Source organism: Cygnus atratus, chromosome Z (assembly GCF_013377495.2).
Source record: "Cygnus atratus isolate AKBS03 ecotype Queensland, Australia chromosome Z, CAtr_DNAZoo_HiC_assembly, whole genome shotgun sequence".
In the NCBI taxonomy this organism is placed as follows: Eukaryota; Metazoa; Chordata; class Aves; order Anseriformes; family Anatidae; genus Cygnus; species Cygnus atratus.
This window is the reverse complement of record NC_066396.1, coordinates 43,702,725-43,991,082: the sequence shown is the minus strand read 5'-3', so window position 1 is coordinate 43,991,082 and position 288,358 is coordinate 43,702,725. Positions and strand designations below refer to the sequence as shown.

The 288,358-nt window shown below is 39.6% G+C and overlaps 5 protein-coding genes across 18 annotated transcripts; 4 read left to right on the top strand and 1 right to left on the bottom strand.

Moving 5' to 3' along the window:
* The first annotated feature begins 69,058 nt into the window (after positions 1-69,058).
* On the top strand, positions 69,059-104,774 carry TUT7 (terminal uridylyl transferase 7). Of its 3 annotated transcripts, none has more exons than XM_035565235.2 (29): positions 69,059-69,200; positions 70,929-71,452; positions 76,496-76,674; positions 77,235-77,351; positions 78,462-78,639; positions 79,080-79,168; positions 80,141-80,192; positions 83,030-83,099; positions 83,997-84,123; positions 84,865-84,984; positions 85,988-86,119; positions 88,020-88,200; positions 88,605-89,731; positions 89,857-90,007; positions 90,670-90,756; positions 92,016-92,116; positions 92,630-92,687; positions 93,388-93,491; positions 94,565-94,654; positions 94,740-94,853; positions 94,960-95,037; positions 95,719-95,896; positions 97,099-97,146; positions 97,257-97,348; positions 97,971-98,086; positions 99,720-100,045; positions 101,760-101,836; positions 102,010-102,073; positions 102,431-104,774. In XM_035565235.2, exons 2-29 carry the CDS (start codon positions 70,960-70,962, stop codon positions 102,472-102,474), a joined length of 4,593 nt encoding a protein of 1,530 aa, XP_035421128.1. In that variant the 5' UTR covers positions 69,059-69,200; positions 70,929-70,959; the 3' UTR covers positions 102,475-104,774. The 3 variants fall into 3 exon arrangements, with proteins under 3 accessions (XP_035421128.1, XP_035421126.1, XP_035421127.1); XM_035565233.2 differs by having other exon boundaries at positions 102,814-104,772; XM_035565234.2 differs by having other exon boundaries at positions 103,254-104,769.
* Positions 104,775-108,223: 3,449 nt separating this feature from the next.
* On the top strand, positions 108,224-114,135 carry ISCA1 (iron-sulfur cluster assembly 1). Its single transcript, XM_035565232.2, has 4 exons — positions 108,224-108,427; positions 109,379-109,432; positions 111,321-111,426; positions 113,700-114,135. The coding sequence occupies exons 1-4, from the start codon at positions 108,347-108,349 to the stop codon at positions 113,846-113,848; spliced, it is 390 nt and encodes a 129-aa protein (XP_035421125.1). The 5' UTR covers positions 108,224-108,346; the 3' UTR covers positions 113,849-114,135.
* A 25,369-nt stretch (positions 114,136-139,504) lies between these two features.
* GOLM1 (golgi membrane protein 1) lies at positions 139,505-172,672 on the top strand. Of its 4 annotated transcripts, none has more exons than XM_035565215.2 (11): positions 139,511-139,625; positions 141,055-141,143; positions 145,479-145,600; positions 147,748-147,927; positions 157,124-157,178; positions 158,987-159,089; positions 161,499-161,637; positions 165,535-165,661; positions 166,909-167,196; positions 169,460-169,570; positions 169,872-172,672. In XM_035565215.2, exons 3-11 carry the CDS (start codon positions 145,502-145,504, stop codon positions 169,937-169,939), a joined length of 1,170 nt encoding a protein of 389 aa, XP_035421108.1. In that variant the 5' UTR covers positions 139,511-139,625; positions 141,055-141,143; positions 145,479-145,501; the 3' UTR covers positions 169,940-172,672. The 4 variants fall into 4 exon arrangements, with proteins under 4 accessions (XP_035421110.1, XP_035421108.1, XP_035421109.1 ...); XM_035565216.2 differs by having other exon boundaries at positions 141,055-141,170; XM_035565219.2 differs by having other exon boundaries at positions 141,055-141,253.
* A 1,431-nt stretch (positions 172,673-174,103) lies between these two features.
* Positions 174,104-200,291, bottom strand: NAA35 (N-alpha-acetyltransferase 35, NatC auxiliary subunit). The gene is made up of 23 exons (XM_035565214.2): positions 200,198-200,291; positions 199,505-199,638; positions 198,429-198,462; positions 195,602-195,716; positions 194,465-194,539; positions 193,005-193,172; positions 192,202-192,268; positions 190,579-190,622; positions 190,099-190,149; positions 189,168-189,251; positions 188,222-188,336; positions 187,547-187,725; positions 186,409-186,468; positions 185,136-185,242; positions 184,854-184,920; positions 184,097-184,195; positions 181,541-181,719; positions 179,667-179,803; positions 178,228-178,295; positions 177,847-177,987; positions 176,192-176,314; positions 175,010-175,090; positions 174,104-174,450 (listed from the first exon to the last, which is right to left on the bottom strand). The coding sequence occupies exons 2-23, from the start codon at positions 199,626-199,628 to the stop codon at positions 174,391-174,393; spliced, it is 2,178 nt and encodes a 725-aa protein (XP_035421107.1). The 5' UTR covers positions 199,629-199,638; positions 200,198-200,291; the 3' UTR covers positions 174,104-174,390.
* On the top strand, positions 199,997-268,079 carry AGTPBP1 (ATP/GTP binding carboxypeptidase 1). 9 transcript variants are annotated; one of them, XM_035565283.2, is made up of 27 exons: positions 199,997-200,115; positions 201,152-201,292; positions 216,352-216,422; positions 220,493-220,623; positions 221,431-221,498; positions 221,879-221,942; positions 222,284-222,430; positions 222,735-222,866; positions 224,721-224,814; positions 226,243-226,280; positions 228,556-228,764; positions 229,215-229,392; positions 231,089-231,186; positions 232,219-232,335; positions 232,775-233,481; positions 237,244-237,327; positions 237,606-237,692; positions 237,782-237,930; positions 239,417-239,504; positions 240,184-240,328; positions 242,002-242,155; positions 242,924-243,104; positions 244,637-244,766; positions 245,116-245,247; positions 247,475-247,651; positions 252,940-253,100; positions 266,214-268,078. In XM_035565283.2, the coding sequence occupies exons 2-27, from the start codon at positions 201,260-201,262 to the stop codon at positions 266,389-266,391; spliced, it is 3,753 nt and encodes a 1,250-aa protein (XP_035421176.1). In that variant the 5' UTR covers positions 199,997-200,115; positions 201,152-201,259; the 3' UTR covers positions 266,392-268,078. The 9 variants fall into 9 exon arrangements, with proteins under 9 accessions (XP_035421176.1, XP_035421180.1, XP_035421174.2 ...); XM_035565281.2 differs by lacking the exons at positions 199,997-200,115; positions 201,152-201,292 and adding exons at positions 206,686-206,836; positions 209,198-209,306; XM_035565285.2 differs by lacking the exons at positions 199,997-200,115; positions 201,152-201,292 and adding exons at positions 209,296-209,306; positions 213,608-213,715.
* Positions 268,080-288,358: the final 20,279 nt, after the last annotated feature.

Below are 288,358 nucleotides of genomic sequence, written 5' to 3'. Positions count from 1 at the left end.
GATTTACATGTGTAGTTTCATTCTAGTGCAAGAATGCTATTTCTTTAAGAAATCTGAATCCAATAAATCATGAGATTGGTTTAAAAAATATGAGGCTTAAACAAAGCAATACATTTTGGTGCACTTTCACTTTTTTTTTTTTTTCTAAGAAGTGCTCAGGTAACATTTTTAATCTTTTCTCTGAAACTGTAAAGACCAGAAAGCTATACTCAAAAGAGTGAAATCTGAGCTTCTCGCCTCTTAAAACATCTCTGGGATTTGGATTTTAAGAAACATCAGTAGAGAACAAGACTTAGGACAAAACCATGCGAGTTTGCCAGGCTGCCTGTGCTCAGCCAGCCTGTTTTTTGTAGAAGTCATCTGGCAGAGTAAGCACTGCTGAAAGAGCTAAATAAAATAGTATGAGAACACTGAAGGCATAAAGATGGAAACATGGGAATGTGGGGGGTGGGGTGTTTCTGAGTTAAGCACTTGCTAGGAGAGGCTAATGGGAAGTAATGAGAAGGAAAGTGGGGGAGTTGAGCAAAAATTTTAGAATGAGTGAACCGACTCTTGTTAAGTTTATGGCCAATTAATGTTTGCCATACTTGGGAATCAAAAGTTTAGCAAGGGTTTCTCTATATTAAAGGCAGTTCTTTGAACAATAGAGCCCTTTTTCTGCAATTCACAGCTGTCAGAGATCATTTCACTCCCTATATAATTCAAAAAAGTGATGCCTTTAATTGGCAGCATAAACACTGTTGGGCTAGTGTGTACTGAACTTGATTTAGATGCTCAGTGTATGGCACAGTTTGCATCTGTCAGGATTTGTAAGGAAAAGCTGCATAAATAATTCTAGACTCACATTTGAAAACCAGGACAAAAAAGCAGGATTCCAAAATGTCACATACACTGGCTTTAAAATGACATGAGCCAGGAAAGCAAGAGTTAAAGTTGAAACTCTATGCCAAAGACCCTTTTACAATGGTCACTTCCCATGTGAAGTGCCCTACACATAGCTGGGCTAGCATAAGGTGGAATGGCACCTTAACCCTGCATTTCCTGCTCTTTTGGAGTTTATTTTGCCTTTAATATTTTAACACTGTCTAAATTTAATTTACTAATTGGGCTGCTGTTTTGCTTATTTGTTTGATTTTACTACTTCTCATAAAATAATCCAGTTATCAGTTCAGAAGCACAGGCTCCTGTGTTACTCCTCCCATGCTATTTTGAATTCTATTTATTCAGCATCCCAGTGAAGCCAGAGGACTATCTGGCCCATTCAGTCCACGAGGACTTCACAACACAGACTCAAAAATCAGTTATTACAGCAGCATGGAGTGGTTGAACATTGCAGGTTGTACCTGCAAATAGCCCCTACTCCAAGTGAGGTTCACTTGATGTCCACACAGAATTTGGAACTCAACAAACTGCTAAACACCAAGAATGCCATGAACTCCCTGAGGGAGAAAACTAGGTTTTACACAAGCTATTATGCATAAAACAAGCTATATTTCAGTTAGAAGGGCATTTTCAAAATTAGCAGTGACATTTAATTTAAGGAACAAATGTTTGTAGTTTATTCTTTCTTCTCAGTTGCTGTGGTATTGTGTTACAATCACCAGTCCTTCCTTTGGCATAGATCAATAAGTCAAGGTAAAAGTCCATTGAACAAAGACAATTTTCCTCACAGGATAAACTCATTTGGTAATCCAACAAAACCATAGTTTCTTTTGTAAGCTGTAAGTATGGTCTATCAAAATCAAACTAGTCAACAATGGTTCTGGGGCTTGTGCCTTCTCAAGTTCACATTTTTGTCTTTTTCTCCTCTGTTTCAACAACTTTCAGTATCACTAATTTGCTCCAGTTTGCTCCTGAAATCAGTCTGTCAGCTGGTTGTAACCCCACAACCTCCTTTTACCTCACTTCTGCAAAGCATAATGCCCTAAAGAACACGAGGAAGTCATTTTTAGCAGAAAAGCCTTGTTTTTCCTCACTATGGTGATGAATGTTAACAAAAATCTGATAAAACTTGGATAAAATAGGATATTGGGAAATATGACTCTCCTAAAGAGAGTTTCGTCCATGGAAGTGGATCAGCTTTGACTTTGTTATCCGAGAATAGCATTTAGAACTGAAACACCGCATATCTTTTGGAAATAGTGATTCAAGCTGCAATGTCAGCTTCTTTACTGAATAAAATTTTAGCTCCTGCTCCAAGAACTCACAATTCAGAGATGGAGAGAGGTCATCTGTGAGCAGTGAAGGGAGAGTCTGTACAGTACAACAAAGTTTGTGACAAAGCACTAAATGATTCCAAGAGACAGCCAAAAGTGAGTGGATGGTGACTTTGTACAAGCAAGAATTAGGTTTGGGAAGGTTTCATGATGCACAGGGGCCACAAAGAAGAAAACATGGAGATGTCTGTTGAATGGGTGAACCAATGAAACATGGGGATAGGTGAACGAAGGTAAAGGAGACAAAAAGATTATTACAGAGCACAGAGCAAGGTGTTACAGGAAAGCATATGATGTCCAGAGGTTGAAAGATTGAAAGACTCGAAACTTGCATTGCTGGACAAATATAATCTTGTTAGTAACTTCAGAAGAGGATGTGGAAAGTCAGCCTAATGATATCATTATTTTAGGCATTGGAAGGACTAAGAGGATGGTAATAGGATAAATACTCTGTGCAGAGGACAGAATGGCTCAAAACATTTGTCCTGTGCCTAATATATGTTGGGTCTCTTCTGCCTTTTACTCACTTTGCAGGGATTGTACGTAACAGACACACTGAGCCACCACAGCACTGCTGTATCCCCAGTCTGCTTCAATAGATGGGCTCTCCTGGCCTAGGAAACTGAATTCCCAACTTTTGGAAAAGCCCATACTATTTCAGTCTAAGTCTTCCTCATGAAGCAGCACCAAATAAAGCCAAACACCAATGTGTATCCTGAGTCCAAATGTTTGGGGAAAAAAAAAAAAAACAAACATGGCTCAGAAATATCATCTAGGAAAAACTGTCTGAATATGATAAATTTATAATTATACTAATAAACAAATAATCATAAAAATATATTTCAGTATCCAATTTGAATTATCAATTTAAATAGCAACATTTGTTGCATTCTGGCACTGCAATTTGAAGAACATTTCAAGCTGAAACAATTATTTGAATCTAACTTGAAAGGGGGACGTGAGCTGGGAAACACTATCCCCTTCTTTAGTTACACTGATTTCACACTCATCTCTGCAGCATCCCATATGTCTGCAATTTACATTGGCATGAAAGACCGGTCAGTAAGTGTTCAACTAAGCCCAGAAATATCAGTTGTGAGCACAATTCATGGCCTTTGAAAACATAACCTGTACCCACGGGCAGTAGTGAGGCATTCATTGTCTACAGGCACATTCCTGACATTACGCCATCAGGCTGTTTTACAGGGAAGAGTCAGTATTGTGCCACGTGAATGGCAAACTCCTGGCAATTATGGAGCTTGTCCTTCAAAAATAAAACTGTTTTCCTGAATGTGAGACAAGCTGAAATTTGCACAGGTTCATAATGCAGTTCTAGCCATTTACTAGTTGGAGAGGATTGTACCCTTTAAATCAAGTGCTGTTTTCAAGGAGTTGATCACCTGAGGAGGTGGACTGAACACTGGATCCTTTGTCCATCCAGTAGTGCAGTGTACAGTTACCTGAACCCGGAGCCCATTAACTGGGGTAGGAGATGCGTGCCGGCTCAGTCTCCCCAAAGCGCGAAACACCTCCTGACAGCTGTTCAATAACATTTACACAATTCAGAAGAGGTGTTCAGCATCTCACAGGAGCAAGCAACAGGAAAGTAAAATGGAAAGTTCCCTTGCCTTCAGAAGGATCTGAAATTGGTATAAAAATGTGGATGTACTGGTAATCACTTTTTAAAAGAAAGTGAGTTCATTTAGACCTAACTATACAAAATGAAGTCAAGCTAACTGCACCTGGATAGTCCTCACATAAGGGAACTCAGAACAATGCTGCTCTTGCAAGCTGATCACCCTCACTGCATCTTTATCCTGGTGTGAAATATGGGGGAACTTTATTATGCCTTATAGCCCTTGCTCTCAATTACACTGAGGTCAGTTCATAAGAGTCCCGTTGTTATCAATAACCCCAGTCCAGATTTCTAAGGGTGAGACTGGGAGCAGCATGGGACTTATGCCTGAGGAAGTTCTATGATCTTATTGTTTTGTACTTTCTAGTGTCAAGAGTGACAGAGGCAGATTCCTGGAATGATTGCACAGGTGGTGTTAAATAGCCATTAGCAGACTACAGGCATGGCTTAAAAGTGATTACTTGTTCAAAGGAGAGGTTCCAAAATAAATAACTGTCAAGGAAGTATTACACCTTGTGTGCAAAAGAGGAATGTGATGGAAAAAAAATGCAGCCTTTATATGTATTTCATTATAGTGTGCATTAAAAGAATTAGCAATACCTTCACAACACAGTTTTGCAGCTACAAGGATTCTTCTTTGCCACACTAGTTCTCTTTCTGTAATTTCTTAGCAGCAATATACGTAGAATATCTGACTAGATTTTTTAATTTTTCTGTTAAACAGGTCAGTGAATTCTCTGATTCCTATGCTAAAGAACTGCAGAAGAAGTCTAATATTCACTTGGCTCTGACACCCAAGCAACCTATATCTCTCAATGACACGATAGATTCACGCGATGTCTGATTCTCTAACACCTTGTAGTGTGTCTCATTTGGCAACTTTCATTCCCACACCCACTGTATCAAACAGGTGGAATCATGCTGAAGAGCAGTTTGGCTTTGATGGGGATAAATAAACCTTTCTCACAACACTGAAGGCTTCCTAAACAGAGGATTAGGAACAAGTGGAAAGGAAATGAAGTCTTGTGCTGCCACTCATCATTCTTACCAATGGAAAACAAGAGAGTTGGCTTACTTAGCTAAGCTTCTTGTTGCATGTAATTTTCTTAAATCTGATTAGGATCATTTAGGCTTTTCTAATTACAGCAATCTCAGAAGGTTATGCCCACTACCTGTTTACCTATGAGCTTTCTTCTCTCCTTTTTTCCCCTCCATGGAATAAAAAAAAACGCTCTAGTATGGTTAAAAGAAAATAAACACAAAAATTTACATCCATAAGGACAGTCAGCATGAGGTTGTGTTACAGAATTGTGTAGACACCTTGCTGCCAGTTGTCAGCCCAGCCCCCTGGGCTGTAGCCTCGGAGGAAGCAGGCCACTCATTAATCCCAAATCTCGATCTCAGTCAACTGGGATCCTAATGATAGTGAAGCCAACAGAGCTAATACTGGGCATTTTGAATCCAAGGGTGCCTTAGGCTTTGCTTAAGCTTTACAGAGTTGGGGTTTATTTGCTTTTGTCACTGGACGAGACAATTTTAGTGGCATTAGTCTGTTATAATGCATTTCTGAGTCAGCAGTTTCCAGACGTAGCTTTGTTTCACCCCTGTTTGATCCATGTTCTCTGGCTTCAGGAAGATGACTCTTTTCTGCTGTCAGGAATGGCACTTGATGAAAACATGAAGCTCCCCAAATCTTTCTCTTCTTTAGGTGTACAAGTATTAAAGATACATTTGCAGCTTGGCATGGGAAGAAGGTACACAACTCTGGTATAGATCCACTTAGGAATAATGAAATCCTGTGTAAGGAGAAAGTGTACGTTTTGCTCTTAAATCTGTTTTTAATCAAAGGATGCCTTACCCTTTCAGATGAAAAGGGCTGATAGAATATCCTGTGTCCTCCTTCTCTTCTGGCAGCTGCATCAGAGAGGAGTTGGAATTTGATAAGGAATTTAGCTAAATGCTATATTATGTCAGTGTTTCTTTTTTTATAAGTGAGTGTTTTTTTATTGTTTTTTTACATGTGAGATTTTGTTTTTACAAAACTATGATCTGGTATTTTATGGATCAGAAAGACAATACAGTTTGAGGGTATGATTCAGCACTCTTCTTTCCCAGTTACCACTTAACCACTGTCCGAGCATGGTGTTATTTCCAGGAAGTAGCATGGTACATACAGCAGGGAGCATTTTTCAAGCAACAAATTAAATCAAGGCTATTCATTGCAGTTAAAACGCTGCTAAAATATACCCACAGAGTGCTCATAGTAAGGTTCATGCTTGATAAAAAGCATAAATAATTATGCCTGTTAAATATTAAAAGGTCATGTTTTCGATAATGAAAGGAAAATAGAAAAAAAATGGAATCTTAACAGCTTCTCTGTACACAAATAAAATGTCTTTCAGTGGTCAGTTTGAATACAAGGTCCATCAGAGTCATGGCATCTCTGCTGTGCATTATTGAACCGAGGTGATTGGCCAAGGGCACTCATCTGGCTGAGGTGACTGATACTCACTACCTACTTACTACTTACTTACTTACTACTCACTTATGAAGTCACGTGGAACAGCTGGGCATAGTCACCTCTGCTTTCCACGGGCAGCCACACCAAAAGGACAAATTCTCAAGAAGTTCAAGGAAGAGGATGGGTTTGGTCTGTGCTTGTCTTCAAGACAATCTGGTGTGCAGGAGGCAGCAAGGCAGAGTCCAGGCATTGCAAAAGCTCCACTAGTGTGATCCAAGTCTGAACTAGGCAGGAAGGTGAAGGAGCTTCAGTGTTTCTGAAAGTCACAATTAGCACTGAGATGTAGAGGATTAGGGTGCCCCAGAGCCAGCTATATTATCTCTTAATCTATTTACAAAGTTGAGATGGTTTTGCGGCCAGGAAAAAAAAAAAAAAAAAAAAAAAAAGAAGGTATGGTGGCATTTGCTAAAGAAGGTATGGTGGCATTTGCTAAAGAAGTCCTTTCTCTTTCCAGTGCCAAGTGCCATGGTAACCCAGCTGGCATCCCCTCCGTCATATTGCAGCAGTCCACGTGCAGACACTCCTACGAGTGCACAAAGAAAGGTCAGAAACCCCACAGCTGCTTTCTCCATGCGTAGAGAGCTAGCAATCAACCACACAATCCTGATGCTGCATGCCATGTGGAAGCACAGAAAGACATTTGTTTTATCACCAGAAGGTTCATCTTATACTTCTTGCTGTGGCGAATTCCGTGGTCCAGATTTCCAGGAATGTCTTCCTGCAGTATTGCCTGGGATTAACTGCCCCTGTGTGGTCAACTGCCTTGTGGCATAACTTTGGTAATAAATGTTAATTTATTTTCTGGTTTTAGCATTCATGTCCAGAATGACAGAAAAGGGTCTTTCAAGCAATATCAGGTACCTCTCAGCTTTCTATTATTATCATTTTGAATTTTAGCCTTAACTGCTGGTCATCCCTTTTGATATTCAATTTTCATGATTTTTTCAGGTCTCCTTCAGTCCCACCATCACCCTTATTCCAACCAAGCTCTTGATTCCTGAACATAATTTGCTTAAAAGTGTAAGTTACAGTACTTATTCTGTAATGACTCATTTTACTTTTCCTGCTGCTTCCTGAAATTCAGAGGTCAATAAGGACAAAGAAGCAGTAAATACAAGTAACACCAGTTTGAGGGGAAGTCAGATGTTCCCTTTGTTAAAATAATCTAATGATAACAATATGTTCCTTTCTTACCACAAGACAGAAGATTCCAACTCTTAAGTGAGCTCTTTGGTGGCTATCTGACCCCTTGCAGTGGATTTGCTGCTCAGCTAAGGCATAAGTATCAAATTTTTGCAGGAGGGCATGAGAATGTATCCTCAAGAAAAAGAGAGTTCCCAGTAAGTGATATCATCCTGTCACGCAGATAAGCAAGAGACTCAGAGCATGGCTTTGATGTTGTCAGCTTTGGCTTCATCCCTTTAACCACTTCTGAAGATCCAGCTTCCTCTGGATTGCATTGGACATGGGATTTGGACCTAAGATTTGGACACCAAATATTTAATTTGGAAGATATTAGACACCACCCTCTATGCAGCACTGGAGGAAAATAGAGTCCAAGAAAAGTTTTCCATGCAGTTCTCAGTAACAGGGACTCCACTGAGGGAGGTCTGTGCAGGTTCCAGGACTTGTGTACAAAATTCAAACCACTTTTCTGTAGTATCTCTCCAAGATACTCTCCAAGATTCACCTTTTCTCAGAAATGCCTGCATACAGTTAGGCATGCCGGCTGTACAATTCATCCTGTTGCTGTGTGTTTACCAACACACACAATGTCTTAGAACTATTTTGAATTCTAGACCCTCTTTCCCTAGCAGAGTGAAATGCTGCTAACACCAAGAAGATGTCCTATGTTCTGTTAGAATGCTCTGGACTTTATTTGACAGATGTTTTCAGTGGAATTTCAGTGAATTTGATACAAATTTACAAGACACAAAAGCTGTAAACATGATCCAAAATATTTGACAAACTGAACCCTTCTCATCTTTTAGACATACCTAGTTATTTCTTCATAAATTATTTTGAAGTTGCCAATTTGCCCAAGTAAAATACTGATTTGGGAAGCAGTTACAATTTGGGTATATGAATCTGGGTTAACTGATGAACTTCCAGTGCTTTCAGTAGCACTATACCAATTTGTTCCAGCTGAAATATCAACACATGATTTGGAAAGTTCACCAATAAAATTACATGTTAAAGAGAAATAAGTCCAAGCCACAAAGTTTGATCTCTCCTTTCATTGCAGCCTCCTTAAAATATAAATGTGTTTGGACCTTGAAATTTGGCTAATGCCATGATAAAACTGTGGTCCAGCAGCAAACCTCAGATTTGTACTTCTGCAGCATTCACAAGGTGTAGAGCTGGAGTGTGGCTCCATTTTCCAATTTCAATGTTTCTATGTACTCAGGTTGCACAGTGTGCAGAAGGAGTCGTATAAAACAATCTGTGAAAAGCCTGAGCCATTTAAGTGCAAATCCACCATATTTAAAAGCAGCTTGGGACTGATTTTTCTCTCCCTTATCCTGGTTTTACATTGATGCTGTTCCCTTGAATTCAGTGTAGTTCCTTAGGGGTTACATTAGTGTAAGTGAGAATAGAATAAGGCTAATTTACTTAGCTACATACCTTCCCAAAGGACACTTTAAGTTTTAGAGTTTTCTTCTTTTTTTTTTTTCTTTTTTTCTTTTAATCCTTCCCAAAGCTCAAAACATCCGAGAAGGATGAACAGAGAAAGTTTGTGTAACTGGTGATCTTTCTTTAGATAACTTATCACCAGGACAGTGGGAGTTTTTTATTCCTTCCACCCTGTCAGTAGGAATTGGCTCCAAGATTCAAGAGATTAGCCGAGCTTTAATGACAAAGAAACACAAACCAGAAAGAATTAAAAGAAAACAAGAGCTTTTACCCAGATCACATGGATATTAATTTTCTCATTTCTTCATTTTTGTTACAAACCAACCTTTTAAAAAGTTGTACTAAAGAGGCAATTGAGTGGATACAGTCTGTTGTTCTTTTAGTCACTTTTCAACATTTGCAACCTTATTATTAGCTTCTCAAAAGTGTTTTAAAAACCATTGGTTTCTTGATAGCTAAAATAAGATGTCAGAGACAAGTTGTTGCTGTTTTCTCTCTCCACTTTTTCAAGGATGAACCGTGAGGTAACAGCATTGGACTGCAGCTAGCTCACTGCAGTCAGCAAACATTTGTAAAGATGACTAGAGTTAAAATTTCCAGCTATTACTCAGTTAATCAGGCTGTCGCTTTTGTGCTCACAGAGATCAGGTAGTGTTTCTGACCACTGCATAATTTAAATTACTGGAACCCAGTAATTCTCACACAAAAACAATGCATCTGGAAAGGCAGCAGCTCGGAGCAGCTGCCGGGCTGCCTCATTAAACAGCCATTTGATGGGAAGCAGCCAGCCGGATCCTAGCACTCACCCTGGCAGCAGTGGGAGCTGTGCATAGCAATAGGACTAGAGCTCAGAAACCTCCCAGGAACATTACGTTAAGAAGCAGAAGTCACCTTAGAACAAGTGCCTTGCTGTTTGATGGTCTCAGATATGTTGCTGAGCTGTCCTGGGGGAATGCCAGTGATATCTCCAAACTGTGCGTGAACGTTAGGAAATGCTTGTGGACTCTGAAATGTGAGCTAGTAAACACAAATGACTCCATTGATTTAAATGCCATTGTCCAGTCAGGAAAAAGATTCATACAGTATGACATGACTAGGTATTACCACATGTTCTCTTTCAAAATTAAAAAATATTTTTCTTTTTTTTAAAAAAGGGAAAACACAGATTTCAAACATTAAAAAACCCCTGGAAGTATTTTCCAAATCGTAAGTGTAAGAATCATCCATATGAGTTATCAGTTAAGTAGTACTAATAACTAATTATCAAGACTCAGAATGCATATAAACAGTTAAGTATTCATTAGTCTTCCTCAGCATTTGTTGGCTGTCTCTTACACCATTCTTCCTGAAAAAATGCTTTCCTGATCATCATCCAGCTCAGATATGACATAAAGGTCATATGCCCCATACAGTAACAGATAGTTGAGAGAAGCCCTGAAGGAGCCCTTAGAAACTGAAGAGCAGCTTTCCCCATCTCCCAGCAGAGGCAGACTTTCCACAGCACAGGTGTGACACCCAGAGTTACTGGAGCACTTACACAGCTCCAGGAAGACCATCTCACACTCACACAAGTCACAGTGCAAACTTCCAGTTGTTGTGAATTTAACTGGCTTCCTTTTGTGTCTGGCAAGGCCCGTCTCTGCACGCTTAAGCCATTTCAGGAGTGACTAGTGGGGAAGGTTAACTCCCAAAGCTTCTTTGAGGTGGGCAGTCTGAGCAGCATGGCATAAAAAGGCTCCCATGTGTCTCACCCATCTCTGTGCATGCCACTGCACAGATGGTCCTCTGGGGTCATAATCTCCCAGCAAGCCATCTCAAGCAGTGGGAAGGGTACCCACAGGAAGACAAGGGCCTGATCAGGGGCACTGGTGAAACCCCAAGGCCATAAGCTCATCCAGACTGCATAGCCACTGCAGTAGCTGCAGAAACCAGCCCTGTGGTTTGCCCCGGTCCATGGGCTCCCAGAGGTGCACCTACTTATCCCTTACTGACAGGATTGCCCCACTGAGGCCCTGCTGTGGCCTTTTGTGGGAGGTGACGTCCCAGTCAAGCACAATAGTGCGCAATATGTAACTGAGACCACCACACCAAAAAGGAAAGGCTCCAAACCTCTGAACCCAAAGAACACCTACTTTGCAGATGAGAGGCAAAATGTTTCTGCACAGATGCTGCAGTGGAGAGGACCAAAAACTTACTGCTGTCTCGATCTTTTATGTTAGGCAAGAAATGACAGAACAAAAAACTATGCAAATTACCATCTGGACCATCTGGGTGAGTACCCTCAACCATTACTAGCTAACAAGTATCTTTGTGTTTAAAGATAAGAAATGCCTCCATGGGATGGTGCCAGAACATTTATATCTGCCAACAGCTATGGACAGGACAGGGACCTGGTGCCTTATGGGGACAGCCCATCACCACTCTTCTCAGGGGCAGCACAGCCCCTCTGAGCTCAGCGCCAGGGAGGCATGCATCTCACAGGCTGGAAAGTGCTGAGGAGATCTTGAAGAACACAACATTTCAATGCATGAGATCATTTAAGCTATTTTTTCATTCCCTTGCTAACGACTGTCCCAGCCATCAAGACAGTGTGGAGGTTAATTATAAGTGTAAGAAAGTACTTTAATTGGATGCAAAGGTCCGAACACTCAAGGGATAAAACACACTATTCATTCCAGGAACATTTCAGCAACTGTTGACTGGTAGAGAGTAAACAGATTTGAAAAAGTGTCAGCATGCCATACCACTGCATGCCATTCCAAGATGAACATTGTTCCTAAATATATTTCCTGTGAGTGGAGGAGGAAAACAAATCTAATTTTAAAGAGATAAAATCAAACCAGATGTGCACAAGTGAATGTTTTCTGTTTTGTTGTTGTCGTTGTTTGTTTGTTTGTTCATTTCCAATAAAGATTTTTCTTTACTTTAGAAGTACCATGTTAATAAATGTGATTTGAGAGCTGGCATGGCATTTATTACCTCCCTGCTTAGCAACCCTTCTGTCCTTTGTCACTGCCCCATTTGCCAGTTTCTCAGAACATATAACTGGGTGTACAAATGCAGCAAATACTTAAAACTGATGAAGGCCTTTTAGACTTATCAAAACCACTTGTGCTTTCATGATTGTGCAAGGTGTGATGTTGAGCTTTGGCATATTATGAAAAATAGCTGACGGTACACATAACTCATTAGACTATTGCCAAGAAACATATGCTAAAAGTACTTTACATTGAAAGCCCTCTGTCTTCTCAGCTCACTGCCAGTAGACACTTCTGCAGTGTTTTTACCTGGAATTAAAACTCCTGATTGACAGATCTCGTGTTCTAATGGTCAATGCCATTACACATACTGCTCGATCACATGCAGTACAGAAATATGAATGACATATTCATGCATATTCATTCAGCTCTTCAGAAAGTATTATTGCTGCTCCCTGATTGGAAAACAAAGACTTCTTTTAAACAGGAAAAAGTTTTAGGTAAGTGTGAATTTTGTGCAAATTACTTTTTTCCCACAGATGTTAACAAGCATGTCAGCTCTTGCAGGTTGTCCTCTTTCCTTGCTACTTACCTCCTTCAGACAGGCTTTGAGAGTAGGGTACTGTGATGCTGGGAGTGCTTTTCCCAGAGGAGACTTTAGTTGAATTTCAGACAGCCAGAGACTGGTCAAATTGGACCACATGCCAGAAAGAGGGAATTTCCAGATGGTAAGATGGTAGCACAGAAGCAGGTATAGCCGTGCTAAAGAGAAAAAAAAAAAAAAAGCAGAGTAATTCCGTTGCTGAGTACTCCATAAGAGTTATATAATACTTGTTTGTGATTTGTTCTTCCTTTCTGCAGGACAGGTCACGCAGTCTCTATGCAGACATGTGAGCACGCGCACACACACATGGCTGTTACTCTGTCTGTGCATCCACCCTTAGCAATCACCCATACAAATGATCGCTTGTACTGAAAAGACATCTGTGAGTTGTAATTTTGCACACACTTATGGCAATTACGTGCAAATTACAGAAATGCACATTTATGAAATTTTGACTCTCCATACTTCAGTTAGAGATCAGGCTGTGACAGTGGAATACGGAAATTCTGATTTAGGACACTCTTGTCTCTAGTAACAACTGGTAAGGAAGAAATGTTTCAGTTGATGTTATGGTGACATTCTGATTAGTGTTATACTTGGAAGAAAGATCAGGAATTTTTTGGCATGGTAGCACCACACTAGGTAGAGATGGGAATGCCAGAGGACAGTTAGCACAAGTCCATACTTCTTTAAGGTAAGAAGAGCAGTCCCTAATAAAACATACGGCAACAGTAAAGATGCTGATACCATAGTCATTAGACAAAAGGTCAAGGATCCATCAGCAGCTGCCACTGCAGAAAGCTGCAGGGCTGGTAGCTGTGGGTACAGCAACCCTGGAGAGCCCTGTAAATAGCACAGAGCATCTGGTAAGAAGCAGGCTTTGCAGCTTCTAATCCCACCTCCCATGATGGATAACATAACTTTTCTATTGATTAATGCTTGCCAGGGCTTGTCTCATGTCAGGTGGCAATGGATCAATAGCTTTCTAGCTTTTAATGTGGCAGCTAAACTCCTCCTCAGGATTTGCACATAGAGCCACTAGAAACAAGTTCCTGTTCCTGTGCTCTTGTATTATTCCTTTTGATGGGTATGTTACCAAGTCCTGACCTCCATTGTGTCTTTAATTACAGATGGCAGGATACAATTCCTTGCTGTTAGACAGGCAGCATACTGTAGCTATTTAATGATCACTTTGCCCTGCCCAGGCTTTTCACTCTAGCACACAAGAGGTACCTACACTGAGCCAGAAGCTCATTTCTCCCTATCCACCCCTTTTACTCTCCTCTCACTCCCACCAGATTGCGCAATTTAAGATGAGGAAGCAAGCTGTTATCCCTCCATGAACAAACAAATAAAACTTAATTCAAGCCTGCAGCTATTGACGGTGGGAGGCACTGGACATTGGCAACTTTCTTCACCTGTCTAGCAAATGAGTGTAAGAGCAAGCAGAGAAATAACAATAACTTCCTTAAAAGGAAAACTATACAAACCGACAACAAAGAGTTAAGCAAATTTGCATTACTGTACTTATGTGCAAGCCTAGTGTGACTGCAGGCCGCCCCCGAGCTGTGCTTGGGTGGTCCTCTACAAATTCGTATGCAGCAATCTATTAGTGGTATCTAGCAGTGATTTATGCAGCTGTCAAGCTGCCTTCATCAGTACAAGTGAATTGTGGGCACCATCAACTAATGCGGACTCCTTCGTAGTGTCTAAAGTAAACGAGGGCCAAATTAAAAGAAAAACAGCCCAAGGTACCACCCACTCATCTTCTCAGTTCTTTAATGACAAGTTCCCTCTACAGAAAAAACATACAGCTGCTCATATGAGACCACACTTACAGAGCCCCCACTGTCTAATCACAGACAGCCTGTGAAAGTCAGCTTTCAGGGGCTTGGTTGGAGCAAGGGGAACAGGAAAAGTTGGCAGAGTTCCACCAAAAACTAAAACAGTATTGATGGCAAATAAAATTGACACAGGACCAAATCAGTTAGTTTTCATAATAAATACTGATGCATTATTTTGTCAGGGAATAATATGAACCATCTGATGATGATATAATACACCCTTGTAGTGAGTGCCTGTGTCTTTGTTTTCAATAGGAACCAGTGCTAAAGTGTGTCTTGGTCCTGCCACAAACGCTAGTCCAAGACAGACGCTGATCCAACCCAACAAACAGGGTTTTGCCACTTTCGGTGAGCAACGCACTGGTTCTTTGCAAACCATTCGGGGCAGAACAGCATCCCTCAGTCAAGCAAGGGCAAAATGACTAGCTCATGTGAAAATGAAGTGAGAAATACTTCTTGCCCCAAATTCTGTCAATGAACAAATGGATCAGAAAAGCAGGTATAGGCACACATGCACTCACACTTTTTGGAAAAGATGCTTACCTTTGCCTCCAAACTGAGAAAAGAGATCAATACCTCAACCACTCTGAGACATAATTAATCTTCACTGATTTTGAAGTAAACAAAAGCAACATTTTCTGCATAATGTAGCAGCCTTTCTTTATTATAGATGAACTTTTAAGACCTTTACAATCTCTCAAGCAAGCAGAATGTAAGGAGCTTGTGATAATACAGTCTGCCTATAGTTCAGTCTTACAGATTACTTTTTTACTGTTGCACTTGTTAAGAAGGCAGAATCAAGGAATTACTCAAGGAAATTGGCAGGACAAAGGACTGTCCCTGAGGAAAATGTCCACAGCAACCCCATACCATACAGAATTATCCTGGTCTAGACAGTCTGGCCAAAGAGTGATCTGTGCCTGACCAAAGTTCATCAATCCCCAGTGATTCCAACTGGGCCTTCAGCAGATTTTGGCACCTCTCAAACCACAGATTCTTAAGACGCCACTCACTCAGAACTCAAACAGGCACTGGATCTTGTCCTCAATCTTTTTAACAATTTGCTCCAAAGCAGAGAGGAAGAGTGACGTATCTTGGTGCTTTTGCACTGCCCTCCCAAGGCGGTTGGCATGACAAGGACCAGCACGGGACACTGGAAGGAGGAAAACAGAGCTTGAGCCAAAGTCCAGTGCTAGGCAGATGATAATGGATGGAGACAGTTGTCTTCACACAATTTTCACCAGCACTTAATCGCCTGTGCTGCCAGAGGCAGGAGGTAGATACAAATTAAAAATTCCTTAATTTTCTTAATTTTCATGTCATGATTTTAAGTGTTTTGTGCCTCTCACATTCAGACTACAAGAATTTTTGCTAACAAGTACAAATGACCTTAAAAGGTTTATACCCAGTGCTAATACTCCGTTCTTTGGGACATTCTCTTTATCTCTGGCACTGAACATGGTGTGAACAGCTGCAGGGGCTGTAATGGTGATTGTGGCCAGCTTTCTCTTTTGTGATTCCCCTCTTCTTTTCATTATTGTTCGGTCCTGAATTACTGAGCTTTGTCCTAGGCTGAAAATTGCAAGTATTTCTCTTCTCTCCCTGACGGGTCTCAGACATAACAGCACAAAAGAAATCTCCAAGCCATCCTAATTTTAGAAGGCGCTCATTTGCTGGACAGTTCCCCAGTGACCCAACACAGAGAGCAAAAAGGAGCTGGAAAAGGCACTTTCTGCTGTTTTAAAGCAGGCAAGAAGCACTAAAGGTCCCTTCTTAGTGCATTTAGTGTGCTGCTGGAGAGGGAGGGGGACGGAGGCATATGCAAACAACAACAGCTAAAGTATCCCAGAGTGCAGCCCACAATCACCATGTCCTCATTATTGAGACTGAGGGCAAAGCAGAGCAATGGAAAAGGATTTCTTTGCCATTGAACTTAAACATCAAACAATTCCAATAGAAGAAAAACCAATAGACAGGCCCTTTGTTTTAGCATTAGTTTTGCTTTACTTATAATCAAATGTATTTATTGTGACTCATGAACTGAAGATAGCACACATTGTCCTGCCACAATGGAGAGGGTCTCAGGGTTGGCCAGATGTGGGTGGCAACTAAATCAAAATAAAGGAAAAGGTATCTGTGGGCTTGGTCCTGCAGGGTGATAAGCACTCTGCCTCCAGCTCTGCAGAGGAATACTTAGGAGCATAACTCCAACCAAGTGGTGCTGCCAGTAGCACAAACTGTGTCTAGTTAGCAGTGATGGGTTCTTATTAAGGTTAATGTCTCATGTTCCCATCCAGGATTCCAGCAAAGATGAACTCCTCTCTGAGTGTCTTTTACAGACATCTAAATCATCTTGATAGCACAGTCATACAAAGGACTAATCAAAACAGTAAAACATACTTTCCCCATGGCAAAAAAAATAAAAAATAAAAAAAAATGTTGACTTCATTTTGATACACAGGAGCAATTATAGACTAATCAAATGGCTTTCCAGCACATCATTTTTCCATTTTCCAACCACTACTGTGTTTGTAAAGGCTTAGTAAATCAGACCTCAGAAAGAGGAATTTTACTGAAATCAGTCTGGCTTGTGACTGTACTACTGCAGAAGTCAACATAAAAGTGCCAGAGGTGCCACAGAACCCTGCTGTACCTAAGAGACAAGTTTTGGGCAGCACCTTCCCACTGCCAGTAACTCCAGCCATCTATAACAAAGAAGAAGAGCGTCATTAAAACCCACACAGTTTTACTATCTCTTGGGACATCCACAAAAGTCCTTTAGTGGAAGAGATGAGAGAATGTAGGTTGCATGGTTCCCACAGTTCCACATGTATGTGCATCTATTTACACAATTTGGCAAGAGAAACTGGGATGACAAATTACAAGATATATTGTTCATACCTACCAGATCTGCAATACAGCAGAAATTTAAGGATAGGCCCAGAAACATGACCCACAGTATGGAAGATGAAGCCACATATTAACGACATTTTATATTTCTTGGAGAGCTATGTTACTTGTCATGATTGTATTTATTCAGGTGTTCATTCTTCCTCATGGAAAGAGAAACAGTTGCCTTATGTAGATGCTACAAGTGCTATAAATTGCAATTTGGTGAGTTAAGCATATTCTTAAATATCTTGCCAGGTCAGGATCCTGAGAAACATAGATTCAATTTTAAATGACAAGCCAAATCTTTGTGACCAAAGAAAATCATTCAAATGCTCACATGTGTGTATGTATGTGTCAGTGAAGCATGGACTGGAAGTTCATGAATATGCCCACACTGTACAACAGAGATCAACACAGAGATCCCTGAAGTACTTTTGGTGGTTTGATACCCCAGACCCAAGAAGAGCATAGTTGTGCCAGCTTAAAGCCATGCCTGGGCTTCTCAACCCTGCTATAAGGTTTGACTGTTTAGCTTGGGTGTCAGACTGTGATAAGATATTAATACTGCATGCAAGACAGTACAAGGTTCAATCATGTTTGGAAGAAGTTCACAGAACTTCACTATGGCTCTGCATTGGGTTCTGTGATGATTTGGGTCGGATAGACAGCACTCACACCTGTGTCATATGCAGCAGTGCATATGTCCCAACAAGTAACATCCATGTTAGAGCCCAGAAAGAGGAAAGTAATTGGTAGAGACAGAGTGAAACTAGGAGACCACCTGAAATCTCACCTGAACATTAAATGGTACCAATGGTCCAGAGGCAGATATGATCAGGTTGATGTAGTCACAAAAAGTAGATGAACTTATATAGGAAGATGCACTAGCAGGACCTTAATCAGATGGAGATGCCCAAAAGAAAAGAATTTCCAAGAGATGTGTTAAATAAATAAATAAATAAATAAGAAGGGAAAAGAAAAGAAAAGAAAAAAGAGAAGAGAAGAGAAGAGAAGAGAAGAGAAGAGAAGAGAAGAGAAGAGAAGAGAAGAGAAAAGAAAAAAGAGAAGAGAAAAGAGAAGAGAAGAGAAGAGAAGAGAAGAGAAGAGAAGAGAAGAGAAGAGAAGAGAAGAGAAGAAAAGAAAAGAAAAGAAAAGAAAAGAAAAGAAAAGAAAAGAAAAGAAAAGAAAAGAAAAGAAAAGAAAAGAAAAGAAAAGAAAAGAAAAGAAAGGGGAAAAAAAAGAACAGAATTTAGAGCACAGAGGTAAAGTATTACTCTTGGAAAGAAGATTTTGGCGACAAAAGCAGATATAATGGCTGAAAGTCTAAAGCACCATGTTGAAAAGATCAAATTCAGCAAGAGCAAAAGGAAAGGAGGAATGAAGAGGGTTGAATTCAGTATGAAGTATGTTTTCAGGGGACAGAGAAAGACGCCTAATGAGAAAAGTAAGGCCAGAAAAGTTTGTCAAAGTTTCCACACCAAACAATTTGTTCAGCCAGCAGAACTGTAAATCAGAGACGATTTTATTTTTGGCAGAGATATAAATGAAAACTTCTAGTCAGGAAAATATTTTTCATTGTGTGCTGTGTAACCTCCCATTAGCAGAGGCATGTTATATCCAGAGCTAAAAACCTGTCTAGAATGTTCTGTAAAACAGTCTAATTTTACCCATAATCTCCTAGCAGCTCTATCAATATCTCATCTTCCCCAGCTTCTCTTGCTTGTGTTTGTTTCCCACAACATCATACTCAAATGGGACAAGAGGTTCTGGCATCTTTCCAGTAAATGAGGTCCATAAAAATATATTTCGCATGACCTAAAAATGGTTTGCACTGTCCCACTAAAAGCAGGCATGCAGATAGATGATTTAATCTATTAAAACGGCAGAAATAAGCTTGGACTTGTGAATTTGCATCTGAATACAGAATAGTTTTTTCTAAGAACTAATTGTACTTCCAAAGGCATATAAAATGAAAAGAGGCTCCCATGAAACAGTTTTATGAGTGGATTCCAGAGCAGCAGCAGGATGAGAATACCAAAAATAGTCAGGGCTCCAAGTACTTTGTTAAAAAGCACTTTAAGTCTTCAATATGTTTATTATTTGCACCACACAACACTCTCATGAAATAAACAGGCAACCCTTAATTTAAAACATTTTTCTTATTGGAGCAGCTACAGTAGCTCTCATCCATGTAAATATATGCACATATATTTCTCCAACAGCACTATGCACTGGAAATGGTGTCACTTTTGACAAACACATGAGATTTGGATTCAACTCCATATTTCTTCCCATACTTACAACACTGTCGTGTACTTCGTGACTCCTATTCACAAGGACTTAAAACAGGATTTTGGGTAGTCATACCTGACACACTAACCACAAGGTAGATAAAACCACCCCTGCCACAATCTCCCTTGCAGTCTGTCTCAGGCATTTTCAGAGAGATTGCTACATAGCCCTCAACCTCAGACATGCCACCTAGCAGGAGCTCAGTCCCCCAGCAACTGTAATAGCAAACAGTTTCTTGGATTGCAGACTCTGCTGCTTCCACGTCCTGTTGCATGGCGTGCCAGATTTGGTCTCAACCCGTCCTCCTATGCCAAGGGTCTTAGCCAATGGGAAACTTGAGAGGCTGGTGCTTACAGGAGTGGGGTTTCATTTCTGTTTCAGCTCCTCACTAGTAATACTGGGAACATTGTTCCACCACCACCACCCAAACTGGACATGGCAGCTCTCTAGGGTTTCCATGATGCCTGTAAGCTCTCTCATGTAGCCCCAGTGGCACAGAAACACTTCACGCCAAAAAGATCCCATCAGTAGTCTGAAGGAGTTGCCAGTATGTTGGTATAGCTTACCCTAAACAGTCAACTTCACAGCAAGGCCTGTCTCTCTCTTGCTTTATTTTCTCAGGAGAGGAACTATGGAACTGCTACCCCGACACCGGCAGATAAGTCGATACCACAGTGCCTGAAAAGATGCTGTTACGTTGACCAAAATAAGTAAATAAATAAATAAAAATAAATAAATAAAAACAACAGGAATAAAACTTTTCAGTCAGTAAGTCAGCATAGTTTGCTCTTGTTGGAGGCCAGTTTAAGTAGTGAAAGAAAATATCTGCTAGTACAAAAAAGGTTTCTGTTCACCTGAGGTATTTAAAAGGACTTTTGCCTTGGCAAATGGGAAAAATGGGAAATGTCTGGCCACACTGAAGGAGGTTTGTCAGGAGGCTTAGGATGTAGAGCAGAAAATGATTGAGACTCTTCCCTGGGTGAAGAAAAGTCTTCTTAAATCTGAAGCAGCTCAGAGGAAGTAATGACTGACACAAAGAAGCACTGGCTTCCTTCCATTCAAGGAGATTATTTCATCCCTTTCCCTGGTTTCAGAATACCTATGATGGTTGTTTTGTCCAAAATACACCAAAAGCAACCTCCAAGCTGCTAGTTGGTATCACAGAATCACAGAATGGCTAAGGTTGGAAGGGGTCTCTGAAGATCATCTAGTCCAACCCCCCTGCTAAGCAGAATCACCTAGAGCAATATGGTATTGCAATACAAACATGTTTTTTTGCATTTGGATGTGCTTTTTACCTGAGTGAATCCTTTCTCTCTCCGAGCAGCAGCTGCATGATCACCCTCAATAGTTGCAGGGACTGATTCAGTTGTGTGATGTGCAGCTGGCAGGTCTTCCTCAGCCCCTTGTCGTGACTGAAGGAAGAAATCATCTTCAAAATTCAACTTTTTGAACTCTTAGACTTTTTTCAACTCTAAGAGAATAGGAGATGAGTAACAGGAGATTGTCATCTAGAAATGACAAAGAGAGTTAAATCAGCCTGGATAGGAAAAAAAGACAACTCCTGGCTGTCTTTTGACTTACAAAAGGAGGGGAAATAATCCTATTTGTAGTTGTTGGTTGGGTAATGGCTGCATATATTACCGGCAATTTACCCTACTTGTCATTTTTAAATCATTTCAATTACTAAAGGCTTGGGATAGGAACGTTCTACTAAGTTTCTACAGTGAGTAACTGTGGAAGCAGAGAATGACAGCAAAATCTAGCAAAGTTTGAGGGCTATTTTGAAACAGAAGTCACCTTCCCAGCCATGTCTCCAGCATCATGCTGGGGCAGTGGGATGCTCCTCTGCCCAGGCATGGTCTTAGATCCAGGGCTCAGTACACATGGGCAGCTCATCACTGCCAGCTGGGTCTCACATTCCTCTGGGTGAAAGGTGGAAAGCTCCACAAAGAGGATGCAAACTTGACATTTGGTGGGTACAGACACTAGTTTCATTTTTGTGAGGTAGAAGGGGAGATCACTGAATGCTCAAGAGCTACTCTTAAAGACTGATAGTGAGTATTGATGCTCTGTGGAACTTGGAAGGAGGCAGGGACCAAAAATTTATGGTAAAACTCATAAGCAAGTTCTATTTGAGGCATTTCAACTTCTGATGTTGATGTTTATCATGTTGAAATGGTGCAGTGATGGATTAGTTAAGACTGCTTCTCTGGGATGCAAAGGGTATTTTGGGGGTGTTTTGTAAAAAACAAAGCAGTGTTTACTGCAAATGGATTAAAAACAAGAGTGAACATAGAATTTGGTTTTGGTCCAGATGAGTATTTTACTATCAATTTTAGTTTCATTTTAACTGTCTGAACAAAGTCTGTGCCACTAAGTGTTTCTGGTGTAAAGCCAGACTGGATTATGAAAGAGAGGAAACAGGTTATTGGGAAGCCAGTGTAGATGCAGTTAAAGAAATGGTAATACTGGGTCAGCCATGATGACTCATTTATTCTATTTTACTTCTACTCTCTCTCCTCTCTCCTCCAATCTTTCAGTTGCCAATATCATCTCCAGTTTTTCTTTCCTCAGTCCATGTGACTCATTATTATTTACTAACAGGAAGCCATGGAACCACTTGGCAGACCACTGAAAAAGAACCTTATATCCCCCCCTCATCTGAAAATAATTATTTATCAAAGATATTTCCTTGATATTAAAGACATTTTTCCAAATAATTATATTTCAGTTATCTGTCTTCATGATATTAATGAGGATGAAAAGGTTGCCATGGACATAAATGCCTCCCAAACATCATGTGGCAATTGAACATTACAGAATCGCACAGGCACAGCATGACTGAGACAAAAACAGACCTTCTGGAGGCTCATCTAGAGCAGGTTGATCAGGTCTGTATCTGACGTACATTGAATATCTGCAAGGATACAGACACCACAACTTCTCTGGGTAACCTGTGCCATTGTTCAGCCACTTTCAGCTAAAAAAAGATTTTCTTCTGTGTTTAAATGGAATCTCTTGCTCTTGAATTGTCCTGTCACTGTACACACCTAAGAGCCTGGTTCCCATGTTCTTTGCACTCTTCCATTCACAGACATGGGTAAGATCCTAACCCCCTACTAAGCCTTCTCTTCTTCAGGCTGAACAGTCACAGCTCTCTCAGCCTCTCCTGGTATGAAGGGCTGTAGTCCGTAAATCATCTTCATGGCCCTTCATAGGAGTTGTTCCAGTATGTCCACGTCTCTTTTGTACTGGGGAGCTGAGAACAGGGCCCAGCTCTCCAGATGTGTCTCACCAATGCTGAGCAGAAGGGAAGGAATGCCTACCTCAGCCTACTGTCAATGTGCTTCCAATGAAGCTGTCGGCCTTCTTTGTCATGAGGATGCATCATTGGCTTTTGCTCAGTTTGGTGTCCCCCCTAAAGGTCCTTCTCTGCAATGTTGCTTTCCAGCCAGTAGAACCTCAGTGTGTGCCTGGGGTAATTCCTCCCCAGGGACAGGATTTTGCATTTCACTTTGCTGAACTTTGTGAGACTCCTCTTGGCCCATTTCTCCAGCCTCCCTGAGACCCTCTGAACAGCAGCACAACCATATTGTTTGCCTCCTCCCAGTTGTCTCTCATCTTTAAACTGGGTGAGGGTGCACTCTGTCCCACTGTCCAGGTTATTAGTGAAGACATTAATCAGCACTGGTTCAGTATCAGTGCCTGGCATACAGGACATTACACGGGGAAGAACTGCAGCTGGATTTTGTGCCACTGATCACACTTTGAGCCCAGAAGTTCAGCCAGGTTTCAATCCACTTCAATGTCTGCTTATCTAGCCCATACTTGATCAAATACCCTAAATAAATGTTATGGGAGACAGCACTGAAAGTCTTGCTGAAGACAAAATCAGCAACACCTACTACCAACAAACTACCCCTTTGCCCAATGAGATAGTCACTTAACCATAGTAAGCTGTCTGTTTGGTGGGGAGGTATTTCCCCTTACTAAGTCCAAGTTGACTGCTCCCAGTCATCTTCATGCCCCTAATATATTTGTAAATCAGGTTAACTATTTACATTAAGATTAATTAATTAATAACTAATTATTTAAGAACATTAATAGTCAAATACCGGACTATTGTTCATTGAAAGATAACCAGAAACTTGTTGAATCAACAAATTGTATAAGAGAAATCTAAAACTGTCAGATAAGAAGATGATAAAGACCTTTACTAGATTGCTCAGAGAATCCAGCTACTTCCTGTGCTTTATGATTTTTATTACGTGGTATGTCAAGTCAATATAATTTCCCAAGTTCAATTCAGTTTCTGTGGATGATCACAAATTTTATTCTAACCTCCATTCTGTATGCTTCTCATGGGTTGTCTGTCCTGGACATTTTCAGCTACTTCCTGACTAGTTGCTCAGCTATATCTAGAAGACTGAAGAGTGTCTCTACAGAAATACTGCCTGCAGTGGAGTAAGAAAAACATAGTGTCTTTAATGATAAGTCTTCAAAACCCTCAGGAAGAAAATATAATTTACTTCCAACTCTCCCATCTCTTGAGAAGTAATCTAGGCAGGCAATTCTATAAAAGGAAATGAGCACTGTCCTTCATTTCCCAATTTAACACTTAAACACTAATATTTTAATATAAAACCATCTCTGCCACTGTCTTTTTTCCAGGCTCCATTCTGGAAGGACGGGTGTTTTTCTATAAATGCTTAACAAAATTTCACATGCCTTTGGGAACCTTAGGGGCTTTTAAAAGCCCCCGTTTAGTGGGTTTTGCTGTTTGCAGTGAAAGCTGTTTAGCACTGTCATGTTTCATGTGCCCATGGACATTTATCAATACATGATGTACATGTTATGTACTGTGGGCACTACAACAATATCAAAGGCAAAGTATTTTTAGGAATGGCAAGGTGTCCTGTAGCTTTCAGGAAGCCTCAGGGTCGCAGCTTTGGAAAGGTCACCTTAGACACTAAAATTCATTTTGATATGGTCTGAGATGTGCTGTTTTCTGTTCCTGCTACCAACAGGGAGATGCACTTGGATGTAAATAAGCACTTAAACAGGGTGTTAATATGTTCTGTGTTTCTGAATTTCCTCTATCAAACTTTTTTTTCCTACCTAAGAAATGATACCTAAGAAAAACAAAGAAATGCTTGGGTAATGCAGGGTCCAAATGACTTTTTTAAAAACTACAGCCACTACATGCAAAGCCTTTTTTCTAAAATAACAGACAACAATAACATTCCACTAGAGGTCCTTTCATATGTTTAAAAGGATCTGGCCCTGCTGCTGGATACTGCACTGGTCACATCTTTCGTGCAAGTCATCCTCCCTGCAAGAGAGCAAATCTGGTGCTGATTGTTCTCTGACTGTAACTAGGACAAGTGAATGCTCTGTTTCTTATCAGACTGCTGGTATCTGTTCCTCCTTTCAGAGAGCTCGTCCAGCTGGCCTATGGCTCTCATGGCTCAGCCGAGAGGGTGGGGGGAAGGGGATTAGCCCAATAGTTTCAGTACATTACACACATTCATCAGCCCCTTGACTTCTACACTCAAGTTCTTGCCTTTTATGGCAGACTCAGGGAAAATGATATAATGGTATGCCATACAGCATGTGTACATACGGAGCTGGGGATATAACTCAGGTTTCTTTACAGGTCTTTTTTCTGCAAACTTTTCTAGGGGAATTTTGAATTTGTAGTCTGAAAAGACATTCCACTACAGAGAATAACTGGATCTCTATCAGAAGGTACATGCTTTGTCAGAGCAAAAGGAAGAACCAAAGGTGTGGATTACTGAATTAAGCCCTTATCCACATGCATGTGCACATGCACAGTCCATAAAATTCTGCCTTTGACATCAGTAGCAAAGTTCTTATTAGCAAATTTTGTGCTAGAGAATGAATTTGCATAGCTGTTATTGTTTCTTGCAACAACAACAAAAAAGAGTGGTTTTTGAATGAAATGATAGTAGGAAGACACCATTGTCTTCATGTGGAGTGTGCTATTGTGAAAGAAACTTGCTAAATTAAATCCTTAGCACTGTTTCCAGTTTTTAATGTGAGTTTGGGGAGGGATGGAAGATTTCTCTTGACACATTCCAACAAGTGTTGAACTTTCTTTTGTGTTATGGGGCTCTGATCATCTCGCTTTCTCCATAGGACTTCAGTGGAGTGTTTCCAATATCTGCTAAATATGGGTCTGGACAAACAGAGTTGCACAAAACATCAAATTGAGGAAAATCATGCCTAAGTGTGTGGGCATTTGAGATCTCATCAAGATGAATCCAAAGAGGAAGTTGTATGGGCTTGAATCTCACCTCCCTCTTCTTCTATCATCAAGTTATGCTTTTATATATCAACAATGGGTGGTTTATTTTCTTGCTAGCTTCTTTGCATGGACACTAGCAACCAAATGCATTAAACACTACCAATTTCTGATTCTTCTACAAGATAACTAAGGGAACACAGCTTTTCCCACTAACTCTCAGTACCACACCTTTAAAATTGTTTTGCAGAAAAAGTAGAGCAAATGCAAGACTTATTTGGTTGTGTCCTAATATGACATGTTAATTGACTTTGATCCCACACTTCAATTTAAATGGATAAAAAAGAAGCATATTTTAAGTGTTTAAAAAAACAAAAAAACTGTTACCTGACTGATCAATAAATGCAAAAGTGCCAAGTAATGTAACATAAGCCTTTTGAGAAGGGGTTAAGAACGTACGAGTGAGTTACCAATAGCTTTTGCCACACCAATCATCCAAATATAGTATGGGCAACTTAGCTTTATGAAACTAGTCAACAGAAGTTCATGGCTGAAATTAGTGGTTCTTTAAAGTCTTTCCCACCATAACCTTCCATAATCCTTCTTCTCCAAACTACACTATTCATTATGGGCCATATCCTGTGTAAAATGAACTTATGCAAACTTCCATAGAACTACTGATTCTTGAACCTTGCCTTGGATTCTCTGGGTGAGGGGAAGCTGGATTTGCTCAAATCCATACATTTCCACACTTTAGGACCTGCAAATCCATGTAAATGGTTTCTGACACAAAGCTGGCAAACCTATTCTAATAAAAATAAGAATGGCTCACATAGGTCCACAATAAAACCCTACTTTTTCACCCTAGAAAATAAAATTTTCATTGTCTTTTCTGCACCTTGAAAGGTGATTAAAATATAGATTAATTTCAAGCCGGGTTGGCTCAGAAGTGTCATCCATCACTAAAAATGACTGAATTTTTCCACTGATGTATTTTAGCCTGATATGTCTGGATGTCATTGTGTTCAACCTCCATCTCAAAGCAGGTTTGTTGCCAAGACTAGACCAGGTCAGCCCCCTCCTTACTTTGCTGTTATGTTTTTGGAAGTCAAATTATTAAACTATATTTTCTTAGAGACAGAAATAAAATACAAAAAGAATAAAAGACACACTGGAAAAAAAAAAAAGCAGAAGAGGAATAGCTTACGCTGGATTTTAAAAGAGTTTCTTATTCCCCGTTGTGAAGAGTCTCTGTGTACAGTGATAGGTAATTAGGGATTATGCAAGTCAATCTGCTTCATGAGGCTACCAAGAGAACATTAGTAAGTGTCCCCTTGCAGAGAAGGAAAATTGAAAAAACAGTTAAGGTATGTCACAACCTGCAGCTACAGGGTCAGCAGAAAAGCAGCCCTTCTCAAAGATTTATATCCCATGTGAGTAGTTTACTGCTGTTTTGGAAGAAATGGCCTAACCTGGCGCAGTGCAGCAAGAGTGAACAAGCCATCACTCACTAACCCTAACAGAAACATTAAGAATGGAAAATAGTAGAAAATACCCTAGACCCTTTTTTCCTTCAAATGACCAGTTTCACCTGATAAAAGAGCAGGTGAAGAGAGTTCTGTTTAGAAATCTAAAATTGTGGTGGGTAATATCTGAAGTATCGTCGCTTCCCTGTGAAAGTTTATCTTGAAGATGGCTGGCATTGCAGCACAGGTTGGTGTGTGCTGGCCACATACTGGGATGTGTCACACTGTGGCTGGAGCTGACAGCACCTTGACCCCCAGGGAGTATGTGTATACCAGAAGGGTAAAAACTAAGGCAAGCTTGCAACTGCCATGGGAAAAAAAAAAAAAAAGAAAAAAAAAAGAGTGAGAGAGAGAGAAAGGAAACAACAGCCTTTCCAGAGAAGGTAAGAGGTAAGAGAAGGGCAATCAGCAGAGCTGCACTGAATGTCCGTGGCCTGCAGCAGCCCTGTCCTTGAGACTGCCCACCCCTTCACTCTTTCAGCAACAGCTCCGCATAGCTTTTGGGTTACCTCTGCCCCTTCAGATCATCTGCTACCATCTTACCCATCACCCTTCAGCAAGGCAGAATGAACTTAAATGAAATCAATCCACTACTAATAGACAGAAAACAGGGGGGCTGCCAAGGAGAGGTACAGTGTATGGGGTGGAGGACAGGGTAACACCAACAGGAACTTTTGGGTGCACCGACAGCATGATAAATTACTGGGATTGGAATCATTCAAAGGTTTCTTTATTTTTTTCTTAGTGATAAGTGATTGTTGTAGGCCACCTGTCTATATAATACAGGAAAAGCAAAAGTGCAGGAAAATTTAGGGATTTGCAGAGATGTGCAGATTTACTATATTTTAACCATAAAATCATAGCTTTGAATCTACAAGCATATAACTTCTATTCCCTCACTCAATATGTTTGTACCTAATGTATACACCCATCAATACATAGCCTTGCAGAGTACTTTATCATCCGTTCCCTGAAAGTGCTTAGAGCACTTTATACTTGCATTTAGTTTCTAGGGATTAGTACTGGGTTATATTGAGATGTCTTGAATTCAAGGACATTAGAAACGTTTGGGGGGCTCCTATGAGTTCAGGATGTTAAAGTTCACAGTTCATGCATGAAGCATGTGAATCCCATTTTAGTCTGAGGGGAGCTGCAGGACAAAGGGCTTGTCACACATGCTGAGTCGTTGGAAACATGATCACATGAGGTTAGAGTAGTCATCATAACTGATGTTAGGGTCATATCTTGTTTCTGATGAGTTTCAGCTGGTCCTGCTCTGGATATATGGAGCAGCTGTTTTTTTAAACTTTTGTAAAATGCTTTCATATATGCAACATAGATGGAATTTTAGAATAACTTTACCTAGAATATCCATTAAGCTTCACAATTAACCATAGATCCCCTTTAGCTATATTTCTGCCATGTTCATGTGGCCAACAGAAAGAGCCAGACACCTAAAAGGACCGTTAGGATCATACAGTCTTACATTTTGTAAGACAGGAAAACCTTGCCCAATATTTTCTGCACTGAGATTATAATTTCTATTTGAGTTTAATGCACATATTTCAGAATAAATACCCATTTATGACTTAAAAGCATTAGGTGTGGGAAATGCACCACATCCATATCCAAATTGCTCCAAATCTTAGCTAGTTTCCCTTTTTAAAGATTTGTTCTTCATTTTTCATCTGTTTGCCTCATTCCAGCTTTCAACCATTTGATCTCAATATGTCTTTTTCTGGTAAATCAGAGTCTGCCATGATCAGAAGTATTTTTCCATGTAAGCATTTGTGGGCTGGACTTAATTCACTTCTAAATCTTCTCCTAGATAAATAAAATAGACTAAGTTTCTTAAATCTTAATCTGTCAGGTATGTTTTATAGGCACTGAGTCGTGCTTATAAACGTTTTCCGAACGCACTCCAGTTTCTCAATGCCTTTTTGAAGTAAGAACACAAGGCCTACACTCTGGTAATGCTCATATTCATGTTGGAGACAGAGATAATACCCCTTTTTCCTGTTCCGTTTGCCTCTTCCTTCTGCAGACAAAGATGGAACTCACAAATATATGTGCTATGCTGCCACAGGACCATATGCTTTGTAGGCTGCCTCATGATTTTGTACATGTTTTTTCAGGATGATCCACTAACTTCCATATTTTATAAACATATTGCATCCTTACTGTTTTATTATGGTCCAGCACTAGCGTATTGCTGTCTTTACTACCTAACTCCCTTCAGTGCATATAAATGATCTAACCATGCAGTAATTTACAATTCCACTTGTTTGTACTCTTTTCCAAGTTCATTAGCAGTGATTTCATATGTTTGTGCTGTACACTGAAAAATTTATTGAGTATCATTTGGCCAAAAACAGGCTTCTAAGAAGTACATTGGGAAATATCTTCTAGCACACTCTTCCTTTATTTTCAGTTATATTTGAGCAACTTTTGATGTATGTTTATTATACTCTCTACTGTCGACACAATGTTAAGTCTGAAATGTCTTTCTTATACCTGCACATGAAATAGGACTAAGTCAAATATTTTGTTGTTTTCTTTTTGCTGTCTCTATAACACTAATAATTAAAAGCTCATGTAGACTCTGCGGTATCCTAACTGTTCCGACTCTAGGACACAAACATATTAGATTTATCACTCCTGGGCTCTGATCACTTTACTGCGTGCCATTGGTTTCTGCAATGAAAGACTATGGAACATAAACTGGTTGATGTGCTACCGAACTTTAAACAGCTATTGCCAGTTCCCACACATTTCACGTACAGATGTCATAGCAGAGCACAGAGCAGTCCCTAGGGCTGTTTTGGGCAATGATGGTGAAAGACAATGATGATGATGATGATAATCTGGCAGCACTGTTATCTTTATCAAACATCAGATTTCCTCAGAAAAGACACCCAGCTTATGTAATGAGGTCTATTATCTAAAAGCTATCTTAAATGATTTGCTGCAACAACCTTTCGGCAACTTCACTCAACACCTATGCCAGGCTACCCAGTGACACACTTACTGTAATCATCCTGTTCTCTTCTTCAGATATTGACACAAAATCAGAACTTTCATTCCTCTGCTACTATCTCAGGCCCTTTTTCAAAGAAAATTAACATTAATGACTGAAGAGTTCTCTCCAGCAAGAGAACTGTGTTAACTTCTTCCATTCTGTGTGTTCTAGGCGACCATTTCACAAGAGCTGTGAGAATTTTTTTTTTAATTCCTCCCTTTATCCCAATCCTATTAGTCAGAGAATTTTTTAATCTAACTCTTTTAGCCTTCCTTAGCAGGTATTTCTGCCTCCAAGTTCTGATTACCCATGAACATCACAGGTGATTTCTATATATTTTTTTGTTTGCACGGGATTGTTTATTTATTTTTATTGTCTAAATATCTGTCTAACAACAACAGTGTTTGTTTCAGTTAAAAGCTGCCAGTAAGACACAGTGAGCAAGCTCCTGCAATCCCAGAAAATCAACACCCTCATCCTAAAAGCATGCCAGAGGCATCAGTGCAAGAACCCTGGCACCACTCTGGATAAACCTGGTGACGAGGAGCAAGGGGATGGCATGGCATGTCCCACATGCCACAGGTCTCCTGCGTCAGGCACAGGGAGGGCCTCAGCATGGAGCTGTAGGCATATCTTGTCTCTCAGGCATGTTCCTTCCTGCAGGCATTGTTGGCGTCAGACATTCTTATCTCATACCAGCCATAATCTAAGCTTCGGGGCTTCGCTCGCTTTGCATAAACACACTGCAATCCAGGTGCTTATCTAACCCAGTTCACATGAAACAGTACCCACCTGCACCAGGCTGAAGGAACAATGTGCCACAGATCCACTTGTCCTCCAGCCACAACAGAAATGCCATCAAAGCGGGATTTCAGCCATGCTCTGCCTGTGTTCAGGCAAAAACTACCAGCAAGGGGAGCACAACAGGGAACAAGGAGGGGAGGCATAAGCAGAAACCCTAAATGGCATGAATTAATTCTGTTCAAGCCACTTTGCTTATTTGCGTAATAAATACATAAAACTATTTACATAGTTTTTATTTTTATTTGGTCCATTGATATTAAAGCACTAGTTGTACCTTTAAATCATAGCTTCAGCTGAATCTTGGAAGTTGATGTCTGCAGTAACCTTGAAACAGAAACAGAAGGGACAGATAACATACCTAACGTGCAGTCCAAGCGAACCACCTCAGAAAACTGCATGATTTTGTGGCTCAACTTGCTACTCCTTCACCCACAGAGACTGTCAAATCCCTTCAAAGATGGACAGTAGATCAAACACATGGAAGAGGGTTCAGCAAAGTTGACTTTATCCTTGATACACTGCACTTCTCGAATGGTTCAATTAATATATTAGTTGCTTTGGTTAGATATTCTAGAGGAGATTCACTTATATCAACTCAAGTAAAAAATACAAAGACAGATTAATATAAATATAGTAAAAATATTTAAGTTACAACATAATTTGGTGGCATTAGGTTATGCATATTAAATTAATAATTAGGAGCGATATTCAAGAATATTATTCTTCAGCAAGTGTCACCAGTTTAAGTTTAGCACATAAAATATTATGGAGAAATTCCACTGTGCAGCTGATTAAAATCACCCATCTGTGATGTAACTGTACCTCTTTTACACAGACAAAATGGCAGTTGTTGCTAATAATTTTAAGTTTTGCAAAGAATCTGTTCTTGATGTTAGTTAACAAATCTTCCCAGTCTCAAGCCAATATCCCAGTATAATGCAGTACAGAGTTCACCATACCTCTTTCTGCACACTACCCTCATTCCTAAGGTAAGTACTGTGTCTAGATGAATGATGCATTACTGGAAGGATAATATGCTATAAAGCATGAGTTTAATTTGTTAGATTAAAGAAGAACTTCTTGTAAGAATCAAGGAGAAGTAAGCAAAACAATTGTTTATCATTTTTCTAAATAGGTTGAGATTTAAGAACTAGTTTCAGGCAATAGTTTCCTCTTCTTTCCAAATACCAAGCTGATTACATGATTTTGAAAACATTGAACAGAACTGAAAATCAAAAATTTCTCTTGGGAAAACTTACATAAAATATTTCAGTATGTTGAACCAGAGAGAAATGTTTCATTTGGGAGTGGTCTGACAATAAACTGTGACCATACTGCAGCTTTCAGAAAATTGTATTTTGGTTCTATGATACATTTGCTCCCACATGACAACTACATGACTGTGTTGCATTACCTATTATACTCTGTAATCTGACTGACCTTTCATGGTGTATCACAGGGGGGATTTTATCCATTGTGCATTTCACCAAAATATCCATGCAGAAGGGAGGGCATGTGTGGCAGCTGAACTACAATTTCCGTGAAAAGTCACATCAATGTAGATATTTTTTTAATTTTGGATGGAGCAAAGAGGTAACATTTCCCATTGGGGGTGTAGGAAAAAAAATCATTTTGATTAAAAGTGTTAAGGATATTTCCAAAGTGAAAGAACTGGATCAGCATTCACCCCACCCTCCCAGGCTCAAATTTTCACTTTGCAGAAAGCAAATACTTTATATGTTTTAATTAATTCCATCAAAGAATAGCTTCCTTCAAAAAGAGGTTTCAATGGCTGAAAAATCCTAGTTCTGAAGAACTCACTTTTTAAAATTAAATCTACGTTTGTTCTAAAATTGTTGAAGCTGCAATGGCTCAAAACACTGGAAAGAATTACTCCAGCCTAAAATGGGTCAATATAGTTTACCAGTACGTGTGGACTAACAGTTTGGTTCCATCAATCCTGGCCAGTTCATCCACTTCTAAACTATTTTATTCTGAAGTAGCCCTAAATTACAGTGTATTTGAACTTTCAGAAAAACAGGTTTTGGACCAGTATGGTTATAGCTCAGGAGTTTCATGGTGATGTGAAAGCCAAAAGTTTTCTCTAATATATAAAACAGTGGAAAACTGCTGTTAAAAATGCATGATCTATATCTGTACTGTCCCAAAAATGGTGGGAAAAAAAAAACAACAACAACAAAAAACACAGTATTTTCCATATTCTGTTTCACTGGAATGGTTTCAGACTGCCAGAAATGGTCCACAAGCCCCACACCAAGATTTTCATTGCAGTGCACCCAGGCAGGGTGTTTTAGGCCTGTCAAGAAAGGAGAATCATCTTCTTCTGCCACAGCCACTTCAGATCTCTGCCGGGGTGAGGATCAGGACCAGGACCAAGAGGTGCTGATCCACAGATCCTGCTGAGATGCAGCTGACAGAGAGAGCAGGACAGCCTTCACCTCCATCCTCCCTACCTCCCTCCTGCAGCTCTTCCCAGGTGGAGAGCCTCAGCCTGGGTGGTGGGGACATGCCCAGGGCCCTGACACTGACCGCCACTCCCCAGACACCTTCTTTGGTCATCAGAGGTCTCATCCAAGCTGGAATTTTTGGCAGTATGGCTGCACTTTGCACAGCTGCACTATCACACCTCAAACTTGGGATGATATGCACTACTGCAAGCCATAAAGTGGGTGAGAGAAGAATTTGAGTTCTGGGTATTTTATTTAATGTGTGCATATAGTAAGCGGAAGGGAGGGAGGGAGGGAGGGAGGGAGGGAGGAGAGGAGGGAAGGAGGGAAGGAGGGAAGGAGGGAAGGAGGGAAGGAAGGAAGGAAGGAAGGAAGGAAGGAAGGAAGGAAGGGAGGAAGGGAGGGAGGGAGGGAGGGAGGGAGGAGAGGAGGGAAGGAGGGAAGGGGGGAAGGAGGGAAGGAGGGAAGGAGGGAAGGAAGGAAGGAAGGAAGGAAGGAAGGAAGGAAGGAAGGAAGGGAGGGAGGGAGGGAGGGAGGGAGGGAGGGAACTATCCCTTCCTGGAAGCTGCTCAGGATAGCAGAGCAGTGCACTGGAAATTGCATCTATCCATCATAAGCATAAAGGGAGGGGGAGGGGGAAGTAGATTTTGTGCTGTTGACATCAAGGGTGCTAGTTCTGGTTTATTCCTTCTATCACAACTCCTCTCAAGACTTGTCTACATCAGTCTTGTTTCACTGCCTCTAGAGCCAGCAGAAAGTTTTCAATTGGCTTTAACGTGAGCTGAGTCAGAGCAAAGGGATCGTTTCAGCCGTGTCAGGAGCCACATGATCATGACCTATGCACAACTGCACCAGACCATCTCTCTGCTTTTCTTGAAGTAGGAATGAGAGATGTCAGAAATAATTATCTTGCACCATGTTAATCACCTATCTAGAGGGCATTAGTTCTGCACAGGTAATCTTTCTTGTCTGCATCTGTCTGGACACAGTCAAGTGGAATGACTACCTATCCTCTAAACCCCTAGGCTCTCTCGGATTTAGAAGTGAGCAGACACATGGTTCTGATCCAAAATTATGGATCAGGGCAGAATCATTAGCTAAACTTTCACAACACTTTGTTAGTCAGTTTTCTCTTCCTCATACACAAAGTCTTCTGATGTTAAACTAGGTATTCCAAACAAATAAGTGAGGTCTGTTTCACTGCTGAGTTTTCTTTAACAGTTTTAAAACAACTAGAACTCCTTACTGAAAAGAAAGAAGGCAGAAGAAGCCTATAGTTTTCTCATAAGAATGTAGATTTCTTTCTCAAAATGGAGAGAATGCTCCTCTTCTTTTATTGAAGTAGAAGGCCTAGGTTTACCAAAAGGCAGATCACACTTCTCCCAGCAGTGTTAGTTCTTCTAATACAAATTTACACTATTAAATGCCTTCTGTAGGAGCATGGGCAGCTTCTACGTTCTCATCTCCTTAGTGCATATTTGCATCTGCTTTGCAGAGACCTAGAGAAAAGTGCACAGCATGGCACAGCCGCAGAGCATGTGCCCGTGGCTCTGAACGTATGCGAATACCTGTCCCAACATCCACCCTTTTCTGCAGTGTATGGCATGATGCACAGCAGCAGGACAGAGATTTCCATCCCTGTTGAGACTACATTTGTCTTTGTTATACGGAATTGAAAGATTAATAAATAATTCCAATATTTCCATCTAAATAACATCACAGTGCCAATAAGCTCTGCCCGAAGACTCCTTCCCTGCTTCAAAGCATTACTTTGGAATAAGACATATACAAAGGACTGATGGAGAAAACAAAGTACATTGTGTCAAGAAAAATGTTACAAATAAAATGTTCCTGAAATGACTGTTGGTTAATCTATCATTTTTTAACATAAGACATTGTGGCAGAAGCCAGTATGAGGAAAAAGCTTGAGGGAAAGAGAAGGCCATTTGAAACAGAGTTGGGGGTGTTTCATGCCTGCTGCCTGGGATGGTACAGAGACATCTCTGTGACAAACAGACACACAAATCAATGTGAAAGCTCTTCTACCGGATAGGGCTGACTGAAGGGTTTTTTTATTTTTCCCTGGAGCACATTTTAGTGCAAAGACAGCAGATGGAATTAAAGCATTTTAATGATGTAAAAATAAAGTGTTTCAATTGTTCTTCTTGAAATAACTTTCAGTTTTAAAATATACTTCAGTTTTAATTTTATTTCATGACACTGAATTTTTTAAAAAGAGATCAGATGAATCACAGAATCACAGAATTGAAGGGGTTGGAAGGGACCTCGAGAGATCATCGGGTCTAACCCCCCTGCCAAAGCAGGTTCCCTAGAGCAGGCTGCCCAGGTAGGCGTCCAGACGGGCCTTGAATATCTCCAGAGAAGGAGACTCCACAACCTACCCGGGCAGCCTGTTCCAGTGCTCCATCAGAATGAAACATCTCATCCTACAAAATGCATGTATTTTTTCACCTTTCCAGTTTCATGAAAATCTTAAAAATGTTTGCAGTTGACAGAATTTTTTTTCAGATTTTTTATATCAATCACAAATTCGAGAGATAATCAAATGGGAGAGATACAACAGCAGAAGACACCAAGAAACAAGCAGAAAGGTGAACTCCCAGACCTTCCATGAGAAAACTGCACACCCAAGTGCAAGGTGTGTCAGCACAACAAAATGAAGTGTCATGCAAAGACACACGAAGGCAGCTGCAAATAAAGCACAAACTCTGCCTGGTCCAAGTGGAGCAGGGACAGCTGTTATGACTACACAGCTTCTCAACTCCCAACCAACCCATTCTGAGTTATTTTGGACCCTGTCACATTCAGAAACCCATGGTGGTCTTGTGGTGACACACAGGAGACTATCAAAGACATTCAAGGGCAGACATGATGTGATGAGAGTGGCGGGCAAAGAGCAGAGCCACAGCATCGCCAAGGTCTGCACCCAGGTATTGTATGGCTGGGAGTTAAGGAGGCAGAAATGAACACAGCTGGAGCTAGAGAAGGCCCTAAATACTTCTATTACTGTGGAGAGGGAAACAGAAAAAATATGCCTCTTCTGATGTGAGGAAAGCTGAGGTATAGCCCCAAGGGCTTTAAATCATGCAGAAAGTAAAGCTATAAGCAAAGCGGAAGGTGCTGTCAAGATATCACTTAAGTCACGAACTTTGGTGGCAAAGAAATGGTGGTGACGCCAGCACTGGCCAAGGACAAGATGAGAGAAAAAGTGATATCATGAGGTCTCCATGCAGATTATGTGACCTATCAGTGTCCTTAGTCCAGTGGCAAGGAAACTGCACCATCCTAGTAGTCAAAGGCCAGAGGAAACAAATTATTCACAGTAATCTGGGCAGGAACATGCATGCAGTCTTCTCTTAATAGCAGCTCACTGGTTAATCTTGCAGATTATTAGAGGACCCAATAAACTATGAGAAGATGCTAGTTAACTGTGTGTAAAAAAAATTAATAATAATACATCTTTTGAAATCTTTATGAGAAACTCCTCACCTTAAAAATACATGCAGTTCAGTTCCATACTTTTCTCTAAAACAGCAATAATAATTTCAAGAGATTTAACTTCCTATAAAAACAAAGAAAAAAATAGTATTTACAACATATAACTAAGGGAGTCACAAAGTAAACACATGGACTTGCTAGGACTCAGAGACTTCCAGGTGCTCTGGGAAGGCCCAGAAACTCATTTTCGAGTGGGTGATGCTCAGACAAACATGTTGCCCCAGAAATAAGTTATACAGAATTATTATGAAGTGCTGGAGACTTGCCATACCGAATATGTAAAAACTGAAAAGGTGTATTTGCTCAAAGTTTGCATTTGCATATTTTCAAACTTAGGTAAAATTGTATGCCAGCAAGTATGTGTATGGGATTGAGATCACTGTCTGGAATAGGAGACTGAATGGTTGCTGGATTGGAAAATACAGATTTCTTTGTCCTACTTCCAGCTTTTCACATCATTCTTTCTGTAATAGTCTCTTTCCATCAAAATTCTGACAGAAAATTTTCCAAATATTTCAAGCCAAAATATGTTCGCAGGACTATTTTGCACAGCTCTAGCCAAAATGCACATTTCGCAGTGAAATTTTACACCTTTAAGTCCCTGGGCAATCATCTAACCATGAAGGAGTTAACGTCAGGCCTGTTTCTGTTTCTTAATTCCATTTCGGAGAAAAAGCTAATCCTTTAATTATATAGCATGTTCAACTGACAATATGACTTTCCTATTGTTGAAAAGTACCTTGTTATACTGAAGGCTTTGCTAAAACTTGGCCACAGGGAAAAATTATAGATTTGTTATTGAGATGATTTTTTTATATTAAAATTCAAGGGAACATGCAATCCTCTTTAAAGGGGCTATTATGTGGCCATAGTGGTTTCCCACTACGCAGAGCCAACTTCCTGTCTTCCTGGAACTGTGAACCCTAATGGTAAGCAAGCCCTGCTCTCAGAGCTACAAAGGGGAGCTTTCAATTATGCGCAAGGAATTTAGCTTTTCATCCCTCCTGCACCTCTTAGAAAATGACTTCCTCCCTCCTGATAACCAGGTTACACTGGGCTTCCAACAGAGCAACACATCCCACTGAAGACAGCATGGAGCAAGCTGCAAAAGGCATTGCAAGCAATGAGCTGAAATCCTGATTCTGTAACAGCACTTCTGGGACAACCACGGCAAGCAGCAAAAATCAGTTCGTGTGCAGCACTAAGCAATGGTGACAATTTCCAATTACCACTCCAGGGCTTCAGGAATAGCCGGCGGAAGTCATAGGGCATTTTTTCATTCATTAGAAAGGACTATAGATGACAACAACTGGTGACGTGAAATACTGTCTCCAGCAGAAATTGAAGTTACCTGCCGATCATTTCTTAATCCTGTATGCAGGGTAATCAGATCAGACCTTTCCTCTCCCAGAATCTCACTGAGTCCTGCTCAGTAATGTCATCCAACCATTTGAGCTTTATTATCCTCTTAAAGCTAAGAGCCCAGATCTGGGTGGAGCAGCACAAATATGTAAAGCATAACAAATATTTCTTCATGACTGGTCAGTTTTGTGAAAAGTAATGATGACTTTCCTACTGTGTGTGAGCAGATACTAAGTTTCCAGTCTGCTGGTTCTCATCCTATGTTCTAACTGGTGGAAAATTGATTAAAAATTAGCACTGGGTTAAGCTCCTACTGTCTAATCTTATTACATAAGGTTGATTGTGTTTCACACTAATAAGCTAAGAGGTTAAGACATTAATCTACTATAAACGAAATGCACCTATGAAATGTGATAGAAGCCACAATATGGAACTTGCTTTGCTGCACTGCAGCTGACTTACTAGTATCGCATGCTGGGCTTGTTAATGACAAAGTTACAGCCTGTGTTATTGGGGCTTTGAAATTATTAATGCTTTTGAAATGTTCCTCCAAAAACTAGAGACACACCCCTAAGAATACCAATGAAGCCATTAAAAAATATACAACTTGCAACATTTTTGTGTTATTTGCAAGTTCATGACCTATCGGAGAGGCGTGTTTTGACTAATGACAGCAGAGGAGAGGGAATAAAGGTGACAGGACACAGTGAGCTGCAGGTGGTTTGGGGCTTGGTTTCTGGCAGCATGAATGTCTGACCACTACTGAGTTATATATCAGACCTGGTATTGAATTAGGTCTGAATTCATTAGTTACACACAGATGTGCACAGGAAAACACAGGCATTGCTTTCCCCTCCGATTCAAAGACAGCACCTTTTATTTCAAGCTTATTGGAATGAATAGATGATTGCCTCATGGGTAAAGATTGGAGGTAAACTGAGCAGGATCATTAGCATTCAGTTCTTTGCAGACTTGAGAACAATTTAAAAACTGGAATTAGCTCATCTAGGTTTTGCTTGGGACAGTGGTGCTGAGAGGCCAAATTAATGCTGGCAAAGCTCTTTGGATGACAATCACTCTGCAGGTGCATAATACTACTATTGATCCCATCTGAAATGATTTTAACTACAAATCTCTACAATACCACTTTGTGAAATAATCATAGGATTTAAATGACAGGTGCAATGAAAAGAACAAAAATTCTAACTAAACCAAACAGGCAGCATTTACTGTTCTTAAGTTTCTGGTGCTGATTTACTCACTGGGAAGATTTTGCATGTTACCAACACATCATTCACCTAAACAACCTGTGCCACCATCAAAAACAAAACAAAACAAAACAAAACAAAAAGAACAGTTTCTCCATTCTTGTAAATGATGCAGCTAGAGGCATATTGGACATGATTCAGATTGAATAAGGTCACATTGCAACTAGAAATTAGAAAAGTTCTTGTTGTTCTAAAAAACAAGAATTCCCTGTGTGAATGTTCAGTACAGTCCTGAGAAATGGGCCAAAAATGAGTCTCCAGATGTCACAGCAGCCCATTGCATAACTTGGTCCACAGCAAACACCCAGAGCCAGAGCCAGAGCCCTGCCGAGGTCCTCTTCATTGTCCTCTGCAGAGAAAGGAGACCTTAAAGCTGATGCCTGATGGGTCTTTTCCATGCTTCTGATAAAGCAGATTTCCTCAGGAGCACTTAGCTTTCCACCATCTGCTTGCTATTTCTTGCAAGGCCAGGGAGAATAAAGATGTTGTGGCAGAAGCTGGAGTCCGGTCTGAGACCATGTGCAGGGTGCCCAGGGAAGAGAGCTGTCCTGGGGAGACTGCTAGCGGGCCCAGAACAGAGGCAGCAAGAGAGGGCTCTACATTAGCAAAGGGTTTGAGTCATCCCCTGCCTACGTGAGGGTTGGCTGGGGTTTGGGGCTGACTTGTCTTCCCTGCTGGTCCCAGCGGGCAGACCTACTGCTGGCAGTACAGCGCAGAACTACCCCTCTGCGCTGGCACTCTCCAAAATAGCACTCAGGGCCATTTCTAGGACACATTCTGGTGGTCATCATCCACATCCATAAAAGGGATAAACCATAAAGAGAAACCAAGAGCTCACAGCCAGGGGTAAAAAATCCACTCTTTAGACATGTGCCTTAAAATCCAATCCAATAAAGCTCATACCAACATTTTTTTAGCACGCCAGTGGAGGGGGCACTGGGGTTCCAGCTGTTTTATGTGGTGTTCATTATATCTGCCTGCTACAGCCTTATTTTATTGCTCTGAAAACATGTAAACCTCTTCTTGGTACATAGGTAAGCAAACCCTGGACGATATTACCCAGGGTGAGGGGAAGGGAACGGCTTAGTGGCTAACCCTAGCATGAAACTGACAGCCTGCGGTACAGAGCAAACAAGCTCAGTGGTCGGGGTCTGTCAGTCACATTCCTGGTGGACAATCAGCCCTTAAGATGTAATTCCCGTCCCGGAACAGCCCGCACTTATGCCGTTACGAGTCCATAAAACCCTGCGGATAAGGGCAGCAGCAGCTCGGCGCTCCGCGGCGCCCAGCGTTAGGGCAAGCGCCTCCTGCCACCTAGCGGGATCCCCGCACCTCCCGCCTGCCGGCAGACCGCTGGCGCTGGTTTTCGCTCTGGATTCACCATGGCTTCTTCCCCTTAAAAAGGCACATCGGTCGTCGAGAGGCCTCTCCTTCCAGCGGCAGTGCCCGACCCCTGCGGGCAGCGCTCCCCAGGCAGGCAGCAGAGGCTTTGCCATCACCACATAATTTCTAACATCGCCAGTGGTGCCTGGGTTGAGGCCCTAAGCCCAGACAATAACATGTACGAGAGATACGCAGCCCACGGGGGGATGTGTAAGTGCAGCGGGCGAGGCTCATGGACAGATTCTTTCATGCTCCTGTCCCCAAGAGGTCCCCAATTCAAACTGAGCTAGCTGTGTAACTTCAAAATCTGCATGCCAGCTGGAATGCACCTGCTCTTTTCCTGTGTACTGCCAAACCTGATCGACAGTTCACAAGCAGAGAAAACCTGGACCCGGTTTCAGCAGGCACATAGATGGGTTTCTGGGGAGGAACCCAAGCTCATTGCTCACACTCAGCAGCAAAAGCTAAAAAGCTCGAGAGAGGAGCTGGGAGCTAGGTTTCCTGCTAGTTAACAGCAGCATTAGCTCCAGGGCCTCTGCAATCTTCCTGACAAGTTTCCAGACCTACATGCGTATCCACCATGGTAGAAGATGTGTCAGGGCCTCCTCCCTTCTAGACGAGAAGGTGGTGACAAGGAGGATTTAAACCCATCCAACACTGCCTGCAGAAGGCAGAGCCTCTGCAGAAAGGGTGTGCTCATCTGCAATTGTAATGGCCAGCTGTAATTCACTGCTGCATTTAATTAGAGTGCCAGCTGAGTCCTGGCATGTCAAGCACACGGGTGTTTGAACTGAGATAACCAGGTGGCGGGGTGAGGGGCTGGCAGCGGGCGGGCACTGAGGCTGTGTGCCTAGGAGGGGGAAGAGGGCAATGTTTGGCCATGTAGGATGGGGCACAACCAGAAGTCTGAGCCAGCGCCAAGGGGCTCAGGAAGGAACTAGAGCTATGCAGGCGAGGAGACTGAGCACAAGGATTTGGGGCAGCCCATGGGCTAGCTGGGGCAGTGGCTGGGATCGGGGCAGGGTTTGGCTGGGCAAGAAGGCAGAGGTGGGCGTGAGGATAAAAGAGGACTAAGGAAAACTGAGCATACATTGAACTCATGGGCAGGGTGAGGAAAGGCTCCTCCTTCCCACAGCAGCAGGTAAGCATCCTAGCAGACCCTTCTCCTGCCAGCAGAGCAGGGAGCTGTGGCACCCACAGCCGCCACGCACCTCCTGCACCCACAAACCTGCTGGTCAGAGGGAGTGGGGACAGAGATGGTGCGAAGCTGAGGGGAGGCTCACGGCTGCAGAGGTAGGAGGGTGTGGATGCTGGCTTCACAGCCCAGAGGATAACCCCGTGTCTTCTTGTCCCACAGCTCCTCTTCTCTCAGCTGGATTTTGTCGTCGGTCCACATGGGGGAGGACAACCTGAGGCTGCCAGCGGTTGCTTTGTTGGCACGGTGGGGAGGGGTTTTCAGACACTTAGGGGAGTAGGCCTTTCAACCAGAAGAAGCTTTTTGCTTCATAATGGAGTTCTGTGGTCTGCTGTTAGTCTCCACAAGTGGCCCCAAAGGTAAAGACCTGTTTCTTAACACTTTATGTGCTATTTGGAGGAGATATGAAGCAAGCAAAAAGTGAAGCTAGTCTTGATTTAGTCTTAAGTAACACCCAGGAGCTAATTCACCTCAGGGCAGTATTTGTGCCACTGACTAGCAGCAGCTGATACAGTTGGGTTCGACATTCAGGAAGGGACTAGAAAAGGAACATTATTGTATAAAGAAGGGACTTCATTAAAAGGATGAGGTTAGTTGCAAAGGACTGGTAGCTTAAAGGGTGTAAAAACCCCAAAAGTGTTATAGAGCTGCAATATGACTACTGAGTCCCATGAAATGTATGCACTAGTAAATAAGAAAAGAAGCCAGAAAGGCAAGAGAAGTATCAATATAATCAAACAGCAGTGGTTTTTTTGACACAAAGAGAAAGTCTCCAGAATTCAGAAATTTGACACAGATCCAGTCAATAAACAAGAACATAAATTGGAGCGAGATCTAGGAGAGAAAAGGATTAAGCTGGATTTTGCTAAGCAAATAGCATAAAGTTTAAAAACAAACACCACCAGATCACCTAGGTGTATCTGAACTGGGGAACTTGTGAAAGAAATGGGAGAGGACTGATGATTAGACAGGCTATAAAGAGTAATTAAGGGAGATAAAGATATCAATGAGAAGCTGTGCAATTTCCTTGCATTAATTTTCACTGCTAAAGATATTGGCACAGTATCTCAGCAATAACAATGAAGTGTCAGCACAGACAGGAGTCAGAAGAAAATTTACAACGGAAGTGAATTTATCATGTAAACACCCCTAGATGACATGTATCTGAGGTTTATGAACATCAGCAATAAAGCAGTTAAACAGGTAACAAAAACAACAGTTACTGCCCAAAAGGCTGGAGAGTACATAATGTATCAGTATCTAGGCCATAAATAATGAAGTAACTTAATCCTAGTCATAAACATTTGCGTTATATCAGTACTAGCACAGACGAGATGGTTTGCTTCCTTCTCTGTGCATTTAAAAGCCCGTGTCTGGATTTCTTCTCAATGCTACCTGATTTATGGGTGTGACGCGATGACCTTACGGAGGCTGAGTGTTCCTGGAGCCCCTCACCCGACTCGGGGCACTGGTGGAGGCTCAATCTTTGAGTCTCCTCTTCATCCTCCTGAAGGAAAACAAAGGGCATTTCAGCTTAAAATTATCAGAGATCGCAAACTTGTGGAAGACTGTCCTCTGCACCTTTGGGTTCCATCATTTTTGTACTAAGATCTTCCCACCCTCCCACCACTCTCAACTTTTCTGTAAGCTCTAGCAATTTTATTTTTTATTTACTTAGTCTTTTACTTTCCTTTTATATACGTGTGTGTGTATATATATATATATCCATTTTCCTCTTTCTGCCTTTCTGTCTTCCCTGCCAGCCCATGAAAAAAAAAAATAAAAAAAAATACCTAAAACATAGGGAGATCCATGTTTATTTTAATACGCTTGAGGCTATAGATTTTAAAACCTGGATATTAGCATTATAATGCATATCCTGGAATTGTATGCTACAGAATAGTTCTGAGATTAATAAAACTTTCAGTCATAAATTTGTATCATAACAGATTCAGTTTTCTGACAGTTTACACAAAAATAACACTCTAATCTTTTTCCTTCACATGTTTTATTTGAGGTTTTAAATTCAAAGTAATTTCTTTTTCATTGTGAAAGAAAAGGATTCATGCCTCTCTTTCCATTAGACTAAGAAATGGCTTGAAGAAAATAGATTTCAAATGTAAAGCACAGCAGCCTGGGCTCCTGCAACCAAATTTTACTCTTTTTCCATCTATAGTCAACAGACAACATTCTTCCGTCTTCTCCTGCAAATCTGTAGTCTATCTAGTATTGACAGATGACAAACTCAGATGTGAAGTTCCTCACTTAGTGAGTGAGTCTCACCCAAACCCCTAGCTCAGTTTTTGATGGTATTGAATTGAAGTTCAGTTAGAGCAGGAAATGTTTCCATAGCTAAGAACACTTTTTTCCCCTCTGCAAAGTCTGGTACAGTAATAAATAGATAATTGATAAAACGTCCTGCTCCCAGTGTCCTTGCCTGGATTCACAAAGCACTCCAGCGCACACACGATTCATGCAACAGTTTGTGGCATGTTGTTCGCCCTTCTCTGTGCTCTGCTGCAGGACCTTCCTCAGGACAATGCTCCACATCGGGCTCTCAGACTTGCTATCACCAAATCTTGCCCCAGACCCCAGCCCAGCTGAAGTACTGCACGTCCACCCAGCCTTGCAGTCTCCCCGCTCCCTCTATGTCATGGGTTGTCCATGAAGCTGCATGCACATCCTAACACTGCTGCCGGGGGGCTCATTCAAAACAAATCCTCCTGGTCTGACATTTCCGAGTGTTTTGGAGGTGGTTCTCATTTGCACTATGGCTCAGTGCTGCGAGCTGTGCTAATGGGTTTATCTGTGTGGGCCTCCTGCATCCTCTGGGAGGCTCTCGGCTGGGCAGCAGCCGGCAGCGGCAGTGGGAGGCAGGCAGCAGGCTGAAGCGCCTCACCCTCTGCCTTTCTTCCCAGCACAACCAAATGGGAGGGCCCGGGCACAGCTCAGTCCTTCCAGCGCGTGCCAGGGCTGCGAGTTCACTGGGCTTGCTTTCTGCTTCCCCGCAGCCACATTTCGGAGGAGCCATCCTCCTCTGGTAGCCGGCACTGAAACCCGTGACTCGGTTCTGCAGGCTTTGGGGGAATTTGTCATCACACCCACGTAAAATCCCAAAATGTCAGAGGAACAAAAGGACGCAAACAGGGAGCGCGTTCTCATGCCTCCGTTCCAAGCATGCAGTTCTCATTCACAGCTCTGGATCTGAAAGCTCCCTGGCAAGCGTCCCTTTCACATTTTACACCCACTGATTATGGGTGTGGGCGTGTGTGTGTGTTACTGCTAATACCCAGCGAGAGCCCATTTTTGTTGGATGAGAGAAGTCTGCTGAACTGATATTTTGGAAGCCAGCGTGTGATGCTAGCCAAACGCTAACATTATTTTTCCTCACCCACGTACTGCTGGGAGCCGGAGAGCGAGGCAGCTGCCTGCTGCTGCTGTCATGCCGCCAGGCTGGCACCGCGATGCTCGCAGCCTGCCCTCTGCCCCGACCGGATCGCAGGCAGCAACAAGCACGCACAATTCATGCTGATGTCTCAAGAGCAAATTGAGCCCGACAGTGTCAAGGCCTTCAGCAAAACTTCCTCGCAGCCCTTGGTTTGTTCGCTGAATTAGGCTTAGATTTTCATCTGGAAAAAAGGTGCATCATCTTAGCATGGAATCTGTAGGAGACATCCTCGTGCTTGTTTCAGGGTAAAGGTTTCCATCAAAAATTGGAATAATATCACCAGGTGACTCTGGTGTGCTGGCCTGTCTCCTGACAAACTAAATTTTGAATATATTTTTCTTTTCTTCTTTTAGTTCAGTCAGGTGTATTCTGAGTTGTCAAGGTCATGCAAGACTTAGTGTTCTTGCTGCAGTAATGTTATTGACGTGAGTGGTTTACGCAGAGCATCTGCAGCTTCCAGCTACTGTTTTCTCTCCTTCTTACGTAACAAAATGTTTGAATAACAAACAAGCTAAGCTATTTTCCCCACAGTTATGGATGCATGTGGCTCACCTGGTGTTTGTATTCCTGATACGGTTTCTGTTGCCGTTTTGCTTCTGGTCAGGATATTTCCAGAAATTAGACAACAGGAAGCAATTTAGCTTGGTTTGTCCCAAGAGCTCAAGGATTGGAGCACAGTTTTTTAAAGGCTTTAAAAAGAGAATTTCTACATATCAATCATGCTGACATCTCTTTCTAGCAGAGAGTTTTAATAGTCCATAAGGTTCCAATTTGTTGTTAATTTTTTTTTAAAATCCTTCTTTAGAAAACAAATTTAATTAATTTGGAAATAGCTGTGGGTAGTACAAAGTAACATTTCCAAGAGAACGTCTTACCTAAGACGACCAGCTGAAAATGTGAACAGAAGAATAAATTATTTCAATCTTCAGTTCCTTGGTTGTGCATTTTAGAAAGCAGAAACACATAATCCCCAACTGCTGTCACTGATAAATGGGGTATGAAACAGCTGGACAACATATTTTGGGACAGATTTTTCTGCACACTTTTGCAGCCATGGGCCAAGCTCTGAGCAGACACAGTCAACCAGAGCCTCCACTTGTATAAATCAGACTGGTTCCAGTCAAATCAGCAAAGCTGTCCCATGACACCCAAGAAAAGATCTGGTACATCACAAGCATATATTTCAAGTGTGAGGTTGTTCTGTGCTTTGACAGAGAAGAGCATCTTTAATAATAATAATAATAATAATAATAACAACAACAACAATAATATTGTAGAAAAGGATAGAAACATCTTGAAAAAGCTCAGGTTTAAGCATCTCTCCTCCAGGCTGGACTTCCACAGCGTGCGCCTGCCCCATGTAAGCGGGACGCAGGCAGCCGTGTCAGTGCTGCTTCCGCAGAAGCCTCCTGGGGCCACTTAGCTGCCTCTGCGTGATGGATTACGAGGAAGGGGCTAGCTGTTCCCCGCAGCACTGTCCCATAGCTACAGCAATGCAACTGCGATGGCTTTCAAAGGGCTACTTCAGGTTTACACAAGCTTAGGGTGGGAGGGAGGGGAAGAGTCAAATAATGGCTCATTTTATTTGAATATATATTTTTTAATTCTATCTAAAATAAGCAATTTCTGTACTAAGGGACTGAGTTATTGAGTCTTCCTGCACAAAGAGGTACATAAGGCCTGCGGGCTGGGAGTGGCAGGTCAGCACAGCAGATCCCCATGCAGACCTGAACATGAGGTCTCTGCTTCCTCCCTGCTGGCCGCAGCCAGGAGCCAAAGGAGCACGGAGCAGCCCCAGGGGCCGCCAGATTCATTTCCAGGGATTTAGAAATCAAGGTGAAAGCTAAAAAACATGTCTCTTGGTCCAAGCACCAAATGTTTTTTCATTGTTTTCCTTTTGCAAAATCAGTTTTTAAGCCATTTTAACATTTCCATTTAGATACTGTAATCTATCATATTCTCAAGCTTTTGGAAAGGCTTCCATTGGTTTTGCTAAGGTTTGCCTTTATTAATTCATCTGTAAAGAAAAACTGGGGGCAAAAAGAAAGCAGAGGCAGAAACTGAAAAATTTTACTTTTTTTTTCTTGCAAATTTGTATTTAGAAAAATAAAAATAAAATAAGGGATACTTTTTTTTCCTTTCCTAATCTAGGGTTAGGCACAGAGCTCTAGTTGGAAATGGCAACACCAATCCCAGGGGTCCCACTCAGGTGGTGCATACACTTCAAAATCCTTCTCTAGACAACAGGTTACCAAGGGAACTCATCCTTTGGTTAAAACTGGATGTTTTGACTAGACTGTGATGAATATATATATGAATGACATTGTGAGAAATGAAAACTAGTAATGGCATAGGCTTGGAAGAGGCTATTTCCCTACCTGCACTATTCCTCTGCCCCTCACATGTTTAGCAGAGCACATTTTCCTTTGACAAGTTCTGCACAAGTTTGCAGGAGAGCTGTTGTCTTTTCCCAGCATAGATGAAGTATGCATCCTCACGTGTCCCATATCTCAGATCAATACAATAATCTGGGGTAAGTTACCTGCTTGATCTTCCTATCCTTAGGACAACAGCATGACCCCTGGAGTCCAGCTAACTGGAGAGCCTTGATATTCACACAGTGTGGGCTTTTAGTTGGATGTGAATGCCACATCCAGACTAAGTGAGGGAAATGATAAAAGCGGTATTACAGACCTCAGACACATGGAAGTTATAGTTACTCCCTGTTTTATAATAATATTTGTATTTACAGGAGGAACAGGAGGCCTGAGCATCTGTGTGATTTACTGACTATTGACCTGTTAAATATCTGTTGCTAGGACATGCAGCAATTGTGATCTTTACACAATGAAAATGCCCTTGTTCTAAAAGCTAGGGGAAAAAAATCACCTTTGTATTATTTAAAGTACAAGTAATGCCATAGTTTCCAAATCCACTTAACCACCTAAGCAATATTCTTTAACTTGAGAATCCAATTCAGTTTCCACTTTAATAGGTACATGCAGAGAAAATCTGAGACATAGCAGCAGGCATTGCATTTGTAGCTAATTAAGGAAAACTGGATTGAGCCCAGATGTGGATTATGCAAAGTGATTACTGGTGTTCTTTAGAAGCTGATAATTTTGAAAGCATTTCCTTGTGTTTGTTCACTTTTTCCAGTATGCCAAGATAAAAAAGTTTCTAAAGCGAGGAAAATAGGCTTCCATGGAGTAAAACTGTCAATGGCAATTATTTCCATCATTTCAAATTGATGTGTTTGGTAGTTAACAAATGGGTTGCAGCCATTCTTTTAATCAAAACTTGCCATTTAGTTGTAATCCAAAGTAAGTGCAGCAAATAGTTTTCAAGCACAGAGTGCTAATAAATGTAGAGCTCGGCACTCACTCCAATTCCCACTGGAACAATCTGTGACACACTGATATCTCATTTTTGTTGGGCAAAAACAGACAACATAATAAGTGCTAATTGTTAAAGGTAAGACTGTGCTATGTTTAATTCCACTGAGCAGCTGAAGTGAATGAAGCTATTTGTGGAGGACAAAGCTGGTCTACTTGGGGAACAGAGGCAGAATCAGGCTTCCTAGAGGCAAGAGAATGTTAGAACTGTGTCAGGATCTTTAAAACAACATCAGGCAATACAAAGGATGGAATATGCAAATAAGCAACAAATAGTTTTTAATCTCCTTTTGAAACAAAATTTATTTTAAGATTTTTTGATAGGTTATCAAATTGCCATCAGAATATTGGGGGGAAACTGCCAAAAAACATTAAGCAGCCTGAAGAGGTATTTATGCTGATTTTGTGGTGGGAAACTTGCCTGAGTGCTTGATTTTACAAAGCTGAGAAGTGGTTTGGCAGTATCCATAGCAGCTTCTGCTTTCTCTATTTTTTTTTCCACTATTTTTTAAATGTCTACTGATTTTGTTGTTAAATACTAACAATTCAGTATAACTCAGCTTTACAATTATGTAAGACACTTTCCAAACTAAAATATTGCCATTCTGCAATGCAATCATTATAAATTAATATGATTTTTAAACACAATGTGCCCCTCCTGTGTCTTTGTAATCAGTTATTGAATTATTCTTCTCTATTTGTTATAATTATGTTGACAAATATTGCAGCATAAGTATAAAATAAATTTTGGTGGTGAAACAGAACAGATGGAATTTTCCACTTCCACTCTGCCTTGGTTGAACTGAATTGGACTCTCTTACATTTTCTGTTTCTCTTCCTAAAAATATTTAAGACGATTACTGTCATACAAACAAAAGAAACATTTCTCACTCTGCAACTTTCTCAGGCTACTGTCCCTGGTAGCAGAGCCCAGATGTGCACCCACAGTTCTCACTCATCAGCCCTGTTCAGCCCCCAAAAGACTTCCCTGCAGCACACCGTAACGTGCCCACTTATGTCATGGTAAGCAGAGGTGCACCCAGTAGATGCCCAGTGATGCCAGCCCTATGAGAAGGCAGCATGAAGAGGAGTGAGATGTCAGAGAAGATGCCATAAGGGAGTAGATATACCTGCACAACCCATCGCATTGGGGACACTGTTGCCCAAGAGGTCTCTGACTAGAAGAGTGTGCAACCAAGGAAAGAGGCTAAAGAGGATGCAGACAAATGGTGAGTGCAGGGCAGCAATAATTTGCTAGAGGTCTCAATGTCCAAGAAGCTCAACTGCTGTCTGCTTCTTGGAGGCACCAGGGAAAAAGATGGTCTTGAAAGAAAACAAGGATGTTTTGGAGGTGTTTCCCACAATTTCTTCTTGAATAAGAGAGTGGCATCAGAAGAGAAACCACGAAGGCACTTGTTGGTCACTTAGGAAAAGCAGTGAAATCCTAGTCACCCAGGAAATATTCAGCTAGTCTGGACAAGACAATTGTGTGGTAGGACTGGATCTTGGGGAAGAAGGTTTTTGGATGATGGTAACAACTTCCTTTAGTGTTTTTATTAAGAGGAACAACAGCAGACATGAATAATGAAAGTTGCACACTACAGACATTTGTTATGATTCAGAGCAAAGTCATGCTTCATTAGAAGATTTGTTAGCAACGGGGACATTATCATGTCATCTGAAGCTCAAACAAAGACATGTTAAAAAAAAAAAAAAGGTAATGACAGGATAATAGATCATTTTCACACACAGGACTGACCTATGCTTAATCAAAGTGAGTGAGGATGGAAGCACTGAAACCTTAATAAGCTGTATTTCATTTGTGAGCGTAACTATTGTCCTGACTGTGCTGGTGTCACAAAACTGTACATACAAAATATTCATCATTAGAGAAAGCAGAGAAACTATACACTGTATTCACAAGTCTGATACAGAGCTATTACCTTATACACAGACATATGCTGTTTTTCCATGTACCCACGAACCATCTGCTCGGTTCTTCGCTTAAATTTTGGCCTTGGGAGAAAACAGCTTTTATTTTCTCAGTTAAATACTCCCAAACATAGATGTATGGGGGAGAATATGAAGCTGCTTATGAGTACAAAACCAATAAATTAACCCATCTTTAATGATAATATTTTATTCTAGCTGTATTATTAAAATCTGTTTGTATATTAAAACCTGTAAGTTTTCTGGCCTATTTTCATTCCTTGCAGTGACAGAAGCTTTAAAAACAATTAGCAGGAAAGACCATTAAAGAGGTAAGGTTGATTTTAAAACTTTCCGGTTTCAATAACCTGTAACAGTATTCATAGCTCAGATAAAGATGTTTCTAGGAGAACACAAGGTAAAATTTCGCTTTCGTATCCATTCCTTCAATCCCAGGATATAACTCATGATTTTCATTTTGATAGCATCTCTAGAGATAGAGGCTGCAGAATCAACAAGTTTCCTAAATACAAACCTTAAAAATGTCTATACCTGTAAATGCTAATTTCCGGTGTGTTACTGCAGGGCAGTGAACCAAATATTCTTCACTGGAATTAGCTTTTTCAAAGTTTCACAGTTTCATCACATATGTTAGGTATTTCCTAACCGTCCTGCACATTCTTAGAGAGATCTCTGTAAGTAAAACAAAGCTGCGTTTTCCTCCTGGTTGCAAGGATATCAACACAAATCCTGCAGAACACAACACAGTGGTAGATGCAGTCCTGAAGTATTTTTGTTCTCCCAACCTTTATTCTCCAGCTTGTGCTGGGAGTACCCGTAAGTGTGTAGCGGGATGCTCTCCAAGATCTATGATGGCAGCTCCCCAGCATCTCTGGCGCTGGATGCCAGCCACGTTTCAGAGCTTGTGTCCCCCACAAGACTTCCATACAACTTCTCCTGACTATGGTCCTCCATATCAGGAGACACACCAGCTCTATGTTGACTTTCACAGCCCCAAAGCCTCTCCTGAAGCCATTGCCCACCTCCCACCTGCTGGACACCATGACTCTGCTGTCCCCTCCACCGACTGCTCGTCCACAGCCAGACCCCTCCAACCAGAGGTAGGGCCAGGACCAAGACTCCTCAGACCTTTCCAAACTGCAAATTTTGAATGGGTTCATCTCAAAACCAGAAATCTGACCAGATTTGCTTGAAAATGGGCCCAGTTTCATTCAAACCATGTTAGAAACTTCAACAGAGTCTGGGTTTTGACTTTCTTGTGAAACTTGAAACCACATGTGTTCCACATGGTTTAGGTTTTTGTTGTGAATGTCTTACACAGCTCTATGGGAATAACCTTTTCTTGTGGGCTTTTAGCATTTCCTATCCCAGCCAGAACCATAAAAAGCAAAGGCTGGAAAATATGAAAACTACAATTATGTGGAAAAAGGGGACTTAACTTTTTAAACCTCAGACAAAGTTTGTGTTCATTTAGAGCTCAGAGTGAAGTTTTGAATTAATTTGTGTTTTATTTTAACTGTTAGCCTTAATTAGGTGCACTCAGGAGAAATTATTTCCCCTCTAACACAAAATCATGGAGCTCACGACACATGGAAATTATAAACACTTTGGAGTGAATTGAGAGATGGGTGTTGGCTCTGCAGCAGCAGAAGAGCAAATATTTACAGTACATTAGGCTTTGCTTCACTTCTAAATTATTATCTTCCCCTTTGGAATAATCTATTTTCCAAAGACAGATTGCTACTAACGCTAGTCCCCTCCTCCTCAGTTTTGTGGCAGGCAATTCTTTTTCCTTCATTTCTATATTGAAAATTCTTGATCTAACTCTCCACAGAGCTAAATGAAAATTGAAGAAATTCTGAATTTGATGACTCTTTTGTCCCTGAATCACACTTTGGCTTCTGGCAAATTATTACACTTCTCTGAGCTTCAGTCTTCTTTTTTTAAAAAAAATTAAGATACCAATAGTTAACCTCCCAACAGAGGTGTTAATTAACTCATATCCATAGGAGGACATTAAAATAGAAACTGATGTATAATGTTAATTAGTGGTATTATAATTGCTTATTCCAAAAGCCCAAAGAAGCTGTTACTTCACAGATTACTTAAGTTAGTGCTAAAATATTCCCATCTTCGGTCTCGTGTGACTCAGTAATGGGAAGTTAAATACAATGAAAGCAACTCTATAGCATACAGGGAAGAAATAATTACATATGCCGTTTTTATTCCCTTGATATAACTTCTGCAGCACACGATGTGCTATTAGGTTTTGCAGTAAAAGTACAGCAACCTGGCTTTGCGCTTACAATAGCTAAAGCCATCTGCGTACGTGTAAAACCTTTGCTGGCATGTTTCCACGTGCGGTTCATGCATTCCTTCGCCTGTGCAATTTGAAGCTGTCAAAAACTAATTAAATAATTATGTGGTTGTTACTGCAGCTGTGTGTATTCTTCATTACGTTATAAGGCTGTGGTTTGAGGCACTCCACTGCTCTGGGTTTCAAAATATTAGTAATGGAAGGTGTGTTGTCAGTGCACGTTCAACTGCTGCCAGAAAAAGCAGAGAGGGAAGGGAACCGTCTTTAATGTCAGCCTGTCATTGCACTTTATACTGTATACTCCCTGTACACAACACAGAGGTGAAAATACGAATCAACTTCACAATGTGGGCAGATTTTGGCATGGCCTACCCTGCATACAGGACACCAAAATGTCCCCGCAGTACCTCTGTGGCAGGTGTGTAACCAGAGTGCGTGCGGGTTTGTACGCAGGCTCTATGGGGCCTGCAGAGGTGACCTGTGGGGTGATGGCAGCAGGAGAAGAGTGAGACCACGGAGGGGACCATCTGCTCTCCTAGGCCAGGTATAGGACTGCTCTCAGTCCTGCTCTTGACTCACCCTCAGCCCCCAAGGAAATTGCTCCCTAGGCCCACCTTCCCTGTCAGTAAATTATGGGTGATGCTGTATTAACTCCTCCAAGAACAAATCATGTAGGTTTAACTGTGATTATAATTAATCTTGATCAAAATTAATCTTGACTGAGGGTGCTACACAGATGCAGCACAGTAATGCTAAATTCAGTCTTTGGCCAAATGACCACATTGCTAGTCACCTACATTCAATTTTCCATTGAAAAGCAACAAACTGTCATTGCAGTAAAATATCACTAGCTCCCCAACCCTGTGGAAATAATTTTTGTAAAGAGAAACACATATCTATTATTTACATTGACTAAAACAGCATAAATTGCCATCAGGAGAAGGGCAGAGTCAGTCCAATGGACACAACCCTGCCTCATGTCTCCTGATTACCATGTGCAATAGAAGGAAGGGTACCAGCACCAAGGGGGAAGGCATTTGAGGTCTCTTCAGCGGGGAAGGCATTTCTCAGGACTCCTCAATGAAGCCACCAAGTCCAAAACCATGTAGAGCTGTTCTTTCCAAATCAAACCAGCAGATACCAAAGATGTTTTTCCTTGCCACAGAAGAAATCCCCTGGTTCCACACGCAGTGTACATTTTAGAGACAGCACAGCTGTTGGAGGAACAGTGAGTTACTGCGACAGCAAAGCTGAATATTACGGAGTGTCTCCAATTTATTATATTTATGGAGCAACTTTACTTTTAATAAGGTTTTCCTCTAATTTATGGAACTGTCTCATCACATCTGCAGTTGCCTGCTTGGCTAAATGTTCAAAAATACTAATAAAGGGAAAATTCCAGATACTGTTTTTTAAAAAATATTTTTCTTGTATGCACCCGTAGCATAATACATCAGCACAGATGCTTTCCTCCTCATGTTTTCGCATTATTTATAACTACCAGCCTAGAAGATACACACACACGAGTGTGTACACGAGTGCCTTTCTCAGTGCACTCGGCGTTCATGACACAGTTGTTTAAAATCATTATTTATTACCTACAACATACCTACCTATTACCTACAACAGTTTGTTTTGTGACAGCCTTTCGCAGATTTTCCCTTGGAAAGCTTATAGGTGAGTAGACAGAATTCCTGAAAACTAAAACTAGGAGAAATAAACTGCTTTCTAAAAATCCAAGCTAGAAGCTAAAACCCTTCAAGTTTATAGGGTCCGTGAAAAAGCCACGTCTTTGGGTCTTTGGGTCCCCCTTGTGGTCTGGTAGCAACGAGCTGCCGCCACCCACGTACCTTGCATGGCCCCCCAAAACACCAACACTCGGATATTTACAGAGAAAAAGGAAGGACAGACCTGCCGGTAATCTGCGTGAGAGCTGGTCCAAGCCGGTTTCTCATTAATCCTACAACTATTGAAATTCCAGGGGAATACTGCGTGGAGCCAAATTACGCTACTCCATTTTCGTGTTGAAGCCTATTTTATTCCACACTGTCATACAAACGTAATGAAACTACTGCATATTACTATCCAACGTGCTTAAAGTGTATTAGGACATGATTGTGTTTCACGTAACTTCCAGATACATATTCAAGGTTGTTATATTCAAGATTTTGAATATATGTACATTCAAGATTTTTGTGTATTCCAGACTTGTGTGTTGTATGGTCAAGATTTTGAAGGCAGTCGTCTTCTTGAGCACAGTCACTTGAATTACTACAAAGCAAGTTTGTTTGGGGCAATATATATTTGTTTTTGTGGGAGGACTTTTGGCTATTGTCTGAAATATAAATAACTATATCTGCTTTCTTTGAGCTCAAACTTGTTTACAAGCTAACAACCTCAGAACCAACTTCAGGCAAGTAGGCATTAGCTTGAAAATGCAGATTTGGAGAAGACAGGAAGAATATGGAGGACTGGCAAAATAGCCTTAAAAATAGGTGGCTGTGGACAAAGCACCAAAGTGCTTTTGGTACCTGTCTACATCCAAGCAGTAAGAGCTGATGCAAGAAAACCATGTGCTGTGCCAGCATGTGCTGGATCCTGTGGGCCAGGTGTTTCAAGGGTGACAGTCATGCTCTCCCCTCCATCTAGCTGCTCTCACCACTGCTGCAGATGCACATGGGGCATGAAAGAGTTGAAGGGATATGAAGCAACACCTCTGCATACACATCTGTGAAGCATCCAAAACTGCAAAAACAGCCACATTTAGGGGAGTAAGTGCCAATGAGGGAGGCTCATCAGACAAAAAGGCTATTTCTTGCAGCTCTGACTTCACTGTCATCCAGCTGCCAACACTGGCCATGACCACACTCACTGCTGCTAACCAGAGCCTTCTGGCTTCCTTCATTTCCTTCCTACTGCCTGAGTGCCCATCATCACAAGGCCTTGGAGATCTCGTAACTCTCCCCGACAAAACTGAATAAGTTGCCATGTTCCTCGAGAAATTTTATTGAAATGCTATTCATCCCACCTTCCCCCTCCAAGAGGTCCCTGAAACTGCGAGAGACTCCTCTGTGCCCCTTTCTCCTACCTCCTGCTGATCCCTCCCAACTTTTGTCCCTTACCTGAATCCTCCACCTCAGCACCAGCTCTACCACTACCACAAAATCACACATTTCTGTCCCCAAAGAGCTATTTTGCTCTCAGCAAATGGGGAAGAAAAATTCTATTTCATCTATGCTATGGAGTAGCTTTAAGCCACTCTGAGTTTATTTACAATGTTGGCTCGCTGTTACTTGTCACAGAGGAATTGGCAAAGGCAGAATGATTTGTTCGAGACTAAGGGCAAATGTACTAGTACATATATCAAACAAACTGGCAGTGTTGTGTGTAACAACTTACATCTCCAATTTTGGCAACTAAACTGCCTACACACTTTCTTGGAAACTACAAATAACAACATATATCAAAATGTCCAGGCGAAACCTCATTGTTTCTTTCCAAATAATCCTATAATCCACATATCTAATGACACAATATCAGGAAGGCAATCTTAAAGCTTTTGATTTAAGACTGTCCACTTTCCTAGTTTCCCCATTTCAGAAATATTTACATCTTCCTACATTCCTCATATACTCAAGGGGCTTTTTAAACTTGCCTAAATGCAAATAACCTGATACATGTGAGAAGATAATACAACATATTTCTAACACTAGATCTTCTACAAGGTATATGGGGATATGAGAGCAAAAAACACAGCAGACTTTGTTTGCTTCTTATGCATAACTCTTCTCCTGCTTCCTTCAGTAGAAAAGCAGATCTTTTCCATCCAGAGATAATGTGTCTCCACTACTTGGAAAACAATGCATAACAATGCTAATAATTCCCTAACTGCAAGCACTGTGTAGTTAAAGCTGACTGGAGCTAAACCCAAATTTTCTCATTTCAGCTGATCTCTTAAGAATACATAGAAAAATAGCAAGACAAAACTAGTCCAAAAAGTGTTTGCATCCAGTAGTTCTCTTTATTTCTTTTTGTTGCCACCAAACAGAGCTGTTCTTTGATTTTCCAGCTATGTCCTCTTTTCTAGACTGAAACATTTCCTGGGGAGTTTCTCAGGACTTTGGATATCAATTTGCTTAGATCCAACAGCCTTGGCAGAGGAACAGCATTTGTTCAAAATGCATTTCAAGGCACATGAAAACCCTACACATGCCCATAAGGAACAAGCAGATCATTAGGCTTCTGGCTTCGAAGACACTTCCAGCAGAAAGCCCATGCTTCCCCTTTTATTGTGAGCTGCTGAAAAAAGAAACTGCAGCTGCAGGGACACGGTGGACCTTCACTGTCATACTGCAGGGGCTGGTGCCATAGGCCAAAATGCAGGTCTTCACACAAGCCTGTGGAGACCATTTCCAACACAGCTCTGTTCATCTACTCCGGCACTGTGTTGACACAGGACATACTGTTTGGGAATTGAATGATTTTCTGAGTCATGTCCTGTTGTGTAGATGTGGATTGTTAATGCTCCAGAGGTGTTGTTTGGAGGAAGCACCTGGGAAGTGATGAAAAAAATGAACAATAATACACAACGTAATTCCTCTTCATCTGCCTGTAGCACCTCACTTATAACAACCTGTGGTACAAAAGCACAGCCAATAGCAAGAGTTTATTTTAAAACATAATCAAACATTTTCAATTTAAATGCCTAATGATGGATCTTCCATAACTAGTCTGATTTTTAGAGGTATCAAGCACACAACTGAATACAAATAGAAGAGGAGCTGATTCTGAGGAAGACCAGTACCTCTGGCTGCATTCAGTGTACAACTTTGAATTCTACAGCTTAGTTGTTATAGACACCCAACTTGAGAAAATCTTGATGTAAGAGGATCTTTGGTCCACGCTGTTTTCTGCATTGTGATTATTTTCTGTTTCTGAAGTCATCAAAAATATATCAGTTCCTATTAACTGAGTATCCAGTCCTTCATATTTATACAGTCACATACGCACAGATATGTATGTTTAGCTGTGTGTACATAGGCTGTATTTAATGAAAACATTTCATTTCTTTTTACAAAGTAATATTTCTTATAAGCAGTAAATCAGTAAAGTCAATACTATTTATATACTTCTTACAACAAGAAATTCTCACAATGAACAACTTGTCAAGTTCTGTACTTCTAATTTATGATAATGTTCAGAAAATCAGTTAACCTGGGAATGAAAAAACATGTGGGGGTTGTAAAACTATCCACTGTAATAAAACAGTTGCAACATTTTTAGCTAGCTGAGGAACTGGGAATTAGGTTGATGGAAGGGATTATTGCTTAATATTTTCCGTAACATCAGCAATCTTGTCAAAATCCCCTGGTTGCTCTGAGAGTAGGAGACGTCTGCTTTATGGGGTGAGCACATATCCTGGAATGTCTGCCATGAAATAGCGTCACAGCCAGGCTTCATTATCCCTTCACACACTAAGCCTGGTTTACGCTTCACAGTGCCATGGAAAAATCACACCTTTCATTGACACACATGCTAGCAAAAGCCTCATTGTAGATACAGTTCTGCAGATTAAAAAATCCTCTTGCCACTGTCATATAGTTCATGCTGGGAATGACTGCATGCTGTGCCAGCACACAAACTGTTTTGCAACTTACACGGCACTGCAGGTTTGCCATGTAAGATTCTGCTAGGAGGATTTACCTGTTTAGCTGTCTCTTAACTTTTAGCTCTAAGTGGCACAAAGTCTGGTGGAGGCTGTTTCCTAGTGGTGTGCCCTAAGGTTTGACACTGGGGCCAATACTATTTAACATCTTCACAAGTAACTTGGATGCATCCTCATCAAGCCTGCAGAAAATACAAAACTGGGAGGAAAGGCTGATACAGCAGTTACTGTGGTGTCATCCAGAGGGATATGGACAGGCTGGATGAGGCCTAGAGGAACCTTGTGAAAGTCAACAAAGGGAAAGTCCTGAACCTGTGGAGGAACAACCCCATGTAGCAGTACATGCTGGAGGCTGAAGGGGCTGAGAAGCAGCTATGCAGAGAAACTGATGTGTGGTACCCATGGACAACAAATTGACAATGAGCTTGCAATGTGCCCTCCTGCCAAAGAAGGCTTCCTGGAACATGCATTGCCAGCAGGTTGATGGAGGAGATCCCTCACCTCTGCTCAGCACTGGTGAGACACACCTGGAGAGCGGGGCCTTGTTCTGAGCTCCCCAGTACAAGAGACATGGACATACTGGAGCAACTCGTATGAAGGAACGTGAAGATGATTTACAGACTGCAGCCTCTTTCCCACCAGGGGAGGCTGAGAGAGCTGTGACTGTTCAGCCTGGAGAAGTGAAAGCTCAGCAGGGGATCTTACCAGTGTGTATAAATATGTGATGGGAGGGCACAAAGATGAGGGAGGCAGGCTTTTCTCAGTGGTGCTCACTGACAGGACAAGAGGAAGTAGGCACAAATTAAAACATATTAAATGCCATCTGATCATGAGAAAACACTGATTTACCATGAAGGTGGTCAAACTGGTACAGGTTGCCCAAAGAGGCTGCAGCATCTCCATCCTTGGAGACATTCAAAACCCAACTGGACATAGTCCTATGTAACTTGCTTTAGGATACCCTACTTGAGAGAGGGGCATTGACAAGGGGATCTCATGAGGTCCCTTCCAACCTTAGTCATTCTGTCATCCTGTGATTCCCTGACAGTGTTTCTGACAAATCTTCAGGACCTATAAACTGCGATGTTTACAGATCTGAGTCCATGGACAGACACCTTCTTCTAACCATCTGTGCCAGTGGAAATGGCTTCTCTTCCCATTTATGATTCTTTTTCCTTTATTTCTCAAGTTACCAGTTTTAGAAGAGGTATAGGCATGTTGGATGTCTGAGCCCTACTGAGCCCATTCTCAAGAGATGATCATGTATGGTGGTCATCTAGAGATTTTTAAGATAATGCTGAAAGTAACTAAACACATTCTGCTTGCCTCTCTTTTGCAGCCTCTGTGTTTCAGAGCAAAGAAAGCATTCAGGTGAAAGTGAACTAGAATAAGAAAGTCTTTCAGTGAGTGGGGGTCTATTCTAAATATTCTCTTAGATACTGTTGACACAGAAAAGAAAAGATTGGAGGTGGCACAGGAAGGCACAAACCCACTGGCTTTAATCTAGTGAGCCTGGGGAATGGCAAAAGGGCTGGCAGGAACAGCAGCCTGGGAGAACAGGCAAAGCACAAGTTGTATGGAAACTGTGGCAGAAGTCTCTACTTGCCAGACCAAGCTGAAGCCTGTGCTGCCTTTTTCCCCCCATGCTGTCTCTAACCAGACTGGCTAAATTTGTAATCACATTTTGTTATTGCACTTTTATTTCACTGCATAGGCATGTCGTTAAACCTTGTTTTCATAGGCAGTTTATTTGAGCTATAGTTTTTCAGCAATTCTTTTGAATCTGCTGCCATCTAGTGAATACAAATCAAGCCGTAATTTATGGTTTTTGTGGCCAGCAGTGAGCAGTGGTTTTTTTGTTTGGTTGGTTGGTTGGTTTGGTTTGGGGTTTGGTGTTTGTTTGTTTGTTTGTTTTTGGGAGTGTTGTTTTGTTGTTGTTTTGACCTTCTAAGACGTTTGGGATTTTGTCCCACTCTCCATCCACTTCAAGGTGCACCTTACAGTGTGGTAGGGTTTGCATGCATTTTCCTAGCAGGCTCCCAGCTGTAAAGGTATAATTGATACAAGGCCATCTCTGCCTTATACCTTATACCTCATACCTCATACCTTATACCTTATACCTTATACCCTCTCTGGCCAATTCTAAATCACTTCATTTTTAACACCTGGAGATTTTCATTATTTCATCTCTCCAGAGATAAATCCGTATTTGAACATCTCAATCAAAATGAAATAATTCTGAAAAGTAATGAACATCCAGAACTTTGGGCCAAGCTGTTTTTACTGGTATAAATCAGATGGCTCCAGTGTCTTCAGGAAAATCTTACTGTAAAATATCTGGCAGACAGGTTTCTGACTTATTTGGAAGTGGTGCAGTCTTCCATTCATATAGACAAGTAGCAACATTTTCAATACTTCTTAGTAGCTTTTCAAGCTGGAGAGTGTTGCAACAGTGAGATGTAGGGTGACAAAGACAACAGATGAAGGGTGAGGCTCCAAGAGATGGCTGAGTCACAGTCAAAACAGGCACTCCACCTCTGCTTCCTGCCACTCCTATTCCTGGGCAACTCCATCTCCATTAGCACCAGTATGGCAGATTTCTGACCCTGAATTGTTTCAGTTTAGCTTACAAAAACAGAGTGAGATTTTTTTTCCCTCGCTGGGTGTCCTGGTTTCAGTTAGGACAGAGTTAATTTTCCTCCTAGTAGCTGGTAGGGTGCTATGTTTTGGATTAGAATGAGAAGAGCGCTGATAACATGCTGATGTTTTAATTGTTGTAGAGCAGTGCTTACACCAAGCCAAGGACTTTTCAGCTTCTCGCTCTGTCCTGCTAGCGAGCAGGCTAGGGGTGCAGCAGGAGCTGGGAGGGGACAGACCCAGGACAGCTGACCCAAACTGGCCAAAGGGGTATTCCATACCATCTGACATCATGCTGAACAATATATAGGGGTGGCTAGCCGGGGTGGAGGGGGCTGGCTGCTCGAGGATAGGCTGGGCATCGGTCAACGGTGGTGAGCAATTGCATTGTGCATCACTTATTTCGTACACATTATTACTATTAATACTATTATTATTATTATTGTTATTATTTTCCCTGTCTTAATAAACTGTCTTCATCTCAACTCACAGGCTTCACTTTCCCATTTCTCTCCTCCATCCCAGAGAGGGAGGCAGGAGGGTGAGCGAACGGCTGTGTGGTGTTTGGCTGCCAGCCGGGCTAAACCACAACACTGGGCAAGCTTTCCTAATAGAAAATAGTATCTGATTCACAATTACAACTCAAAAATGTACTTGCCTGGGTATCCTGGCTTAGGCTGGGATAGAGTTAATTTTCTTCATAGCAGCTGGTATGGTGTTGTGTTTTGGCTTTAGAATGAAAATAGTGGTGCTAACTCATGATATTTTAGTTGATGCAGAGCAGTGCTTGCACAGAGCAAGATCTCCTCTGCTTTTTGTCCTGCCCTGCCAGCGAGGAGGCTGGGGGTGCACCAGGAGCTGGGAGAGAACACAGCCAGCACAGCTGGCCCAGGCTGACCAAAGGGATGTCCCATACCATGTAGCACCACGCTGAACGAAAAAAGACTAGGGTGGGCTGGCCAGGAGGGGTGGCTGTTACTTGAGGACTGGCTGGGCATCACTCCGCTAGTAGTGAGCAATTGTATTCTACATTGCTTTAATTTGTTTTTTTTTTTTCCTTATTTTTTTTCTTTCTGTTTTGTTTCTTTGTTTGTTTGTTTTCCTTGCCTTCTTATTATACTGTCCCTACCTCAACCTATGACTTCTTGCACTTTCTTTTCAATTCTCTCCCCTATCTCACTAGGAGGGTGCAGTGAATGAACGGCTGGCTACATGGTGCTTAGCTGCCTGCTGGGTTAAACCACAACACTGAGCTAAGTATATGCAGTTATGAAGACACTGGGAATGTAATGAGTGGCTTAAGCTGAAGCAAAAAGCCTGTGGCAGATTCAAGATCAGTGCTAAGGAAACTCCAGAGATTAAATGTCTTCAAAAATAAGATATGTTTCCATGACACCCAACAGTCTGACTTGTTCTTTTTGTTCATTTTTACCATTTATATGTATCTGGCTCATCTTGTTTGATTTAGTGAGATATACCCTTTTAGTATTTTTCATTTTCTCCAGGTAAATTTAAAAAGCTCTACTAATTCTCTTTCCCATTTTTTGTGGTTTAACCCAGCCAGCAGCTAAGCAACACACAGCCGTTCGCTTACCCTCCCCCCACAGTGGGACGGAAGAGAGAATTGGAAAAAGTAAAAGCTTGTGGGTTGAGATAAAAACAGTTTATTAGGACAGAAAAGAAAGAATAATAGTAATAATGATAATAACATGTACAAAACAAATGTTGTACAATGCAATTGCTCACCACCCGCTGACCAATGTCCAGCCCAGTCCCAAGCAGCGGTTCCCCCACCCCAGCCAGCCCCCCCATATGAATTGCTCAGCACAATGCCATATGGTATGGAACATCCCTTTGGCCAGTCTGGGTCAGCCGTCCTGGTTCGCCCCGCTCCCAGCTCCTGCTGCACCCCCAGCCTCCTCACTGGCAGGGCGGTATGGGGAGCTGAGAAGTCCTTGGCTTAGTGTAGGCACTGCCCTGCAACAATTGAAACATCAGTGTGGCCAGCAGGACTAGCAGGACTAGGGAAGTGATTGTCCCCCTGTACTCAGCTCTGGTGAGGCCGCACCTCAAGTACTGTGTTTAGCTTTGGGCCTTTCACTAAAAGAAGGACATGGAGGTGCTCGAGCGAGTCCAGAGAAAGGCAACAAAGCTGGTGAGGGGTCTGGAGAACAAGTCTTACGAGGAGCGGCTGAGGGAGCTGGGGTTGTTTAGCCTGGAGAAGAGGAGGCTCAGGGGTGACCTTATCGCTCTCTAGGTACTTTAAAGGAGGCTGTAGCAAGGTGGGGGTTGGTCTATTCTCCCATGTGTCTGGTGACAGGACGAGGGGGAATGGACTAAAGTTGTGCCTGGGATAGTTTAGTTTGGATATTAGGAAGAACTTCTTTACCGAAAGGGTTGTTAGGCATTGGAATGGGCTGCCCAGGGAAGTGGTTGAGGATGGGGCATCCACAGCTTCTCCTGGCAACCTGTTCCAGTGCCTCACCACCCTCTGAGTGAAGAATTTCCTCCTAGTATCTAGTCTAAATCTATCCTCTTTTAGGTTAAGACCATTCCCCCTTGTCCTGTCATTATTGTTGTGATTTAACCCGGCTGGCAGCCAAACACCACACAGCCGTTCGCTCACCCTCCCCCCTCGCTCTCTGGGATGGGGGAGAGAAACAGGGAAGTGAAGCCTGTGAGTTGAGATAAAGACAGTTTATTAAGACAGGAAAATAATAACAACAACAACAACAACAACAATAATAATAATAGTAATAATAATAATGTGTACGAAACAAGTGATGCGCAATGCAGTTGCTCACCACCCGCTGACCGATGCCCAGCCTATCACCGAGCAGCCGGCCCCACACCCCGGCTAGCCACCCCTATATATTGTTTAGCATGATGTCAGATGGTATGGTGTCCTGGTTTCAGGTAGGACAGAGTTAATTTTCCTCCTAGTAGCTGGTAGGGTGCTATGTTTTGGATTAGAATGAGAAGAGCGCTGATAACATGCTGATGTTTTAATTGTTGTAGAGCAGTGCTTACACCAAGCCAAGGACTTTTCAGCTTCTCGCTCTGTCCTGCTAGCGAGCAGGCTGGGGGTGCAGCAGGAGCTGGGAGGGGACAGACCCAGGACAGCTGACCCAAACTGGCCAAAGGGGTATTCCATACCATCTGACGTCATGCTGAACAATATATAGGGGTGGCTAGCCGGGGTGGAGGGGGGTCCGGCTGCTCGGGGATAGGCTGGGCATCGGTCAACGGGTGGTGAGCAATTGCATTGTGCATCACTTATTTCGTACACATTATTACTATTAATACTATTATTATTATTATTATTATTATTATTATTATTATTATTGTTATTATTTTCCCTGTCTTAATAAACTGTCTTCATCTCAACTCTCAGGCTTCACTTTCCCATTTCTCTCCTCCATCCCAGAGAGGGAGGCAGGAGGGTGAGCGAACGGCTGTGTGGTGTTTGGCTGCCAGCCGGGCTAAACCACAACATATGGAATACCCCTTTGGCCAGTTTGGGTCAGCTGTCCTGGGTCTGTCCCCTCCCAGCTCCTGCTGCATCCCTAGCCTGCTCGCTAGCAGGACAGAGCGAGAAGCTGAAAAGTCCTTGGCTTGGTGTAAGCACTGCTCTGCAACAATTAAAACATCAGCATGTTATCAGTGCTCTTCTCATCCTAATCCAAAACATAGCACCCTACCAGCTACTAGGAGGAAAATTAACTCTGTCCTAACTGAAACCAGGACAATTATGTACCCAAGTAAAGAGTTCTTCTCCATCTTTTTTATAAGACCCCTTTAGGTATGGAAAGGTCGCAATGTGGTCTCCTGGAGCCTTCTTTTCCCCAGGCTGAACATCCCCAGCTCTCTCAGCCGTTCTTCACAAGAGAGCCCTCTGATCATCTTTGTAGCCCTCCTCTGGACCTGCTCGAACAGGTTCACATCTTTCTTGTCCTGGGGACCCCAGAGATGAATGCAGTACTCCAGGTAGGGCCTCGCAAGGACAGAGCAGAGGGGGACAATCCCCGCCCTCTCCCTGCTGGCCACTCCTCTGTTGATGCAGCCCAGGATGCAGTTTGCCTTCTGGGCTGCAAGCACACACTGCTGGCTCACGTCGAGCTTCACATCCACCAGAACCCCCAAGTCCTTCTCTGCAGGGCTCCCAAGTTCTTCTCCATGTCTGTACTCCTGTCTGGGATTGCCCCGACCCAGGTTTAGCACCCCGCACTTGGACTTGTTGAACCTCATGCGGTTCATGTGGGCCCACTTCTCCTGCCTGTCCAGGTTTGAATGGCACCTCTTTTTTCGTTGGTATCAACTGCACCACTCAGCTTGGTGTCATCTGCAAATTTGCTGAGGGTGCATTCAATCCAATTGTCTATGTCATTGATGAAGATACTAAAAAACACTGGTGCCAAGACAGACCCCTGTGGGACGCCGCTCATCACCAGCGTCCACCTGGACATAGAGCCATTGACCACCATTCTCTGGGTGTGGCCATTGAGCCAATTCCTTACCCACTGGATGGTCTACCCTTCAAATCCATATCTTTCCAAGTTAGAGATTAGGATGTCATGTGGGACCGTGTCAAAGGCCTTACAGAAGTCCAAGTAGATCACATCAGTCAGTTTTCCCTTGTCAACTGATGCAGTCACTCCATCATAGAAGGCCACCAGATTGGTCAGGCATGGTTTGCCCTTGGTGAAGCCATGCTGGCTGTCTCAGATCACCCCCTTGTCCTGCATGTGCCTTAACACTGCCTCCAGGAGGATCTGGCACAGAGTTGAGGCTCACCAATCTGTAGTTCCTTGGGTCTTGCTTTCTACCCTTTTTAAAAATGGGAGTGATGTTTCCCTTTTTCCAGTCACTGGGGACTTCACCTGACTGCCATGATTTTTCAAATACGATGGAGAGTGGCTTGGCGACTACATCAGCCAACTCCCTCAGGACCCTGGGATGCATGTCATCAGGGCCCATAGACTTGTAGTTGTTAAGTGGCATCAGGATGTCCCGAACTTGCTCTTCACTTACAGTGGGAGGGACTCCGCTCCCCCAACCCCCACCTAGAGGTTCAGGAACAAGAGATGTGGGAAGCCTGACCATCAGTGAAGACCACAGAAAAGAAGTTAAGTACCTCTGCCTTCTCCTCATCTGTCATTAATTGTTCTCCATCTTCATTTGTCAAGAGGCGCTACACTCTACCTAGTCTTCTGCAGCCAATGTACCTGTAGAACCCCTTCTTATTATTCTTTGCATCCCTTGCCAAATTTAGTTCTGTCAGTGCCTTGGTTTTCTTGATCCCATCCCTGCACATCCGTACAGCATTTCTGTACTCTTCCCAGGGCACATGGCCCTGTTTACACCATTTCCATCATGTGTGCATTTCCTTCTTTTGCCCAAGTTTGACCAGAAGATCCTTATTTGTCTGGCAATCATAGAAAATGCTAGGATTTGAACGTGCAATTATCTGTCTAATGGAAATCTAAAACAGAATTTGTGAATTTTATTAGAACTTCAGGAATCTGAGTTCCATAAAAAAAACAGGAATTTGAGGCAATCCTGCATGGGTGCACTAGTGACAAGCTTCCACATGACCAAGCACTGTTTGACCCACCGTAGTCAATATGACATTAAATATGCTGAGATTGCAGACACAAACAATTTTATGGAAGGAGGCAGGGCAAGGCTTAGAAATGTTTCTGTGTTTGGCATACCTGCCACATTTGCTTACAGCAACGGTTTTGTTATTTAAGCTATGCTAGTACGCTAGGTCCTCTCCAGAGAGTATCTCACTGGAAGAATTTTCTTATTTTGAAGGGGCCATAGTAGAAGACAAAAATAACTTCCAACTTCTGTAGCTGGCACCAGAAATGGGTTGCAAAGCACTGGGCTGTACAGCTATAAGGCTATAATGTCATATTTTTGGAAGCTACCATCCTTAATTTTGATAGTACTCTACTATTAAACTACTTTAAAATGTGTACGTATGGACATATTTTGCAAGGGAAAACTGGATTGGAACGGGAAGGTGAATTATTACAAGGACTACTAGGGTGGGATAAGAGCATCTCTGTTCCTTTAATATGGATGCAAAACAGCAGTAGGAAGAGATCCTCTTAAGTTATTAGAGAATAAAGGGGGTATGCAGAAACAGCAGGAAGCAGTAAGACGAAGAGTCTGAGCAAGCACAAGCAATATGCACAAAACAAACAAGTCACTTTATTCAGCGAGATGGATAATTCAGTGGTAAAGCAAGTACGAGTTTTTCTTCCACAGGAAAGCAGGTGTATGGCCTCTTCCCCACCTATCCCAGGTGTAAGCAGAAGGACTGCTTGCCATTTCTCTTCTCCTTTTTAAGGTAAACCATTCATATACCACTAGGAAAGCCGCACCATACCAGCTTTTTTCCCCACTTCCTGTAATTTGTTTTTATTTTTCATTAGTAATTTGTTTTGCATGTCAGATATTTTTACAGGGGTGGCTAGTCTGATGAGGCATATAGATTATATTGGATTGGATTTGGTTCCCAGTGGTGTGGAAATGCCCCCGCTACATGTGTGAACAGCACTGTACACAGTGGCTGTTCTTCAATAGCCACCGTGATTGTTCATGCCAACGCATTTACTCTTCTATTACCAGGAAAATGACCAAAGCACACCAAAAACAATCTTTTGAGATTAGCCGGACTCCCAGCTGGCAAGGCGGGCTGTGACACAGTGTGTTTGCAATCTGGAGCCTGTTTGGTGACCTACATTTGAAAGCCACTATCCCCTTGCTGCAGCTGGTAGCAAGCTGGTCTAGTCACAGCCGCAGAGGAGCGTGCTGGAGTGTTTGCATTGCTAGATGTTTTGGAGAGCTGTGCGTGTTACATTTAAATTTAACCTACAAATGAAGCTCTCGTGCGTTTAGTAAGCGTGTCGTTTAAAATCGATGCAGCCCAGCTTCCACGGGCACCAGCTTGTACACATATAAACCAAAGAGGAACGACCACCGCGTAAGCAGGGCGCTCACACGAGCTGGGCGATGCCATTCCTGCTCCCCTCACGAACACCAAGCCCTGCGCAGCCACCACCGCACCGCGACCCGCTCCCCGCAGCTCCCCTCAGGGCGGTGACACGCGGCCGGGCCCCGTAATGGCGGACAGCCCGCCCCGCCCCGCCCCGCCCCGCCCCGGCACGGCCGCGAGCAGCGCTCCCCGGCGGCGGGACCGGCACCGCCACCGGCCCCGTGCCCGTGCGGGCGGGAGGCGGGGCCGTGCTGCCGGAAGGGCCGCGCGGACGGCGGCGGTGAGGGACCGCCGGCTCTTCCGCCGCGACGTAATGGCGGGGCGGCGGTAGGGGACGGGCTGGCCGGCGGCGGGTGAGTGCGCTTCGCTTCTCTCCGTGGGCGCTGACCGGGGACGGAACGCAACGGAACGGAACGGGACGGGACGGGGCCCCTCCGCCTTGGGCTGCCGGGTTGCGGCCGTTGAGCCGCTCCGCGCTCCGGGTCGGGCCGGCTGCGCCCCGCGCCCTTGGCTGCTGCCGGTGCCGGGGGCCGAGGGAGAAGGAGGAGGAGGAGGAGGAGGAGGAGGAGGTGGTGGAGGTGGTGGTGGTGGTGGTGACCCCCCGCCGGTAACCTGCCCGGCCGCCTTCCTCCCCGCTGCCCCCCTCGGGGACGCGCCGGGTCTGGAGGGACGCGGCTCCTGGCAGCGCCGGGCGTGCCTCGTCGCCGGCCTGCTGCCTGGGCGTGGGTTTGTTCCTCGGGATGACTCCGGGGTGAGCTGTTTGTAGGTCACCGAAGCACAGGTTCGGCGGACGTGTCTTTCGTGAAATAGGTAGCGAGTTCGCTTTGTGCGAGCTGGGCTTTGTGGTTGTTTTTTTTTTTTTTTCGTTTTTGCTCTTGGCTAGAATGGCTGCATCTCCCTGATAGCGCACAGCAGACTGTGAGTTCAGCCCGCTTAGGACAGGTGTACAGCTTATTTTGTCAACGTGTGAGAGCAAAGTTCGTCTGCGTACAAGCCATATAAACTCTAAAAGCTTCAAGCCTGTAGAAAGCAGACACTGATGTGCCTGAGGGTGCCTTTGGGGCCTGCAGAATTAAAAAAAAATCAAGACCATCAAGCACTATACTTCCATATTAAAGACAACAGAAGTATATTTCCTACTTAAGTGCTTCTCTCTAGCTTTCTCTGCAGCTTAAGCTCATACATCTTTTTTAGAAATTTTTTCTTATTTGGTTTTATGTGGCAGTAGTTAAACAACCCAGTATTCAGTGTAGTTGTAAGCACTGCTTCGTGTGTTTGACTGATCTCTTCCAGGTAGTGCCCACTTTCACAGTCCATGCATGTTTAAACTACCTTGCAGCTTGAGTTGCAGCCCTCTGTAAGTATTTTACAGTAAGAACGCAGATATGACCAAGTCTGAAGAGCTAGTTGGTAACACAGGTTATTTTTTTAGATAATACTACATTACTATGAAATAAGTATACTTAGTACCCAATAACATGAAATCTCTGAATGGCCAACTAGCTAAAAAGTGCAAAGTGCATTGGGCAGTGCAGGACTGGCTTTTAATCATCATGTGATCTTTGCCTCACAGGCAGATTGCAGGAGTTAAGCAACACCTCTGATCACAATTTTCGTCCTTAACAAGGTGAATAGTGTCAACAACAGGGGAAGGGGAATATTTGTTGATGTAAACTGGCTGTTGGGGCATCCTCTTTATTGCCTTCTACATATATTCTATACATGGCAAAGCCTTTTCGGTGGTTCTTTCAAAGTGTTGCTGTACTGAGATGAGTCTGGTGTGGACTCTGAAAAGTGTTTATCTGTCCGAAAGGCATCTAGAGCTTCCTATGCAAAAAAGTCATGGGCTGTCCCTGTGGTGAGAGACAACCACCCACTGGTTTTAAACATGTTAAGAGCAGAAACCTATATGATTTTGAACTTGTTTGATTGGAACAAATTTTGCTTTCCACCAAGGCTTGCTTGCGTTTATGGTATTACAGAACCATGGCTTTGATTGTTAATAACAAATAATAACCAGTGCGCTTATGTTTATTGGTTGATTATTTTTAAAATACTATTTTTAACTTTTTAATTTCTAGGTGTGAATCACTAAATTGAATAGCAATAACCATGGGAGATGCTGCAAAACCCCCTTTTGCCAAACAAAATAAGGAACCAGAAATGTATGAAGAAGAATTAAAAGGAAGTCCATTACAGAAAGACTGCCAAACCATGGATGAATATGGGAATGGCCATAGCAATAACATGGATATCAGCATGCAAAAGAAGAGGGGAATGCCAGGTCATTATGGAAATAGTCCTAGGCGAGGGCCACGTAATGTTTTGAGTAGCCCACATTCACTTAAAAACATAACTCACAGTCAAGGATTGAAGTTCAGTGATAACCAAAAAGACCAAATAAAGAAGTGGATATCTGATGACCACCGTGGTACTTCTGACAGCTGGAGAGAGTACAGATCTGTAGCATGGATCCCCATGCATAGCAGGACAAGAAAGGACTCTCTTCATGAGGTTGAAGGTGCAGGAAACAGAAACGTAAGACGACAACTTAAGAAAGACCTAACAAATGAAGACGTTCCAGAGATGCAGAAAGGAAACCCTGGTAATCAACATATTTGTTTATTTTTACATAGCTATACAGTAGCTTTTTGTGTGTGTTACTGAAAAAGTAAAATGTCAAGAATCACCCTTCAGACAAAAATTATTTCTGTTCTGTCATATTGCAAATTGACTAAAGTGTACTGGAGCACTTTAAATTAATTGACACAGTATATGATACAGAACTTGTTTTATAAATTGTGTTGACTTGTTAAATTAGTTTTTAAATGGTAGGAGTTAGATTGCAGCATCTGTGTGTTATCCCTGTTTGCAGGTTTTCTGTTAAAATTTGATTGAACCTGGCAAGGCCTGTAAGGGATTTTTCAGTTAAGTTGCTGCAGGATAAGATTTTGGTGCTACCAAGGAGGTCCATAAACATACATCTTAATGAAGACTGAAAACAATGCAGCATAGGTGTTGATGTGAGCAAGAAACAGTGGTACATCAAGAACAAAAACGATAACTCTCTGCGTATATTAACCTTAACTGGGGTAATTGATACAAATATTGGGAGTACAAACTCTAAATACTGAAATGAAGAGGAGGGCAGCCTGGATCGGGGTTAAAGTAATCGATATCATCACATCTGCACTGAACATGAGTATCAGAAGGAAGTGTAAGTGGACCAGAGCAGTGAGAAGAATGAGAGACTAGTACACCAGAGGTGCTATTAATAGGGGACAACTTCCTGTTAAAAAGAAATCTCTCTTATTTTGGTGAAGTCTAAGGGTCAAAACAAATATTGATCTGCCCTCCTCCTGAGAAGGAAATGTATTGCTGGTTGACGCAAAGATGTCCAGGAATTAATTGTCCTTTCCCTTGATATCAGTTGTAAAAAGAACAAACAAACAAAAAAAAACACAACTGTGAGCTGGTGCCCAGTGTCTTTCATTGTTAGAAATTAATTGTACACTTGTCAACCTTAGATGGAAAGAGCAGAGTAGAATACTTTCTCAAGTTTATTTTCAATTTTGTTGTGTTTATTGAACTGTGTTCGCTTGAAACTTCAGGAACTTGCTGAAATAGATTTTTGGAATGTGACAGTCACACCTAGGACTTAACTCAGAATAAGTGGGTTACTGGCAAGTAGGAAAGGGCAAGCATCTCTTAAAAATTGAATTAAAAATGGTGTGCAACTTTAATTTTAGGAATCCATTGTGCAACAAATATTGTTACCCACTGTATGTGGAGGGTAGCAAAGAAATGAGTAGCAGTAAACATGGATTTGTTGAGAAGAAAGTATTTCAAGTCCTTCTAATTTATTTATTAAAAATGGTGATCGGTTCCTGCAGTCATGGGAAAAGCAGTTGGTAGGTACTGCTAATAGTACTCTCAACACTCTTGTGTGATTGTGTGACAGTCGTATAAGTAAACCAGGAGAAAATTCTCTAGATAAAATTAATACAAGAAAATTGCAGAGATGAACAGATAACTACTCAGAAAATACCAATGATGCTTTCAAAATAATAGGAAACATTGATCAAAGCTCTACAAGGGCTCTCTTTTGTTGAATGTTTTTTTACAGTAATCTGATGATGAATGAAAACAAGATGCGTATTAATTTGAATATGCTGTAGAGCTGGTATGATCTGAATGTGGAGAAGCAGGAGGAATTAAAAAATTACTTTTGCAGAACTGAAGGAATGACCCATGTATAGGATTAAATACAAAATAAATACATCCAAGCACCATTACTTAAGTACAGATGTCAACTGCACAAGTGAATGAGAAAAAGCTGTTAAGTAGCATTTTTTTGGATAAGAATCATAACGAATAGGAAGATGGAAAAGAGTAGTCAATGTCAAGGTGTTGTGAGGCATGAAGTCAATTGCAGTCGGAAGCCCTCCTTTTCTTGAAAGTAAATTCCGTTGCAGTACTGTCTCTAGGTTTGGCACCCCATTTGCATGAATGAAATAGAAACAGCCCAAAGAAAATCAATAGGAATGTCAGGACACCTAGAAAACACACACTAAACAAAGGTTAAGCAGTCCCCAGACCTTCTGTAGAAAAGTTAGCATGGGGGGGGGGAGGAGGGAGCAGGAGGGCAGGCAGACAGATGGAAAAGATAACTGTTTTCAGCTATCTAGAAAGGCATTAAAAAGATTGTAGTAATCTCTTTATTGATGACTTGGATGAGGGAATTGAATGCACCCTCAGTAAGTTTGCAGATGACACCAAGCTGGGGGGGAAGTGTCAATCTGCCGGAGGTTAGGAAGGCCCTGCAGAGGGACCTGGACAGGATGGGTTGATGGGCAGAGGCCAGTGGGATGAGGTTCAACATGGCTAAGTGCCGGGTCCTGCATTTGGCTACAACAACCCTACGCAGCGCTACAGGCTTGGGGCAGAGTGGCTGGAAAGCTGTGCAGAGGAAAAGGATCTGGGGGTATCGGTCGATGCTCACCTGAACATGAGCCGGCAGTGTGCCCAGGTGGCCAAGAAGGCCAACGGCATCCTGGCTTGTATCAGGAATAGTGTAGCCAGCAGGACGAGGGAGGTGATCATCCCCCTGTACTCTGCTCTAGTGAGGCTGCACCTGGAGTACTGTGTTCAGTTTTGGGCCCCTCACTACAAGAAGGACATTGAGGCCCTGGAGCACGTCCAGAGAAGGGCTACGAAGCTGGTGAGGGGCCTGGAGCACAAGTCCTGTGAGGAGCGGCTGAGGGAGCTGGGGTTGTTTAGTCTGGAGAAGAAGCGGCTCAGGGCAGACCTCATTGCTCTCTGCAGCTACCTGAAAGGAAGGTGTGGGGAGCTGGGGGTCGGCCTCTTCTCACAGATAACCAGTGATAAGACTAGAGGGAGTGGCCTCAAGTTGGGCCAGGGGAGGTTCAGGTTGGAAATGATGAGACATTTCTTCTCAGAAAGAGCAGTCAGGCGTTGGAATGGGTTGCCCAGGGAGGTGGTGGAGTCACCATCTCTGGGGGTGTTCAAGAAAAGGTTGGGTGTGATGCTCAGGGACATGGTTCAGTGCATAGGGGCTCGGCTGGACCAGAGGATCTTGGAGGTCTTTTCCAACATCTATGATTCTATGAATCTGGTTGGTATTTTTCTGATAGAACAAAAAGCAGTGGGCCTAGAATTTAGGAGATATTGTCAGGGCAACTCATGCAGTCTCTACTTGAAGACCTTTACAAACTGGTTAGGTGAGCATCACTAGGCATAGACAAAGTTCGTTTCATCCTGCTGTGAAGCACAGGCATGGCATAGCTCACCTCTCGAGGTCCCCTCAAAAGCGCTTGTTCTCTGTCAAGTAGCAAACAGTTGCTAGAAATTTTCCTTTTCACATTTCCACTTACTTGACATCTTTGATCCAATCTTTCCTTTATCTTTATGCCTTTTTACTGTAGCTCACACGGAGGAGTTTGCCCAGTCTGTGGCACTGATTTTGCTACATGATCTTTAGCCTGCCTTTAGTACTTTATCTATTCATTAGTGTATAACTGGATTGTCACTACAGTAACTAACAAATAATACTAGAAGTATTCCTTCTCTTTGTAATTTTTTAAAGTTACTTAGTGCTTACAGAGGAAAATGATAAGCAGGTAGTTGTCACGCACTCCTGCAAAGATGTTTATTTAATACACTCTTTTCTACAAGTTCTGTCTGAATTGATCAGAAAAAAAGTAGTCAAACAAATGTTGTGGGTCAGAGGAGTTGTAGCAAGAACCAGTACAGAAAATGAAAGGGATGTATAAAATTAAGACCAACTTCTTTTTCTGTTCTTTGGAACTTGCTTTGGAGCGTACTATCCCCATGACATATTTATTCCAGCATAAGCTTCTGCTGCCAAAAGGAATTATATTACTGTTCTTGCCCCGTTCCTGTTTACAACAGTAACGCACACATGCTGTTCAGTGAACTGAGTCAAAAAACTGATTGAAGATTCACAACTGCGGTGTTTCACTTCTGCCAGTTATTAAGAGATAAAAGTTGTGGTCACAGGGAAGAACTCCAAATACATTTGGTAGACTGGTTGTGTTTTGTCATTTACTTTTCTAATCATTACAAACGAAAACCTCATGGTATAATAAGGGTTTTAGAATTAAGGGAAGTTACATAAACTGTCTCAGAAGCAGGGAACTTTTGAAATTCCGTGCATCTGGACATCCTGTGTAGCTAGCTGTTCAAATGAAAGTTAAGATGCAATGTAAAATGAATATCTATGAAAATCGAGCCTATACATATTCATTTCTGAGTTTTAGTAGCAACTTCTGCTTCAAAATAATGACAAAGCTTAAAAGCTTAAAAGAAGTGGTATTTGCAGACCTTAGATACAGAACGTTTGCTGTAAACATAAGCTTTCTAACCATGTCTGTTGTCCAAGTTGTGTGGTTTTATTAAGCAATGTGTATGAATACTTAGCCAGTTCAGTATTTATTGATGTGTAGCCAAAAAGCATTATTACTGTTTATTTTTTTTTCATTTGTCTACTTAATAATGTGAAGGCAATAGCAATCAATGTGTTGGTTTAATTGAAAGGCAAGTACACATTAAGAGACAGGTACTACTGGCGATAACAAATTATGTCAGCTAACCCATTACTGCTATATCATAGTGCAGTTAGCTCTTAGAAATTATTCATATTGGCCTACAGTCACTAATTCTGTGATAGCCTTAGTAGGCTATGGGTTGCTTCATTTTATAGTTTATACGTGTACCTAAGCCTCACAAGGCATCCTGAAGCCCTTGGACATATTCTTTTTTTTTATAATGACATATAGATACGTCCCAAGTAGGCAGTGAAATCTATTGCATTTAACTTTTTTTTTTGCCAGTTTTAACAAAACAATATAAATAAGGTTGCTGACCATTTTCAGGGAGACAAACTAGTGTTTCATAGTAGCTCAAAACAAAGATACTGTAGGTTCCGACATAGCTATACACTCTTGCTAGCAATACTAGACATGCACGGAACAGATTATGGTACCATGCAGGGTAGATGATTTATATCTTCTTTGACTCTCACAGAGAGAGAGTGAAAATTAAACAAAACCTAAAATGTTTTATTTTGAAGTTATTTGACGTGTTTACTCTCATAACTCTTTCTAAGAAATGAAGAAACTCAAGAAAACAAGGAGATCAAGAAGAACTAGAAAAGATGAGTATGATCATGATGATGAAGTGGATGGCCCAGTTATAGATGAATCTCAGCTGTCAGCAAAAGAGCTTCTAGGGTTGCAACAAGCTGAAGAACGTTTGAAGCGAGACTGCATTTACAGACTGAAGAAGGTATCACTGTCTTTACCTATATTGTTGTTTCCTAATTTTTTAATCTTTGAATTAAGATGTAGAGGATACACTTTGAGCAATTTATCTGACTATAGCTAGAGAGTCATTATATAATTGATGTAACTGACAAAATGGATACTGTTAATGAACTGTCAAGAGAAGGCAAGTTATCCTGTGTTTTTTACTAATTAAGTTGTGATTTGGCAGCAAGTTAAGCACAAAAAAGGCTGTTCCTTTAGTTCATCAATTAACATCAGTTCACTAGAGACTGGGGCAGTGTATCAGAAGAAAATAATTGTATATTCTATATTCTGCCATGTGTTTGATTTTTTTTCTAAACACAAAAGCAAGATGTTGGACTTGTTTGACTCAGTAGCGCTGTTCTTCTGGCCTTGTATTTGATACTGAAACTTTATGATTGTAATGACAGAGTTGGAACAGCTAGAGTGTTCATGGATTTCAGTGTTACAATCACTCATCTTAGCAAGGGTATTGAATGAAATGAGGATAATGTTAACCTATATTTTAATGTTGTTTTTTTTTTACTGTCTTTATTTTAGCAACCTCGAAACTATCCATCAGCAAAATATGCCTGCAAATTGTGTGATGTTTTGATTGAGTCAGTGGCTTTTGCTCATAAGCATATTAAGGAGAAGAGACACAAGAAAAGCATAAAGGTGAGTTAAGGACAGTAGAAGAAGTATAAACGCAGATCTATGAAACTGTCATCACTCTGCTAATAACAATAAAAGGACATTATCTAAAATCAATCCTCATTTTTTTCTGTATTTGAAGCTCCTTGAAAGCGTTTAAATAGTGATGCTGGTAAAAAGAGTAAATTTGGAACCTGGACTTTGCTTCCACCTTCACCTTTGGAATTTAATTTGTACTTTTTCCATGTCCATTATTAAAGAAAGTTCTCATTTAAAGTGTCACTCAGTAGTATTTGGTAGTGGTGGTTTAAGTATAGTAAACATCTGTAACAACTAACTCTTCCGCCATTCTCTTACTTTACTTGTGGATTAGTTATGTTTATTCATCTGATTTAGTGGGAGGTGTCCCTGCCCATGGCAGGGGGATTGCAACAAGATGATCCTTAAGGTCCCTTCCAGTCCAAACCATTTTGTGATTCTGTGATTCCTCCTAATGTTTATTTCACTGACATATTTCAACGATTACATGTTTTGGTCAAGTCCAGAGCGATGAGGAGTAGCAATAAGCAAATATAGTTGGTATGGCTGAATTAAAAATTATAACCTACATGTCTGGATGAAGACTGCTATTCAGAATACTGTATATGAAATTAAGAGCTTGTGGAATATTGTAGGCGTATTTATATGTAAAGGAAATAGGTTTGTTTTGAGCACAGTCAAGCATCAAAGCAACTCCCAGCATAATCTCCATTTTACTATTTTTAAATTAAATATCTGATGTTCATTTTACTTTCTCTGCTTGGAGTAGACAATTATCTTGTTCAGGTTTACTGCTTCTTCCTCATTAACTTCTACCCTTTCTTACTTCATAGGTGATGAAAGGGTTGATGATCTTTTTTATGTTTCAAATAACTACATATATGTACACACACACACGCTGCATGTTACTGAAGCCTTCTGGAATATGTATTTTTTTATACCTGCTACGTTTTCTCTTTTGTTATTCCTGCTTTGTTACTTCCACTGTATTGAAAACCTGTGTTAGTGTTAATTGAGATGAGTTGCATGCATTCATTCTAGTGCATTTAGCTACTGACCAGAATCATTAAAACATTAGTCTTATTATCTTTAAAGGAAAAGCAAGAGGAACAGATGCTGAGCACCCTGCCTCCTCCAACAGCTTCACAGATTAAAGCTATTGGTGTTGCCATTGAAAATGTAGTACAGGAGTTTGGCTTAAGTAATGAAGATTTAGAAGAAAGGCTCAACATTAAAACAGTGATGGAAGGTGTGCTGCATCAAAAATTGCCAGGTATTATTTGTGATTTGTTCTAAATGCTAGCTATGTCAACTCTTAAAAAATCATAAAGGTGAAAACTTAATTAAAAGCCTTGACTATTTGAATACTAAAACACTATATTTGGTTTCTAATCTGTTAACCAATATGAAGTGGCAATACAGTCTCATACCAGAATTAAGTTACAGTGGTGCTCATGACCCAAATAGACCTGTAGTAAAAAGTAAAGATGAGCAGGACGTGGGGAGCATTTGATCTTCATGGTTGGCCTTTACTAGCTACAGAATGAGAGGTATGATTTATCAACTAACCTCTGTTCTACTGGAAGATTCTTCTTGAGTTCTTGTGATTATTAAAATTAGAAGTAGGTGTAAGATCTATTGGTAATGTTGTAAAGTAGCTACAGACTTAAAATTGGGTGTAGAATAAATGCATTATAAATCTTTTCATTGCAGAGTGCTCATTAAGATTGTACGGCTCCTCCTGTAGCGGATTTGGTTTCAAAACTTCAGACATAAACATAGATATCCAGTTTCCTGCCAGTGTAAGTAAGACTATTTCATTAAATCTGTCGGAGTCGTTTGCACCTTCAAGTGTAGTTTAAATATAAATTACAAAGTGGTAATAGCACTTTTTATGAAAAAGCATTGGGAAAAACAAAGCTACCACATTAATACTGTCTTAAAATAACATCCCTTGCTTCATAGGGCCAGTAATGGTCAGGTAATGTAACATGACTTTGTGCTTTATCAAACCTTCCTTCTAAAAATCTGGAAACAGCTAAAACATCTGGACTCCTAGCAGTCCTGTGCGACAGGTCAAGTTAATTGTCATCTCTTAAAGCTGAATTAAATGGATGATCTTGCTTCTGTACTATATATTACATGCATTAGAATTTGATTGCTACGTTATTTTTGAGCCATGAAACTATCTTACATCATTTGTTTGTGAGCTAATGTAAAGTCTTGATTTTTTATGCTCGTTGTTTCTGTACATTCTTATGCTTGAAACTTTGAAAGAAATTCAGGCTGGTGAAAACCTTAGGCTTCCATGCTTAAACTCATTTCTAGTTTGACAGCCTCGTAGCTAAAATCTTGCATTTCCTCAGAGAAGCAAACATTGAAATGTAATGGAGAAAAGAATGATCGATGTTCATAAAATACATATAAAAGCTGTGATTTCAATCTCTTACATGAGGTCCACTACTGTCAGAAGGCAATTGTATTTAAACACAATGAAACAGTATTTTCACAACCGAGTCTTTGATAGAGATCAGAATAGATTTACTTAGAGCTACTCCAGGATATTTTTCATCTGTCTTCTTTCTGATATACTTGGATGATAACTAAAAATTAAGAGCAGGTTCTTCTCAGTTGCTCTTACTGTTTCCCCCTTGCTTCCGTCTCTGGAAATAAAATGGAACTCTCCTAGAGGCAGTGTTTTAAAATTCTTTTTGGATTGTAGAAAATCACCTTTTTCACAGCAGTGAAAACAGCTTTATTACTTTTGTTCACAGATGAGTCAACCAGATGTTCTCTTACTTGTTCAAGAAAGTCTGCAGAACAGTGGTAAGAAAAAAAATGCTTCCTTTTCAATTCAATTAAACTATTATTGCTTAGTAGTGTTGAATGTCATCTCCATCTAAAGATGGAATCATAGAATGTTTTGTACTGGAAGGGACATTAAAGATCATCTCATCCCATTACCCTCCTGCCATGGGCAGGGACACCTGCCATTAGACCAGGTTGCCCAAAGCCCCATCCAGTCCGGCCTTATACACTTCCAGGCATGGGGCATCCACAGCTTCTCTGGACAACCTGATCCACTGCCTCACTATCCTTATAGTAAAGAATTTCTTCCTAATATCTAATGTAAATCTACCGTTTTTTAATTTAAAACTATTTTTTCTTGTCCTATCACTACACTCCCTGACAAAGACCCTCTCCTGCTTGAACAGGTAAACCACGTGACTGTGAGGGTTTTTATAAATAATTTGAAACTGGAAAATATTGCAGAAAATACTACATCATCCTAAGCAAAACTTACACTTGTGTTTGTAGTCAGTTTTATGACTTCTGGAGTACCATCATTTCTGTTGATACCAGAAATGCCTAATGAGACATTTTATTCTGTATTACAAGGGAAGAAGGTAGAATGTGCTGCATCTCTTTCCCGAGACAGCTCTATTAACTATATATAGTACCAAAAGTAGCCTAGCCTCTTCTAACTTGTCATCAGACCGTGTTGATTGCGGTCTGTTTTCTTTCAACTGCGTGACTATTAATGCAGTGAGCTAATGTACGCGTGTTTTTTCAGGTAATGAATACAACTGTATGTACTAATACAGGCAAGTAACATTTAAGATCTTAAAAAAAGCACTCAAACCAATTAGAACATATACCCAGGCAAAAAATCGAAAGATGGGAAAGAAATTTTGTCCTTTTAAATACAGATTTTGACAAGTAACTTTTTGACTTTTTTGCCTTGCTTTGTGTCCACAGATGAGAAATCAGACTTTATGGTTCCAAACAAGTACATTAAACATGCATGTATTTTCTGACCTAGATTTTTTCATTCCTCACAACCTCCCTCCCCAGCCATTGTATGTGCATGTTCTTCTCTGATGAGTAGACTGTTACAGTCGTTGAGGATGGGGTTACTTATTCCTCAACCAGAGTGGAAGAATAGAGGAACTTACAATCTGTAATGTGTTTTGAAAGCACACAATGTTCTCTTTAGTATCTTGTGCAAAGCCTTTTTCTGTAAGTCAAGAGATACAGGGACAGAGTATTAGGCATTTGAGGTACCTCAGTGGCAAAAGCAAGGTATTTTCAAAGAGATCGTGAGTCCTAGTGGCTAGGTGGGAACAAGAAGATTTCAGTTTCACAGTTCTTAAGTTGGGTAACCTAAAATTTTTGTTGTTGCTTCTGCACTTGACCCAGTGAAACAGTGAGTTATCAAGTAATAAGTCTAGTTTGGATCAATACTACTCCAACTGGAAGAAGGACTGCAGTTGCATTTGTACTTCTTGGTGTTGAGAAAAAAAATGAAGCTGAATTATATTTGGAAAGCTATATAAAGAATATGGGGAGTGAAAGGGGGTAGAAGCATAGCAGGGAGACGTGACTTCTTGTTAGCAAGCCTGTTCTAATACTTGCGTAAAGCAACGCTAGATTACCAGGGAAAATAAGATTCATTGCTTTCTTTCCACCTAATACTAAGGTAACACTATTTCTTTCATCTTTCGCACTAACGTTGTTTACAGATACCATTGGTCTGTCTATATGCCTGTAGTACTGAAGTTGTTCAAGAGTTTAATCTGCCTACACTTCAGCTAGCACTTAATCAAAGTATACCTGCTTAACTATACCTACCATACGTATGGATTTTGAAAAGTTCATTTTTTCTTAAGAGTTGTTATTTAAGAAAATGCTTATTAGAGTATAGACCACACTCTTCCTATTGCATTTGAAAAACTTGCTTTAAAATAGTGAATGATTATCAGATCTGATATACTGCATTCTTGGCTGAGTTAATAAAATCACGAATGTTGAGATAATTAAGAAATTGAATGTCAGAAAATAGCTGCACTTCTCTAGTTGCGTCCAGGTCAACATATTTGCACAAATATAGGCTGGGTAGAGAATGGATTGAGAGCAGCCCTGCAGTCAGGGACCTGGGGGAGTGTTGGTTGATGAGAAGCTGAACGTGAGCTGGCAACATGCGCTTGTAGCCCAGAAAGCCAACTGCATCCTGGGCTGCATCAAAAGCAGCGTGGCCAGCAGGGCGAGGGAGGTGATTGTCCCCCTCTGCTCTGCTCTCGTGAGACGCCACCTGGAGCACTGCATTCAGCTCTGGGGCCCCCAGCACAAGAAGGGCATGGACCTGTTAGAGCAAGTCCAGAGGAGGGCCACAAGAATGATCAGAGGGCTGGAGCACCTTCCCTGTGAAAACAGGCTGAGGGAGTTGGGGTTGTTCGGCCTGGAGAAGAGAAGGCTCCAGGAAAACCTCATTGCAGCCTTCCAGTACCTAAAGGAGGCCTACAGGAAAGCTGGGGAGGGACTCCTTGTCGGCGATCGTATTGATACAAGGAGTAAAGGCTTTAAACTAAAAAAGGGTAGATTTAGATTAGAAGTAAGGAAGAAATTCTTTACTCAGGGTATGATGAGGAAGTGGAACACGTTTCTCGGAGAAGCTGTGGATGCCCCATCCCTGGGGGTGTTCAAGGCCAGGCTGGATGGGGCTTTGGGCAGCCTGGTCTGGTGGGAGGTGTCCCTGCCTATGGCAGGGGGTTGGAACTGGGTGATCTTTAACGTCCCTTCCAATCCAAACCATTCTACGATTCAATGATATTTTCTGTCAGTACCATAGTTAATGTGGCTTTTTCTCTTTTTTTCCTCCCTAGAATCGTTTATTGAAGTTGATGCAGATTTCCATACTAGAATACCAGTGGTGGTGTGCAGAGAAAAGCAAAGGTCTCTGTTGTCGCTTTGTGTGTTCTAATAGTATATAGCTACGTAAATTGTGTGTACCAGCATATGACAAATGACATTTCAGTACTAAATTATTACAGTTCCATTGATCTTGAAACATAAACTAACACTCACGAGCAAGTCATTCCTAGTCTAGAATAAGAGTGTAAGGGTTGTTCTGGCCCCAGCTGCATGTTTCCCAGTCCTTTCAACCTTTATGGTTTCCGGCATATGCCTTTACCGCTCCATTTGGGATAACTGCTTAACAGGAGTTCCTTTGCTGCCTTCCAGATAACTTAGAAACTGTATTAAATTAAGGTTTTCTTTAAGGGCAAGATCAGCTTGCTTAACCTCACTAGTATTTCACAAATTTTATTTTGCCCATTTACTGGATATCACTTAAGATTCACCCAACATTCTGTAAATACTTGCTGGTACAGGTATATTATCAGTTATTTGCTGCTACTTTGATCTCTCGCTGTTTGAAAATGTTTCTTGTTCTGTGGAAACAGCATAGAAACTGTTTTATGATGGGTGTCATGTGGGGAAAATGTTTTTGATTCATAAAGGAAATTGGTACTTTAAGTTTTGTTTGTTAACTTTGTGGTTTTTTTTAGTTCAGTGAATTAATATAATTAGAATTGATGTCACTAGAAACATACTTAAGTTTGAATTGTACTTGAACACACTTTCACAGAAGGTTAGAATGCATGTATTTTCAATCTAATCATAAGTCAAATTGGTTTTCTATGCTTCTTTTAATGTAGATAAGCTGTCTTGGAAAGGCTGTTAAGTCTTTCCTGGCAGCCACCTTCTACAATGTTTTGTGAGATGTCTTCTAACCTACCACCATTCTTACAACACCTTCAATATCTTTACTTTTTTCTCCTTGTTGTTTAGTGGCCTTATTTGTAAAGTAAGTGCAGGGAATGAGAATGCTTATCTGACAACAAACCATTTGGCTACACTTGGAAAACTAGAACCCACTGTTGTATCTTTAGTGATTGCCTTCAGGTACTGGGCAAAGGTAAGAGTTATTTTTATTCTCCCATCTGTGAAAATATTGAATGAACATTGGTACTATGCTGGTGAGACAGTACATACGGTTTAGAAAACAGTTGTTGAAACTGTTCTTAGAGTTGGAAAAGGGATATTCTTTTTGTTATAAGTTATCTCTAGTTGTTTTGTAATGTTCCAGTAAATTTCAGAAGTGGAATTTTCAGATTCAGTTACTGGCATGCAAGGCTATAAGTGTCCTGCTCTTTTGCGTTACCAAAGTTAGAATGTATATGAAATGGAATTGGCAGTTTCCTATAAATGTAATCCATCATGAAAAAAAAAAGAAAGAAAAACTGTTTGTTTCCATATGTAGATTAAAACCTTTCTTTTTCGAGATTTTATGTGTATGCAGTTAAAATATGACTTATAAAAGCATAGAAAATCATTTGAACTTAGTATATCTATGTAAAACAAGTCATCGTTTTGAAAATGTTCAGTGTACTGTTTTGCCAGTCTATGTACTCTGTCTATGCAGTATATTTGCAGACCAGGACTCTTAACGCTGAAAAGTTTGTATTAATGTTATGACTCCAGTAAACATTCATGCCTTGAGTGGAGGATGTGGATGTTCATGTCTCACAAGAGGAGGTCAAAGATACCTGAGTTTCTCTCAGTATGTGTACTGTGACAGACTTCTGAACAGGAATTAAAATGATATTTTGCAAGTTGTATCTTGAAACATTAATGACTACCCAATATATTTTTACAGTTGTGCTGTGTTGATCGTCCCGAAGAAGGAGGTTTGTCACCTTACGTGTTTGCATTAATGGTCATCTTCTTCCTGCAACAGAGGAAAGAGCCTTTTCTACCTGTCTACTTGGGATCATGGGTATGTATATTAATAAACTGAATATTGTGAGTGAGAGGACAATCCTTTTAACTTTTGGTGGTGGTGTAACCTGTCAGCTTCTTGCTATACTGAGCAAGCCATACACCAATCATTTCTGCTGGAATTCAGAAAGAATGTGATTTCAGCCATGCTACACTTAACCTTTATGTACTTGGCTGTAAGGATGCAGTTCACAATCATAGTCACGGAATTAAGTATTACTGTTGACCCTTTAGTGAGTAAGGAGAGTAGGCCATTGAATAATGCAATTTGTAACAACCTACTTCCTCATTTCCTCAGTCTTTCTTCCATACTCTTGAGAACTCTGAATTCATATAGCTATACCCCAAAACAGTGTCTTGGACTTTAACATCTAATGCTTCATTTCCAGTGAAGAATGTGTAGACCACAGTTAGGGAGCACATTAGTTTAGTATTAGTCCATGGGATCAGACTAGGGGTTTAAAACATGTATTTCTTGACTTTAGAAGCCTGAGATGCGTCTTAATATTAGGAGTGCTGTTAGGGACAACATCCGGTTTTCCAGGACATCATTCAGCTGTTTGTACCCATGTCATGCATTTTTATTTGTACAGTCACCTGTTGATATTTAGTGTGCATGTTCTAGTTTCCATAAGCAATTACATGGGCCTTGCAGTTAATGATTTCTTTTGCTATGTGATTGACTCATTCACAAAGTTTCTCCACACTGTGCACTGGGAGAAAAAAGCCCTATACTATATGACCATACAATTAAAATACATGTATTTATTGTACAGTGTGCCAAAACAAGGTTCGGTGAAATATGGATACCCTTCCAAAAGCACTGTGTCCTTGAGAGCATTTTGTAGAGAAGTTTAGGGAGAAGAGAGAAGCAGGCTGGGATACTTTCTAGGGCCTGAAACAGCTATTTTTAAACTTGTTCTATTTTGGCTTTCTATTATATGGGAAATGCTTTAAATTCAGATAATGTTAACTTGTGTTGCTTTTCCTATTTCTTTTAGATTGAAGGATTCTCATTAAACAAATTAACTAATTTTCATATTAAAGAAGTGGAGAACGATGCTGTGGTTTGGGAGCATAACCCCCCTGATGACGCTGATGTGCCACAAGAAACTTCCCCTAAAAGGGACAAGGTGTGAACCATTTAATTTACTTCTGTAGTAGTCTAGTAGTCTTTGCTGCTTTGGGGAAGAAAAGAAGAGCTTTCTATTCTTGCTTTGTTTTTGTGTTGCAAAACCATAAGATGAACTGGAAGGTTACATAGCTGACTAGTACAAGTACAAGGCTTACTATGCTTACCTCTTGCTGCTTTGAAGCTGGCAGGTGTTAATTCAATCTCTTTGATAAGACCCTGGGTTTTAATCTGTCGGGTAGGAAAATGAAGCAATTTCATTTCAGAATTAGGTTAAGCGTATGAATGCTGTTTTCTCTTACTGGTGTAGTCTACGTGGACTTCTGTAAGGCCTTTGACATGGTCACACAAGTCCTGATCTCCAAATTGGAGAAATGGATTTGAATGGTGGACCATCCAGTGAATAAGGAGTGGGCTGGATGACCGCACCCAGTGGTCAACAGTTCCATGTCCAGGTGGAGGCTGGTAGTGAGTGGTGTCCCTAAATGCTCGGTCTGTCATGGCACCAGTGTAGTTTAATGTCTGTATCAATGGCATAGTGGGATCGAGTGCACCCTCAGCAAGTTTGCAGCTGACACCAAGCTTAGTGGTGCAGATATAACAGAAGGAAGGGATGCCATCCAAGGGACCTGGACAAGCTGGAGAAGTGGGCCCATGTGAACCTAATGAGGTTCAACAAGTGTAAGTGCAAGGTGCTGTGCACCCTGACATGAGCACGGACTGAGAGAACTCATTGAGAGCAGCCCTACAGAGAAGGACTTAGGGGTTTTGGTGGACGATAAGCTCAACATGAGCCAGCAGTGTGTGCTTGCAGCCCAGAAGGCCAACTGCGTCCACAGAGGAGTGGCCAGCAGGTGGAGGGAGGTGAAGGTGATTGTCCCCCTCTGCTCTGCCCTTTTGAGGCCCCACCTGGAGTGCTGCATCCAGATCTGGGGCCCCAGCACAGGAAAAATGTGGACCTGTTAGAACAGATACAAAGGAGGGCCATGAAAATGATCAGAGGGCCAGAGCACCTCTGCTATGACAAAAAAATGAGAGCTGGGGATGTTCAGCCTGGAGAAAAGAAGGCTCTGAGGAGACCACATTGTAGCCTTTCAGTACTTAAAGGGGGCTTATAAAAAAGATGGAGAGCAATTTTTTACATGGGCAGAGAGGGATGGGACAAGGGGGGACATTTTTAAACTAAAGAGGGGAGATTTACATTAGAGATTAGGAGGAATTTTTTCACTGTAAGGGTAGTGAGGCAGTGGAACAGGTTGCCAGGAGAAGCTGTTGATGCCCCATCCCTGAAAGTGTTCAAGGCCAGGTTAGATGAGGCCCTGGGCAACCTGATCCAGTGGGTGGTGTCTCTGCCTATGGCAGGGGAGTTTGAGGTAGGTGATCTTTAAGGTCCCTTTCAACCCAAGCCATTCTATGATTCTGTGATTAGTTTTGTAACTATTCTTAGAAATCATTTATTTTATAATAATTGTGTAGGCAACAGTGTTACTATGTAGTTGCATGTTACAACATTGAGCAATAAAGTATAGGCTCTATAATCTGTTCTGTCAAATGAGATTAGATGTGGGTTTTTTTGAAATTTATAAATTATGAGACAGAGACTTAAGCAATTGTTAATAATTGACACCTTTAATCATTGCTGCAGTCTTTCGTTCTGAAGTATTACAATACAAGCTTATGCTACCATTTCTTTTTGTTTGTTTGTTTTTGCAATTTCTATTGCAATTGCAGGAATATAGAAGCCACTATAAATTTTGTAATATTACATTTCAGATGGAATACAAGGAAATTGAGCTATCTGACGTTATTTACAAATGCATGTTCTAAATTAGCGGCTCTTTCAAGAGCTAAATACCTATGTATGCATTATATTATTTAAGCTTTTCTTCTGTAATTGACAGGTTCCCTTAGTATTTGATTCGGGACAGCAGTGTTCAGCACCTGCTGGGCAGCTCTGGGTAGAACTGCTTCGTTTCTATGCCTTGGAGTTCAATATGGCTGATTTGGTTATTAGCATACGACTCAAAGAAACAGTGTCTCGTGAATTAAAGGACTGGCCTAAAAAGCGCATTGCTGTGGAAGGTATGTTATCAAACTGTATCAGTAGACTTTATAGAACTGTTACCTTTAATTTTGCAGTGTACTTTCTTGGCTATTGACATCATGCGCAGTAACTTAGAATTCTTTAGCACCAAACAGTGATTCCCAATAATACAGTACAACATGTTTTGGTATAATCAGTTTAGTATTTCGTTTGGCTATTTTTTCAGTATTACCAAAAGTAGTGTAAGTGGATTTAAAAAAAAAAAAGGAGCGGGGGATAATGGGGAGAGGGAGTCTTCAGCACAATTCATAGACTTTATGTGCCTACACAAATTTTTAAAGTAATTAACAGTAGTAGGGTTATTTTTTTAAGGATGTAAGTTATAATTTTTAAAAAAATAGGTTAACTTCTACACTGCTGGTTCACTGTTTCTTTCTGCTAGACCCATATTCAGTCAAGAGGAATGTAGCAAGAACTTTGAACAGCCAGCTAATGTATGAGTATATTCTTCACTGCCTGAGAGCAACTTACAAGTATTTTGCCTTGCCTCACAAGAAAGATGTAAAATTGAGCAAAAAGTCCTCTCCAAATGCCAATGAGGAGAAATCCCAAAATCTGGACCATGGAAATGATGCCATAAAGCATGAAAATTCTGACTTGCAAACCTTGGATGATAGAATGAACACAGCAGTAGTGGAAGATTATGTAATTGAAACCACAGATATTCCCCAGGCGCATAGAACTGATTCTTCAAAGGTGTGTGATGGCTCAGAAAGCTTGACAGAAGAAGAATTAGCTGATGATATAAGTCATTTGGGAATTGCCCATGAAGATTCAGACTGCATAGTTGAGGAAGTTATTTCTGGAGATAATGAGGGGTTTAAGCCAAGTTGTGAGGAGACAGAGAGTGGAAATGAGGAAGAGGAGGAGGAAGAAGAACAAGGAAGAAGATGGAATATCTTGACTACTGAGCAGGGAATAGATGAAGACAGCGATAGTGGAGATATTCCTGTTACAGTGATTGAGCATGATATAGAGACATGCTGTAATTCAGACTTGGAAGGTTTTCAAAACACAGCACTTACAGAGAGTGATGAGTTCGGCTTAGAGTGCAGTGGTATAATTGATGACAAGATTGATGTTGATGAGGAGAGCACTGAAGGTACTGATGAACTGGATGAATCCCCACAAAAATTCATGTGTTCAACACAAAGTCAATTATCTGAGATGATTAACACTGATGATGAGGAGGAAGAGGAGGAAGAATCAAGTCTTCTAAGCCAAGCAGTGTGTGGTGGCATCATGAGAGCTGAAGGTGAACTAGATAACACATTTCCTGGATCTGGAGATGAGGATGCACTGTCAGAGGAAGATGATGATTTGTCCATCACCAATAAATATGAAGACAAACATTTCAAAGAAAATGTGGATGGATCTCTGAGAATCAATTTGAGTCAAGAGAATCTTACTGAAAAGGGAAGTCTTTTTGAAGAGAACACAGGAATAGAACAGTGTTTAGAATCCGAACTCTTTTATAAATTTAGTAAAACAGCTTTTACAAAGGGCAAGGTAAGCAAGCTTTAACAGAACATAAGCATATTGCTTGTGTTCTATTATCAGATATATGAAAGTACTGCGCGAATTCATTGAAGGGTTATACTTTTTAAAACCAATCTTGCTTTCTGTTCATGCAGTCTCCTACAGTAGTGTGTAGCTTGTGCAAACGGGAAGGTCACTTAAAGAGGGATTGTCCAGAAGACTTCAAGAAAATTGAGCTAGACCCACTGCCACCGCTGACACCCAAATTTTCAATTATTCTAGATCAAGTTTGTGTCCAATGTTATCGTAAGTTTTTTCCTTTGCATATTGTGGGGAAGAAAAGAATTGTAAAAACCAATGTAATAACCACAGACTAATGTTGTTATTATGGAGACCAGTTTATTTGCCACACTGCATCCAACTCTTACGGATGTACTTCCTAAGATTTGTAAGGCTACAATAGGACTGTATCCAGAGTTTGTATCTGGAGAAATACAAAATACTTCCACACACTGTCTGATTACTCAGGCATCTTAATATAAATCTAAGAGATTAGTTTGGGGTGGAATCTTTTGACTGATGCTTCCAAATAAACCATTCGAGTAATGGTTCTTAGCAAGCAAAGACTTCAGTGTTCCAGAAGTCTTCAATGGTCTTCTTCAATGGTGTAGAAGTATACTGTTTTATAACACTTCTCCACTTTTATTCTTTTCAGAGTGACCCAACTTTCCTCCTTTCTCTCTCACCATTTCTGACCTGACAAAATGCATTATTTGTCTAATTAATGTTTTTCTTTGAACAGGTATTTCTCTTCCTCTTCATCCTCGCTTTTTCCTTCACATTTGAATCTTCTCTTGCTTTTCTCTCCTCCCTGCTGTGTACCCCTCACTTTTTCATTTGAATCTTTGCCATTGACTCTTTCTACAGATCAGTTTACCTTAATTGTTTTTTGTTTGTTTGTTTTTAAGAGGATTTTGCACCAAATACTGTAGAGGATCAGGCTCGGGAATATATACGACAAAACTTGGAAAACTTCATTAGAATGGAATTCCCAGGTAATTAGGTAGTTCAAGCTTTATATTCATACTTTGGTGAGTTCATACTTGAGTGTTTTCCAAGAAAACCTATCGTACCATCATAATAAACATTTTAGTATTGAACATCTATATTGCTGCTTAGCAGTACTATATATCATTACATTAATTTCTGTTATTTTCCATTACAATAGCCATTAGCTAGTGCAGCTTAGTATCTCAGTGTTGTCTATCATGCCCTGGACTCCCTTCCTGTTAACACGAATTTTATTTCTTTGAACAAACAAGACAGGCTCGAACTACGTCAGTTGTTCTTTATTTTTTATTAAAGAAAAACAAGGCCACACAGGTTTTGTTTTAAGCCTTCTTGGACTGAGTCATAAATACAACAGTAGTAAGGAACAATGGCAAGCTAAGGAGAAAACCAAAGTAATAGTAGAACAGTTTTATGATAGGTGGTTTAGCTGCATTCATTTACTAGGCTTCTTATTTATACAAAACAACAGTAAGCTTTTTATAGTCTTTAAGAACCCTCTTAGGATTCCTAATCCCAAGGCTAAAAAACAATATTTTAGTTTATGAATGTATTTCTGTTTGTTTCAGCACTTCTCTTTGATTTTATATTTTTTTTATATTTTGATTACTAAGACATGGAAATGATGGTAATACCTCAAAGACTGCGTATATCTATCTATCTATATGCACATGCATACATATATATATTAGTCTGTGTGTGCGTATAAATATATTTAAAAATTATGTACAGGGCCAAGAGAGTCTGATCGATATTGTCCCTACCAAAAGTTATTGATTTTGAAATATTTTAAAATTCTGACCTGTCTTCAGACCATAGTTGCTTGAAACTATTATTTTGTTTCTGGATTTTTTTATTTAGCACCTGGAATTCCGTTCATAGTCTTTAAAAATTCAGACTTTTTTTTTTTTTTTTTTTGCTGGAGCCTAGGATGTTGACAGACGGGTCCCTTAGTATGAAGTTTTCTTACAGAGAGCAATCTTGCATATTTTAGTAAGATTTCAGCCTATGCCTGCATGCTGATCATATAGCTACAGGACCATCTAATTTGTTTCTGAATCTGTCAGACTTCTCTTTTGAACCAGTAAAAGCCGATATTTTTTTCCAGGTTGATAGGAAATAAATTTTGAAGTGCCATAGAAAAACAGTGTATTAAAACGTATTAAAAAGCATACAGTGGTTTGAAGGCTATGTATAGTTTGAGATTCTGTGTCAACGTGATTATAATCCATCATATCTTTTACAGGAACAAAGCTGAATTTGTTTGGTTCCTCAAAAAATGGCTTTGGTTTCAAACAAAGTGACCTTGATATCTGTATGACAATGGATGGGCTGGAAACAGCTGAGGTAGCTTGACAAGATTTTGTTGTCGTTTTTCTAATAAATGCACGACTTTGTTTATATTGTACATATATTGTGGCAAATTTATCGTTTTGTGAAAGTTTTTCAGATTAGAATAGAACACTAGTAGGTGGCACAAAAGTAGATGATTTTATTTTTTTGGTATTGGTCTAGGCATGAGTTCAAGAACTTCTCTTGGTAGTCAGTTTTCTTCTGAATTATGCACTAGCAAAACTTTGCTGTGCAAATAACACGCTTAGTAGCATGAACAACTAGAAATGGAAGACAATGGAAAGGGACATAAATCTCCTTTCATGCCTAATAAAAACTTCAAAAAAGCCTGTGTTGGGATACTGTCTAGTGTTGAGATACGAAACTCAATTATCGTTTAAGCTCATTTAAACTTAAGCAACTTGATTCTTAAGCAGCTTTAAGCTTAAATGGCAAGTAATAAAAGGCTCATCTGAAATACTTGTAGCAGATATTTCAGTTTTGACTTTCTCTTTTTTAATGTCTTAGGGACTTGATTGCATCAGAATCATTGAAGATTTAGCAAAAGTTCTCAAGAAACAGTCAGGTAACTCTTGAATATTAAAATAAGCGGTTCTGTTTGTGACTTCAATTGATGTGATAAAGTCCTGCAGCACTGTAGATGGAAAATCATTAATGTAAAACTATACTGATGAAGTTAGTGTTAGAGTAAGAGTATATATTGTAGATATTTGGATTTATTTGCACATGCAGGTTTTAAGATAACGGTGTTTTAAAACTGCATCTGAATTGGACAGATGTTAGATTCATAACTTAAATGCATAAGAACAAACCTTAAGTTTGAGACTTCAGGCTAGCAGTTATGTTGTGTGTTCAGTGCCTAACAAGGTAATGGTAAAAGGTAGTCTAATACAAGCTTACACAAGATATTCTGCTCAATCTACAAGAAAATACTATTTTGTTTTGCTTGTCTTGATTTATCTTAAACTACTTTAATATAAGTGGAGTAAACTGTAACTCTGATCTCTTAAGTTTATTTTTGTTACATTTAGACTGATCTTTGTTTTATTGGGGGGGCATACATATATTTGAATATAGTGTATTTAGTATATTCATAGTGTTTAACAAATGCCTAAAGTCAGTGTTAAAATATAAGTAATACAAATTTTGGTATCAACTAAGATTTGATTTTGTAGCATTCTTACTATAGTTGGGCTTAGTTGTAAAGCATTCCATACTGTTATGACTGTATTGCAGCCATGTAATAATTAAACATTTTCTCCTAGGTCTCAGAAATGTCTTGCCAATAACAACAGCTAAAGTCCCAATTGTCAAATTTTTCCATGTCAGAAGTGGTCTTGAAGTAGACATCAGTTTATATAACACTCTGGTAAGGTGGTCTGCTTTTTAACAGAAAAATGTGGGGCTGCTTCTTGACGATGGAATGATAGCTTTGTTGAGGTTCAATAGTCAACTGTTTCCAGTTACCTATTTCTGTTTTAGAGTGCCAAGCCAAGGGATTTTTTTGTTTTGTTTTGTTTTAACTGAGTGCAGTCAATTGCACAACTGAGACTTTAGAGTTGTGACATCTATAAGCCAATATATTAGTTACTTGGTAAGAATAAGCAGTAGAGTTTTAGGTGTTTAATTCTTTCCGTAAATCAGAAAGACAAATTAATACAACTTCAGCTTTCCCATCCCTCGCTTCCCATCGCAGCTCTTGCCTAACCTTTAAGACCTGGGACAGTGATTTAGAATCCAGCTTCAGAAAAAAAGACCTTGGCTGAATATTTTAAACAAGTCTTGTTTATTTCAATATCTCTGTACTTCAGTAGCCGGTTCCTTGCAGCATCAAAGGAAAGTAAGTTTTAGAGTGAAACATTAAACTTTATGAAGCTTCTGTTTGAGCCCAAGGGCAGTCTTGAGGAGGATACCTCAACCAATAAGTAAGTCTGAAAGTCTGTTCTTGAAGTTACACGTCCAGATGGGTCAGTTGATCGCTCTCACATTCTGAAATGAAATCTTTTAGTTCATGATCTTACTTTTTACCAAATAGTTGGAAAATGGAGCAGTAGATGAATTCTTTCCTTTCTGTAATACTGTTCTGTGAATGCTGCTTTATACCACTTCTGAGCAGATGAAGGTTGTTTGTCAGCTTTTTAACAGAGCAGGTGATAACCTCATTGTCGTATGCTTCCTTTCTCCATATATACTTTACTACACAGGGCTTCATCTGTGTTTGTTGAACACACTACTCTGTAGACTTTTTGTGGACAAACTGATTATTTTTAAATAAATTAGAATGGAAGAAGTATGCATATACACGTGAACTCAGTCTGCAGTGCTCTGAATCGTTCATTGACTTTTACTCTCTTGACTTAAAAAATTTTTTTGTGTTCTCAGCTTATTCCCTCATTTCTTCAGAGCTTCTGTATTTTGTACATGACTTTATTATTTTCATAGGCCTTGCATAATACAAGACTCCTGTCATCATATTCAGCCATTGATCCTAGAGTAAAATTTTTGTGTTACACAATGAAAGTCTTCACAAAGGTGAGTTTTTCTGACATTCTAGAAGCAGTAATGCCTGCAGCAAGAGATAACAACCACAAAAGATGTAATTTGTTTCTTTTTCTAGATGTGTGACATAGGAGATGCATCTCGAGGTAGCCTTTCTTCTTACGCATATACTCTTATGGTGCTTTATTTTCTTCAACAGAGAAATCCACCAGTCATCCCTGTTCTTCAAGAGGTACAGTGTATCAAAAGAAATGAGTATCTGTACACAGTATTGACCAGAAGAACGTCAGTGCTGAATCTTAAGGGCTCTTCTAATGAGTTTAATACTATCTTTTCAGATCTACGAAGAACCAAAAAAGCCTGAAATTTTAGTTGATGGTTGGAACGTTTATTTCTTTGATAAGATAGAAGAGTTGGTGAGTAAATCAGAAAGGTGAATTTGAAATGGTGCTACCTGTAGCTCTGCAAATGAAAAAGAATTCAATTTAAGAAACATTATCCTCAAATATGGTGGTTGAATAAAGAAATGTAACTGGAGTAGCTATTCCTTTGAAAATCCCAATGTGAAGCTTTAGGAATATGGTCGATTGTATTCCACTCAGTAATGCAAGCGTCTGTACAACAACAGCAACCCCCCCCCCCCCCCCCCCCCAAAAAAAAAAACCTGCATATTCTGAAAAATAGACTTAAAAGAAATTACTTCAAGGTGTTAATCATGATTAGTTGCTGGATGTGCTGTATTACTGGGTAGAGAATTCCTTCAAGTATAAGCTACATATTTGGCAATAGTTGGTTAAATCTGTTGAATAGTTTTGTATTAAGTGAGCGCTTAAAGTGAATTAATACTTCTTTTGGAAAACTGGCAAAATCTAATGTTAGAAATATTATTAATTCTACACTTTAATTGTTAATGTTTAAAAAACACACCACTTTAAAATCAATATTTGTCTATTAATACCAATTGTGAAGGGAAGGGAAGTATTCTGGAGTAACTGAATCATGTTTCTTTATAGAATAAAGCTTGCATTGTTGGAGTTTCCAATTTACAATGTTATTCTGCCTAATGTAAGTATTGAAAATATTTCTGTCATTTTCAGCCAGATGTTTGGCCTGACTTTGGCAAAAACACTGAATCTGTTGGGCAGCTTTGGCTGGGACTTCTCCGTTTTTACACAGAAGAATTTGATTTTAAAGAGCATGTCATCTGCATTAGGAGAAAGAATCTGCTTACAACTTTCAAGAAGCAGTGGACCTCCAAATACATTGTAATTGAAGGTAAAAGCACATAATGTACACATGTAGAATTGCTTTCATGTCCACATAAAAAAAAATGATCTTTCCACATGGTTTGCTTATTTTTCTGTTACTAGATTGCAAGTTGCTATTTCTTCATGTTTTAAAGTCTTTGTATAAGAATTCCCATTGAGTTTCAGTATTGCTAAAAAGCTCTTTTTTTTTCTATCTGCAAAGAAGCTACAAAACAGACTTCATGCCTGGAGATTTTCTCACTAGTTTTTGCAGAGTCCATATTTGAATGACAGATTTAATGCTATGTATGTATTACACTGCTAATACCAAGGTCTCGATCAAGAAAATAAAGTGATACATTTCAGAAGTGTTCCCTAAGCCATTTTCTGGCCCATATGACTTTCATGATAAGAACTTCTGTCTTACCCCCACATACAACTTATTCTTTCATAGTATTGTAGAATATCCCAAGTTGGAAGAGACCCACAAGGATCAAGTCAAATTCATGGCTCCATATATGACCACCCCAAAATCAAACCATATGTCTGACAGTATCCAAATGCTTCTTGAACTTTGGCAGGCTCAGTGCCATGACTACTTTACTGGGGAGCCTGTCCCAGTGCCCCACCACCCTCTGGGTGCAGAACCTTTCCCTAGCACCCAGCCTGACCCTCCCCTGTCCCAGCTCCATGCCGTTCCCTCGGGTCCTGTCGCTGTCCCCAGAGAGCAGAGCTCAGCGCCTGCCCCTCCGCTCCCCTCGTGAGGGAGCTGCAGGCCGCCATGAGGCCTCCCCTCGGCCTGCTCTGCTCTGGGCTGAGCAAACCAAGGGACCTCAGCTGATCCTCATATGTCATTTCCTCTAGGTCCTTCACCATCTTTGTTGCCCTCCTTCGGACACTCTCTGTTTTATGCCCTCTTGTATTGTGCACCCAAAACTGGGTGCGTTACTTAAGGTGAGGCTGCACCAGTACAGAGCAGAGCAGGACAATCACTTTCTTTGACTGTCTAGCTATACTGTGCTTAATGCACTCCAGGATGCTTAAGTCACTTTAGAGATGGACTGCTGTGATCCTGTGTCCATGAACTTTTTCTTTAAGTTTGAAAACATTTTAATTTCAGTGTATTAATTGAGCATTGGGAAATAGCTGCCTTGGCTTATCCATGTGCGTATACATATATTGCTGATCTTGCCCTGGATTTCAATAATGTCTATAATGCTTTCTATACAGACCCCTTTGATTTGAACCACAACCTTGGAGCTGGATTATCAAGAAAAAGTGAGTTTCCTGTTGACAAATTTGTGTACAATGTGACGATCTTGTCTTAAATCTTATTTTACTGGCTTGCTTGGTGTTTTCATAATGTTTTCTCTTTTTTGTTTCCCTAGTGACAAATTTTATAATGAAGGCTTTTATCAATGGCAGAAGGGTATTTGGTACTCCTGTAAAAATATTTCCTAAAGAATATCCATCAAAAATGGTAAGCTGCTTCTAAGAGAAGTATGCACATGCTCTTGGATGTATAAATTATCATTTCTGGGAACATGGTTACAGTCTCCTTATTTTCTCTTCTAAATTTCTACAGTTCTCTAATAAATCATTAAGCATTATAATAAATCATAATAACAAAACATTAATAATAATATTAATAAATATTTATTATAAATATAATAAATCATTAGGCATAATAATGCATTTAAAAGCATTATTATATACTGCTTTCATGTTGTATAAAATGTGGATGCATGCAGAATACTAATAAACTGAGATATTCATTGTGCAGATTTTTCAACATTTTATTCTCCATCAAAAACAGCTTACCATTCTTTAAGACTGCGTTTTTAAAAAGAACTTGCAGACTTGGTAGTTGGCAGGCTGCTTGTGAAGAAGAGGCAGCAGTGGACAGTTAATCTCATCAGGTTTTTCAGGAGTTCAGCTGCACACTTTATACTTTTTATACTTTTTGTACTTTTTATCCGTATGGTTTATACTTTTCCATAACTCCTACTGTAGTTCAACATTTGCTTATCTGTTTTGATTGCCAAGTGTATGGATTTGCAATTTAAATGCATCTTTTTTTCTTTTTTTTTTTTTTTTTTCAGGAGTACTTCTTTGATCCAGAAGTACTCACAGAAGGAGAATTGGCACCAAATGACAGATGCTGCAGAATTTGTGGTAAAATTGGCCACTTCATGAAAGATTGTCCCTTGAGAAGAAAGTGAGTATAGTTCTGGGATCTGTGTGTAACACTTCCTTAGGTTTGTTTAGAAGGAAGATTGGAATAGGAATGCTAAAGCTGCACGAATGCAGATATATTCTATACAGCATTAGAGCAAAAGTCAACGCATCTGTGAGTCCTCTGTCCAGACACTTCAAATAGGATGTGCTGTTTATGGAAGGCACGCTAGTTGGCTGTCTTCTGGAATCTCTTCTCTTACATTCCACCATCATCTCCAGTTGCTGAATAAGAGATGATAGAGCATGCACCTGCTCTGGTAGTACTCATTTGTGGACTGGAGTTGTTTACAATTTTATCTTTTTAAGTGTTTTTTCTGAACCTGATTCTCCTGTTTACCTTCTTTGCTAACCAGTTCCAGAAGTATGCTAAATGCTGTGTAAACTAGTACTACCTTCTTTTACCTCTTTTAAACCAAACTGATTTTAGTTTCATGAACATTTCATAGGCATAGCATTGTAGGGTTTAGTCAGTAATGATACTGCCTTCATGGGTTTGTAAGCCATGATTGTGCTTCTTTCCTTCTAGCTTCCTTCCAAGTTTGTGCCTTGGCCTTTTTTAATATTTCCTCTTTAGACAGTTGCTCCTTTCATTTTAGCTGCCTTTCTCTGTGCCTTCTCTAACTCCACTACTTCCTTCTTAAAGGATTGAGACCAGATCAACATGCAGTACTCAGGTGTTGGTACACCATGGTTTTACTTAGTTTAAAAAAAAAAAAAAAAAAAAAAAAAAAATCCCTTCTCCCTTGTTCTTGGTGTTTCATCTGATGATAAACATTAACCTTTTTGGCCAGTACTGTTTGTCAGCTAGTTGATTTTTTTTTGAGATTTCTTTAAAATTTTTCCAAGATGTCTTTTCTTAGTTCTAATTGCCAGTTCCAAGTTCAACATTGTATGGACATGATTTAGAGTATTTTTACCAGGATGCATTATTCACAGTTTTATCTATGTTGACACTTGTCTGCCATCATTTTGAGTCATTCAGTTTTTTTAGTTTCTTCCAGTTGCTTGCCATTAGTGCTGCATCTGTGTGAACAAATGAGCTTATTGTAATCTTCAGACTCAGAAGTTTCACTGATTGCTCTTTCTCCAGGTCATAGATAAAAAGTTAAAGAAACCCAGTAACGATGCCTGGGTCCTCACTAATAGGTGACACTTTAAGTCACTTTGAACATTAGAATCTTCTCCCAGATTTTTAGAGATACTGTGAATGTACACAGTTTGGGAAGGAAGGAAGCTAGATTTCTGATAAAATTGTACAAGTAAGAAAATTAATTGATACCCTATTTTTATCTGTTAGCATTTTGCTTGGTGTTTCTTTTCTTCCACTGTCTTTAAAGCTGCAGCACACAGATCTTCCTACAGAAATTTTTATGTTTTTGAGATATAATTATTAGCTTTTCACCTGTACTGTAATCTAATCGCAAAGTTAAATCATTAAATGTATTTTATATCGGTATAGGACTGTTTGTTAGGAGAGTCAAAGGAGTTAACTTTATTTGACCGTCTGAGGAAATACATTAAATACATTTATTGTTCATATGCAATGCTTGTGGTTTTTTTCCTCCATGTATGTATATAAGGTGTATGAACTCTGTAGCCTTTTCCCCTTGCAGAGTAAGGCGGCGACGTGATTATGAAGATAGCAAAAACCAGAGGTACCCAGAAAACAAAGAGAAAAAAAGCAAAGAGGACAAAGAAACCCAGAATAAAACAACAGAAAAAGAGAGCTCAGTGAAAGAGGGAAAGTTGCATCCATTTACACCTCCGAAGAGCAAACCAACAAGGGGAATAGTGGAAACTGGAAGAGAAAAGAGTCCCAGGCAATCAGCAGAGAAGTGGAAGCGTCTGGAAGACAGAGAGTTAAGAGAAAAACGTTGTTTCATCTGTGGAAGAGAAGGTCATATCAAAAAGGAGTGCCCACAGTATAAAGCACCTACAGGTATGAAGCTGATCAACCTGAGTAGCTTAAGCACAACTTACTGTTTGGGAATTTTTAACAGTGTTGACTAATGGATAAAGGTTTTTGCTTTGAATGGCGTCACATTAATGCTGTCTCATGTTTTAAAAATGTAGTCACACTTGGTCAGTTTTCCCTTCCTCACTTACATTTCAAAACTCTGCCGTATCCTGAGATGTGACATGGTTTCTCTTAGCAGGTAAGATGGAAGTAGAAGAAAGAGTAGAGTGTATGTTGAAATTGCTTTCATTGTCCTCTCTACATAAGAGTTTGCTAACATTTCAAATTACAGCTTCTATTTTGGTGCACTGAAATAGCAGTAAAAGCTAGGCTATAGCTCCTCCCATCATCTTCCCATACACAAAATATTTAGTGACCATAAGGTCACTAAATAAAATAAATTGCTTAGATAAAATACTGTGAATGAAATAAAATAAAGAATGTGCCTCCTTAATCTGTCTTTTTTCCTGGAGTCAAATTGTAACTTTGAGTTAAAAAAAAACAAAATTACAAAAGGGCCCCACACGTAGATCTTTACAGACAGACTTGAACAGAACAGTGAACTGCTAAGCAGTATCTAAGTCATCCTTCACATTAGACAGATCTCTTATCATCTGTGTTGAAATGAAAATCACTCTGTAATAAAAATGAAACTTTTTAAGATGATGAATGGTACTTTCAGCTAGCTTCCAAAGGAACACAGTATTACAGTTTTCCGTTAAGTAAACCTAAGAGCGTTTAAATTCATACTATAGAAAAAATGCTCTACAGATTGCTCAGTCCTTGACATTTTAAAGTAAAAAATAGGAATCTGTTGCATAAACATCATTTCAAACCAGCTTTTCTCTATTAGCAAAAACGTTCCTTTTAGCTTAGATAAGGAGACTCTTCTTAATCAGATGTATGTAGCAGAAGAGGGCATAAGGGTGTACTAGCAAAATACTGGAAGTGGGAGGAAAATGGTTGCAAATATATTCAGAACTTTCAGGGTATTTGGAAGTATTCTTCATTTGATAAACCACTAGAAGTATTAGGTGGACGAAAAAGATGTTTATAAAGTAAGACCGTCCAGCTTCTGATGTTTTGAAGGTGCATGTCAAGTTTAAACTTAATTTTTGAGTTTCTTTGTCTTTGAGCATTTCTTGCTACCATTTCATTTGCCATCATGCTGAGTTTTGCTGTGGTGAAAATGAGTATGTCTGACTGTTTTGTAGTCACTGATGGGAATGATGGGTATTTTGGGAATTATTATATTTGAATTTGAAGAGAGGGAGAATTGATCTAGGTTGGGCTTTTGTTTTTTGCTTGCTTAATGCCTGAAGTGTTCTCTGTAGTTGAGTAGAAGACTAAGAAGGAGTGGACCCAGGAGATCTGATTTTTGTTCCTTGCTGTGCTACAAACATTCTATGGGACTTTGGACAATTCTCTTAACCCCGTGTCTTCATTTGTTCTCTGAAGATCCCAGTCTTTCTCTGTAGATTTTGGAGAAGATTCCTTAGATGTTTATCTATAGATGCATCTCACTTCATTGTGCCCACTTTCCATATTATGAAATGGAGGAAAATAGCAATGTCATGTGTTTTCTGTGCTATGAAAGTAGATGCAAGTATCTTTGTATTTTTTTTTTATGTTATGAAACCTGAGATGGAAACTAGTTTCAAATTAGTAAATCATGGTTGTATTATGACCTTTTCAGGAGGATCAAAGCTGGAAGTGTTGTGTGGATCCCCTTCTTTACCAACTGTTGCCAAACATGGTGGTCGATTAAATCAGGTAAACACTATATGTTCATTTTCCTGGATCTTTTTATCTTTGAATATTCTGAAGCCCATGCAAAGTAACTAAAAATAGCTTTACTTAAGCTTTCAAGGAGAACCTTTGGGGGCGGGGGGTTATTGTTATAATTCAGTTTTGTTCGTTCATCAATACGTATGTGTTATTTATAGGGAATGCTTATACATGAAGAAAAAAAGAAACAAAAAGGAAAAGTATTTTTGAGTCCCCAGTCAGGTTTGTATGTCTTAATTTCAGTTCAGAACTTCTGTGTAAAAGCATGCATTTTTAACTTGCTTTCTCCATCAGTCCTAACGGGAACTCTGCCCAATTTGCTGAACACAGCAGTAGTCTGGACAGGTTGCTAGATAATTCTTAAGTGAAAACAGTTTTTTTTTTTTTCAAGCTGGAAATGTGCATTTTTTTTCAGTTGTGTTTTGGGAGCAGAACATGTAAGGCATGTTAATTCTGTCAGCCATTTGTTCTTTATTTAACTCTGATAGATTTATTTTGCAGAAGGATATGGTGTTTTTATCAATCTTTCTCTTCTCTCCCTCTGTTTTGGCATACATGGGGTTCTGTGTTTCTCTTCAGGGACGACATGTGGAACACTTTCTTGTGAGGCTTCCTCAGAGTAATCGTCTAGAATTCCATATGATCAGCTAACTTAGGAGAGACTATGAAAGCACATCCTTTGTCTGAGCTGCCAAAATGCAAGAAAGTTAAAATTACACTTACAAGTAGCAGTCAGATGATGACATAAAGGCCTTTATGTACTCTCTCTGGATCAGAGATGTTTTGTGCATTGTGTTAGATGCATGGTTGCCGCTGCAGCTTCCTTACAGTAATTTCACACACTTAACGTATTAACTGGTACAATGAAGATTTTAAAAGCAACTGCTTTTTTTTTTTTTTTAATTTGAGTTTTGAATGCAACTGCAAACCATTTAGCAGCTTGTTTGTTTTTTTTTTTCCAGGAAATATATATAAGTCTCTTCTGGGGCACCTGAAGGGGGATTTGAGTAGTATTCACAAACTTCTGAAGACTAAACTGCTATTAAGTACCTCATTAGAGTCTCAGTTTTTTGTGGGGTGGGGATAGTACTTCCTGTTTGCATTGCAAGACTCTTTCAAATCTAAGTTTGGGGATTTAAACCACAAAGCAGTTTGTCATTAGGTGTTTAGTTGGAAAAAAAAAAATAGTCTTACTTGTTTCTATTTTAGTATTTCCTACTGTTCTCCAGCAGCTGATGTTACAAAGTTGATCTGTGTGATTTCATTGTAGTTTGACTTAACGGTATTTTCCTCCTGTCTGGTTGTTTCATTTGCTTTATGTCTGTTTGTGTTTTTTTTTTAATATTATTTGAAACCTTTAAACCTTTAAAGTGTGATGCTTTTTTTTCCCCCCCAATCTCAGGCAGCCTTTCCAATAAATATATGACTCAGGGAAAAGCCTCACAGAAGAGGACCCAACAAGAATCATGAGGGATATGAAGCACTGTTAAATTGCAATACAGGCCCTTCATTCACTTAAAAACTTACTTTGGCTAAAGCATCTGGATTCACAGGACAGCAGCATAAACAATCTTCAACTTAAAATACCCATATTTCTTTAAATTTAATACAAATTGCTAGTAAAAGAAACTGGATTTTAATATGGTCTCATACCATGGACCCCTGCTCTTAAATAGGTTGTTTTTAAGCATTTTAATAGAAAGCCACCACATTTTGTATTTGTTCACTAGGTAAATCATATAGATAAGGGCAGGTACTAAAAATGGACCAAGGTTTTGTCATTCAGCCTGACCATTTTAAAATGCACTAAAATTGTGTGCAAGCCAAATATGTATTTTCTTCAAAAACTGATTTTTGAAAGAGCAAATATTTATAAATGTTGTTTACTGAATCCTTGTGTAAAATTGTATGAAATGTTTGTAGACTGCTACAGCTGTGTTTGCAAACAGGTTTTTGTGGTGTTTTCTTTTCCCCCATGTACAGAACTGAAAACATGGACACTAGGAAACGTATGTAAAAGTCTCTGCAAATAAGCAGTGCCATTAAGGTTTTTGTTTTGTTTTTTTTTCCCCTTCTGTGATTCTATGGGAATTCATTTGCTGCTGTGCTTGTGTACAAGAGGGGAAAAAGAAGAAAAAAAAAAAAAAAAAGGACTATGAAACAGGTCAGTCCTGTTTGATGCTGCTAAGAATCTTTTTCATGACCTTGGGGATACAGACATAACTGCTTTATGTAACAGAGAAATGATATATGGCAACTGGGGAAAACACATCCATTTTCATAAAATGTGAATGGAATCCTTGGACCAGCCAAGAATTTAAGTAGTATTATCAACTTGAGCTTTACTTGAAGTCCTTCCAGAGCTGGTAATGTACTCTCTATCTTGTTCAGGAAAGAATTAGTTATGTCGTAAAATTGAAACCACTGTTATTTATGACTTTTAAATAAATAAAAAAAAAAGAAAAAGAAATTCAGACTTAAGTTTCTATATTTCTTCTTAGGTTGTAGTTTTCAGTATTCCTTTACTTAAATGTAAGATTAATGATTAACTTGTTAGAATAATCTGTTTTTTGAAATGTCATGTTTAAATCTTTTTTCCGTACCTATCTATTTTTAAACTAAAGGTGAAAGCTAGAATTTCTAAAGTGACTTCAAGAAGCTGAGATCCTATTTTGATTTGCATCCATCTGTAACTGGCTATTTATAAACTTCTAGATTGCAACTTTTCAAAAAAAGAATAATTTCCTTGACATATTTTCAATCTTAGCCAGCAACAAACAGTAGGTTTTTTTTTCTGTAACTTCTGTCTTCATATAAAATTAAGCCATTTTTTCCTCTAAAAACATGTTTTTTCTGTACTTTTTCATTCATACCCCAAAAAGTAGAAAGGCTGACATGCCTTCTGTATGGTTTTAGTATTCTGTTGAGACTTCATTTTTTGCTGATGGGAATTACCTGTATAAACCTCCAAGAGACTAAGGCACAATCTCACAAATAGAAGGTATTTTTAAAATGAAATAAATAATATTTATACATACTCACCCTCTTCCCGTTGTGATATTTTGTAATTTAACAGTAAAACTTAAAAAATGTGAGCTTCTAAACTCACATCCAATTGCAAACTGTTCTGTAGATTACCAGCCTTGTCACTTTGAAGCTGCTGCTTCCTTACACAACTACTAAGTCTGTATAGTTACCAATGGCATAGCCCTAGAATAAAACCTCTAAAGTTGGGCTGCACAGTACAGGCATTACACAAATGACTAGTAAATGTCTTTGCCTAAACTATAGTTAAAGAGCACAGTCATAACTTACTAACACAATGATGCATTACAGAGAATAAACACAGATGATGAGGCTGTTGATGATGATGAGCATATCTACTGGATTTGTATGTTGTAAAATTTAGTGAAGGGATTTGTAATTACCTGGACTTCAGTGAAGCATTTGACATTGCCCCTACATGCCATCCTTGTCTCTAAATTGGAGAGACGTGGATTTGGTGGATGGACCCCTCGGTGGGTAAGGAATTGGTTGGGTGGTCTCACTCAGAGTTGTGGTCAATTGCTCAGTGTCCACGTGGAGTTCAGGAACGAGTGGTGTTCCTCAGGGGTCGGTACTGGGACCAGCGCAGTTTAACTTCGCGTCAGTGACATGGACAGTGGGATGGAGTGCACCCTCAGCAAGTTTCCTGATGACACTGAGCTGTGGGTTGCAGTCAACACACTGGAGGGAAGGGATGCCATCCAGAGGGACCTGGACAGGCCTGAGAGGTGCGCCTATGTGAACCTCATGAAGTTCAACAAGGCCAAGTGCAAGGTCCGGTATCTGGGCCGGGGCAGTCCCAAGCACAAATACAGGCTGGGCAGCGAATGGACTGAGACCAGCCCTGCAGTCATGGACCTGGGGGTGTTGGTTGATCAGAAGCTCAACATAAGCCGGCAATGTGCACTTGCAGCCCAGAAAGCCAACTGTATTCTGGGCTGCATCAAAAGCAGCGTGGCCAGCAGGGTGAGGGAAGGGGATTCACCCCCCCCCTACTCTGCTCTTATGAGATCCCGCCTGGAGCACTGTGTTCAGCCCTGGGACCTCCAGCACAAGAAGGACGTGGACCTGTTAGAGCAAGTCCAGAGGAGGGCCACAAGAATGATCAGAGGGCTGGAGCCTTCTCCATAGGGCTTATCCTATGAAGACAGGCTGAGGGAGTTGGGGTTGTTCAGCCTGGAGAAGAGAAGGCTCTGGGGAGACCTTACAGCGGCCTTCCAGTACCTAAAGGGGGCCTACAGGAAAGCTGGGGAGGGACTCTTTGTCAGGCAGTGTAGCGATAGGACAAGGAGTAATGGCTTTAAACTAAAAGACAGTAGGTTTAGACTAGATGTAAGGAAGAAATTCTTCACGCAGAGAGTGGCGAGGCCCTGGCACAGGCTGCCCAGAGAAGCTGTGGGTGCCCCACCCCTGGAAGTGTTCAAGGCCAGGCTGGATGGGGCTTTGGGCAACCTGGTCTGGTGGGAAGTGTCCCTGCCCATGGCAGGGGGTTGGAACTGGGTGGTCTTTAAGGCCCCTTCCCACCCAAACCCTTCTATGACTAGAAATCAAAGTAAAATAATAGTTAGGTTCTCAATAACTTTCTTTTTATCCAAGAGCCTTCTTGCCTTATTGGGAGTATATTGTCAAGGGAGTGACTTTTCACATATATAGAAAAAAAAAAAAGAGATGCACTGCATTAATAAAAAGTTTCTAAAAAAAAAAAACAGCATCAAAACTCATAGTAATAAACTGAACTATTAGTTTACAGCTAAATACTACTATAGAATGTAATAAATATTAAGAAACAAGTAGTTTAGAAGATTTCTTCTTTACCACTTGTATGTTCAGTACCACTGTTATATTCAGTCTCCCTAAAGACTACACAATGAACACTGTCCACTGTGCTGTTTGCTGTGATTTTTTTGTTTCAAAGTGCTGTTGTGCTCTTGACATCCTTGTTTCAACAGTTGGAAAATGTCTTGTGCTATTATTACTTAGTTATAAGTGCTGAATAAAGATGAAAGAAGAAGTTCTCTCTCAGGTATGCAGCAGAGCTAACTGTCTTTCTTAAATCAGCAATTTAATCTTAGTTTAATAGTTATCTAGATACCTACCTTAATTCATAGTTCCTTTTAAAAGAAAGTGTTCAGACTACAGAGCCAGCTTTTCCAATCCAGTTGTTCTTGTGAGAGTTGCTTTATAGATGTATTTAAAACAGGTTTGTCATTCATTTAATATTTTATTTAAACATTTTTAGTACACAATACTTCCTTTTTTAAACCAGAGTCTTATAAGACCTGCAGAAACTGCATCAAAAATGGCCTTGCTAGTGAAGAATATACTTTTTCCTATCGTAATGAAGTTATCAATAATATTTCTTATTGTTTGCTTGAACTACTTAGATCTTAATACCGATTTTACCTTTATCTTCTTTTGGCATTGTACTGATGATAAAAAGCACCTTTTCTAGCCTATGCTCAGTTTTATACGCTGAGATACTTCAGTCACCTTTCTGCTGAATGGTGATTGGAAGCTCCCTGGGGAAATACAAGAAGGCGAAGCAATTTATGCCAGCATGGTGGATGGTAATGGTGGGTGTGCATTTGTACACAACTTTACAGCTTGGAAGCACTCGTCTTGCTGACTGAAGCTTTGGACTAACAATGAATATGAGCCCCCGCACCCACAGGTGGGTGTGTTTTAGGTGAGGATGTGTGCCCAAGTTTTGTATAGCTAAAGAAAGTGCAATTTTATACACTTGGTATCTGCTTTCATAGTTGAGGTAGAAGTGCTGTGCCTTAGTTCTAGTGTTGGAGAGAACAGGTACAATCATGTATGAAATAATAAATAAATACACTTTAAAAAAATAAAATAAGTATTTTAAAGCAATTTAAAACTTCTGAAGCTGGCCCTCGGAGCGCCAGGGGCCTGAAGGAGATGTGGTGACGAGGCACGGTGGGGCACGGTGCTTGTGTCTGGGCTTTGTACAGTGACGTTAAAGCAGCGCTGTAACGGATTATCCCGGCGGAGGCGAGCAGCCGGCAGCCGTCACGACATCGAAAGCCGCGGCTGTGTCGTCCCCGCTTTGCCGGAGCTGGCTGAGCGCCCGGGAGCTATCGCGAAACGCTGCCAAGCGCCTCCACCAGCAGCCGCTCAGCCGCCGCCCTCCCTGCTACTGCGCTCCTCCCCGGGGGGGATGGGAGCGCCGGGCGCCGCCTATCGCCTCCTATCGCCTCCTATCGCCCCCTATCGCCGCCTATCGCCGCAAGCACCCGCCCGCCGCCTCAGCGAGGCCCCGGTGGCGCAGCACGGCCGCGGAAGGCGGGGCGACGCCGGAGGGGCGGCTCCTCCCCCCGCCCATCACGGCCCCTCGGCCAATGAGGGCGGCCGCCGCCAGGGCGCGGCGCGGCGGCCCCGTCACGGCGTGACGTCGGCGGTGCCCATGGCCGAGGGCAGCGCGGGGGGGCCATGGCCTCGTCGGTGGTGCGGGCCACGGTGCGCGCCGTCAGCAAGAGGAAGCTGCAGGCCACGCGCGCCGCCCTCACGCTGGTCAGTGCCCGGCGGGGCGGGGATGCGGGGCGGGCGCGGCGGGGGCCAGCCGTTAACGGCCGGGGGGGGCGAGCCGTTAACGGCCATGCGGGGGGGGCGGGGGGGGGAGGAGAGGGGCTGGGGTCGGCCCGCTGCGGGCACGGCGGGCGTTGGAGGGGTGGGGGGGGTGGGAAGGAAGAGGTCCGTAAATTTTCTGTGCCTAGTTCCTCCTCGTCTGTAATGTGTGTTGGATAAAAGTTCCACGCGAACAGAGTTAATGTAGTGAATTGTGGCAGTGACCTTGGGAAAACAAGCTGCTGTCACGGGGTGAAGTTCTCGAGGTGTCTGTTGGCTGGCAGTGTGCGTGGGGAAGGAAGTAAACAGGCGCTGTGTGCTGCGTGGGTTAGCCTCAGCAGTCTTACAGGAGCGTAAACATCTTGAGATCAGCCATCAGATTCAAGTAGACCACAGGATGGTTTGGGTTGGAAGGGACCTTAAAGATCCCTTAATTCCAACCCCCTGCCATGGGCAGGGACACCTCCCACCAGACCAGGCTGCCCAAAGCCCCATCCAGCCTGGCCTTGAGCACCTCCAGGGGTGGGGCATCCACAGCTTCTCTGGGCAGCCTGTCCCGGTGCCTCACCACTCTCATGGTAATGAATTTCCTCCCAATATCTAGTCTAAACTTACTGTCTTTTAGTTTGAAGCCATTGCCTTTGTCCTATCACTACACTCCCATAAGAGTGTATCTCACGCTCCCATAGGCTAGTGAGCACTGACAGATGGCTGGTGCTGAAGGTGGATGTGTCAGATAGAAAAAGAAGCTGAAACGTGAGACAGAATTAGGTTGCACACAAAGTCAGAAATTTTTACAATACATGTAAGTATGTTACATGCTTCTTAGTATGTGCAGGTGTTCACTACAAATAAAAGGGAACATTTCAAATTGATGTGCATATTTTTCTTTTTCAGACCCCATCAGCCGTGCAGAAGATAAAACAACTTCTTAAAGATAAACCTGAGCATGTAAGTGTAAACAAGGCCACCCGATAGATAGTGCTGAGGTATTAAGGAATGTGCTAAGGAATTTAGAGATGTTGGTGTCTTTTGTTTGGAGGGGAATGTGTAAGCTTGCTTATTCAGTGTCATTTTTTTTTATAAAATGCAGGAAATAACTGTAATGACATTTCATTGTACGCTTACTTTTGAGATAGATAAAGGTGAAGAAAAAGGTTAAGCTTCAAAGTATTTTTAAGCTATTTTTTAATTAAGTTTTCTAATGTGGCATAATCATGACTTCTGGTAGGACCAGAGATCTTCAACTGTTAATATTAGGATGTTACCAATTATTTACTTCACAGTGAGAATTCCTACAAAAACTAATTACAAAGCTAGATTAATACCCATTGGAAAACATACAATTCTTGAGAAACTTGACAGAAAATGCATTTTTCTTTATATATATGTATATATAAAACATATATACATGTATTTTTATATATTATTTATATTTAAACAAATATATTGTATATATGTATGATTCATATTGTAATATATTATAAATATTATATATTTGTGTGAATATATATATAATATGTATATATATTCATATATTTTAGAGAGAGAGTCTTTATGTATAAATAATCACCATTTTACAATGTAACTGAGCTTGTCATCTTTTTCTTCATAGGAAAAAAACACAGTTTTGCTTTCTGACCATTATAAAAACAAGCGTTAGGTTTTCTGCTTCACAGCAAGTACTATTTCAAGAAGTATATTTCTCTTCCAACGTTGGTACAAAGCACATTGTTTCTCTTGCTTCCTGTACATCTGCACTTATCTAGACTCTTTGTTCTAACACTTTAAACCATCATAAGGAAGCCCAAAGCCCACAGCTTAGCTGGTCAGTCACCTCCTTGTTATAGATGGTGTTCCTGTTTTCCAGCGTATTTTTATCTAGCAGCTCCTGCAGAGAGAGCTGTTTAGTCTGGACAGATCATACATTGTTTGTCTGAAATCCCACTTGGTGGCGAGTGATGACGTTTTGATAAGTTTTTATCATAACATTGATTATGTGGATAGACAGCATATTTTTCCTATTTAATTATGAAGCAGTTGTGTGCTGAAAATGGAACAGCCACTTTTGAAAGATTCTTGTGCGCATACAGTTTTCTGGTTCCGTGCCACCTTACCTTAGTTCTTTACCTGCACAGATACCCTTTTTGTCAGACATAGAAGGCTGTGTTGGATAGCTGTCAGTGGTTACAAATATACCATCTGTGTTAGCTTTCAACAATGATTAAAGCATGAAACAAACGGACGTGTTTCGTGTAAGGAAGGGATCGAGCTTTACAGGTGGATGGCAGTAGGGGTAATGAAGAAATAAAAGTAATTTCTTTCAGGACTTTGTGTTGAAGTAAAAGTTTTCTGATGGTCATTAGAGGAGGAATGTAAAAATCTAGCCACTGCCCTTGGCCTGGCCTCACAGCTTCATAAATAAATTACTGTAAATAATCTTAAAATAGTGCCTGAATTAGCATCTGAATAATCTTTAACTTGAAGTCACAAAAACATGTTTAAAATTTCACCGTCTTTATGAGAGGAGGCACCTACAGGAGAGGCAATAGTTTATTGTTACTTCTATTTTACTTCAAGACTTTTTTTAAAAATACTTTAGAGCTTGGTCCACAGTTGTAATCATCTGATACTTACCCTTACCTTAGCAGTCAATTTTGTAAAAGGGAAAAAGTGTTACCTCTTAATCTATAATACTAATGCACTTCTGGTTTAGCACTGTCTTTGGGGTAGTGTAGGACAGATGGCAGCATCTTGTGTTCTGTCTGTTTTATCTAGGTACTGCAGAACAGGCTTAAGAATGACTTTTTTCTATGTTTCTGGGTTGTGTTTTTTTCAGGTAGGTGTGAAAGTAGGTGTTCGTACAAGAGGATGCAATGGACTCTCTTACACATTAGAATATACAAAGTCTAAAGGAGACTCTGATGAAGAAGTAGTTCAAGATGGTGAGTTTCTGATGCAGTACAGCAAACTTGTGTGGTGATGTGGGAGAAGAACCTAATTACAGATTTGAAGGGACAGGTTAGAAATTCTTTGAAGTAGCAAGTTACAGCAAGAGGTTCTAGCTTTCTGGTGCTGGGATTACTGTTGCATTGTTTTCTGTGTTGAAGTTACCGTTAAAATCTGCAGCTTTGCCGTCTCTGGTTCAGACACTACTGCATAAGTCGTATAGCCTATCACTCATGTCTTTGGAGATGGCTAACTGCAGATATTTAGAGAAAATACAGAACCATGAGTGTATAAAGGGATACTTTATCAGCATAGCTAAAGCAAGGCTTGGCAAAATAAAGATTTTATTTGCAAAAAGATTTAGCAGCTATTTTCTCTGATTAGTCTTATGCTTCATTGATAGCTAATTTCTTTTTAACCTGTTTATGCTTTTGATCTTTGAAATGTTTTGTAACAACACTTCTACAAGTTGAATTAAGCATTTTTTTAATTTTTTTTCATATGCTGGTGTTTAAGCTTGATTCCTGATAATTTCATTGTGTGTCCCATCACAGGTCTATTGCTAAAGTACTGAAACTTCCATTCATTTTTTCCATGTTTATAAGAATTTCTTTTTGGTCTTCCTGTCAAATATGGATTTTTTTTATTTTTTTTTTACAGACGCATAATAATTCTCCTTTTATAAAAGTTCTAAAATATTTATTTTGTGTTTGGAGTTTTTGCTTTGTTTTGTTTTTAAGCTTTATTGAACTCTCTTATATTTGCATTCAGGATAATTACATTTAATCTAGCAGAGAAGTAGGAGATTTGAATAAGAATGCAGTATCGCAGTTACTTTCTTTTAAAAGGTATGCTGCTAGGCAGAGCCCATCTTCCAGCTGTCTTGGAAATATCTATGACCAACCCATACATTTTATTATGTTAAAAAAAGAAGTAGTCAGGGCTTCAGCAAATGATTAATTTGAACTGGAACGCATGAGATTGAGAGCGCCACACAGTTCTGCAAGTGCCTTTTGATTTCAAACTTAGCTTGCTTCTGGTATTATGTCTTCTGCTTGACTCAGAGAGCTGCTCTGACTTTATAGGGGTGAAAACACATTTTTCAGAATGCATTTCCTGATTTCAATCTTGAGGAAGGTAAAAGCAGTTTCCCTGAGTCAAGACAGAGACCTGCAACTCCAAAGCCAAACAGCATTTCAGATGTGTCTGTGCAGTTTTCTTTGGCTAGGCTTTTATCCATTGGAGGCAGACTTCCACTGAAGGCTTTGAGTTTTATATCGCTCTATACTCTGTGAGCTGGTGGCTTTGGATACCAGCCCAAATTTTCTGGCATTTAGGTAGCAAGTGGCTGCTTCATGGATCAAGTCCATAAACTCTTTCATTAGATTTAGCCCTCCCCGAAAATGTACTTGGGGCAAATTCAACTCAGTTGCCCCCAGGCTTGTGTTGAGTTAGCAATATATTTTGTATTTTGACTGTGATAGAACAGCTTTCCATCAATCTCTCTTATAACTTAACCAGTTCTTGTTGCTGTTTACTGATGCAACTTTAAATTTTTCTTTTTGTTATTCCCTAGTCTGTAGATAGCTAAGGCAATTCACTCATGTCTTTGTATTGGACTTGGAGATTTAAAGTTCAGTATCTTTGCAGGCTGATACTTTGCGTGCTTTAGAAAAGTGATCCCTTTCTGATTCCTAAGATGAACTACTAATTCTTAGTCCTTAAAAGTTATTATATCTTTGAAAGGCCATACATTTGGCTTGGTATAGGATTCAATACTGCTAATAGTTCATGTAGACCTAATAATTTTGGTAGAACAAAGGACATTCCCTTGTGAGAGAGGAACTTTTTTTTGACCTGTTGTTGGTCAGATGTTGTCAGACTTTTAAGAATGGTAGGAAATGGGTTAACAACTATAATGCATGAGAAGTATCAAAGCTGATATTCGTTCCCAAATTCTTCAACTTATTTCCCTGGTTATTGTGTTTCTAATTCCAAACAAAAAAATATATGCATTCATGTATACACACAAATAACAGTGCTAGGCTGCTATTAGAGTGTTATAGTAGGGTAAAAAATAAAATCAAAGTGTTGCATGTGCATGTTAGTCAAGGGAAAACATGTTTTAATGATAGTCTTGAAATTTTGCTTCCATTTTTATCAAGGTTGAAACAGAAAGTTTATCCAGTTCTATTCTAGTTGAAACAGAATTTCAAGGTAAGCGATGAATGATTTTGCTGTATGTAAATGTTTTTTCTTTGTCTTCAAGGGGTTAGAGTGTTTATTGAGAAGAAAGCACAGCTGACACTTCTAGGAACTGAAATGGACTATGTAGAAGACAAACTGTCCAGTGAATTTGTCTTCAATAATCCAAACATCAAAGGAACATGTGGCTGTGGAGAAAGCTTTAACATCTGAAACGTAGGACTAATTTTTTGACTTTGAACACCACGAAACACTTGCTGTTTTTCTTTCAGAAGCAAATGAATTTTCTTCAGGTTCTTAGGCTGTGTCAAGTGTGGATGCCATTAAGGAAAATAAAGTTAAAGCATGTTGAAATTCTAAATTGTGTGTTATATTCCAGCACTGATATAGTCATGCTGTTATTTGTGATGAGTCGGGATCCAAAAGGTAAGAACAGTAAGTGCTATAGCAACATCTCTGTACTTTCACATGCCAAGGAAATAAACCTCACTGTTCCTTTCCTTTGTCATTTTCTTTGTCCAATGTACTCACAATTCCCCATCCAAAACCCATGCAATTATCAGAAATATATTCTGATTTGATTTGGGGGGGAAGGAAGTAACGAAAACCAACATTTATAGGTGTTTGTTTATATACACCGATCTATGGTCTTCAGCTTCAAAGTTCACGGATTATGTAAATGCTTACTTTATGTTCTTAGATTTCTGATGGTTTCATGTTTTTTATGTGTAGGTTTTCTGGTATCCAATTTTCCTGTAAATCCAAGGAAGTCCAAAAAGAAGTTAATGTATTAATGTAGTAGGCTGTTAGAGCACTGTTTGTAGAAATACTTCAAAATATGCTAATCCAATTTTAATCCTGCTCCTTGCCTTGTTGAAGGCAGAGCCTATGTTGTTTGTGTTTCAACAACTTGAAACACATTCAGGCACTGGAGTGCTAAAGCAGGAGTAAAGCAGGTCTTGTGTCTCACATTTCTGTTGTTTGTCCTCATCCTTCTTGACTTAAATTGCAAAGTTGATAACACTGCTCAGAATTCAGATTTCCAGTGGTCACGGAACATGTATATGCTCTCATATGCTGTCTGTGCACCAAAGCTATATATATGCATGAGGTTTCTTGAGAGGAAAAAAAAATACTTTTTTTTTCTTTTTGTAGACATGTGTGCTACTAATTTTGTTAGAATTTGAATTCTCTGTAATGACTGTGTAGGTACTAGGATTCTTCCCTTACAAAACTTTACGGTAACTTGTATTTAATGCCCATCCTGAGGTCAGTTTAGTAACAGGAAATCTTTGTGATTTAAAAACAAAAAACTTGTATTTAATAATTGTTTAAAAATAATCTAGTCGGTAATTAAAACAATTATACTTACAGGATGCTATTTTTTCTTTGGGATTAATGTACTTTCTTATCATCAGATTATTCCTTTTTTAAGATGGTGTTTTTCAGGCTGATTGTCTTCAGTACTTCTTCTACTGGAGCTCAGGCAGAAGTGTAAATGTTTCTCCAGGCCTTCCCAAAGCTGGTAGGAAAAAAAGTACTGTTTTCCATCCTAATGTATCTCTAATTTCCCTGGTTGTCCACAGAGGACGCTGTGCAGCTGAGCTACTTAGTTGTGTAGAAGAGAGATGGTAACTTGTCTGCCTGGGAAACTGACCTGAGCAGTTAGTCAAAAGGCTGGAAATAGGAAGCAGAGGACAAAGGGACTAAGGCTCTTAGAGTCATACCACGTGCCTGTGAACAACTTTGCAGCAGCGATGTGCTGAAGATGTGGGATTGCAGCTGAGTAGATCCAGTTCGAGAAAAGTTGTACAGGGAAAAATAAAAATGAAAAATTCTCAATATGTACTGCGTAAGAAAAGAAGGCCAGGATTTCCACAGCTATAGTTAATATTAAGTACTTGAATTTTAGTTGTATACTGTATCACCTTTTGAAGCAAAAACACTTTTCCCTGCAGTGGTCAACTATTGTACACAGTTACTTTATTTTATACAGTAATTCAGGAATAACTGGTAGTACACTGGTTAGCTGAATTTATAGTGCTGTATGTCCTTTGGTCTTGCCAAACAAAAAAAGTCCAGTTAATGTGATACAGCTGAATTAGTATGTCTAAAACTCTGAGTTAAGGGCATCTCTTCAGATTACATTTCTGTGCTTCTTGCTAGGGGATAAGACTATGAATGTAGTAGCACTGGTGTTTCCTAAGAATGCTGTTACTTACTCAGCTTGTTTCAGTGTGCATGTGTTTTGTTTTGGGAGGGAGGGTTGGTTTTTTTGTTAGTAGTTAGATTTTTGTTTTTTTTTTTTTTTTTTGGACCTGTGGTGCTCACAGCAATCCTTTTCATGTGTTTTGTGTATATGCCTTGAATGAAAGTTTGCACTTCCATACACCCATGAAATAATCCTCTAAGAATGATCAATTTACTGACAACGCACAGTGTGTTAAAGTAAACTTCTGTAAAGTGCTATTAACAGTTATATAGGAACATGGTTTTGTCAGTTGATACATTATAATTTTGTGCAATACTGTATGTAGAGTTCTCAGTTATAACAATAAATATTGCCTGTTCGTAAACATGAAAGATTCCGATCTTGAAATTCTGTTAAGAGTAACAAAGGAGGATGGGGCAGAGGGGATGGAAGGGAATTACATTTGTATGCCTTTAAAAACTAGATACAACGCTACTGATATCTGAATTAATAACTCTTAGAAATACTATCAAATTTTGGAGAAAATGCTAGAGATTACTGATACATGCTCTTTGTATTGGCTGGCCATACAGCAAGCAGTTTGTCCTGCTTTATTTTTATTACCACTTGCAAAATATGCTGCTTTGACAAGGAAAGCTAAAATGCAAATACTTAGCACAGTTCCACATGCGTTTGGGTTTGAGCAGCATTTGAATTGTAGTTTTTTAAGCAGTAGCTGTCATCTTTCTTAAAGAGAGATACAGTAAGGGAAGTCTATCTGCTGACTTGAAGCAAGCTCTTTGCCCTCATCTCTTACAGCCCCTTTCAGTGGGTCATTTCTTAACCTGTGTGCATCTTAACTGGTAGCAGAGCTCCACAAGATCCTCAAACTGTGGAACCCGCTTTCCTAGACGAGGCCTATCTAGCTTTTCCATGAACTCAACCCAGATCCCTAGTTCATGGGAACGCATACCTGCTGCCACAGGATGGCAGCAAGCTTACAGTCCACTCATTTCAAAATGAGAACCGCCTCTGCCTTGATTCTCACGTTCTGTTTCCTGTTTTATTTCATGAATACCAGAGTGCTCTTGCTTATACTGTTCGAAACTGTTGTGTTGTTTGCCCATCCTTTTATTCTGTTCTGTGCTTTCTGCCTCTTTCTGAAGGATGGCAGATGGCTACAGAAATGCAGAATGCCACATCACTTTAAGACCTCCTGATGCGAAGAGTAACAAAGTGCAAAGCATAGCTTGCTTGCCAGCTTTTGCTATTAAAACATTGGATTTTTCAGTTTTTCCCCTAACTAGTAGTGTGATAATGTACTTCGTTTATGTTGTATCTTAACTCTGAATTACTGCAAATGAATGCTCTCATCCCCTACACCTTACTCATTTGGGTTTTTACTGACTGCATAGTGATTTTACTACATTTTAATGGAGAATTCCTTTCATAGCTTACTGAAACTAAATCTGGATAGCGGGAATAAGTTCCCCTTAACTGGCTAATGAAATGAGAGAGCCTCTGAAACTTGAAATAACTGGAATAGCAGAATTCATTTCACAGAGATTTCCAGCCAGCCACTTCCTTTTTCATCCATAGTCTGTAATTTGTTCATGGTGATTCATTCACGCAGACCTTTCATTCCTAAGCGCAGTATTCCTTCTGATTCAATGCTAAATAGTTGTATGGGGTAGCAAAACTGTATTTAAATTAGATTGTTTTGCTGTTAATTACACTCTTTCCTTCTTTGCAATTGTTTCACATCAGAAGCTTAAATACAAGCAAGTATTCGAATAAGGAGAAAAGGCAAGATTAATGTGGTGGGATGTTACGAAGAACACAGGTAGTAGGGAATGGGAAATAGTTCCTCCTGTCAACCTCCATTTTCACAAGAAATTTACAGTGTGTGATCCTCCTGTTTGCAAATTAGATTTGGTTTAAGTGTATAGTAAAAATTGATTTTCTAGTGAATATCTAATGAACATTCCACCCTCCACAAAAATAAATAAATAAATAGAAAATCCAGTACTTGGGTGTAAATAGTGATAATGTAAATCTAATGTTTGGAAGCTTTATTTAGAAATCATACTGCTTCTCCTTGAGATATATCTTCTGAATTTCTGCCTTTACTATTCAAGCTATGAACTAAGATTCAAGCAGATTAGTGAAACAAGTGCTTGAATCTAAGCTAGTGAAGCTGAGTTTATGTTAACATGTTGCATTGTGCATTTCAATGCTTTAAAGAGAGGAACCTATTTTCTTTTGCTGAAATACGGAAAAACCATAGCACAGTGATAGCTATAGTGAGTGTGTGTTACATAAACTACCCTATTAAGGTGAGCTAGAGATCACATGTCTATGTCCTAGGGAGCCTCAACTACTTGCTGCAAGGTTATTGTCAGTTGCCTCCCACAATATTCTTTTCATGAAGAATCTGTTTTCTACAATTAACTTAGAATTTCAGAATGCTCATGCAATCCACAAATTCAAAGGCTGTTAGACATTTAACAAGGATCTTCACCGTTCTCATCTTACAGGCATTGCCCGTAACAGAACTGTGAAGCAGTTATGCTGGACTCGGAACAACTGTCATGAATTCCAGGTTTGGGTCCTTACAAAGAAAGCTATTCACATTAAATCTGTATATGTGCCATCCTTTGACTTAATGAAAACAGTGCAGCCAGGGCTGTCGCAAAACTGGTTAGAACAGCCTTGTGTTATAATTAGGCCCATGTGTCTCAATAAAGAGGTTTTGCATGCACGCAATTCTAAAAACAGAACCCTATGTTCATTATTAATTTGAAAAATATTTCCTGGAAAATAGTACTCCGGTGGGAATCTGCCCAAGCTGAGTTTCGAACAGAGCATGTTTTGGTGCATTGCAAAGGCAGTGGCTTTGTTTCTGTCTGCTGACACCTCCGGCCCTGCTAGCTCAAGAAACCTGCCTGCACAGTCACCTGCTGCCTGAAGAAAGCCTACCACAGCTCACGGCACTTCTCACTCCCCAAAGCGGCCTTTGGGGCAGGAGGTGGGAGGAGAGTGAAAGCAGGCAGGAAAGAGAATTTTTTCACCCCAGGTAAAATATTTAGTAAAATTTAGCCAAATAAAAATTAAACACCACCAGCAGGTCAAGGACCTGCTGGTGGTGGCCATCTTCCCCCGGCCGCCATCTTCCCCCAGTGGCCATCTTCCCCCCCCTCAGCACTCCCTGGCGCTCCCTGCTCTGAGCCTCTCTGAGGGCAGGGAGGCCAAGCTGTGGCCTCCATGGTGGATCCCCAGCAGGCCAAAGGGCGAGGCCCCCTCGGGTGTTTTGGCACTGGCAATCATCTCGCAAGGAAAGGGAGAAATCCTGCCGTTTTAGAGAGGGTTTTATACACTGGTGGGCAAAGTACTGTGATGCTGTGGTGGCTGTACCCTGCTCGGCAGCTGAACTCTACCACAACCGCTCTCTCACTCCCCTCCCTTAGAAGAGGAGGGAGAAGAAAGTGTGCTGGAAAGAAAAAAGCTTACGGGTTGAGTTAAGGATAATTTAATTAAGGGAAAAGGAAGAGGAAAAAAAAAAAGAAAAAGCAATGTCATGCAGAAGCACAGAGAAAGAGAGAGAGAGGAAGAAAAATTTACTCTAATTCCCATCAACAAGCAATGTTTGGCCATGTCCCGGCAAGCAGGGCCTCAATATGCATAGTGGTTGTTTGGGTGAACAGATGTCTTCATAATGAGAGCTTCCATCCCCCACTCCCCCTTTTCCTTTCCCACCCCTTATTGCTGAGTGTGACATCACATGGCACGGAATATCCCTTTGGCTGGTTTAGGTCAGCTGCCCTGGTGATGTTCCTTTCTCACTTTTTGCCCACCCCCTAGGAGGGTTAGAGAGAGTCCTGATGCTGTGCCAGCACTGCTCAGCAATAGACACAACACTGGTGTGATACCACTGCTGTCCTAGCTACAAGTGCAGCGCTCAGCACTGTATGGGCTGCTGCAGGGAAAGTTAACTCCATCCCAGCCAGACCCAGTACAGATGCATAATACAGAAATACCACTGTTAATTCACAGGATGCTGAGAAATGTGGAATTGAGTCCCTTTTGGGCATTTGTATTTTTCCTATTAAACTTTTCCCCTTTTAAACCTATCATTTTCACGTATTTTAATTAAAACGTCTTTCATTTTTTTCAGCAGAGTGAGGCCACAATGGATCAAACTGGGAATGATATAGTGCCAGAAGATCCAGAGCAGAAGAAACAGTCTTTCTCTTTTGGTTGTAAAGTGAGAACTGTAACAGTATAAAACCCATTTGTAAAGTGAGAACTGTAAAACCCATAAAACCCATTTGTAGGCTTTCTGTGTCTGCTTCCTTATATCTTCAATGTTGGTGGGGTTTGTTTTGTTTTGTTTTTCCAAAAACAATTGCCTAGGTACCTCTACAGTACCAAATTATTATTTGTTCAAAATGCTCTTTGGTATGTATAGTGGAACTGTCAGAGTGAGGAGATATGCCAGGCTTTAATGGAATGATGCCTAGCAAGAAAATACAGAGGAACTTTTTAAGAGTCACAAATATATTTGCATTTAATTTTTGTAGCAGAAAAAGAATTGGTACCAGAATTTGTAGCAGTTTATCATTTCAAGTTCAGTATTTATAAGCATAGTATTTCAATTACTATCATTTGCTCCTATTCTGAAAATATATATCTATATTTGTCTTATGTTCATGCAGTAAATCAACAAGATCATTTTGTTTGTTTCTCGCTTGTTCTATATATATCAGAATGCTTGATCAGAACATCAGTAAGTGCCGGATATCAGATTCCACTTTGTCTTTTAGATAATGTGTCCCTTAATACTCAGTTATCTTAATGCAAGCAGCTCACTTGATTTCTTCTGTAAATGTTGAGTGCTATTTGAATAAAACGGAAGGACATTGTAATCTCAACAGCAGGCATTCTGTCTAAGTAGTTTTTATTCTAAGCAATGCTAACTACATCTACACAGAAATTGTCAGTTTCTATGAGTTTTCAGTAAAATAAAATGACTTTTAATGCATAATATTTGGATCCAGTACATAATAGTATATGACAGCAAATAAACAGCACATTCTTTTCCTTATTAGGTGCATCATCTTAGTAGCTTCCTGGTAAGAGATTTGCTGGCACTGAGTGCAGGACATAGGCTAAGTAGAGGGATACAAAATGTTACAGCTTCTCTACGTTCATTTTCTCACTTTTAGTGATCTGTTTCATACACATAGCCTGTGTAGTGGAATGCATTGTTCAGGCCAAACGACATTTTAAAAGTAGTTTTGGACAATTTTGTTAATCAAGGCATGAAGTAGAAAAATTAGAGATGAGTTTTCATGGAGCTGTTGTCATCTACAGTCTGTTATAAACATTATAAAAGAAACATCTATACATATTGATATAAATCAATCCAAAGGGAACTGTCATCATTGTGGAGTGTTGGGAACACAGCTCATTATATCTTACATCATCATTTTGCTTTTATCTTCATTTCTAGCCCTTGAATACTGTTTTATCCTATGTTTGTGATGCAAGATTTTTGTGGCAAGCTTGATCTGTTTGCATGGTATGAAGATTAATGTCTACCAAACTATGATTTTTATCAAAACGTATATTCTTTTAAAAAATGAAAGTAATAACAAAATATTAACAAAATAAAACTTCCTAGTCATCCACAGAATTTATCTTCATAGCCATTAATGAGAAAAAAATCCTTTTTTTTTTTTTCAGGTGTCAGAATTGTTGTTATCCCTCAGAAATATTAAAAATGAGCAGGAAAAGTACCGATGGCTTTTGGAACAAACGCACATCTCTCTCTTTCATACCATACAGTCAGCTGTAAGATCTAATAACTGGGATGCTGCAGCACATAACAAATGCAGTTTTCTTTGTCGTGATTTTGTTAGTAGCATTTATTGACAAATAGATTTTGTAAAGAAAAATGCTGACTCACCAAGAACAGAAATGACAATCCCAGGCAGTTTCATATCTGAAGATGTCAAACAGCTGCTTAAATCAAAGCCAAAAATATCTGTTGCTGGAGGACACAAAAAATACGATGTTTGTGGCCCACTGCAAAAACTTATTTTACCTTACGTGTTTCTGATCAAAAGTTGCCTTCCAATGCCAGTTGCTTTGATCCAAGACAAATGTTTCAGCGGGGAGATATTATGCAAGATACAATATTTCAGGAAAGAGAAAAAGCTCCAGCCAGCATTTGAGACTTCTGCCATTTCAAAATTACACAGTTCTGAAGGTGAGTAGTCTCTACTGATACTTATTTATGTGTGACTCCAAATAGCACAAATGGGATTAGCTAGAAACAACAGGGGAAAAAAAAAAAAAAAAAGTAAAAATAAAAAGGAAAATAACTGATACTGAATTCTGAGATAGACCTCCTGAATATTCGAACTCAGGTATTCGAACTCAGGTATTCTGAATATTCGAACTCAGGCAGTATTTATTTACACCAAACTTTTATTTTTCCAGACAAGTCTATAACAAATATAAAAAAGTTCTACAAAGTCATGACAGGCTTTTGGGAATTCTCTCCAGTTGAGGCCCTTGTGCACTTTTGAGAATTCTGTCAGTGGTGTACACAGAGGCAGTTAATCCTTATAAGCTTTTTAGTTGCTCCTGAAATTGAATTCAGTGGGAATCTTGGCTTGGATTTTTGTGAGAGTTGGGTTCATGTAAACATTTTTCACATCTAAACAAAGCAGTAGATTCTCCTAATCAACAGCTTCAATAGCTCTTGAACGATTTATTATTATTATCATTATTATTATTATTATCATTTTAACTCTACATCTGCTCTGAAGTATATTATCAGGCTTTTTTATGGATCTGCTACACCTAACAACTTGCAGACACTGTGACCATTCTGCCTGGAGAGTCCACCACACCAGAGTATCTTTTTGCTACCACTCAAGCAGCAGAGTGCAAAATCTGTGCCAAAGCAACATTGTCCGTATTCCTACCCCCTCACACACTGGACCTGAGGACTGCCATAGCATCCACTTTTTCTTTACAGACCTCAAGAAGCAGACAAGTGTTCAAGCAGCTAGTTTAAACTGGTTCTCATGCTTATCTGCCAAGGTTCCTCACAGGCCAACAGTGAAAAAAATATGCCTAGATGGCCAAGGACATTTTAATATGGAAACAGGATAAAACAAGGTGAATTGAGATCCGTTTTTTTTTTACTTCAAATAACAGGTGCAATATAGGTGGCATCAGTACCCATATGTCTTCCCTGATTTGTCAGCAACTCACATCTGTGAGAGTGTGCAGCTGCTAAGTGTTGACATCTAGTCATTTTTTGGCCTAGCGAATGTGACTGGTGTGACATGAGTGCCAAGCAGTGATGATATGTGAAGTATTTTTCCTCCTGACGTGGTAATCAGGAAGAATCTCTCCACACATCTAAGTGGAAGCAGTACTAGGTTTATCTGTTTCATTTTGTTTTGATTTCAAAACAACAACAATAACAAATATAGGCATTTATCGGTGTGTATACCTCACTGCAGATCTGGGTCCTGAACTTTAGTTTAGATTATAGCATACATAGGTCAGTGTTCTGCCTTGTTACGGTGTATTTCTAATTATTTGAGATGAAAGGTTGTATTACATATATAGTAACATAATACATACCTTATTGCCAGTGTCAGAAATACCATATGTGATCTTCCATAATCTGAGGGGACTGCAGTGGAAATTGTATAAAGGCATGGCGAAGAGGAAGGAGCCTTTCCAAATATTTTGGAGAGAAGCAAATTACAGAACTTTCACAATATTGGAGGAAAAACCTGAGAAGACAGACTACATCCTCCCTTTGATTTTTAAGGATTCAATAATTTTCTCAGTTTATCCTGCATATCCTGTTCTACGCCTTGAATTTAAGTGGAAATGACTGCAGTTCAGCAGAAAAGGAAATAAAGCTGCAAGTACCTTAGGCAATTAAAAAGCTATTGTTATTTTTAATTATTCTTCTGACTATAGTAGTGGCTTGAATTTGAGCCTGGAACATGACTTCCTCACACTATCCAAACACAGCATAATAAAATGACTCCCGGAGATTTTTTGGCTTCTCAGTGTGGAGCAGCTGAAGGGAAACATAAGCCTTCAGACAAAGTTCACATATTTCTCCATCTCTCCAGGAATATAAGTTGCTGTTTGTATAACAAATGTTATCTCTTTTTCTGTTAAATGTAGTTCTCAGTCTAGGGAGTCTGGCTCAGTTAACTGCTACCCAAGATACCCCCAAATCAGATGTTGTTTTGGAAGTAGGCATGTTCTAGGACAAGTCTGTCCTTCCTTTCCTCATCTTTCTGCCTTTTATACACCCCCCCCTTCTTTTTTTCTTCTTATTTGTCACTTCTCTATTTCTCCATTCTTTTCTACCTTCTCTTCAAACAATGCCTTGGTTCTTTTTTAATCACCCTTTTTCTCTCTCTTCTTGTTAGTCATGAATCGATCTTTGCATGCAGATGCCCAGGGGACAGCCTCTCTTTCAGTTTGCTTTGCTTCAGGAGTGAATTTCCCATATGTATTCCTCCCCCTTCTCCCATTTTCCTTTGACACATCAGGCTCTCCTGTTTTATGATAGGATTCTCTCCATCCTAATTACAAAGGGGATCACTCTGCCAGACCCACAATCCAGTCTCCAAGTGTCTGCAAGACCTTTTGCTTGCCTGGTTGGCACTGCTGATCAGTTAGTCCACTTGTGTTGCCTCTCTAGGAAGACTCCTCTCTTTCCTGGTGTCCAGAGCAGCCACAGTTGTTGTCTTCAAGCTGCTTAGAGGCCTCCACCGATGGGAGCTGCCGAACTGCATTCTTTTTCTGTCTTCATCATGCAAGCAAGTTATTCCCTGAAGATGCATGTGACTATGAAACACAGAAGATTAAGGCAGATATTTCTTTTCTTCATTGGTGAGATACTAAGCATGTGCAGTCCTCATGCACCAGATGGTGTTTATGAAGATACCTAAAGAAAGAGGGCTGAAGTTGCCTTAGCTACCCACATCTAGTCATTCTCATGAAAAGCCCACTGGGTGAAAGCTGGCTAAGGATTTATTCTAAAGCTGTAAATTATTTTCCGCAGAAGCATAAGGGTTGTGGGAAAGAGCTGAGTGAAAACCTCAACTGGGTTCTACTTTGCACAGCTTTTATTGTACCCCCACCCAGAGGCTGGTATCTAGGTGGTGGTGCACTACTTTGTGTCTCTTTTTTGAAGATCTGATCTGAAACCTATCGAAGTTAATGAAAACCCACAGGCTTCGGTGAACTTTGGATTAGGACTACAAACCGTGAAATGGATTTCTTCTGACATATGAAAGATAACTATTCAACGAGTCTCCCGGCTATTTTCTGGTAAAGGCTGTCCCTGATTTGAATTTTAGTTTAGAAGGATACACAGCTTTACTCCCCAGACATGTACTGCTGGGACAAAGCACTGCTTCTAAAAAATGGTGTGCAAAAGGGTGCTAGCTGAAGGAGGAGAATAGAAATTTGCTAAAGAAATTATTCCTTTAAGAAGAAGGATATGTTTTAACCCTGGCCAAAAGTAAGACTGTGTCTTAGCTCTTGCATCACAAGCCTGATGGTGGTGTCACACTGCAGACATGTTGTTCCCTCCCAAAATGATCAACAGAATGATAAAATGGATGCTATACCTCTGATTCCTGACTAATACACTCAAAATCTGAAGTTTATTTCTATTTAGACCACTTCATATTACTGGAGTGGAATCATAGAATCATTTAGGTTGGAAAAGACCTCTAAGATCATCTAGTCCAACTGTCAACCTAGTGCTGCCAAGTCTACCACAAAACAATGTCTCTGAGCACATCTACACCTCTTTTGAATATCTCCAGGGATGGTGACTCAACTACTTTCGTGGACAGCCTGTTCCAATGCTTCACAACCCTTGCCGTGAAGAAACCTTTCCTAATACCCAACCTAAACCTCACTAGCATATCTTGAGGTCATTTCCTCATGTTCTTTCACTTGTTGTTTGGGATAAGAGACATCGTTCCCAACCCCCCCCCCCCAACCTCCTTTGAGGTAGTTGTATAGAGCAATAAGGTCTGAAGCAAGTAAGGCATTAAGTACCTCAGCATTTTCCTCATAACTTGTCACAATGTTTCCCCCCGCCATACAGTAAAGGATGGAGATTCTTCTTAGTCCTCCTTTTCTTGTTTATGTATTTATAAAAGCATTTTTTATTTTCTTTAATAGTGGTAGCCAGGCTGAGCTCCAGTGGGGCTGTGACCCTTCTAATTTTCTCCCTGCATAGCCTCATGAGATCTTTATAGCCCTTCTGAGTCTCTCTGTCCCCTACCCCACCCCACCCATCTTCCAAAGGTCACAAACCCTCTTTTTCTTCCTGAGCTCTAGCACAGCTCTCTCTTCAAACTGGCTGGTCTTCCTCCACACCAGCTCATCTTTCAGCCCATGGGGACAGCCTGCTCCTGCTCTTTTATGATTTCCTTCTAGAAGAGTGTCCAGCTTTTCCGGACTCCTTTGCCCTTCAGGACTGCATCCCAAGGGATTCCACCAACCAGTCTCCTGAACAGGCTGAAGCCTGCCCTCTGGAAGTACAGGGTGACAGTTCTGCTAACACCCCCTCCTTACTCTTCCAGGAATTGAAAACTCTATTAATTCATGATCACTGTGGCCAAGACAGCCTCCAGCCTTCACATCTCCCATGAGCCTTTCACAGTTCACAAGAAAAAGGTCCAGCAGGATGCCTTCCCTACTTGGCTCATTCAGCAGCTGTGTCAGGAAGTTATCTTCCACACACCCCCAAAACATCCTAGACTGTTTCCTCTCTGCTGTGTTGTATTTCCAGCAGGCATCTGGTAAGTCGAACCCCCCCCCCCCACAAGAACAAGGGCTATTGGTTGTGAGACTGCTGCTTATGGATTTCAACTTGTAACACAAATTAAAGCCTGTGTAGATCTTATAATATATGCCTATAAAACAAAAGGAAATAGTATTTGTAGTGTTTGTGCTTCAGTTGTAGCACTGTCATAATGGATCCCTGTCTGTAATTGCAGGAAAGACAGTTTGCCTACTGCAAAACAAAAATTTCATAATGTCAAGGAAGTCTACTTAGGCTGTTATTTATTTATGATACTTACACCCCTCCCCCCCCTGCACCCCACCCCAATGTATAAGCAATACTCTTATCTTTTTCGTTTTACCTTGATAATGTATTCCTTTTGGTTTGTATGTTATTGGAGCTTCATATTTCTTCTGTGTTACATGCATGGTTCACATAAACACACTGGACAACTGCTGACCTCACCAGCTAAAAAGCATGTAGTCTCTGTAAGGAATAAACATGCACGGGAGCTTAAATACGGAGTTTGCATTCCCAAGGGCACACAGACAAAGTGTCACAGCTAGAAATAGTATTCAAGAGCTCTTGCCTTTAGTCTCTTTTATTACGCCCTGTAAAACATGCATTGTCCCAAAGCAGTTATGTATATTTTGCTTCCCTTGATTGTAAAGGGCCCTGTGCATAGCCAGAGCAGCATGAATGGGGGTACGTGTAACCAATTGTCACACTTCACAGCTGTAAATCTTGTGCAGTGCAGATGTAAGGCCCTGTCTGTGCTTTCTGTGAGAACTGTAGAATAAGAGGCTGCCAGATTTTGAAAAAAGTGCTGGGGCCTGAAGCATGGCAAGAGTTGGGGATGTAGCACAAATCATAGCAGATACAGAGTCCCAAAAGAAAAGCTGCTCGGCTCTTCTTGCAATTGCTTCACATGATTGCCTTCTGTATTGGGGTTGGAACGGGGTCAAATCTGAATGGAGACAACTAAAGATGTCCCTGGATCCTCTTTCTTACCTGAAAAAGAAACACAGGAAAGTGTTACAGGTCTAGGAAGGAAACCCTTGTTTTCTTTAAAGTTTTTTGTTTTTCTGCTCAGGTTGTTTGGTTTTGAAAAGATTTTGAAAGTTCCTACTTTGTGTGGTGGGAGAGTAATATTAGTGGGGTGGGTGGCACACAGATCATGCCCAACAGTAGGTCTGCAGACTTGGAACGCTGCTGAGCAAACATTGTAAGAAAAGCGAGAACAGGTTTGCATTCTTCCATGTCCTGGAGTATTGTGGGGCGGGTACAAGTCTGCTGGCAGCAGTCGCTTGGGAAATGGTCCTCAGGTCTGTAATTGTTTGTACTGGCAGCTGATCTCAGACTCTTAGATATTATGTTCATATGATCAGGGAAGAGAAACGATCAATGCAGTTAGTCCCCACTTACCGATCCTCAGGCACTGGAGCTGTGCTCCAGGGGGCTGACACATTCTGGTCTTGAGTGTGTTATTTCAAATGCATTATTTTTAGAGCCTTCGAGTCTATAAAAGCCTATGAATGTTGGATCGGGGCCAGCTTTGACTGCATTTCTACAAGGGGTGGCCACAAATTGCTGTTCAGGGTGTTGCAGCGGACAACATACAGATCTGATGAGCTCCAAGACTATTCTGGGCCATGTGTGCTTTTCTGTGCTGTTGGGGAACCAGTTCACGAAAGGTACTCGCATGCAGTTTATCATCAGACCTAAGGCAGTCCACAGCTGTGCAAAGGAGTATGAATTGATTTCAGGAGTTAGCCTTAGCATGCCGTTGGCAGGCAAAAGAAAGCAGAGCCCCTACCCATCGCTGTGTTTCAACTGCATGTCTGCTTCCTTTTCTAAGATACGGCGACAGGATCACATCTCTGTGCCATGCATCATATCCTCATTGCTGCTGCTATGAACAGTCTTTTCCCTCCTGTTTCCTATACGAATTCAATGATAGGATTAGCACTGCAAGCATTAATTTTTCTACTACTGCCTCTCTGTTTATCAGTGGCCCTATTAAAATAATTTAATATTTTATGGCAAAGGTGGAATATAGTATCAAAAAAAAATATTTCTTCTCAAGGGAAACTGTAGCAACAGTTAAAGAGAAGAATACAGGTGCCTTAATTTCTGTAATGACAAAGGAGATGGTAGAAGCAGGAGCAAGGAAGGGGTCATTTATTGTCTTGGTCTTAGGGGTCTTGGTCTCCCCTACTTCCACTACTATGATCACTGTCCAGGAAACAACAGAGCAATGCAGACAGAGAATGTGGGCATTCTGATGGGATCTTGTCATACATATTTCCACCACAGATCTACCAGCTGCCACTACAGTATCAAGGGAAGAGGTAGAGACGAGACCCAGGAATGCATCAGGGACCAAGAAGAAGTTGGAAGAGACAGACAACTTACAACAACTTACCTCTGAGTACAGAAACCAGAACTGTTGTTTATACATATTTTGAAAGCAAAGCCATCCAAAACAGTGTCCTATGGTTCTGATGCAAATATCAGTGTTTTGCAAGCACAGGTCACTTGGCAAGCCAAGTAGCATGTCCATCCTTGTGCAGAGCTGGCAGATATATTGTGAACTCTTCAAAATCTAAAATATTCTTTCCTGTCAACATCTCAACTCATAAGCCGTGAAGCTCTGGAAACAAAATAACAACAATTTTTATGGTGGAAGCTCACAGAAGGCCTGATGCACTATCCTTTATACTCTCACTCACTTTTGGAAACCTTCGAAAGTAGAAGAAATGACAATATTTGATTAGGATCTGTGTATGCATCTTTCAGTGGGACAGGACAGACTTTCATCAGCGCCTAGAACAGCCTAGGCATTGTTAATATTGGCTTAATAACAGCTGCTCACTATTATTTTAGTGAGCAGCCGATATTAAGATGAGTATGTTGCTCAAAAATGTTCCTGGAATGTGCACTGTCCACTTTTCCAATCCTTACGCAGAAACTATCAGGCAAAGAGTTTAGAAAGCACCACAGGCTGTTGGACTTCAGACTGAGAATCAAATCTGACAATGAAGCAAACCGTTAATCAAATAGTACTGTCAACCATACTGCTGTTTTTTGCAAACATCCTAATTTCATATCACCTGTTTGCCAGAAGCAACATAAAAGGTGTGTTCTGCTAACAGGAGCAGTGACCTTGGAGAGTGTTTCTCATTGGTGTTTTTGGTGTAGGAGAGTTTGAGCATTTGTTGACAATTTTTTTAATATTTTTAGAGTTCAGCCCTTTCACATATATAATCACACAGTAAAAATGTGTTAGTGATCACAAGAAATCCAGTGTAACTGGGAAAATTCAACAGATACCCGTACTCTGTGGTTGGTACCATCTGGCAGTGATCACCATACACTGCATTTTTATTTGCTAATTATTTTTATCCTTTCAAATAGCAGGGATGCATGCAAAACCAACTGATTTATTTTTGATTTTGATTTTTTGAAAATGTGCAAATGTGCCTGTTGTGCAGCATCAATTTTTGCAAGTTTGCAGAAGTAACAGATTATTGCAAAGGTTGTGTTTAAGCTGAGCCTTCAGTCTCCGCGGTGGTACCCACGTTTTTACAGAACAGAAGCTGGGAAAGCTGTTGATGTTGGATGACATTCCAACGGTGACACTTCCCTGTTCCTGCTGCTGTGTTGGGAGTGTAGCAACACCATTCACTCAGTTTCAGTGGCATCCTGTACATACCATCTTTGAACTGCTGATGGCAAAAGGAGATTTGACACATGTAGCCAGTGAGATGATGCTGGCAGCAGCCTCACCACAAGTGTGGACAACCATCTAGCAACCCTAGTGGAATTGTTTTGCTTTGTCTCCAAACTAAATCATTAGTAAGTCCCCTGTTTTAACCGTGAGATGACAAATCAGGTTCACACACAGGCACTTGTGTCTCACAGGCACTAATCCCAGAAAACAAAGTATTACCTTCACATAAACAAATAACAGCATGTGAAACTTGTGATTTGAACCTCTGTAGATTTAATAGTTTCTTTTTTTTTTTTTTGGCTTGCTAGTACTCTGGCATTTATAGACTCCCTTGCTAGACGATCCTGTTTTCCACCTGCATTTCCAAAGTACTTATAGCTGTTCCTTCATGATTGCTACCATTGCTTCTCTCTCCTCCCTATGCAGTGCATGTGCTATGAACAAGGTAGTGCAGAATTTGTGTAACAAGGTATAAGTCACCCTGCACTTTATCTAGAGCTCAGACCACTGTACCAAAGCGCACTGTCAGAGCAAAACGCTGTGGCTGGCAGGTGATTAGAGAGATACTCTATCGTATATTACCATAGCCTGCTGCACAGTGTGGACCCTGGCACAAAGAAATGATAAAATGATCTGTATATGGTCTACCTTCCTGTGAGTTGAAGTGAGTAATATGTTAGCCAAAACTGTACGTAGTTACCGTGTTAGCTACCACTTCCCTTCCTCGCAGAATTGCAGCTTTGTGTCACTGATGTTTTTTCTAAAAAATACAGACTGAGGCCGCTGTTGGCTGGGTGGACATTCAAGATCTGGGGAGAATTTTTGTAACCTTTACCCTGTTTTATGAATATTGGACTAGCCATGTGCTATCCCTAATAAACTAAGCTTCTCAGTGCTCTCATTAGGTGGACAAAGCATTGTCATTCTCTTAAACTCATTTAAGGCATACTTGCTTGATTTCACTCAAATAGGACAAAGTTTTGCAAATGACAGACCATGTTCTAGGAGAAACAGGCTGTGTGCATACCTGCACACAAAGTTGCAGCAAATGCCAGCAAATCTGGCATCCTTTATTGCATACGCAGTCAGTGTAAGGGAAATTTATCCATCTGTATAACATACATTGAAAAGTGTGTTGCATTCCTTTTACTGTCTTACACCTACGAAAGCTAAAAGTGTAGAAAATAAGGGACTAATTTCATAATATTTTAATTTCAGTGGAGGGCGCTTTCTCTTCCTTTACTCTTTTCTATATTGTTTTGAAAGAGAAAAGACTAAATTCTGGCTACACAGATAGCCCAGGTGAACTATCAAGAGTGAATATACATACTGACTTCAGGTATTATTCTTCCCAAGAAAATGGCATAACCGGTATTGAAGAGTAACGTTAGTCAGTGAACCCTCTGAAGCAACTTTCAGAGATATATCCTATGAATGAAAAACCCGTTTTGCAAAGCAGGACAGGGAAGCTGTCAACATACCACAGGCACAGAAGCAAGCTGAACAGAAAGAAGTTACACGATGAGGATCCTGGAGAGATTCAACCAGCTCTCAAAGCCAAAATGTTCTTTGCTAAGGTGTTTTTTTACTGCATGCTGAGTGCATATTTATTTTATGTCTTTCTACAGAGACATCATTGCCTAATTGTAACTCTTGCAGCTAGCCCAGATTTCCCATGAAGCAGTACATTTTCATATCAGAGCATATCGGGCATTTTCTCTAAATGAGGCTGTGCAATTAAGCAGGAGAGCTGATACTTTGAGGCAAACGCTCCAGAGCTGCAGAAGCCACAGTGACAATGCCATTTGGAGAAGCTACGCCCAGGGCCAGCATCCAGGGTTATTCAGAGTAACTCAGAGAGTATACGAAAGCTGGGAAGGGCAGAGAAAACCTTCTATCATCTGCCTGTGATAGTATGCTTGTGCTTCAGTAATGCAGGACTGCAGTCAGATTTCAGCTGACAGTTCCTCTGGGGACTGCTGCAGTGGGAAATAAACCGCTCCCTGATTCCTATTTGTTGTTGTTTTGTTTGTGCATGCCTTTTATTTTTTTTTAGCATGACAAAGCAATTACCTGAATAGAGAGTTTCTATGTCTGCAAACAAAGAGATGTGTTGGAATCCAGGTGAAACACTCATTCTGAGTGCATTTCTTTTAAAATGGAAGTAGAAAATACTACCTAATACTAATTCCTATGTGAGCTCCTATAACAATTGCTCCTATTTCCAGTTAGCAACTGAACTCCAGCTCAATACAAAGCACTGTAAGTAAATCCAGTTCTAAGGAGTAAAAGAATTAAAACACGCAGAACATTATGTGTGCTGCTTGATCTTAATAGTGAATGTTAATCTTTTCTAGTAAATTCTCACTAGAAAACTCTAACTAGAAAATTCTCACTTCTTTGCTTTCATTATGTAAATTAATTGGTTTGTGTAAGTGTTAGTTTTTACCCAGTGCTTCAGGCTGCACCCATTTTAGTGGAAGATTTGTTGGAGGTATATTTTCAAGGCCAAAGGAGGTCATTAAGTGTACATGCTGTAAAATGCAGGCTACAGAACGACATCCAGTGATGGGGAAGCCCGTAATTATTCTGATGTAAAAACAGACCCTGTGAATGTACAGATAAGTCAGTATGCACTTAGAACAAATAAATGCATATATATTGTGCAGAAGAAAAGATCTTATTACTTTTCATCTGCTATTAAAAAACGTGTTGCAAATGTGGTTTTTTTATATCCTATAATATGCTCTGCACCTCTGAAGAACGCAACATGGACTCTAGATGCTCTCCCTTGAGAGAAGGAGACAGGAGGTAAGGGAGATCATTCATCTCCCAGCAGCTGCCTTCAGCGTTTCAGTCCTTTCTGATTTTGGTATACAGCCCTGACTTAATGAAACATTAATAACAAACAACAACAAGAGAACCCAAAAAACAACAACAACAAAAGAGAAGACCCTATTTCGTTTCATGTTAATTATTTTTGATAATTTTATAAATCTTTTGGATGCTTAAAGTATAAATCTTAAGTTCCTCACGCCAGACCAGATGTTCAAGGGAATCATACAGCCATTAACGTTGGAAAAGACTTCCAAGATCATCTGGTCCAACCGTCCACCTACCACCAATATTACCCACTAAACCACGTCCCTAACATACATCAACCCTTTCCTTAAACACCTCCAGGGACCTTGAACTCTCTCTTCAAAGAAGCAGACCTTAAAAGACAGGATCCTCAAAGAGATGAGACTGGCAGGAAGAAACAGAGATGTCTGGCAAATTAAGTTAATGACATATGGAAAAAAGGGAATGCATTAAAACTTAACTTCACTGGATGCTCTGGGGAGTTACATGCCTGTTGTTTGGGATCTTTGGGAATAACAGTATGGTAAAACTGTTGACTATACTCATACTAAAACATGTCTAGTGTCCTTCTGTAGTAGTCTGAAATTTTGCTCCTGTGCTGGTTGATAGCAATCTGACAATACTTTGATTATGGATCTCCAGAGAGTGATCTCATGACTGGATTTGACCATCTTGTTCTACCAGAAAATTTTCAGTAGCTTTGGCGAGGTGGAACGATGTTTCTTTTTTTTTTTTTTTTTTTTTATTATTATTTTTTAGTTTTTAGTTTTATTTTTTAGTGAAAGGATATTGACAGTTGGACGGTTTTAGCTTACCATTTGGCAGGAAAAAAAAAAAAAAAAGCAAGCATATTAGGAAAGAAACAAATGGTTCAAGGTAATCTATTTCTATCTATTTCTCTACAAAGTCTTGAGAGTTGCTCCTTCTCTGTCAGGTAACAGGAGAGGTAAAGTAGTATTAAAAAGGAATAAAAAAGAAAAGGTCTTTGAGGATGAAGCAGAAAAGAGACTGGGAAGTAGGACTGATATGGAAGAAGATAGCAATTTCAGTTGCTGTTAGACAGTAGTAAACTTGTTAGGTAAGATGTATACATGAAAACTTGTTGATTTTAAATCCTCTTTCTCTGTTTGCTTTGGAGTGGAAGAAGTGAAGAGCATAGCAACAAATCTGCTGATGTCAAAAGTGCAATCAACACCTCTAATGAAGTGAAGCTTTTTTTTTTTTTTTTTTACATTTGGTGTTTTAGGATCTTTTTTCCCATCGATCCTTGAAAAGAAGTTCTGACTGGAAAAGACACAAGATAAAATCTTGGCCTTTAACATGTGAGTGACTAAACTTCTTTGGCTTTCAGAGGGACAGGGTTCTCCTGCAGGAAAAGTGAGGCTAGTTGACATCATAGTTCAATAGTCTCAGTTAAATTCCAGAATCCCAGAGTAAGTGTAGGATCTACTTTGACAGATTTTCCTTGCACTTGACTCCTCTCTACCTTAATCCTTTCTCTTTATTGCTGTTGCTGCTGTTGTTTTGTTTTGTTTTGTTTTGGGGGGCAGGATGCAGAGAGGAGCAGAAGGCTTGTGCTTGAAATGCATTCAACCTGGATAGTTAGAACAAGTCTATCATTATGATGTTCTTCTGTGTGACCAAAAAGGTGACTCAAAATAAAATAATGCCCTAAATCTTGCTTTGCTTCATCTAGGCCTGAAGTTAGAGTTATGCTCACACTTCTTCAGCATCTAGAATTGTAAGACACTGTATTTTTTCACTAGTTTTTGTGACTTACTTTTTAATATGTATTTATTGCGTTTTCATAATGAGAAGAAACACTACCAAGTTTCAATTACTGACCTATGAAAAATTCCATAAAAAGATGGATTTCTATAAAAAACATTCGCAAGAAAATACTTTTAAATCCTTGTGTTGCAGTAAGGACATGAGATATCTTCTGAAGTACCACCAGTTCAAAGACTTTTAAAAGGTGGGTTACACAGTCAGTACACAGTACTAAGGGAAATATTTAAAATTACATTTGATTTTTAATTTTGTTCTATCCAAGGGCACGATATATATATATTTATATATATGTATCTATTTAAAATTGAAAAGCAAATACTGAAACTTATTCTGCACCAGCTATATGTCTTTTCCCTGTCTGTGACATAGATATTTATTTTCCAACCTAACATTTTAAATTACATACTCAGGGCTGCACAGAAATCAACGTCAGGGATAGGATTAGAATCAGATTTCTTAAAATCTGTTCACTCTCTGCTAGACCAATGTTTTCTTGCCTGACTAATGCTGCTGGAACAAAACTTTCACAATTTTTTTAAAGATGAAGAGGCAGAGCTTCTGGAAGTATTGGAGAGATGACCAGAGAGGTGCAGCTCACATCTAACAATCTGTAGGAGATATGTATTCAAATAGGGATGCTCAAGTGTTCATGGGGAAATTTGTTTACAGCAGTCAAGTATTACCCATGTACTTGTATGTATGTACAAACGACTATAACAAAGGTCAGGAGAAAAGGTAAATACATTTGTGAGTAGGATCAAGTGTATTAAACTACTAGTTTTGCAAGGAATGAATATCTGCGAAACAGTGCAACTTAAAAATGTGTGTTTCCTCACAAGTAGGCAGAAACCTATGGAATTTGAAACAAAGGCTACAATTCCATCTCTCACACGTGTTTAAACAATGCAAATCACAAAAAAGATTAGCTACCTGCGTGATCAGCAGGTCACACAGTTCATTTTACAGGCATTCATGAATTCAGATAACATACATGATTGCGTCCGTACAATGGAAAATAAAACACTTTTTGTATTTGAGATGTACTGTAAGTTCATGCCACTGATGTATTACATCTTAAATAACTAATAAACTTTTAGACAAGCCTGAACTATTCAAGAAGAGCTTATTTAGAAGGGCCTGACCAACCCATCCTAACAGTCACAACGTGGCGCTTAAAAATGATGTCTCTCTTTTCCCATATATTAGAAAGGTAAACAATTTGCATCCTTGTGCTTCAGATAATGACGAAGGCACAATGCAAAATTAGAAGGCATTTTCTAAGATATCAAAGAGAAAGAGGTGTTGTTGTTGTTATTTTTAGCATTACTTCTGCTCATTACTGGAGATACCAGAAACATTACATTAAGCACAGACACGTTAACACTGGGCTGGTAGTATCCAGCAGCTGTGGATTGTACATGTCAGGAAGGCTATACATCAGCCACTCCCTGAAAACTTAGTACTTCTATGCTTCAGAACAATCCTCTCACATGGGTTAAATCTCCTGAGTTATTTGTCCAAATGTTCAAGAAAGAGTGGATGTACTATCTCCATGGCATCAGCTGCAAAGTACGTTGTACCTCAGGTGTTTTCTTTCAAAGGAAATTTTAACATCTGTCAAAACCTGATGTTTACAGTGAAGTTCTGATGCAGAGCCCTAGCAACACAACAGAACTATGATAAAGGCTTGTGCTGAATCCTGTTCTCTCTCCCAGGACAACTCTTAATGTTAAAAGAAAAAACTGCACTTCAGTCAGTTTTAATATTTATGACATGGATAAAACATTTTTTTCCCTACCATTGACTGATTTGCTGACTTTTTCTGTGCGAATGCATCCTGCTTTCATTACTATGCCAGCTATATACATGTGTATGCCAATGTTCACACATCTACTGTTGTGTTTCAGGTTAATTTCATGATAAATAACTATTATTATACAAGTTTGAGTCTTTTTAATTCCTCTTCCTCAAAGCACATCTAATTTTCCTCACTTTAACCTCTAGTCTTGATTTTCACAAACGTTTGCAAACAAACAAACAAACAAAAATTACACAGGCAATCCACCTCCAGCACTATTCTGCAAATCACTTTACTTCTAGATGATGTTTCTCATGCACAATATTTCAGCAGTAGTAAGTCACTAAAACTCATTTCCAGTTTGTAGTGTTTTCAATTACAAATCTGGCTTCACTCTCAGCACCAGCTCTGCCCTGGGCTGAGGGCTGCACTGTCTTGTGAAGCTCATATAAACAGACCTTTATCAAGTTTACTACTTCTAGTACTGGTCCCAAGAGACCTTGCTGAGTTACTTAACTTCTCTGCAGTTTAGCATATGTATAAATACATTTCTGTTGGCTCCAAAGAAGTTTCAGGACATAGTTCTGAAAGACCATGGTGGTATATTGTGCGCATATAGGAATCAGGAAATAATGCTGAGCTGTTTTGCATTTTCTACTAATTTTTATGCAAGACTGGTTATAGTTGTAGCCTAGAGCATTAGTTAATAGGGACAGTAACAATGACTATGAAACTTAAATACAGCAGGTTTTTATTTTTATGTTTTTACATAAGAGCCATTGCTCTGCAGCATCTGATGTTTTTGCAACCACCTCTCTGTCAGTATCAGTTACTAATATTTTCTAAAACATTGGTAGGTGATGGCTACTGACAAATGCTGTTAACTAGTTCTGTAACTGTCAATGTCCTTAAATGTTCATAAAATCACTTTTGCAAACTGCATAGTGCTGTACTTTCTGAACTCAATTAACTTATTCTCATTGGATGCATACTGCAGGCAGTGCTGGACTTGAAACCTTCACTCTTGCTATTGAAAATGGGCTTTATAGTCAATTAGCTTTTGAGACCTGTCAGCTATTTATGTATCTAAGAGACTTTTTATTCCTGATCTTTTTGGACAGAACAGCTACTCATCAAGACAATCCAGCGAGAAAGGGAAAATAATGGGGTTATGTCTCCAGAAGTCTTGGCTGCCTGTAAGAAAGCAGGGCAAAATTAGTCAATGAGTGGTCCCAGCTGCAGACAGTCCTCACATTTTCTGCTTGCACAATGATTCCTAATTAATACTTTTATCGGTGTTTATTTTTAACATCTTTCTTGTCTTACTTACAAAGACAAATGAGCTGTTTTCTGACTGCCATTGTGTTTCTATGAATCTTGGCAAACAGTTCAGTTCCCTAAACATCGAAGCCCTGTTTTTAGTCAAATTATAACTTTAGGCTTTGCATGTGCTGCAAAGAAGGATTCACTTTTCCTTAAAAAAAATGAAAGAGCAAATTGCTCCCAGTCAGGAAATTACTTATCTCCCTAACTAGATGAGAAGAGGGATGTGCTCCAACATGGCTTTGAACTTGCAACAAAAATTTGTTTCTGACCTAGACAAAAGTTTTGTACATATTGTTAAAAAAAAAAAAAAGCGCTCTCAGGTGAAAATGCTAAAATGCATGTCTTACTCTGATCATTTTAAAATAGTCTTTAAGGAACAGAAGAAAGGATCAAGCATGGCATTTCTAGTTGGTTGAGGGAAATGATTGTCCTGCTCTACTCTGCGCTGGTGAGGCCTCACCTCAAGTACTGTGTGCAGTTCTGGGCACCACAGTACAAAAAGGATGTGAAACTATTGGAGAGTGTACAGAGGAGGGCTACAGAAATGGTAAAGAGCCTAGAGGGGAAGATGTACCAGGAGTGGCTGAGATCACTTGGCTTGTTCAGCCTGGAGAAGAGGAGGCTGAGGGGAGACCCCATCGCAGCCTACAACTTCCTCGTGAGGGGGAGTGGAGGGGCAGGCACCGATCTATTTATTCTCTTCAGTCACCAGAGTAAGGACCCACGGGAATGGAGTCAAGCTGCAACAGGGGTGGCTCAGGCTGGACATCAGGCAGAGATTCTTCACTGAGAGGGTTGTCGTACACTGGAACAGGCTCCCCAAGGATGTGGTCACTGCACCAAGCCTGTCGGAGTTTAAGAAGCGTTTGGGCTGTGCTCTTAGTCATATGGTCTGAATTTTTGGGTAGACCTGTGTGGTGCTAGGAGTTGGACTCGATCCTTGTGGGTCCCTTCCAACTCGGGATATTCTGTGATTCTATGATCATGTTCAGTACTATCTTCTGATGGTGAAAGCTAATTTTTTTAAAAGTTTGAGCTACCTGTTCAGTCATAAATTACTTTTTAATTGTTTAATATTTTTTAATGATGCCTACTGCCCCAGATCTGTTAAGGACACTTATCTCAGAAGAACAACCTCTTCCCAAAGCCCTCGCACGGCTCACAGCCCAGAGCTGCGTTAGGGCAGCTTCGTGCCCGCCTGCCGCCCGCACCTCTCCTGTAACGCCGCCGCAAGCTGAGGGGCAGGAGCAATATTCAGGACCGGGGGGGTGGAAAGCCTCGAGGCGCCTCTGCCCTGCCCTGCCCGGCCCGGCCCTGCCCGCCCGCCAGCGCCGCCCTCTCCGGCAGGAGGTGCCGGGGGCTGGGGCGAGAGAGGCGGCGGCCGCCTTCCTGCTCCGGCGGGGCCAGCCCGGCAGCGGTAACGGCGGCGAGGTGAGCGGGGAGAGCGGCGCCGCGGCCTCCGCCGCGCTGTGGGGCCGCGGCCCGGCGTGTGGGGGCGGCGTGAGGGAGCGGGGAGCCGCGGGGCGGGCAGCGCGGTGCCTCTCGCCCCGCTGTGCCGGGGGACGCGGCCCTGGCGGCCGGGCTGGGCACGGGCGGGCCGGGCCGGCTCCCTCCGGGCCTCCCTCAGCCGCTTTGCAGCCGCTGTTCGCGGCTCCGTGCCAACGGGGGGCGGCCGGGCCTCTCGTCCTGCGGCCCCGCTGAGCCGAGGGGTGCCCCGGGGGGCTGCCGTGCGCTGCCTTGCCCTGCCTCGGTCCTGTGCCAGCCCGCAGGGGATGCCCGTGTCTCTGGTTGAGCCCGTGCCAGTCTTGCATCTGCACAGCACCGTGCTCCTGAAGAGCCGCTCGCACCGCTGGTTTTCTGCGTTTCTTACTTTGTAGCGGGCGGTCTGTGCGCTTCCCAGCGAGACCACGCGTGTAGCCGGGCAGGGGTGGGAGCAGCGCGGTGATGGTGTGGTTCTCTCATTGCCTGCCTAAACCCGCTGTGCCCCTTTTCCTGCTGCTGTATTTGAAGATCAAGTGGGGGTCCTTTTAATTTAGATCCTGACAGGGTAGTTCATTTCGCATGGAAAAAGCACCGAGAGCAATCTGTTTTCTTAAAAAGAAATGAGCAGTCCAAGCGTTGAGGTTGCTCTCGTAACTTTCTCATTTAATTCTCTTTTCATACACAAATTTTTATGGTTGCTGGTAGTGATGTCTACAAACGCATCTGGAAGGTGTGTGCCTGAAAACTTCGTGAGGGTGTTTTTACAAGATTTTGTCCAGTTATTTTTGGTTATATAGCTGCCTTAATCAGAAGAGATACCTAAAGCAAACCACTAGCAACTTATTAGCTACAAGCCTGCTTGGGTCTTCTCTTCAAAATCAAAAGAGCGTAAAGAGCAGCATGTTGTGGGTGACTGAGTCAGTTCTGGTTGTTGGCCTCTCGTGGTCAGCTGCAGGATGAAATTCTTCTGTAAAATTTGTAAAATAACTGGTGGGGCAGCGGTAACGACCGGCCCCTCCCTGAGCAGACACCTCTTCAGTGTTTTCATACTCTCCTGATCTGTTTAAAACATGGTTTAAAATGCTTGAGGAAGGGAAGACCTAAGACCCAATCTGAGTATCCAGTGATGATTTTTCCTGAGAATGGTGAAAATGCAGTCACCAAACCTGTTACATCAAGTGCCTCCCCTCCTCTTCCTGGGGAAAGTGTAACTTGATAATTTGGACAAATAGTGACTCAGTAACATCCTGCAGCATCTGCGCTTGAATTTTTCTGGCTAGTTGCCACCCTGAAGTGAACCAGTTGTCCGGAGCATGGAATTTTGTAAAGTGGCTGTTGCTGAACACTTCAGGATTATTTATTTATTTATTGCTTTCAGCCTGCAGTTTGTGGGTTCCTGTGAAAGACGCTTGAGAAGAAGAGGTCTGGCTCTCTCAGCCCGCAGCATCCTCGTGCCTGCAGCTCCAGGTTGTCCTTCCCAGATACATCTGTGCTGTAAGCTGGGACGAGAAATCAAGCCTGCTCTGGGAAAGGGTTGTGGCGGTCCCGTGGCGGCGGCTGCTGTGTTTCCCTGCTGGGTTTGTCTTTGTGTTGTTGCTTGTGCTGGTTTTGTGCCTTGCAGTGGCTGAGCAGTCAGCAGATAAGGGGCAAGCAATAAGTGCCAGCAGGCTACGTGCCATCCGCTTTGTTAGCTTGTAAGTGTTGGTTAACGAATGAGAACACTTGATCAGGATGTCATTATGATGTTGGTCTGGTGTAGCTTAGTCTGTTGAAGCTGATCCATTATATTTTTTAATTTTTTTTGGAAAGTAGGTCTCACCCAATAAGGAATTAGGATATCAACCCCCAAGTCTCCAGTGGGTTTTGTCTTTGGGTTGCTATGTCTGAGGGGAGGCAGAGGCGTTGCCCAGAAGTCCCCCAGGTTTTTAGTGAGTGCTTCGTTTGGTCTGCTGGCCCTCACTCGGCGGGTCACGCGCAAATATGCCAAGCTGGGCCCTATAAGCAGGGAGACTTGGCTTTCCTCTTGGGATTTTGGCACGCACAAATCATCTTGCTTTGTCTTTGCTTATAAAGTCCTTGTCCGGAGTTGGTGCGTTTGTTGGCTGTCGGTACTGGAAGCTGCTTGGTAGCAACTACCTACATGACAGCTGTAAAAGAAAGATTTGCTTAGACTGATGGTATATTCAAACAAGGAAGGATAGATGTTAGTTTGCCTGAATATCCTAAAGTCTAACACACCTCCTTCTCCATGGAGCTCTGCTAGGCTGGCAAAGCAGAAGACTGAAATTGGCTGTGCTGAAGTCAGGAATTTTGTGCTCTACCAAATGTAGAGCACTGTATCTGTGATACAGCATCTGATTTTCACATCTGTAGTAAACATTCATGAGAGATGGATTCCTTCATGTTCAGTAAAATCACTTTCTTACCCATAAAATCAGAAACATATTTTCTTTTCAACTCAAATCACTGTGCCAAACCAGATATTTCCTGGAAAACAGCATGACAAATACATTTCCATATAAATGTGTTTACTGAGCTGATTTGCTTATCTTTCCACCAGAACACATGTGTATATCCCTGGTAGAAAGTTACGGAGATTTTATTTTTAGGCTGATGAGAGAGGAAATACCGATACTGCAGCTGAGGTTATGTGTTGTGTCTGCACTGGTTAGACAGAAGGTCCTTCTTTGCGTCTCTCCCCTTTACTCTTCCTTTTGCCTTTCCTTCTGGTGGCTATAAAATATATTCTCCATTAACATAAATTACTAAAGGCAAGCAACACCGAGTTTTCTAGAGGGGAAAAATATATGGAAGTTGAGCATGTTTTGCTGAAATCAATGCTCGCTTCCCAGCTTTTAGCAGCTGAAAGCAGCAGGAAAGGAATTCAGGCTACTCAATTTGCACGCTGGGTAGGTGTAACGTTTTGCACCTGTGCTTTAAGGTGTGCCCTGAACTAATCGTTTGTCCTTTGTATAATTGCTTTACTGCTGAGTCTTTTGGAGCAAGCAGCTAGTCTAAATAGTAGTTAATTTCCAGTGTAAGCTTCTATAGCTGATAAGATGTATTGCTTCCCCTACTTCTGACTAACAGGAGTAAAATACCAATTATTTTATTCAAGTAATGCTTGGAATGACGCACTATATATTGCAGTTTATATTCGGTAATTTTTTCCATGTTTTTAAGTGTGCCAACTAATACGTTTACTATGAATAACAGGATACTGCTGACTTCTTGATGGATTTTGATATACATTTTTTGAAGTGTAGTATTTTATTTGTATAAGTATTTTATATTTGTGGTTTTCTGGTATGCAAAAATAAACAAATTACTTTGTTCTTAGCTGATGTGGTTATGCCCATTTGCTGCATGTTGTTTCTGCCACTCCGGACATCTGCAGTTCTAGGTTTTCAGGGAGCCTGTGGAGACAAGGATGCTGTGTAAATCTCAGGCGCTCCTCTTAACATGGCACAGCAGGAAAAACAGTCTGTACAATGGTGTACACATTTCCATAATCCTTAGCCTTGTGTTGGAAATGTGTATGTATCTATATGCGTGTGATTTAGTCCACTGCATCTTGATTTTGTGCTTTATGACTAAAATTTGTGCCTCTTCCCCACCCTGCCGTTGCCTTGCACGTGTCCCTGTGGCTGCTGTCGGGGCTGCGCTGTGTGCGACCGCTGAATCCTTAGCAGAAAGCTGGACTTGGGGTGTTGGACCCATGCAACTGTGTGCTTCGTGTGCTTCACCTGCTCCTCAGGAGGACGGGTTTACAATTCATGGAATTATTAAGGTTGGAAAAGACCTCCAAGATCATCTGGTCCAACCGTCCCCCTACCACCACTGTCACCCACTGAACCATGTCCCTAAGCACCACGTCTAACCTTTCCTTGAACACCCCCAGGGACGGTGACTCCACTGACTCCCTGGGCAACCCGTCCCAGTGCCTGACTGCTCTTTCTGAAAAGAAACTTTTCATTTCCAACCCAAACCTCCCCTGGCACAACTTGAGGCCAGCTGCCGGTCAAGGTGCAGCACGAGTGAAGAGGTGGCACTTTCAGGAAGCTGCCTTCTGCCATTCGGTGCCCGTCCCCAAATAAATAGATAAACTCACACAGTGTTTTCAAATGAGCAAATAGACTTGAAGCACTTGCCAGACTGGCAGTCTTGTGCAATTCCTGCTGGGGAAAGGTGAAGAAAGGTTGTGTCTTACGCTGAATCCAAAGAGGAGTGTTCCAGAGTGGGTTTTACTCTGGATGCGTGCACACATTAAATGTAGGTGAGCTGTTGTGGGACCTAAGCACTGGGAATAGAGTAATAGCAACATCTCTGTTCCCTGCTAGCTGCTGACATTTTCTTCTTCCCCTGAGATTACAATGTATGTCCCCACATAAATCCTTTGAGAGTTGCTACCATTTATTAATTTATAAATACATTACAGCCTGTAAATTGCATCCATAGGGAAAAAGAAGTCATTTTAAGAGCATTCACTTGAGAGACTGTATGGTGTTTTAGCAGTAAATGCACCCATTTCATGTTGAGTTAGTGTCTGGCAATACATCAGTGTTTGCTGTTTGATCTTCTGTGCTTATTTTTGCTGGCTTTTGTCTGCAGTAGTACAAAAAGGAGAGAAAAAAGGTTGCTATTAGTTTGCAAGAGAGCAGTCGGTATTACAAACTGTGCCCAGGGTTCCCAGTCCAGTTTGAGGATTCGTTGAGCTAGGTGTTATTGCATTCATTAAGCCCAGATTGTATCGCATCATGGGAAGATTATGGCCTGTTGCAAACAGAATTGCAGGTGCCCTTTGCCCTCATTTCATGTTGGAATAGGCAGCTCCACAGAATAAACCAAGGCTCAACAGCAATTGCTACTCTTCGTTTGTTAAACCACACTTATTAAATAAAGCAAGTTTTTCTTTTTTGTTTTCTTTTTTTTTGTTAGGAGCAGAAGAAAGCTGAGTATCAAGAGAAACATCACTTGGTACAATTTCCCATTGAAATCAACAGAGTGTTTGCTTAACTTTTATTTATTTATATATTTTTTAGATTATCCATAAAATAATTTGGTACAATCTGATTTGTTACTGACTAACTAACTAGTGTGGAACCAAAATGTTAGAATCATATTACCAGGGCAAAAAGTTGAACTACCCAAGTTTTGAAAGCGAAGTGTAATTTACTCCTGAAACCATGAGACTTGAATTTCATTACTGACTAAATGAGATTACAAGGAATCTATCCTCTTATCTCCAGTCCAGCATTGTCTAATTAACTTGCTGGATGGAATATATGATAGAAGGATGGCTGGTTTGTTCTGTTCATTGCAGATTTTCATTATATTGTCAAGAATATTCAAGACTTAACCCTGCAGTTGATGTGAAGCTTTATGTAGAAACTAATAATATGATACGGCTTTTTTTTTTTTTTTTTTTTTAAAGTCCCTCAGATCATAGAACCATAAAATCATTAAGGCTGGAAAAGGAAAAGGTCGTCAAGATCATCTGGCCCAACCATCACCCTACCACCAATGTCACCCACTAAACCATGTTCCTAAGCACCACGTCCAACCTTTCCTTGAACACCCCCAGATAGAAATACCTAGGCAGAATGCCTTCCTTGCTAGGTGTAGTCCATTCAGCTGGGAGCTGTTGCATTACTATAGTAAAAGCTTGATTGTGTGTGTAAAGTAATCTAAGTGGAGGACGCGATATGTATTTTGATTTGTATGACATGTATTTTGATTTGCAGATTTCTACACTGTTATGTGTTTTTGTTAATTTTTATGTTTTATTTTTTGAAATTGTAGGGCTAGGAAACAGCTGCTAAGGCATGAAGTCTCCACCTCTCCTCGTGGCCGCGCTCCTGGCTTGCATCATCGTTTTGGGTTTCAATTACTGGATTGCAAGCTCTCGCAATGTGGATCTGCAGGTAATGTTCCTATTGGTCTGCACGTGGTCTTGCACGGGTATGGTTAATAAGGGTAGTCCACAGCAAGAAGAATGCTTCCTCTGCATATGGTGAGCTAGGAACTTGGCTTGCTGTAGGGGTTTACACAAATATTACAGTTGATGCTCATCATAAGAGGGAGATGGGGAAATGGGAGGAATGCCTGTTTGTAGGTAGGGGGGACCCAAAACCTGAAGACCTACATATGGTGCCTGTAACTTCAGCACACATGTGGCATTCAGCTGGTTTGTTCTGTTTCAGTTTGCAGATGTGGCATCCTGTTGTTTTTCTTATTTTTTTTTTCCTCAGAGCACATTGCAACTTGCCCCCCATTTTTTAATCTGAATGGGCCTCCGTAATTTGCTCATCTCCGTAAATTATTTTCCTATATTTTCGCCATTCTGGTGACTTCTGTTTTTTAGTATAAAGTAAGATTGACCTCTTTTGATAAATGTTAGACGAATAAGGATGCACACACACTTTACCACCAAGGACAGAGAAATCTAGCTTGTTCAGAAATGGTATTGAGAAATCCGAATTTGTATTTCTTAGAAATCGTTCCTAAAGAAGGCACACAGCTCACATGGAAATAATTACTCTGCTGTTTTGTAGTGGTGACTGTATTTTCTGTGTCTGTTGAGCTTGGGTTTGTTATCCTTACTGGACTGCACATTCTTAAGTTGAAAATTCAACTCTCCCTGCCCGCCCCTCCCTCTCTTCCCTCCCCTTTCTCCTTTCTTTTTTCTTTCTTTTTCTTTAACAATCAGCAACAACAAAAACCTGAAAATTTAGTCTGGTGATTAAACATGGTTTATGAGAGCTCTTCCCAAGTTTTTCTATTTAATTATTATTTTCTTTTTAATTGAACTGAATTTTAACACTGAGTTGATGGCTGTTGGAACTGCATTCCTGTTCCACCCCCGAGCTGACACTCTTCAAACAGGGCACGTCTTGGGCCATGCAGTTGAGGGAACGTCTTAGTTTTCCTGTGGTGACAGGGTATGATGTCATTTCTTCTGGAAACTTGGTCATCTCTCCGCCTTCCTTTAGTGAGGGGCCTCAGGTTGGTGGCTACCAGCTGTTTGTAGCTGCGGCAGTAATACTGAGGCTTTGCTGCACAATCGTGGGGCAGCTGATAGGAAAATAAGTCAGCATACCAGCTTATCTTGGTGTCAGTAATGTACAGACGTAAAATCCCATTTACTGTTACTGATTTACTGTATCATCTTGTGCACTTTCCCCAGAGAACATGATTGAAAATACTTTCACTTCTGTGTAGTCATGCACTCTGACTAGAATAAAAGCACATCCAAAGCTATGAATGGAGCTTTTAAAACACTCCTAAAACGCTCGTATAACCCATTCATTTGTTGGCGAGACTTTGCTGCTATTATGACTAACACGGAATAAGTGCTTTTTTTTTGCTCCTCCAGCCAACCTACAAGTTTTTTTTATTTATTTTTTTATTTTTCCCTCCTCCTCTTCATTCTCTTGCAGTGGCAATGAAGTGGAGTAATGAAACGGTGCTGCCCTCCGTCCATTTTGTCTATGGTCTTAAGTAAAAATTTTTGATGATTTGAGAGATGATTTTTTCCCTCTGAGTAAGTTTAGGATCAACACCAGAAACTGCAGTGATGTCCGAGTGGGCATTTTGAGAAATGTTTTGACCTTGTACTTCAGAAAGATTGTAGACATATTTTTTAATGTATTTCTTTTGTTTTGTTTTTGTTCTGGTGTGTTTTTTGTTTGTGATTTTTTTTTTTACCGTAAGTACTTAGCTTTGTATTTATTTGATGATCTTTAACTAAAATTTTGATGGCTGCTACAGAATATGAGTTACCAATAATTTATGTAAGGCTGGTGTGTGTGTGTGTGTGTGCTTATAGGTGGCTGACAGATATCACCAACTGAGGAAATATTTTGATGAGGTTAGTATTGTTTGTCTGTTGTATTCTCTGAAGTTAGGTATTCTATGAAAGAATAGAAGAAAAGTCCAGTAAAAAGGAAATTGGGTTTACTTGTTACATATTCCAGTTCTGCCTATGTGAAGTTTGAAAGCATGACCCTTTTAAAACAGTCTGAGAGGGGAAACATTTCTCTTTGTCTTTTGCTAATGTGCTCTTCCTCAGAGTCGGATCATGGGGTTGGAAAGCAAAGTCCGCAGAGCAGCAGCGGAGAGAGGCGCCGTGGAGCTCAAAAAGAATGAATTCCAGGGAGAGCTGGAGAAGCAGCGAGAGCAGATTGATCAAATCCAGTCCTTGCATAGCTTCCAGATGGAAAATGCCAACAGAGCACATCAGGAAGAGAAGGTAGGCCCTGTTCTAGCTACACTTTACAATGAGACTGTCATTTACCATCATGCTCTCTGCAATAGTGTAAGGTTGCTCAAATGTGCAAGCTAATGGGGGTATGGTCAACATTTGTGTGGCAAAATGTTTAACATAAATTATCATAATGTTTAGAAAATGGACGTTGAATCCATATTATTAATGGTTTTAAGCTAATCGTAGAACCATAGAATATTCCAAGTTGGAAGGGACGCATAAGGATCATTGAGTCCAACTCCTGGCAGCACACAGGTCTATCCAAAAATTCAGACCATATGACTAAGAGCACAGTCCAAATGCTTCTTAAACTCCAACAGGCTTGGTGCAGTGACTGCTTCCCTGGGCAGCCTGTTACAGTGCGTGACCATGCTCTCAGTGATGAACCTCTGAGTGAGAACCTCTTCCTGATGTCTAGCCTAAAGAAGAGTTAGGAGGAAATTCTTCACTCAGAGGGTGGTGAGGCAGTGGCAAAGGTTGCCCAGAGAAGCTGTGGCAGAAGCTGTGAAGCCCCATCCCTGGAGGTGTTCAGGGCCAGGCTGGGTGGGGCTTTGGGCAACCTGGTCTGGTGGGAGGTGTCCCTGCCCATGGCAGGGGGTTGGGATTAGATGGTCTTTAAGGTCCCCTCCAGCCCATGCATTCTATGATTGTGATTTATAGCCCTCAGAGTGGTAGACTTCTTCAGCAGACTGTAATGGAGAAAACAGAAATACATTGTGGGGAAGAAAAAGAAACAAACATACAGAATAAGACAAAATCTATATATATATATATTTTTTTTTTTTTTTTACTGCTGCACTTCATCAGCTTTTTGAATATGAAGTATTAAAACTACAAGTGATAGCACTTCAGAATAATACCTCTACTGTCTCCCTAAGCCATCAATAGAGCTACATTGGGTTGGCCTCTGGCTTTCTTTCCTGTACACTAATGTTTTAAAACTCGAGGAAAACAAGAAACTGTACCAACAGATACATTTGTATTTATTTCCTCAGTAGGCATAATGGTTGATGTTTATTTCTAAATGCATTGCAAATTTTGTGGCATCTTCAGCCTACAAAATATAATAAAAGTGAGAGACACCAGAAGGGTTAGAACAGCCTTTAGTGTTGATGCTCTTGACAGTGCAGCATTGCAGGAGGCATGAAAGTCCTTTGTGAAGAATGTAAACATACATACTTAAATAACAGTATGTATGATTACCACTGACCATTTTATTTTGTATTTTCTTTGTGTTACAGACACTGCCTCAGATGTGTCAGTAAACCATTAATATAACTTTCTCACTGTTGCCAGGAGTATTTGGCTGAGAGTAGTCATTCCTTGTTTATTACTTCTTCTGTAGAGTCTTATGGCCAAAGTTTATAGATCAACTTTCCAGGACTGTAGTTTTCAGCAGGCTAAACAGATATAACTGGTGATGGTAATAGGTACTGTTCAGGTGAACGGTTCACTGTTAGATGGCAATTTGCTTTTCAAAACATGTGACAAGCAAACAAAAAATGACTAGAAGAATCTCTGAAAGTTGTAGAAAAAGAAAAACTGAATGAAAATGAGGGTGGAAGTGTGCCATTAATATGCAAATCAATGGCATATATTTTTAAATCATTTTGAAATCATTTTTATCCAAAGTCTTCAAAGAAGTAATAAACCAATTATTTTTACCTCTTTTGAAACAAACAGTTTACTTTGATAATTTCTGTCTTTCGTTGGAGTTCAATCTTTTGGTATGTTTTTAAAAAAGTGAGGTATGTTTTTTGTTTATTTTTTAATGTATGTGCATATTAAAAAGATATCCCAGGATATTCAGACAGCGTTCGAGTGAATAGAGTCATAGTGTGGTCTGGGTTGGAAGGGACCCCTAAAGATCATCTAGTGCAGCCAGGAGCAGAGCTTATAATAGATCTGGTTACCCAAAGGCCTATCCACCCTGTCTTTGAACAGAGCTGAATGTGGTACTGCAGCTGGGATCTCACAAGGTTGGAGTAGAGGGAGAGAATCACCTCCCTTGACGTGCTGGTAGCACTTCTGTTTATGCAGCTCAGGATACGATTGGCTTCCTGGGCTGCAAATGCACAGTCAGCTCATGCACAATTTTTCATCCACCAGTATCCCCAAGTCCTTCTCTGCAGTGCTGCTCTGAATCAAATCAGCACCGAATCTGTATCGATACTGGGGATTGCTCTGACATAGGTGGAGGACCTTGCACGTGTCCATGGTTTACTTCATGAGGACCACCTGAGCACATTTTTTCAGCCCGTCAGGATCCCTCTGGGTGGTATCCTTTCCCTTTGGTGTATCGATTACACCATGCGGATTGGTGTCATCCACATACTTGCTGAGGATGCACTCCAACCCATCATCATCTATATTATTAATGAAGATGTTAATATCAGCACCTTGAGTAACACCACTTGTTACTGGTTTCCATATGGACTTTGGGGCATTTACTGCATTTTGGATGCAGCTGTCCAACAAATTCCTTATCCACACTGTAGATCGTCTGCCAAATCCGTACCTTTCTAGTTCAGAGATAAAAATATTATGGGACACTGTGTCAAAAGGTTTGCAGAATCTAGGTAGGTGACATTAGTTACTCGTCCCTTTTCCACTGATGTAATTCTTCCGTTGTAGAAGCACACCAGGTTAGTTAGGCATGATTTGCTCTTGGTACAACTGTTTTGGCTCTTTTCAGTCAACCAGTTCGGCCTCAACACGTTTCCACGTGGCTTCTAGCAGGATCTGCTCCATGATCTTGCTGGGAATTGAAGTGTGGCTAACCGTTCGGTAGTTTGCAGGGTCTTCCTTTTTACCCTTCTTAAAAATAGGGGTGATATTTCTTTTTTTTTTTTTTTTTTTTTCCCCAGTCACTGGGAACTTTACCTGACTGCCACGACTTCTCAGATATGATAGGGAGTGGCTTGGCAATTAGGTCCTCCAGTTCCTCTGTACCTTGGAAAGCACCTCGTCAGGTTCCATGGACTTGGGCACATTCAGATCCCTCAGATGGTCTCCAACCCAGTCTTCTCCTATGCGGGGAGGAACTTCATTCACCCAAGCCCTGTCTTGAGATTTGGGGACCTGGGAGATTTGAGAAGATTGATCACTAGTGAAAACAGAGGCAAAAAATTGTTGAGTACTTCAGCTTTTTCCATGTCTGTCATCACTAGATCTTCTGACTTGTCAGGGAGGGTTCTTTTTCTTTGTTCCTCCTTTTCTGACCAGTGTACCTGTAGAAGCCCTTCTGGTTATTTTTCACATTGCTCAGCAGGTTCAGTTCTATCTGTGCCTTGGCTTTCCTAATCACATCTCTACATGCTCAGGCAGCATTCCTATATTGTTCCCAAGATGTGTGTTCCTGTTTCCAGTGCCTATGCATTTCCTTCTTGCTCTTCAGTTCAGCCAGGAGGTGTTTGTGCAGCCATGCCGGTCTCATGCCTTCCTTGCCTAATTTCTTGCACTTGGGGATCAAGAACTCTTGTGCTTGAAGAAAAATATCCTTGAAGAGCTGCCAACACTTTTCTGCTTCAGTGACCCTAAAGGCAGTTTCCCACGGGATTGCATTCACCATTTCCTTAAACAGGTGAAGTTTTTTTCCTAAAGTTAAAGGTCTTAACTTTGCTCTTTGCCCAGCCCATGTTCTTTGAGATCATGAAGTCTGTCAGGGCATAAGCACTGCAACCCAGGCTGCCACCTATCCTGACCTCTCCCCTAATCCCCCTCCCAATTATATTATCTGTGTTAGTGAGCAACAGGTCCAGTAAAGCTATTCCTCTGGTTCCTCTGTAACCTGGATTAAGAAACTGTCCTCTGGGAGACATTTGCTGTCCTGCTTTTCCAGCAGATTGCTGTCCTGCTTTTCCAGCGGGTGTCAGGTTGGTTGATGTTCCCCAGCAGGACCAGGACCTGTAAGCATAACGCTTCCTGTAGTTGAGGAAAGAGCAATTCATCAGTGTTCTCCTCTTGATCAGGTGGTAGTAAACACCTATCATGAGGTTTCCTTTGTTGGCTTGGCCTCTAATTCTCACCCATATTTCTATCAACCTGCTTGGAATAATCTGTAAAGTTTGCTGTTGAAAACTGAGGAGATGTCACTGTAGAAAACATTAGATAAAAGTGATGCAATGGACTTATTTCCTCTCTTTTTCTTTTCATGACTGGAAAGCCTCAGGAGGTGAAGTGCTAGAATGAGCATGTATGTGTCTGTGCACCACTTCAGGGCAAGTTTAGAATTTGCTCTTGTTGTGACACATGAGCAAACATCCCACACAGATATTGTTTGTTTTCCAATTCTGCAACTTAAGAGTAGGGAGAAGTGCTTTACTGGAAAACTATATTTGTCAAAAGATGTCATCAACCAAGTTGGCATGGATTCATCCACCGTAAATTAGAAGCACCTCTGATGTGGCAATGGTGGTGGAAGAGAAGGAGAGCGTCCTTCTCCTTGCTAAGGACCTTAACCTGAAGAAGCTCTTCAGCATCAGTGATTATTTAACAACAGGATGTAGAATATATGAAAAGACTATTTCTGAGCTTTTTCGTGTGTTTATCTGTATATACGTATGTATAAACATGTGTTGTATATGCACATGTGCATACATAAATATTTGTATACACACACAAATGCATATCCTTGTTTTTGTCTGCAGGGATTCCTGGGGGACAAGTAATAAATTCACCCTTTCTGGTTATACAAACCTCAGTCCTTGAACTGAACTTTATTCCCCTCCCTGGGGATTAACAGTAGGTATTTACCTTTTCCAGGAGGGATGAATGCAAGTCCAAACCCTGAGTCACTCAGCTCTCTTTCCAAGTAATACAAACTGTCTAAATGTAACTAGACAGATGTTTGAATGATAAACAAGATTTTGTTTTAATTTTAATAGTTGTTCTTAAATAAGGAAAGTAAAAGTGCAGATGTGTAGAAGTGAATGGTTTATCTCAAAAAAAAAACCTGCTCTTTTTCAGGGAGAATTTATAGGGCATCTGGATATAGAAAAAAAGTCTGTACAGGGGCAAACCTTCGCAATCTGGACTTCTCATAAAAGCAACTCTCAGATAAGATTTGAGACCCAGATTAATTGCAGTTTGTCTCTGGTCATTTCATCTTATTACTCTGCTGATTATATGGATAAGGATGTAGTAATATGCTGATAATATGACAAGGATAATTAAGCCACCGAGTTAGTTTTGTTCCAAACTTATACACCAGTAAGATACTCTGCAAGTTAAAGTCATTGTTAGAGGCAACGTGACAGCCACTGAGAATTACATCTGCCTGCTTTTGTAGTTACATTGCCCCTGTGCTACTTCAAGAGCAAAGGCACAGAAGGTAGGAGATTGTTGGAGCCTGAAATACCGCATGGGCTCACCATTCGTTGAGGCAGTGTAATCCTGGGTAATTGCTGTCATAATTCTTTTCCTACATCTGAGTACGTGTAAAACATTTCTGTAACCAGTCTGCTTTTAAAAAAATCTGTTTGAACTTTTGAGGATTCATGTAGGTTTAGCCAATGGATTCTGGAAATCCATACAAAAATAGACTGAAGAGATCGAGAGAGCTTACATGAGCTCTCAGTAACAACAAATAAGAATCGGGAGTGCAAAAGGGCTGTTTGTAATCCATAAACAATTTTCTAAAGCAGAACGATATCCAGTATGGTTGCTTTTCAGGACTTGTAGTTTCTGAGATGTACACACCCACAGTAGTCTTTTTGAAGAGTGTAGCAACAGAACAACACATGTAACCTGTTTTTAGTTTTAACTCTTAGAACATACTTCTGCAATTTTCTTTTTCTGTGGATTTCTGTGATGCTTCCCCATCCCATATCTTGTTTTACTGAGGAAGAGCAGCAAGCTTTGTGTGCTGTGGGTGAAAAATACATCACTATTACTCATTTAACACTGGCCACAGCTGCTCTCATCCTTCCCTTTGGGAAAATCTCAATTTCCAGTGGAGCATTCTGAGGCAAAGTACCCGTTGGTGTGGTGAGAGTGGACTCTTCTGAAACAGAGTGACGGTGGACAGGGTGAAGAGGGAAGAAAAGCCTGCTGTGAAGAGGCACCAATGTATGTTTTGTTTCTGTTTTTGAAAGAAACAGCGTCATATCTTCTAGTTCTGGAAAGTTTTAAGGAAAGCAGGCACTGCCTTGCTCCCCGCTTTACTTGCTGCCGTGTGGCATTTCTGAATTAGCGAGAGAAATCAGTCTGCTTACTCATAACTGGTACAGCATATATCTAGAGAGTATCTCATTTTAAATTGTGTTTCAATATGGTGAAGAAAAAATGGGTGGGCTGGGACTGGCTGAACCATAGGCGCCCCGAAAGTGGAAATGTAGAGTATGTGCAGCTTAAGATCATTGATGCTGTGTCTGACCTTTTTCTCCTTGTGAGTGCAAAACCCCTTTTCACTGGTTTTAGTTCTGAAACAAATATTTACTCTTCTCAGCTACTTTGCTGTTTTATTCTTTTTTCCATCAGGAATCTCATTATGTGCCTGGATATGCTAAGTTCGGTTATTGTTGGAAAACACGTATATTGGTTCAGGGTGCTGGGGCTAGCTTGTTTATGATGGTGTAAAAAGCCACGTACAGCCAGTGCTGAAGGAGCTAGTGTAGTATGCCTCCCAGGAGTATGTTTATTGCAACTGCTGTGTAAGGCATTAATCTGATGAAATGCTTGTGTGTAGTTCAGAGCACGTGCTCAAAACATACGCTTTGAGATAGTTTATCTCAGTGCTTCCGTGCATGCATTTCTGTATGTTCCTATTTTTTTTAACTAACAATACCTTTAACGTTTGTGCTTCTTTAGTAGAATATGACTTATGTAGACGTGTTCTTTGGTAAATAAAAAATATCTCTCTCAGCTGTCATTAAAACATTTGCTGTCCAGCTGTAGCAAGATTTTTTCGTTATTTGCTGATGGCAGCGTGGCTTTCCGTTTGGTTTCTGAGGGCCTGCTGTCCACCATAGGGACCCCCAAGCCGGAGACTGACCTTTCCTGTCTGATAGTCGCAAGGCATTCTGTGCAAGGCGTGCATGCAAGTACAACAAGCTGGTTCTGTCTAACAGAGTTACTCCCACAGTCAGAGATCAGACTTTGATATGGCAAAATACCAAGTATCCTGAAGCTGAATAATCACTGCTAGGGATTATAGGTATTGTTCTGTGGGCTCAATGAGATTTAAAATGTAATTGTTTTTTTTACCTAGCTCTGAGTTTAGGCTTGTGTTTGCTGACTGTTACCCTGCATTTTGAAAAATAAAATAGTATCTGCCTAATTCACAGCTATGAAGCAAAGATTAGCTAGTGTTTGCATGCCAGGAGGAAGAATATAAAGCCTGAAGCTATTGATACAGTCAGATAGAAAACTGGCAGTTGAAACACTGCTCTGTAAATTATTAAACAGCATTTCTGCTCAAGTTAAACAGGTGAATAGATTTCCATGATTTCTTCCTGTACTCTTACCCTCAAATTCAGGAAGGTAGGTGTGGCATTGTCAAAAGGAAGTTTTATTTGATTTGGATTTATGCAGTCCAAACGAGTAAGATACGTGTTTATTTCTTAATGTTTCAAGGAGGCTTTTTGGCTTTTCTGCACATCAGCTAATCACAGTTATTGCTGTCCTAAGGTACAAAACATTTAGCTCTTGTCTTCTTCACTGTCAAAATGAAATAAACGATTCTGGTATTTGGGGGTTTCATTAAAGAACAAACAAACAAAAATCTGTCTGAACATAAAATGGCCATGTCAAACTAATGGTTTCTCCAGTAAACCAGTGCAAACAAATCCAGAGCCTTTTTTATCTTGTCCTATAAGAAAGGAGACGACAGATAGGTAGGAGGTAATCCTTGGTATGTGCTGTTTTTCATGTCATTGCTATTTCTTTTCTTTTTAACAAAGGAGTAAAACCTTTGCTTTTGAGCTTTCACAAATGTTCATATTTGTTCATAACACCATGAACAGTAAGTTCATGGTCTGACTGTATGTATAGAATGGTGTAGGAATATTTCTTTTATTGGTTTGAAAATATCTGCCTCTTCATCAGGACATGAATGGCCATTTCTTTGAACTGGGACTTCTTAAAGGGTAGACAAAAGACAAATCCACGCCTTTGCTGTGTAATCTGATTTGGATTGATTGAACACTTTCCTTCTCCTCATCAGTTAGTACTTGTTACTGTAGTCTTGAAGAAAATAGGCACTGACTGGCAGCATTGACTGGCATGACATGGGCAGACAGAATGAATGTAGGCACTTTTTTTTTCCTTTGAAGTGATGTGGGTATGGATATGCATCAGTTCTTGAGCAGCAGCTTTGGGAAACTGTGGGCTTGATGTATCCTGACCTCAGACCCCTGCAGAATATAGGGGTGTCCTGGGAAAACTGCAGGTCGAGAAAATTGCAATGAAACATAAGAAATATGCTCTTGAGACTGGATCATTGCTGAAGGATCAGTGGATCTCATCTTTAAGACTCCTGGACCAGGCTTTCTGAATGTTAAATATAAGCATGAGTTATGTTGATATTTGGCTCAGAGGAATTATTTTCATTTAGGCTCATGTTAGTTCAGTGAATATTCTGGTGTTCTGGGGCATTCGTATTTGTGTTGGGAGAGGGTGAGTGAGGGGAAAAAGGGACGAATCATGTTCATATGTTGACTGCTTCTTCAGAGTGAGAGAGCAAGTGCAAAGTGAGGGAATGGAGCAACATTATGCAGTGCTTTCTTATCAAAGCGGGAGTGGATAATTAGAAATGTGATACAAGGCAAAGGCTTCATGTTGCTTTTGCAGAGTTCGCTTATGCTTTCTGTCTCATGTTTGTGTTCCTGAGTGCAGGTGAGCAGGAGTTAACAGCAAGTTATACTACAAGGTATTCTCTTTCATGGAATAAGATTAAACCAGAATGAAGCAGCAAGCAATTTTAGCAGTGGGCTCTGTAAATTCCTCCTACTTTTGTTTGTGATATCTGTGCAGTGATAGCTGTTTTTTCTGTATGTATACTGGGAAATCTGGGTTAAAATAAGTGCTTGTTGTTTGTAATAATAAATCTCCAGAGCAGCTAACTCAGCACTTGCAAATTAAAAATCCTGTTTTAAGTGCTTTGGTTGTTGTTGTTTATAACCTTAATGGGAACACAGGCCCTTCGCAATTAAAACATCGTTTTCTGTTTTGTGCCTTCCAGGCAGTGCTGATGAACAACATCACAGCAAATGAACGATTAATCCAGAGTCTAAAAGGTATGATATAATACCCCCCTGTATCACTCTCATATTGGTCTTTAAGGCTTGTGTTATTCCAGTGTCTTCTAGGAATGCTGCCTTCCTTCAAGTTGTGGGGAGGGTGCAGGAGCTGCTGTGACTTCGATCCTGCATCCACACACTTCCTGTTCAGTGATCTGTCAGTCTGCATACGCCTCAACACCAGAGGGATTTCACAGAAGCATAGGATGGTTTGGATTGGAAGGGACCTTAAAGATCATCTAATTCCAACCAATTCCAATAGTGGGCAGGGACACGTCCCACCAGACCAGGTTGCTCAAAGCCCCATCCAACCTGCCCTTGAACACTTCCAGGGATGGGGCATCCATGGCTTTGCTGGGAAACCTGTTCCAGTGTTTCACCACCCTCTCAGTAAAGAATTTATTTTGAATATCTAATCTAAATCAACCCTCTTTAAGCATAAAGCCATTACTCCTTGTCCTATCAGTCCACACCCTGACGAAGAGTCCCTCCCCAGCTTTTCTGTAGGCCTCCTTTAGGTACTGGAAGGCCACTACAAGGTCTCCCTGGAGCCTTCTCTTCTCCAGGCTGAACAACCCCAACTCCCTCAGCCTGTTTTCAGAGCAGAGGTGCTCCAGCCCTCTGATCATCCTCATGGCCCTCCTCTGGACCTGCTCGAGCAGGTCCACGTCGTTCTTGTGCTGGGGACCCCAGAGCTGAATACTGTACTCCAGGAGTGGTCTCACAAGAGCAGAGCAGAGGGGGACAATCACCTTCCTTGCCCTGCTGGCCACGCTGCTTTTGATGCAGCCCAGGATGCGGTTGGCTTTCTGGGCTACAGGCGCACATTGCTGGCTCATGTTGAGCTTCTCACCAACCAACACCCCCAGGTCCTTCTCCTCAGGGCCGCTCTCAATCTATATGTGTCCATGTAGTGCTTAATGTAGGACTCCTGACCCCTAACTGCTAATGATGTAAAAATGATATGAAATACAACTAGCTTCTGTATGTATTGTTAATATATTTTTCATTCCACTTTTTATAGCATATGTTTGCATTCCTCTCTGAGGTGTTTGGGTCATAGGTTTTAGCACCAAGAGAATTTTCAAATTCATATAATAAACGAGAAAATGTAGTCTAATTCCTTTCAGTTCATGTTTGTGCTCCAAAACGTTGTTAGCAATTTATGCCTCAGATGTCTGGAAAGCTCATCATAAGTTCTATAAACAGGCAAATAAATGTATTGCCAGTTCTCCTGATGTCCTCTCACAAAGCTTTCTATCAGAATGTATTTATAATGCTAGAGCATGATGATGATTCTTCTAACATTAAAAAAAAAAAAAGATGAATCTTACATTCCTCAAAACCAGAGGAATCTAATAGTAAAATGTATGTTATTCAGGGAAGAGTTGGAAACTTGGTCTTCTGATAGCTAATTAATATGAAGGCTATTTCATACTATGTTCTGATTAGTCTTCCATAGACCTGAGTGCTTTTGGGGCTGAAATCTAGCAGAACAAGGGTTTGCAAACAAGTTTCCTAATGTAAGAGTATTTCTAATGAAAAAAAAGGAGGTCAAAATATTAACACAAGCTGTGTGACACATATGTGCAGCTGAAAGACTAATCATGCCCAGTCCAGTGCATCTTTGATGAATCAGTTTAGCAATTGTCAGTGCATCTGTATACAAAATGTAATGAACATAAGAGGAGGATAGAGCTAGTGTACTTACTGACAGATCTGTTGTGTGATATTTATGTTGTAATATATCTGGGTATATATGTGTGTGTGTATTTTAATACATATTTTAAACCTGTTATGATCAGAACACTTGAAAGAGTTACAGACAGAATATGAAAAACTACAGCTGGATGTTTACCGGTTTCAGAAGAACCAGACTAACCTTCAGAGAAAGTTCTCATATGACCTGTAAGTATGCTCTTTCTAAATAATGGCTTCTGGAGTTGTAAGTGATTCAGTTATTCTTCTAAGTATTCTTGTGATAGCTGTATCGCTGTCAGTAGATGTGCAGTTTTAAGATGAAAGCAGCACCTGACACATCTAAAATTGCTCATGGTCGATCTTGGAGAAAAATATAGTCCTTGCAATGCCCAGCGTCTCAGTATGCACAGATTTCTCACACACTTCACATTCCTTCCAGTGCAGGAAGAGAAGGGTAGCAATACTCTCATTTAAGAGCTGGGGGAAATGGCAACACAAAGAGGCTAAACGCTGAAGTTTGAGGACTAAGACACAGGAATACCCTTTGAGAAGCTGTACCTCCCTGAGTTGTGGAGGTCACAGCAAATTTCTGATAGAGTTACAGTTCTGCAGTGCACTTTGTACATAGTCATGGTTTTTTAGTTGAGATTTCTCATTGAATAGTGAAGCATGGATAACTGAACGCGACTACTTACTAGTATCTCTGGTAATACTAACATGTATTTTTGCTATTTCTAGGAATTTTTCATGGCTTCTTTCTGTTCAATAAAGTTCTTGTCTCCTCACTACTATTCTCCCCTCTGGTGTGCTGATATAGAAAACCAACAAAATTTGGTGTTTGTATGTTCTCATAAGGATTTACATTAGGCATATATTGTTCTAGTGATATGTATTTTTCCAACAGTCACATTTTAGCCAGATTTTTTAGGAATTCTGACTAGAAGCTCAACGTGTTAATCAAAAAACCTGAATTTTGCAGGCCAAACTTGAAAACTTGAAATACCTTTTTTTTATTATTATTATTTTTTGTTTGTTCTTCATTTCCCTGAATTAAGAGTTAAGGATTTGTATTACCACATTTGGGATGTTTACTGATTGTCAGTTGGTTATGTAGTATGTGTTTCTTTTTTTTTAAGACGTTGTTACTCATTTAGTAGTGATGACCCAGATGGAATATATTGGTGGATTTCTAATAATTTGGGACTTTAACATAAAAGTAAAAGGAAGTTTGTACCAGCCTTTTATTAAGCTGTGTTGCACTTACATGTCAATCAAGGTATTTTTTCCCCTTGAAGTTTATTGTGCGCCACAGCTGTGACATAGCTGGGACTGCTGGACCTTTGTTGATGTTTTTTGCTAGCTGGAGAAGAGTATCTGTTTTCTAGTGTCCTCCTTGGAAGGCTGTGGTCATCAAGAATAAATGTATCTGTAAGTGTATGTGCTGTATAGTCATGCTCCACATAAGTGGTAAATCCTTGAACTGCTGGATTGATAAGCATGTGCAGGAAAGTGATACAGAGTAAATGTAGAAAGCCTGGTGTCTGAAAACTCATGCTTATTGCCCCTCTCTTGTGAAATATTTTCAAGTACATCTTGTTTAGCAGAAGAAGGTCAGATCTGCAGGAAGCATCTCCAGGATCACAGCAGGCTCAAGGTGAAGGGATAAACAAGTTACAGAGATGAAACCGTACTACTTAGATGGGTTTGCGTAGGTCAGGGAAGGTGCAGAGACAGGAATGATAATTCAGCCCACCATTACATGAACAGGAACTAGGCTGCTAACTTGTCTGCCTTCTATCAGTCCTGAGGCGGGTGCACTGTCTCCTGCAATCTCACTTTGGTAATCCACAAAAGCAGTTGTTACCTCAGTCAAGAAGCTACTCTTTCTTCACTAGCTTTGCTGAATGATATTTAGATGTTCATTTTCTATGACCGTGAGAGAGTGGCTGGCTACACAACTGAAAGCAGCAGTCCCTTAGTGTTTTGACAGAGGAGGCACTGGTAGCACTGTGTAACTGTTAAAATCATATATAAAATACTACACGCTGTCTTCTTTAAGAGATATCCCTGTTGGAACTCATCATAGCTACCAAAGAACTCCTTTCTGTAGCATTTTTTTGTCTTACAGCACTGCACCTTGGTGGAATATTGAGAAAGGGTGTGTTTAGTTTGCTAGCAGCAGCTTGCATCTGCTTTTGATTTGACCTAGTACTTTGCTGTTTCCTCTTTGTATCTAAAACCCAAATATGTTTCTGTTATCATAACAGAAGATTTTCAAGGACCAAAACTGATTTTGACTTAACTGAAACGGACTGATTAGTCTAAGACAAGAAAGTCTGTACAGCTTGTTAAGCTGGTATAGCAAAAACAATTTAATTTCTTAAAGTGGAACTTCGACCACCTGCACCTTGAGTTTGTCTTTAGGACAAAGGTTAACATCTTTTTTTTTCTATGGACTTCTCAAATGTAAGCACAGGTAATAGAACTAAGAAGATTTAAAAAGTAAATAAACAAAAGGAATGGAATAAATAATGTTACAAAACAACATATTAGAAGAGTTATTTTATGGATGTGGATGGAAGTTCATGACTGCTCACTTGTTCATGTTTTCTCCAGGTCACAGTGCATCAACCAGATGAAAGAATTAAAAGAACAATGTGAAGAAAGGATAAATGAGATCACAAAAAAAGGCAGTGATGTATCACAAGTCAGAGAAAATAAAGACTTCCCAGAAGATTCCAAAAAAAGTGGCCAGGTATGGTGGAGGTAGTTTCTTACAAATCTTTTTCTATGTAATTGTTAAGTGGTTCTCCTCCTTTCTGCCATCTTCAGCTAACATTAGCTCATCTCATTAAGTTTTGTACTGCTCTGATTCATATCTGTTGAATGTTTCTGATTTATGTGAAATTGAGAGATTCTGGATACAGAACAAGGCAGAGGCTGCAGGAGACCTTGCTGTTCTCCAAATTACTGTCTCTCTGAGATGGGCAGAACTCGAGAGCTACTAATGAGAGTGTTAAGGAGCCCTTTCAAGAATATTTGTGCTGCTGAGCTTTGGTCCTTTTGACTTTGTTAAAGGACTTTACAAAGCTTTGTGTGTTGAAGTTGGATGAGGATACATGATGAGGATAAATGTACTGTGAATCACTTCGAAGTACCAGCAAGCCTCGAATATGATACTGTAGTCCATAGGTCTTCACTAGAGACTTTGAGGTTCATCAATAGGTATAAAGCGCCATGATTTTCCACATGAACACAAATTTCAGACTTTTGCAGTGGGAGTGAGGGGGAGATGAAATGTTTTAGCTGTTTGCTTTTGGTTATTCTGAATCAAAAAGGCACGAAAAGCATTGCTGTATGTACTTTGAGCAGTATCAGTGGAACAGTGCAGGGTTGCCAAAGGGGGTGGCTGTGTGCCCACCCAGTCTTTCCTCCTGGGGTGCAGAGGGTGGGAAAAATGCTGGGAAAAAGAAATCTGAGATGGTCATGTTGTCTTGGCATGTGAATTACTGCTGCTTCTTCAGTGAAGTGGGGTTAGATCAGGGATAGGACTTGAGCAGTTCAGCTTGCTACAAACATCCCTGGAAACAGGTAGTGAAACTCCTGGGTGAAAAGGCAGCTAATTTGTTTGGATGTACAACAGTTTATTTGGATGTACCCTTTCGTCAGGACTGCAAGCACCTGTGGCAGATGTTACGTTTTTACATGTGGCTGCAATTGGGCCTTTTTACCATATATGAGTGGCCAACTCTCATTGCAAAGGCAAGGGAGTTTAGGTAGTTTCTGCCTTTTATTCCTTGCCTAGGAAAAGGCCGCTTGGAGAAACAATTTGGTGACTTAGTAAGTGGAAAGGGTAAAGCATTGAGAGCTGAATTTGGGTTTTGCAAATAGCTAGAAACGATTGGGAGAAAATGGCTGAAACATCTTCCCATTGACCCCTGGGGTTCAGATAATGGTTCCAGTCTCTGTTCTATTCTCCTCAAACTCTTTATGTAAAAAGGGAGAATAGAGAACTGTTGAAGCTGTGACCTTTTATCCTGGGAACCTGTGTTATTTGAGAGAACTGCAAAAAGAACGAAGCATTAGAGATAGTAAATGCTAGCCATTTATCCCTTTAGAAGAAAGTGAAAGTTCTTGTTTGTCTAACTCGGTAATTTTTATCAACAGTGCCAGGTGAGTAAATAACAAACCCATCATTCGAACATGGCTAGGGAAACCTTGTACAGCAAATGCATCTTATTTGATTGAAAGGTGGAAAATACAAACCGTTTGGAAAGTTGATGTGGGGAAGCGCATACTGAAGAGGTGATCAACTCAATTTCCAGTGTTGCCTTGCAGCAGATTTTCATTAACATTGCTTGTGCTGGATGTGGTTTGTGTAAAAGTTCCAGCCTGGTACCTGGGAAGCTCGGCTGAAGCCCCTCTGCAACACGCTTACAGCCTCCTTCAGCAAGTCCCATAGCTGAAGGCAGTCACTGCTCAGAGCAGGCAGCAGGTTACCAGTCCTCCTTTCAATCTACAGATGGGTTGGTCCCAGCTGAGATAACCACTCATACAGCCGCAGCCAAAATAAATTCTGTTTTCTTGTGTTCCCTAGTGTCTGTGATAGTGCCTTTTATGTCAAGCTGTAACTTTCGCAGTAGTTTGTTTGCTCAAGGATTGCAACTTTTTCTTGTACAGAGGATGAGTTATGTATTGCCATGAATGTTTTTAACCAGAGTTTTTAGCTGGAATAATTCAGTTTTTTTACAGATCACAGTGGCTGAGCTACTGTGGTTTCCTTTTTTTTCATGCAGAGTTTGCAAGATGTACGTGCTTATGTAATGGAAAGGTCAGGGTTAAAATAAATCAGAGAAAGATGATGGAATTTTCTCTGTTGGTTTGTTAATAAATACACAGCCACTCTTACAGCTCTGTCTTTTGAGGACTGATGTACACTCCTTGGTTGAGGGATATATATATATAGTGTCTGTATTAATTTCTCTCTTACGTGTTTAAATTATTATTTTTTTTAGCAAGAAGGCCAACCGCTTCAACTTAAATTTTTTCAGCATACACACTTGTTTTTTTTGTTCAACACTATCATTAAAAATTACAGAGTTAGATATTTAAGGTAATGTAAATTATGGGCTCTTATGTGTCCAATTAAGAGCTGAATTGCAGCTGTTAAGTTCAGGCTCCATATTTTTATGGAAGTATTTGTGCCTCAGCCTAAAGTGGAAAATAGATTTTTGTTCGGTGTCTGGTGGAGACGCTTAGTTATGTGTAAAAAAGAAGCTTGTTTAAATACAGCATTTTTAGGTTTTAATGACTAGAAGGAAGATAGGGTTCTATTGCAGTAAATTTACCAAATCTTCTGTGGTAATAATTGCTTCTCAAGCTTTCATAAGAGTTAGTGTTAGATTATTTGTTGTTGATGTTGGACTTTATGGTGTTGACCCAACAAGGTCTTTAGTTCTGCCTGTCCTCGACTGAGCTTAAACATTTTCAAAATAGCCAAGTAATCATGTCCTACAAATCCTCTGCAACTTCAGTATCTTGATTATTTAAACACTTCTTTCTGCAGATGTTTTCCAAACAACCATAGGAAGACTTGTCAACCTGGTATTTTATTGGCATGCTTAGAACAATAGGTAGCTGCAGTTCATCAACAATTGTAACAGGAAGCTTTTTGTCTGCTGTTTGACTTTCCACGCCATGGGGTTTCTTACTCATTTGCGTAGTCAGGTATAAAAATGTTTGTCCCTAAATGTCTGTACACTTGCGCTCTCTGGATCTTTAAAAAGATAAATATGTAAGACAAACAGTTTCATTACAGACTTTTTTTTTTTTTTTTAATGCTAGAATAGTGCAACATGGCCTCCAGACATATTTCACGCGCATGTTTGTGTGAACTGAATTGACATAGCTCTTGGCCAGTTAAATGCTAATATGAGTAAAAGCAGCACAGAAAATTTTAACTCTTGAGTTGGAAGATCTTCAAGACAGTGTACAACTTAGCCATTAATCTTAAAGCAGATCATATGGGTCAGACTCTGAGACCGGTCTAGTACCAGCAGTCGATAATCCTTAATTCAAAACTCTTCCTTAAGTGAGCTTCATCCAGTTAAATAGATACTGTTGTCTACTTGGTTGATTTGTATGTTTTGTTTTGTTTTTTTCTTCTCTGAAGCCTGCATTCAACATAATTTTAGTACTGTTCTGTACAGCCTCAATTAATTGAACTCTGATTATGCACGAACTCGGTTTACCTGTCCCTGTACTAGCAGTAGCTAATGCCATCTGTTCTTACTGCTCTGCTGGCCCTGATGTGGTAGCAGGGCAACAGCGGAGAAATGTGCAGCACTACAGTTCTGTGGCCCTCACGGCGTAACAGGTAGTGTTTCTGGTAAAACATTAGCCAAAAACAGTAATCTCAGCTTTAATTAAATTAATGGTATCTTAAGTTCTTGTGATGTGTTATATGCTCTTTATATAGAAACATCACTGCATAATCAGGATTGTAATTCCATCAACAGTAGAAAAAATTCTGAGTGTTTAGATTTTTTTTTAATCTCTACTGAAAATTGAATGGATTCTGACCTAATTTTAGCTTCCAAGTCCAGGAACAGATGTTAAGACCAATGTCTGTCTGTGTATATTCACTTTATAGGCTGATAGTCAGCTGCAAGCCTTGAAGCAATCTGAGTTCAAGCAGACTGACTCAGAACAGCCGAAAGATGATGATGTACCAAAAGAAGAACTTACGGTAAAGAAGGCAGACCCTCTGCAGGCTCAAGGTGAGATAGAAATCACTGGTATCTTAGGAACTTGAGTGAGAAAGTTTGTAATTTAACGGAACACTTTAAAAATATTTTTGTATACACAATTAAGATGGAAAAGTGACACTGGTAGGCTGAATTATAATCAATTTTCCTTTAGCTGTAGGAGGGTATAATTAGTATCTGTTCAAATATTTTTATTACTATCATTTCTACTAGTTCAGTTATATTGAAATTGACGTGTTGCATGTAAAGGAAAATAAAAACAGTTACCATTCTGTCATAGTCATATCGCTCACGTACTGTTGAGAAAATACCTTGCTTTTGGATGCAAAGATTTTTAAGCATGTTTTAAATTTGCTAGTTTTAGTAAGTTTGATACATCTAGGCTGCTGCTCTTCCGTACAGAATGGCTGAAAGTTAGGCTTTAAACAAATGCATGCCTGTGCTTTCCATGTGTTGTCAACGAGCAAAATGCAAGTAATGGAAATGATATGCAGAGATCAGATTAGATAACTTAGTGCTTGCTTATTGCATTAAACTCTCAAAAACTATTAGTTCGAATGGATGTGCCTTGTGCATCAGTCTCACAGAGAACTGTGTGTGAGAAATCCAATTTCCTATTTAATTATTCTTTCATGCTATTTAAATTACAATCCTGGGAGTAATTTTAGAGCAATTCAAGACAACATCTCCGTATAACTTACTTGGGTAAATTTTGTCCTGGTGTTTTTTAGTTAAAAATACAAATACACAGGAAAAGCGATGTGGTAATGTCTGCTGAAAGCAGTAGCCTACCTCCACTTCCTCTGTGAAGGCTGTAAGAACAGCCTTCGTTTAGCTGAAAACTTGCCCATGTAACTGCTTTGTCCTGAGATGCTTTTGCACACCTAATCTGTTTTATTGCCAGTAACGAAACGCAATACACAGAAACCTGACATTGCGTAGCAAATTGCAATTTTTATTTAAACTGCTCTATTTCACCTGCCAAACTTTTTTAACTCCATATGTGAGCATTCTAAGTAGGTAGCAATGTGAATATGTTGACAGTAGACAATGCCACTAGACTTTACAAGTCTCATCTTTTAGCTGTCCCCAGTCTGAAAAACATGGGTTGTCTTCTGTCTTTCTCTTTGGATCTGGTATGACTGAGAGAAAAACAAGAATTGAATGTAAAAAACAAAGCAGCGTTTATTAAAGGTTTTTAACTTGTGCTGCCACTGAAAGTTGTTATTTTTTTACTCAATCATTTTTATTGTTTACAGAAAGAATAAGTGGCCTAGCTGCCATCAGAAAACAGGACCCTAAAGCAGAAGAGGAGAAACTTTCTGGTGAACTGAAACACCCACAGGGTTCAGTCAAGGCTGTCACAGGTCATAAGGAGATGCCCCCTGAGTCAGAGAAAGAACTGAACCCGGCTGAAGATGAAAAACACGTAGTTGGGCAAGATGCATTACAGCCGGCCACAGAGCAGGTTGCCAATGAGGAGGTGGAGAGGGAGCAGCTCCTAAATTATGATGCTAAGCAGGGTGCATCACCCCCTGGAAAGGCTGGTTGGTAGCGTGTTGTGTGTTGCAAGTAAAGGAATGTAAGTGTGTAATAGAGCGTGATTTCTGAAACAGTGATGGCAGCTGGCTGGACTTAGTATAAGGTTTCATAAAGGTTAGTGTGAGAGGTAAAAGGTTAGTTAATCCCCAGCATGCTTCTAGTGTCAGTGGGTGAAGATGGAGGCTTCTGTTCATGCAACAGGAGCTACCAGGCTGGGTTCGTCTGCATCACTGTCCCAGCCTTTCCCTCTGTCTCTCTGTTGTCTGCACACAGCATTTGGGGACGTTAGTCCCAGAAACTTCTTGGTATTGAGGCTGTGTGAAAATACAATGCTTTTGAAAAGGATGAGACATATTGCCCATCCAAAGCATTGATGAGTAGAGATACCGCATATTAATGTTTTGCACATAGTCATCTTATAACGTTGATGTGTAAACGCTAGCTACCCCTGTTTGAAAATATGTTAGCACGAGCGAAAGTTCACCTGAGACTTCAGGTATCTGAAGTTTATTATCATGTGTCTGCAAAACTGCAGGTCGGAGGTTGTCAGCAGAGGTGGTGTTTTTTGGCATCTACCACGTGTGACTGTGAACCAGTGTCTCCACAGTGCTGAGATACTGATGTCTTGTCAAAACCTGGCCAGGATCTAGACATCCCCGTCTTGAGGAACTCAGTCTTAGGTAGACTTCAATTCGTGCACGCAGCATGGTGCTCCTACTATGATCAGCACTTTTTATGGTTATCAGCACTTTTTCACAGAACAAAGTAGTATTTTCTGATGCAGTTGAAGCGTACAGCATTCATGCAGGCTCAGTTCCTTGCTTCTCCTGAGCTCATCCCAGCCTGTCTTGTGTATCTGTCTTTCTACCTGGAGTATCTATCCTAAGGACCTCACTGTGACCTCTTCTGAATGTGGAAATCCTTTATCCTTCCTTGTACAATGCAGTATTGAATCCGTAGCCCAGACAGTAAACAAGCAGCCTGATGGACCACGGGAAATGCTGTCTGTGCTTTTCAACCTAGTGAATGCATTCATATAAAGCATTATGTTATGATGTTACCACAGTGGACTTGGCAGGGATAAATAATCTCATCTGCATTGCAGAAGTAGTATTTTTCCAACTGCATCAAAAAGATGCTGGCCAGAGCAGGCGGTTCTCCGAAGAGATGTGACTATACGTGTTAGCTCTTTCCATTTTAACTGAAGTAACAGAACAAACAGGTGCAAAAATCATCCAAAAATTACTGCAAGAAAAACTCTGTGGTGCGGCCTGTGAAAGGTCAGAGTTTCTGTGAGAGAAAGACCAGCACAGTATTCTTCAGGCTTGATTGCTAAGCAAAAATACCATACCTTATGGTGTAGGTTCCTTGCAGCCAAAGGATCATCAAGTAGAAATGGATTTCTTTTACATTCCCCAAGCATCCTGTCTGTCATTTAAAGCTTCTTTTAAAATCTGGAGACCTTTAGGCCTATCACTGTAGGTGTTTTGGTCTGAACATGGACAGTATAAGGCTAGAAGCTTTCAAGCCTGTTTCTAAATCAGTTGCTGTTTAGATAGTTTGGCTTTTCTTTCTCCTTGAGAACTAGAGACTCTTCTCTTTTTCTTAACTGGGGTATGCTTATACCTCTATGCCACTATGTTTTTCTGGCTGGCAAACTGAAAAATAAAGGTAGGACTTCAGCAGTCAGAAATAATTTACTTGTGAGCAATCTGTAGTAAGAAATCTTCATCTTGAGCAAATTTTACTACATACAAGTTGTATGGAGCAGGATGATTCATGACAGAGTGAAGAAAATCTTTTACAGAAAACCACTTTTGTGTCAAGTTAGCACATAGTAAAGTACTCTTTTTATGCTGAATTCAGAGCTTTCTAATTGGTGGACAAGCCAAAACAAGAAGGGGGGAATCTGAGGTATGTTTTAGCAGTGGTGCTAATACATTTAAAAGCAACTCCATCATGTTTTCAGTATCATCTTCAGGTTTCACTGTTTCTTTGGCTGTCATGTAATGTATTCTGAAATTGCTCAATGCTTTTTCTTTGTCCATCTGAATGCATTACTGAGTTTTATTCCAAATCCCAAAAGATTGTTACCTTGCTCATTATACAAGATTTACAGCAAAGGTTTTCCATTCAAAAGGAAAAATAATATTAAAACATACTCTTTAAACAGCAATTAATTCAACAGCAAAATAAATTTTGTGCTAGATACGTACAGTAACTGTATCTTGTGCAGCATAGAACTCATTTAATATAATATTTTTCCAGACAACCAGGCACAGGAAGCATTGAAGGACAAGAACGTTGACTACAATGTAGATGAGAATGAAGCTGAATCAGAAACGGACAAGCAAGCAGCACTTGCAGGCATTGCAAATGGTAAATAAGAAAAAAAGAATGTTTTAATTCAAGCTTAAAATGCTACCATGATGTTTTGCATGTTACCCTGTAGCAGATACAGCTATTTTTTTCTCTGTTCTCTGAGCTTTCCCTAATTTTGAGTGTGACGTATTTTCTATGTAGCATTACTGAAACTATTTTTTAATGTGTGTTGGGGGGGGGAAGAATCTGTAACTTTACTCTGCCATGGAGTACTAACAGTCCTTTCAGAATTTTCTAGATGAAGACCTATTGCTTCTGAGCCTTAAAGAGATTTGTGTCTTTTTTTTTTCCTAATTAGTTCAAAACGCTGAAGAAAATATGAAGAACCACTTATATGACCAAATTGAAAAACGAGAGAGATTGTGAACAAGGGAAGTTGATGATGCAACTTAGTCACCTCTTCCTATAAATGCAGCAAGGATGAGAGCAAAGTGATTTAAGAATGTTTGATTATCTTCTGAAGACTTCGATAAGGGCCCAAATGAAGTAATTGTTTGTTGCAAAGTGTTAGTACCGTTTCAGTGGTGAAAAAAAAAATTGTTAAATCTCTCAAGGCTTTTTTTAAAGCATCTTGACCTCTGTAATGACTCTTTCCTTCCTACTGATTATAAAATTGAGACCAGCAAGCAATAACTGTAGTAACTTTGAAGTCAGGTCACTTGTACAATCATACTACAATCACAGCGTGCATGGATTGGGTGGTAGATGGGAAAGAGTCCTTGGGCAAGGACAGATTTTTTTCCCCTAATCAATGCAGTAGAGAAATCTCCAACCTAGGTTTAAAAGGGGAGGGTAAGCTAACTCGCCTTGACAAAACGTGAAAAGATGAAAAATGGCCCATGCATGCTGCAGTCTGCCCTTATGCCAATTCTGACACCATTTTATTGCAGTGTAGGTAGACTCAGCATAATTGTAGTTCCTAGATAATGTGCAGTATGATATAGTTTTCTTGGTCTCATAAATGAAACTCCTAGCTCACATGATCTGTACTAGAAAGGAATCGCTGTCTTGGTTGTGTTCTTAGCTTTAAGTTTAAAGTAGATTCTGATAATAGTATCTTCTTAAGAGATTAGCAGGAAAGTTTCCTGAAAGCCTTGCTGAACACCTGTTCACAAAATCAGAAGTACAGTATGGTTCAATTACCACTAACTTCTACAGAATTCAAACAGACTCCTGAACTTTTGATGAGAGGCCTTCTGAAATGTTGTGCCACATCTACCCTTTATCTAGCCACCATCTTCTTCTAAAGAGTAGAAAGGCAAATGCTTGCCTTATAAAACAGCAGATTCAGCTGTTCAAAAAAGTGAATAATCTCTGCTGGACTTGTGAAGGCAGCAAACCAGACTATGCATTTTCCAGACATTTCACCTTCTCTCACAGATGAAGCTGTAGTTGTTGTGAAGTTCTGCGTTACACACAATGTATCACGTTGTTCGTGTTCTGTAGTCTTTGTCTTTTCTGCATATTTCTGAACGTAAACTAAAAACTAGTTTACTTCGGATAGCCTACAACTACCCATCGCTGCCACTGAAACAACCTTTAACTTCAGTCTTACCTGCATGTGTGCAGTCAGCGGTTTTGAAGATTGTGTCCGTCCTTAAGACCAATACCCATGTCTGGAAGTCTGTGAATGCGAACCAACCAGTATGACCAGAAGACAGACGCGACCAACTTCCCGAACAGCAACTTCATTTAAGAATGTAAAGACTTGTCGTGGCTTTCTCTCAATGTACTTCATATTAGAGCCTCCATGGTGTGTCATTCTTAAGTGTACTATGCTACAGCTCCTGTACTTTAAGGTGTCTAAATGTTTAAGTAGAGGGTTGGTTCTTTTGTGAATGAAAAGAGTAGGAGTTGTCAAAAGAAGGCAGAGCTCAAGTCAGACAGTGCCTATTATGCCCAAATCCGCAAACAGATCACTTGCAGACTTGCCAAATGTAACGAATTCTTTTAAGAGAATCACTAATTGTCCATTACTGAGTTCTTTGTTACTTTTTCACCATTTACGTCAGATTTTACTGGGCTGGGCTACTATAGTAAGTAATAACAGAGAAATGTTTGTATGCAGTGAGAAAAGGAGGTAATGAGCATCTTTGAATGACAAATGCTGGGAAACTTGGGATGTTTCTTGGGATGCTGGTTCTTTTGCTTTATTTTTTTTTGCAAAACATGTTATGTTTTGACATCAAAATGTTTACATGTGTTCAGAGTAAAATGGGCATTATTTTAGGACTTGATCTGTAAACTTATGTAGCTGAGATGAAGTTAATCAGGAATATAATAGTGATTATTAAAGAGCGTACATTTAACTGTATGAAATGTGCAATGAAATGCCGTGTTCAAGTTGAATGAATGGCTTTAACTTGAAACTGGTAAAATGCCAAACAAAAAATCCTTTGTTATTAATATGTTGCCAGATAATTCTTCTAGAATTAGAATAGTTCACTTAAAACAGACCTACAACTATCAAGTCCAACTGCCTGACCTCTTGGGGGCTAATAAAATGTTATAGCCTATCAATAAGAAAATTGTCTAAATGCCTCTTGAACACTGACAGGTGCAGGGCATCAACCACTGCCTGTTCCAGTGTTTGGCTACCCTCATATAAGGAAACTGCTCACTGTACTTCTGTACAGTACCTAAAATCTGACAAGGCTCCTTGCTAGCCAGCTAAATGGTGTCCTCCCCTTAAACGCAACCTCCTCTGTGCAAATCACAACTGGTGTAACTCTGACAGTAGGGGTCTGAAAGCCTGTGTAAAAGCAATATTCAAAACCGTAATGGAATATAGTCTTAATAACTTTAAGTGCTACAGGAATGTAAATAGGGTGGTAGGTTTCTAATGGATAAGGGACCTTTATGTCTACTGTACCGAAGTTTAAAGTCCAAGGACTAACTTTTATTTGAACAAACGAGATTCACTGCGAACTGTGGTTTACATAGTGTTTAATCACTAAAACTTTCACTTGCATGAGGGAGGGAAAGTTTCTTGACTAGTCTTCTTGGGGTTAAATTAACACTTGTCCTTGATGTTTTTTAAAGCAAAGCCTGATCCATTTTAGATAATCATTTTAAATAAAAATAATCTTCTCTACTGTGCGCTATCTTGTTCTGTACTGTTGATTCAATTCTAATGTTAATGAAAATAGGATAGGTGAGCATTTTTTTTAGAGTTCTGTGAATGTGCTATAATGTAGAACTTGCACTCTCATACTTCCTGCTTCCTTTGGAAAAATATAAAAGGCTGTCCCTTGAGCTGCCATCATGGAGTTAAAGATTTTGAAGACAGGAAATATTTTTATGATTGCTTACAAGGCAGCAGCAAAAGGTAAATGAATTCTTCATGTCCTGCACTACTACCAGTTTACCGTCTTTACAATTGTATTTTCCAGGATTTTCATTCCTCTGGCAGTGATATAGAAACATTCAAGTATATGAATCAACATAAGCAAACATGTAAAACAGTATGCAACCTCCTTACCAGAGAAATGAGAAACTACTTCTTGAGAGTTCCTCATTCCAGGAAGCTGCAAATTGCTGGCAGACAAAAGAGTTGTTCTACTTCAGAGGTTCCTTCCTGTTTTCCTGTTACAGCTTACCAGTGCTGTTGCTTATGGGATGCCATTGAAGTGGTATTACCCCGTGATACAAAGTTATGAGAAACATAGTCAAGAGGGAGGTAAAAGCTCACCACTGCATCATTTTGCAGCAGTATGGTTCATCAGAAAGCAAGTCAGCTTTTTAACATTCCTGTTCTCTTATAGTAGAAGGCTGCTTTTAACTGGAGCTAGCCTGTCTTTGTTGTTCCACACCTGGAAGCACAGCAGGAAGAACTCCTCCAAGAAGGGAAGGGTAGGACTGGGGCTTCGCCTGTTTGGGATTTCTATCCCTACTAACCCTTACAAAAGGCAGCAGTATTCAGCAGCAACACTGGAATCAAAGCAACACAATGAAGGTCATGCAAGAGCTGATGAAGCAATAGAACAAATTAGCAGTCCTTCCTTTGCATTAGCAAAGTTATAACAGGACTGAAATTACATAGCAAATTAGTTAAAATACACTCCTGGTGTCTTGTGTTCCAGTGTTGCTAGTGCCTATTCTAGTATTAGCTATGCAGATTCTCAAGTGCCATAAAGAAATAAGAAATAACTTACTCCATTTCTTGCTGTCTTTAAGGACATCTCCATTTGAAACAAAATAGCTCCTCCACAACCGACTTCAGTAAAGTAACGTCAGTGAATGCAGGTGCTAAATGAAGTAGTCTAGTTTTTATCTGATTCTGATTTGTATAAAGATTGTTTTAGCTTGCTGGACATGACAAGAAAGGAAATCAGCCTTTCTACGTGCAAAATGAGCACATCTGATTCAGTTTGGGCAAAAGTATGGAAATTGACCATTTCTCCAAGTGGCTTTGTTCAAAGTAGACTTATAGTAGCTCAGCTGTGCCTCACAGACATAAGACTACACTGCAATATTTTTATTCAGCCATGAGTGTTACTAAACCTTTAAAACGCCATTTTTCTGTCAGAGTTCATTCATAAAAATGATTTATGATTAAATCTGTAATAAAATCAAGTAAGGTACAACATTCTTCAACAATGCAGTTGATTAAAATCAGCTTCACCTGTAAGAACATTATACAAACCACTTTAAAACAGCAGTTGTCATTCAGGTCATATAAAGAAGGCAGACTAGAGATATTTCATGAAATAATACTTTTATCCCAGAGATCCTACTCAGTTGGTACAGCACAAGATACTCCATCTGACAGCCGGTATCTGATTATGCTTCAGGTATCCTAACAATAATCCCATCTTTCAAACAAGCTTCACAACCGGGAAGTATTTATGAGGGGAGAAGTCAAATTCTGGAGGAACCTAGAAGGAAAAGGTTTAAAATTTTACGCTGAAGCACTACTGAATTTTGTATTCAAAATGAGGTACACCCTGCAGATAGATGAAAACTTTCAAATAGCAGGCGATTTAAAAAATAATCACAGCTCTTTCCTATCCGGAAAATATTCCAACCCAGTTCTGGATATTCCAGTCACTCTCCAGTGGTCATGGGCACCAAGTTGTAGGGCGCTGGTGTGCCTTACTTCAGTGTGGTCCTTCCCTCTTCCGTGCCCACCACGCAGCAGGAAGCCTGAAGGCCCTCTCCTGAAGGCCAGCCTGCAGTGTTCACACAAGCTGATGATACGTAGCTACCAATTACTCTCTGCTTTTGAAGACTACCCACACTTGCACAGGTCATCCCACACATGCTTTATCCAATTTTGTTTCAAAGACATTTAAACAAAGTGTTTTCTTTATTTAAGTAACTACAACAAACTATTTCTAACTATGGCCTCAATCTGCTAAATCAGCTGTAAGAAATCTGTGGTAGCATTGCATTTATTACTGTACTTCACATTCATTTCAACCGGCATTTTCTTACCTTAGAGTCTTTTTTGTGACCTCCTGCCAGTAGCTTCATGACCACAATATTGGGTTTAGCAACTTTTAGGATTCGATTGACCTAAACAGAAAACAACAAGAAGTTTTCAAGTGGAAGCATATGACCTCAAAAATAATTCAAGGATAACACTCAAATGTTTACATACTCTAAAAATTTTGCAGCCCTCTTCCAGCACCAGTTTATTTCAGCTGAGATCAAGGCATTCTAGATATCCTCTGAATTTTATTAATCCAATTGATATACTTAATTATTTAATATTCACTTTTTTATTCAACAGACCACAGAAACCACTGCTTTCCATGGTTAAGTTCAAGGATTGTCAAAACTATGGCAAGTTCTAAGGCACTTGTCCAAATAAAGGTTTAGACATACTCTTGGTATCTTATCCCATACACTGATCCAATCCTGATGAGGAAGATCAACTTAAGCACCAAACAGGCTGCTTTTTAATGGAAGTGCTCTGGGCACGCTTGAACTACCTCGAACTACTGTTAGCCTCAACTAGCTAGCTCTTGTGTAACCACCACCAGGAACCAGAGAAGAGGCACGGATTCCTAAATCCTCAGAAGAACCTAATCCCGTAACTGTTCTTAACCTGCTCAGATGTGACAGAGTAAGTGTCCTTACTTCAAAATACAGTCACAGACACTTAGTTCTTAAGCTATGAACAAACAGGGAAGAACTCCTACCAGTGTTTACAATTACTGCTGAGAAAACTGCTCCAGGAAACAAATGCCAGATTCAAATCCTCTTTCCAGCCTGATGACGCTGAAACCAATTTTTCCCATCTCTCAGGGAAAATGACCAGTTTCCAGGTACATGAGGCACATGTACATGTCACCTTCTCGGTAGAAGAGATGTGCTCTTTGAATGTGGCCAGAAAGCAACAAACAAGCATAGATAAATTGCTACCTATCATTTACGATACTCGGCAGGGAAAGGCTTTGGAACAGGGAGCACAACCCAGATTTCATTATCGAATGTACAGAAATGAACCACTGCGACACCAGCCTCCTGTCTGCTCCGTAACCAAAACGTTCAGCTTTGCTCATCAGCAGAGTACACGTGAGGCACCCTCGATCTCAAACAAATACTGCTACAAAACAAACACACTCATTCTGTTATTAGCAACCACTCCTTTTTCCAGTATTTCAGTCTTACCTCATGGTCTGGGTTAGGAATATTCTCAAGAATCATTTTTGCTTGCTGGAAGTGTTTGCTAGCTGCCATGTAGAGATCTGCTGACTGAGGAGGGGGGCTGTACTTATTTAAATCAGACATTTCCTAGCATGTTAAAGAAAAATATAAAGATATAGTAAGATCAGTTGCCAAGGAATTTTATTTTTATTACCTTAATTGAAAACAAATTACTGTATTGAACAAAAAAAGTTATGTCAACTAAATACTTTAAGAATAAGCAGTAAAGTTGAAAACATTCATTTTAAAAGGCAAATACCAAGCAGCAATAAATTATTTAAATATCATTTTATAGTGCCACAAAATACAATGAACTACTACTCTGGATAAAATTATCCCCATTCTGAGCAACTTGACATTCACTTGCTTTTTTAGTCCCATGCAGCAGCAAGTGAAAGTACAGGAAAAAACAGGAGGAAAAAAAGAGAACAAATGGATGTAATGTTAATTACTCAAGGCATGTTTATGGCAAGTGATAGACTCACGCTGTTCAGAACTTCATTTTACATAATTTCGATCCCTTAACTCTTTTTTTACTCAGAGATAAAAACTTCTATGACAAGGGAGGAAGCCATGATAGTCTTCATTTTCACAACAACTGTTCATGACACTAATTCAGGAATTGTGGATGGCATACAAAATAGTACAGTTTCAGTATGAGACAGACCTTTAGAAACTTAAAAGACTGGCCACTAGAAATCTAAGTTAAACGTGAAATGTCCAAATTTCTGTATCTGAGGCAGAATAACCCCACAAATCAGTAGAATGTAGTTGGTTACTAGGTACAGTGAACACCAAGGTGAATACAAGCCAACAGGGTGATCTTAAGCTCCCTGTTAATGGCACACAAGTAGAACACAGGAAGAAAGACCACAAATTGCAGCCTGAGAGATTCAAACAGGACATGAGGAGGAAAGGCTAATAGCACAGCCCTGAATCAGGTTATCCAAAGGCTAAGAGGATCTGAAAATGTATGGGATCAGGTTATCCAGACAGGTTGGAGATATCCCTGGATTTTTTTCAGACTTGTTAGACAAAGACATAGCTGGTTTGATCTATAATACTACTTCAGGGAGGAGACTGGACAGAACAAGCCTCCACAGATTGCTTCCAACCAGCACTTCTGTGATTTAAAACTGAAATTTAATTTTACTTTGTTTCATTTTCCTATTTGCTTGCTGCAGTAATAAAAACATTCTACTAGGTAAAATACAACCAAAAAGTGTGTCAATGCACTTTCAATAAACTTTATTTTCACGCAAACCAATACAAGCATCTCAAACTGCCGAAGACGACCAATTTTTAAGCATCTAAATGTCTGAGTTTACTAAGAATTCAAAACTATGTTTTTCCTTGCATGCAACTAAAGCTAGAAATCCTTGCAATTTTGACTTATAGAAACAGAATGGTTTGGGTTGGAAGGGACCTTACAGATCATCTAGTTCAAACCCCCCTGCCATGGGCAGGGACACCTTCCACTAGGTGTGGTTGCCCAGGTAAGCCTTAATGTGAACTTCAAGATGTTAAGAGCAATTTTTACAATGACAAGACTGTCTATAGCAGGTAAACAAATGATTTTTATAAAAGTATGAGTGGCGCCACATTTTAAGATTACTCACTTTAAACTGCAGGTAGTGCACTGGGGGTGGTGTGATAACACTGTTGAATGGAGCAAACCTGTGCTCATATCGCACTTGTTCACTATCCAGCTCAAACTTAGGCTTTCTTACTTTGCCATCCATGTCAAACGCGATCATTGTCTAAAAAGGACAGGACAGAGTACAGTGAAAAATGTTAGCTTTATGTTGTATTTTACTGTGAGCAAGGTGGAAGTTATGATTTAGCTATAATTGGAAGGAGGTAATAGTAGTAAATAATTTACTGTATCACATTATTAACTTGAAATTAACTTCCAGTCCCACTAAAAACAGAGGGCATGCAGGTATACTTCTTATTTTAAAAAAACTTAAGCCATTGTTCAGCAAGCACATATAAATTACCTTGTACATTCCAGCACACATATTTTGGTACGCTTGACTCATGGTGATCTCTCTACTCAGAGGGCGAACTGCAAATTTCACAAAGATTTTTTTTTTTATTCAACATAAGCACACATACGTATATGACATCAAAATATTTCCTTCACGTTTTCTGAAACTGATGTAATCCTCAAATATCATTAAAAATAAAGAAAGAAAACTGGAGCTTAAATATCAGGAACAAATTTTTGCTCGTCTGACCCCTGATTATACGAAACATCACGAGACATACTTAATAACAACCACCATCACATGAACAACATATTGCCTTCAATGGAATAACTCTGTTAGACTGTCAATGGTATTAGCATGTCATTATATTACATTAAATGGTCTAAAATTTACAGTTTGTTGTTTGCTTAATCCATGTATTTTTTAAACATTTAAGACTAGAAGGTTAAAACTTTTTAACTAGAAAGATTCTTACCCTAATAATATTCCCTTGATGCTCCCCTTTAGCTTCCATTGTTTAACTGGCCCCAAATTTGGTACCTTTTTAGGAAGTATAAAATTTGGTAGTAATTTTCCAAATTTCTAGAGCAAAGGGAATTTAGTTGAAATGATCTTGAGCTGTTCATATCTAATTGTTTGTTCTCCTTGAGTGGAAGACAAGGATATATAAACACAAAAAAGAAGGAACAGCAAAGAAGGAGAACTTCTGCATGCTGTTCAGTTACAAAGTTAATGCTAAGATAACTCCAATACATCACAATCTTAGTAACCACTTAGGCATGGCAAATTTGTATTAAATGCTATTTAAAGACTGGTTTGAGCTGCCTCTTTAGTAGCACGCTTACCACTCTGACTACAGTAGCAGTTGGCTATGATTTAGGAAAAGAAATTCTCATCGCCTGTTTTCTGACATACATCAGAGAAAGCCTGACTTGTGAATGAGGTTTCTGCATAATATTACTACCACTGAACTGAAATAGGGCAATTCACCATTGTAAAATTAAGAAACGTGCTTGAACACGTTCTGAAGCCAAATAGAAATTACAGAAATACACTGGAAGTTTGGTTTTTGAATCTAGCTACAGAAGCTTGTTACAAAAACCATACCTCCACAGGAATTATAGACTGTAAAAATGTAGTATTTTTCAAAGACAATTGCTCTGGTGCTGTTGATTGCACCTTACAGCATCTAAGACAACACCACTGGTGAAGCTATGAATATAAATGAGTTTGGGATTTTTTTAAAAAAGCAATTCTGAAATAAACAAACGTGGAAAATTCTTATGCGGAGAATGTTTTTAGTTAAAATGCTTTACTTTCAATCTTCATTAACTTCAGGAATTTTTTCCCACCCACATAAACGTTCACTTGATTAATTTTAAATTTTAGTTCTACACGACCACAAGAAGAGAAGAAAAAGTCTGAGTTACACTCTACACCTCAGATACCTTTTTTCTTTTTCTTTGTTTTCTTGCTACTACGGCCTTTCTGTTGTTCCTCCATTATTCTCTCTTCTGCCATTTGAGAGCTGTCAGCACGGCTCAGTGTTGACATCAACCAAGCATACAGGAACTCTGATAGATACCTATGGAAGAAACAGTATGTAGCTGTTACATACCACAGTGTAAATCTTAATGCACACATCCTAACTCAGTGCTAAGTCAGCCAAAGAACTAATCATAAGACTACTAGGACATTTAAATCCACCTGTTTTGAAGAAGGTGCACTGCCGAAATCAACCACTTATTCTGTTTTGCTTTATTAAAAAAGACTCCACACAGAGTCTCAAGGTATGCATACATTCACTAAGTGAAGTGAAAGTTTTACTATTTCAAAATCCATATAAGATTATTTTTTCTAGAATTCTTCCTTCCCCCACCATCATTTTAAAAATGCTTGGTTTGCTATCTAAATGCTATGTCTCTAGCTTTGTTATGAATTACTACTAGTAACTGTTTCAAGCATTAAAAACCCATAAATTATCACCAAAAAAAGCCAATCCCACAGGAACACTAGATCCACATGCAATTTCTCTTAATATTTAAGAGAAATCTTTAACAATTCTTTAAGAGACTTTTCTTAGTGAGCGGCAGTGGATCCAAAAAGTTCGTAACCTGATTTCAAACCAAAAGGAATGGGAAAAAAAGAGCAGAAATTACAAATCTGGAGCACGTGAAAAAAAAAAAAAAGTTTCATAAGAAGTTGTAACTCAGAAGAAAAATTACTGACAAATTTGCAGATCTCCTCTCAGACACTTCTTCTATTTTTTTTCTTTTCTTCACTTAAAGTGAGGAGATAAAACAGCTGATGTGATAGTTCTGGTTAATAATGATTTTATTAAAATGGAGTTGAGGGGGAAATACAGACAGGTAAAATAGTAAGTTGCAGAAAACCTCGTATTACTTGTTAAGGTAATACTTAGAGCATATTGCAATCTTCTAGTAAATATCTATAGTGTTACTTCTCCCACTTAATGTTTAATCCACTAATGAAACAATGCAAAACATAATGAGATGCACTGAAGTTAAAGTCATTTAAACCTGTCTCATCACTCAGAAAGAAGGCTGACAGCTTACATGGTAAGAGCTTTTTTTATTGGTAGCTTCATAAAAAACAAACTCAAAAGTACAGAAGTACTTCAAAGTTCTTTCAGAAGTACTTTAAGGTTCAACATCAATTTTTTAACGCTGAACCAAAAAAATGAACTATTTAAAATCTTCTGATTTGGACCAAGACATCTACTATGAAAAATAATTTAATGTGAATGAAGATGAATGATAGTGAGGTAAAGAAAAAAAAAGTATTTTGACTCCATATAGTGTGATCATTTTGACTAAATGCAGGTACCTTATCAAACATGCTCAAAGAATGAGATGTTTTTACATAGTCACCTTTTAGATGCCAGTCACAGCTTAAAAACTCTGAAGTTCTTTTTAAAAATGCTAAAGCGATTAATGAGATTATTGATCTTGATAGGACAAAGACAGAAAAGAATAAAGGAAATTGTTTTCCTTCTGCATTCTCTTCTGCCAAAACCAGTGTATTTTTCATCTATTTTCATTCGAAGATACTGTTTTCAAAAGCTAAACAGAGAACCAATTACTATTTCAAGAAAATGTTAAGTACACTAATTATTAAGCCTAGGAAAGACAGCAAAAGATTTTTCTTCTCCACTTGTAATTTTATGAATAGGTAACTAAACCGTGTGTTGAGCAAGCCTGAGATTAAAAGTAATAACTGAAGTCCCTATTTTAAATATTTGCAACTAGAACTCAGTGGGAGCAGCCCTCCCCCAAGAACTGTCAATAAGGCATCCTCTTACCAATATATGTAGTAATATTCATGCATACTGTAAAGTTCCAACTCAAAGCCACTCAGAAGATACTGTATCATAATACGAAGGTTATGATATAGGACCCAGGTGCCCAAGCATGCCAAATGTTGCCTTTGTGGTTCCTGCTTCAGTAACATACTATGAAGTGCTGCATCTACTTTTTCTGCCTACCGAAAAAGAAAGCAAAACAAACTACTCAATAACAGACAGGGAAGGAAGAACATATGACTGGAAGAGCATTTGAGTTCTGCCAGAAATAAAATCTTAACAAAATCTGAATACAAATTGGGTCAGCAAAGCTATGCTCCAGATTAAAAACAGAAATGTTTTTCCAGATACTGTCACCTGTATGCTCTAGAACTGTCAGAAATCAGAAAGGTTACTCACATGCCTATAAGAAAATTCAGCTCAACAGACAAAAAAAAATGCTCAATACAGTCATACAGGGAAATAAGTTTATTAACCACTAATAACATTACTCCTATTAAAATTTAAAATTTTAAAGTTGTTAACAGTCATGTGAACACTGGACCTCAAAAAACACAAGTGGGTATCTGTTTTGCTATATTGGCAATTATCTTTTTTTTTTTTTTCTTTTTAAAGTAGCTGCAATGAAAAAGTATATTTCTAAGCTCAGTATGCAAGAAGTGAGTGCACTTCTTGTGGCCTAACACTGAAAGTAAAACATTAGTAAGACCTATGCAGTCTTAAAAAGTAATTGTACAAAAGATATGAAATATCCCACAGTAGTAATATTATCAGTAGTCCTGAACAAATCACCCCACGTTACCTGTTACAAAGTGAAAAAAACAGTGTCTCTGGGCTGCAGTACTGCAGCAAACTCTCAAGCAAACCATTTTCAGAGAAGCCTGGAACACACAAAATCTCCCCTCTCCTCCAATTTTCTGGGCTGTCCTCCTTACCATGAAGATCCTGGAAAATATTTGCTTATTTCATTACCTCTGACTGCCAAATAAAACATTCCCATCAAGAGGAAATATACCTTTTCCTGTGTTTTTTTTTTTTTACCGTCCATTCTGGAGAAATGTTCAAAACAAGCTGAAGCACATATTTTTTAAGAGTTATTATTTCCTTCACATAAACTTCTTAAAACTTAGAAAAATTTAGCAATTTGCATCTTACAGAGCTATAAATCTTAATTTTCAGAAGTGTCTTGCAGATATGTCTCCCAGAATCACAGAACAGCCCAGTTTGGAATGGACCTCCAAAGACCATCAGGTCCAACCTTTCACGGAACAGGGCACTTCTATGAGATTACCCAGCTCCCTATCCAACCTCATCTTGAAAACCTTCAATGATAAAGATTCTATCACATCCCTAGGGAGGCTGTTCCAGTAACTGGTTGATCTCATTGTAAAAAAAAAACAACTGTTTTCTTATATCAGGATAAAACCTCTCGCAGTGCAGCTTGTACCTTTTGCCACTTGTCTTCCTCCTTTGCTGGTGCGGTAACATATGTATTGTAACTACTTGATCGTGTGGATTTGGGCTCCAGCTGTGCTGGTAAGATGGACGTAATGAAGGTACTGAAAACCTCTACCTTGTCAGGATTCTTAGTAACCAGCCTCTCAGTCCTATTCAACAATGGGCCTGTGTCTTCCCTGTGTGCTTCTATTTAATGCTTATGTACTTTAAGAAGCCTTTCTTTTGTGTTTTTGACATCTTTGGTCAATGTCAGTTCTAGCTGAGCCTTCCTGACTGTATCTCTGCATACCCTAGCAAGGTTTTTGTAGTCCTCAATGCATAGCTGGCCACAATTCCATACACAGTACGCTTCTTTTTTGCTTTTAAGCACAGACAAAAGCTCATTATTTAGCCAGGGTGGTCTCTTGTTCTGCCTCTCTCCTTTCCTTTTGTAGTGAGTGGACCATTCTTGCAATTCCAGGAGTTTGTTCTTGAATAACTCCCAGCACTTACAAGCTTCTTTGCCCTTCCATGCGCGCTTCCTAGGAAATCCCTCACAGATGGGTGCTAAGCATACTAAAGTTGACTCTTCTAAAATCTACGCATTTGTCCTATTACTAGTCTTCAGTGTGCTCAGCCAGAACCTAAACCCCACACTGTTACAATTGCCGTATCCAAGGCCACCATTAGTTAAGAACTTAACTAAGTCTTCTCAGTTTGCAAGCAGGAAATTTAGCAATTCAGTGTTCCTAGGTGGCATATTGAGGGCCTGTAGCAGGAAGCAGTCCTCAATGCATTCCAGGAACCTGATGGACATTCATCTCACCCATCTCTCCCTGCTAACATCTTGCAGACCAGTTTCAAAAAGGACAGAAGACCACAAGCAGTGGGGTTGCCACTGGATTGCAGATGCAAGAGCAGATTTCCCCAAAGACTACTTATAGGATAAAATTAATCTAAAATAATAATGAAAAAAAAAAAAACAGTATCTTTTTGTTCAACAGATCTAACAAACAGTATGAGTTGCTTCTTTTACATAGAATCTAATACCATATGCTCCACTAGGGTACAAATATACCTAGAACAATAGGTTTGCTGGCCTGCTGTCTGGGATATTACCTCATCCTGCAGGGTGGCAAATTCCTCGAGAATGTGACCCAGTTTATCTCTCTGACGAGCTCTATTGTGTCCATGGATTTGAATCAGACTACAGAATGGCTGAAAGAAACAAAGAGTGGTTTTAATTTTTCAACACAACTTTGAGACTGCTTTGAGGAGTAGTACTGTGATGTCTGCTTGGGCATGTTTTAAACATCTGTATTAGGAGGTGGGTTCCTTTAGGTTCCCTGGGGAATGCAAGCTCTGTGGAGTAATGAAAGTGCCTACTTCTCTGTACATAAGTCAACATGAGACTGAATGAACATCCCTGAGGAGTCTGATCAGAACAGACCACTCGTGGGAAGAGAGAAATTACTTAAATCTATTTGCTGATCTTTTCGTTGTGCTGCATTGTAGCAATAAGTACAGAACCTTTTCAAACATTTTTTTTTTAAATTTTCAAATAGAAGAGAAGGTAAGAAGTATTTTTACTCTAATGCTATGCATTTGTTTTGTGGTTGTGGGTGTGGATTTCTAATAATGTGATGTGTTAGTCAAAACGTTAGTGAAAAACCTGGAAGAACAATACATGCAAAAAACAGCCATAGTTATTATACCAGCTTTCTAAAAGTGTATTCATTTTCAAGATGGCAAAGTTTTGCAATTTTGCCTTCACATCAGGAATCTCTAAGAAATGGTTTCACTTTCAACAGTAGGAAACGTTGGTAAGAAGTACTCGTATATGCATTTATTTACTGTAATTGGAATGAACACTTACCCGGACACAATGTGTCACAAAGGAATCAATGTAGTCCTTAGCCTGGTGATTATTATAAAGACAACACCTAGAACGGAAATACCAATATGCATACATATCAATATAAGTGTTACCTGTCTACATAGCACAAAATTCAAGAAGAAACATGAAGGCATCAACAGTAACTAACTTCTTCATGAATAAGCACAAGTAAGTACAAAGTGTGCACATTCTTCATATGTCCGCAGAAATATTTTTTATCATATATGTAAACACATGCAAGTCAATTCAAGATCCACTTACTTTGGAGAAAGTACTGGAGGACTGACAAAAGACCTTAAAGCATCTTTTACCATGTCTTGCATGAGGTGAGTACCAAACACCTTCTTGTTATCTACCAGAAATGTTGTCTGAAAGTAAAAACGTGTTTTTAGAAACATTCTTTAAGTTAAAAGTAATGCTTCAGAAATTACTAATAGGAAGCTGTTATGGTACCTAAATTGTATCAAAAACTTGCAAGATTGCTTTAAAAATTAGAAGAATTTGTCTAGGTACAAGCTGACGGTCTCAGAAATAAAGGTATAATGAGATCACTCATTTTTGTGGTATTCCATTAATATAAATATAGCTCTGTAAGTTGCATAAGAAAACTGATTTTTTCTTGGACTTCAAAGACAATTGATCAGACAGATGTTTCTTTCTGAAGATTAACAGAAACTAGGCTATGCAGTTTCCCTGGAGGCAGAAAAGGCAAATCTGAAAAGAAATAGGCGCTAATGCAGATTTTTCTCTATCCTATAGATACTACTGCTTTCACTGGTTATGTTTGCTGCTCATTCCACTTTCCTCCATGAGTGTGCACTGTCCCTTTCTTACATGGTTTACCAGCAGCTGAAGAAAAAGCTCTGCTGCCAGGCACCCACAGGGAATGCACAAAGAATGTGTAGTAGAAAGTCAGAACACACACACACTATGAGAACGTTTTACTTGCCAATAGTTATTTTCCATCAGATGTATTCATGGCTTAATCAGGATCAAAGGGGATGTGATGTTCAGGGACACCCTATTTGAATCAAAATCTCTTATAAGGAAGTATATTTTACTCTGAGTTAAGGAATATATAATATACTCTCAAGGCAAGTGAAACAGTGAGAAAAAAAATAGAAGCCTGTTGTGCCCTAACCATCAGTTACTGTTGTAGGAATATAAGCAGTCTATATACGAAATTTGGTCACAACAGGGAGACTGAATACAAACACCAGCCCCAGATTAAGGCAGTCTGTACAGAACAGTATAAAAATGCCTGTACAGTTTTAAGGCAGAGAAAAAAAGTTCAACAGTGTGCTCTACTTAGCATGTACTAACATGGTCTAAACGTTATTTTAACGTGTTTAAAAAAAATGACATCAGAACATAAACTCCATTTATCTGATACTTAAGTACCTAGAGAAAATGTTTACAACTTGTATATTATTAAGTGATATGTAAATAATTTAAATATTTAAAATAAGAAGATGAATCTGTATTTGTCATGAAATTTTAAGTACTTTACTCAACAACATAGATTAGGACTTGCCTGTAACAGAGATCTTGAAAGAACACATGGTGATTGCTCACTAAATTCACAGAAAAAATCCTAGTTATATTTAGGAAGAAAAAAGACAAGTCAGTTTAATATCCAACTTTTTATCTATCTACATACAGATATATAGAGTTGCATTTTATGTACACATTGCACACACACACAAACACGACTGTGTAAATACACGTATATATATATACACACACACAGACATGCACATAACATAGCTTATACAAATTGTAAGAAAATAAGCATGAATAATTTGAACAAAACAGAAGGTATAAGCTAAAATCTATTTCTTCTGTAATTATCCATTATTGAACAGAACAAAAGATTTTGACTTTTCTTTTTCAGATGCAACAATTAAATGGTTAATATTACAGAAAAAGATACTGTGAAACAGCTCAGGTCTCAGCAACATTGAACCAGGTATGTAACAAAACTGCAAAGTTTAATTGGCAGCAGGTATTTCATGCAAATACTGTTTTAATTAATGTAACAGATTATAGGAAGACAAAAGATTTTTGCTCGGTCTTTGAACTACACCTGACATAACTGTTGCTCTTTTGTCAGTCAGCAAATTGTGTTAGAAAGTATCTGAAGCATTTAAATCACCTATAATAAATGCAGGCAGTAACTGAGGGCAGCATCTCTATTCAGGGAAGAACATAGGCAGATGCTTAGCTTTATGTCTATCCAAGGAATTACATGCTTAAATGCAAATGTATGAAGTGCTCTCTTGTGTTACAGGCACATATGTAGAATAAGGAATACAGGAAGGAATGGTGTTCTGCTATTGCAGATACAGCTCTTCAGCCAAAGAAATAAGAACCAGATATAAATTAATGTGCTTATGTTCTGTCTTTGCCATTCATTATTATTTAACAGGTAATGGGAAAAAGGGAAGTTTGAGTGAAAAGGTCTTTGAAAAAAAAAAGACGACGATGAAGTGTCATGAAAGAGAGTAGGTACTGAAATGGTACAAAGCAATAGAAAATACCGAAAGATTTATTGATACAGCACAGTTTTTTCTGCAGTGAAGCAACAGCACTATATATATGGAATGATTTTTTTCAAAAGTCAGATTGTAAGATCTTATGTTTGGCTATAAATACAAAATATTAATGCTTACCAGTATACAGTGCAAATTAGTTAAGTTGACCACTTCACATACAGTTTTTATTCGGTCTATTAATTTGGAAAAATAATTGACCATTTCTTCCCTTTTAATTATTTTTGCATATCGAGGGAAAGTTGGAGGCAGCAATCTCTGATTAACAAGGGGTTCAAAGCCCATCATAATAGGATGATCTAAGAAAGGGGGAGAGAGAAAGAGAAAAGCTGCACATAAACTGTGTTTTCAGAACTCACTTTGAAGTGTAATACAAATGTTTCCACTAGCAAAAATTAACTTTTTTAACTGACGGTTAATTTCTGGTGACACAAACTCCCCAGCTGAGATAATTACTATTAAAGAAAAAAAAAAAACTCAACACCTTAGCAATTACCCGCACAGAAAGCAAGGTGGTGTTTCTTATCTTGAAATAGCATATGCACTGATTTGGAGTGCAATACACTTTATCAAAAGCTCACATGGTCTGTGGCTTTGAAGTGATAATATTACTTTCAAAAGAACCAACTTTTAGAGAAATAAAATTGAGATAAAAATGCAGATCTATAACAGCTTGTATAACAAGTATTATTAGTCCAAGATAAGCAGTGATTTTTTTTTAATATACTTAAATATTGGAGTTTATTAAGGCAACATATTTAAGAAATGAATAAAATTATAAAGTTTGATACTTACCTCCTTTAGTGGTATCATTCTGTGCCTGGATACCATGATGTAATGAATTGTGGATGGCAGAAAGCAAGTCAGCTGCCTGAGTCATCAGTTTCTGAGCTTCTGCAACTGCACTTGTCTGAAAGGCAGAGAACAGTTATTAGCACTTCCAGTGAACGTAAAAAAAGTTTAAGACCTCCATAAGAGCTAACAGAAGCTGAACAAGATCCATAACTCCGCATAATATTCACCAATTATATCCACAATTCTACTACAATAATAAGCTGCTACACAGACCTAAATCAATTCAAAGTAGACTGTGAAGTTAACTTATACAGTAATCAGACTCTAAGATGACCTGGTTTTGCACATATCATTAACTCATAGCAATTAATACATAGAATTTGCTTGTAGATCAGAGTAGATCACTTCCATATCACAGTTTTATTTCCATTCTACAAATGGTTAGAGCGTAATTCTTCTCAACTACTCAATCCCTTTTTCTTGAACGTTGATGTCTATCGATTACACTTGGACCTGACAATTTAATAAAGGTCTTTTAAACTGTCCTGTAGGCAGCTAGATATAAATTCAATACCCACATGGATGGAAAAGCTAATGATTCTCTAGAGATGGACACAATACAGCCCAGTGTCAGGTAACTGACAAAGAGACAGGACTTGAGAAAGAAAAGTTTTTCTTGTGAGTGTGAAAAGAGCGATCCCAAACCTGTAAGTGTTTTCTTTATATGTTCTAGAAGTGACATTGTCTCTCTGTACAAGGTCATACTAACATCAGTTACTGCCCATTCACGTGTTTTCGTAAAAACTGAACAGAAACTGACAATAGCTACTATAAGGCCTTCCCCAACCCTGCACATGCAGCAACATCAACTCAGGTTTACAGAATATTTTTTTCTACTTTAGAGAAAGAATTATAATGAAAACACACAAAAAACAAATAAACGTACCTCTTTTTTGGTAAATGCTATCAGAACAGTCAGTAGCACCCGGGTAAACTTTACTCTGCTGAACACAGCTAAACATTGTTGATGCTGTAATTAAAAAAATGCTTCAAATTACTAAGCAATACACTCAATTAAAATTAAATCCTGAAACTTATTAAAATATCTTCCATAAACCTATAACATTATGCTCCCAAGTCTTAAAAACAGGTTATCTACTTTCCTGAAGAAGAGTTACAGAATTTATATGAAATCTGTGCTGCTGCCAGAAAAGCACTAACAAAAAAAAAAAAAGCACTAACAAAAAATACAAAGATACTTTCAGTAAAGTACAACCCCTAGCTAACTCCTATGCAAACGCCATTCAAATTTCAGCTTAGGTGAACAGTCACAAGCTATTAAAAGAAACTGACTTTTTCTCTTTTTTTTTTTTTCCTGAAAATCCACATTACAGGTTATTTCTGAACAGATTAGGTTACTGGGAAAGAAAAACCATACCCTTCTATATGAACTACATCAAATACACTAATCGTCACTCTTCTTGGAAGGAGCTACACTGCTTCCATCTTCTCTTCCTAGTTTCTCCCTTAACAGGGAAGCTGACAGCAGTGGTAAACGCTGTTGGAAGGAACTGAGGGAAGAAGGTAGAGGATTGATAATCTACTTTGCTAATTATCTTTTCTTGAGAGATGGATAAATAAATGGCAGCATTGCAGCAGCATCACTATTCTCCCAGCAGTATCAATCCAGAAGCTTTTCAGAGCTTAAAATCCAACCTACTAGGATGGGCTATGCTCATGGCCACGTTTAGAGAAGCTCAGATATGCGAGCAGCAGCAACACTGGTGACACACACTTCTCACAAGTTGAACTACTGATTTAAGTTAACAACATACTAATTTGTGAAATCAGGAAGAAAAAAGTAATTAATTCATTACTTCAAGTTCAACTTCAGGATCTCTCTCTTCTCCTTGTCGACTTCGAGTGCTCTAAAAGGTAAAGGAATTTAAAATAATTTATTGAAAATTGCAAAGGGAAGTTGCTGAAAAAAATACCTTTATACTCTCTAGAACATCCACCTGTTAAACAGACCTAAAAAACAATTCTCAAGTTCAAAATTTCGTAATATATAATCTACGTTCTTAAGTCATCCAAAACACTCTTACAGTAATTATACTGATCTCAGTCTACTTTGCAAATAGTCAATTTCCACTTTTTATGGAAATTTTAAGAACATTTTATATAGTAGACTTTGACAAAGGAAGATTGAATTCTTCAATGTCACACAGTATACCTACATAAGAGCCAGAAGAATATCAACACCCACAATCAACATTTTTAGACAGACTTCTCCCTCTCCCAAACCTACGTTAAGCACCCCTTAAGTATAATCAGCAAGGCAAACATAAGAGAAATACCTTCACTCGTCTTTGCATGTCATCTTCTACATCTTTTAGCATACCTGTAAAAGTGACAATACAGCTAAAAGCTGAGAAGCATTCCTAGGTACACCTACACCACTTAAAGCAAGAAAACTGTATGGGGAAGGCAAGTTTTGAAGTGTTTTAAACACATATTAGCCAAATACTAGGAAAAAAAAATCATGCGGGATGACAGGGATGTCACAGAATCATCTAGGTTGGAAGAGACCTCCAAGATCACCTAGTCCAACCTCTGACCTAACACTAACAAGTCCACCACTAAACCATACCACTAAGGACTACATCTAAACATCTCTTAAAGACCTCCAGGGATGGTGACTCAACCACTTCCCTGGGCAGCCCATTCCAATGCTTAACAACCCTTTTGGTAAAGAAGTTCTTCCTAATATCCAACCTAAACCTCCCCTGGCGCAACTTTCGCCCATTCCCCCTCGTCCTGTCACCAGGCACGTGGGAGAATAGACCAACCCCCACCTCTCTACAGCCTCCTTTAAGGTACCTGTAGAGAGCGATAAGGTCACCCCTGAGCCTCCTCTTCTCCAGGCTGAACAAGCCCAGCTCCCTCAGCCGCTCCTCATAAGACTTGTTCTCCAGACCCCACACCTGCCTTGTCGCCCTTCTCTGGACTCTCTCGAGCACCTCCATGTCCTTCCTGTAGCGAGGGGCCCAAAACTGAACACAGTACTCGAGGTGTGGCCTCACCAGAGCCGAGTACAGGGGGACAATCACTTCCCTAGACCTGCTGGCCACGCTGCTTCTTATACAAGCCAGGATGCTGTTGGCCTTCTTGGCCACCTGAGCACACTGCTGGCTCATATTCAGCCGACTATCAACCAATACTCCCAGGTCCTTCTCGGCCAGGCAGCTTTCCAGCCACTCATCTCCCAGCCTGTAGCGCTGCTTGGGGTTGTTGCGCCCCAGGTGCAGGACCCGGCACTTGGCCTTGTTGAACTTCATACAGTTGACCTCAGCCCATCGGTCCAGCCTATGCAGATCCTCCTGCAGAGCCTTCCTGCCCTCGAGCAGATCGACACACGCACCTAACTTGGTGTCGTCTTGCAACAACATAAATCAGAGTATATCCAAAGTTAAAGTGTTCTACAAATCTTATAATATTAAACTAATGGGAAGTTCAAGTCTCTATGAGTAACACCGCATAGAAAAGACTAATGTAAATATCTGTGTATACACTAATAACATATGTTATTATAGCTTTAGAACTACTTTTTCCTCAAAAGCACTCCATGTAGATCACAATAAATAGCAAAGCAGAGAAGCAGAATTCAAGAACACTACTTAGGTGTGATTTGTATCTACCTCAGTCCTGGATGATCCCATGCTTAGCCACTTGGCTGGCATGTATTAAAGCACCTCTCCTGTTTTTCAGGCATTTAACAAATAAATAGCTGAAACTTTTCTTCAAGAAAAAAAAAATGGTTGGCCATATTTGCTTGGTTTTTACCAAGCCACTGGTTTTCACAGAACTAGAAAAAAATAACAACTGAGATTCCTGCTGATTCAGTAAATTCAGCTGAAAGTAACCAGCTTGCTCAGAAGAGACAGACTAATGGAAAGATACACAGAAAGCAGAAGCTGTACCTGTAACTCTAAGATCTGTCACACTGTTGGCCATTTTAAATCCATAAGTCATTGATTGAAAATCTTCCTAAAAAAAATTGCAGAAGCATGAAGTAGTGCAATATAAATAAAAACAACAAAAAGCTTAAAACTGTTAGCAGCATAAAATAAATTAAAAAAAAAGCATAAAATAGAAGTTTGGTTTTATTCTATGCAATGGAGTACACCCTTGGTTAGGGTGCTTTTCCTGCTCAAATCCAGCTTGGGAAAACCATTTTCTGCATAAACCCTTAATACCAGTATGCCTTCATAATTCTTACCAGTTGTCATCCTCTCAAAACATTTCAAGAACGATGGATGCACAGTACTATTCAACCAATTTTAGATCTAGTCAGTAAGAAGTACGTGTCCAAGTTCAGAAAACACCAAGGTTTTCTCCAGTACAAGGGCACAGAAAACCAGGTTCTCGTTCCACTGATATATATACACATATTTCAAATAGACAGACATGCTTATCTAAAGTAGAAAAATCAAAAACTAAACAGAATGAAAACCACAAGTAAATGTGATTTAAAATGGTTAGCCACAAAATTTGCATTATTTCCTGAATAAAATATTTATGTGCCTCAATATTCAAGGAAAATATAGGAAACATCTCCATTGAAGAAAAAGATCAGGTCTAACACCTTCAGGAGGATGAAGTGCTGCTCCTATGGTACCCACCAATCAAACAGGAATAAATTTCTCTAAAATGCTCTTTCATTTGTGTTAAGGAATCTACATACAGTGTAGCACACTTACCCATAAGATATACTGAAACGTACCTCCTCAAAAACAGCTGCTTTGTTAACTTTTTCTCTGGCAATATCACAGATTTTTAGGATCCCCAGAGCAAAAGCCTTCATAGCAGGATCTTCTATGAAGTCCGGATTATGAATGTAAAGGCAAGTGAATACTGTCTGTGCCAAGGAATGTCCCTCTAACCATGTTATCTAGGGAAAAGAAAATTGTTTTATTCATGACAGCCAAGTCCTCATTTTTATATCCCCATTCTTTTTGCATCTCACTGTGCTTCAGCAAGTAAGAAAGTCCATATCCTCTTAACTTTCCATCTAGCAAAAAGGGCTGGAGAAGGACTCTTAACCTACCCATCTGCTGTCTGTGAAAGGCAGTAAGTTAATTAACCATAAGCACTATCAAATTCCGGTGTGGGGTAAACCTCTTCTACAGAGTTCAACTCTGCTCTCTAACTGTAGCTTACACATGACAAAGTTAAGAGACCATCAGACTTATAAATTTACTCTATACAAATACAGAACAACAAAAAAAGTTTCCTCTATTCAAATACAGAACAAAAAATTAAAGTAGCTATGAAACAATTCAGCAATATTCTGCATGTCCTCTACAACTCATAGCTTCTTTTCACAAACCAATTTCTCTACTTTCATGGTTTAAACTAAAGGGAAAAAGCTTTGGTAATTTAAAATATTATTTCTATCATGCAATACAGCAGGATCAGATTTCTAACATGACCATAGTTCCTTAAAAGTTCACCAGTTCACCAGTATTTCAAGGGGGTAGGAAAAAAGGAATAATGTTACACCATATCAAATATACGGTGACCTTTCTATGGCTTGTTGTGAATAAACTAAACAAAACTGAACTGTTGCTTTAAAAAAATGAAGTAGTTTTATTGACATAATTTAAAAGAGTATCTTAAAATATTTTGTATCATCTACTGAGCAAATGAAAAGATACATATAGGAAGAATAGTCACAATTATCATATGTGAAAATACGTAGAAATGTGTGATAATTCACATAATTCCTTTCTAAATGGAATTAGATATTTTCTTTCCATTCCTCAAAATGCCAATGAAAGCTCAAAGTCAATGCTGGCTGTACAAAGATGAGCAACAGGCTGCTGTACGCTACTGAGTATCACTTGTGACACAGACAAACCCTGATATACAGCAGGCAGATATACACATGGAAAAACTATCATTATAGAACCTCTTCACATTATTTAAAATATTACCAGTTCTCTTCCATAATGATTTCTTGGAATTAAAAAACAAGCAAACAAACAGAAACATAAAATCAAAGTTATGGCCTGGTATACGCCAGTGCAAATGTATCAATGGAAATCAAAACACGAAGTACGTATTTTCTGCTTAGTGGATCCTTTTCCTCAAGTTCTACTTTTTTTTCTTTTTTAAATCTGGATTAGGGGATTACATTTTGAAAGCAAGAACATTTAACACTAAGAGCGGAGAAATCCTCACCAAACAACAAAAGCATGTATCCATTATTCCTATCAGCTCAGGTGAAGTGAGATCCTTTATTTTAATGGTGCCATCCTTAGAAAACAAAGAAAGAAACAAATTTTAGGAATATGGAAGACCACAGACAAAATGCAACTTATTGGTACAGCCAAAAAAGAAATTACAATTTGGTTAAGATTTCAGAACACTGGCATATGATAAGCTTTACAATGCCTCAAAAATTCTGGAAAAGTTTACTTTCTATCATCGTGTTGAACATCAACCAACAGAGAGCTTTTCAAAGAACAGTATAAAATAAAAATTCTGATTTATGAGTTGCCAATAACAGTTTAAAACCAAGTAACTGGCAACACTCAAAATCACAAAATAGTATGTGTAGCCATAGTAACAACTGAACGAGGAATAATACGTATGACCTATGAAGGCTGCTTTTTACACTGCAGATACTTGTATGTAGTTTTACTGCTTTGAGGGTCAGGAACAGAAGCAGCAACCCTGTTTCTTTGATTTTATTTGTTCAGTGTGTGCACATCTGAATCAAGAATTAGATGGCTGTTATTTTACTGGGGCTTCTCTTTCAGTCTGTTCAAAGTATTATGGCAAATTTTTTTTTCCTCTCTGAGTCCATAACTTTTTCCAAAGTAATAGACAGTCTTTCAGCCTAGCTTCAATTTTGACCATTCAGAAGTTAATTACCACTGTGAATGTTGTTAAATTTGCCAGCTTCTTTTCAGTGCTAATGAACTGATAGTCACAAAGCGTTAATTTACAGCTTTTGTAGAGAAGCTGGTTTCCTTTCATCTGGAAGATGGACTAACCAATATATCTTCATATAAAAGACATGTTTTAGGGAAGCACGGGATGACTTGCCAAACTGTTTCTGAAATGTATTTATTTGAGGTATTAATACTTAACAGTTTTACAGTACTTTTCAACTTAAAGAGTTACCATCATTGTTGTAATGTAAATAGCAAAAAAGGCAAGCACCACAAGCTACTTATCCAAAATAAAAAAAAGTCAATTTATGTAAAGAGTGAAAACATACATGAAGTTGAATTATGTTTAACTTCAATTTGATTAAGCTATACCATACTTTTACAGCCAGTGAAAAGGCATAAACAGAAAATTCCCACAAACCTTAATAGCTTGCTCAAAGTTAAGAACCTTTCTGTTAACTTGGTTTCCAATCATACCAGCATCCATCTTGGGATCCATCATTTCAATGGCAGACATGGCTTCAAAAAGACCAAAACTAAAGAGACAGAAATGAGTCAAGTTTAACTACCTTATACAAAATGGTCTTCATAAACCAGTGTAAAAGAACATATAATGACACCCCTCTTAAATACATTGCGTTCTGACTGATGACAATAACCTATAAGAGGAACTGCAGCCATGGGAGGGATTTGCACTGTATCAGGGGAAAAGTGTGAAGAAGAAGAAGGAGCAGCGGGGAGGAACCGGTACGGACTGACTGCAGCACCCATTCCTCATCCCTCTGTACCACTTCAGGGTAGGGAAGGAGAGGTAGAGTAGTTGGGAATGAAGGAGTGAAGTTGAGCCTGGTAAAGAGAGGGAGGAAAGTTGTTGGTTTAATATTTAACTTTTTATTTCACACTACCTGAATGAGTAAATACATTTTAATTGGCAGTAAATTAATTTTCACTGAGAGGGTGGTTGGGCACTGAAACAGGCTCCCAAGGGCAGTGGTAATGGCTCCAAGCCTGTCAGAGTTCAAGAAGCGTTTGGACACCACTCTCAGACACATGGTCTGATTTTTGGGTGGAGCCAGGAGTTGGACTCAATGATCCTTGTGGGTCCCTTCCAACTCAGGATATTTGATTCTATTATCAATCTTGAGAGAGCATGGTTTTCAGGAATTTAAGGATTGTTCAAGAAGTATGTAAGAAAAGAGATGCTTAGCAGAAAACAGTTTTTATTTTAAGCCAAAGAACACTACTTAGCCAAATATCACACTACTAAATCCACGCACACGTTTCTATACACCCCATACAGACATACCACCTTTTTAAAAAATACATAATGATAAAATGTTGTTAAGTTAAACAGATGTTCTTTATTATGTTACATCCAAAACCCTAAGTAAGACATATCATAGAATGGCTTGGGTTGGAAGGGGCCTTAAAGATCATGAATTCCAATCCCTCTGCCATGGGCATGGACACCTTCCACTAGATTTGATTGCTCGAAGCCCCATCCAACCTGGCTTTGAACACTTCCAGGGATGGGGCACTCACAGCTTCTCCATTCCAGTGCCTCACCTTCCTCATTGTAAAGAGCTTCTTCCTACTATCTAATCTAAATCTACCCTCTTCTAGTTTAGTACCCTTCCTCCTAGACTGCCCATGTAAAAAGTTGCTCTCCATTTTTTATAAACCCCCTTTAAGCATTGAAAGGCTGCAATGAGGTCTCCCCAAAGCCTTCTTTTCTCCAGGCTGAACATCCCCAGCTCTCAGCCTTTCTTCATAGTCGAGGTGCCCTAGCCCTCTGATTATCTTTGTAGCCCTCCTCTGGACCCCCCTCAAACAAGTCCACGTTTTTCTTGTGCTGGGGGCCCCAGATTTGGATGCAGCACTGCAAGTGAGACCTTACAAGTGAGAGCAGAGGGGGACAATCAGCTCCCTCAACCTGCTGGCCACACCTCTTTTGATGCAGCTCAGGAGGCAGCTGGCCTTCTGGGCTGCAAGCTCACACTGCTGGCTCATGTTGAACGTTTTGTCCACCAGAACCCCCAAATCTTTCTCCACAGGGCTGCTCTCACAGGGCTGTTCTTCTCCCAGTCTGTGCTCATGTCATGATTGCCCCGACCCAGGTGCAGCACCTTGCACTTGGACTTTTGGAACCTCATTAGGTTCACATGGGCCCACTTCTCAAGCTTGAATATATATATCCCCCACGAATTAATGGCATTACACATGATATAAACAATAATATACTCTGAATATACTAGCTTTGTTCCAAATGGGCATTATAAGAAAACTGACACCAAAAATGAACCAAGCAGAAGAACTCCAGCATGTGACAATGTATCTCTTGTAGTGGGCAAGTTCATAAAAGCTTGCTTAAGATACACTCAATGAAAGACTGGCCTACAAGGACTGGATATAGTGCCTCACCTTTCGTACACTGATACCCAGTGGATTTGCTGAAGAAGCCTTTCTTAAATAAAAAAAGGTTACTGCATGGTGGATGTCCTAATTCTGAGAGGCACTTGTGTATAGAATTACACCATGAAAATGTACTTTGATTCTACTGAGTAACTTTGTGACATCCTTGAACACAATTTTAAGCAATTAAATAGCGTGTTTCTGTCTTCTAAGCTATTAGTCTTAAGTGGGCAATTCTTCCCTTCTGCAAATGAACAGACTTACACAGTTAAATAATCTACATTTTCTTCAAAATGTTTTAATCTCAATTAATTCTTAAAAAAAAATTAAGATCTTAGCACGTGCTTTTTGTTGAAGTGTATTTTTTCTTAGTCTGTAGAGTTCTCAGTTTCCAATATGGCGTTACATTTTAGAATTACTCTAAAGCACATCTATCTAAAACTTGCTAGTGACAATTGAGGTAACTGAATTTAAAAACTTGAAACCTTTCTGGTCTTTTTGTGTAAAAGCATGTCCATATAAAATAGGTCAGTAGGTTCACCACTTTCAACACCACTGATGATAAAAAGTTCCATGCACCTCTAATGTTCACACTAAATCTATTAACAGAAAAAGTAATGCTATACTGGCACTATGAGAAACGTTCAGCCTTCATATAGATGCATCACATACATACCAATGAGGATGAATGGGTATTCTGAATATTTCAACTATTTTAGTTAAATAAAAATTAAAAGAAACTTAGTTCATACTGCATGACTTCCTCATTAGTAAGTATTAATACATTTGCACTAATTCTATTTAAAAAAACAAAACCATCCGAAAGGCATACTTACAGCTTGTCATGAAGCAGTTCTCCTAACTTCAGTTCTACAAAGGAACAGAACATGACAAATAATTAAAATCATCCTTTCAACAGAACTTGTCCAGGAGAGTTGTATTATTTAAAAATGGTATTACGCTAAAAGAGAAACTTGTGGGAAGCAGGCATTTCTACCCTACCTTTATTTGCTTTTACTTAGAAAGCACTTTTAAAACTGAAAGGCTAGAAAAACAGCCCTTCGTATTTCCTAATCCTTCACTGCTATCCTAGCACTTGAAGGGGTTTAAAATTACCCAACAGTAGCATTTGAATAGCCTGAAACACGGGACATCACTTTTCTGTGCTCCTTTATGAAGATGTCTAATTTTTCCAGAGAAGGTGTTTACTGAAATGCTTACTTTTTCTCACTATTTTTAACAAAGCCTTTAGATGTATTCAATAAGCAAACAAAGTAGAGATCACTAATAAAAGGGAATTATTTCAAAGTATAAGGAAATTGTGTCTATCGTTGTGTAACTTCGTTGTGTGGTAAGCTGAAGTTTTACATTTTTTCCTTAATGTCATCATAAAATCAATTTTAAAAAGTTGCTCTCATAGTAAACTAATAGCTAATAACCATAAAGGTGGTCATTTAAATGAAACCAATTGTTTCCCTGTGAGTGGGATGTATTGCATCTCCTCTGAAAGTCACCCTTATTTCAAAGATGAAAAATGAAGCACTGACCAATTAAATGAAAAAAAAAAATCATCAGATCCTGCAGATTCAAAAATGTACAGAAAAAGTGTTGATTCGGCATAGAAGAGAGGGCTTTCCACTTACCATGAGACAGGAAGAACTCTTTGCAAAGAAAAAAAAATCAGATGCAGAAATGCATACGATAACAACAGAAAAAACATGACTAGAGAAGATATTTATGTAATCTGAAAGAAGCTAGGCAAGGTTCTTCTGATATTTCTAGCCTTGCAGTAAATCAAACACAGGGAACCATAGCATCAGTGTGGTCCACTCATCTGGATCTTGAATGCGGGTCAAACTACTAAACCAAAAAATTATTCTCACTTCTCCAACAGTTCAAGTTTAAAGCTCACCTCTACAGGCTTCTTCAAAGTCCTGGGTTATATCTATCCAGCTTGTATTACTCTTTTCCATCTTGTCAGGCATACCGAGCTCCCATCCCGAATCATCATCTTCGACTGAAGCCTTCATAACCATGGTGCTGCACCTTTAAACCCACATCGGACACGACACATTACGCACAAATTACAGAAAGTGCTTCAACGGAACGTGTTTTTTTTTTTTTTCCTGCAATATCAGGGGAAACGGGAAAAGAGCCTAATCTGGTTTCATCTGAACAGCTACTACTACATAAAAGATTGAAAAAATTACTCGTAAAGTTCTTTTTTAAAGGATGTGTTGTTATCCACGGTTTCCCCACCACTAGCTTATAGGCTACGACGGAAAACCCCTTCCGCAGCCTCGTCGCCGGCAGCATGCCGGCTCAGCCTCCCCGCCGGAGGCCTCCGCGACGGCAGGAGGCACCCGCGGCGCCGGCACCAAAGGGGCGGCGGGGCCGGGGGCGCCGGGGCAGCCTCTGGGGGCGGCCGTTGGGGGCCGCGCCTCGCCCGCTGCCGGGCGCCGCAACGGCCGCGCTGGGCCCGGGGGACGCCCGCACGGGACCGCCGGTGCCGCGCCTCGCCCGGTACCGCCCCCCTGCCCTCAGACACCCGCCCCGGGCCCCCCCCACAGAGCGTGAGGCGCCCCCCGCGGCCCCCGGCCCTCACCCGCCGCGCACAAGGAGCACCCCTCGGCCGCCGCCGCCAGACACGGAGATCGGAGTCAGCCTCCGTGCGCATGCGCCGTTGCTCCTCCGCGCACCCTCCTCTGCGCGTGCGGGCACCGCCGCTACCGGCCGATGGGCTGGGGGGGGGGGGGAGTCGGTGGCGGCTTGGGGTGGGCCCGGGTAGGGAAGGGAAGGGAAGGGAAGGGAAGGGAAGCGAAGGGAAGGGAAGGGAAGGGGGGCATTAGTTTAAAAAGTGCACAACCCCGTGTTTGTGGCAAGCACCACCAGCTGCTAATACACTTTGCTAACCAAAAAGATTAACCAAAGCTGCTCCTCCCTCCAATGCTAGGAAGAAATACTGGGATTTGAATGCCAAAGCTGTCTTTGCCCATTGGCCCTGCTGTTCAGCCTCCTCCTAGAACAGAGTGCTTGCACCTGCAGCGAGGCAAAAGGAGAGAAATCTGAGTGAGCTGTTAAGCCCATGACAGTGCCGACTTCTTATCTGAAATAATTGTTTTTAGTTCAACGGCTGCTGAAATGTCTGGGTGCTTCATGGCTGCACTGTAGTCATACTTACTTCCTGGAAAAATACACAAATCTATGTAATACTTATCTTGTAATGATCTTAAGGTTATGATTGTGAAGAGCAGGTCATTGCTGCTGAACCTGACGGTGGCTAAACATCTGTGAATGCACACCGGTTATATCTACCTCTCTGTAACAGAGAAAATGCCACCTGAACTAGCACTCTGCTCTGTAAAAAGAGGGCTGAATTTCTGGGGAAATTCTGTGTTTAATTTCAGGAGAAATAACTGAGATTATTGTTACAGATTGTTTCATAGATACGAAATTAAATAAAAACCTGCAGTACATGATTCATTTTTGAAAAGATCATATGTTGGAAGCTTGTTGCTGATGCTTCCATTATCAAATACCTGTTTATGTTTGTGTGCAGGCTGAACTCTAAGAACTATGACCTGGCTTTTGTGAAGTGACTGTGGCGATCTCATTCCAGTTCTCAGTAGACCAGTGGATGCGTCATAACTGGCTGTAAGCACTTCTCATGGCAAAAATACCAGGAGTCAAAGATGAGCAGGTTGGTTGTGTTTGTGTGAAATGACCATAGCAGTTTAAAAAGTGAACATGCGTTCCCTGCAGTAATCAGTAAGCTGAGGTGTTTTGTTTCAAGAATATCAAAGCACTTTATATGATACAATAAAGTCCATTGATAGAGCAGAGTGAAGGACTGATGATCTAACTTCTGATAATGTGTGATACTCACATAGGGGCAAACAAAAAAATAAAATCTCTTTTTACGTATTTTTAGGTTCCACACATGCACTTTTGCTTTGGGGGGAAAGCGTATTACAAAAGTTAATAGTATTTAAAATGCCTTGGTGCTTAATGGAAAAATAGCCTTTTTTCTCTTAGACAAGCACATCTGTTTGGATGTGCTAATAGAGGGGTGGAGTGGAAAGCAACCTGCTTGTAGTTATCAGAGGCTGTGTCCGGAACATGTCATGTGTTTCCTTCTTGGTGGAGTGGGAATAGCTTAAATGTAATTATGAGGAACTCAGTTCAATCTTAATTAAGAAGTACCTCTGTTCCTGTAATATAGTAAGAACATGTCACCATATACTTGATTTAAATAGGCTGCTTTGTTCAAGAAAACTTCAGCTAACTTTGTACCAATTTAGGGTATAGTCAGTTGACTGCCTGCTCTTTTTGTCTTTCCAGAATAATTTTATATTAATTTTGATGGTACTGATGTATTTTGTATGAGTGTGTAATACAGAGTCTATTTTTACACTGTAGGAACTTGTATTAAAGCATTATGAATTTTTTAACATTACTTATGAGGAGATAGGAGCAGACTTGTATACTGTTCAGCTTAAGGAAAAAAAAATCCTGCAAAATAAATTTGGATCTGCAGAGAGAGAGAGGGAAAGAGAAAAAGCACCTGCAGTGTTATAAATCCATCATGGCAAGAGAGGTCACCTGCTGCAAGTTGGTTTCAGTTGGCGTTCCCCCATGAAGTAGGTATCTCATTATTTTTGAAGGTTATTTTTTACCTTTTTCTTGCTCTAAGAACAGTGGTAATTTTCAAGAGCTTATTTGTTTATATGCGCTTATCGACAGAAATAATTGGTGCAGGGAGAGAAGGAAAATGGAGATGTGTTGAAGTATGTAAATATTTTCATAAATAGAAAGAAGGTGACCTTCAGCTGGGCCAAAGTTTATTTTAATTCTTGCCATTCTTTAACGTGCCTGTATGTGGAGGAATTTACCACAGGGTATTCCAGATTAATGGTCTGTTTAAAAACGAAATGAAACACAACAACGAAATCAACTGAAAAACTGCCCCCAGTTCACAGCTTCATAGTACTTTGCTGACAGCTTTGTACTAATGTAAGTTGTTAATCTCTGGTGCACTGATGTAACTAAAAATACTTAGATATTTTTCAGGATCAACCTTACATGGCAGGATATGTAGACATAGCAACATATTGCCCTCAGTGTACACATTAATTGAGGTACATAAATTCTTCCCTTTTCATTTTTTATTTTTAAACTGTGAGAATGGAAGTTTTTGACTGGAATGTGAGCAGTTCGCTCTCTTTTTTGAGTTTATACCCTGTGTGTATGAATAAAATTTGGTTGTCTTTAGGTGTATGAAAAAAGTGTCTGAATTGGCACAAGCCTATGAAGCGTGATGCATCACTTTGGAAATCCCTCTCCTTACCACCTCAAAACAACCCTCCCCCCGACCCCCACCAATCCCAGGAGACTAGGATGAAAGTACCCAGTAGGGTACAAATCTATACATTCTGAATTAGTCTGTGCGAAGAATATTGATGGGTTATTTCTTTTGTGGTATTATAAAAGCAAGAATAGCTGAATGAACGACAGATGTGAGGTTGAACTGAAATGCTTTTGTATTTGTTGAAATACATACATAGCAGAGCACAAAAGATCTTCTCAAAGGTGAAAAAGAACAGAGGCTATGCTGGAAAAGTACCAAGTATTCTAATTGTTAGAGAGGAATGACATATCTAGAGATAAAGAGCCAAAGCCAAATTCTCCAGTGTGTATGTGGAAACAAGTGTTGGCTCTCAAATGAGGGAGTGATTATTTTTCACAGTTAAGGAGAGCTGGTAGCTATGTTTATTATCTCAGACTGACTGGATTTATTCAGTATACAGGGGGTATAGAAACAGACAAGGCGGATTTAACTAGTGCAGGTTAAGATTTAATAGTAAACAATGAGTAACCTGGTGATAATTACAAGGGAAACTGAGAAAGGGAGAGGATAGGATCTAATGATGCTTACATATCGTTACCATTAAAGTATCTTGAAGAGCTTTCTCAATCTCTTTGTTCTTCATGCTCCCAGAGGGAATAGCCATTAACTTTAAAAATTGTTTCTGATTATTTTAATTATATAGGCTGACTGTGGAACACCCAATGTGCTGCATATGTATTAGTAAATATTTAAATAACGGACTGTAAGCATGCAGTTGGGGGAGGGGAGCCATTCTTTGTTTGCAAACTTTCACCTTTGCATAAGCTTCTGGAAAGTGTTAATTGTTTCTACTACCTTTCCAAAAATAGTAAATGAGTACAATATGATTTGTGTAAACATAGAAGCTACTTTTTTTTTTTTTGACCTTACCGTGCTGGATACATCTCAGGTCCTTGCCTTTCCACACTGAGTGTATATTGACATATTTTTGCTACTTTTTTTGTAAGTGTATGGATTGTCCCATTTGCAAGAGTATACTTGTGTCAAAATTCTCTACAATTAGAAAAATCAGAGGCCTAGTCTTGTATGGAACCAGTTCTGTTCTGCAAGGCAGTGTTGCTGTTGCTGTTATTTTCAGAAAAGTGTCTGGGACCCGTCAAGCTTTTACGTAATGGCAGTAATATAATTTGTCATCACCTCATTTTCAAAACACCACAGATTTATGGTTTTCTCTGGCTAAATAAAAACTTAATTGTTTCCAGTAGTTTTGTGTACCTGTCAAAGTTTTCACTTGGAATGTTGTAAAACTGTGTGAAATGAAAAAGAATAATGAACCTTTATATTAATTTCATAGCATATGATAAATGTTCAGAATTGTATTGTGTTTTAAGTGTGATCTTTTAAGTATATCTTTACAAAGGATTCAAACTATTCATTTTTGCACACAGGAATGTATTTGAAAACAAAATAGGGGAAGTTCTTGCAATCTCATGTAAGTAAATTCCACCAGAATCAGTGAAAATTCTTTTGCAAATTAGAACAATATTGGCCTGCTACTACATTTGTACATTTGTTCTAAAGGCAAACTTGTGTTCTGTAGAAATAAATCCTAAATGTGGAATCACTGTATCTGAAAACAAAACAAAACAAAAAAATTTTGATAAATGAATGACCTTCAACATCCATATGCAGATGTTCTGCTAGTAAAAATAGAAATGCACAGAAAAATTGTTTGGTGAAATAACTAAGATAGTTTTCATTTTGTGTTTGGGTAGCGTTTATGTTTTTGTTCTTCTGAGTACATTCATAATGTGAGAATTTAGCGGACTTCAGGAAAGGATCCAAGTGTTTGTTTAGCCATGTTACTATCACTCATTTTTTTCTCAAGTGGAATGGCACTTGTTGCCAGTCTTAACCAAGTTAACCCAATGCTGTGTCCTCCTTCTACAGTAGAGAATTTTCATGTTTTTAGCTAATTTATTTTTGTCGTGTGCCAGGATACACAGAGAGCTGTTTAAAAATATTCTTTTCTGAGCTAATTTAAGTGAACTGATTCTTTCTTCAGCTTAAAAAAAAAAAAAAAAGATGGATTTTTATTTATATTCCCCTTCTTTGCTTTTTACTTGCCAGTGCCTGCCTGATACTATTTTTGTCTTTGACTGAGTCATACTTGAGTTTATTCTACCTCTTTTGCTAATGCCCTGATATTGCTGTAGACAGAGTTATGCATTTAAAATTATTCCATGAATAGAACTTCACAGAAAACTTGTAGCTGTACTGTTTGCTGCTTTAAAGTATTCTCTGTTAATAGCTGTCCAACGTGACTGCTGTTACGGAACAAGTGAGACTGTTCCTGCCCAGTGCCAATATGCTGGTAAATTCCTGCATTCTGATTCTCTGCATTCCTCTTATGCAAGCTACACGACTGAAGAACCTGTAAGGTAGGTGAGGGAGGAATCCCCATCCAAATCTGTGTGTATTTTCAGATCATAATCCATAGGTTCACAAGTTCTAGGAAGCATAATTAATGTTGAGGTATTTGTTACTAAATAAGATCAGGGACGACTGCTTATGTGCCTTAACCACTCCTACCCATTCATTTTAATATGTTGGAGAGGGGAATTCGGAAGACATAATCAGCATTTATACAAAAATGATGTGATAATGGACTTAAGAATCTGTTATACCACTTTAAACTTGAATTAACAATTGTTGCAAAACAGCAGTTGGCTTCCATGACCTAATGGTCAGAAATTGGCTGCCACTAACTAGCTAGGCAAACATTGTATTTAAGCAGAGCCAGATAGGAGGACTGGTATCTCCTCTCAATCACAGGTACACAAAAGTAGTACCCTGGTCCTGACTTTCAGGTTTCTGCTGACTAAAGCAGCTTTGTTCTGTGTCCAGAAGGTACAGACGTGTATGTTCTCTGCACAGATCATCTAGACTGCATGGATGATAAGTGCAACTTAATCTAATACCATGACACCATTGGGGCTAAGGCAATAACAAGCAGTAATGGCAAACTATTCAGGTGAATCGACCCTGAGGAAGAGTTGCCAACCATCACCCAAAACGCAAAGCTGCTTGGTAGACAGTAAAGTCTTGGAAATCTTTGTTCCAGTCCTTGGGGGTGGAATAAATCATGGTATATAAGGCAGTAGTTGCAGGTAGCGTAGCCAGTTGGGTAACGTGTGTATTTTGAAAGGCACGATGAGTAAAACTGTGTATGCTTTAAAATCTGCTTTTTGCCGGATGAGAATCAGGATAGGTAGCTCTGTGGTTGCGCAGTGTTACTGGGTAACAGACACCGCAAATTTCTATTAGGGATTACGGCCTTATGAGAATCACTGGCTGTGTTTTCCGGTAGAAACACTGACTTGACATCTTGGGGCCCACGGCTTCCCCCGCAGCTGCGGGCGGGCACCTGCAGCGACAGGGCGGGCGCCGCTCTGCGCGGGGGCACGGGCAGCGCCGCTCCCGTCAGGGGGGTGACGCCAGCGGCCGCGCTACCCCACGCGGCTCGTCACGCCGGCCCCGCGGCCATAGGACTCCCACACGGCGCCCCCTGAGGCAGCCCGAGCCCTGCCTCCCTCCTTCCCTCGCGGCGTCAGCAGGAGGACGAGGAGGAGGCTGAGGCCCGCACCCGCGGCCAGGTGAAGCCCTCCCCGCGGCGGCCGGCGCCGATCCCCGGCGGGGCCGCGGAGCGCCTGCGCGGGGCGGGGCGGGCGCTGCGGTGCGGAGCGGTGCGGAGCGGGGTGGGCACGGTCCCGGTCCCGGTCCCGGTGCTGCCGCCGCCGAGCGGATGAGGACGGCGGGGGCGCATCCCGCAGCCCCCGGCACGTCCCGCGGGGAGCCGCCCGCGCGCGGTGAAGCTCCGCGGGTGCCTGCGGAGATGTAAGGGGCAGCGCCCGTCTGGCGGCGGCGCTTCGGCGTGGGGCGGGGAGGAACGGGGGGCGAGCGGGGCGCCGGGAGCGGCCGGGAACGGGGACGGGGAGCCGGGAGCCTTTGGGCCGGGCAGCGGCGGGTGGGGTGCGGGGGCTGTGGCCTGGGTGGGGGCGCGGTGCTTGCACGCGTGGGGGCAGAGGTGAGGCTCCTCGGCGTGCCCGCAGGATGCAGAAACACCGTGAAACTTTTATGCGGGGTCATGGCACAAATGCTCGTTTTCGTCATTATGTTTCCCTTAAGAAGGAACTGTCTCCCTAGCAATTTTATTTTGTTTTTTCCCCCCTACAAATGGTGTTCTTCTAGCCAAGCAGGTATGCTTAAACCACCAGAAGGACTACCTTTATGGGTTATGTTTCATGGAAGGGCTTCCCTGTTTTGCAAGTAGTCATTGTATATCTCGCTGCCGCATATAATGACAGGGCGATGCTAATAGGACAGCCCCACCTTCTGGTTAATCCGTCAGTGAAATCATACTTGTTGACCTAAGAGTTTTTCTGGAAATACCAGACGACGCACATTGTGAGTGCAAGTGCATGTCTGTATTGGATTTTTTTTTCCTTTTTTTTCCTTTTTTTTTTTTTTTTTTTGGCTGGGGGAGAGTGGCAAGAAAATGTCCTTTTCTGGAAGCCTTTGTGTGTAACATCAGGATAATTTTATCATGTACCCCCATTTCAGCAGAATGGATTGTTATTGTTAGCTTCTGATGTCTTAATTCATCACTGTGATTTTTATTTTTTTTTTATGCTAGCCTAAACTGTGGACTTCAAGAGCTTAATAAATATAAAGTCTCTGCTTTTATTTCCTTCAAAAAGGGAAGGGGGGGATGCCAAACCAAGGAATAGTCTTAGAGTGTGGATATTTGAAAGGTAGACTGTGAAGAGGTACCTAATCACAGAGGGGCAGTGCTCATGCTTAGATTTCCGTCACAAATTGTCCTCTAAATGAAAGCTTTTGGATCGAAAAATACTGATGTGCTTTGGTAGCTGCGGTGGGTTTGCTTTGCTCCTGTACGTGCCCTAAGTCTAGCTGAGGCTTGTGAGCCACAGCAGGCCTCCGTGTGATTGCTCCTTGGGCCAGACAGCTCATTAGCAGCAGGGCAGAGCTTGTTCCCATGAAATCTCTCATGGGAAGTAAGGAAGCGCATCAGGGTCTAGCAAATGACCTGATAAGGGATCTGAACTCGACTACAAGTCAACCACTTTAACTAATAAATATGTTGCCTCATCTCCTTCTTCTCTGTAATCAAAGGAGCATCTTGACACCCTTCCTCTGTTATCTGCGGAGTGTGGGCAAAGCCTGGCGCTGCCCTGCTCCCCTGTTGGGTACATGTTGTGCACGTGCTGTGTGTGCGATGCAGGCCCCGATGGTCAGGCCTCCCCTCCGATCACATCCACGCCCTGTGGCGTGGCAACGACGTGAATAAGTGCTGAGGGGAGGGGGATTGCACAACCTGGATCATAAACAAATGGGCAAGAGGCTTGAGTCCTGGAAAATTACTGATCAAAAGACGATGGTCTTGCAATCCTATAAATACTGATCCCAAACAAGAGCTCAGCTCTCCAGAGAATGCAGCAAGCTGCACCCTCCTGCCCCCCAAGCTCAGACACCCCAAGGGGTTGTGCATCCTAGGGCTGGGGCTGTGAGGAACAAGCTCGTCCGTGGGCAAACAGGGAGTAGGGTGAGTAATTCACTCCAGGGGGTATTTTGGAAGCACATGGGACTGGTTTCGGACACACTCAGGACTCCGCAGTAAGACCTGTGTGAACCTTGCCATTCACCTATCTTTAAGTCACTGTTTCTATCGTAGCAAATTCCTGTAGATCATTATGTTAATTGACTAATACTTAGATACTGATTAAATACCGGTAAAATTCATATTTTCTGTGCTATCTGTTATAAAGCTGTATTATAAATCCTTAATTGCTGCTTCATTAGAGTTGTGTAAATCTAATTCTGCAACAGTTGTAGACGGTAACAAGCAATCAGCTGATTCTTATTACAGGTAAGTTTATCCTTCTTGGAAGCATCTTTTCCAAAATTATGCATGAGAAGGTACAACTAGAGAGGGGAAACCTGAGAGAAGGCTTTTTGAAGTCCTCTTGGCTGATCGAGGCAACTTGCTGTTTCATCTCATGTTTAGGTGTCAGCCTAGAGAAGACTTGCACGCACTCAGGGAGTCAGCAGCAACCTATCTCATGATGAGAGACTTTGCGGCCTTTAAACATGGTGATGCTCTGCTGAACGCATCTGGGAACTGCCCGTTTTTTGGGTCTTGGCATACATTAATTGAAACTTTTCTTTGATTTCCAGTATCTGTGAGCTCATTGCTCTGAAGAGATTGCTCCTATGGTATGAATTGCTAATGTTTGAAAGAACTGAGTGCGGCTCAAGTCGCTCTGGCACTGGAGTGATGACTGCGGTAACTGAAGTATTTAAACTCCTTAAAGAACTTACAGAGGAAGTCAGGTTTCTTGGAATGAGTGTGAGTGCTGTACAAGGCAGCTGACTGTGGGAGTGCTTAGGAGGGATTTGTAATGGCAGTGTATCTCTGGGTATGCCTTCAAGCCCTGCCACTATCCACAGCTTAACTGCCCAATATCCTGTGCTAAGCATTGAGAAGATTATGAGCAGTTCGATGCATGCCCTGGATACACAGAGTTCAGCGTGGTTTACATTTGGAAATAGAGTTTCGTAACATTTAAATGTAGAAAGACTGAAAGTTGGGAGGGAGGGGGGGAGCACCCAGATATACTTCCTTTTTTAAATTTTTTTTTTTGCGGTAGCTACAGAGATGAAAGTCACGAAACTGTCATCCTAAAAGCTTAATACACTAAAAGATGCATATAAGTATTTTGCTACCCCTTTAAAAAAAAAAAAAGCAATTTATGAGAAACAGGGTGTCCAGTGTTGTGTATACTGGAGGGAGGCAATACCGTTTTAATTGTCTCATGTATAATTCACAACCTAAATAGTACAAATCAAGGCTTTGAAAATGAGAGTGGTCGCTGAGAGATCTTACGGATTGTGATGTGATTGTATTTGTGCTTAGTGATGAGCAGAATTATCGTAAAGAGCTGGAAATGCATTTCAGTGTATAAATCTGCAACATGGAGGCATCGGTTGATTTTTGTTGTTGTTGTTTTGTTGTTTGTTCTTCTCTTCATCTGGATTAAAAGGCTTGATGGTTTGCTCTAACTCAGCAGGTGAACTATAACAAGCATAGATTTTTGGATTATGTCTTTACAGACCTATGTTAGCTATCCTGACAGCGTAAGCCCAAGGGACCAGTCACTGGGTTAGGTGCTGGCAAGCACCTCTGAGGTTTAACACTCTGTCATTGAAGCATTGGCAAGAAATCAGGAATATTACTGGGGTTTCCAGTTCATGTTCAGTATGTGGCAAAGGGAAATGCTTAGTTTCTGCTATGGTAGTCCTTCCCCTCATGGCTATTTTTACTGCCCCCATCTCCCCCCGTCCCCATACCATTCACCTTCTGCCTGGTGAAAGGGTTATATTATCTGTGCAAGAAGCAGCTGACTTTGGCAATATTTCTGTCAACTCAAATCACGCAAGTTCTGAATGTGATACTCTTGAGTGTGACGTTGGCAAGTTTGTCATGTCTTGAGGAGTACAGTTATGGTGCGTTGGTAACTTTCTAGGAGCTTCTTTCCAGGCAAGAAACGAAGTGCAGTTTTCTTATTTTTTATTTTTTCTGCTGAAAGGCTTTGTGTGTTGGTGTTGTTGTTGCTGTGTTTTTTTTTATTGTTGTTTGTTTTTAAGGGAATGACTTAGGTATTTACAGCTTTTCAGGCAGCTCGTATCAGACTTGTTTTTACAGTTAAGTGTGGTGGTGGTAATAGGCTGCATGACATAGTTGACAGGTTGCTGTGCAGGGCTTTGGTGCTGCAGTCTTCTGTGAAGCTTTATATGTGTTGTTTTGAATATCTGAGTGTGTACTGCAGTTTATGTAGTCATGTCAAAAAGTAATCATTGTGCAATAATACAGCAGTGAGTGAACTAATCAGCTGACTTTATTTTCTACTCTAAATATTTATAGGAAAGGGTACAAGGAAAAGGCAGTAGCTGATTTTTAAGAGCACTTTTTTATTCAAAGTTGTGTTTAAACAGACTTTTTCAGTGTCTTGTAAAGAATTATTTCAGTCCATAAACAGTTTCTGAGGCTGTGGGGTATGTGAAATGCTGTACTATCAAAAGCCTGTTTGCTTCTGGTTTAGTCTGCACTGGGACGGTGGAGGGTGGCACATGTGTGCTTATGTGAGAGGTAAAGCTGTCTTTTTCAGAGCCTACCCTTGTTTGCAGTCTTCTGATCTTGTGGCAGGGTTTAGCTGAGTTGTAACTTCCCAACTTTTTGCTGCCTGGCATTTACAACGTTTTAAATCATTACATAATTTCTTTATATCTACTGTGTTTAATTTTTTAATTTATTGTTACTTGACGCAAGTCTGTCCTCTGAATTGTTTCCCATCTCTTTCACATATATATATGTATTCTTAATACTGCAACATTTAGAAAGATTTTGCTTAGCTACTTGATTTCATTGTCTGAGAAAGAATTTGTTTGCTATGCACTTGTTACAGTTCCTTTTTTTTTTTTTTTTTCTAAACCTTTCAAATCAGTAACTCCATGATGAGCATGAATGAAGACTGAGCTCTGGCTTTGAAAATACTTGGGATGCACCTAGCTTTGAATACAAAGCAAAATAAGGAAATATATAGAGAGATGAATAGTCCAGCACGTTTTGCAGACTTAATGTGCCAAATTTACATGGAGAAACTGAATCTTTGTTTTGTCTCCTGGTGGATATGATTTGTTAAAACTCATGTATCATGCTAAATTTTTTTTTATTTTATTTTTTTTTGAGATTTTGTGCAGCAAAGTCCTACTATTAACTAGGGTTGATTTCAGAGGTATTTGGCTTTCTTAAGGAGACTTTATTTTCTGGTGGTTTTTTTTTTCATGAAAAAAAAAGATATTTTAATGTTTTTAATCACATTTATTCTTCCATGACCAGCATTTTCCATATTAAAATCTTTTGGTCAGTTAAAGCATATGAATTTAGCTTATGTAAAATCAAAATGTCTTCCAGCTTCAGTAGCAGACAGATTAACTTATTTTCTTTCAGAGTCCTAATAGCAGGACTTCAGCACAAAAGCTTTGGGGCTTTTTCAGTCTCCATGGGGTTCCAGGCATCAGCTTCATCTGGCACAGCCCGTACGTGCTGCTTGTAAGCACATCTGTGTTTGTGGCAGAGTTGTTTTTCCTCGTCTGACTACTACTGCTGCTCACTTTGCTTACCGTTCGCTTGCTGAATACTGCTAGATTTGTCTTCCATGGCAGTTGTTTGAAAGCATTCTTTTGGGGAAGAATTTTCCATTTCAGGAAAATGGACATGATGGCAAGACAGTCTAGTATAATACTCCAAAATATATATTTAAAATGTATGTATCAAAAAACTTCAAGTTTCATTGACAAAGGGGAGTGGGGGGGGATCCAAATCATGAAACCAGAGTTGCTGTTACTTAAAATAAACATTTTTGAGCCTCAGATGTGAGGTTACTGGGTTTAATATATGAGAATTTTTCAGATTTGATGCGAGAAAAATGCCAATAAACCTGCTCAGCACTGACATGCTGTAATGGTTATACTAATGTGACTATGCTTTTTTTCTTAATATGATTACAATTTAGTGTAAAGATTGGAGTTTGCTTTTATTTATTTTTTAATGCCCATTAGTGATTAATGGGAGATAAAAGAGAAAACAATATACAGTGAATGTACTTAACTGCAAGTTCTGGTGAAGCTGAGGCATACACATTACTGCATTGAGTATAATCTGATTTCTTCAATTTTATTTAAAAATGGCTGTTCACACCATGTAGAAATTCTGCCTGAGTGGCGTACAACTAAATAAGGCATATATTTACTTTCTCCTGAAATATGCGTGTCAGTTTAAGTATCAGAATCTCAAAGATGCAAGAAAAGCTCTGTGACGGTGCATATGAAGTATTAGGTTAGTACTTTTACTTTTTTGATTTCCTCTTTCCATTATTGGGTAGATGATGGAAAGTAAAGCTGATGATTTAGGTGGCTTTCTAATGCGGTATGGCATTGCTGGTATTTGTGTGAAAATGAAAAAGTATCCTCTGAGAAAAGACAAACAAGGGGAGTGGGACAGGCATACACCTGATTTTAGTGACGCAATTTCTTTATTATTATTATTATTTTAAACAGATGGCATTCTAGGTGCTTCTTCCCCCAAAATAGTGGATTTAGGATCATGAAAGCACGTGACTACCTAAGGTGGGAAAGAGCCAAGTTTGACTGTACATCAGATATGGATAGGTGAGACCAAGGAAAGAGCTGGTGTCCCTAAAGAAGGGTTTGGGCAACAAACATCACAACTACTTGATGCATGTGTCGGGGGGGGGGTCACAGTAAGGAGGAAATGTCAAACCTGGCAGTCAGCAAAGAAAAGCCCAAACCTACAAGTTTCTTCATCCACACAGAAAGAACTGGGACCGAGACTGTTGATAAAAGAGGCAGGTGATACCTGGATTCTGTGACCTGGGCCATCATCCCTTTTATGTTTTCTTGCAAAAGTCCTGAGGCCAGGTGTTCTGTGCTAGAAGTATGGTATTATTGTTCAACATCAAGAGCACAGTGCCAGAATTACCAATTCCTCTTTCCCTCTCTGCACAGGTTGCTACCTAGCTTGTGCCAGTAAAATTTCCTCTGAATCCTGTTGCAATTTCTGGCAGAACTGTTGCCGTCTTGGAGAGGCAGAGCATCTTGGTGTTTATCTAATGTGTAAGTCGACTTAGTGCTCAGGAAGATGGTGTCCTTATGAGTCCCTGCAGTCTAGCAGGCTTTCCCAGTAATGCCTAATAGATACCCCTGGATGTGAGATATGAACAAAATGGTGCCTGTCATTTCTTTAGCCATTGTTTTGAGCAAAAGAAAATAGCTTTGTAATAGTGCTGGTTATTTTTTCTAGTAGCTTTGTGGTTATATATCCCAGAAGTAGGAATGCAGGCTCCATGTTACTCTGTTACATTTCAGCACATTCTGAAGCTTATGAGAAAGGTAAATACTGGGTCTGTCCTCTGCCCTTTTGCTTAGGCTTTGCCCATGAGTCTCATAGAGATGGATCCCCAGCAAAGGTGAGTTGGTGGCTCAGTGACAGAGAATTTACCTGGGAAGCAGGCAAATGCATGCCACGTAAGGCATGTCTTTACCTTTGGGGGAGAAAGGATAAGGTGAAAATTATGTGCAACCTCCTGCAGTCTGTTTCATTTGTTAGTGTTGGTAGCGTTGTTACAGTAAGTGCAGCTTCTGATTTGGAAATTTACTTGTCTCAAGAAATTTCCTACAAGGAATTTGCCTGTTTGCACTGTCCACGTGGGAGACCAGAGGGTATAATGTTCCACAGACAGTATGAAATGACTGAGGGAGATTCCACAGAATCCAGCATATATCAACTTGAAATTTAACTAGTCAACACCTTCTACTCCCCTCTGTTTCCCTTCAATTTAAGGCTTGATTGTTGTTTTTCTTGTTTTGTTTTCTTCAGGTGCTCTTCTAAATGCTTAATAATCATTGCTAATTTATCCTCTGCTCTGCTCTGTCCTGGCAGACTAGTGTCACTAGCTGTGTTTAAAATATGTTTAAATCGAGCCCCATGCACCTTCTGTCTTTACCTTCCTAGCAATATTTTATTCAAATTCAGCATGATATTTTTTTTTGCATCATTTCATATATTCTACATCAGTAGAAAGTCAAAGAGAGTTTGTTACCTTACTATGTATATATGTTCCACCACAATCCTCTGGATTGCTGGTGTATGTGTTCTTTTCTTTTTCTCCCTGCTTGTTTTTTTTTTTTTTTTTTTTTTAAGGGGTTCTTATACTTTCTTACCTGCTTGTCTTTTTCCCCTTGTCCTGGAGTATTTGTGGGTTGTGTTTACTGAAATACTTTGTGTCAAATTTAGAGTCCAACAAATTAAGACCTTGTAGTTCAAGATAGTTCATCTCTGTATCTGGCTGTACGTGTAAAGCAGTTCAGTACACTATACTATGCAGAAACCATTGGCACTGGCAGACTGTTCATCATCTGTCTGACAGCAGGTCAACGCTGCTAGCTAAACAGCACTTGGCTACTTGAACTCAGGAATCTAATATTTTCCCCCCAGTAAGACCAGCAGCCTGATTCAAATAATCCAGACTTTTTAATTTGTCAGATTGTTTTCTTTGTGGTGGACACAGTTATTATCCTGTAACTATTCATGTTCTTTAAATGAAGTCAAGCTAGTTTACACTTGAAGGGTACTTGGTCAAATCTGGAACACCTGTTAGCTTGAGTCAGGCTGCAGTTCTTTTAAAAATCTGAGCAATTGCTTCCTGGCTGTTGGAAGAAGATTCTGTCTTCAGGTAAGTCTGGAAATAAGCTTGCTTCATTCTTCATCTGCTTTAGGCTTTTATCAGCTGCCAAATGGAATTTACCAGTAATCAAAAACTGGTTATTATGTGTATTGAACAAATATTTTTGATAAGTCTTACAAATTTCTCTGTGGGGTCTGTTTCTTGTCTGCATTTCACAACTGCATTATTGCCTTCATTCTCACTTCCTATATCTTTGGACAACTTCTGTCTTAAAACTAACCACTGTGCCCTTTGAAAACACTGTGGTGTTTTTTTGTTGTTGTTCTGGTTGGTTGGTTGGTTGGTTGTGTTTTTTTGTTTGTTGTTGTTGTTTTTCCAGTAGAGTATTTACTATTCATATTAGATCTCAAATGGAAGTGCTGAGGTTCAGTTAATGGTCCTGTAGACTGCAACCTTAATTGCTTGGAGGCACCATTTGAGGAAACAGTGTACCCTGAGGACACTATGTCCTTAAAAGGATAGGAAAATTGTGTCCTTAGCACGATATGGGTTCTGTCCAAGAAATGTATTCAGGTCTTGCTTAAATAAGAACACCAAACGCTCCATGTTTCTTGCATTGCCTCTGTTCCTAGTTATCCTATAGATACATGAAATGGCAGTCAGAAGTAAGCATGTTATGGTATCTCACGGCAATATCAAGGAAGTTTAAAAGTGGGCATGTACTGACTTCAGGAGGAGCTTTGTTTGGTGACTTAGTTGTGAACATGAAAATGTTGGCTGTTAAATCTCTGATACTAATTCCTGCTTTATTGTAATCAGACTCTGAGCTTGGTAGGACTGAATTACAATGTGGAACCACACTCCATGCTTACACTGCAATGCTTTATTTTAAAAGCTGTGTCACGGGCTGAAGAGAGGAAAAGCTTCTGCCAGTGCAGAGAAGTGTGATCAATGAGGATTAACTTATTTAACATTTCTAGTATAGAGATGCTCAATATGGTGGTAACACTTCATCATTAAAGGGCAATAGATACTGATAATATGTAACTGTTTAATATCTTCCAGGTTATCAGAGATGGTGATTTGAAGAATCAGGTTTCCGATATGAACAAAGTAAAATTATCATCTGAAAAAAGGTAAATTTAAAACTATACTGACTTCTCAACATCAAGCCATTTGAGATTTGTGAAGACACGGTGCCTATGTTATTAGTAATATAAGTAAAATATTCATCATGTGTCTCTGATGAGAGAGTGGAAATTTATGTCCTGAAAAACTGAGGGAGTTGATATTGATTAGCATAAAGTAGCCTGATTTTTAAGAAATAACTTTTTACACTTTAAATTTGTCTGCATTTAATCTCAGACATGTCCATATATAACTTTATATACGTTCAATTTCATTGAAAGATATATCAATTAATTTCATAATTTCATGCATATACAGGCAAAACATACAAATGATTACTACTGAATGAATTAAAGGACGAGTTTACAAAACTGGCCAGGAAGTCATGGAATTTGTCACAAGATGTATTTAATTCTCCAACAACCCTACGACTCAGCATACAGTTAGGGCAAACAGTGAAATTACAGAAGATTTCAAGAGTTGTTTGTTATTTTCATGATAGCTTATTTTAACAAATATTTGAAAAAGCTATGCAATTAACTACAGAAGGCAATAACCGTTTTAAACATCAGGAAGCTTGAAATACTTTTTTATTTTAATAAATTTTTCTGTGTATAAAATGTATAAATCTGTAAAAAAAAAAAAGCGTATATTTAAAAAAAACAGTTCTATTCTTTTGAGCTAGCACAGTTTGAACCACCTAGTTTCATCAAACTATCTGATATTTAAAAAAAATCCTCAGTGCAGCATAATAGGGTATTTTGTCTTCAATCTTATTTCTCTGAAATACCAATTCTTATTGAAACGTGTAAATCAAAGTATGCAAAGCATTACAATGAAGCTGTCTTTGGTTATTTAATTTCTGTTTTTAGCAGGCTGTAAGGACAGGTTGGACATTTGTCTGTCAGGAAGTGCAAATGTGGTCTTGATTCATCTCTGAGGAGGAGAACAGTTTTGATGACCTTGTGAAGTTAGAGTTAAGGAGTTAAGGCTCCTTAGTTATGCTTATTGTAATACAAGACAGGGGAAACACCATGTAAACCTCAGTGACTACAGAGTCCTCTTACGAGAAGGCTTTACAGTGGGTGAGGTGAAAAATGCTTTCCTTGTTAAAAAGAAGGGTTCTGCACACTATGGGAAAAGAAGTCTTACATGAAAGGCAGGCTGCAGTGTTCAGGGTCTTCATGTGAGGTTCTGCAATGTCAGCAACTTAAGAGGAAATTTAGCTTGACAGGACACTGCTTTTATTGTGCTCTTCTGATTATTTCTTTGTTTTACCTGGCTGATGAATTAAAAGCACTGAATTATGTTGTACCTCTTTGTTTTTGAGAGCTGTCTTCTAGATATGGATCCTGGGTTGTTTATTTGACAAGCCATAAGTATTTGCATTACAGATATCAGAAAAGAGTTCCACCCCAAACTGGAGTTGCACTTGATTTATAGGTCAAATTGTCACGGTGATGTTATGAGCAGGAGCAGAATCAGTCAGCCTAGCTGACATAATTTGTGTTCTACAGACTTTTTAATTTACGGTGCAGGTACTGAAATCTGTCACAGTGTTACATACCACTATGTATATCATTGTAGAATATAATAAAAGTGTAATTCTTGTTTTAAGGAGAAAATTAAACTAAGAAAAATAAGCTAAGAAATTTCAGTTAGGAAAATAGCTAAGAAGAAATAGTGACTTTGATTTCATAGACACTGGGCAGGTGTCATTTCAAGAACATTTTACTGTGTGATCTGAGGATTTGAGGTTGATTTGGCTATATTTCTGTTGGAAGAATTCTTTCAAGATCAATAGCCAAAAATCATTCTAAAGATAACAGTTTAACTGCTGTGGTGAGTGCTTCTTGCTCTTACTAGAAATTCTGGCCCCAGGAGGAGATTACACCCCTGAACTGCTGGGTTTAAATTGTTATATCAAACTGTGGTGAGGATTATTTACCCTTCCTAAACCCCTTAAAGCTTTTAGTAAGTAAGTGTGAAAAGATTATGCTAGATGTTAACTGTCTCTACATGGTATATAACTTCCATGTGCCAGTGTTCCTTTTTTGAGTTTGCTGGCCAGAGGCGTCAAAATTGGATGTGCTTTGAAACATTCATTTCTTTAGTTTTGTGTTTAGAAAAACTTGTATTCCCTGTTCCTTTGTTTGTTATTAAGGAACATCTTTGTTGTTGTCCTTGTTTGTTTCCTACTTTTAAACTACATTTATGTCATTCTGAGACCAATGGTATACCTAAATGGAAATACTCCCTCCCTACCCCCCACCATATATGCATGCTATCACATGCATGTATAAAACAGCAGCTCTGCTACACAGTGGCTTCTTTGTGGGTTGCCTGGACTATTATTGTTGCTATGGGGCAGGTGAAGTTAATGGCCTTTGGAAGTCTGTGACCACATCGACAGAGCTTGTGTATTTCATTACAATTTGGGGCTTATTTTGGAGTATTTCAAGTTCAGTGAAAAATGGAGAAGTAGAAACAAACAGAACAAAGTTTAAGCAAATAAATAATTGTAGCTTTATTATTACTATTCAGCCTGGTATTGAATGGTGAGAAGGAAGTGGAGGTAATTACTTTAGTTATAGATTAAAACATAGCATTTGAGCAAATCAGATTTATTTGAGATCAAAAATACTTTTAAACCAAAGTCTAGCAAATGACAGAAAATGATGAGAAAATGAATGAGAAAATGATACACTTCTCAATATAAAATTATTTTGATTGAAGCTCTGTAATTAGTATCACCATTTCTTACTACTGGTGTTAATAATTTATAAGTACGATGTATAATCTGAAGTTGTTTTTTGGTTATGCACTTTACTTTTCCACACTGACATCTAAATAATAGTTGCGGAAGCAGTTTCCTCTGCAACTGCTATATCAGTTTGCTTTCACAGTGGTGTGACCTTTGCCATCAGCTACTTTTTTTCCTTGACTTTAACATTTATGCCCACGTGTAAACTAATTCTTTTAACTGTTAGCTGTGGGAGGTGTTTTCCAAGACATAAAATACAAATGAAGATGTAATAATTTCGCATTGTTATAAACAAAACTTACAGTATTTATAAGGTTAATGTTATATATGTCAGTTTTATTGCAGATACTCAGAAGAGTATGTGTCTAAATTGAATTATTGTTGATTATTGCAGGATTCTAATGATACAGAAGTGAAAAGTCAATGTAGTTTAACCTCGGAAGTCATTTACTCTATTTAATTATATGACCATAATTCAAATGTTAAACATTTGTCTAAAAATGACTTTCATGTAAGAACGTGAATCTGAAAACTATTCTGAATAATTGTTATGGCCTAAAACTGAAGAGTAAATAAAACAATTCTAGACTGACTTTATTGCGAGCACTCTAAATATTTACACGAATTCTTTCTCCGTAATCTACATATAAATATAAATACTTGCTTTGAAATAGTTTCTTATATTAAAGTACATTTTCAAGGCAAGTATGTGATGTCAGGCCAAGATACTGTTTGTGTTCAAGCTGAATCCAAACTCTGTTGATACATTTGGAGATTTTTTGAAGTTTTCTACTCAAAATTGTGATCTTTTTCTTTAGCTGATGAGTGTTGGCTTTCTTACTTTGTGAATGATTATCTTTTCCTTCACTTCTTAAAGACCGGTCTGTATGACAGTAGTCTTTGGGACTACGAAGTAGGCTATTTTCCTTGAATAGTTGGTTTGATACATTAACCTGGCACTTGACTATATTCAATAGAAGTTACTCAAATTGACATAGATAAACATATATCTGTATTTAACTTTCTGCAACCAGTTTACCTCTTCACACTTGCTCTTGGAGATGATATTCAAATATAAGTAGTTTGCTGAAATGTAGGCTTTGCAAAATTGTTGCCAGAACAGTTAATAATAGTTGCCAGAATTAAGGAGAACTAAGGTGGTTTTATAAACGACAGAAGTAGCCGCTCCTCTTACTCCCTCATGGGACTTCCTGTTTTTAGTGTTTTTTCCTTTTTTTTTTTTTTTCTGATCTAATGTTTGATATCATGCTTTGCGTGGATATAAAAATGAAGGTAAAAATTCTTTCTTTTTAGTGTTTCTACCAATTCTCGGACTATGTCTCTGCTGTCACAGCTGGAGAAGATCAATTTGGACTCTGTATTAGGAGAAGCAGATAATGCCAGATATGTTACCTCAAAGATCCTTCATCTGGTTCAGAGTCAGGGTAAATAACTGGTTTTTGTTTGTAATAGTTTTCCTTTTGAGCCTTCCTCCTTCTGTTTATTCTTTGCTGGACTTTTTTTTTTTCCTGTTTGCAAAACTTCATTTTTTTTTTTCCTGCTTGTTAAACTTTTTTATCCATCTGTTTTTGTCGTGAGTTGTTGAAGGCACATGTTTAAGGCCATGTTTAAAATTACTTGGTATAATATTGGCTACACCGAATACATTTTGTATTGTCAATACAATGTATTTTTTCAGAATTTATATCATAAATTATAGCATGTATTATATTATAGTCAATTTAAGTAATAATTCACAGTGTAAGAACAGCTAATGTGATACTGTCATATTTGGTACATTGTAAAATATTTAACTGCTGCAGTTATACTGATATTCAATTAATACAGAAGGAGGTTTACTTCGTTTGATAAACGGTACTTTGAACAGTATTCATATGAAGAATGATCTATTTACTATTAAAAAGGCTCATGTTTATTTTCACTGCTGCTCATAGATGACCTGTTTCTGTGATAGACTGATCCACTGAAGATTTGTATATCTGATTCCATGAATTAGCCTCATAAGTATATGGAGTTACAGCTGCTTTTGCTCTGCTGCTTCTCCTGTCTTCCAAATGTTCTTTATTCCTAGCCCCTTTCAGGCTATCTTCACTTGTCAGGCTATCTCAAAAGTCACTTTCAATCTAGAGACAAAAGTGTCTAGTGATGTAAGACAAACCAATACGGAAGATTAAAAAAATATAAAAAATCTTTCATTAAAAGAAAAATGGCCTTCTTTTTCTTACTGGCAGAAAAAACCAGGAAGGAGATGACATCTAAGGGTTCCACTGGAATAGAAGTTATCCTGTCAACCCTAGAGGTAAAACCTTTTAATTTTTCTGCTTGTGTGTACTTGTCTAAAAGTTTTCCTATCGTCACTGGGCTTTGTATCTTTAATTATGTTGTTATTCTTGCTCTTCTCTAAAACTTGAATTTGTCAAAGGACTGTCTAATGGTTAAATAGGGTCTTTAAGTATCATAAGGGATTTAATTATTTCTCTCCCTTATTTTTTCAAATATTCCATTTAATATGTCATACTAAGAACTAGATTTTAATTGGTTCTGCGGTTAATTCGGGCTGCATGGTGTGATGGTTAGCTGGAAGGTAACATCTTAAGTTTTGTTTGACTTTAGTGACATTTAAATATCTAAAACACAATATTGGACTTCTAAATTAATCAAATATCTTTTTTATTGCAGAATACAAGAGATCCTCAAACTATTCTAAATATACTAAATATTCTCATTGAACTAGTCTCAATTGGTAAGTGTTCATTAAGATAGTAGTTTGTCATTATATTCTTGTATTCTTCTGTAGACGTGTTTTATTTATTTATTTTTCCCTGAAGGTTGCTAAAGCTGTCTTTATATGCATTTTACACTTCGAGAGAATCAAAAGAACATAAAGACTGAAGTGATTTTTTAAATAATTATGCACATATAATTTATGTTGCTGTAAGTCTAAATCCAGCATGTTTTTCTTCACATTTGAAGAAAATATTTCTATCAATCTTGCTATTTAAAGTCTTCCTTTATGTTAACTATAGCTTAGATATTTAACTGCTCTTTGGTTATGAAGATACAAATTGTGTATTAAATTTCTAGGTGGTGGTCGGAGAGCAAGTGTCTTGGTCACTAAAGGAGGGACACAGATCTTGTTGCAGCTGCTTTTGAATGCCAACAGAGAGTCTCCTCCAAATGAAGAATTAATGGTGCTTCTTCATACGCTTCTTGCAAAAATTGGCCCAAAAGGTGATGATGATGGACTTATGTAATATGGCTTAATACTTTGCAGTTTTGTAATTAAAGTTTAAGAAAACTTTATTGCTGAATAAACATCCATGTGCTCAGAATTAGTAGAGGAGAAGAAAAGGAGGAGTAGAGGCGAGGAAAACATGGTAAATATATATTTAATATGCAATATAAATTATATTTAATATAAATAAATATGCAAAGTTAACATATCACTTGTAGGAATTCACAGTTTATTTAACTTCCATTTTTTAATGATAATTTCAAAACTGATTTGATTGATCTTGCATTTCTTTGATGTCAGACAAAAAGATTGGCATGAAGGCAAGAATTAATGGTGCCCTGAACATATCATTGAATTTAGTGAAGCAGAATTTGCAGAACCACAGGCTAATTTTACCATGCCTTCAAGTATTACGAGTTTATTCAACCAACTGTAAGTATTGGTTGAATACTTTTCTTTTGCTTATAATATATATATTTTTGACATAAATATGGTTAAAAAATACAGCATCTACATACTTGTTTAATGTTAAATGCTTAAAGTTACTATGGTTACCAGAGAATTTGATTTTTATATTGTCAAATTGCTTGAGTCTAATAAAAGCCGTTAAGTTTGTGTACTTCTTGTGTATCTTTTGGTTTTTGTTCAGTGCACATATGGTTGGCATTCTTTAATGCATTTGAATATGTTGAATTTGGGTGCACATCATTTGTATAAATGCTAGTGCTGTATGACCTAAACCAGGAATGCTAACATTGTGCTTGCAAAAGCACTTCAAATGAAATAATTACTCTTTATTACACATGCTCGTGTTTTTTTTCTTCTTTTTACTGTATTTTTATTTTAATTCATGATGGCAAATTTAAAACTTAGTTCTCACAGGAAATATTTACTTTTTTTGTTAACCTTCCCCTTATTGAAGTGCCCTACTGTTGGATGACAACTCTTCCATAAAAGCCTAGTTCATTGTTTGTGCAAGTAGTAGGAAGTTGCTGAAAACAGCGTGATTCTCACTGAACCTCCCATTTGTTAATTGCGATGATGTTTTTTCCACTGAACTCAAAATGGCCATTCAACCTTTTAGATAAATGTATGAAGATGAAAGTGTAACCACATTTTTCTGAGAGAAATGATTTGATGACCTGTAAGATTGTTTTCAGATTATTCGCGTGAGAATTTGTAAAGTTCCAGTACTTTATGTGGAAGCTTTATTTCTGTTGAGCTGTCTGATAATGAGGTAAAATGCTTTTAAACGGGAGAAGATAATACAGATGTTCGTACAGGGTAGCTTTCATATAGGTAAACTTTCTTGAGCCTGAAAATGGAAGATTGAACTGAATCTCTAATTTGGATTATGTTTAGATCACTTCTGTCTTTCTATATTTCCCACTCCTTACAAACATAAAAAGTAGTAGTTTATTTCATGTTGATGGGTGGTATTACTTAAAATTTGTTTACATTTGCTACCAGAATGGAGTCCTCATTTTCATTAGCTTTTAGTGTTGTAATAGTTCCGCTAATGATGAAATTGCAACTTGGGTACAAGTGTTGAATTGTACTCGTGTGGCACTTACAATGTTGAACGCGTCTTGTTGCTTAGTCGTTCTCTTCTTATTTTTCTAGGACTGTGTATTTGTAAGCTCAGTTTGGAATTGAATTCCTTTGTAAACCATGCAGCATGCATTCTGCCTGTGTAAACCATGCAGCATGCATTTTGTGAACAACACAAAATTAGCACCATTTCTCTTACTTTGTACCCTTCTCGCTGGATTACTATTTTTTCTGAGAAAACGTAACTCAAGAAGGGTTAGATGGAGTAATACTGTTTGGCATTTCTTAATTCTACAGCAAACGCTTAGCTTGCAAATACTGGTTGATAGACCTGTCTATCCAGATAATGAAGGGTAACAGCAAGTCATAGAACGTGATAGACCCAAAAATTTAGAAACCATGCTGTCTCGATTAAACCACGAGCTTTACAAAAATACAAATCCTTTTTATGATGCATATCAGTAACAAAGGAAGCAGAAGCATGCACAAGAACTAGTGTGTTAATTTTATCTGTAAAGTAGTAAGTAATGTTTTTTTTTCTTTTGCAAGTTTTATCAGGAGTTGATTATTACACTGCTTATGTGAAGAGTAGCGTCTGCTTGTCATTGTTTGTCTTAGAGCATATGTGTCTGGTACTTGAGAATATACTTGCCTGGATTTTAGTTTGTCTATTGATTTTCTTTTGCCTTTCTTATTATATTATCTTTTTTGTTTGTTTGTTTTTAACTCTTCCAGCTGTAAATGCAGTGTCCTTGGGAAAGAATGGAGTAGTAGAACTGATGTTTAAGATCATTGGCCCTTTTAGTAAAAAGAACACTAGCCTTATGAAGTAAGTAATGTCTTTTTAATACAGTATATGGAAAAAAACTTTAGATATGTTTCAAAACTTTTTATGAAAAAGAATATTAGAGAAATCAAATGTAACTAGTATTTGAAAGTTAAAGTGAAGGGAGGTGGGAAGAAGAACTACAGATATGACTTTTTTAGAGTAACACAAAATATCAGAATATGCAGTTATAGTCCAGGTAAAAGAATATAAATGTTATTTTTTGCCTCTAATATTTCTGCACAGAAACTGTACAGTGGCTATGCCCAAATCAGGACAAACTGATCAGGACAATCCCATCATTTTTCTGTCTGTTCCATTGGCTCACAGATGAAGTGACATTCTGTTTTTTTTTAATAGAATTTTCTTTGTGTTCCACTTGAAAGCAATTATCAACTCTCAGAGACAATAGAATAGGAAGCTCCAGCTATCTAGTGGACTATTGTGTAAAATAAATAACATTTCACTGAGAACCTTAAAAGTGGTGTCTTTAGATTTTTTTTTTTTCTTTCCGAGGGTGTTTTTTTTTTTTTTGGTTTGTTTTTTAGAGAGCTTAGGGTTAAAATGAGTAAGTGGATCTTCCTGGAGATAGCAATTTCTTTACATAACTACCGACTTTTTGAAGTGCATACTTGTGGGGAAACTGATTTTTTAAATCTGCTTAACAAAATAATACCAAGTTTTTCATATTCGAACTTTACTACAAACAAAATAATGTTATCTAAATCTGGTACTTGTGGTTGTTGGAGTGTCTCTATTAAAAAAAAAAAAAAAAAAAAAAGCCCTGCCCCTTCAAGCCCCAGCTAAAATTAAACACATGAACTTACTATTCCATGATGTGAGTAATCTTGATATCCTTGTTTATGGTCTGAGATCAGATGTGTGAAGTCTATCCTTACAAAGCGGGTAAAAATAAATATATATGTTTTCTAGTTGTACATCTTGAGTTAGTTCAGACAAAACCTTGTGTGCAAAATAACTTGTGTGATCTTGTATTGCAGTGCAGACAGATGAGCGTTACATCTGTATACGCTGGAGGTTTTGACCTACAGTTTTCTAAAACAGTGTCCTTTATTTTACAGAAGTACTTGCTCTGCTGAAAACATAAAAACATGGGTGTCAGAAATACCTCATCCATTGAATATAGTTCATAAACATTGCATTGTCACTTAACTGTTTTTTTGCAAAGACTGTAAGTTTGTATAGCCATTATGTTGATGTTAAATTTCACCATCAGATTTCAGATATAGAAGAGATGCATGATATTTTAATAAAACAATTTTTTAAAGCCAAAGCTGTGACACAGCACAACCAGGAAAACAGTTAGGTAGATGCTAAAGAAATCTGTTAGCTGTATTTTTTTTTTTTTACAATGTTGTAGATGAAGTTCACTAGTTGTTTGTTGTTTGACTTTTCTTGTTATATTGACAGGGTTGCTTTAGACACACTTGCTGCATTGCTAAAATCAAGTAAGTGTTTAACTACAAGAAACTGTTTGTCTAGCTGAGATATGTATGTGTATGTATAAACATATAGATGTTTGTGTATATAGATAGAGAAAAAGAGTAGATCTAATACTAAGTCTGTGGCAAAAACAAAACCAGGGCTAGGATAAGGTTACAGTTTTATCAGTCTCTGGTACTTCAGTTTTTGAATGGTACATATATATTTAATAATCAGTTATGTCTCTTCAGTTCTGCTGCAGAAAGGCTGCACAGCTTCTGCAGAACTGGTCTGGAACCAAGGCGGTTTTACAGTCACTCACCTCAGCCCTGCAGTCATGGATACCTGTAGCTTATCTCCAATGCATCTTCTTCATACACATATCTGAAAATATCTGTTGGATGACAGGGGAAAATACAGGGTTTTTCAGATACCCTTCTGATGAATTAGGTCTTGGGTCCTAAAGACAAGTCTGTCTGTGATGACCGTGAAGTGGAACCAGGGGTAAGAAAACAATGGTCTGTTCCCAGATGTTGGCTCATGGCAGCAGACCCTGGCAAACATCTTCTCTGCTGATTTTGCACCAGGATTATAACTGGCAAGGGATTAAAAACTATTTCTCTCTAAAAACTACAGCATTCCTAGTAGTTCTAGTGGAGTTGGATAAGAACGGAGGCATGATTAGATTTGCAGACAACTATTTCAGTTTTGACAGGAGAGTTCTGAGATGCTTCTTAGAGTGCTGTTTTCTCAGGTTTGATCAGAGTTGACACTTGGTCTCGTGGGTTTTTGTATTTCCTAATTTGGGGTTTTCTCCTTGGGAAATCCAGGGAAAGAAGAAATATTTATGAATTGTCGCTGGTATTCTGTTCTGTGAATTTGCGGTCAAATTTTAGTGTTGGGAAGAGAAATTAAATGTTGAAAAGGTGTGTATTTGAAACAGGAGGTCTTGTGCATTTATTTTGAGATAATTCTTATTCAGTCCTGAGGGGTCTTGACACTGTAACTTCCTACACTTCATGTAAGTAAATCTTTTCATAAAAACATTAATTTCTGGTGTGTAGTTTTGGCATACCCATTACCCAATAAGTGGGTAACATTTAGGGATCAAGTATTTTCAGTTGATAGATGTGAGTGATAGTTGCTGTAATGCCATAAGGATTACAAATAGTATGAAATTTGTTTCAAGTCCTGTATTTACACAGTGTTTCGATATTGATAGATAGGCTTTATATAAGCTATTTTTTTTAATTTGCTAGCCTACATTATCTTACAATTACTTTTAAGTGCAATACACACTGTTCTTCTGTTAAACCATGAAAATGATGTGCAATGTTATTCTGAAGCACAAAATGTAGAGTACTGAACTCGGTCATTTGGTCACTTTTAATGGGAGTAATATTTCCTGTGCTTGTTATCTTTAAGATGAGATTTATTCATACAATTTTGTATACAAGTTTTGTTTGGCAGAAGACAATTATGCAAACACAATGCAAAATAAATTAGATAAGCAAATAATGTTGCTATTTAATAAGTTATTGCAAAAAAAAAACCACCACATGATGTGTTTTAAAATTGTGTAGCATATGTATACTTGCCCTTTACTGGTGTCTATTATATACATTATTTTTATTGCATGCGTTTAGTTTAAAAAAAAGAAGAGGAGACGAGAAATTTTTCTGGTACTCATTTTTCCAAACTAATTTATGTTTAAATTGGGATTTTAATTGAAAAAAAAAATCTGAAAATTTTATTATTTATTAGTCGTATATAATAAGACTTATTGTCTTGGAGCAATAATGACTGAACATATAGGTTCATTTTAACAAGGTAGAAATACCTGAGGAAATTCTGCTAATGATTTCCATATTGATTCAAAATATTTTGCCTATTACACATTGTGTTATTGATATGTTTGATATAAGTTCATTCTCTTTGTAATTATACTTCCCAATTGCAATAAGGAGTTAAGTTAAATGTGCAGCAATCTCCTTGTACAGCTGATGTATATATGTGTGGCTTTGAATGACTTAAAATTTTGGCAATACTGACAAACAGAGAGAAAATAGGGCTTCTGAGAAATGTCTAGGAAATATGGGAACATACTTGCTATCATTTTTTATGATTAGGTTGATGTAAAACACTGCCAAGCGTGTCTGAAATAATATCTTAAATGGTATCTTAAGTGCAATAGTTCAATAATTTGTGTAAAAAGAATAATTTTATAATAGATATGAAAGTAATACTGAAATAATTGGGCAATTTTTAATTTACTTTCTTAATTATTTTTTTTAAATAAAGAAACAAATGCCAGGAGAGCAGTAGACAGAGGATATGTGCATGTGCTTTTAACAATTTATGTTGATTGGCATCGTCATGATAGTCGACACAGATATATGTTGATACGTAAAGGAGTTTTACAATGTATTAAAAGTGTTACGAACATCAAATTGGGAAGAAAAGCATTCATTGATGCGAATGGGATGAAAATTCTTTACAACACTTCACAAGTAAGTTTCTCTCTTTTTCTTGTTGTTCAGTTTGTCTCTTTAAAAACACTTTCTCACCTCAAATTTGTCATAGTTTTTAATGATATTTATGATCATTCCTGATTGCGGGGGTAAGGGTTATTTTCTTTACTTAAAGCAGAAGGAAAGGGTGCAGGAGGAGATTCCTATTTACTCTTACTCAGCTATGATTATTTATGGGAGGGTGGTTGGATTTTTTTTTTGTTTTAAGGCCTTCTCTTTGAAGTCTGGGTTTTAAAAAGGTGAATTTAAGGGCAGACGGCAGAAGTTCTTCTAGCCTTCAAAGGAGGCTTCTGTTTTCAAATTTCAAAATTTTTTTCATATCAAATATTTTAGCCATTAGTGAGTTTTAGAAATCTATAAAAACAAATGCAGTTTGACTACTAATTTGAGAGATGCTTTCTCTTGTCTTCATTATTTTTTTGTTGATAGGAGTGCCTTGCAGTAAGAACTCTTGATCCCCTTGTCAACACATCCAGCCTAATAATGAGAAAATGTTTTCCGAAGAATCGTCTTCCTTTACCAACTATTAAAAGTGCTTTTCATTTCCAACTCCCAGTTATTCCTGCCAGTGGTCCTGTGGCTCAACTGTACAATTTGCCTCCTGACGGTATGGTAATTTCATAATGTTTTTTCCTTTGAGTATGTCTAAAACACGGTATATTTAAGGTGGAATCAGCTGCAGGTGTTTATCTTGTCCACTAAAACCTAGACCCCAGTGAGATTCTTATCAGCTAGCAAAGAGTCTGTAGCTGTTAGTGTGGAGCACCAGTTTCTAATGCTAAGTTTTAACTGATGACAATTTTGTCTGTACATATGTGGTTATGTTACTGGTGTTATAATATAAAAAGAGGAACTAAATATGGTCATCCTCTAAAATGGTCGTCAAACTCTGAATTGTAAAGCATAGGCTGTACATATTTATCTGCAAACTTATGTGGGCTCTCTTTTAAGCTCATCATACATATTATCTGTGTGAAGTGTAATATCTACGTCCTGTTTTACAGAAATACACTTTCCTTATTTTTTTTCTGTTACTCTGATAAACTGGATATATAGAATTTAGGTTAACATGTACCATTTGAAGTGTTGATTTTAATCCTTTGTGATTCTTCCTTCATTTGCATGATGAGTAGATTCTTCTACATTCCTGGACTCTTGCAATCTCTTAGGCATCACTTATCTGCAGACTATTTGTATGATGCCTTGTAGGAAATAGATTCACCCTATTGTGACTGCCTCTCATTATTTTTGCATAATTAATGCTTACTGCATTTTCAGATATGGGGAAACAGTTTAGTATCTGGGTAAACAAATAATGGAATTGCTGCGAGAAAGTTACTCCAAAGTAAAGAGATGAAGCCTGACGTTTTAATACCTTATTCAAAGCATTTTCTGAAACAAAATGTGATAACTATGAAAAAAGACACACATCTCTTCGGAGTTTATTTAGGACAGACTCAAACTGCAGGTGTTTAGAGATCATTTTACTTTCAGAGTAGAAAAGCGATTTACAACTGTTCTAAAATCCACAGAAGTAACATCTCTACTTAATATAGTGTTACATACACATAATACTTTTCTTGAAACTCCCTGTTCTGTTGAAGTAGGCTATTGATATTTTTTCTTTGTTTGAAATCTGTAAACAAATAATTGAAAAACCCCGAGAAATAAGATACAGAGGATTTTTATTTTTTAAGAAAACCTTCAGTATTAAAGGAGATATAGAGTGTGGAGGGTGATAAAACTCTGAGTTTATTAAAACTATAATTTTGTATAGTTAGTATTGTAAAAGGAATACCTTATTAAATCAGTATAATTTCTAAACTGTGATTCTGTAAACTTCTACGTGAGCCTTTTACTGACAGTCAGTAAATTTCCTGCGGGGTTTTGTGCTGCGCTCTGGTTTTGTGCTGAGCTTAAGTCATGCTGAGATGTTCTTGGCACCTCTATACTGTAAAGTATTTCTAAATGCTATGTGCTGTTTTGCATTGTTTGTGGTTTTTTTTTTTTTGGTGCTTTTTTGTTTTTGTTTTGTTTTGTTTAAGCCAGAGATCTTTGTTCTGTCTTAAACTGGATGGAAATGTAATAAATTGAGTCTGCAGTATTGTGAAACAAACATTTTGGTTTTTAAATCTCGTAGTAATTAAAATTTATGGGGCTTTACAGGACTTAAAACAAGTTGGTTTTTACATTTTTTTCAAGTGTTAAGTAGAAAGAAAATAAACCCAGCACATACACTTTTTTGAGCATATATTTTACCTTAAATGAATGATCTGCCTTACAAAACTTTTTTTATACCATAGTGGATGATGTAGTAGATGAAAGTGATGACAACGATGATGCTGAAACAGAATCAGAAATTGAAACTGAAATTGAGGATGACAAGGACCAACATTTTAAGGTTGGTATGAGATAGAACTAAAGGGCAAAAATCAGATACAGCAATTATTTATTTATTTATTTTTTAAATTGCTTGAATTGTGTATACAGCCATGGGTTTAAATATGAAAAGGGTGTGGAGAAGGTTTTCAGGACAATTTCTAAAATCAAAATACCTGCTGAAGCTTAAGAATGTTGACTACTGTTTTAAAATGTCAACCTTTGTTGTTCAGATTGTCTCAAGATTTTTTTTAAAGCCACATATCCTCCACACTTCACATGGCTGGAGTACAGTAGAGCAGAACACTACAACTCTTTGCAGCTTTCTGTTACTGACTTGTGTCTCTCTTAGCTCTCTCTTCCTAATTACTACACTATTCAATTTGTAAGAGATGTTCTAAGTTTCTCCCTTGTTCTGGAACGGCATTGACTAGGTCAGTGTTTTCGGCAAGGTAACCTTGAAGTTCAGACAATTGAAGAGATTGGATCTCCCGTTGTTTTATGGCTTTTGGAAGGTTTTCTTCTGCTCTCCGTCTTCCAGTCAGTACGTGAAAGGAAACTTAGTCAGAACAGCCTTATTCTGTATTTTTATGTTACTTATATTCAGGAGTTGATTGAATCATCTGTCTACGGACTGTAATGACAACTTATTCAAGGCGCTCATGAGACCTGATGAAGGGAATATCTTCTTTCATAGAAGCAATTATTCCTTTGTCACTGCAGTCAGATGAAATCTCTACATGTCAGGTTGAGATGGTTGGGTTATATGCATAGATCTTATGTAGAGGGTAGTCTGATGTCTATGCATAATACATTTCGATGAAAGTAGGAAAATTGTTTTATGTTTCTAATGTTTCTGTTGAAATGGAAGTTTTGAGACACCAATGAAATCAATCTGCTTTTAATAATGATGAAATGTGTGGTTCAGCTCATTTTAAAACAGTGATATTTGACTTCTAAAGCATGTCTGTGTCAGATATAAATGCTGATTATCATTATTTTAGAAGTTCATTAATCCTGGATTGAAGATTAATTTGTTCTGGTGTTGTTTCAGAATGATGATATTGAGACTGATATTAATAAACTGAAGCCTAGACAGGAATTGGGACGACCCTTAGAAGAATTGAAAATGTATGAGAAATTTTTCCCAGAACTTTCAGAAAACTTTCAGGTAAAGTATAAGATTTCCAATGTAGACCTCATCATGAAGAGTTAACTCTGAAGCACAGTTTGATGGTTTTGTTTTGAGTGGATAGCTACTCCAGCAAAAAAAAAAGGGGGACACGGTTTGCAGTTCTAGAGCTACACATAGGGTTGCTGTTTAGTGAGTTGTTTAGTTTAATATTATGTGTTGCTTTAATATGGCTGAGAAAGGGACTGTGGGCAGATATAAGGGAAATCTATTTTCTGGTGTCTGATTGCTGCACACAGCAGAAAGTAAAATAGTAAGAAAGGATATGAGATCATTCTGACAAACATTTGTTATGACAGGTGTGTCCTTAAGTGCAGTGCAGCTATTGAGAGTAGAATGGTATGACTTGATAATTTCTTGTTGATAAACTACTTGTTTATTGTTTTCATGCTTTTTTTTTTCTCTTTAATATTTTAAGGAATGTGACTTAGTCTCTAAGGAACCAAAGCCTTTTGTACCTGATGCAAATCTGGGTGGACCTATTGTTGTTCCTACAGCAGGAGAGGAGGTCTCCGCTGAAGCAAACCTCTCAGTAAAAGGAATTTCTTTGAAGGAGAGCAATCCTTTATTGACTGAGGAATGCAATAGGAGGCCAGCCTTTCTGGAACTACCAAAGAAAGATAGTATCAAAGTCAGTAGTTTACTTCAGCAAAATGATCAAAGGAAGCTGCTTCCATCATGCCAGTGTCTAAGCCAGGAAATTGTCAAAGGCTTGGACAGAATCAGTTTGCAGAACAGTACAAAAAGTGATCAGTATTATGCAGGGTGTGTAATAAAAAGGGAAAACAAAGCTAGCCTTACCCCACTTGCATGTAGTAAAACTTGTGAACATGTTTCACCCTGTGGAGGTAGTCTTTTTGAAGGATCATCTGTCCACCTGGGAAAACTCTGTTGCACTGGAGTGGATTCGGAGGAGGAAGATTCCAGATCTAGTTCATCAGGGGAACAAGTGGTGCTTGAAGTTTCTGATGTATCGCCAGTTCACGACTGTGATCTCTATATTGAAATGGTGAAAAACACAAAATCTATTCCTGAATATTCAGAAGTGGCCTATCCAGATTATTTTGGCCATATTCCACCCCCATTTAAAGAGCCTATTCTGGAAAGACCTTATGGAGTGCAGAGGTGAGTTACTGTATGCCTTTTGTTCTTATTGTCTCCCTTGAAAAATAATCTTTACATGCCTGTTAATCTTAGCCTATACAATTTTTACTTTGGCATCTAAAACTGCTTTAATTGAAAAACAATTTGAAGGTAAGTGAGTAGGCATTAATCAATGCGAAGCCCTAAATAAGAAGAGAATTGGAATCTTTGCAAATTCTCATTCAGTAATTCCAATTCCTAAATACTAAGTTTACTTTGTAGTCTTCCTTTCTGTCCCTGTCATCCCCCCATATATATCTTTTGCTTTTTATTTAAAAACAAACCAAACCCAAACCCAACAACATAAACAAAAAACTCCACAATGCTTTAACACTTTCTGAATCGGAAGAAAAAAGCTAGAGATGTGATGCTTTCTAACTTAACTGTTTAACTACAGAATATCTTACTTAAACAATGAGTTGCAGTGTATTTTATCAGTCAAAAAAACTAAGAACTCTGAGAGCTTGTGGACATAAGGGTGTATCAACAGTATTTCCTCTTGATGCTTCTTATTGGGTGCTTCTGTGTTGTCTGTAAATAAGTAAAAAATTGTAGTAATAAGTACAAATTCTGGTGTATGTGAATGGAATTCCTTCTGTTTGTATTAGAGGAACTGTAGAAGCACTGAAGGGACTATGTGCTAGACTGCTCATGTGTTCAGCATTAGTATTTTTCAGTTAAGATACCTGAACGTTTCCCTTAGGTTTTATCAAATATTAATAGTTGATAGTTGAAAGGTACTTCACTTTTTCACATTCCTGTGCTAACAAAGCTATCTTTCAGTGAAATGCAGTGGGAAAAAAATTAAAATAATACTTTTTAAGTATTTGGTTTTAATGTTTGCAATGTAACAGAACAACTGCTAAGGATGTAGTCTGTGTTAGATCTGCAAGATGGTACGGAATAAGCATGTCAACGCAACCAATTGTTTGTTTGCTGAGCTTTTCATTATTAAAAAATATTGAATGTCACTGGTAATAATTTGCAGAGATAGTATGAAGAGCTGGCTCGTGTAAAATTAAGTTACTGTAAAGACATAAGAACATTTTTGCAAGAAGTAATGGTAGTAGATCTTGTCACTTAATTATTATTTTGAATGCTGTCAGCATTATACCCATAAATTTAACCACTTTCATGAGATTCTTCATATTTACATTTAGTTATTGATTACAATGATAAAGAGATTAAGTGTCTTTAAAACTAGGCAGTAGAATTGAAATATTTCAGCTGATTCTCAGACCTGTCATAAAAAGGTGGTCTTTCTGATGAAATGAACAAATATTGAAACACTAATGGCATAATATATGTACTATTATTAGAAAGCTAACTAGTGTTAGAGAAGGACCTTCCCCATATGCTTATTTTTAAGGTAGATTCAGCTGATCTACAGATGAGTTGATTTCTGATGCATTTTAAGAAAATATTGCAAATCTTCATGTAGGGTTTTGCAGTACTTAATCATTCTGAATTTTCCTAAGTAACATTATATCTAGTGAAGTCTCTAAAAACAAATAAAATTTGTCATTCCATTGCTCATTCTTCTTAGAAATAAAGCACCGTATTAAACTCTGCCTTTTGACAAACAAACCTACTTGTGAGGTTGTACATAAAGTAGATCTCTAAACTGTGAGGGTAATTCTAGATGATATTTGTTTTAGCTTTAAAATGCTTTATTTTTGGTGGGGTATACTATCTATGATGGAAATATACTTTAGCTCATCTGTGAAACGAGTATGAAATTTCATCTTACAGTGCTAAGCTTGAATCAAAAATCCCATGTAATCTTTTTAAGGTACACTGTTCTAAGAATTTGGTTTTCTAGAAAGGACTTGGTCTTGTTATTGCAATGTAACAAATTTCTGAGAAGGGAATCTGTTTGAAGAGGGCTTAATCTTTTTAGGAATTTTAAATTTGCAGAAAGGTGTTAACAATGAGTTTGGTAGAGGACACAGAGAAGCTTTTAAGTCTTTTGCAAATTAGTGTCCAAATTCTTTTGGCGTTCAGTGGGATTTATGTTCTCTTCACTGTAAGCAGTTAGTTACTGCTTGTCAGCTATGTCTTTTTTGGAAAACAACATGTTGCCTTAATCCATCCTCTTAATTAAAGAACTTATCACACGGGTTTGAGAGGGGGAGATAGTGGGTGTTCTTTTTTTTCATTAGACATATATGGGGTTTGGGTCGTGTTTCATTCTTGTGATATGCTAGGAGATGCAACATTTTTGGATTTGTACTTTGGAGTGCTTTTAGATTTTCATTTACACTTCTCACCAAATTTTTCACCAAAGGATTATTGTTTGGAAAAATACCATCTGATAATAACAGCAGTCTTCTTTATTTTTCTACTATTCAGAAAAGAAAAATATTATTTAATGAAATTCTCTGTGAATTAGGGATTAAATTCCGACTTTTTTCTATTCCTTAATTTTATTTTATTTTTCTGTACACTTTAATATTTTCTAATCCTCTGGCTCTTAGAAGTGATCATTAGGTAAATCAGGATCCACAAAAAATGGCCTATAAACACAGAGCTGTGTGTCAACAGTATTGTTTTTTGTATTTTTTCCTTTAATTATCTTGAAATAGATTCTCCTATCCCTCGATTTATTTTGATACCTGAAAATACCCACTCCAACTTTGCCTTTTAGTGTGCATCTTGAATACCATTTGTTTGTTCTTTTTGGTATTTTAAATGTCTGCTATTCAGTAATGGATTTTATTCTGGCACAACTGCTGTGACAGTAGAAAGTATTATGACCCTTTGAAACTGAAGCATGCTGAGAGCTAATGATTTGTGTAAGATCAAAAATCTGTTGTTCTGCCCTGAGCTGAACTTGATGAAATAGGTGGTGGTGAGTCAGCACTTTTACAGTTCTGTCAGTATGGTGGACTCGTGACTTGCTTACTTTTCAGTTACTCTTAATTTAATGAGGTCCTAGAGTTCTGTGCTTACCTTCTTTTTCTCATTTGTCAACAATATTTATCTTAATTAAATGGACAGTTTCCAGCCTGAACGTTCTTTACAACTCTGTTCCTGTATTCTTCATTGTTAATCTGCCTCCTTTTCTTCTTATTGCAGGTGCTGTGCAAGCTTTTCCACACAGCTCTGCCACTATATTTCATTCTTGAACTGCAAAACATACTTACTTTTCCAAACCAGGACCTAGATACTGCCAGTTGTGCAATGGTTTTATGATCTGGATAAACATACACATGGCATTTGGCTGACATCACCAAATTCATTCTTATTTGTTACCTAGTCGATAAATGAACGTAGATCTCCAGAGGTGAAAAGCTAGTGCACTAACACACTCACTGCACGACCTACTCTCTAAAACTCTTTAATTTTAGTTATGATAGGACTCAAGTGAGTTACTAATACTATGAAGTGCTGTCCTAGATTAAAGCATTAACATAAGTGATGTTTGAGTAATTCCTGCTTCTACTATATATTATGAAATGGTACGTTTTTTTCTCATAAGATAAAACCCAGTGGGTTGTGTGCATGAAAACTCAGTTCCCTCACATACAGATATTGAAATCAGTCAGCTGTGAATGCAGGTGTTTAAACTGAAGTACACCTATAATTCGTGCACATAAGTGGGGATGAGCCTGAGGTCTCTTTGAAAATCTGTCCCACTGTCTTCATCTTAACGTTAGTTTTCTTTGTTGTATGAGGTAATTTCTCTTTTGTAATTGGAAACAGTATGCAACAATTTAAATAGTCATTCTTCTTTTATTTTAGGACAAAAATCTCTCAAGATATTGAAAGACTAATTCATCAAAATGACATTATAGACAGAATTGTATATGACCTTGATAATTCCAGGTAAGTTTTTACCCCACTGAAAACAATACTAAAATAATAGTCTAAGCCTATTCTCTTTCTTGATGATATGATTTTAAATTTTAAAAACAGCAGAGTTTTGATAGACTTCACTAGAAGTTTCTTCTAATGTAACATTGTTTCTGCTATTCAAGATATATTTGTGGAAATGTTCAAAATAATTTCTGAATTACCAAGTGTGGGCTAAAATTAACCTAATGAGTTTGTTTTAGTCAAATCTGCTTTAGTTATTTTGACCTCTTTTCTTTTTGTACCCTTAGTTGGTCAGTGCCAGAGGAAGCAGATGTTTTGAAGTTTAATTCCAAGTTTGAATCTGGAAACCTGCGCAAAGTTATTCAAATCAGAAAGTAAGATATTTCCGCTTTTCTTTTTACATGCAAGGCTTTTCATTTCTGATTTTTTTTTAAAAGATTAATTTGTTTTTTTTAATCTTTAGAAACGAGTATGATCTAATTCTGAACTCAGATATAAATAGCAATCATTATCATCAATGGTTTTACTTTGAAGTCAGTGGAATGAAAACAGGCATTGGTTACCGGTTTAACATCATCAACTGTGAAAAGTCAAACAGTCAGTTTAACTACGGTAAGATATATTTCCCATACTTTGAGAAGAAATATGTAGAAAAAGCTCTGTACTAGACAGCTAAGCTGCCTCCTTTCCCCTCCCCCCTTAAGCCTCCTGGGGACTGGTACAATTGTGTTTTCTTACAGATCAGATTTTTTAAATAGCTTTATTAGAGAATGTTTTGACAAGCTTCAGTAAAAAGAAAAAAACATCTTAAAACACTGACTGTCAGTTTTAAAAATTTTGTGTTGTGAGTGAAACCACGTTTCTGGTTGAAGAATGTTACTGGTGGCTGCAGCTAAAATTTGTGTTAAGACTCGTGTGGGGATGACACCACCAAAGCCTGTTGACCTGCACAGGTGGAGGAGAATGACAGCTAATGTCTTTAATCCCTTTCTGAACAAAGGTGTATTTTCAGACGTGAAAGTAGGTGGACACGTTCTCAGACAGCTTTATTTTACTGATAGGAGGAGAGGTTCATTGTGTTTGAGAAGGAATCCTAAGTCTCCTCTGAACTGCCATGCTTTGTAAATGACCCCTGTAGTCTCTAGCTATTATTGTTTCATGGTTGTGCCTCATCCAAAAATATTGGCTTACCTGATATGCCTTTATTCTATTTGCCTGGAATTCAGACATTCAGCGTAAAAACTTTTTTTTTTTTCTGATGGATATTCTAGTATTCTTTTAGTCATTTGAGGAGGAGAAAGAGAAAATTCCTTCTCCCACTCATCCTCAAACACTTGGGATAGAGTAACATCATATCAGTCTGTGTCATAATTTATAATTCACATTGGTAGAATCCAGGAATACCCAAGTAGTTTGACCAGTAGTAAAATGTTTTTAAATTCTGTATTCACCAGTTACCTTAGATCTTCGTTTGTATGTTTCAAACACTTAATAGTTACTTTTGTTTTTTTAAGTATATTGACTGAATCAGTCAATATATTTGACTAATTACCTAAGTAGCAAATACTGTTCAATTAAGATATGTAATTTTCTATTCCAACTTGATATGAAGTATTCAACTTAGCTATATTCTTCCAAAAATATAAACTGTTACTGTAAAAAAAAAAAAAAAGTATTATCGTTCTGAAACATCAGTTACTTTTACAGCTATCCATGTGAATGGATTATAGTCTTTTTTTTTTTTTTTGAACTCTTTTTGAAGCCTTTTTGTATAGGTGAGTTGGATAGAGTAGAACCCTAGATTTTCGTGGATTATTATTTGTGCTAACCAAAGCTTTTACTTACACATTTCGTTTTCACCTTGCATAGATCTGTTTTTTTTAATTTGCTGTTTTCTGAAAACTAGGAGGAAGGACAGTCTTTTGTGACCTGATTGAAAGAATGTATAATATTCAGATATTCATAAAAGCGTACTCTGTGATAGTAAATGAGCATAGCTAGTTTGGAGACTCACATAAAAATGTTGATGTGGTCCATTACTTTTAAGATCTTGAAGTTTAAGGTTAAGCATTAAAATGAGATGCATTTTTCCTTCAAGGCATGCAGCCCCTTATGTATTCTGTTCAGGAAGCATTAAATTCTCGACCATCTTGGACTCGTGTTGGGACAGATATTTGTTACTATAAGTAAGTACACCCATTAAACATACACCAAAGCTTTTACTGAAGATTAGTGTAAGTAGAATTTTTAAGGAAAAATGTTTGGTTCTGACTTTTAATAATTACATTTTAGTAGTTTGGTTTTGAACACAGATTTCTTCCTCAGCTATCGAGAATAACACAAGTGACCAACATATAGGGTGCTATTTTTTCTTTTTTAGCAAACAGCTAATGTTTAAGTAGTTCATCTTTCATCATATATTGCATACTATTCTAGAGAACCTTTTTATGGAATGTGCATATACCTGTTTACTGAAATGTTAATGGTGATTTCCAGTAATATTTATCAAGTGGTGTTCGTGTTTAGTCTTTTGTTTTCTATTTAATCATGCAGTCATTGTAGAGCAATCCTAAAACACAGGATGAGAAGGTAACGGCATATCCTTGTGTTGCCCTTTTTGGTCAACAGTTGTTTACTTCCTTTTTTGTTTGTTTGTGTACTCACATCTTCCTGATGTGCATGCATGTGCATCCCTACTGTGATAAAGTATCTTACAGATGATGGGAAAGAGTGGATTTAACCTGGATGAACAGGGAAGAGAAACACAATCCCTAAAAATTTTCTCTCTCTTACAATGTGGTTCAGAAATAATCAACAATAATGAAAAGTATTCTAATGTGTCTATTAACTTCACTTTACTCTTAGGAATCATTTTTCAAGAAGTTCAATTGCTGCTGGGGGTCAGAAAGGAAAATCTTATTACACAATTACGTTCACAGTGACTTTTCAACATAAAGATGATGTCTGCTACTTTGCTTACCATTATCCATATACGTACTCAACTTTAAAGGTGAGAAGATTATGATCCATTACAAAGATAAATATTTACACATTTAGAGAATGTGATACATAAGCATTCATGATTGATTTCTTTTTACTTCTTTCTATGGAGTTCAAAATGCTGCTTGAAATTGAGGATTATAAAATATTAGTACTTAGAATGGTGATGTGTAGGTTGTTATAAAAAACAGTAACTGGAAAAATAAATGCTTCCTTTCAGGCTAAAAGGTTTTTCTGAGAATCACAATTCATAATTGTCTGGAAAACTATTAATTGAATTTTATTTATTTATTTATTTAGAGTCAAATGACTCATATCCTGCTGATGTATGTATACCTTTTCATAACAGATTTATCCAAGTTACAATTATTTAAGATAATTAGGGACATTTTCAGGATAATGAATTACCTGAAAGGGGTATTGTAAAGCTTTTAGTACCAAGCAAAACTTGGTTGGATTTTCAGGTGGTTATTTTTGTCATAGTATTAAACATGTGCTTGGGGATTCAATGGCTAATATGAAACCGTGTTGAGCAAAGCTTTTTACAAAGGAGTATTTTCTCCCTGAAGAAGCATCCCTGATGGCAGTATATAAGCAGCTGCTGCCTCCAACAGCTTTGAGGCCTGGGGTTTCTGCCTAACCAGCTGCTGGAGCCCAGCTGAGGGACCCAGGGGTCTCTGTCCCAGGTTGATGGATGTGGCTGCTGCTTCCTTGTTTGCAGGTTCAGTCGGTAGTAGCAGTAACCTAGACAGAGACAGACTGACACCCACCCCACCCACTCCCCAGTGTCACAGCTACACAGACTGGCACAGACAAGGTGCTGCCTTCAACAGCACTCATTTAACATTTCCAAGACTTACTTTAAACTTAGTTTCAAGTCTCTTTCCTTCTCTCCAGCTGGTAAAGATTACTCTTCCTAGTGAAAGCATCCCCCTCCCCTAGATTCACAGGCATACACACATTGTGGGGTGCTGCTATGGCCCATCTGTCCATGCCTGATCCTCATCCCTCTTACCTGCTGTACAGGCCTTCTGCTTGCATGCTAGTCCAGATGGATGCTTACTGGCACATGGGTGCACACACTCACCTGGCGGGCACTCTGCCTCGTGGTCCCTCCCAGATACCGGCATGCTTCTGCCTGCTTGGTAACCCTGCCTGGACCTGGGTCCTCAAACTCACTGGCTAGTCCAAATAGCTTTCTCCAAAGCTTTGCCCGTAGTTTTCCAGGCCCATCAATTTAATGCCTGGAGACATTTGATCTTGGCCATTGTTTCTATTATATCTTGTTTACCAGGTTTGTCTCTCTCTTGTTCCTGTTTATTACTTCCCCCTTTACTTGTTATCTTCTGCACTGAAAAGGTCCCTGATTGGGTAACCTTAATGAATCACAGGCGCTCACCTTCCACATACCCTTACAGTTTCATTTGGTAGAAAACAAAGAAATCTACTCTCTGTGCCTTCATCTGCCTCAAAGCAGTTGTAACAACAGGCTATATAAAGAAAAGCATTCAATTTGTTAGAGATACAGAGAATGGTATTTAATGATCAAAATTACCATGGAAGCTTTAACATTGTTTAGAATGACAAAAAGAAAGAGGGATTAAAAAGGACACATGGAATAAGCTGTCATAAATGATTGCAAAACATTTGATCTATTTTTTTTCTATTATTTTGGGGATGAAGATGCATCTTCAGAAGTTGGAATCTATGCACAACCCTCAACAGATATATTTTCGACAAGATGTTCTCTGTGAGACCCTGGCTGGCAACAGTTGTCCCTTAGTCACTATTACAGCCATGCCAGAGTCAAATTACTATGAACATATCTGTCAGTTTAGTAAGTATGATTTTTCTTTCTCATCAACTGAAAAGAATGGAAAAACATCTCTTTATGAAAAAAAAAAAAAGTATTAACCACTGTGCATTGTAAAAGTAGCAATGTAAAGTAAGATTAATGAATCTCATTAGATTAGAAGGGTGTTCATATTCTGGATTTGTTTTGTATTTAAAAATACATGTGGTAGTCAAGGATATTTACAAGTGACTTTTTCTTTCAAGTATTAAATAAGTTGCTAGATATTTTTGCGTGTAGCATTTTTCAGGCAACACACCTTGGAAAGGGGTACCTGAGTTCTGAGTTCCTTTTTTGTCTCCAAAAGTTCAGCATATTTGCTTGCCAAAAAAATCATTCCTAGAGCTAAAGCTAGAGTCATGTCTAAGGTACTGTGATTTGAACTACACTTTGGTCATAACAGCATTCTGTTTTATTCTCCCCCGCCACCAGATTTTTTTTGTCTATTGTGGAAAAAAAAAAAAAGCATCAAACTCGTCATATCATAATCACCAGCTCAAGCTGGTTATGCTCACGCGTCTTGGATTGAATTTAAAGCTCAGTTGTGAGAATTCTGTAATTAGCAGTCCTTATAACAATATTCTGGCAAGCTGTATCAAGAATTCCCCATTTATGTGAATATACTGAAAAATAACTCCCAAATAATCTATTGTGGTTTGTAATAAATGAGGCTGTCTTTTCCTCTCTTCAATTAACAGACTGCTTAATTAGCTTGAGTCTTATTTTGCAACTTTTGTGCATGTTTCTTTTTAGGGAATCGTCCTTACATTTTCCTATCTGCTCGTGTACATCCTGGAGAGACTAATGCAAGCTGGGTTATGAAGGGAACACTGGAATATCTTATGAGCAATAACCCAAATGCCCAAAGTTTACGAGAATCTTATATTTTCAAAATTATTCCCATGCTCAATCCGGATGGTGTCATCAATGGAAAGTAAGCATAAGTTTACTTACAGATATTTTACCTGTAATACAAAGTCTTTGAATCTGTTATTAAAAAAATTAATAAATCTAAACTAATCCCAAAACATAAACATATTTAACACAAAGCAGTATTTAATATGTATTTAATAATTATTAATAATTAACTATTTAATATAAATAAAATTACTTAGGAAATTACTAGACCTTAGTTTTCCATTTTTTGGCTTTCCAAGGTAGGTGCAGTTGTTTCATGAATTCGAAGTTTATAAATATATATTCATTTTTTTATGGGTGATTTGATGTAATTTTAATTGTCTCTTTGAACTACTAGAAACTACTACTGTCCACAGTCTTGGATAGGTGTAGAGTGGTATATGATAGCACAGCTGCTTCTAGAAAAAGTATGAGAAGTTCGTATTTATCATGAAAAGTAAGTTCTTGTATCTGATGCAGCTTTTTATATAGTTCTCCCTTTTTTTTCCTGTAGTTTTTAGAAGGATGTTATGGAAGTGGCTATGTTATCAGGTGTTATTAAAGGGGAGAACTGTATTAGGTCAGTAAGAGAGTATCCTGAATTTATGATAGCCTAATGGCAATACTTTCATTTACTACTACTTTTCTTACTAAATCCAAGGAATATTTCAGAACACTTTGATACTGCAATCAGTAAATATTCAGCAGTCTATATTGATTACAGGGAGTTCTCATAAAATGGAAATTCCAGTATGGTGAATCCGCACTTCTTTCTTACCTACTTATGAGTAGTATTTTAGAAGTTTTTCCTAAAAAACAACAACAAAACAAACACATTCAAACCAATGATAGGTTGAGTAGAACCCTCTCTTTATATACGTAAAAATATGCATGTAGCTGAAAACCTGGAATTAAATCATTCAGACTGTAAGTGAAAGTTTAATACAGGGACAATTAACAAATCTGTCCAATCAGACACAATCAAAAGAATAATGTACTGAAAATGACTGTACAAATGTAGATTTCTGCAACCTAAACAGTTCTTGCTGAAAGTTTTCTGAATACAGAGATGATCTTTCTTTCTTTGCTGCTTTTTGGTTTTGTTTCCTTATTTTCCTAATAGCTGGCTGTCTCCCGTTGACTTCATGTTGAAACCTTAGATTTCTGGTTGACGTTAGTATTTGTTCCAGAAGTCAACACACCAAAACTGTAAAGATACCATATGTTTTGTTTGAAATTACTGATTTTGAACTAGCATTTAAATAAAATCACAAGCTTTCAGTTTCAAGAGCACATAGGCAAGATTACAATTTAATTCATCTGAGAAGCCACTTCTGATTTTTTTTTTTTTATGTTTTCTGTAACATGGTTTAAAAATAAAAACTCAAATATTTATTTCTATACATTTCCATTAATCATTGTTATAAAATTGAAGTTACTTTCTTACCAGGCTGTTCCAAAGAAGCAGTGGTAACAACTAAAACTTGAGGTTGTGGGGGAAGCTTATTTAAAAGTATTCAGATAATACAAACGTATTATCATGTGTTTTTCCTTCTTCCCCTGCAATAGCCACCGTTGCTCTTTAAGTGGAGAAGACTTAAACCGACAGTGGCAAAATCCAAATCCAGATCTGCATCCCACCATTTACCATGCTAAAGGCTTACTGCAATATCTGGCTGCTATTAAACATTTACCTCTGGTGAGTATGTCTGTATAAACAATTGTGAAGCTTTTAAACTTAGCTGTTCTATAAAACAAACATTTTCATAAGGTCTTACCATGTATCACACTTAAAAATGTGACTTGGTGAAGTGAGCTTTTGCAGATTTCTAAGTCTGAATCTGTTTTTATTGTTAGGGTAGAGGGTTAAATCTTCCATAGAAGAATCCTACCTTTTCTTCATAATGCAAAAGTTTATCATATAAAGAGTTTTGTTTGATAATTTTTTGGAACTTTCAACAGTGAAAATATAAATGCAATAGAAGGATAAATGAAGATTTTTAAAATTTATGTGCCTTGGCTTTATTTTGGTATATGGTTAATTGTAGGTTTACTGTGATTATCATGGCCACTCACGTAAAAAGAATGTATTTATGTATGGCTGCAGCATCAAAGAGACAATGTGGCACACAAATGTTAATGCTGCCTCTTGTGACCTAATGGAAGACCCTGGTTACAGGGTAAGTTTGACATTCATACCTTTTTCATTTGGCATGAATTTGGAATATGCCTTTCAAATAACTTCCTAGTCTTATTCTGCGCACACAGTGACTTTATAGCATAACCAGACTTATTTGGAATGATGGCTTTTAGTTCATCTGTGTACGTCAAAATATTTTGATAGCTTTAAACATCATTTTGTATGCTAATACAGCTTAAGAATTTACTGTTAGCAGTGTGCTTAATTTTTTTCAGGTAGCATTGTGTGCTTTTTCTGTTCAACACCATGTAGCAAATATATGGAAAATATGCTTCTGTGCATTTATAATTAGTCAATGGAAAAAAAAATGTATGGCAAACAATAGAGTAGCATCAAGAAAATAAGCAAAAATAACAAAATTACCCTGAGAAATACTCATATATATGGAAAGAAGCAAAGTTCCTGTTTTAAAAACATGTAGTTACGAGGCATGTGCCCCTAATACACAATTAATTTACATGAGCAACATCCACTGTATTATATAGCCTTTTAAAAATTCTTAAAATAAGATTCAAAGAATTATGTGATAATAGTTTCTTCTGTGTAGCTCCACTGCCGCCATGTGGCAATTGGAAATATGTGCAACCTAAAATGTCCAAACAGCTTGTGTTTTCTAAAGAGATGCGAACTGGGAAGGACTTGTGGGTGATGTGATGGTTGGAAGCTGTCTTGAGCACAACAGTTATGAAATGATAGGGTTTTTGATCTTTGGTAAAGTAAGGAAAGTGGTTAGCAGAACTGCTGCCTTGGATTTCCAGAAGGCAGGGTTTGGTCTATTTAGAAACCTGTTTTGGGAGTGGTTCTGAAAGGCAAAGGAGTCCAGGAAGGCTGGGCCTTTTTCTTGAATAAAGACCAGCGTGGCTTCTTCAGGAACTCAGCAAGAAAAAGAGTTCATGAACTCTGGAAGGAGTGGACGGCTCATGAGGATTATAGAGCTTGTTGTCTACTTGTGCGGGGAGAAAATTGGAAGGGCCAAAGTCCAATTGGAACTCAATTTGTATAATGCAGTAGAAGACAATAAAAAGTGCTTTTATAAATACATGAACAGCAAAAGGAAGATTAGGAGAATCTCCATCCTTTATTTGATGGAGATTTCAGTAATTTACCAGCAGTCTTGGCTAACCAGAGTGGATGCAGTTGACTGGAAATTAGCAAATGTCACTAATCTACAAGAAGGGCAGTTTTGGGCCCCTTACTATATGAAAGATGTTGAGTTGCTGGAGTGCATATAGAGTAGAACAACAAAGCTGGTGAAGGATCTAGAAAACAAGACATATGAGGAGTGACTGAGAGCACATGAGTTTTTTAGTTTGCAGAAAAGAAGGCTGAGGGGAGACCTCAGCGCTCTCTACAACTACCTGAAAGGTAGTGAAAGGTTGAAACAAGCAGGGTGTCAGTTCTTTTCTCAGGTGACAAATGATAATCCTGTCAAGGAAATGGTCTCAAGTTGCTCCATGGGAGGTTTAGATTAGATATTAGGAAGAATTTCTTCGCAGAGAGGGTAGTCAAACATTGGAACAGGTTGTCCAGGGAAGTGGTAGAGTCCACCATCCCTGGAGCATTTAAGAGGCATGTGGACGTGGCACCAAAGGACATGGGTTAGTGATGGGACCTGGTAGGTCAGGCTGATGATTGGACTTGGCCATCTTGAAGGTCTTTTCCAACCTAGATGATTCTATGATTTCCCATAGTTATAATGTGAATTACTTGAACTTTGATTCATAATCTTGAGGTTACGTGTGTGCTTAGTGCTTTGCTGAATATGGATGAATTTTATGTATTAATACAATTGTGCCTGTTAGGTCTGCAGGTTGGATTGTTGGAACAGTTCAATAGATGAATTATGCTTTCTTAACGGTATGGGTTATGTAGGGCACTTAATTTAAGCAAAGTTATCTGGGTGAATTAGAAGGAGATAGCGATCACCTGAAGAATTCCTGATTCCTATACACATGACTAATACTTCATTTTAGGAACTGTATCTGAAAAATAGGATTTAAACAAGTAGGAAGTTACAAACTTGTTGTCATTTGAGCCTCCTGGGCTTAAAAAAGTCCAGCTGGCAAAATGTTTTTATTATTACTCTTATATTAATTTAAAGTACAGACAGATTTTCTGATGACAGTTTGTGATTTAATGTTTTCCCTTGCCTTCCTTTCATAAGTGAAATAAAGAATCACTGTCTCTTTCAAATTATTGTCTTGCAGGCACTCCCCAAGATCCTGAGTCAAACTGCACCAGCGTTCTGTATGGGCAGCTGCAGCTTTGTAGTGGAAAAGTCCAAGGAGTCAACAGCACGAGTTGTTGTCTGGAGAGAGATTGGAGTACAGAGGAGCTACACAATGGAAAGCACATTATGTGGATGTGACCAGGGCAAATATAAGGTAAGAAAGTGTATCAGTTAAACTGCTCTTGCTTTATAATTTCTACCATTTGCATTGGAATCCTGTTTTATAACCCCGCTTGCTTGCTTGCTTACTTTAGACTTCTAAAACTGCTTTAAGATCTCTGTGTACTCTAAAATTGGTGAAATGACATTATTTGCGATATTACAAGTTGCATAACAGTCTTTGTCTGTCACTTAAAACACATCATAGTATGCTATGCTTATGGGCTGTTTTAACAAGCTTACTGTTAATTATTGCTTATAGCACAAATGAATGCATGTAATTAAAAAATTCAGAGAACTATTCATTCCAGTAGGTTATTCAGATTGGGTGGTAATAAATGCCAATACTAGAATAAAAAAAATCCTTCACATGTGGCAATTCTAGACTTCACCATGGCAGTTCTTGGTTCTTCAGAAAGTATGTAGTACAGAATTTTTGTAGATCAAGAAATAAACTTAGGAAGTGAAACACTTTCATATTGTCTTACCAACACTATTAAGTGTGTATCTTTAGGTAAACTCATTGTAGCTGTTTCACCTCTAGACTTAGAGCTTTTTTTCCAAGTTGTGTCCTTCAACCCATTAATAGGGATGGATGTTTTAAAACAAAAAGTGACCCCCCTCACTAGTAGAAAACTTACTTCATAAGGAAAACCTTTGTAGGGAAAAAAAAAAAAAAGAGAAGTAAAAACCCTAACATCAGATCTTCAGCTTCTGTCATTGGGTTAAATGTAGCTACAAATTGAAGGAAGTTTGTAAAGTGAACCTTCAGAGAAGTCACACCTTCCTCTGCTTCAAAACAGAGTTTAGAAGTGCTAATCAAGAAAAAGTGGCCAGAAGGCTAGATAAGGTGCTTGACAAAATGAGAACCAGAAGTCTGGGACAAAGAAGGAGGAGAAAAAAAAGCGGTGTGACGAAGTATATTTACCCATGCTTATCTTTTCAGACAGCAGGAAGGTATTTTGGCAGGAATTTTAGTAGGTCTGTAACTACTGAACGAATGTATTAATTTTGTCAATTAACAACAGAAGCATTCCTGTTATTGTCAGAATATTCCATTACAATTTTCATTGTTCCTCAGATGATGACATTATGGAGTTTTAAAAAATAACCTATCCAGCTAGTTTGAAACTTCCAGAATATTCTTACAAACATCAACATTCATGGCCTTCACAGTGCTGCTACAGAAAGTTCTTATTGAAAGATGAATAGAGATACTTTGTGGACAAACTTTTAAGATGCTTAAGCTGCAAAGCCCTTCTTCAGTAAGGGAGGAAGAAATGGCTGAATTCTGTGGAAAAATCAGTTACTCTAAAGGGAAGAGCATTCTTCTACATGCTGTAAACAAGTTGATGAGACTGAATTGCTGTTCTGTCACTTATTTTGTTTGGAATGAAACAGTTCATGAGGTCTTAGTCATTCTTTGTAACATACATAAAGAACCTTTGTTTTTTCTTCACTATGATAATGCTCAGGTTAATTAATGAAATTTGTCTGAAAGGCCAAAGTTACTAGACATAACAAGGAACGAGCAACATTTCTGCAAAGAGACTGTCAAAGAGAGAAGAGACTGGGCCTTTTTTCTATGGAGGAAGTGAAGCCAGCAACTTCATGAATGGACTTGTGATATAAATTTGTTTTCATATTTCATATGTTATTTCAAAACACAAAACTGAGTTAAGCTGTAGAAATTCTCTCCTCTCCTGCTTGCCACCCCAAAAGACATGACAGTTCTGATCTGAGGGACTGTGTGCTGTGTAAAGGTCTGAAGCACTTTTCTGCTCACCTGGCTTACTGTCATCACTGAATTTTGTCAAAGCACAAAGATTACTAAAAAATTTTGTTCTTTGTGAAAGAAATGATGAGTCTATGCCAAAGTTGGACATCACTTTTGACTCTTATTACTTTTAATTTTACTCAGACAGTGGTGATGCTAGACTGCATACAGACAGGAAAAAAGTTGTTTAACTGAAGTTTGCAGTTCTCACCTGAATTTAGGATCGCTGGGACAGTTATCTCTGGAAGCAAACTCACTTGAACTGCTTGTGTGTTGTTTTTGTAACACATTGAGAATTAGTGCTGCAAATATTGTTTAGTCATCTGTGATTCAAGATACGAAAACCAAAAAGATGAGTTGAAAAGTTGCTCAGTAATCTATGAAGGATAATTAAGATTCCAGATAACAGGAACATTTTGTTACTAAAGCTAAAAGTTGAACAATAATTTAACTAGGAAATCTGTTCCTTTCCTGCTTGGAGATTTATAAGTTTGGTAGTATGACTTAATTTTTAAGTTAATTGAGAAGGCTTTGTCACTTGGAAATTTTATGATGCACAGAAAAGAAGACTTTAAGAGTCTAAAACAAGGATTTGGTCAACACACAAGCTAAGTTACCATGATCATTCCATCTCTACACTTTGAATTCACAAAAATGATCACGTCTTTGTAACCCCTACTGAATAGGAAAAGATGATTTACTGTCCAAATGATTTCTCCAAATCTTAGTACAACTTTTCAATTTAAATACATATTACAGGAAGATTCGTCTCAACTTAAGGTGGCAGCCTGTTGCACCTTCTGTCACGCATCTTTGTTTTCATGTAGGAGAGTCCATCGCTGAGAAGAAATATGAAGCCATTTACATGCCATACTTAGTAAGGAAGACGCCAGTCAGCTGTATAAAATATTACTGCCTACTGCCTAGGATGATGATAGTGTAAAATATAAAGGAAAAAGGAATGAAATTCAGAATTTCAAACAGCCAAAATTGAAAGCATCTTTTTTTTTTTTTTAAAGCTACCTTGAGGTGGCTAACCTTGTGCTTAACAGCAATGTTTGTAACATATAAGGAACTTAATTGGGCCACAGTTGAAGGTATTAGAATAATAGTTGAAGGTATTTGGAAGATCAAGAAGCAGAGTATAATCAGAGCTTCAGCAAAAGTGAACTTCGTCTGAGTTCCTCAGTGCAACTGTTTATTACAATGTCTGGAAGCAGACTTTGGGTCCCTTGTTTCATGGAAAGTAAGAGAATTGTCTGATTCAACATAAAGAACGGATTAAGAAGTTTTATATTTGACAGGTCTGTGTTCATTGCATTCTCTGTTAATCAAAGAAATGATAAAAACAAATCTAGACTTTAGCTTAGGCTTTTACTTCAAGCCTATAGACTCTTCAGTATAGCAAGTTCAAATTCTTGCTGTCTAGGTGCTTCACAGTTACCCATCTCCCATTTGATCCATTTAGATTTCTCTTTAGTTATATATTGTTTCTGCTGTGCTGAAAATAGCAGCCATGGAATACGCACACGCTATTTATCTTTCTAACAATTGTCTTTGCACTTTATTTTGTACTGTACTCTTGTCAACTTAAACAGCCACTCCTCTGATACTCTCTGTAAGGAGTCTGTCAACTAACTATATCTTCTTCAGCAACAGATGTAGACAATGATCGGAAAAGTTTCTGAACATCCAGTTGTGCACCTTAGTAATCTTTGTAACAGTGAGATTACTGTTACACTTCTCCTTCCTCTTCTGCATACTTGTTGCCTCTTGTCCTTAATGTTATTTTAATCTTTTTGGGGCAGGGACTGTGTCTTCCTGTGATTAGCGTAGTGGAGCCCCAGCTATGATTGGGGTCTTCGAATGTTACAGATGTGCAAACAAATAACAAAACAAAAACAAAAAATTGGCCTCTGTGGATAAGGTACTGCACTGGGAGTGAGGAGAACTGATTTCTGTTCCCAGCGGGGTCAGTGACATGCTGTGAGACACTGTGCAAATCGCTTCAGCCCTCTCTGCCTCCATTTCTCCATCAATAAAATGAGGATAATTCTTCCTTTATTAATAAAGTGCTTTGAAACCTACAGCACAAAAGCACTATAAAAGAGGTAAGTAGTATTACTATTAACAATAATACTTAGTATCCAATTCTTGTTCACTGATAACAGGTTTCTGTGCCATTGACAGGAGGATGACACTTTTATAGAATAGTAGGTATTGCTTTAGCTTTCTTGTTACTAAAAAGCACCTGGTTTATGAAGACTACTGATAAAAAGAGAAATCACAAGAAAAAATCAAACTTTCCATTTAAGTTTGCATATAGTCAAAACAGAAGTACGTGAAGTATGTGCAAACAGCAATACAATTCTTCTGAGCCTTGCATTTTATAGTACAGCATCAGTGTGGCAACATACAAAGCTTGTGTTCTAGCTTTTAGGAAAAAAAAAAAGGGATACTCTGTTCTTTTTGCTTCGTACATTTTCCTACTGGGTGAGAGCTTGCCACTGTTTCCTGGTTCGTCTGCTTTCTTGCTTGTTTTGTCAAAGCTTCTTTTTAACTACCCATTTCTTTAAGAGGCTTAGAAGAAGTACACTAAACTCTTCTTTAAATTCTCCTGAGATAAAGAAGTTGCAGAGGGCATATTGAGTTAGGTTGTGACACTGAATATGTTATTGTATATATGGTTCAGTACTGGCCAATGCTGTAATTTTTGAGGATGACTCTGTAATACTGTTCTCTTTTTGTAAAAGAGTTGAGGTCAGAGGTTCTGTCCTTATATAGAGCATTGTTCACTAAGTCTATAATCTGATGAGACATGTCACATGTAATCTTGGAGAATAACACAAATTCTACCTCTTCACAGAAGAAAATATCTTACTCAAGTTAGAAAACAACTTATGGCTTTTGATACTTCAATTTTATGTTTGTCTTTTTATTTAGTAAATGTGTGAATAAATGCTTTCAGAATTAACATGTAACCTCTAACTCATAGGAGGGGAAGAGATACTTGTTTATGTTAAGGAGTAACATTATTTTAAATTCTTGTTTATGTGTTAGAACGCATCAATGAAGTTGATCATGATTGAAGTGTGAATTTACTCATTTTGAAGGGACTTTAGTTTGAAAAATCTTGTATTTGAGATACTGTTATTTGAAATTCATTTTTTAAATTTTGTCTCAGCTTTTATAAATAATTTAGACTTATAAACTTGAACGTAGTATCTAATCTCTCTCTTCTGGTGTCACTGGGTAAGAGTTCTGTTAATATTGATGTGCTAGTAGTGTTAAATAGGAAGCTATGAAGAAATGCAGAAGTGCCCAGAAATGTCTGTTTTCCCTTTGAAGACTCAAGTTGTTATTCTCTGTTTTGTTTTGTTCCTGATACTTATGCTAAGCATTTACTCTGCAGTTCTTAAATGTGTTGTAAATAATAATTTTGCAGTATGTGTGGGTTCATCTGCATGTACCTATTTTATATTTCTTAAATCTTATTTTTAAATTAGGGATTGCAGATAGGGACAAGAGAACTGGAGGAGATGGGAGCCAAGTTCTGTGTTGGCTTACTGCGTTTAAAAAGAATGGCCTCACCTTTGGAATACAATGTACCTTCTAGTCTTCTGGATATTGAAAATGAGTTGATTGAGTCAAGTTGTAAAGTGACAAGGTAGTACACATTTATTATATTTCCTTTTTGTTTTTTTTTTTCAGGAAAAAAGTTAATTTCTCAAATGAAGTGGATTCTCTCAAAAAATGTTATTTCAGTCTTCAGAAAGAATGTTGATGTGTTGTGACATTTAGTTTTTCAATATACTCAGATTACTCTTACACTATCTTGTTAATTCAATTGCTTCAAACTTTTAAAGAAAGCAGTAATAAAGTTAGACTGTATGTTAACATTTGTTGTTGCTAGTATAAATTTTAATGTCATCGGGGAGTTATTATATGCAGTGAAACCCTAAGTCTCAATTGTCTCTTTCTGAGAGCAGGTTTTTCTTTAATTTTATTACTGAATACAGTATTAAAAATTTATTTGAACAGACTTGAACTATGTAAGTTGAAAATTACTGTAAGAACTGTAAATTTTTCTTCCAAATATTCTTTCCCTCTGGTACAGATACATAACAGTAGTTTAAGAATTTAAAACAAATAAGGTTTGTGACACAAAGTGTATTGTACCTGTTCAGTAGCTAGCTTATTACATTGTCAAACTGTTAAAGCCTTAGATAGGGTTGCAAAACCATACGTATTGTTATGTTTCCATGCATGTAATCACTTAGTATCCACGTGTACATGGTAATTGGAGATACACAGGAAACAAATGATTTCAAATGTGTAAACATCTCTTTCTGAAAACATGGTAAGAGATGAAATAATGTAGAATTACAAATTTAAGAAAAGTGTTAGATGAGATTGGAAAAGAACAAGATTTGCGTGCTATATAATATGTTATCACTTAGTATACTTTAAGCCAAAAATGGTTTTACAGTGGCCTTGGCTATATCTCCAGCTGGGGAAGGTTGGGGTAAAAAAATGAACTTATTTTTGCTTTTGTGGAACTAAAATAATAAGGTGCCTAAGACTTTAGGTGCTACACTAATGAGGAATTTGTCTGTAGACTGTGCAGAACTAGCAGAAATATGGGAGGGCATCTGTGGTACCCTGTGGAAGGTAGGGATGATGTTCAGTTCCGGTACTGATGCTTGAAAAGATTCCATAGTGCAGCTCAGATAAATTCCATGATATTAAAATGTGAAGCAAAGGGGAATGTTCTACACTGCAATGCTTTTAGGATGGGATTCCAGATAGAGTTCCAACTTTAATATACAGGAAGTCTTACTACAGCAAGTAAAATGAATTGTTTTGATTATAATTTTCCTCACAAGGCCTTTATCAAAATGAAAAGGAAAACTCAGGGCTGGAGGAAGAGGAAAGAATATGAGAGCTGTTTTCAAACGTAAAAAGCTAAATGCAAGGAATCTATTCTGTCTAGAGAAGACAGGATCAGAAGTAATGGCCTTAAATTTGAAAGGAGAAGTTAGCTTAGGCTGTAGGTAAAATATACATGTGTATATATATATATATATATGGCGAGCAAAAATGAAGTTCTCGAATAGATCAACTGGGAAAGCTGCACGGTCTCCATAGGAGTTTAAGAAAAGTATGGACAGACTTCAGTCCAGAATAAGGGTGGGCATAGATGAATTGCCCGAATGCAGAGGTATACATTGAAGAGGCTGTGGGAGACTTCTTCAGTAAGTACCATACTTAAAATATGTCAATTATGCATAGATACGAAATAGTTGAGAGTAACTTTGAATCTCTTCTTTCAAGCATTGTATTACATCATTATGGGGGGAAAAAAAAAACACAGAGCCTTTCTGGAAAATTATCGTGCTGGGGGTGCCTCTCTGCAGTGCCTGAGTACTAATGTACACAGCACAGGGAGTAAAAATAGTGAATTAAAGGTCTGTGGTTGCAATTCTGTCATGTTGTTGGGATCACGGAGATGTGGTGGGATAGCTCCCATAACTGCAGTTCTGCAGTTGAGGGGTACAGGTTGTGTAGGAAAGCTAGATATCTGGAGGTGAGTTGGGGAAGTCCTTTTTGTGAGAGAACACTTGGATGCATGGAGCTCTGCCTGGGCAAGGATGAGGAGCCAACTGAGAGTTTATAGGTGAGGATTAAAGAGCAGACCACTGTGGGTGACATTGTAGTGGGTATCTGCTATAGCCCACCTGACCAGGCAGCAAGCAGGTGAGGACTTCTACAGACAGGTAGAAGTAGCCTCGCATTTGCAGGCCCTGGTCCTCATGGGGGCAATGACAAGTGATGACAAGTTTCTGACTGAATGATCAGACACAACAAGGAAAGGTACTCTGCTGGACCTGGTACTTGCAGACAAGGATGTGCTAGCTGGGATATGAAAGTGGAAGGCAGCCTTGGCTGCAGTGACCAGGAGGTGGTAGAGTTCAGGTTCCCAAGAGGAGCAGGGCAAAAAACAAGGTCACAGCACTGATACCACTGTGAGGCCACTCTCAATTATTTACTCCTGCTTGAGGAGGAATGTTGCCAGCAGCTCGAGTGAGGTGATCCTTTCTTTCTGCTCAGCACTGGTAAGCCCACAGCCTGGATATGTATCCAGGTCTAGGCCCTCCTTTACAGGACAGAGATGGATGCACTTGAAGAGAGTCCATTGAGGGGCCCCTAGGATGGTTAAGGGACTGGAGTATCTCCCATAGGAGGAAAGGCTGAAAGAGCTGTGACTGTTCAGCCTTGAGGAGAAAGGGCTCAGGGGTGGATCTTGTCAAGGTGTCCATATACTTGAAGGGAGCCTGTAAAGAAGACAGAGCCAGGCTATTTTCAGTGATGTCCAGTGACGGGACAGCGGGCAGTGGATGCAGACTGAAACAGAAGAAATTCCATTTAAGTATTTTAAAAAGTGTAATTTAAAAAGTTTGCTGGTGTTTTGTGCAGCTTTAAATTGGAGTACTAAGTCAGGTAGTCAGAATAAAAAGTTCCTTTTGTCCATTAGAGAAACATGCTAAACTTCAAAATCTAACACTGACATGTTGCTCTTTATCACGTGGAGCCTTTCTTACATTACAGCCTTGAGTGCAAACTTTTAAGAATAGTTTGCATTTTATTTGCAGCTAATATTATATGTTGGAAACTATATAATATTATCTCATCCAGAAGTGTTGTATCATTGTCAGTTTTATTAGAACCAAGCTTCAGTATAGATGCATCTCTTTGAAATATTAAGCATCAAATTGTGGTATTTTGCACAAAGATGTATTTGTGAGTGACTAATTATCAGGGTGGCATTGGAGAACAGCCCCAGATTTCCACATAACTTTATATCAACTGGTGCCTCAGATGCATACGTTTATCTCTCTATAAAAAGTTAGCATGTTAGTTCACAGATAGGTAGTGGCTGTGTTTAAAAAAAAAAAAAAAAAGTGCTGTTTTTTCCAATTCATTAATGTTATTCAGGGTGGATTGACCTTAACACCTGTTGAAATGAGAAATGTCATACATGAGTCACTCCCCATAGTTTCCGGCAGAGAGCTAAAGAAACATCCAAAACACATAAGCATCAGAATAGGAAAAAACAATTTGGTTATGCTTCACCATTCTGGTATAGCTTTTAATTGATCCTCAAACAGTACAACAAGTTAGGTGTGATTGCGTTGAAGAATTAGAGAACTATTGTCTGGATTAAATGCTTATGCTAGATGTTACCGTAAGGTAAGATCAGAATTAGTGTTTTCTTTGAATTGCATTTCTGAAAGTTCAGAAATGCAATTCAATCAGCACAATCATTTGTTGAGCTTTTCCGGTTTCAGTGAAGCTAAGTTTCACAGTAAAGCTGATTGTTATGGTCCTAATTCTGCAATAGGTTTGCCAAAGTTAGTCTGCACGTATGTTGATAACTTCCTTTGAGAGTATGTACAAGCATAAGTATAATCCTTTGGATTTACAGTTCTTCCATTTTGTACTTCTAAAGTGCACTGTTTATGACAGGTTGTGAAAGTGCCTCCAGTCAGTAAAAGGTTGTTATTGCTTTCTGTTTGATAGAAAACTTCAGCAATGTTAGATGAAAAAAAAGAGAAGGCAGGAAGGTGGGTTGTTTTGATGTTAAGAAATAAAGCAAATCCTGAGGAGAAAGATATGGCTACGGATACACAGTTCAAACTTCTTTCTCTGCTAAAATACTGCTTTAATAAAGTTAGCTCTTAAAAACAAACAAACAAAAGTATTGTGTACCAAAAATAATTGCATGTAAAGTAAGACCATGCTGAAGCAGGGGAAAAAGCTGCCCCTGACATGACATTTACATTTTGTTGGTGAGAACAAGGGTTATGAGGGCTGCTTTATTCTGGATTTTCTGAAAGCACTAATATAAGACTCACTACTGCACAAATGCAGTGTAGGTTGGCACATGTGAGCAGAGATGAAAAATAACATGATGCCTATAAGAAAGTTGATGAGACTGTACACAGAACTGTTTATAATCCTATTGTGTAAGAAAAATAACTGGTACTAAGGAACTTAAAAAACAACAAAACCCAAAACATCCAAAAACCAGAAAGGTTCAGTCTCCATTCCAATGGACCAAGTCATGAAAAAACAAAAGTAATTGTACTGTTAGACAAAATTTTATATTGGAGAGAGATCATTTAAGAACTTCATTGAACGTTTTGAAAGTGAATTTTTATTTAGAAATCATTTTAAAAACAAAATTTTCCCCAGTCATGACCTTTAGGTGTTACACAGCTACAGACAGTGAACGGTAATAGCCAACTGCTACTGCAGCAAAGAAATGAAGGCAGTGGAAAAAAGATCAGATTCTGTGCATGTTAGAGTTAAAACTTCTATCAGGTAAAGAACATTAACATAAAAAGTGTTAAGCTTTATTGGAGAAATCCGTTAACAACACTTTAGATTTTTCTAGTGTGTGATGGCTTTGTTCTTTAAACGTATTAAATGTAGATTCATGTTAATAACACTAACAAGAAACTGTGTAGCGTGAACTGAGAAATTAAGTACCTTGCTCTGAGTGGTCATTTACCAATAGCATATGTCTGTGTAAGAATCTGTGATGGAAAAATTAAATTTGTGGTTTCCAACAATGTATCTTTAAACTATAACATCAAGAATGAAATTTGTTGTTTATTTGTAGCTGATTCTGTGTTTGGACACTATCTTAACAATTATGACTATCAAATCACTTTTCATATACAGACTTACTTGACTGAATTCAGCAGAAATGCTTTTTACTTAAAAAAATGGGAGTGGAATTGGACACTTGACAGGGAATCTTTTTCAGAGAAAAGTTTAAATTGTATGGCTGTCTGTCTTGCTACTGGAATATCAACCTAATATCACGCTGTTTCTTTCAAATGTGAATTTTCTTAAGCTTTGTGTAACTACAACAGCCCTATATTCAGCCACTGATTTTCCTGAACTTGCTGATACCTCATCAAACAGATTTGTTTAACCAAAGTTACCTAAGCAATTATCTCTAATTAAAACTATTGAAAAATATATAAGTATGTAATAACTAAACTGGCAAAAATGTTCATTTAGTAAATCTAGAAAAAATGACTATTTTAAAAACTATAATTCTGGTACCCTTCTGAGATAAACGAAACCCATGATATTAGGAAATTACTGCCTGAGTGGCTGGGCTCACTTTTGTTTTTTTTTGGATATCTGTGCTTTGTGCTATAGAAGCCATGTAAATACCTGGTTTTTGTATAAGGAAGATATAATTGTGTTCACAGTACCTCCACCACTATTAGCTATAAAAGTACCTTATTATGCATGTTAATACCTCATCTTCTCTCATCCTTCGCTAAGGGGATTAACACTAAGTCCAAGTTTCCAGTCTTCTGTAGCACTCACTACGTATCTCAGCAGAAAGTTCAAAAACCTGTACTGTTTATCAGTGATGATACTCACAGAGGAAGTCTCTATAGTTATATACTTGCAGGTACTGATTTATGTTTAGAACTGAAACACTTTGTGAAATAGGGTGTAGTTAAAACTTTTTCATGAGTCCGTGGAGATACCATGTTCTTCTATTCTAGATTTAATTTAAAATAAATTTTAACAAAATAATTTTTTTAATGAATCTTACTGAAAGACATTTTCTTCTGTCTCAGACGTTACTTGCGGGCTTGGTAGATAGGTTGTGATCAGATATTAACTCCAAAAATAAAATTGGATTGTCTCAAGTGGGAGCTTCTTCTCCTGAGTGAGGAACACTTAGATTTTTAAGCGCTGCAGAAAAGTGTGGTTCAGAACAGATTTTCCACAGGTCTTTCGTAACTTTTTTTTCTCTTCAAGCATTTTTTTTTAAGCAATTGGTGAAGTAGTTTTCAAGGCAGTTTTGCATTTCTGTTGTACAGCGAAAAAGAACACTGGTCATTGCCTCAAGGTGTTATTCATGTAAATTTCTTAATCATAACTTTTTTTTTGTCATCGTGTGTGGGCAGGTGTGTGCTCCAAAAGGTCTGTCTAGAAGGCTCTACCTAATTGCCATAGGTACAATGAATACCAGCTCGCAGTGACAACTCATAATGAGACTCAGCAAAGTCTTGAGCTCTCCTTTTCCCACTTAATCAGTCTGACAATAACGGAACATCAAGGATCTTGTGGTATTTTTGCCAGTTACTCTTAGGCCTGAAGCACAGAGGGCTTCCGTGCTTTTGGAGACCTTACTGCTGTTTTGATGAAAGGTTTGCTTGGTACAGTTTTCTTTTTCCCGTCCACAGTAAGGAGATGGCTACTTTTCCTTGGGTCAGAAGTCCCTGCCCTTGTCAAGGGACATAAATTTTCCTGTAATTTTGTTCTATTTCTAGGTGTATTAGACAAGTGATTTTTATTAACATCTCTTGAAATCTTTTTGCCAAATCTGTGAAATGTGGGCCATTTGCCCTTTGATGTATTCAGAGTGGTGAAGTTTTTGTGTTTGTGAGCTGTTCTAGACAAGATATTAAAAATCTCTATCAGCTGGTTTATTGGGCTTAATTTATTTATTCACTTGAGCACTGGAAATACACTGAGTCTCTACTGAGATAAATTTATAAAGCTAGTTTCTATGCCTCTTCAGAAGCAATCGTGGACCAGAAGATAGTCATACACAGTTCCTGTCTTCATATGCCCAGACTTCCATTCTTATTATTCTATTATAGTAAAAGTACTGCTTATGATTTCTTTGTGCTTACGTGATTCACAGCTCATTACTTACCGTTAGTGATGACTGAGGAAAACTACAGAAAATCCAGGTAAAAAAATATGAATAAGTAGTATAAAAGTACGTAGTTGTTACACAGCTGTAATGTCCTCGTTAGAGTAAAGCAGTGAAGAGGATTGTAGTTACTTCCTTTATATTTTGAATGTTACTGGTGTTACTGTAAAAACAAAAACAATACAATTTTAATGCTTGAAAGGAAAAAACAGGCAAGTTTTAAATGTCAAAATTTAAACACAGAAGCATCAGTTTTATTTGCAGATGATTTTGAGGGTTTCTCAAGCTTTCCTTGGTTTTACTAGTTGTATTTACAATGACCAAGTAAATGCTAATATTTTAAAACATACCTCTGATATTTCATTACACGTAGGCTCAGTTTCCATGAGTTCATTTTGAACCATGTCTGAAACATACTTGACTTAAGAAAAATAAAGCAGTCAGAAGATTTATTTCCCTCTGGCAGTGCACTTTAACATTTTAAGTGATGAATTAAACACTTTATTTTTCTTTAATTATTTCAGACCAGTTTGCCAATGTTTCCCCCCATTTCCAAATGGAAAAGATTAGACTGTAATACTGATCTTGTAGGAAGAATTATAGTTGTTATGCTGACAGGTTTGATAGGGTCTGTATGCAATGAAACAAAAACACATGACTGCAGTCATAACTGTTAGGACTTACTGGAATTATCCCTTGCTCAATAACTTGACCTTTTTTCTAGTCCTTCCGTTAATTGTTTTGATGCTCATTGGTGTGTTCTAGAACATGTTGTATTTTTGTTTGTTAATTTGATTTAATTATAGCAGAGAAGCAGAAAGTATCTTTTGGGAATGGTTTGGGCTATCTAGGAAATGGTAGAAAAGCAGACTGCCAATAGGAGCTGTGGGAAAGAAAAAAAAAACATCTGTGAAATCCATTTCCTGCACTTACAGTGTTATATTTGAGAAAATACATCAGAGTGGTAGGGGCACATGCGAGAGAATATCTGACAGAGATCCTCTTGCAAGGGGTCTCTTTGTGGGCTGCCAGGAGGAAACTGATTTTGAGCTATTTTGTTTCCCTTCATCTTAATAACTCATAAGCTTTGCTCAGACAGAATGATAGTGCAAGAGAGATATGGACATATTGGAAAGAGCCCAACGTAGGGTCACAAAGACAGTGAAGGGACTGGAGCACCTCTCCTGTGAGGTGCTCTCCTCTCCTGAGAGTTATGTTCAGAAGGCTCGGGGGATCTCATCAACGTGTACAAAATACCTGAAGGAAGGAGGGTGCAAAGAGGATGGTGGAGCCAGGCTGCCCAGCACGAGGACACCATCAGCTGGGCACCAGCACTGGGCACCAGCTGGAACACAGGAGGTTCCTCTGGATCATCAGGAGGCACGTCCTTACTGTGCAGGTGACGGAGCGCAGGCACAGGCTGCCCAGATCAGCAGTGCAGTCTCCTCCTTGGAGATCTGCAAAAGCCGCCTGGACGTGGCCTGGGGCAGCCTGCTCCGGGTGGCCCTGCTTGGGCAGGGGGTTGGGCCAGGTTGGCTCTGGAGGTCCCCGCCAACCTCACCCATTCTGCGCGTCTGTGATCCACTTCTCAAGCTTCTCTTCCGTTCTTGGTAATATGATCCAAATATGAGGGTGTAAACTACTAAAGTCAACAATTGTGGAATCCACCTAATTTAATCCAGTTTTGAGTTTTACAAGATGTATTTCAGGGTGACGCCACAAAGAACGTGTTGAGATTACTTTTTGTTAAACTGTGGAATGAAATAATGGAACGCTGTAAGTGGGGATATTTAAAAATAAAACTTAAATGGGATTTGGATACACAGCTACCCATGGTTGGGAAAGGAGTTGGACATGTAATTGTTCTCTTCAGTATTGGAAATTCTCTTTAGAAACCATCCTTACTATTTGGGAACATCACACAGGTGAAGAGCTCCTTAAGGGGACCGCACATGTAGCTGCACGTGTGGTACTGCCTCCTGGTGCAGCTTTGCTGATTCCTATAAAAGAATGTAGACCCTAAAGGGAAATCAAAGAACAGGAATGAGTAAATGATTTCTTTGTGGTACCTCCTGACTATTTTGTTCCTTAAAAAATTTTCCTCCCCTGGCACTGCAATTTTAAAAGAAATTGTTAGTTCTTAGATTTTTTTCTCCTTCCTTTCCAAAATCCCCAGGCAGCAGCAACTTTACATTGTTTAGCAGAGAATATTTCTTATTTTTTTTCTTCAGAAGTTTTTTAATGTGTGTGCTTCCCCTGTAGTCTCAGAAAATTACTTATCTCCATGGGCCTGAAATTGGTTTTGTTTGTGTCTGGCTTGTGGATTAATTTCTCTGTAATTGAGTCATACGGATAATGAAAAATCCAAGTATGTCTTTGAGGGACAAATAAAATTTTAGCTTGAAAAAATATATCATGTTAGTGAATGGGTTTATTTTTGAATATGCTTGGAGCATTAATTTAAACATGAAAAAAATAGGCATTGTTGTTAAAAATAAATGTTTTAGTAAGCTGCTGTGTTCATACCCAAATTCAGTGGATTTGGTGGCAGGTGATGTAGAAAATGCACTTTTTTAAATTAAAGGAATATTCTTGAAGTTCTTAATAAATATGAGGACCAAGAAATTATATCAGGTATATTACTTCACATTTAGGAATTATTCTTTTTACCCATAAAATGTTATTTAAGTAAAATCTCTGCAAAAGTTCAAAGGAGATACACTGATTATAACATCCATTAGGCTACAAACTGTGGCTGTATGATAAACAATCTCTGTTAACTTGAGAAAAATAATGGTTTCCTTTTAAAAGCAAATGCAGGAGGTATAGGGGTAGAGGAAGAGGGATTATTGAGCAAGTTAATTAGAAACAGCCCAAGGGAAAAGTTAGGAAATTAAAACTCACCGAATCAGCATGATGGCAGCTAAAAGTATATTGTCACAAGATATGCTGAGGGTGGGGAGCGGTGGGGAGGCAATCGAAGAATTTGATTAAACAGCAAGAAATTTTTTCAGGTGTTTGGATTTCTACATTTCTTGTAGCCAAGCCTCAGTAAAACAGTGAAGTATTAACTATACTTTGCAGATTCACGCTAACCTATAGAATAAAGATTGATGGAAAGTTCAATATCCAAAGTTAGCATCTGCTACATCAGAAGACACACCATGGGAAAGCAAATGGATGTGAGCGGTGTGCAACAGGTTTTTCCTTCGGATGTAAAACATTCTGGCGTACCATTTTGTGAGGAACGGAGACGCAAGAAAGGGGAAATGGAAAAAGTCATCTTAATGTATTTAATCCTAACTTTTGTTTTCAATAATTAGTGATTGAGAAGTGGTGGCACATTGTGTTTTGGAGGGCAGTGGAAAGCTTACGAGGCAGATTTTGGAGCCAGTTTCTCCATTAAAAGTTTATGTAGTTTTGAGAGTGAGATCTGTTTATCTATTCTACTGGTACTTTTCTTGAGTAATGAAATTTATAATGTTGATTTTATTAAATAGGAAATGGCAACTAAAAGCATCCCTCAAGAATTTTGCACGTATACATGCCAGAGTAAACATCTAAACTGTCTTATATCAGACATAACAACGTTAAGACTGTGCACACTGGCTGAATTTCTAAAAGCCGGAAGTGTGCATATATATGTCATTATATGAAATAAATTTTTATAAATATAACAAATTTACAGTACAGACATCTATAGTTTTGCAACACAGTGTAAAGCAGGACATATTCTATGAACTGAGAAGGCATTTCTACATGGGAAACTTCATGGTTTGCTTGTTTGTCCAGTTCTGTGTGTTCCCCTTAAAATAAGCTTCATTGTTTGCTACTTTTTAAAATAGGCTCGTTGGTTGCTTTATTTACATTTATTTTTATTTATTTTTGTACTGGATTAAAAATTTAAGCTTAATTTCCAAACAATGAAATTTATTAAAAAAAAAAAAAAAGTGGTAGAAGTTTTTCAGAGAGCTTTACTAGCCTATATAATACCTCACTAATGTGAATTTTTCTGAGTGCCTACTGTAATGCATTAATATCTCGCTGTCAATGGCTAATAAAGTATTTGTCATTGACACAGCCCATTGTAGTTTTTTGTTTCAGTATTCAGAATTATTAGTTAAGATAGGACCAACATTCAGATTTAATGGGTCCATTTCCTGTGAATTGAATTACACAATGTATCCTGCAATTGCAGTGTGGATTCCTTGCATGTGATACCCAGCAAATCAATACCTGTGTTAAGTGGTTAGAAGCAGGACCAAAAAAAAAAAAGTGTGCATTTTTTGAATATGATATATTTGGTGGTATCTCATTGAAATAAATGAAACATTTCAGCTTTTTTTCCCTTTATAGGAAAGTCTTGGCAGGCAGCAACTGCCTAGGGCATAAAGTATCACAAGATGAAAGCTCAAAAAAACTGTATACCTTTCCCAGGGCTACAGCAGGTCCATCAAATGAAGTGTGTATCCTTACTTACAGTACAGTGGTTTGCCCACCTGTGAAATGAAGAGGCACCTCAGTGAAGATACTGGTTGTTTTCCTGATGTGGTCTCTCTCATAAATGGAAATAATTTTGTTCAAAGAGCTGGTACCAGTTCTTTAACCAACATAGCGGATTGTTGCCCTATTTAAATAATCTTTGCAAGTATTTAGGTTTGTGGAGTATTCCCTTTTGCACTGATCAGTGTGTAAATAGCTTGTTCACTGAACTATGGCACAGATTGTTTTAAATGTAAATCCAGAGACTCTGACTGAATTGAATTTTTGATAGTTTATTTTATTACTATTTTAGGTAGTATGTCTTTTTTTTTCTAAGCTGGGACTAGCAGTTTGTCTATTTGTTGTTCTCCCAATATATGAATTAATTGCCAGCTTCAGAAAATGTTAGTGTAGCATGTTATTGGTATTACAGGTAGAAGAAAATAGTGTGAAGTTTATTTACAATGAATAACGATTGCATTGCAGATTCAGGTGATCCACTTAAGCTCTTAACAGAACTAGAAAGAAGCAATGACTAATCCTTTTAATTTTGAAGCCACAGCCACAATAAACTGTTGTGTGCCTTAAGACAAAATTCATCAAAATTAATATGCAAACATTTATACAAGTACCTGATGATTTTTCGTATGAGAATGCTCTTTTGGCTGAGTTCTGTGTAAGCTGATTATTAGGTAAAATGCATTACAAAACTTTCTTAGGACTTCATCTGAATATAAAACTACTTATGAAATATTTAGCAATATTGAGTGATTTTAATCAGATAGCTTTTTATGTCCCAAGGGAGAGTAGTAAAACTGGGTCTGGAAAACACACATACTTCTTTATTTTTTTGTTTATTTGCTTTTACTTTTGTTTTCATCTGTCCTAGGAAGGTGAGATGATCAGAAAGTTACTTTCTCTTGTTGACACTCAAAGTATTACTTCTATTATTCTTGGAGGCTTTTAGTTACAAGCATAGATCATTTTGTGGACCGTGACAATGTGAGGACCAGATACAAGTCTTACGACACAAATGGGAACTTAACTTTAGTTGTAGGCCAGAAAAACTTGCCTTGATTTGTCATCTGTAGTATGTGCAGTATAGTTGCTCATAATGCTTTTCAGTAAAATGTATTTAGTAAAATACACAGCTTTCCCACCCAAATTCTTAGACTGTGGTATGTTTTTTAATTTGTGTATAGCAGATACTGTTTTTGTATTTGAGTCCTGTAACAACTTACGATAATGCTGTAATTGTATAACATTTGCACAGGCAATTAGTGTAATTCTGTAACATAGAGTTGATTTCTCATGGCACATTTGGATAACAAATTACGAATGATTGACCAATTAGTTCAGGGTCCTACAAATGTGTTTTTGGCTCTCAGTTGTTTTACGTGCAATTAAAAAATCAGTTTTGGGTAAACCGCCCCTATCCTGAGGTCATTTTGTAGATTACTGTATGTTGGGATAGGGGTGGGTCATGGCCTGAATGTTGTGTTCAAGGTAAAGCTTTTAACAACCTCTTGTTTGTTCTAGCCCTACTACGTATGTTTTGGATGAAGATGAGCCTCGCTTCCTTGAAGAAGTTGACTACAGTGCAGAGAGTAATGATGATCAAGACACTGAATTAGCTGAGAATGCGGGGGATTATGAGGCCACAAATCAAGAAGATGGACTCTCAGACTCAGACTCAACAAGGATACTCCTTTCCTGAACCGTCTTTGCAGCCAGTAACAAGAAGAATCCTGGTTTTTATAGTCATACACTTCCTCACTCTCGTCTACTAAGGGGATAAGCTTTAGGAACCACAGATAACTGGTTCCTTTTCAAGCTCAAGGACAATAAATATTTTTGATTTCTCATAAATTAGCATTTGCTTTATTTAAAAAAATGTGTTTTCTCTTAGCACGAACTAGATAAATTTATTTACTGTTTAGGTCATTTTCTACTAAATAGTATTGCATGGTGTTTTGTGTCTTTAAAGCCTATCATCAAAAAATGGATTATAATTTGTGGTGTGTCAGAGTACAGAAACTAATTCTGTGTGGTACAATTCTTTGAGTTGCTTTCTGAAAAATAACTTATGTACAGATTTTTTTAAATTATGTGTGTGTGTATATGCGTGTGTGTATACTGAGGTGAAGAGGTTATTTTTCAACATTATGTTAAGGATTTGATTGTGTTTGCAATAATGTAGTGCCTGCTCTGAAACCATTCAATAATTACTAAATTAAAAATTAAAGAGTGATGTATGAATTGTTGCACTGTTTCTTGCTTCTGAGGATTATATGGTTTTACCACAGTACTAGCTGAAAATATAATGTCTGTTCACAGTTCAGGAGTTTTGCACTGCAACCAATGCAGCCTGTGTTTACAAGAACTATATGCTTGTTAGAAGTCTCTCCCATAAAATAACTATGGTTTAATATGAAAAGGTTCCTTCTCAAGTGTACATGACTACAAGAAATGGTTAAACATGTACATTGTATATATATTTTAGTTACCCAGTTGCTCAGTTTTTCTTGTTCAATATGCATAGTTTAGGAGTTCACTTTACTGGGGGCACATTAACTGCATATTTCCAGTTTAAATGCTTAACGAAGGAAGGTCCAATTTTGTTGAAACATCTTTTGGCTGGTTTGAACCCAGTGTTAACCCTGCTTTGAGAAGAAGATTGGACTAAGTAACCTCCTGAGGTCCTTTCTAGACCAAATAATTATGCTGTGATGCTGTATTCTTCACTTTTCAAGCTGTCAGGCATGGGATTTAATCTTCTTTGTCTTCTGTCATCTGCCAGTTTCTATTGACTCTTGTCTCTGCTTAGTATGAGATTGAATGCACAAATGAAGTTGCACTCTGTTGTTTACAAGAACCGACATGTTTTGCAGTGAAAAATACTTTTCCAAAATGATTTTTACTTGATGTGACCCCATTGTGGCATTCATTTTCGGCTGCATGTGCAAGGCATTAAGAGCATGAATAATAACACTCCTAAGTTACAGAAGGCTTTTAACTGATGAGAACTTTGTGTACAATTACTGTTGCAAATAAAACTGTATTTTAGAGGGGAAGGGTGCTGTTGGTAGAAGGATTAAAAAAATCAGGGAATTAACTGTATGAAGTGATTCACACTGGGAGATAGTTCTTTCACCAGAGTCTGCTGTTTCAGTGCAGCATTGGTTGGTGATGTCTGTCCATATTCTGATGTTCAAGTCCTGGTTCTGAAACTGGGGAAGGGGTTTTGACACTCCAGTGATATGCTACTGTACTTCTTGTTTAAAGACTTATATTTATGTTAATAGTCATGCACTGTTGAAATGTAAGGCTATAATGGAAATGCATTTTTGTCCCTCTATAAATTTATCTCTGTCTTGTGAAAATGATCGTTCCTTGTGTTCTTTGACTACATACTGTAAATAAGAAAGTCCCTGTTGGAGAGGAGTCCCCTGCACTGAAGCTGCTTGGGAATTGAGAATCTGCCAAGAAGAAGGATTAACCTTGCCAGAAAATTTGAAATATCCTTAAGTCAGGCCAGTCAGAGCAGTGCAGAATGCCTGTATTACTGTGCCACTTGTGTACTAGCTCTCTGCATAAATTTTGATCCTTAAGGATTCATACTTCAGTAACTTCCATAAATAATTTTGACTTAAATTTTGGAAGGAGCAGGATGCCAAGTGCTAGTTAACCCCATTGTGCATTTTGTGAGACTAGAAACTTACTACGCCCAGTTAGAAATAATTCTGATTTAGTAGTACAAAATTGTCTTTTCATCCAAAGTGAATATGCACGTATGTTCTCAGATTTATACATCAGATTATAATGCACTTAAACACTAGATTAGATTTATGTATTTGATTAGATGTCAAACTGGCAGTTGTGGGTCTGAACTTCAGTGCAGTTTCAAAACAAGAGTGAAACTGTCATGACCTAGCATGTTGTGGAAAACACAAAGGCCATCCCCCTTGCATGCTTTACTACACCTCCTGTGGGTACAGCGTTCTGAGAGGCAGAATCTCCATTCGTGCCCATGGGAACACGAGCTCACGGGAGGAAATACTGCAGCTGTAGCTGCTTCACACTATTTATCCCACTGCTAACAACAGTGTTGGCAGACAAACTCCAGTGTCCCCTTTCATCTGCTTTGGTGAGAAGTTTGGTGTTTTAACTGAAACTGGAATAGCTGAGGCCTGAGCACATGCTCCTTTCCGTTCCTATGGTGTTCACCCCCATTAAACGGGCAGAATGGGGGTTAACGAAGACTGGCAGCTTCTTGATCTGCCACAAATCAGTCTAGCACGGCCTGACCCAGACAATTGACTGTCTTCCTTTTATGCACTGGCATTCCAGTGTATTTCTGGTTTTAAATGAAACCCTTTTATTATAATCATGACTGATTCTGTATAGGAAAAGGAGCTATTATTATATCTTTTTTTTCCCGTAAAAATAACAAATAAGGTTAGAAACAATAATTACATTTCTGTTACTCACAGTTACTGTCTGGCTTCTAAATAATTGCTGGATGATGAATTCCTTTATTCCTTTTCCAGGTATCACTCAGATAGCAGCTAAAATTTGGTATTGTGTTTTCACTAGTGACATATCTTGGTGTAACATAACTTACAGCTAAGAATGCAGTTTGTGCCAAAATCTTCTTGGGTTCTTTTCGGAAGTGGATTGGTTTATCAGCCTGACTTATCAAGGAGAACTGATTTTTATCTCAAACAGGACTGTAGTAGCAGTAAACACAGTTCACAATGCAAAAATTCCACGTTTCAGAGAGAGTTGCCATTGTAATGCTGTGATAAATACACTTGTTGCAGTGTTATTATGCATGCCCTATGTAACAATAGTTATTAGTAAAAATATATAATAAAGAATAAATTACGATCGCTTTGCTTCCCTACACATTTTATTGGTTAGAAAATTTAAAGGATTTCTTGTGATAGTCTTTACTGCTCTGAACCTATTTATAAAAGTTGGGGCGTGCTTAGCATTTCAGAAAAGAGGATCTTATTTTTGTTCCCTGCCAAATTAAAGTTAGTGCACTGCAGGCTTAGTGTACCATTTGCACATTTATAGATTTAATTATAGCTCTATAAAAAAGCTTAATATCCATGAATGAATCTAAAACTTCTGAAGATTTTGGATGAACCACAGTGGAGGACATCACAGAGCACACAGGAAAAGAGTCTTTTGGTGAGATCTTTCCATCCTACACAGCAAACACTTTTCATCTAATCTAGGAAAGGCACAATTTTATTTTTCACTAAGTCATCCCTTTACAATCCAACTCAGACTGCAGTTGACAACTAGTAAAGGGTACATTACCTTAAATTATATATGGCTTGGCTAGGTGGCTGTATTTAATAGTATATATTTTTAATAGTATAGAGAATGTGTTTAGTTGCTGTAAAGTAGTTCATAAATATGAAACATATCCACTTAATTCTTCTGCTATACAAAAAGTTAGGTGAAATTCTTTTTCTTTAGAAAGAACAGAAGAGAAAAATACATATTCTTAGTCCAGCTTTTGAGGCAGTTCAGGAAGAATAGACTCCTCTGAAAATTATGGGTTTATCAACAAAGGAAACAGTACACCACAGAATTTGTTGAGCCAAATTATGTGGTTACCAAATGCCCATCAGCTGCAGCTTTTTGCTGCCCTGTGCAGCATTCTTACCATGAGATGTCTGTGCTTTGTGTGTGCCCTTCTTTCTTGGAATGGGGTTATTTAGCATGCATCATTTTTCACAGTAGATTGGAAGAATGTGTACTTAAGCTAGCAGTACCAAATAGCACTATTGTAAATTTTTATAGGACAGAATACTAAATAATACAAGAACCAGACTAACAAAATTCCACAATAGTACTTCAATATGTGAAATGTTGCTGTTAACATGGTATGGGGAGACCGATTTAAAATGACCTGAAACAGGAGCTGCCTTTGCACTGTCTCTCCAAACTTAACAAGACCAGACAATAAATGCACAAAAGGTTTCCACGATGTAGTACAAGGAACTTTTTTTACTTTCCAAATCCTATACTGCCTTCACCTATCTTTTGTCCTACTCACGTCAAAAGAAAAATGTCCAGATTTGCTTGTGTATTTAGAGAATAACTCACTCCACTACTCAATTTCATTTCTTTCAGCCCAAGAGAGAAAACTGGGTTCTTAAAATCATGTAATATTACTGTAGATATCTTCATATAGCTTAACCTGCACAAGGTCTCTCAATTTAAGGGGGGTTCTAAGCTTATGAGAACAGCTAGGAAAGTCATAATGAGGTTTACCCCAGAACATGGAGGCCTGTGGGCCAGGAATGGCCTAGACAGGCAGTTAGCTTTAACAGAACAACAGCCTTGCTTTCCCTCAAACTTGAAAATCAAACAGGGGTCACTTGCCTAGCAGGGAGCTGGGAAAGGTGATGCACATCCAGTCCATGTTTTACTTCACAGCTTGTAGTCTTCTTCTGTTTGATCCAATCACCTGAAACAGCTCTGGAAAGGTATTGGCTTTCACAGTTGAACTGCTTTGCACCGGAGAGGTCTTTTATCACTTGACTGGTTGCAGACTGCTCTCCTTACAAGACTCTGTTTTGGGGTTGGATCAGAACTATTGTCTTCTCTGGCTAATTATTAAGTCAACATAAACAACACTTAGATGGCAGCATTACATTCATGCTCAATTTATTCCCCAAACAAAATGAATATGAATGTATTTCAGCATAAGACAGGAAGTACAGAGTAAGTAAAACAGGTGATATTGAATATTTTGTATAAAATTTGCCTGTACTGTATTTACATAAATCTTAAGAATGATACAAACAGTCCAGCTAACCCCCAGATTAAAATGGCTCAGTCATAAGTTTTGTGAAGACAAACTGGAATGAAGTCTCTTGCACAAACCCTCAGCCAACAGTCTGCCTTAATATTTGGCTTTGATTCAGCATCCCACTTAATTTAATTTACTACAATACACTGCCAAATGAAAAGTCCTAAACTGGGTCAGATAGTATTCCAAAATAACATATGCCTGTTTTTTTTTTTGTTCAGTTAAGACTGTTGCAAAATTTTCACATTCTCTGCAAGAGTCATCCTCCTGTTACCGCTTGTGTATAATCACAAAATGGAGCCACAACCTCAATTTACGCACTTTTCATAGTTGTGCACAAGTACACAAGTCCAATTTCATCCAGTCAGGTCATGCCAGTCCTTTAGCTTAAGTGATAAACCAGTAATAATTCCCTCTTCTTTTTGGTTTGACCTCACTGTTGACAAAATCCTTCTGTTATGAATCATGCTACTCAGGATTGCTTGAAAACTCTCCTGTTATCAAATGCAAACCTTGAGTGTGTTCCAGAATGAAAGAAAGTACCCCAAAACATCTGCTTAAATACAGCAGGTCATTACTCAGCATGTCAGGTACTTTATCCTTTTGTCCAAAGCCTCAATGTCCAGAACAGAAATAGTCTGTATATCAAAACAAGAATTTTTCAACTCCATGTTACCAGAATAAATTAATTCAGGAAGATACTAACTACACAGATCCTTTTATGCTAACCACCTGGACCCAAATTTTAATAAGGGAGTAGATCAAACATGATTTACTGAAGCATAGCAGCTCCTCGTCAGCTACTTCAGTAAGGAAGCCGAGTCACTCAGCGATCTCCCTCACGTGGCTTCCTGTGTCGAGGCAAAAATGCTCTCGTTGACAGCAGGGGAAGTCTTCAGCTCAGTATCACTCCCTTGGCTGCATCTCCCTCGCAGAGCTTAAAGATCCTTCCTCTGCGTTTGAGCTGTGCTCTGCAGCATGGGGAGGCAGAGGGGAGGGTGACTTGCAACTTGCCGGTGGTGCAGAGTAACCACCCTCATCTCTGACCCGCCCACCAGGGCACGGTGGCTGTTGCAGTGCTCCTACTGGCAGTGACAAAAAAAAAAAAAAAAAAAAGATGGACTCAGTCAACATTTCCTTCATTTCTAGCTTGTGGACAGCAGAGACAAACAGGGCCTGAGGAACACCTCAGCCACCTGAGGCCTCTCTGCAGCCTCCACCCCGAGCCTCCCCCCAGCCCACGGCGAGGGCTGGCCAGTGCCGGGGTGCTGCTGGAGTACAAAATGGCGGGCGTGCCTCAGGAGCAGGGCTGCCAGAATTAGGGTCCTTGGGCGGGCATATAGGTCTGTGAGCAGGAGGGCCAGGGATCCCAAAGGGTTACAGGACTTTAGGTTATGGCTTACACATTCTATTTCTGTCATTCCGCCTCCTATATTCATACAGATCTTTAATTATTGCCAGCTGCATTCTTAATGCCTCAAGCTGAGAAAACAATTTCATTCTAGAAAATGGTACAACTCTTTCCTTATAACTTAAAATCATCACCTTAAATCCAGGATCCACCTACAACATTATCACTGTTAAATTGAGTGATTTACATCACCAAGATTTATGTTCATCTTTAGCAGGTGCTAATGTAAATGGAATAATAGAAATGGAATACTTCAACAAAAGTTTAAAGTGTTTGTCAAACGTGAAGTTGGAAAGAATGCGTCTGAGACCCCAGCCTTACATGCAGGAAGGCTTATGTGTTGATTGAGCTATGGGGTTTGCAGGAAGAGATGTTCAAGCCAAATGTGTCTGCTGGAGGCTAACTCTGAGGAAGTTTGGAAAGGCATTTTCTCATTCCCAACTGAAACGCTGTATATGTCTCTAAGTGCTAAGGATTTGAGCAATGCCAAAAGAGGAAGAGAAGACGTTGTGCTGTTGCAAACTGAGGAGATGGCAAAAAGGTTTCAAATAGCTTAAATGTACTTATTTTCAGTGCCTTAAAAAAAAAAAAAAAAAAAGGGAAGAGGGTGGTGGTATCAGATTTGTTACGACAAATCCACTATTATTTCTGAAGTCACTAACACTCTGAATTTACAAAATTCAAGTTCTCATATTAGTTCAATTTAAAGCTAATTAAACCTTGTTATTCTCTTGATAGGAAAGAATTTTTTCTTGATATATTAACAGAAAAAGCACCACTGTTTCCGACAAAAAGCTACTTCAAGGCTACAGCTGTGGATAGCACTAACCCAAGCCCATTCTTTCTTCTTCTCTTTGATGTCCTTTAAAGCTTCATTCATAATGTAGGTCAATACTGTGAAAGAAATGCACCATTTTCCAGCCCAAGGTTTGTAAATTGGGAAGGGCAGCTATATTATATCATGTAAGGATATAAAATATTGATTGCTATAATAAAAGATTATGATGACTGGCAGTACACTTAGAATGCATTGCCAGATAGTATTACATATGTAAAAGATTCACATCCCCACATGATGCCAGTTATTAGAAAAATCCCTTGAGAAAGCTTGTAAAGAAGTGAAAAAGCAGTCCATATGGCATTCAGCAGAGTGTAACGTTTCAAAGCTGCAAGACTTTTCTGAGGAGAAGCTGTATCTGATTTTTACTTAGAGTTCATCTTAATGCATCCTAGATTTCTTTATTTTCACCATACACATCTGTCTACCTGTTAATACCTTACGGGAGAGGACACCAAACAGTAGAACATTGCCCAGCATAGCTGTGAGAGTGCTGGAGGAGGAAAGCAAATGTTTCTCCTTGTTTGTGGCCAGGAGCTTTTCCAGGCAGTCCTGTGAGTGGCAGCTGAAGGTCATACTGATGATGTGTTTCCCGGATGGTTGGTCTAGTTGAATGGGTGCCTCTAGCTATGGGGCAGGCCTTGGCCTAATGAAGTGGTGAAGGAGATGTCCTTTAATAGGCAATGACCATTGAAATGCTACCAGGAATCATTAAAAAAAAAATCAAAATCATTAATGTTTTCCTGTACCTTCTTCCTCTAGTTTGTTTTAATTTATAGTGAGGGTTGCTGTTGTCTTTTATTTATTGAATAGTCAGTTATTAACCTGTGAACTAGGTGATACTAGACGTACGTATATTATGGAAAAAAATATAGAATGGAACAGAACAGAACAGAATAGAATAGTTCAGTTGGAAAGGACCTTCAAAAATCCTCCAGTCCAACTACCTGACCACTTCAGGGCTAACCAAAAGTTACAGCATGTTATTGAGGGCAGTGCCCAAATGCCTCCTGAACACTTAACAGGCACAGGGGACCAGCCGGCTCTCTATGAAGCCTGTTCCAGTGTCTGACAACCCTCATGGCACATAAATTTTCCTGTGTCCTGTGTGAACTTCTCCCCAATAGCTTTGTGCCATTCCTGCGCATCCTTTTATTAGTTACCAGCAGCAGAGACCAGCACCTCCCTCTCCATTTCCCCTCCTCAGGAAGTTGCAGAGAGCCATGAGGTCTCCTCTTGGCCTCTTTTTCTCCAAATAAACAACCCGAGTGTCCTCAGCCTCTTCTCACAGGACCTGCCTTCCAGCCCTCTTACTGGCTTGGTTGTCCTCCTCTGCACACTTTCAAGTGCCTTAATAATCTTTTTATACTGTGGAGCCCAGAACTGTACACAATACTCAAGGCGAGGCCACACCAACTTTAAACATAGCAGGAGAATCACCTCTCTTGACCAGCTGGCTGTGCTGTGCTGAATGCACCCACAATACAGTTTGCCCTCTTGGCTGCCTGGGCACACTGCTGGCTCATGCTGAGCGCCCCCAGATCCCTTCTTGCTGAGCTGTTCTCCAGCCAATCTGTTTTTGTATCCAGCATTAGCATGTTATACATATATCCTCTAAGTTTCGATGCAGTGGCACACAATTTCCAGGTTAACAATTCTCCTTCCTCAGAGTGGAAAAATTGTAGGACCTGTACTACTGGACCAGGGAAAGGGATTGTAATCTCGTGTTTGCCATCAGCCAGTGTTGACAGCTGTTGAGAGATATGAAGAGCAGTTTATAGCCTGATTCAGCCAGAGCAACATTACCCTTTGTAATCACATATTGTTCAAAACCCTGTAGCAAAAGAGGTTGTTGTCTTTTTTTTTTTTTTTTCTTGCTTCATTAACTTGACTATATTTATCCAGTGAATGCAGATACCACTATTTTTAATATTGCTTAGTGTCTTCACTTAAATTAAGTGCTGTTTCAGATTAATTCCTGTAAAAGTCCTGTGTTCCATTTTTTTTTCAGTCAATATTCCCCATTTTTTGTGTCCAAGAACATAGATTCTCACAATCCACATTTTGTTTTTCTAGGTGGAAATGGCTACAGTCTCAAGCCAGTGAAAATCCAGGACTCCCTTTAAGACTTAATACAGATACTGATGATACCTTTAAACTATTGTTATGAATTCAGAGTTGACAGAAGGGAATCTAAGCACTTAAAATAATGGAACACCTCAACAGAAACACTCGAATGGTCTCATATCCAGGTTGGCAGTAATGCTGCCATGAAAAGAAATGGCAGCTAACAACATGAATTATGGTGCTGAGTGGAAGTCAAGGATGACTACAAGGAAGTCATCCTTCAATCTTTTGTTGTTTCTGTTGCTGAAGCAAGTAGACTGCATTTCTTCAGGCTGCTTTGATGTAAAGCATCATGTGAAACTGGATTCATCCTCACAGGTTTTTCTGAATTTTCCTTGGGTCACCAGCTCCTTTTTGGATGTGGTCACTGGAGACCATACAATAGCCATGCACTTTATTCACAGATTTCCTGATGTTGTGGGCAGCGGAATAATGCATTTCTTCTTCTACTAAGCCTTTTCCTGGTCATACGTAAAAGCACATCATGGTCTCTGCACTGGAATTTGACATAATTTATCTGCTTTGATTTTCACCTCTTTGTCTATGTTGTTGCTCTCCAAAACTATAGTCACTATCCAGAACTCTTTTTTGTTTTTCAGATGTCTAACCTTAAATTTATGTGCAGGAACATGTGTGAGCTTAGCTAGCCTTGCAGTTTGCTCTGTGTTCAGGAGGTAAACAGTCATGCTTTGGAGAATATACTCCCTATTCTTCTTGTGAAAAAGAAAGATTTATGTGCAGATTTTTAACTTAAATGAATCTTAAAAAATCACTGAGCATAATTTACCATTTCAAAACACGTCTGCTTAAAATTCAGTGTAAACTTACTAAAATCTACATTTAAGCAGATTTTAGAAACAATTAAAAGGGTTAAATCAAACTTATTTCAGTATTTAATGCCTTTGAAAACTATTGAGCAAGTTTTTACTTGCTTTTACTAGTATGGAAACAAGTCAGTATATAGTCGGTGAGCTTGGTCTAAGTAGATGGGAGTCCTCTTGTGTGGCAAATAAAACACAGATAGAAATAAAAATAAAAAAAATTAAAAAAAAAGCCCCTGGTAATGCTAGCCTGAAGATCTAGATCCCTACGTTGAGTTAAAGCAGATCTCCTGCTCCAGGTTGTGCTAGCTGGTGAGTGTCAGTTTTTGAATGCCTGAGTTGAGGCAACCCAAACGCTGGCTGAAACTGGTGGGAGCTAGTTTTGAATACGTGAAGTGCAGTGTAATGCTTCACATTTCTGACATGGCACTGACTATGTGCAGTTACTTTTTATCTTAAATTCTCAATGCCTCGGGTCCCAGGCAATAAAATGGATGAAAAAACAAACAAACAAACAAACAAACCCCCCTCTGTTATTTAAATAATTTTGGAAACATGATTTAGACTTGATGAGCATCACCGTATGTTTAAAAATATGACTCTAAGAGTCCTGCGAGAACCTTGAGGAATTTGGCTTCAGAATACTTTGAATAGTGTGACATTAATAAGGCAGGAGATCCTGCAAAGAACAAGAGGAATGAAACAAGTATATCCAATAGTTGCTCATTAAGGGTATGGAGTCTCTTTCATGCAGTGAATGAAGCACAGAAGAAAAAGCATATACCTAAAGATTGCATCATAATTTATAAGCATATGGAGGCTGAATTAAGTTTGCAAAGATGACTTTTGGAGTTCTCCACTGCAGTTTTATTACTTCTTGAATGAATTTTTCTGTGAAGCATATAGTTAGGTCTTTCAGTACACTCCAGCAACCAGTAAATTCTGTTTCAATATCACTGTCCTCAGATTATTCCATCACGTTATATATGTGTAATTGTATATATGTAATATGCATATATGTGTATATTGTAAAAAGATGTAGTGGGTTTACGTGGCAAGGTTTTGGTAGCAGGGGGCTATAGGGGTGGCTTCTCTGAGAAGGATCTAGAACCTGCCCCATGTTAGGTAAGGGCCCCGCTGCTGACCAGAGCCAAGCCAATAAGTGATGTTGTTTTGCACCTCTGTGATAGCATATTTAAGACAGGGAAAAGAAAAACGCTGTACCACACAGCAGCTGGGAGAGTGAGAGGAGTGAGAAACAGCCTTGCAGGCGCCAAGGTCAGTGAAGAAGGAGGGGGAGAGGTGCTCCAGGCGCCAGAGCAGAAGTCCCCTGCGGCCTGTGGTGAGGACCATGGTGAAGCAGGCTGTCCCCCTGCAGCCCATGGAGTACCACAGTGGAGCAGGGTTCCATGCTGCAGCCCGTGGAGGAGACCACGGTGGAGCAGGTGGACCTGCACTGACGGAGGCTGCAGCCTGTGGAGGACCCCTGCCGGAGCAGATTCTGGGCCGGAGCTGCAGCCCGTGGAGAGGAGCCCACGCAGGAGCAGGTGACATGGCAGGAGCTGCTGCCTGTGGGGGACCCAGGTTGGAGCAGTTCGCTCCTGAGGGATGGACCCCGTGGTAGGGACCCATATCTGGAGCAGTTCTTGAAGAGCTGCTGCCTGTGGGCAGCCCATGCCGGATCAGTTCAGCAAGGACTGCATCCTGTGGGAGGGACCCCACAGCACAGGGGACGAGAGTGACCGAGAAGGAGCAGCAGAGAAGCAGCGCTACAGACTGACCATAACCCCCATTCCCCCCTTCCCCTGTGCTGCTCGGGGGGAGGAGGTGGAAGAGGGCAGATGGGGGGAAGGCATTTTTGGTTTCTTTCCTTTGATTCTCACTTCTCTAGCTTGTTAGTAATAGGCAATAAATCTTACTATCTCCCTATGCTGAGTCTGTTTTGCCCATCACGATAATTGTTAAGTGATCTTCCCATCCTTATCTCAACCCTTGAGCCCTTTGCATCGTATTTTTCTCCCCCTTTCCCTTTGAGGAGGGGGAGTAAGAGAGCGGTTGTGGTGGAGCTCGGCCGCCCACCCGAGTAAAACCATCACAAAAGAACAAAATAATATGAGAAGAACTTTTTCATCTTTGCTTTAGCATGTGCAGAGCACGTAGACATTTTGACAGGGTAACTGCAAAATATTATTAGTTTATTTACATAATAAAAAGGCTCAAAGTTCCCTAAGATATCCACATTCAAGAATTCAAACATCCGTTTTTATCTCATGCTTATTTTCAAAGGAAAGTATGCAAAATAAGTATGTTTAAAGCAGAATAATAATTAGTAACTTGCCAAAAGCAAACTTACCTCCCATATTAAATTCCTTACTTACTCTGTACATAAATTGCTTTTATTTTAAAGGCCTTTATATGAGCTGTTATTTCTACTCATTTGCTTTTTACGTCCAAATAATATGGGTTAATGGTGTATTTTCAGCTGTTTGGACTTTCTTTCCATAAACCTTGGAAGACAAAAAGTACCAGAATGCAGAAAGAGGATTGTAAACCTTTCGTGTGTTTTTGCTGTTTGACATAATAGTTGAGGTTATGTAAGATCAGGTGTCTCTTTGAGTATCACAAATAAGAACAAAGGTAATTCAGGTTCTCACTAGCTTAAAAATGGACAAGAGAGAAATTTAAATGTGGGATGTTGGTAATGAGGTCAGGCACAGTGAAATGATTATATTCCACTTATCTTTTCCGTACTGAAATTGCTAAAAGTACCAGAGAAATTCAGAAGATTTTAAAATATGAAACACAGCTTTCTGGTGACTTGGTGTGTCTAAAAACCAAGATGGGGATCATCTGTGGCTTTATAAAACACACACAAAAATTTGCTGTCTTCAACTTTTCTCAGCTTTGTGGAGGATACAACATCTTGTTAATGATGTTCTAAGTGGAAACAGAATAAGCTGTTTCTCCTGAATTTAGGTCCTGGACTTTTTTAGTGCTGTTTTAAGAAATACTTACATCTTTACTTATGAGATCTTTTGAGACATAATGGATTATAATATAAACTACCCAGCATGGAAGGTGAGAATTGCAATAATGCATTTTTTAAGTGCTCAGCCTGTTTTTCATGGGGTAGACATTCCCCTCGTGCAGAGTTATGGGATCAGGTAAACTAGTACAATGCCAAGGATATTTTGGGAGGCTTAGCAAGCACAGTGGCTGTCATTAATACAAACTAACTTTGCACGTCAAGGAGAAGGAAGAAAGGAAATGGGCTAATACCTAAGACAATTAGTTTCCTAGTTAAATAAAGACTTCTAAATTTGGGAATGTTTATGATCCAGAGTGAGGACCTGAATTTGAGGGAGAGATCATGCTTCTTTTTGCTTTTATTACACTATAGATTATCTACTATATAGATATAGAAGATTAATTTATTTACTAATAGATTTATTTTTTTTTCTTTTTTCTAGCACCAAAATCCTTGAAAAGGATTTTAACAATGATGTGGTTCTTCAGCATTTTCATCCTATTTTGTACTAATATTTTGTGGGGATTGATATAAATTTTTTTCCCCTGGAAGAGATATCTAGACCTGCTATGGTGAAGCTCCTACCAGACTACATAAAGGTTGATCTTATGGATTAAGCACTGGGCTAGGGTGCATGTGGCCATGGAATTCTAATTCTCTATTTCAAACTTTATGTGAGCAATGTAATTTCTCTGCACTCCATTTCACTGTTTTCTGAAGGAGATGATCACCCATTCTAACCTCACAGGGACAGATGCTTGCAAGATCAGTACTCAAGTAAGTATTAATCCAGCCAAAATAACAGCAGTAAAGATGCTAAAACCCAGGACTATTTAGAAAACACCAAAACCAGCTAATAGTCCTGCAAAATTTACATCGAAAGAGAGTGCTGAATAATCAATACAGCACATTGGCCCATTCTTTCCTTTATTCATTCTCTTCTTGTCCAGTCCTCTCTGTCATTAAATCTAAATTTTTGCACCTTATAACTCAAATTGCTGGGCTTTTTTTCTTTCTTTCTTTCTTTCTTTTTTTTTTTTCTTAGTTAATCTCTTGCTTCTCACTGGAGTTATGTACATTTGTGATAACTGATAACTTGAAACACAGTCATTTACAAGAGAACTCCTTCACATAGTGTTAAAGTTCTCAGTAGTGAAATGAATAGACAGTACTAGCCAAGAGCCATATATGAGAAGCCTGTAATTTTAGCATTTGCCCTCTTCTGACACACAGGTCCATGACCGCTTCTCCAGCCAAACCAGCCAGGCAAGGTGAGTGGAGGGACAGCAGGCAGCTGATGGCATTGGCAGCAAGAGCTGCTGCTGGGCCCTGCATAAAGACCCAGGTGGCAAGGCCAGAGCCACCTCTGGCCCTGCATGACTAAGACTCGCTACAGGGACCAGGGAGAAGCTGAGCTGCGTGAGGCTCTGCAGGCAGCCAGGAAGAAAGCTGTGAGCTGACTGGGCCCCACTGCTGTGGGGCTACACAGGGGCAGAGGTCTGCCTTGAGAGGAGAACCCCAGCTGGACAAGATCAGAAACCTTAAGGGGAGCCACATGACCTTCAGATGTATCCCACTACTCAGACTCTGGAGTAATGCATATGCCGTCATGTAATCAACTTCAGGAGTTTGACGCAAATCAACTTCTTTTTGAAGGGGATTTTCTCCCCTTTTTCTTTTCCTCATCCAAGGATCCTATTCACAAAGTATTCTGAAAGCTGCTGAAACAAATGATAAAAGAAAGTGTATTTCTGGCATGGAATCTTCTATAAGGTGTTGCATATGTAGAAACATTGCCTGCACTGCACGCTGGCAATGCTTTTCTCTTCCTTGACTTCACAGTGTAGCCAGCCTTCATGGGCTTGTGGCAGTTGCTAGGTCTGCTTAAGCAGTCTAAACACATGCAAATCACACCTTTGGTCAACATTTTTGGGGAAATTCAAGCAGGGGATGCTCTTCTTCTCTTCCCGGACCCAACGCTCACCAGTTGCTCTGATGTATTCCCCAGGCCCTAAGGAGTTACTGTGTCCAGTCTGGGGGGTTCCCACAAATGCTACCTCTTGGCTATGCTTTGGGCACTGTCAAGTAGAGATGCAGCTGCAGATACACAGGAGAAAAAGCAATGTACTAGAATGGCTAGCAATGACTAGAAAACATTTCTTATTCTCACAATGCACAGATGTTTCCAATGGCATCCATTCACACTCTGAGGGGAAACGGAGATTTTGGAAGACAGAGGTAGAGGCTGATTTTGTAAGCTAGAAGAACTCCAGAGATGAGAGAACTCGGTTCAGGTGCCCACTTCAAAGCCAATGTAATTCATATCAATTCCTGTAATGGTATTGTGCAAAAATTAAAACAAAACAAAACAAAACAAAGCACATTATCCCTCTCTTACTCCCCCTCCTCAAAGGGAAAGGGAGAGAAAATACTATGAAAAGGGCTCAAGGGTTGAGATAAGGACAGGGAGATCGATCAAAAAATTATCATGATGGGTTAAACTGACTCAGTGTAGGGAGATTAGTAAACATTATTGCCTATAACTAAGAAGCTAGAGAAGTGAGAATCAAAGGAAAGAAACAAAAAGCACCTTCCACCCATCCACCCTCTTCCACTTCCACCCCCCGAGCACCGCAACGGAACAGGGAAGTGGGGGTTGCAGTCACTCTATAGCACTTTGTCTCTGCTGCTCCTTCATGGTCACTCTCTGCCCCTGCTCCACATGGGGTCCCTCCCACGGGATGCCGTCCTTCCCGAACTGAGTCTGCGGGGGCTGCCCACAGGCAGCAGCTCTTCAAGAACTGCTCCAGATATGGGTCCATCCGTCCTCCAGGAGCAAACTGCTCCAGCACGGGTCCCCACGGGCGACAGCTCCGCCCAGACCCCCTGCTCCTGCGTGGGCTCCTCTCCACGGGCTGCAGCTCCGGCCCGGGGCCTGCTCCTGCGGGGTCTCTCCATGGGCCGCAGCCTCCTCCAGGCCACCTCCACCTGCTCCACCGGGGGCTCCTCCACGGGCTGCAGCGTGGAGATCTGCTCCATGTGGGACCCGTGGGCTGCAGGGGGACAGCCTGCTCCACCAGGGGCCTCTCCACGGGCTGCAGGGGAACATGTGCTGCGTGCTTGGAGCACCTCCTGCCCTCCTGCTGCACTGATTACGGGCTGGTGGGCTGGTATTTTTATTTTCTACTGAACTGGTGTTTCTGTATTTCTTCTTTCCATATATATAGATATCATTCCCTGCTGTTTACGGCAGCGCCCCAGAATCTTGAAGGGAAGGAGAGACAAGCAGAAAGGATAGACTGCTTTCTCCATTGATAGGAGAAAAATCCCCAAGAGAAAGCCAAGGGCTGCCTTTGACCTGGATTGGGAGGACCCAGAAGGCTGGCCTGCAGTGCTGTGGTGTAGGCAGAGCCTTTGGGACTGTCCCCTGCAGCCTCCAAGGCACGCACGAAGTGGTTCCATCGAATACAGCCTCCTGCTGGCTGTGCCTGGAAACATGGGGCCTGGCCAGGGAGACAAGGCCAAGGCCTCACTGACTGATGGCAGAGATGGATGCTGAACACAAGGCAGAAGCAATGGGGATGGCGCAGATGGTGTAATCGTGGTAGCCCTGGATTCGTGTACCAGGGCCAGATCAAGCCCTGAGGAGAACTCATTGTGATGTCCCCCAATGAGGGAGTGTGACTGCCTCATGCAATGGACTGTGACTGTGTCCCCCGCTGCTTATATGCAGGCACAGAGTCCGATCCTGCTGGCTGGTGCCCACACTCCGGCTGAGCGTTTACGTGAGGTCTGGAGTGAGGAGCAAGTTTGGCCTTGGTGCTGGTGTCGTGCCCTGGAAGTTGCTGCAGCAGCTCTCGGTGCCGTTCCCAGAGCCATTGGAGCTTCTTCTGCAGTCCTGCCTGGTTCAGGTCACCAGGAGACCCAGGAGGAGCGCTTGAGGCAGCATAGGTGAGCACTGCGGGGACAGATCCCCCTGGGCAGCTGGAAGAGCTTCCTCCTTGATGACCTGGAGATCTCTTCCAGATGCCCCTCCCTCAGACAGCACCTGACCAGGGCCTCTCTGCCTTCTGCAGTGTGACACCTGCTGTGGCACTGCCAGTGAGAGGAGCAGGCCACACCCCATTGCTCTCCCCTGCCCCTGTCAGCAGGTGGAGAACATGGCCACAGCGCTGGACAGTCGCTGCCCCATATGTCTGGACAGCTGGGATGACGCCAGCTACGTGCTGCCATGCCTCCACCAGTTCTGTTTTCGGTGTATCCAGCGGTGGGCCGAGAGCAAGCCTGAGTGCCCCCTGTGCAAGAGGACTGTCAGCTCCATCGTGCACTCAGTGCGGGCGGATGACAAGTTTAAAGAAGTCACCATCGCAGCGTCCGCAGAGGCATCGGACGTCGGCCACCCAGCTGCCTCTGGCCCCCAGCACCCCGCAGGATCCCAACCACAGGCTGCGGGCCTGCTGCCTGGGGCTCCTGTGGGCGGCCTCCATCCCACCACCTGGGCCTTCATCTTCCGCCTGTACCCGCAGGTCCTCCAGCCCCTGCTACCCTGGCTGCGCCGCGAGCTGGAGCAGCTGCTGGGGGCTGACACCCGGGCAGCGTCTGAAGCGCAGCACCTCGTCATCTCCAGCCTGCGCTTCTTCGGCCTAGACGAGGGCGCCCTGGCCCTGCTGCTGCGCACCTCCCTGCGAAGGCACACGGCTGGCTTTGTGCGCCAGCTCATTGACACCTCTGCGCAGCAGTGCAGTGGGGAGGTCCACCGCCTGCTGGGCCGGGAGGAACCCCATGCTGTTGCCTCCGGCCCCTCTGCCTCTCCCGAGGGGAATCCTGCCCCTGGCCCTGTGCCCTCCCGCAGCCCTGAGGCAGCCAACATAGAGGAGTTCCCCAGCACCTCAGCAGCAGATGCCCTTCGTGGGGGTCCCAGCCACCCCCTCTCTGCCCAGGAAGAGTCTCACGAGGAGCAAGGGGAGGCTGCGGCAGGGCCCTCCACTGCCGGCCGGGGCAGGGACCGCTCACGCAGGACGCCCCGGCGGCCTCCAAGGAGGAGGGCCATCAGCTCCCAGGACTCTCTGCCAACCAAGGAGAGGCCACCCCGCTGCTGAGACGACAAGAGTGCCCCAGCAGCTGGCAAAACCAGGGCCGGGCCAGCAGACAGGGCTTCATCAGCAGTAGGGGACCAGCGTGCTCTGCTGAGGACTTTCCGTCTTACCATCTGGAAAGAAAATAAAGACATCAAAATGACAGATAAAGTCTCCTCGTGTCTCTGTACAGTCTCTGGTTTCGTCATCCCCACCCCTGCTGCTTTCTCCCCACCACTTTCTTGCGCTTCTGCTTGGCCCTAAGGCCAGGGGGGTCAGTCTGGCGGGAGAGGGCGTCCAACTGTGCTGCCCTTGGCTTGGCAGTGGGGGCCCTTAATGTTGCCAGCTCCTTCTTCATGTGCCGGCCACAATTTCTTTGCTCCCCTTTGTTCTCGGAAGCATGTGCTGCCCAGCTCTGGGCTGGCAGCAGGCCCCAGCGGAGGTGTCTCCAGCCTGGGGTCTCCCAGGCCAGCCCATGCCACAACGCTCATCACGTGAGAGCTGGCGTCCTCCCCACCACACCCTCAGGATGGGGCAGGGCCCTTTGGCCTTGCACGGCCCCTTTCCTGGGAGCCGGCTGCCGTGCGCTGGGCACTCGGTTGAGTGCCACAGAAATGGCTTTGGCAGGACCTCTTTCCCCTGGGTTGGCTGACACGGCACTGAGGCTCTGCTCGCCAAGTGCATCCGTGCCCTGGTGTGACCAACGCTGAGGCTGGTTGACTGCTCTTGGTGGACCTTCGACCCACATTTGAGGGCTGTGGGACTTGGTCCTCTGCTCTTGCCGGTCCTCTGTTCCCTGAGCTGAGCATTATGGTACCTCCTGCTCTGCTCCTGCAGTGTTTCTAAGCAACGATTCAAGACCCATGGGGCTTGTCCTTCTGGTCTTTGAGGGCTTCCTTCCTCTCACTTGAGCACCACAGGTAGTGGACCCCTGCTCTCACAGGGCATCTGGGCCCTGTTTTTATCACCATGGTGCCTGGCTGTGGTGCTTGCAAGGCACTCAAGGCAGGACAGGGAGATGTGGCAAGAGCTGCGGGCCAGGCCCTGCGGTCATAGAATCATAGAATGGTTTGGGTTGAAGGCATCTTAAAGATCGTAGAAGTCCAATCTCCCTGCCATAGTCAGGGACCCCTCCCACTAGACCAGGTAGCTCAAAGCCCCATCCAACCTGGCCTTAAATACTTCCACGGATGGGTCATCCACAGCCTCTCTGGGCAACCTGTTCCAGTGCCTCACCACGTAGTCTTCCAATACGTCATGGGGTTACAGGAAAGCTGGAGAGTGACTGCATCGGGGAGAGTAGTGATAGGACAAGGACAGAATTTCTTCCTCACATCTAATAAGAATCTACCCTTTTTTAGTTGCAAGCCTTTACTGTCTGGCCTATCACTACACTTCCCTACTGGTAGGCTGCAATGAGGTCTCCCCAGAGCCTTCTCTTCTCCAGGCTGAACAACACCAACTCTCTCAGCCTCTCCTTGTAGGAGAGGTGCTCCAGACGTCTTTGTAGCCTTCCTCTCTACTTGTTCCAATACTTCTGTGTCTTTCACGTGCTGGCAGCCCCACAGCTGAACACAGTGCTGCAGGTGGAGTCTCACTGGAGCAGAGTAGAGGGGGACAATCATCTCCCTCCACCTGCTGGCCATGCAGCCCAGGATGCAGTTGGCTTTCTGGGCTGCAAGCATACATTGCCAGCTCATGTTGAGCTTCTCAAGATCCACTCTCCCCTTAGCACTGGGCTGCAAGAGGTTGGTCCCTGAGAAGAATCCTGAGCCTGCCTGCCCCATGTTAGATAAGGGCCAGTTTCAGCTGGCTCCAAAAGGGACCTCCCTCTGGTCAGAGCTGAGCCAATGAGCGATGTTGTTGGTGCCTCTGTGAGAGCAGATTTAAGAAAGATAAAAAGTAATGCTGCACAACAGCAGCTGGGAGAGCAAGGAGTGAGAACCAGCCCTGCAGCCCCCAAGGTCAGTGCAGCAGGAGGGCAGGAGGTGCTCCAGGCACGCAGCAGCAGTCCCCCTGCGGCCTGTGGAGAGGCCCCTGGTGGAGCAGGCTGTCCCCCTGCAGCCCACGGGTCCCACATGGAGCAGATCTCCACGCTGCAGCCCGTGGAGGAGCCCCTGGTGGAGCAGGTGGATGTGGCCTGGAGGAGCCTGCGGCCCATGGAGAGTACCCCCATTTCTGCTGGGACCTCAGAGCTATGTCCACCCCACCCCAAGTGACCTGCAGGTACCCAGCACTGAAATTGAGCTGGAAAAGTGGCTATTGCCTGAGGTGTCTCCATGGTGGGAGCTGGGTGCAATCCTCTTCAGCAAACGGAGAGGCAGAGTTTGCAGCTGAAGGCAGCCATTGGCATTGCGTGCCCTGCAGGTAGGAAAAATTTCCCAAGAAGCAGCCAAGGGCTGCCTTTGACCTGGTATGGGAGGAAGCAGCTGCACCCAGAGGGCCAGCCATCAGTCTGGCTAGAATATTGCAACTTTTTCGTGTCCCTGTTTTGCAAAGAAGTGCATCTCTTGTAATTAAAATAAAATAAAATAATAAAAAAAAGTCAAGTTTTGGTTCCCCCTTAACAGTACTTCTCACTTTTCGATAGGTTCAGCAGACACCAGGTAAGCTGGTGTTTGGTGGCACTCATGTAGTTTTGGAAATCCTGAGGTAGCACTTATCTCTAGCACTGGTTTTCAACCAGCAAACTCTCTCCATCGAATTTGTCCATGACCCTCTTATATCACAGGTCTTTACAGGTTCCCATCGTGGTGACTGAGCTGAGGCTCTCGTCCTCAACATGGCATTTAATTCTGGACCGTCGGTTAGTGTCGGTCCTTAGCAGCACTAGCAATGGTTCAGTGAATGAGCTGGGGAAAATCAGAAACATCACTTAGCGTTGGGGTAGCCTTGGGGTCAAAACCACACTTTGCTATTAATTCAGTGCCTGTCCCAGCATTTCAGTCTATCTTGCAGGGTGAATGGTGTGGGTCTTTCCTGTCTCCAGTCACCCAGGTGGTGATTGCTAAAGTGGCGCGCCTGACAATGGAGTTTCAGAATTTCTCCTTTTATTATATACAGATATGATTCCCTGCTGTTTATGGAAGATTGGCACCCTCACTTCCACAGTGCTCCCCTCCTCCACCACCACTACCTCATCTGTGTGCGCTCTCTGCAGGACCCTTCTCAGCACATCTCTAATCTCTTTCAAGTGACCCCAGCAGAAAAGGTAGGAAGTTGTTGTTGTTTTTTTTTGTTTTGTTTGTTTGTTTTTTTCACTTGCATGAAGTCTACTTAGATCTGAAGTTCGCAGTTTTATACCGTGACAGTTACATGTTAACTGATGATTTTTTCAGATGATGTATACTCAGAGAACAGGTGGTCATTGCTGTTCGTCACTGTTTTGAAAGGCCTTTGTTTAGGTGTGGTAGGGTCCCTCCTAGAGATCTACTGCGATGGTCTCTCTGTTCTTATGTAGGGGTGTCTGAGTTGCCTAAGGACCAGCTTTTGGCCCCAGTTGCTCCTTGTCAGCTAAAAACAGCGTCCCTAGGGGAAACCAAGGTCTGC

Coding starts and splice junctions, on each gene's coding strand:
- TUT7 (XM_035565233.2), top strand. CDS start 70,960: ATGGGAGATGCTGCAAAACCCCCTTTTGCCAAACAAAATAAGGAACCA. Junction 86,120..88,019: donor CTTCCCCTAAAAGGGACAAG/GTGTGAACCATT, acceptor TGTAATTGACAG/GTTCCCTTAGTATTTGATTC. Junction 97,147..97,256: donor AGCTGGATTATCAAGAAAAA/GTGAGTTTCCTG, acceptor TTGTTTCCCTAG/TGACAAATTTTATAATGAAG.
- ISCA1 (XM_035565232.2), top strand. CDS start 108,347: ATGGCCTCGTCGGTGGTGCGGGCCACGGTGCGCGCCGTCAGCAAGAGG. Junction 109,433..111,320: donor TTAAAGATAAACCTGAGCAT/GTAAGTGTAAAC, acceptor TGTTTTTTTCAG/GTAGGTGTGAAAGTAGGTGT. Junction 111,427..113,699: donor TGAAGAAGTAGTTCAAGATG/GTGAGTTTCTGA, acceptor TTTGTCTTCAAG/GGGTTAGAGTGTTTATTGAG.
- GOLM1 (XM_035565217.2), top strand. CDS start 145,502: ATGAAGTCTCCACCTCTCCTCGTGGCCGCGCTCCTGGCTTGCATCATC. Junction 147,928..157,123: donor GAGCACATCAGGAAGAGAAG/GTAGGCCCTGTT, acceptor TGTGCCTTCCAG/GCAGTGCTGATGAACAACAT. Junction 169,571..169,871: donor ACTTGCAGGCATTGCAAATG/GTAAATAAGAAA, acceptor TTTCCTAATTAG/TTCAAAACGCTGAAGAAAAT.
- NAA35 (XM_035565214.2), bottom strand. CDS start 199,628: ATGGTTATGAAGGCTTCAGTCGAAGATGATGATTCGGGATGGGAGCTC. Junction 192,269..193,004: donor AAGCAGCTGTTTTTGAGGAG/GTACGTTTCAGT, acceptor AATTTTTTTTAG/GAAGATTTTCAATCAATGAC. Junction 188,337..189,167: donor TAGCATTTACCAAAAAAGAG/GTACGTTTATTT, acceptor TCTGCCTTTCAG/ACAAGTGCAGTTGCAGAAGC.
- AGTPBP1 (XM_035565281.2), top strand. CDS start 206,745: ATGAGGACGGCGGGGGCGCATCCCGCAGCCCCCGGCACGTCCCGCGGG. Junction 221,499..221,878: donor TTATCCTGTCAACCCTAGAG/GTAAAACCTTTT, acceptor TTTTTATTGCAG/AATACAAGAGATCCTCAAAC. Junction 239,505..240,183: donor ACAGATATTTGTTACTATAA/GTAAGTACACCC, acceptor CTTTACTCTTAG/GAATCATTTTTCAAGAAGTT.